The sequence below is a fragment of the Zootoca vivipara genome, chromosome 14 (genome assembly GCF_963506605.1).
Source record: "Zootoca vivipara chromosome 14, rZooViv1.1, whole genome shotgun sequence".
NCBI classification, from domain to species: Eukaryota; Metazoa; Chordata; class Lepidosauria; order Squamata; family Lacertidae; genus Zootoca; species Zootoca vivipara.
The window spans coordinates 43024902-43313259 of record NC_083289.1 but is presented as its reverse complement, the minus strand read 5'-3'; the positions used below and the strand labels follow the sequence as shown (position 1 = coordinate 43313259).

General features: G+C 44.9%; 2 protein-coding genes across 5 annotated transcripts; one reads left to right on the top strand and one right to left on the bottom strand.

The window, feature by feature from the left end:
• Nucleotides 1-65760: 65760 nt before the first annotated feature.
• TMEM130 (transmembrane protein 130) lies at nucleotides 65761-76822 on the bottom strand. The gene is made up of 7 exons (XM_060282794.1): nucleotides 76533-76822; nucleotides 75087-75258; nucleotides 72985-73157; nucleotides 70917-71001; nucleotides 68802-69004; nucleotides 67023-67135; nucleotides 65761-66071 (listed from the first exon to the last, which is right to left on the bottom strand). Exons 1-7 carry the CDS (start codon nucleotides 76816-76818, stop codon nucleotides 65889-65891), a joined length of 1215 nt encoding a protein of 404 aa, XP_060138777.1. The 5' UTR covers nucleotides 76819-76822; the 3' UTR covers nucleotides 65761-65888.
• Nucleotides 76823-82654: 5832 nt separating this feature from the next.
• Nucleotides 82655-244934, top strand: TRRAP (transformation/transcription domain associated protein). 4 transcript variants are annotated; one of them, XM_035131726.2, is made up of 73 exons: nucleotides 82655-82798; nucleotides 86905-87071; nucleotides 87837-87886; nucleotides 88719-88829; nucleotides 89057-89161; nucleotides 90606-90689; nucleotides 91136-91192; nucleotides 91984-92109; nucleotides 92970-93047; nucleotides 93279-93367; nucleotides 93501-93597; nucleotides 94234-94372; nucleotides 96020-96098; nucleotides 97136-97370; nucleotides 98215-98542; nucleotides 99209-99306; nucleotides 99486-99680; nucleotides 100244-100435; nucleotides 102978-103143; nucleotides 103254-103510; nucleotides 104968-105168; nucleotides 110203-110354; nucleotides 111901-112100; nucleotides 113157-113374; nucleotides 113479-113676; nucleotides 115378-115638; nucleotides 116881-117042; nucleotides 118083-118179; nucleotides 119643-119764; nucleotides 121945-122115; nucleotides 123930-123998; nucleotides 129425-129478; nucleotides 129616-129636; nucleotides 131259-131378; nucleotides 131972-132091; nucleotides 133780-133944; nucleotides 134844-135025; nucleotides 136112-136310; nucleotides 137646-137774; nucleotides 138165-138431; nucleotides 139446-139652; nucleotides 142110-142268; nucleotides 142381-142515; nucleotides 142707-142817; nucleotides 144308-144454; nucleotides 153382-153595; nucleotides 154400-154525; nucleotides 158863-159009; nucleotides 159225-159427; nucleotides 162512-162633; nucleotides 164008-164221; nucleotides 168689-168868; nucleotides 169898-170044; nucleotides 170305-170424; nucleotides 171081-171368; nucleotides 172347-172484; nucleotides 173982-174094; nucleotides 176082-176217; nucleotides 183563-183754; nucleotides 187092-187287; nucleotides 188960-189225; nucleotides 190051-190151; nucleotides 193338-193539; nucleotides 196562-196726; nucleotides 201818-201908; nucleotides 203944-204143; nucleotides 205572-205833; nucleotides 225685-225910; nucleotides 231539-231756; nucleotides 236547-236731; nucleotides 240302-240505; nucleotides 241198-241392; nucleotides 243648-244934. In XM_035131726.2, exons 2-73 carry the CDS (start codon nucleotides 86972-86974, stop codon nucleotides 243930-243932), a joined length of 11589 nt encoding a protein of 3862 aa, XP_034987617.2. In that variant the 5' UTR covers nucleotides 82655-82798; nucleotides 86905-86971; the 3' UTR covers nucleotides 243933-244934. The 4 variants fall into 4 exon arrangements, with proteins under 4 accessions (XP_034987617.2, XP_034987619.2, XP_060138990.1 ...); XM_035131728.2 differs by lacking the exons at nucleotides 129425-129478; nucleotides 129616-129636; XM_060283007.1 differs by lacking the exons at nucleotides 129425-129478; nucleotides 129616-129636 and having other exon boundaries at nucleotides 154385-154525.
• Nucleotides 244935-288358: the final 43424 nt, after the last annotated feature.

Below are 288358 nucleotides of genomic sequence, written 5' to 3'. Positions count from 1 at the left end.
ACCCTACCTACCATTGGCTTGTAGCCCTCAGAAGGTTTTCCAGAAGGGAATGTGGCCCCTGGGCTGAGAAAGGCCCATTCCCACCCTCCTGGCCACCATGAAGAGAAATGAGCTGGTGGGGATATGCTGTGTCTGCCTCTGATGGAAATAGTTGCCAGTGCTGTTGACTGGACGTGAATCTTAATGAGTAATCGGGGTTGCTCTTGCTTATTGCTTTGATGTGTATTCCATCCCTGTGTCTCATCCTTCCCCCTCCCTCCTGTTCTTTTATTGGAATTTAGCCCAGGAGTGGATTATGATGCTTTATCTATGTCTGGTCTTAAAAATTTTTTTTTGATTTAAAGCTTTCAGAATACAGATTAATCTAGCTGTACTCATAAATGGAGAAGCTGTGCCGACATCTATTTTTATGACACAAGAGAGAGTAGAGATGAAACGGTGATAATAGAAACCAAATATTTGCCTCCGTGAAAGGAAATTGCAACAGTAGAAAAAGGGCATCTGTTTGCAGATGAGAGAGAGAGAGAGAGAGAGAGAGAGAGAGAGAGAGAGAGAGAGAGAGAGAGAGAGAGAGAGAGAGAGAGAGAGAGATGGATGGGTGGATTAATTTGGCCACCTCCATTTTCTCTCATTCTTCTGGAGCGCAAAGAAGGCATAGATAGGGTTGCCAGACTCAATAGTGGACAGGACTTCTGTGCCTTTAATTGCCCTGCTCTCTTTTGAGTCTGGAAACCTTAAAGAGAAACCAGCAGACCCTTTGTTCAATTTCCAAGCAAAGGGTCTGCTGGTTTCTCTTTAAGGTTTCCAGACTCAAAAGAGAGCAGGGCAATTAAAGGCACAGAGGTCCTGTCCACTATTGAGTCTGGCAACCCTAGGCACAGAGATAGAGTAGAATTACGGTAATGATTTGGCCATAGTTGTCTTCTTGTTGGGGCTTCCTTGCTTTCATTTGGATGACACTTCATTGGAAGAGAAGAGGGACCCTCCCTTCTCCAGCTACAGTACTTGGGTTTGGGGACAGCAGCTGTCTGTTCCAACTACCTGTCGGATATCATTGATCCCACGCTTCAGAGAGCTTTTTCTATGGCCAGGTTTCAAACAATACCAACAGCATATTTGACTGGCAGATTTGCTAGAACCCCATTAGAACATCGCTTGTGCCCCTGCTGTAGGAGAAATAAAGAGAACTTTATACATTTTTTTATTGTCCTCTGAATTTGAGCTTTAGAGGTGGGATTCTGCAAACTATACCCAACTCGATAAGTAACCCAGAGGACCGTGTAAAATTTCTACTAGCTGATGCCAACCCTCAGATTTCTCATGTGACAGCGGTTTATGTGATGAAGGCCATGAAAACTAGGGAAAGATTTTTGGTCGACAAGGATAAGGTCCCTTCTTCGCTCTCATAACCTGTTTATATTACTGTATATGTAATAAAATTTTAATATTATTGTATATATGTGTGTGTAAAGGCATGGGCCTCACAATAAACTTCAAATTCGAATAATCCCACTTCAGGAAACACAGTAACACAAACATCCTGTCTTCGTCACTTCCTACTGTGTGGAGTCAAAACATACACAGTCATGTGATAGACAACAATCCCATGAATGCAAACACGGGGAATGAATCTCTAACACTTCCATGGGTCCGCCTTCCTTCAGTGAACCTACCTCTTCACCAGCATTACCACCAGCTCTTCCTCTACCACTACACAGATACCCCTGTCTGCCAATGAGGAAGCAAGGAGAAGCATCTGTTCCTCCTTCCTCTTGATTAATTTTGGCCCGTCCTCCTGCTGAGGTGTAGAAGAGGCAACACTGAGGCTGAGGAGGGAGAAGCTGACAGGCTGTGCCAGCCTCTTGCACTGGTTGTTAAGTAAGAAGGCAAGTTGTTGGGGGCAGAATGAGGACTGAATGAGGTTGGTGGGGCAGCTCCCTATTCACTCTAATGGACCAGCCTCCACGAACTGAGCCAGAGGAAGAGGCAGGTGATGAAGCAGTTGCAATGGTGCAGAGAAGCAGCAGGTCCATGGGGGCTGTTGTCAGCAGGTCCCTGCTGTGGGGCAGGCCCTTGGCAGATGCCCAATTACTCTGTTCCCTGACACAGACACAGGTCAGCAACTGAATGTACTCAAAGCAAAGTGTGTGCTCTGCCAGTGAGTTATGGCATCCTGGTAACAGAGACAATATTTTATTTATTTAAAAGAATATTGATAAATCTCTCTCTCTCTCTTACACACACACACACACACACACACAGAGAGAGAGAGAGAGAGAGAGAGAGAGAGAGAGAGAGAGAGAGAGAGAGAGAGAGAGAGAGAACGGCTGTATACCATGCAATTGGTATATGGTGAACTACGGTTCCTTGAAAAGTTCCTTGAGAAGAAGGATTGATTGTTAAACCATACTGTATAGGAATTGCATTTTTCAGCCCTCAAATGCTAGGCTGAACAGGAACGTGTCAGAAGAGAAGTGCCGAAAATTGTGTACAAAGCCCCATACAGCTCGGGAGCAGGTTAGCTGATTGTCTCACCCATTATATACCCAAATAGTCACTGCATTCTTCAGGATAGGGCCTCCTGCAGGTATCTTCTTATCACAAGGTCCATTACACACCATATAGAAACCGGGCCTTTGGTGTGGTGGCCCCTATGCTCTGGAATTTCCTTAAAAAAATTAATATTACACAGCTGCTGTGTCTGTTGACCTTCCTCTTCAGACAAGCCTCTTAAGTAGTATGTATTGAAATTTTTAGCTGATGTTTTACGCATTTCATTTGATTGTTAATATTCACACGTTTTTACACTTGTTTTAATTGTTTTATAGTTGTATACTTTATTCTTGAAAGTTTTCCCAGTGCTTTATCGTAAAGGGAGATCAAGAAATCTAATAATATAAATAAAAATATAAATAAAAACTATGGAGGGAGACAGATGAATGCTCACCAAGTAGGGCATTCCCCAAGTGGGGGACCACCACCAGGAAGGCCCTGTTATCGGTCAGTGCCAAGAGAGGCACCAACAGGGCCACCAGTTCAGGGGAACATGGGGTTTCCAGGGAATTTTGGACTGGGTCAAAATGTGTCTTGGGCCAAGATTCTTCTCTCTGCTTCCCTGTTCTCCTTTGCTACGGTTATCCTAAAAAGTTAGCAGCCAGTTAATTATGTATGATGAACTCTCCTTTTTCCACTTGGTGGCCTAAATTGGATTCTCCCCCCCACTCCCACCCCCAACACACATGGGCTTGTTTGTTTTGCCAGATGTCAACCTCGCTCAATTTTTCTGTGCTGGAATGTTGCATTTGAGAGCAAACACATTGCTCTGTGTGTGTGTGTGTGTGTGTGTGTGTGTGTGTGTGTGTGTGTATCTCCACACAGTGTTCTCTCTCCATGGATTCTTTTTGCAGAACTTTTCACAGGATAGCCTCGGGAGAATGGGGTTAGCTTGGGCAGCTTTCGATCTCTGCGTGGTGGAGAGACTGGAAGAGAACTGAATTGCAAGAGGAGAATTGGAAAAATGAGAGAACGTCAGGACAGAAGTCAGGACAGAACGTAAACAAAGGAGCCAGAAAACACCAAACATGAACACAAATCTATAGAATTAATGGAGTCTTTCAAATCAAGGGTCCCAGTAAGCATTATCAAGTTAACGACATCTTGAGGTAGTTTGACAAGGTCAAAGGAACTAGAAGATCACTCTCAGTGGTGAACGTGGGGGTTAATACACCGCTGACAGAAATGAAGTCAGTGGAGACTGGTCCATGAGGATAAGTCTGCACTTGCCTTCCTTCCTACTTGCAGCTAGTCCAGAGCATCGCCCTGCCTGCCAGATTAACTCTCCTTAGTCTTAGCCGTTCCCTTGTAGACCTCAGAACAGGGGAGGATGGGTGCAAAACTATAATGCATTGGTTCTGCCTGTCATTGGCTTTGGCTTTGCCTACTGTTTGGGCTCCCTGCCTTCTGCCCCACCAGTCCAAACAAGCTCTCCATCACTAAATGAAGTCACAGCAAGAGGACCACTGAAATCACAAGAGGAAGGCACCTGCATGCTCATGGGCACCCTGGAGTTTTGCAGGAATGCAAACCACTTTTTAAAAAAATCCTCGCAGCAGTCAGTGTGGACTGAGCATGCTCAGTAGCCATAGACTGAATTTCCTGGTTTGCACATCATGCTAAACCAAACCACGGCTTAGCACAAGCGAATGGGCTCCCAGAGAAGAGCTTGCAGGCACTTGCCTCCTTGGTATTTTTGCTGCTGGGTTACTCTGAGCTAAGGGCTTGTCTGCACTTTAGTTTGTCCTGGCAAGCATAGGCCCAAGTGGCTATGCACTTGTCTCACCACTTTCCCAGGGAAAACTTACTCTTTAGCACTAAATCAGAGCAAAGGTCAATCCATGGGGAAACTGAGGGATATTTGCTGGGGTTCAGCACTAGAGAACAAGTTTTCCTGGGGGAAATGAGGAGGATAAGCAGAGCTTTGAATAATGGTTAGTGTCTGTTGTCCAAACTGAGATTCACTGTTTAGCTCTCCTGGCTAACCCACGAGGCACGAACCATACGAAAACCTTGTTAGCAACTCGTTGTTACAGTAAGTAAACCCATCTCTGTGAGAATGTTCAGGGTGGCAGGAGAGGATATATTGTTTATTAATATCCTTCCTAACTTGCGCTAGCAAGTTCCTTAGCAGAGTTACACCCTCCTTTTTACATGCACAGCAGATAGTTGGTTGCAGGCTCGTGAGAGCCTCTCACTATTATACAATTCAGTCTGCCTAAGATTGAACCGTACATTCCTGGTAAGTTCCCTTGAATCCCTCTCAAAAAAAATAAAGATGCCACAATCTTATTCAAAGTCAATAAAGAAGTTTACTCACATCAGTTCACAGTTGGATTCCTGAAGGCAGACTTAGTTACAAATATGTACATGTGGATCTACCCCATATGGGGGAATAATCCCAGAGAGCTAGCAGAGCAGTTCTAGCTAAAAGCTGGTCAAACGAAGAAGGAAGTCAAAAAGAAGGAAGGGTGCTGCATGACTCGTCCTTTTGTTACCTGGACAGGTTAGGTCACGCCCATCTTCTGGGAAGATGCTCCAGCCAGGAGGAACAGGAAGTTCCCTCACCAAACATTCCCTCACATGTCTTCTCTAGCATTACAAGGAATGTTGTACTTGACTGCCTCTCATGGATCACATCCCACAATCTCTACAGCTTCCACCCTGCCCTATGCAAGCTAGCAGGTTGTTGGAGGCAGTGGTTGACCCACCCAACCCACTTAGGATGGCACTGTAAAAGAAATAAAGAAACTCATTGCAAGGTTCATTGGAGTTTGTAAGCAGACATTGCTTTAGCTGAAGTTCCTGCATTGCAGGGGTTGGACTAGAATGGCCCCCAGGGTCCCTTCCAACTCTACAATTCTATGATTCCATGAGCCTTTAGAAAAGGGGCAGCCAATGTAGTGTTTTGGACTGCAGCTCCCATCAGCCCTAGCTAGAGCTTCATCATTCAGTGGAAGTTCCTAGCCAGCATTGCGTGTGGAGGTCCCCAAAACCACCCCTCAAATAACTCACACCATAGACAGAATTTTGTTTAATGGTTTTTGGCATGAATTTGGCCACAACTTTTATTGAAATACGAATATAAAATAAGTGAGTGGTTGCGTAGGCATTGGTTCCCCAACTGTCACCTAAGGACAGAAATAAACTCGCCTTGTCAACAAGGGGAAACCCTACAGGGAGAGACAGGGAGTCGGGTGCAATAGGCTCTCCCCTCTCCCCTCAGGCTCCCAGGGTCTCATGCGTGTTGCTGGCCCCCGACCGGGGTTATGGACACTGCATAGAGCCCCTGTATCCCTGACCGGAATTTCCCCAACACTCAGGCATTAACTCAAGGGGCCAACACAGTCAACAGACCCCATATACAACCAATAACCAATGCCTAACCTCCAACCTTACAAGTTGTGACTATTTGCTATGCAGTAGGCAAAACCCAGATGGCACCAGCCAATCCGCCAAATGGAAAAGTTCCTACCAGGCCCCTGAATACAGGCGACCCCATGAGAGGCACAGCAATGTCAACACAGAGGCCTATAAACAGCGGAGGGAGGGAGGGTGGGGATCCGAAAACGCAGCCAAAGAGAAAGAGAAACCTTTCTCTTTGGCTTTTATACCAAGGGGGGGTTGACCCATCAACTTGCAACATACAAATTTGCCCAGCAACAGCCAGGGACCTATCCAACAGTGACCACTCGTGCCCCCACCTTTGGAACTCAGGAGTGGTTTGTTAAGCCCCCACCGCAAATCGTGCTCACCATGATGGTGAACCCGCATTGCCAAAGGCCGTGGTTGATGGAAGACACTGCATTCCATCACAACGGATGTGCTTCTGGCACGACTAAAGTAAAACCGCTACAGGAGAAGCCATTGTACACCACATGTAATTTATAGAGAGAGAAGACGTAGTCAGAGGAAAATATATATAGGCATCTGTACTCGATTGGCATTTGTTCAGAAGCTCAAAAGCAGACATCCCCAAACTTCGGCCCTCCAGATGTTTTGGACTACAATTCCCATCTTCCCTGACCACTGGTCCTGTTAGCTAGGGATCATGGGAGTTGTAGGCCAAAACATCTGGAGGGCCGCAGTTTGGGGATGCCTGCTCAAAAGGCTTCCACACAGGAATCCAACAAAAACCATGGTGATGATCTTTTTAAAAAACAGTTTGCTGCACTTGGTGAGTAAGTTTCCACATTGTCACAGTCTCCTACATTTTATTAATCCCCTTCTGTTCAGATGTAGTCTGCTTTTGGAGGCTTCCGAATTCTGTGCTATGCGTGACTTTGGCAGGGCATACAATGACTAAAGAAGATCTTTATATAGGAACCCGGAGTCATTCGTTTCAGAGTGCGGAAGAAGCATTTGGACAGGAGGAGGGGGACCTTTTTCATACACTTCTTAGCAATGCTTCTGGGGGCAGGGGGCATGCATGCCAGTGGTGTGTGAGGGCAGCAGCAGAAGTGTTCAGGACAATGGAAGCAATTTTTATCCTCGTCTAGTAGGCTACAAAGGAGTCAGAGGCAGGGATGGGGGAGAAATTTGCTTCAGTCAACCTTTAAAGGCGAACCTATCAAATCCTCAGGTTCCAAAACCGGAACTCAGCCATCGTTTGAAATTCACACTTTTTTTGTGACACAATTCTCCACCCAACTAATATTTTAAAAAATGCATAGACTGGTGGAACAGGTGCATAAAATGAATACATATGTTAGGGAAAGCAACACTCTAAAATGCACAAATTTGGGGTAAATTGCTTGCAAATATGCGTGCGTTTGACAAAACTGCATGCAAAAGTGTTTTAGTTAGGAGGAATTTGCACTAAAATCCCGAATAAGTTTATTTCAGGTTGGTCTGATTTTTTACTTACGTCAATATCCATGAACACCGTCACTCTCTGCCATTGGCTTTTAAACAGATCTGCTTAACTTGAAGTTCATTGATTAGTTGCTCTTCTTTCTTTATGTGACTTCTCCCTTTCTCATACCCTCATTCCCCCCCCCCAAAAAAAGAATTATTTTTCTTGTTTTTCCAAATCAATACAAATCAAACCTAATTAATTTAATTTAACACATTTTTTAAAATCAGGTTTCTCGCTCCTGTTGCCAACATATGTCCATCTCTTCCGCTGTTGCTGCATCTTTTTTTAAATTGAAATCCACTTAAAATCTTCGCGAAATGTAATCCATTCTCACCGCTGCCAATATATCCTATTTACAAACAGCATTCTTTTTAATTTCCATAGGTATAAATTCCATTTCTTTTCACATGTGTAGTCATTCAAATCAATATTCTCAGACCTGTTGTGAAGGGATATTGGGTTACTGTTCTACATTTTTATAGTTGCCCACTGTTGGCTCTTTGTATTTCTTCTCTCTTAGTATGATATTATTTTTACTTGATTGCATCCAATGTTGTTATTAGACATGTCATGCCATGTGGCCAGGATTATTCAAGTAGCATTTCCTGACTTCATCCATGGTCTTCCATTTATTTATTTATTGCACTTTTATCCCACCTTTTCCTCCAAAAGTGGTTCTCCCACTTCTTATTTAATCCTCACAACAACCCTGTGAGGTAGTCAAAACAAAAATAAAAAATAAAAAATTCATTCCAGTAGCACCTTAGAGCAGGGGTCACCAAACTAAGACCCAGGGGCTGGATGCGGCTCAATCGCCTTCTAAATCCGGCCCGCGGACGGTCCGGGAATCAGCATGTTTTTACATGAGTAGAATGTGTCCTTTTATCTAAAATGCATCTCTGGGTTATTTGTGGGGCCTGCCTGATGTTTTTACTTGAGTAAAATGTGTACTTTTATTTAAAATGCATCTCTGGGTTATTTGTGGGGCATAGGAATTCGTCCATTTCTTCTTCTTCAAAATATACTCCGGCCCCCCACAAGGCCTGAGGGACAGTGGACCGGCCCCCTGCTGAAAAAGTTTGCTGACCCCTGCCTTAGAGCATGCACACGAAAGCTCATACCAATGACAAACTTAGTTGGTCTCTTTGGTGCTACTGGAAGGATTTTTTTTGTTTGTTTCGACTACAGCAGACCACCCCTTCATGGATCAATGCCTTGTCGTGGTGAAGGGGCTTGAATAACTCAGAGAAGCTATGAGCTATGCCATGCAGGGCCACCCAAGATGGACAGGTCATAGTGGAGAGTTTTGACTAAACGTGATCCACCTGGAGAAGGAACTGGCAAGCCACTCCAGTATCCCTGCCAAGAAAACTCCATGGACAAAGACAACAGGCATATAAAAGTTATGACGCTGGAAGATGAGCCCCTCAGGTCGGAAGGCGTCCAACATGCTACTGAGGAAGAGCGGAGGACAAGTACAAGTAGATTCAGAGCTGATGAAGCGGCTGGGCCAAAGCCGAAAGGACGCTCAGTTGCGGATATGCCTGGAAGCGAAAGGAAAGTCTGATGCTGTAAAGAAAAATATTGCATAGGAACCTGGAATGTAAGAACCATGAGTGGATGTGGTCAAAAATGAGATGACAAGAATAAATATCGACATCCTGGGCATCAGTGAACTAAAATGGAAGGGAATGGGCGAATTCAGTTCGGTTGACTATCATATCTACTACTGTGGGCAAGAATCCTGTAGAAGAAATGGAGTGGCCCTCATAGTCAACAAAAGAGTGGCAAAAGCTGTAATGGGATGCAATCTCAAAAATGACAGAATGATCTCGATACGAATCCAAGGCAGACCTTTTAACAACACAGTAATCCAAGTTTATGCACCAACTACCGGTGCTGAAGAAAGTGAAATTGACCAATTCTATGAAGACCTACAACAACTTCTAGAAATGACACCAAAGAAGGATGTTCTTCTCATTACAGGGGATTGGAATGCTAAAGTAGGGAATCAAGAGATAAAAGGAACAACTGGCAAGTTTGGCCTTGGAGTTCAAAATGAAGCAGGGCAAAGGCTAATAGAGTTCTGTCAAGAGAACAAGCTGGTCATCACAAACACTCTCTTCCAACAACACAAGAGACGACTCTACACATGGATATCACCAAATGGGCAGCATCGAAATCAGATTGATTATATTCTCTGCAGCCAAAGATGGAGAAGCTCTATACAGTCAGCAAAAATAAGACCTGGAGCTGACTGTAACTCAGATCATCAGCTTCTTATAGCAAAATTCCAGCTTAAACTGAAGAAAGTAGGAAAAACCACTGGGCCAGTAAGATACAATCTGAATCAAATCCCTTATGAATACACAGTGGAAGTGAGGAACAGGTTTAAGGATTTAGATTTGGTGGACAGAGTGCCTGAAGAACTATGGATGGAGGCTCGTAACATTATACAGGAGGCAGCAACGAAAACCATCCCAAGGAAAAGGAAATACAAGAAAGCAAAATGGCTATCCAATGAGGCCTTACAAATAGCGGAGGAGAGGAGGCAAGCAAAATGCAAGGGATACAGGAAACTGAATGCAGATTTCCAAAAAACAGTAAGGAGAGACAAGAGGGTCTTCTTAAATGAGCAATGCAAAGAAATAGAGGAAAACAATAGAATGGGGAAAACCAGAGATCTGTTCAAGAAAATTGGAGATATGAAAGGAACATTTCGTACAAAGATTACCATAATCAAGGACAAAAGTGGTAAGGACCTAACAGAAGCAGAAGACATCAAGAAGAGGTGGCAAGAATACACAGAGGAATTATACCAGAAAGATATGGAGGTCTCATACACCCCAGGTAGTGTGGTTGCTGACCTTGAGCCAGACATCTTGGAGAGTGAAGTCAAATGGGCCTTAGAAAGCACTGCTAATAACAAGGCCAGTGGAAGTGATGATATTTAAAATTTTAAAAGATGATGCTGTTAAGGTGCTACACACAATATGCCAGCAAGTTTGGAAAACTCAGCAATGGCCAGAGGATTGGAGAAGATCAGTCTACATCCCAATTCCAAAGAAGGGCAGTGCCAAAGAATGCTCCAACTACCGCACAATTGCGCTCATTTCACACGCTATCAAGGTTATGCTTAAAATTCTACAAGGCAGGCTTAGGCAGTATGTGGATCAAGAACTCCCAGAAGTGCAAGCTGGATTTCGAAAGGGCAGAGGAACCAGAGACCAAATAGTAAACATGCGCTGGATTATGGAGAAAGCTAGAGAGTTCCAGAAAAACGTCTACTTCTGCTTCATTGACTATGCAAAAGCCTTTGACTGTGTCGACCACAGCAAACTATGGCAAGTTCTTAAAGAAATGGGAGTGCCTGATCACCTCATCTGTCTCCTGAGAAATCTCTATGTGGGACAAGAAGCTACAGTTAGAACTGGATATGGAACAACTGATTGGTTCAAAATTGGGAAAGGAGTACGACAAGGTTGTATGTCTCCCTGCTTATTTAACTTATATGCAGAATTCATCATGCGAAAGGCTGGACTAGATGAATCCCTAGCCGGAATTAAGATTGCCGGAAGAAATATCAACAACCTCAGATATGCAGATGACACAACCTTGATGGCAGAAAGCGAGGAGGAATTAAAGAACCTTTTAATGAGGGTGAAAGAGGAGAGCGCAAAATATGGTCTGAAGCTCAACATCAAAAAAACCAAGATCATGGCCACTGGTCCCATCACCTCCTGGCAAATAGAAGGGGAAGAAATGGAGGCAGTGAGAGATTTTACTTTCTTGGGCTCCTTGATCACTGCAGATGGTGACAGCAGTCACGAAATTAAAAGACGCCTGCTTCTTGGGAGAAAAGCAGTGACAAACCTAGACAGCATCTTAAAAAGCAGGGACATCACCTTGCCGACAAAGGTCCGTATAGTTAAAGCTATGGTTTTCCCAGTAGTGATGTATGGAAGTGAGAGCTGGACCATAAAGAAGGCTGATCGCCGAAGAATTGATGCTTTTGAATTATGGTGCTGGAGGAGACTCTTGAGAGTCCCATGGACTGCTAGAAGATCAAACCTATCCATTCTTAAGGAAATCAGCCCTGAGTGCTCCCTGGAAGGACAAATCGTGAAGCTCAGGCTCCAATACTTTGGCCACCTCATGAGAAGAGAAGAATCCTTGGAAAAGACCCTGATGTTGGGAAAGATTGAGGGCACTAGGAGAAGGGGACGACAGAGGACAAGATGGTTGGACAGTGTTCTCGAAGCTACGAACATGAGTTTGACCAAACTGCGGGAGGCAGTGCAAGACAGGAGTGCCTGGCGTGCTATGGTCCATGGGGTCACGAAGAGTCGGACACGACTAAACAACTAAACAACAACAACAACAACAACAACAGCAGACCAACATGGCTACCTACCTGTGAGGTAGGTCAGGCCGAGAGGCTGCGACTGCCCAGGGCCACCCCAGTTAGTGGGGATTTGAACCCTGGTCTCCCAGGTCCTAGTCTGACACTCTAACCACTGCAACACATTGGCTCACTAGGCAGCAGGGCCTAGGGATGACCTCTGAGGGAAGCGGTTGGGGTTGAGCGGCTGGAGTGAAGTCTTTCATTTCTGGTAGCTGGAACCGCAGGCAAGAAACAGTCTCCATGTGCCCAAATAAAGTTGTGTTTCACTCAACCATCAGTCTGTTCACATGGTCTGTGTGCACAGTTATTATTGCCTGCAGTTTCTGGCTGTCAGCTCACACTTAGATTTCAGCCAAATTGACAGTTCAAAGGAGGCAATGTTAAGACAGGAGGGTTTTGCTTTGAAATCCTCAGCCTTTTTTCCGTACATTTATGGAAAGCAGTGATTCCAGGTGTGGTGGCTTCCATGACTTCATTTCTCTGCACCCCCGTTCTTGACAGCCGATAGGGAAATGTAGCTGACAACACCTGTGATTTCAGTCATTGTGACCCTGGAAGATCTACAGCTGGCCTGAACTGTCTGCCTCCTGCACTATTTGCTTAGGATACAAACAAACAATTGGTTTAGATATTCTTTGCATTTTGATTTTCATATAGTTTATATGAAATGTGCATAGAAACACATAGTGAGGAAAACACACAGAAAGGCATTATATTAGGAGAAATTGACCTAACGTGGGTATAGAATAATACCGGTCTTGAAGGACCTGCATTGGCTCCCAGTACGTTTCCGAGCACAATTCAAAGTGTTGGTGCTGACCTTTAAAGCCCTAAATGGCCTCGGTCCAGTATACATGAAGGAGCGTCTCCACCTCCATCGCTCTGCCCGGACACTGAGGTCCAGTGCCGAGGGTCTTCTGGCAGTTCCCTTGCTGCGAGAAGCCAAGTTGCAGGGAACCAGGCAGAGGGCCTTCTCGGTAGTGGCACCCGCCCTGTGGAACGCCCTCCGACCAGATGTCAAAAAGAAAAATAACTACCAGACTTTTAGAGGACACCTGAAGGCAGCCCTGTTTAGGGAAGCTTTTAATGTTTAATCGATTATTTTATTTTTCTGTTGGAAGCCGCCCAGAGTGACTGGGGAAACCCAGCCAGATGGGCGGGGGTATAAATAATGATATAATAAAATATTATTATTATTATTATTATTATTATTATTATTATTATTATTATTATTATTATTTATCAGAGATTTGGGACTCAGCTACACAGCTGCAATTATAACGTTATAAGTGCATTATAAAAATGTGACAGCAGATGGTGCTGTAGAGCTCGGTGGCAAATTACACACACACACACACACACACACACACACACACACACACATTTTCCCCATGGATTAGTTGGCACAACACATCTGCAGAGGTCTGGAGTCCTATTTTTCACTCGCTGCAGGACTCTTGGGAAATTCAGAATAATTACCCAGCAAAAGAAACAAATGGAAATAGAAAATATGGTCACGGTTAGGCTGCCTTGTGCCAAATTTATTACAAGCTCAGCGTAGCTTGCTACTTCAAAAGGGTCATTGATAGCTTTTCCTTTCTTTTCTTTTCCTTTCTTTCTTTCTTTCTTTCTTTCTTTCTTTCTTTCTTTCTTTCTTTCTTTCTTTCTTTCTTGCCAATCAACAATATTCTAAGCTTTTGTAATGCAACCCACACCTTCCTGCCAGAGTGGGATGTCAATATACGTGTGTGCTGGGAGAGTAAACAGAACAATATGAATTTGGCTGGAGAAAGGAAAGCCAGAGCTCAGGTTTGGGAACCAGTTTGGGAGAACCAAGGCAAAAAAAAAAAGTCTTATACTGACTGTTGGAAGGAATTTGGGGGTTGGGGGTTGCTTTTGGTCTCTTTTACTGCTTTTTGCTAGTTTTAATAATTAAATTTATATATTTTTAATTGTTTTGTTTCCATGCCACCCAGGAAATATTTAATGGTGAGTGGATATAGAAACGTAACCAACTGAGAAAGGTGGCTGCTGTTGCTGTGAACTGATGTTGTCTTAACACTAACACTGCCTTCCTTTGGGGCTGCTTGCTTGCTACCTGTTCAACCTATATATTGGCGATAAACAGATATTACAAACTTTTTTTATTTTTGTAGAAATGCATATCCCAGTTGTATGCATATTTGCTCAGATGCAAAATCCTCTTTCTTTCATAGGGCTTAACATCCCCAAGTAAACTTGCCTGGGTTTGCATCCCTAAGACTGCAATAGCTGCCAGGTTACAAGGGAAAAGAACCGGATGAAATATGTCCACGTTAGGCATGGTCAAATACTCAGGGCAATTCATTGCAATGAAACTATAATTAAATGAGGCTTTGTATCCATGAATGGAACAATGGTTTTGCAAATATTTAGAGCTCTTTGGCATCGTGAGCAATAACAGCATAGCAACCAGCTTCGCACCAAATACTTTTGTCTTGTAAATTGACCTGTTCTTTTTAGCTAAAGCACTTTTGCATTATGACCATTTTTCAGGCTTAGTAACATGCATTAAACTAGCGAAGATAATTGCTGATGGGTATTGCTTGAGTTGTATGTGCATAAGCCAAGCTCTGGGTGCTTTTAACCGAGGCAGAGTGGATTTGCTGTCACCATGAGAGCGAGTGCACAGCGTGGCATGTGAGTCAGCAAAATCCAATTGTTTGGGCCGAGTCACATAGTCAAGGGCATCCCTTGATATCTCATCACACACTGACTCATTGGTGGATGTGTCAATTGCCTCCAAGAAGCAGAAGCGTGGAAAGGAGCCGCTGGTTTTAGAACTCATAACTTTTGGCTCTCTATGCCTTGTGTAGTGAGGAGTCAGGATTCTGGTTTGGAGCATCTTCCTGAGAGTGAAGAATTCTCTGCCTCTGGGAGGACCACCCCACCCCTTTCCCAGGCTGGGCCCTGGTCCCTGATCAACAGGAAGGGCTATAATAGAGCCTGTGTGGTGTAGTTTTTAAGAGCGGTAGACTTGTAATCTGGGGAACCGGGTTCCTGTCTCCGCTCCTCCACATGGGTGACCTTGGGCTAGTCACTCTTCTCTGAAGTCTCTCGGCCCCACTCACCTCACAGAGTGTTTGTTGTGGGGGGAGGAAGGGAAAGGAGAATGTTAGCTGCTTTGAGACTCCTTAGGGTAGTGATAAAACGGGATATCAAATCCAAACTCCTCCCCTTCTTCTTCTTCTTCTTCTTCTTCTTCTTCTTCTTCTTCTTCTTCTTCTTCTTCTTCTTCTTCTTCCTGTCTGGGGCGGGACTAGCCAATGATGGACAATTCAATTCAGTCCATATTTAACAAAGAACCTACCCAATTTGCACTTTCTGAAATAATATGAAGACTGAAACACAGTCATCCTTCAAAAATCATACTTCTCTGAATTTTTTAAGGCCAAGTAATGTGCACAGCAATGCACATACTACGGCAAAGTGTAAATATATTAGTGAAAACAACACAAAAATGTATTGTATCGTAGAATCAGAAGCGTAGAGTTGGAAGGGAACCCATTCAGATCTAAATTCCAATCTTGTTGCTATGTGTTTTTATTTTTTTGGGGGGGGGGAACGACTACTGGTAATGTTAAATGACAGCTCTTGCTATGTCTGCTGCTGTGAAATCCACCTCCCAGGGCGCAATTAAATGATGTGCATGCATGTGGATCCATCAATACACATACAAGAAAGAAGCGAATGTGCAGAAGCATAGCTGCCAACTTTTGGATTTGAAAATAAGGGATCAGCAGCCTCACCTGTCCCAGGGACAGTCTAAGGCAGGGGTTCCCAAACTAAGGCCCAGGGGCCAGATACGGCCCAATCGCCTTCTAAATCCAGCCCGCGGATTGTCTGGGAATCAGCATGTTTTTACATGACTAGAATGTGTTACAGTGGAACCTCGGTTTACGAACACAATTGGTTCCAGAAGTCTGTTCATAAACCGAAGTGTTCATAAACCGAAGCGAACTTTCCCATTGAAAGTAATGGAAAGTTGATTAATCCATTCTAGACGAGGAAAAACACCCCCTAAAGCAGCAGGGCCTTCGCTCCGAAGCCTTCGTGGAGGCCGGGGAGCGCTTCTGCGGCTGCAGCCCAGTCACGGAAGCGCTCCCCGGCCTCTGGGAGGCATTGGAATGAAGGCCCAGCCTCCCCGAAGGTATTGGACTCTCCGATGCCTTTGGGGAGGTTTGGCCTTCGCTCTGATGCCTTCAGGGAGGCCGGGGCTTCGCTCCAGGCCTCCAGGAGGCATCGGAGCGAAGGCCCGGCCTCCCCGAAGGCATCAGATGCTCAGTAGGCCTCGGGCACCTCGGTTTACTAACTTCCGGGTTAGGATAGTTCGTAAACCAAAAATTCGTAAACCGAGGTGTTCGTAAACTGAGGTTCCACTGTATTTTATTTAAAATGCATCTCTGGGTTATTTGTAGGGCATACGAATTCATTAGTATTTTTTTCCAAATTTAGTCCGGCCCCCCACAAGGTCTGAGGGACAGTGGACCAGCCCATTGCTGGAAAAGTTTGCTGATCCCTCATCCCTGGTCTACGGTATATGTAACAATTGAGGATAGCAGCGGGAAACGGCGCTGGAATAAGGGAATTTCCAGCAAAAAAAGGGAAGCTTGACAGCTTTGTCTTGGAATAAGGGAGTTTCCTGCAAAAAAGGGAGGGTTGACAGATATGTGCAGAAGCAGACAAGTCCCCCCCCCCCCGGTTTTCTTTTGCCAAGGATATGTCAAGAGAATTGCTGGATCTGTGTGCAGCTTCCCCCATGTGGCAGATCACTGAATTGCAGAGGAAACTCAGCGAAGAACCTTCTGCACCAACTCCCCATAAAGGATGGCTATGGGATACCTCTTCAATTATACTTTGGGGTTTGTGGAAAATTCAGTTTTAGATATCAAAATGGTAGCACGCCTTCTGGCAGCTGTTCGGATGTTGGTTTTTCACAAATTGGAAGAAAACAAGAAGTCCGGCTACGGAAGAATGGATGTAGTATATATGGTTAACTTAAGCAAAGTATTAAGGATCGGAGAGGGTAGGGGACAGAATAACTTGTTTATGCAAAAGTGGAGTATGCTTGCTGTATGCTGGAGCAACGAAGTACAAGGAGATATACAGCCTTTTATGTTATTGGGCCTATTGTAATATATATTACTTCAAAGCAGGGCTTTTTTTCCAGGGGGAGCTCATCGGAACTCAGTTCCGGCACCTCTCAGGTGGGTGCCATTGTAGAACAAGGGTGGAGGTGTTCATGGTGAGTTCCGGCAGCTCTTTCTCTAGAAAAAAACAGCCCTGCTTCAGATTCAGGTATTTTATTGCTTCAGAACTTGTATGCTGTATATGTAAATGATGCGTAATCAATTTCCCCCAAAAAATCCATTCTGAACACACAGACACCTAAAAAGAAAAATAAATTGGCTCAACTATTTATTTTATTTATAAACTGCCAATTCAATTTGGGGGGAAAATTGACAGTATAAGATGAAGCCACGGAAACATAAAATTATAAGATCATAAAGTATAGAACAGGTGATGAACACTGTGTGTTTAGTAGCAGAGAGACAACGACTCTTCTGTCTAAATGTGAGTGGTGGATTTATGGAGGAAAAGTTTGTGTTACACCTCTGCGGTTGGAGGCAGCCATACTTCTGAATACCAGATGCTGGGAATTGCAAGGAGCTAGAATGTGCTTGTGTTCTGCTTGCAGGCTTCCCGTGGGCGGGGTTGTTGTTGTTTAGTTGTTTAGTCATGTCTGACTCTTCGTGGCCCCATGGACCAGAGCACGCCAGGCACTCCTGTCTTCCACTGCCTCCCGCAGTTTGGTCAAACTCATGTTCGTAGCTTCAAGAACACTGTCCAACCATCTCGACCTCTGTCATCCCCTTCTCCTTGTGCCCTCCATCTTTCCCAACATCTGGGTCTTTTCCAGGGAGTCTTCTCTTCTCATGAGGTGGCCAAAGTATTGGAGCCTCAGCTTCAGGATCTGTCCTTCCAGTGAGCACTCAGGGCTGATTTCCTTCAGAATGGATAGGTTTGATCTTCTTGCAGTCCATGGGACTCTCAAGAGTCTCCTCCAGCACCATATTACATATTATTAAAAAGCCAACATTAAATTGCATACACATTTTGTGGTTTACTTCTTCAAATATACACAGTTCTGGATGCAATATTACCTCATGCATACACATTTTAAAAGTGATTGTGGATGACTCTGGGGTTGCGCGCTCATCTCACTCTATAGGCCGAGGGAGCTGGCGTTTGTCTGCGGACAGCTTCCAGGTCATGTGGCCAGCATGTCTAAGCCGCTTCTGGTGAACGATAGCAGTGCACGGAAATGCCATTTACCTTCCCGCCAGAGAGGTACCTATTTATCTACTTGCACTTTGACGTGCTTTCAAACTGCTAGGTGGGCGGGAGCTGGGACCTAGCAACGGGGGGCTCACCCCATCGCGGGGATTCGAACCGCTCACCTTCTGATTGGTAGGCCCTAGGCTCAGCATCCCTAGTTTTGCATTAAAATGCAAACTGGGTGATTCTCACTTCCCATAAGAAAAGCTGGGGTGTTAATGTAATAAATAAATGCACATCTGTTTCATTCTCTCCTCTCTTCTTCACTTGGTCAGTGCCTTGTTTCCATACAAAATCAGGCCAAGCTCTTCGGGTCGTCCCCAAAGGATGCTAACAGCTCTCTCTGCATCTCAAAGCTATCCTTGCATATCAGTGTCAAGGTTTGCTTTATGCTGTGCTGTGCCATCTTAGCTGAGTACCATGTGCCATTTTCTTGACAAATTCTCTCAGGCCGCCGCAACCATGATCACTCCCCAGCCTCAAAAGCCACCCCGGTCTTTCACTCTTGCTCCCCAGCTGCAAAATCTCAGATCCTGAGGTTTTGTGGCATTGTTTCTGATCTCTCCCTAGGGAATTTGCGGCTGCTCTGTCTCTAGGCTCTTTCCCCCCTCTACTTTGTTCCATATTCATGATGGGAACATGAGAAGGTTAAAAGAAAATCTGCTAGAGATTCTTCCTTTCTCTTTTCTTCTCTCCCTTCATCTTCATTTCTCCAATAAACTCATTATTATTTTGCCAGAGCAGTTTCTTTCCCCCCTAAAGCTTCCTACTTTTCTATTGGCCTGGGAATAATAATAATAATGATAATAATAACCCCACACTTTTATCGATAACAAAAGAAAGAGCATGTGTGTCGTTCTGACAGTCCTTTCTTGAAATGTGTAAGAAGTTATCTGTGGGGGGTGGGGAATGATCAACAAATTGTTTGAGGCAATATGGAGAAGAAAGGAGGCCAACATTGCAGGTTGGGGAAATCTCATGCCATTACATAAGTGCTGGGGCTTATGCTTTTTCCAATACAGAATATAGTAGTACTGTACCTTGGGTTACAGATGTTTCAGGTTACAGATGCTTCAGGTTACAGACTCTGCTAACCCAGAAATAGTACCTCGGGTTAAGAACTTTGCTTCAGGATGAGAACAGAAATCGTGTGGTGGCAGCGCAGTGGCAACAGGAGGCCCCATTAGCTAAAGTGGTACCTCAGGTTAAGAACAGACCTCCAGAACGAATTAAGTTCTTAACCCGAGGTACCACTGTACCATGTCTTCCAATCTGAAAGCTCTTTCTTCCTAGTCATTGATGGGAGGAGAGGATTGTGGCTATTGCATGCTAAGCAGCACCATGCGCATGACCCAGAGACACGTCCCCAGAGGCATTCCTGTTTGCTCTGCCTATCTATGCTAAAAGGCACTCTGCACACGCTCCAAAGGAGATCCTCAGTAGCATTGCTGATGGCTTTCAATTTATTTAACGAAATTTGTACGCTGCTTAACCGCACATTAAATATCTAAGGAGTCTTACAAAAAAAGAAGATGTGCATTGAAATTGTCAGTGAAAATCAACATTAAAAGCTAGTTTATATCAAAAAGTAAAATCCATAAAATCAACAAATGAAGTATGCATTAAAGAAGAGAAGAAGAAGAGTTTGGATTTGATATTCCGCTTTATCACTACCCAAAGGAGTCTCAAAGTGGCTAACATTCTCCTTTCCCTTCCTCCCCCACAACAAACACTCTGTGAGGTGAGTGGGGCTGAGAGACTTCAGAGAAGTGTGACTAGCCCAAGGTCACCCAGCAGCTGCATGTGGAGGAGGGGAGAAGCGAACCCGGTTCCGCAGATTATGAGTCCACCGCTCTTAACCACTACACCACACTGGCTAAAATTGCAGATTTAAATGCACTGCAACTTCACCTGTCTTGGTAGGTTTGCCTAAACCAAAAAGCTTTCGGCAGATGCCAAAAAGAAAACAATGACTATCATATCTACATCTTGCTTTTCCTCTGGGGAGGAAATAAACCATTTCATTCAACAAACCTGTGATGGGGCAGACCAATGGCATGTTCCTCAACAGCACCCAGTAAATTTGAGCTGGTTTCCCCCATAAGGCACCATGATGTCATGGTTACGACTGGGGAGGCTTGGATTCAAATCCCCACTCAGCACAATCATTGCAGGTCTCCTTTCCCATTTGTGAGTAGAGATTGTATATGGTTCCAGTTGTTCAGTGTCCCCATGTGAACTCTACTTTGGAGCAGCGATGGTGGGTCCGTTAGGATGAATGGGGCGCTGCCCCACCAACCTGCCCTCAGCCAGTCCCCATCTGCCTGCCTTCCTACCTACAACCCGTCCAGGGGTTGTCATTGCCAGTCAGCTTCTTCCTCCTTAATCCTAGTAATGCCCTCATAAAACCAAGTGAAGAGGAACCAGAATTGGCCCTACCTAACATTGAGCTTGCTGCCTTCCGTCCTACCTGTCTCAATGAGCACCAGCTCCCACTGCTCGCGAGGAAGAACGGTGACCATATAGGTTTGGTCTGCATCAGGGGCCTGTTAGTATTCTACACACCTAGGCCGAGAGTTTCTTAGTTGGGGCCAGCGTGGTGTAGTGGATAAGAGAGTTGGACTCGTAATCTGGTGAACCGGGTTCGCTTCCCCGCTCTTCCACATGCAGCTGCTGGGTGACCTTGGGCTAGTCAACACTTCTCTGAAGTCTCTCAGCCTCACTCACCTCACAGAGTGTTTGTTGTGGGGGAGGAAGGGAAAGGAGAATCTTAGCTGCTTTGAGGGTAGTGATAAAGCGGGATATCAAATCCAAACTCCCCCCTCCTCCTTCGGTGCCCAGAAACTGCTGGCGCAACAGCTTGCTCTCAGTCGAGGTGCCTTCTGCCTCTTGTCAACAGCTCCTCAGCACTGGTTCCTGTGACTGCTGGCCTGCTGGACAGCTCTGCTGTTGGGCTTGGGAGACAGGGATGCCTGCTGCTTCATTAGCTCATCCTCTGGAGGTTTACTGTTAAAATATTGCTCGCATGCCAATGCTGGAGAGACCACCCGCTGACTCAGTGTGCTGGAGAGACCTACCTGCCTACAACGTCTGCTGCAAAATGTTTCCGGGGCCCACGAGGCATTATAATTAATTAGCTAGTGGGATGTGCTACTTGCAAAGCCACCACGAGCCACAATCTGTTCCGTTTGGGATTGTCGGCAGCGGTTACATTTGCACAGACTTCCTCAGATCCGGCCATGTGGAGAAAGCATGGGTGCCGCTGAACTTTCGAGGCGCATTTAGAAATGGAAGCTGAGGGAAGCATATTTCGCTCCATGGCATCTTTAGATCCAGTAGGTAAGATAGCTGTGGGCTGAAGCGCACTGCCTCCCTCAAGCATATGGCTGAGTGTGGGGTTTGCGCTCTCCAAAGGCAACATTGGGCATGAATACCCTTCCCATCTCCACTCCAGAGCATGATGTGCATGGTTGTTCCAATTTAAAAATAACAATGACTCATGCTCACTCAAGGGATGACTAATTTGATGTAAAGTTTTCAATGTAACGAACAAACCAAATTACAACTGGGGGTGTGTGCAATCAGACAGGATGAGTACTGGTTGGGGGAGTATGGTGGCCAGGGCTGGATTCAGGTTTGATGAGGCCCTAAGCTACTGAAGGTAATGGGCCCTTTATTTGTCCGGCTGTCCTTTGTCAACAACAAATTGTCGCTGTTTTTGTGTTGAATATATGCTATATGGTGATAATTTATGGACATAACAGGTATCTAAAGCCATTTGCACATAACAAGATATGTACCGTATTTTACCAAAGTAATTGTTTTTTTATCTTATATTTTGGAAATGTACACCCAATTTTTCCCCCTTTAAATTTCTTTGGGGGCTATAGCTTGTTTAGCTTATACATAAATCTGGCCTTTCTGAGATATCTGGTTCAGGCTTCCACAATCAACGATTGATTAATCAGTCAATGGCTGATTGATTACTTAATTGCAATCCATTTGTTTTTGCCTGCCACCTCTGCACAAGATTTATGCCCCAGGTAACTTTCAACCAATCAGAAGAGAAAGATTCAAGACAAGGCAAAGGAGACATAGCCAAGAAACTGAACCGCAACGTCTTATTTATTTAGACATTTCGAAAGTAGAAAGCAAATGTTTCATTAGCAATAATTCATCTCAACGATATCGCAGAACAGAGTGCTCAGCAAGATGTCCCAAGTAGAGGCAGTTACTTGAATACCAGATGTAAAGCAGTAGGGACAGGGAAGGACGGACCTGTAGATAAATTGTAGATGTATCAAACCATGCTATCACAGCAGCCATGAAAAAACCACTTCCGCGCCTGCGACAGAGGTGATGTTGTGGGCAGGCCCGACCAAACTCTCGCGATGGGGGCTGGGAGCTCAGCCCCCTAGCGATTGGCCGTTCCTGCCTCCGTCAGCCCCAAGCCGCCCAATGGGGTTGGCTGGGGGGCGGGGCTTGTCCCCCTTTAAACAACCCGGAGGCGGGAACTCGGCCTCTTTGCCCCTGCTCGCCAGCACATTCGGTTCACCCACCCACCCACCCTTTAGGTTAGACTGACACTGCTATGGACTTCGGTCAGTCGCCTGGTTGGCCAGGGGCCGGGTAGGACTTTTCCCACTTGGGCTAGCCATGATGGTTTTTTCGCATACCTCGTAGCAATCCGTCACAACTTTTTGGTTTGGCGGTAGGCATTGGAAATTTGCATAAAAGAAGAAGGGGGGCAGGTTACGTCATCACCTGCCCAGCAAATGGAGAAATATTCCATTAAAGGTTTCCGGGGGCGGAGCTTGGTCCGGAGCCTGGAGAGGTCAGGGCCGTAAGGCACGCCCTAACGGTGGCCACAGGAGGAGTTGCGGTAGATGTACATCACTGGGCTCCTTACTGGTGGTTAATTTCTCCCAGACTCCAACACACGGGTTGGTGTCAGATATAGTCGGTTAGGTTCCAATGCCTAAGCCAATACTGCTCAACATCCGTAACCAATAAAGTTGTGGCCTTATTCGCCCACTTAAAATTTAGTGCTCACTGGAAGGGCAGATCATGAAGCTGAGGCTCCAATACTTTGGCCACCTCATGAGAAGAGAAGTCTCCCTGGAAAAGACCCTGATGTTGGGAAAGATGGAGGGCACAAGGAGAAGGGGACAACAGAGGATTAGATGGTTGGACAGTGTTCTCGAAGCTACGAACATGAGTTTGACCAAACTGCGGGAGGCAGTGGAAGACAGGAGTGCCTGGCGGAATCTGGTCCATGGGGTCACGAAGTGTCGGACACGACTAAACGACTAAACAACAACAACAACAACAAAAATCTATCATTTGTGTCTTGTGTCTTATTCTCACGGGGAGGGACATTGCCACACAAAAGGCATCGCCAAAATCCTCCCCTGCCCCCTTAGGTGGAATCTCAGGGTATTTACTCCGTCAGGGCTGGGCTGAGGGCAGCAGTCTGTAGTGAGTCAGGACTGAAGAGCAATTAGGATCAGAGCCAGGCAGAAGCAAGGGCAGTGAACAAGTCAGGACCAAAGAACACAGTCAGAGGCACAACACGGATCAGGATTCAGGTAGACTTGAAAGACCCTTTGAGACAGGAAGCCCTCTTATAGTCCTTCCTGCCCAGGGGTAGCCAATGGCCAGCCCTGGTAGGCAGAGTCAGGTGTTGTTGGGCTACAACTCCCATCATCCCTGACCACTGGTCCTGCTAGTTAGGGATGATGGGAGTTGTAGTCCAACAACAGCTGGAAACCCAAGTTTGAGAAACACTGGAGAATGCTGATCTAGACGGGCCGATAACATCTGATTCTGTGTAACGAAGCTTCCTAGGTTTAGGTTTACCTCCAGGGATTTTAGCTGCTAGTCCGTTCCACATGCAGGGACAGGTGACTCAGTTCTGAGCTGGAAGACAACAACCCTTTTAGCGAAAGCACAAGGCTGTAGCTCTTAGACTCTCTCGCCGTTGGGTCAACAATGAAGTTAAAAGGTGGCAGCGTTGTTTCTGAAAGATGCCTCTAGCAGGTCGCCGGTGGGAGAGATGACAAAGGAAGTGCCTGCTCGCGCTTAAAAAGAAGGCCAGGATTGACGTGCGTCATCCTGAACAACAGCAGCGGCTTCTTTCATGCTTCCAGCATCCCACTCTCCACTTTGCCGGGGTTTGGATAGCTAGGAATCAATGTCCGCACCACTCATCCAACAGCTTGTGCGGGCTTTTAATAAGAGAGTTGAAACAGAAGGCAGCGCAGTATGGGCTGCCGCTTGAGTCACAGTTATTGAATTTGTCCAGGGTACAAAGGTTCTGTTTGCGGCGAGATGCAGCAAAGTGATGAAAGAGATGCCTGCAAAGAACAAAGAGGTGGGGGAGTGGCGTTCACCTTGTCCTGCTCCCAGCCAGCTTTTACTGCTCCGTATAGTTTTACAGCTGCCCATCGCTGCTTGGCAGATGCAGGCTATGTGGAGGGCTAGTGGCGAGCACCCCAAAACTGCTCCGAGCACGGTGGCTACCCTTTGGCCCTCCTCTTGTCGGGCTGCAGTTCCCACCATTCCTGACCACTGGCTATGCTGGCTGGGGCTGATGGGAGTTGGAGTCCAGCAACATCTGGCCACAAGTTTCCCACCCCTATTCTAACCTGCTGCTTGCCATGTGATACAGGAGAACAGTAGTCAGTGGACTCGGTGAGAAATGGCAGAACAAACCAACCCATGGAAGCCTGCCATTTGGCATGGCCATTGGCTATTCAGGGCCGGCCCTACGTGCAGGCTGGGTGGCGCAGGGCACTACGGCGCCGGCCCGCCAGGAGGGCGCCGCGAGCTTCGCCCACCCGCTGGCCGGCCGGTCCGCCAGGAGGGCGCCGCGAGCTGCGCCCACCCGCTGGCCGGCCGGTCCGCCGCGCAGCTGCGCCCACGGCAGCCGTGCTGCACCTGCCCGCCTGCCGCGCAGCAGCGCCTATGGCAGCCACGCACGCCCAACCGCCCACTGCGCTGGGAAATGGGGCGGGAGGGCGCCGGAAGGATCCGGCGCACCACAGCACCAGGGGCACTTAAGGCGGCACTGTGGCTATTCACTAGTGGGGGGAAACACTGCATCCAAACCTCACTTGGTGGTAATAATAATAATAATAATAATAATAATAATAATAATAATAATAATATTTATACCCCGCCCATCTGTCTGGGTTTCTCCAGCCACTCTGGGCGGCTTCCAACAGAACATTAAAATACAATAAGAACATAAAAAGAGCTTTCTGGGTTAGGGCAACGGCCAATCTAGCCCAACATCCTGCTCTCACCACAAAACAGTGGCATACCTCCCAAGTGTCCTGATTTTCCTGGGACAGTCCTGGAATTCTGAATGCCAGCCTGGCTTTAATTTGATCCTGGAATGTCCCTGTTTCCCCTGCCAGTGCTGCCACCCCCAAGCTTAGGGAGGAGGATGAGCCAGCCTGTGTTCTGAGCATCCCGTTGCTTCTTCATGGCCGCTGCTGTGTCAGGGTGCTGTTAGCGGCTCCCGGCTGGTTGCCCAGGAAAGTATAAAGACAAGGAAAAGTTTCTTACCGTCCTTTTTTATTTCAATATTTACAGAGAGGGGCTATAGAACCCAGCCTCTTGGGTAATGGTGTTGTCCCACTCCCCGTCTATCCCACTTCCTCATTTATCACTTTTATGGGTGCTGCTACATGCCCTCTGTCTTTGAGCTCTTTGCTCTCCTACTTTTAAAGCTTGCCGGGTTCTGGGATATGGTGGGTCTGGAATGCTCTGCCTGCTCCCCATCTCCCATTATTTCCCAACTTTTCCCCTCATCTGCCTCTGAGCTGTGACCTCCTGCAAACCACTGTTGAAAACCTATACTGTCTTCCCCTTCCCCTTCCCTGGAAGGGTCAGGATGGGGAGGCGGTCTCCACCATTCCTCTTCTTCCCAGTCCCTGGCATGCTGCCAGCTTCTCCCCTTGGACAGCTCATAGCGGCTGCTGGAGAGTGGGTGAGGAAGAGAGGCCACCACCACCGAGGTATTCCACAGATATCTGATTGGCCACTGTGACAGCAGGATGCTGGACTAGCTGTGCCAGTGGCCTGACCCAGCTCTCCTTCCATTCTCACCAGGTGTGTTGTCAATTCATTAGCTTCTCTGTGTGAGGAAGAGCTGGAGTCTATACTCAGCTGCAGGGTGGTGCCCTTCTTAGGGAAGAACCTTCCAAACTGACTCCGCCTACCCAGGCTTGCTATTGGACCTTTCTTGGCAGGAAGGCATATAAAGAACGTCTTGCTCCAGCTGAGCCCTTGCTTGAGCTACAAAGTGTTCCTGAACTCTCCTGTCTTCCCGTGTTCTGATTTGGTCTTTAGCCCTTTTTAAGTCCGGGTTGCATCCAAAGTTTGCCCCTATTCAAATAAGCATATTGAAATCAATGGGCATGACTAACAGGTCTATTAATTTCAACAGGTCTGTGGTCTAAACCACTGAGCCTAGGGCTTGCCGAAGGTCGGTGGTTCGAATCCCCGCGACGGGGTGAGCTCCCGTTGCTCGGTCCCAGCTCCTGCCAACCTAGCAGTTCAAAAGGACGTCAAAGTGCAAGTAGATAAATAGGTACCACTCCGGCGGGAAGGTAAATGGCATTTCCATGCACTGCTCTGGTTTCGCCAGAAGCGGCTCAGTCATGCTGGCCACATGACCCGGGAAAACTCTCTGTGGACAAACACTGGCTCCCTCGGCCAGTAAAGCGAGATGAGTGCCGCAACCCCGGAGTCGTTTGCGACTGGACTTAACTGTCAGGGGTCCTTTACCTTTTTACTCTTGAGTAAAAATTAGTTGGAGGCAACCCCACTGTCCCAGCTAAAAGGAAAGGCCAGGCAATGATTAAACTTCCCTAGGTCTCTCAACAGATCAATAAACCATCAGAAAGGAACGGTACCAATGAAGAGTAGAGATTAAGGACAATTACCTTTTTGTCTCTTGTAGAATCCCCTTTTGTGGCGAGAGTTGTCATCTCGCATTAAGGCACAGGTGGCTGCCTTGCTGCGCTTCCAGCCCTCTGTTGCCAAGGCTACATAATGGGACCCATGCCTTTGAATGAAGGAAGGATAATATTTTTGTGGCCTGCTACTTAAGAGTCACTTTGGCTTATCGCTTCTCCCACAGCTGCCAAATCCTATTTCCGCCTTTGATGTATTGTCTCTGATCCAAAAAGTCCTCTCAAAAGTCCCAATCAGCTGGCCATCAAATGGCGCTCAAGATTCATTCCATGAACAGAGAGTGGTGGCAAGGATGGGGGGGTTTCTGGGGATTAGCAGCAGGATCCTTGTAGGGATGTGGGCCCTGGCAGGTGCCTGATGATACCAACCTGTAGCACCATCCCTGGCAAGAACAGAACATGCACTGAATGTTTCAATTGATAGATGGCTAAAAGAGAGAGAGAGAAACCCTCCAAATGGAGAGTTCTTATTAGCAGAACTGCCCACTGTCTCTGGTGGGGTGCCTCAGCAGTTGCATATGGTATGGTGAAAAGGTGTATTAACAAACACAACTAATCCTTGTACTGTGCTGGCATCACCAGAGCTTCTTCCTTCTTCATAGGAAGCTGTCACCAAAGAGCCAGTGTGGTATAGTGGTTAAGAGCGGTAGACTCGTAATCTAGGGAACCGGGTTCGCGTCTCCGCTCCTCCACATGCAGCTGCTGGGTGACCTTGGGCTAGTCACACTTCTTTGAAGTCTCTCAGCCCCATCCACCTCACAGGGTGTCTGTTGTGGGGGAGGAGGGGAAAGGAGATTGTTAGCCGCTTTGAGACTCCTTCGGAGAGTGATAAAGCGGGATATCAAATCCAAACTCTTCTCTCTTCTTCTTCTTCTGGGTCCAATTCAAGGTTGCTCATGCCAACATTTAAAGCCCTAAATGACTAAGACCCCAAATACCCGAGAGACTTCCTCCTTCCCTATAAACATTCCTGGGTGTTAATATAAGGAGAGGGGGCCCTCTGATTAGTTGCTCCGACATCAGAAGTTCAGAGTGCTGGTAACCCAGGAGAGGACATTGTCTGTGGCAACCCCCAAGTCATGAAATTCAATCCCCACCAGAGGTGCATCTGGTACCTTCGTTGTACAGCTTTCTTTCTTTCTTTCTTTCCTTCTTTCTTTCTTTCTTTCTTTCTTTCTTTCTTTCTTTCTTTCTTTCTTTCTTTCCTTCCTTCCTTCCTTCCTTCCTTCCTTCCTTCCTTTCATTTTCATATGCTTTATTGTGCATAATTGCATCCATAAACATAAACTTAAATTCATTGTTATCCCCAAGTCAAATTCATCACAAATCACAAAAGAAATGTACAAGCTTTTCAACAATCAATTTTCTTCATCAACATCTGACTTCCCGTTCGCTGTACAGCTTTCATTGTATGCTGAAGACATGTCTCTTTACCCTTCAAGAGATCCTCGATTCCCATGAATTTAATTTGTTTTAACTGGTTTTAATTTATGGGTTTTATACTGTTGCAATCCATCCTGGTACCTGCTGGTAAAAGGGAGGGTAGGAAATGATAACTACGATAGCAAGTCAGACCAGTATCATCTACCTTGGCTGGCAGTGGCAAGCCTCACCTGGAGATATCAAGGACTGAAACTGTCTACATATACAGAGCCCTTCTAATGAGTTATGTCTCTGCATTGCCACACTAGCGCAAGAAGTCCCTGGGCGCATGTGAGGAGCTCTTCCCTACAGAGAAGGGTGACTAAGATAGGATGGGGGATCTGGAAACCAAGTCCTAGGAGGAATGCCTGAAGGAGATGCATATGTTTAAGCCTGGAGTAGATTAGGGGGGAGTATGCTAAATCTCATCAAATATCTGAAGGGCTGTCCTGCAGGCGACAGAGCAGACTAGTTCTCTGTTGCTCCAGAGGGCCTGACTGGAACCAGTGGGTGGATGCTGGAAGGAAGCAGATTTTGACTCAGCACGAGGAGGGACGTCTTAATGGAAAGAGCTGTTTAGCAATCAAAGGCGGTGGTCTCCATGAGCCCTGTATCCAGCAATGAGCTGGACACAAAGTCAGAAGTTGCTGGGGTACCAGATGGAGAGCTGGGTCTGGGTTAGGCCTCAGATCTAACAACAGAAGATAGGCAGTCAATTGCACCTCAGGCAGTTGGATAAGAAGTCCTGGAGGAACCACCAGAGCCTATAGGGTCAGATCCTGGACCCTTATGGGCACTTGAGCCTGAAGAACCAGATGCCTCTCACCAAACATCACCAGCCCAGCAGCGCTGGGTATGCACCAAGAGGTTGGCTATGGAACGACGGAGAAGCACTCATCCTCAGGCCAGAGGGTTGGCCTTTTCAGGTTCTGAAGTTCTGTCAAAGGGGAGTTCTGCATGGAGGAGGCAATCTGGAGGCATAAATGGCCTCAATCTGCTTCCAGCCTTTGTTGAAGCATGTACTGTATCTCACTCGGAGCTGTCCATGGTCCAGGATCCATTTACTAGCCTTGCTGAGTTCTGGCATCAGACCAGAACACAGCAGTGGTGGGCACACACAGCAGTAATGGGCACTGGAGGTGCTTAAGCAGAGATTAGGCAGCCATTTGCCAGCCATTTGCTGTAGATGCAAGGTGCATACACTGAGTCGCGGTTGGTTAGGATGACATCCAAGGTTCTCTTCCAATGCTAAAATTCTGAGTCTAAATCAGTACAGTGGACGCAGGTGGCGCTGTGAGTTAAACCACAGAGCCTAGGGCTTGCTGATCAGAAGGTCAGCGGTTCGAATCCCTGTGACGGGGTGAGCTCCCATTGCTCGGTCCCTGCTCCTGTCAACCTAGCAGTTCAAAAGCATGTCAAAGTGCAAGTAGATAAATAGGTACCGCTCTGGCGGGAAGGTAAACGGCGTTTCCGTGCGCTCCTCTGGTTCACCAGAAGCGGCTTAGTCATGCTGGCCATATGACCTAGAAAAACTGTCTGCGGACAAACGCTGGCTCCCTCGGCCAGTAAAGCGAGATGAGCGCCGCAACCCCAGAGTCGTCCGCGACTGGACCTAACAGTCAGGGGTCCTTTTACCTTTTCCTAAATCAGTACAGTAAGCCTGCAACTTACATAGAGATTACAATCCAAGGACAGTGGCTAAAGTCAACATCATTCTCCGCTCAGACACCCACCCACTTTCTGCTCCCCTTTTTATTTATTTTATTTTTTGCCAAGCACTTAAAGCTGAATGTGCACAAGTTAAATGCACGTAAATTTATGAGTGTACTCTTTCATCCTTCTGGAAAGCAGGGTAATAATATTCCTGTGTAGGGGAAATGTAACATGAGACCCTTCACTGTGATCTAGGGCTTCTTTGTGCTACCCTGGTGACATGGAGAAATGTTGCATTGCAATAGTCGATTGAACAAAGCCATTCGTGGATGTTGTTCATGTCGGATAGATATCAGAAAAGGGCCAGTTTTACACAGCTCAGTGCCTGCGGGTTTGAACTGCATATGGAGGAAACAGAACTTTTGGAAATGGAGAAAGCCCATCTGGTCTATTCACTGCTATGTTGTCAAAGATTAAATGGAATCCTTTTGGTTGCAGAAGGGTCCTGGAAGCAAGTGAGGTCTTTTTTATTTAGTTCAGGTTCCTTGCCCTCATTATTGAAAGCTAGTTGTTGGAATTGTAGTCACATTTTAATTCTTGTAAACCTGAGACGTTGAGCTGCTGTAAGAGCTCATAGAGCAGAAGTGTGGCATTTTTTTTTTTTTGGTGTAAATAATATATATTTTTAAAAATGATGCTAGTATCCTGTGTGAAAGCAGGCTAAGATCTGGCATACTTCTGGGAAGTGCTCATAGCACAGCAGAAGATCCATGCATGGAGCATGGAGAAGGCATGCCTCAATGGCTACCAGCCGTGACGACTATGTTCTGCCTCCACTTTCAGATGCAGTATATCTGTGAATGCAAGCTTCTGAGAATCACAAATGGGGAGATCACTGTTGGCCTTTGTGAGAACAGGATGCTGAACTAGATGGGCCATTGGCCTGATCCATCCAGCAGCCTTTTCTTATGTTCTTAATGCTCCCAGCCTGCTCAGTGGAAGAACACATGCTCTCTGTTTTAGCAGTCCTACTGAATGTCGAGCGAAGATCTAAAAATTAATTGAATTCCTCCCACTTAAGACTGATGGCCGATCATTTCTTTGGGGTTTCGAATGCCCTTGCTGTGAAATAGTTGGAGAGTGGGATTTTATTTTATTTTTACAGCTGCATTAGGGAGTTAATAAGTCTATTACTCACGGATGATTTAATTTGCCTCAATAATCCCATCTGTAACCATATTTCTGTGCAGTTTCTGCATAATTGCTTCTCCCAGTGACTGATGTTGTCCTGAGCAACTTGTCTGGGCAGTGAACACTTGGTTAGCACAATCAGAGGTGCCAGAGTTGGATTTAAGGCTTACTCTTCTAAGTAATGATGGGTGAGCTTGCTCTTGTGGGATTTGGAAGAGACTCACTCGAAACAAGCTGAAACAGGATAGGATTGGCTGGCTTTAAAGACTGCATTTTAGAACAAGGGGAAGGACTGCAACGCTTGAATGTAGGAGGTCCCATATTCAAAAGCCAGCACCTTCAAGTAGGATTGGGAATGTCCTCAGTCTGAATTCCTGGAGTGTCACTGCCGGGCAGTGATAACACTGAGCCAGTTGGTCCTGATTTGGGGGAAAACTGCAGACAATGAAGCAGATGAGATGACTTCAAAAGCATGAATAGTGAAAATGAACACATGTTAGAGTATGTAATCATGCCTGTGGTTTGGCAATGAGGAGTTTGAATCCCCAAGTGCCCGTCTGGCAGAGCTGTGCCAAGTGGGTACAGGAGTTGTTAACAAACGTATCCACTAATGGATGATTTGAGTTCTGTAGTGTCAGGAGTGAGCTAGCAATACATCACATGCAGTAAGTGAAGTAAACTCTTTATTAGAAGTAATAGAATCTGCTCAGGAGTGTCAGGCCGAATGAGCACAGTATTCTCTGGTAGGCCTTGCCCCTAGGTGAAAGTTGTGGAGACCCCACCTTCCCACAGCTGCCTGTCTCCTCCTCTCCGAGGGTTTTCCTAAGCAATCTGAGATTATGCCGCTGTGCCTGCCTTTGCTCCTCCCACTTCATGCCTCTCCTGGTCGTGGGAGACCAGGGGGGAGGGGAAGCTTGTCATTGCAGGAGGATGAGATACCCATGCTTCTTCATTAACCTGACTCATCTCTGCTTCTTGGCCTCCCTCCTCTCCAGGCTTCTCTCTGCCACAGGCTCTCCCTGCTCACTTCAGTTTCCAACATCTCCTCTTCCCAGTCTTCTCCCGCTGACCACTCATTGCCATTCCACCACCACTCCCCAGGCTCTGAGCCTTCTTCCCTGGTGGTTCCACAGCTGGTTCCTTCCACCATTCCTCTGTTTCCAACCAGTCCATGATATATAACTGAAGTGGTGCCACCTGAACATAGGAGGGAACTTAGCAGAAACCCCAAGATTTGAAAATGCAGCCCTGCTTGTGCATTCGGAAGTGGTATAGTCCTGTCTGGAGGACTGTGCCACACACTTCCCCCAAAAACTTTGAACATGTTCCTGGGGTGAGAAGCTGGAGTTCCTGCTCTGGGAAGAAACCCTTGTTTGAGGTCACGTGGCTTGGATAGAAACTTTATCAAGAGCAGTACAGCCGCATCGCTGTGTGTGTGGTTTTCTCTCATTATTATTCACAGGAGAATCTCGCATTCCTCCTTCCATTGCCTCACGGCAGGTGTCTCCCTTCCATTTTTATCCAGGAGGATTTTCCATTCAAGATGAAAGCGTCTTTATCACTCGGCGCAATGTGTGGAGCCTGCCAACATTTTAATTAGAGCATTCATTGTAGTGTTAACCAGCTTTCCAAGGAGGCATTTAACAATTTTAAAAAAGAGAAGAAGAAAAAAGAAAAGCTGCTCACTTTCACCGTAATTGTATTAGCTGGGCTGGCTGATTAAAGTTAAATTAGCTTATATCTCCAGAGGCAAGAAACCCTTTTTGAAAGAATGATCTTGGAAAGTGCTTTATTCCCTACTCACCCGCCCATGAGCTCAGTCGCCTTGGCAAGGCACAGGCAATCTCACGCTGCCATCTCAGATAGTTAATATTGCATAGAGGTGGGAAAGCAGGCTGGCTTCTGAGGTTCTGAGCCAGTTTGGTGTAGGGGTTAGAGTGTTGGACTAGGACCTGGGAGACCAGGGTTCAAATCCCCGCTCAGCCATGAAGCTCATTGGGTGATATTGGGTGGGACACTGCCTCTTAGCCTAATCTACCTCACAGGGTTATTGTGGGGATTAATTGAGGAAGGGGAGAACTATGTATACTACCTTGAGCTCCTAAAAAGGTGGGATAGAAATGTGGTAACTAAATAAATAGTACTGCTAAGCACACAAAGGGTAGGATGCAGGAAAGAGTGTGCAGTAGGTCTGCCCCCTTGATGATGTTTTTGTCAGCTGACTTCAATAGGAGTTGCATCAATAGGAGTATAGCGTCTAGATCAAGGGAAGTAATAGTACCACTGTATTCTGCTCTGGTCAGACCTCACCTGGAGTACTGTGTCCAGTTCTGGGCACCACAGTTCAAGAAGGATACTGACAAGCTGGAACGTGTCCCGAGGAGGGCAACCAAAATGGTAAAAGGCCTGGAAACGATGCCTTATGAGGAACAGCTTAGGGAGCTAGGTATGTTTAGCCTGGAGAAGAGAAGGTTAAGGGGTGATATGATAGCCATGTTCAAATATATAAAAGGATGTCATATAGAGGAAGGTGAAAGGTTGTTTTCTGCTGCTCCAGAGAAGCAGACACGGAACAATGGATTCAAACTACAAGAAAGAAGATTCCACCTAAACATTAGGAAGAACTTCCTGACAGTAAGAGCTGTTCGACAGTGGAATTTGCTGCCAAGAAGTGTGGTGGAGTCTCCTTCTTTGGAGGTCTTTAAGCAGAGGCTTGACAGCCATATGTCAAGAATGCTCTGGTGGTGTTTCCTGCTTGGCAGGGGGTTGGACTGGATGGCCCTTGTGGTCTCTTCCAACTCTATGATTCTATGATTCTATGACTTGGAAGGTGACTGTGCCTCCTTCTGGGGAGCCTCCTATTTTAGAACCCTGGAAAATCAAGGTTCTAGAATGTGGGTGGTACCTTGAGGACGCTCCCCACACATTCTTGGGGTGCGGGTGGCACTGTGGTCTAAACCATCGAGCCTCTTGGGCTTGCCAGTCACAAGGTCGTCAGATTGAATCCCCGCAACGGGGTGAGCTGCCGTTCCTTTGTCCCAGCTCCTGCCAACATAGCATCCGAAAAGCATACCAGTGCGAGTAGATAAATAGGTACCACTGTGGCAGGAAGGTAAATGGCGTTTCCATGCGCTCTGGCAGTCGTCATGGTCCTCTGTGCGCCAGTAGTGGTTTAGTCATGCTGGCCACATGACCCGGGAAGCTGTCTGCGGACAAATGCCGATTCCCTTGGCCTGAAAGTAGAGACAAACACCTCACCCCATAGTCAAATTTGACTGGACTTAACTTTCTAGGGGTCCTTTACCTTTACCCACACATTCTAGAACTCTGGTTTCTCCAAGGTTCTAGAATGTGGGCACAGTCTTGGCAACCAACAGGAGGCTCCCACACCTTCTAGAACTCTGGTCCTTGAGAGTTCTGGAATGTGGATGGAGCAATGCATATAAATGTTACCTTTATACAGTAGGCTAGCTTTACAAATGCGCGCGCTCTCTCTCTCTCCTCCATCTAGGCAAGTCCCATGGGCCACTACAGAGAGTATTTGGCTTTGGTTGGCTTCTGGAATTTGCTGAAGGATATTTTCCTATGTGCATATTTTCAGGGCATTGAACCACTTGAAAAGAATTTATTGCATTGCATCAACATTGATGTGGTTTTTATTATAATGGGTGGTATCCAACACACACATTATTGCATTATCACAAGGACTTTTGGCTATGCAATGGGACTTCCCCTGCATGCTCCCATAATCTCTGTGTGGGTTCCCCTAGCAGATTTGGGGGGGGGGGCATGTGGTGTGCATGAGGAAAGGAAAGGGGAGAGTTTTGATGTGCAAACTGAAATTCTTGCAGCAATGGACCGAGTGCATCAGACATGCCCCCATGTATTTCATAAGTATTATGATCATTTATTAAATTTGTATGCTGCTCTTCACCCGCAGATCTCAGGGCTGCTCACAACACATTTTACTCATGCTTATGTTCTTAAACATGTTGTAAGTCAGCTAGAGTAACCAGTGGCTAACAAAATCATGATGATAGAAGATTGTGTTTCAGAATTGTTGGATGCTGGTATAGAGAAGACCACTTCTCCTTTTTCCTTTTCTCCTTCTATGAGGTGCCACCTGACACACTCGCTCGTTTTTAGAGAGAAACTAAATTAGAAGCAGAGGTGTTACAAAACTCCAGCAACTGGTTTACTTGACTCTGAATCTCTCTCTCTCTCTCTCTCTCTCTCTCTCTCTCTCTCTCTCTCTCTCTCTCTCTCTCTCTCTCTCTCTCCCTGTGTGTGTGTTTTGAAAAACATTGTTTCTGTTTGAACTCAAGAAGCTAGGCTTTGTATAGATTGGAGCATGTTCATGTTACCCTCCTTTTCTTTCAAGGAGAAGTAAGAGCATTGCCAGGGGAGAGAAAACCCAAATTTGTTGATCTCTGCTGCAGGGAGATGAATGTGAATTGGTTCCTTTGCCACTTTTTCCCGTGACCTGGAATTAAATGGACTGCTCTCACTGCTAGCTGAGGAAGACCCCCTGATTCAAAATTTCTGCAAACAGCAATGTGTTATTCTGTGTACCGATGTGGAGAACAGCTTGTTGGATCTCTGCTGCAGAAGTGGCGCACTTGTTCAGAGAGGTGGGTGGATAAATTCTATTTATTTATTTCATTTAGACCCCACCTTTTTCTCCAAGAACTTCAAGGCGGCATATATGAGTCATAACCTCCTCATTTAATCCCCGTAACAATCCTCTGAGGTAGGCTAGGGTGCCAAATTTTGGGCTTGCACAGGGTACTGCTGAAATTTCAAAGACCAAAGTCCGCTCCTAGTCCTGTCTCATGGGTTGGTGGGATGGGGGCAGATTGAGTTAGGTTACATTTTGCAGGTAAGATTGCAGCCCTAAACACATTTACTAGGTTGGTAGCCACATTGAAGACAGTAGGAGTTACTGCTGAGTAAACTTGCCCAAGATTACCACTGTAAATGCATTTACAGTGGGACCTCGACTTACGAATTTAATCTATTCTGAATGCACACCCGTAAGTCGAAAACCGCATCTAGCCGCAAACAGGTTTTCCATTCGGATGTTGAAAAAATCGTAAGCGTGCAGCCACTTTTTCCGCTCGTAAGTCAAAAACGTCGGATGTCGAGTACTTTGTAAGTCGAGGTCCCACTGTATATGTTTTAGATTATTTTCTTTCCCCTTATTGTGTGGTGCAAACTTGTTCCTTTCCCCTGAGCCTGGCAGGCTAGAACAGGTTATAAATAATAAGAATAAAAAAGGAGCTATAAATAGATATTCTGCTCTGAATATTTGGCCCAGTATGCAAACACCTGTCTATAGTCAGATGCAAAAACTGCCACAATGGCTGTTCCAGCCAGAAGCAATAAAACTTTGCGAGGATCAAAATACATCTTTATTTCAGCAATGAAATGTGCTGCATTGCCCCTGGTCTCTTTCATCTGAAAAAGTCCAAACTACTTGCTGTAAAAACACTAATTAAATGCTGCAACACCCTTGCAGTAATTCATAAATATGGTCAACAGATGGCCACACTGATATACTGCAGGCCAAAAATTATTCGGCTGGGTTTCACCAAAATCACATCAGGGCCATTCAACTGTTACATTCACTGAATGTACAACCTGTGTATGCAAATATACCTGGGCTGTACACTCATTCAGTTCTTCACATGCGGTGTTCAATGAGCGCACAATTCCTGAGCTGTACAAATCAATGATTGTGACCTCTTTTACACAAAAACACAGCTTGTACTGTACCTTTATTCGGTGTAATGTGTGAAGAAGCACGTGCCATGTTGCAAGGGGGCTGCTGCCTGTAACGCAAATTTGCACATGGTAATTGATATGAATATGTTGATTCATTCATTCATTCATAAAATGGATATAGCGCTTGACTGTTAAAAAAACCCCCAAAACTGCTTAAAGCAGTTTTTTAAAAAAATTATGATGCAAATCATGCTGACTTTTTTTTGTTTTCAGGGCTTACTCTGTGCTATGTGCACTAGCAGGATTTTACACTTTGGGTTGTATCCAATGTTAGTTACATTCAGGAGTAGACCCATTGAAATTAATGGGCATGACTTATTTTGGTTCATTGATTTCATTTGGAGTAAAACACAGTTGGCGACAACCCTGTGAGTGGATTGGGCCCTCTGCCCCACCTGCCAGCTACTGGCAAGACCTGCAGCTTATGCACATTTTAAAATTAGGGCAAGTCTTGCCCAACATCTGGAATGACCTCTCCCCCCCTCTCTTTCTCCTACACACAAACACATCCTTCCTCACACCGTGACTTTTACCTCTGCGCATATGAAAGATAGTGGTGGCTTTCACTGCAGTGTGTGTGTGTGTGTGTTTAAGTTTATATATATTAAATATATAAAATTATATAAAATTAAATATAATTTTTATTTATTTTCCATTTAATATTATACGTTCACATCATCATTATTTTAGACCCTATCGACTCCCCCCCAGCCTTATGCCTTTCAAAATTAACCTTTATATCATTGCAGTTTGTACGTTTTCCAATTCTACTTACACTCATTACAAAATAGCTCAAAATTTAAATAAAAATAGAAAGATAGAAAATTTCTCATTACAAGTCTTCAGACAACCCTGCCAGTGATGTTAATTGCTTGCAATAATCTTTCAGATATTGTATAAATTTACTCCAGTCCTTTTGGAATACAGTACTTGATCATGGTGGTTTGGGGTTTTTCCTGTCAGCTCCGCCAGTTCTGCAAAGTCCATCATCTTCATCTGCCACTCTTCTTTTGTTGGTAGTTCTTGTTGTTTCCGTTTTTGGGCTAAAAACATTCTTGCTGCAGCTGTTGGATACATAAGCAGGCTTTTGTCTTCCTTTGGTATCTCTTTACCCACTATACCCAGTAAAAAAAGTGTTGGGGAACTAGAAGCTGTGATGTCCTCATTTGAAAGAGTTCGGTCACTGACCTCTGTGTGACCTTGCATATCTCTTTGGTTCTCCTCCTTTTGGTCCTCTACATTAGATCCCATGTCAAAAGCAGTCTTTCTGTCGTGCCAGCCGGGGGCAAGAATGATCCCCAGGCATAATGCAGGAACAAATCCCTTTCCCGACGATTTATTATGACTCAAGTCTTGGAGACACTGAGTACATATTCAGAGTCCAGCAGAGATAAAACACAGATGGAGCCAGGCTGAGGTCGTGTACTAAAAGCTACTTTATTAATCGTAAGGCAGAACAAAAGAAAACATGTCTCCTCTCGCTGCAGGGGCATACCCAGGATCAAAACTGGAGGGGGCAAGAGAGGGGGAGAGAGAGGGAAGGATGGAGGGAGGGAGGGAAGAAGGAAGGAAGGAAGGAAGGAAGGAAGGAAGGAAGGAAGGAAGGAAGGAAGGAAGGAAGGAAGGGGAAAGGAAGGAAGGGGAAAGGAAGGAAGGAAGGAAGGGGTGAGAGAGAGAGAAAGGAGGGAGGGAGAGAGAGAAAGGAAGAAAGAAAGAGGGGGAAAGGAAGGATGGAAGGAAGGATGGAGCTCCCACCCACCCCCCAAGCTCAGGCTGTTCCTCCCCCCTCCCACGTTCCTGTTGCTGGCTGCAGCCACGGAGGGGGCAAAACAGCCCGATTTCAGGCTGCTTCTTGCCCTCCCCACGTTCCTGTCGCTGGCTGCAGCCGCGGAGGGGGCGAAAACAGCCGATTTCAATAACCCGCAGCAACTTTTCCCCTTCAGTTTTTGGAGGGGAAAAGTGTGGGTTATTGTCTGTAAAATACGGTAATTTTTTTGTTTGCTTCTGGGGGGACAGCTGCCCCCCCTGCCCCTCGCTGGGTACGCCCATGTCTCGCTGAGAGAAGTCTGAAGAGAAAAAAAACAAACGGAAACAGAATACAGCAAACATCCGCTCCCGTGATTCCAACAATCTTTGCAGGAATGCATAACACAGGCATGTGACCCGCACAGTGAGAAGAATAGAAACCTAACATCTTCTGGGTCAGACAAAAGGCCAGTTTTAATGCTACATTGCTGTTTGGAGCTCCCGGTGTAATTAGGGAACAGGGGAGATGGGTAAAGGTTAGCAGCAGAGACCCCAACGTGGATGAGAGCTACAATATTGGGGTGGGCGGTCTTTCCTCCATGCTGCAGCAGGGTAAGAGCTATAATTGGCTGCTCACTCTCCACCTTAGAACAAATCTACACCACCAGGGTCCATAGAAAAGCACTAGACATATCAAGAGATCCAACGCACCCTGTGTTGTGTATTGAGTCAAAGGATTTCTTTGAGCTCCTGCCATCGGGACGGAGATAAAGAACAATGCAGGCAAGAACGAGCCGTCTCAGGAACAGTTTCTTCTCTAGAGCGATTTTGGCCTTAAATGGAAAGTCTGGACTTTGAAGTCATCTTATTTTACTTGTAATTTTGTATCATATTCATGGTTTTTAATTAGCTTATGTAGTAATTTTGGATTATGCAGAATGCTTTATCTGAGTGGATGTAGCAACCGAGTAATTTCGTTGTTCCCGCAAGGGGACAATGACAATAAAGATATCTTATATCTTATCTTATCTTATCTATCTTATCATCTTATCTTATTGTATTGTATCGTATCGTATCGTATCATCTTATCTTATCTTATCTTATCTTATCTTATCTTATCATCTTATCTTATCTTATTCCGTGGCACAGAATCTGCTTTGCATGCAGGAGGCCACAGCTTCAATCAACAGCATATCCAGGAAGGGCTGGGAGAGAAGCTACTTTCCTGAAAGCCTAGATAACTTTTGCCAGTGTAAATACGGAGCGAAATGGCCCAATGATCTGGCTAAGGTAGCTTCCTATGTCCTGTGTCTTTATGCATTTGGCCTCCAGGCTTTGAGATTCCCCATCCCTGCCTTAAATGCGGCTTCCAACCCCCTTCTTCACCCCCCCCAAAATCCAGGGCTTTAAATAGCTGCTACACTACAGTTCGGCCCGCTATCGCTGGCATCTTGACAGTTGCTGCTGTAAAAACAACAACAGGAAATTAAAAGGAGGAGGAGAAGGAGATGACATTGAGCAAAACTGGCAAGAGGGGCAGAATCCAGCATAAAAAGCTCTCCAAAATGTCTGGTTTTCTGTTTTTTTTTTGAGCAGCGTCGAAAGTTGCCAACAGCTCTCTCTCTGCTCCCCGTTTCAGCCAAGGCTGAAATGGCAACTGCAGGCACAGGGAGGTCTCCCTGGGACTCATTAACGTGGTGCGGCTGTTGCTGTAGCTAACGGTGGTGTCAGCCTCTGGGGTGGGGAAGTGTCACCCGCGTGCAGCAAACGACAATATCCATGCAGCAACAGACCCTTGAAACAAACAAACAAACAAAAACCTGTAGCTTTGTATATGTGTGTGGGGGTGGTGGTGGGTCTAATCGAGAGCAAATGAGCCTTCGTGAAGCCAAAGAACCCAATTTGGGTGCCGAGAGGTGGTTTCTTATAAAACGCTGTTCAAACGCCCCTCGGGGAGTGTTATGATATTGAAGAGCAGTTGAAGAGGTGGAGGTTGGTCACATTTTCTAATAACCCTTAATGTCATTACAAGGCAGAGCGTTTCAAGGCAATTACATCTCTAATCCCTGGAATAAAAGGATTAGGCAGAAGCTGTCTGCATGCAGGATTTGTCTGTTGCCGGAAATGCAAGTAATGTGCTTGGTTGTTGGTTTTTTTTTTGTGTGTGTGTGTGTGTGTGTGTGTGCGCGCACACACACACACACACGTGTGTTCCCTGCTTAAGCATTATTGACTTTGCTTACAGCAGCCTTCCCCAACCTGGAGGTTGGGGGTTTCCTTTGCTTTCTATTTTATTACAGTTTAATTGTCGTTTGTTAATATTTCAGTGCATTTGTATTCTTAGTTTCTTTTGTGCACCGTTTAGTGAAGAGGGGTGATTTCATTTATTTGGAGAATTTTATCCTTCCTTTTGCGCCGCCCCCCATCTCCCAGAGTGGCTTACTTACATTCGAATCAGCCTCAGACAGAAGGTGAACAACCAAAAAGACATGACAAAATGACTCCTGCACATAGCTGCCAAGTCTCCCGTTTTCCCCGGGAAATCCCCATTTTTCCAGCTGCTCCTAGCTGAAAAAAACGGATTTTTTTGTTTTCCCCCGGTTTATTCTGGTGCGACGGCCATTTTGGAACTGGGCAGAGCTTGCTCAGAAGCGACTTTTGATGCTGCTCTGCCCAGTTCCAAAATGGCTGCAGTGCGACCTCTGGTGCGACGGCCATTTTGGAACTGGGCAGAGCAGCATCAAAAGTCGCTTCTGAGCATGCTCCGCCCAGTTCCAAAATGGCGGCAGCGCTACTTCCGGTCTGCTATTTCCGGCCCGGTCCCTTATTCCTCTGACAGCAACTTGGCAGGTATGCTCCTGCATTGCAGGGGGTTGGACTAGATGACCCTCGTGCATCTACAATTCTATGATTCTATGGCACAAAAGGAAAAAGGGCCGAGGAGGGGAGAGGAGGGAAGCGGCCCCAGGTGTCCATCCTCAAAGTTAAAGGATAGTTCTTACAATGACCAGCATGAATGACGAGAGGAGAAGCCTGGTGGTGCTGGCCTTTCGCTACTGGTGGGGGCTGATTTGAACCTCCTTCCCCTCCACAGCAGTTGGAGGAAGAGAAGGAACCGGCCACTGGAGCCACGATGTGCTCAGCTCCTTGCTTTGCCTTTATGGACATTGGGGGGGGCCACACCTACCCCAAAATATTCAGGGCCCCCAAATGGGCTTTGCCCCCAGGAGCTGGTGCCCTCGTGAGATCCTTCACCACTCCTTGAGTTCCTGCAATGCTGGGCAACATGTCTGCTGCCCAGAGAGAGCTCAGAGCCGGACTTGAGCTAGATAAAGTTATTGTGACTTTTTAATATTGGATCAGATTGTTGCTATTAATGTTAAATGTTTTATTATGTTTTTATGTGTGTTAAACCACAGAGCCTAGGGCTTGCCGATCAGAAGGTCAGCGGTTCGAATCCCCACGACGGGGTGAGCTCCCGTTGCTCGGTCCCAGCTCCTGTCAACCTAGCAGTTCGAAAGCACGTCAAAGTGCAAGTAGATAAATAGGTAGTGCTACAGTGGGAAGGTAAACACCGTTTCCGTGTGCTGCTCTGGTTCGCCAGAAGCGGCTTTGCCATGCTGGCCACATGACCCGGAAGCTGTATGCCGGCTCCCTTGGCCAATAACACGAGATGAGCACCGCAACCTCAGAGTCGGTCATGACTGGACCTAATGGTTTACGTGTGTTGGAAGTTGCCCAGAGTGGCTGGGGCAACCCAGCCAGATGGGCAGAGTATAAATAAAAAGTATTATTATTATCCTGAACGCCTTTTTACTCTGACATTTTGTCTCCCGAACACCGCAAACCTGGAAGTGAGTGTTCCGGTTTGCGAACGTTCTTTGGAATCTGAATGTCAGACGTGGTTCCGTTCGACTTCCAAGGTAAAACTGTATTATTATTAGCCCTGCACCCTATCCTAACAACTATTTATGCATGCTGGTGTGTCTCAGGGTATCCAGACGTATTCTAGCGAGGATTGGGCTTACAGAAAAAATGGAACTGCCGGCTCTTCAGACGTCAAATTCACTTGGCAGTCAAGTCTTGGTGCTGGCAGCGATTGAGTTTTCTTTTGATCACATACACACATCTTCTTTGTGCTTGAGTGTCATCGAGGGTCAGACTCAGAGACTCTTGTAACTAATGTGAGTTTTTCTAGCTAATAAGCAAAATGTTGGATTTCTTCTCTGGGTTTTTTCTTGGTGCTCTTTGAAGTATTTCCCCCCCTCCCAGGAGTCTGACTTGCTTTCTAATGGCTTGGAAACACCCTACCAATAAATTGGTCTGCAAATCCATCCCTAGGGGGCAGTGGACCCCCCCCCATTGATTTGCAACAGCTGGCCTTGACACCAGACTTCTGAGTTGGGTGGGGAGGTTAAATGGGAAAAATTGTTGGTTCAACGTGACTTGGAATTGTTGGTCTAGGGGGAGGTTGAGCTTCTGTTTATTTTGCTCAATTAGTGGTTCAGAGCATTGCTTCATTTATTACTTGAGTATTGTTCATGATGTTACATTCTATGAAATATTAATGTATTATATGAGTATATTTGAGTACAGCCGTACCTTGGAAGTCGGACGGAATCCGTTCCGGGTGTCTGTTTTGATCCACAATGAATTGGGGGGGGGTGTTTAAAAGTACTTTCCCCCCAAACCCAGAGTCCTTTCCGCTGAGGATAATTCAGACTGAAATTCCCAGGTGTAAAAAAAAAAGAAAAAGGTTATTTATGTATGCTACTACTGCGGCCAGTGTCTTGTGAGCCCAAAAATGGAAAACGAGTGAGATCCGAACCAAAGAAGAATGGCAACTTAAGTTGACAGAATATGCACAGCTTGCAGACTTAACATATAGAATGAGAGAACAAGAAGAACATACGTTTAGAGAAGATTGGAAAACATTTATTGAATATATGGGAAATAATCGTGTACAGCTGAAAACGCTGGCACCATTAAGATAAATTCAACAGTGTAAATGAGTTTTGATGGATGCAATAATGGAATAGTGAATGGTATAGTTTTTTAAAAAAAATATATGCAGGGATTTATGATATGTAAAATGAACCATGGAAAGAGAAGAAGGGAAGTAATTGATATCTTAAGGATGTAAAAATGAGTACTTTAAATTGTAAAACAGAATATATATATATATATATATATATATATATATATATATATATATATACACATATATATACATATATATATATGACAAGACACTTCTGCCCCAGGACTTTGCGCCTATGGTATTAGATCTTTAAAAGGCAGAGGGCCTTCTCAGTAGTGGCACCTGCCCTGTGGAACGCCCTCCCACCAGATGTCAAAGAGAAAAACATCTACCAGACTTTTAGAAGACATCTGAAGGCAGCCCTGTTTAGGGAAGCTTTTAATGTTTAATAGATTATTGTATTTTGATATTCTGTTGGAAGCCGCCCAGAGTGGCTGGGGAAACCCAGCCAGATGGGTGGGGTATAAATAATAAATATATTATTATTATTATTATTAGTGGATTTAATGTTCTTTACTGGAAAACCAAATACCCTGAGTTACCCTTCCCCCAAATGTCTGCTGACGATACAGGATTCTCCCAATTTGGGGGCTCCTCTCATATGTGAAGGAGACACACACACACATACACGAGTGATCTATTATTTATTGCAATCCTGATCTGTTCTCTTCCCACACCCTGCAATGCGATTACCATCCCCCCTGCCCCCCGCCTCACTGTTCGCTCCCTCCTCTTTTAATAGAGTAGCATCTTCAAGTGTGCAAACACCACATTAAACATGCATTAGATTTAATCAAATCGAAAACGCTTCCCTTCGAGCTGGGGCCTGCCTGTTAAGCATCAAAACAACAGTGCTCACCAGGCTTTGGCACATTAACACGGCACATCATGAAAGATGCATTTTCTTCCCCCCAAATAAGGCTAAGCACTACTGTAATTAATGGACGTTTTTGAAACTTTCTTCTCTCCTCGCCTCTTCCTGCCGCTGTTGCTGTCCTCAAAGCTGCTGCTGTCTGGAGTGACATGCAAGGGGGATCCTCCTTCCGCAGCAGCAGGCTGCCATAGACTGCCTCAGAGTCTGCAAACAGAGCCTTTCCCTGTCTAGGGTGACATTTGCCAGCGAACGAGAGTCTCTGCTTGGCTGTGGCTGGCTGCATTCGAAGAGGACCTGCCAAAAGTGTATTTTAGCCAAATTTCTCAGAGCTGACTTGGGGAAGCGCGCAATATGCACACACAGGATCCCAGGTGGAAATCTCCAGCTAAAAAGGATCACATCTGGCCCCTTGGGAGAGGGGAGAAAGGGTTAAAGTGCCTTACCTCCCACAGGTAGGGGGGGTGCCAAATTGTAGTGTTGCATAGGGCACCCCTGAAATATGGGAGCCCAATGTCTGCCACTGCAATACTGCTGGGTGGAATCATAGAATCATAGAGTTGGAAGAGACCACAAGGGCCATCCAGGCCAAGCAGGAAACACCATCAAAGCATTCCTGACAGATGGCTGTCAAGCCTCCGCTTAAAGACCTCCAAAGAAGGAGACTCCCCCACACTCCTTGGCAGCAAGTTCCACTGTCGAACAGCTCTTACTGTCAGGAAGTTCTTCCTAATGTTTAGGTGGGATATTCTTTCTTGTAGCTTGAATCCATTGCTCTGTGTCCGCTTCTCTGGAGCAGCAGAAAACAACCTTTCTCCCTCCTCTTGTTAACAACAACAACAACAACAACATGTTTGTTTGTTTGTTTGTTTGTACATAACCTGCCCATCTGGCTGGGCTTCTCCAGCCACTCTAGACGGCTCCCAACAGTATATTAAAAACACGATAAAACATCAAACACTAAATGCTTCCCTATACAGTGGTGCCTCGCAAGACAAAATTAATTCGTGCCGTGAGTCGCTTTGTCTAGCGATAATTTCGTCTTGTGAAGCGCAGGTTGCCACGGCAAACAAAACAAAACAAAAACCTCCGAAAAACTTCGTCTTGCAAAGCGCGGCCATTGAAATCTTCGTCTTGCGAGTCACCCAAAACATTGCAAGATGCTTTCGTCTAGCGAGGTTTTCGTTGCGCAAGGCATTCGTGTTGCGAGGTACCACTGTACAGGGCTGCCTTCAGATGTCTTCTGAATGTCATATAGTTGTTTATCTCTTTGACATCTGGTGGGAGGACGTTCCACAGGGCGGGCGCCACTACTGAGAAGGCCCTCTGCCTGGTTCTCTGTAACCTCACTTCTCACTGTGAGGAAACCGCCAGAAGGCCCTCGGTGCTGGACCTCAGTGTCTGGGCTGAACGATGGGGGTGGAGATGCCCCTTCAGGTATACTGGGCTGAGGCCGTTTAGGGCTTTAAAGGTCAGCACCAACACTTCGAATTATGCTCGGAAATGTACTGGGAGCCAATGTAGGTCTTTCAGGACTGGTGTTATATGGTCTTGGTGGCCACTCCCAGTCACCAGTCTAGCTGCCACATTCTGGATTAATTGTAGTTTCAGGTTACCTTCAAAGGTAGCCCCACGTAGAGCGCATCTTAATAAATAATTGTTGTGACATGGGGTTCGTGATTTCAGCTCTCTTGACGTAATATGCTGGAGACAGTTCTCTAGTAACACATCTTTATTAAAGCAAACAAGACTGAGCTCTGAGGAGAGGAAAGCTACATTTATAGGGACGGGGGGACTAGCTAGAAAGCAATACATTTTGGAGGGAACAATATCAGGCAATCACAGTGCTGCCTTTTGGAGGAAACCAATAAGACAGAGGATCCAAATGTTGTTGTTGTTTAGTCGTTTAGTCGTGTCCGACTCTTCGTGACCCCACGGACCATAGCACGCCAGGCACTCCTGTCTTGCACTGCCTCCCGCAGTTTGGTCAAACTCATGTTCGTAGCTTCGAGAACACTGTCCAACCATCTTGTCCTCTGTCGTCCCCTTCTCCTAGTGCCCTCCATCTTTCCCAACATCAAGGTCTTTTCCAAGGATTCTTCTCTTCTCATGAGGTGGCCAAAGTATTGAAGCCTCAGCTTCACGATCTGTCCTTCCAGGGAGCACTCAGGGCTGATTTCCTTAAGAATGGATAGGTTTGATCTCCATCCAGCACCATAATTCAAAAGCATCAATTCTTCGGCGATCAGCCTTCTTTATGGTCCAGTTAAGAGGATCCAAATACAGCAGCTTAAATGAACCAATAGTAGCTGTACCTTCTGGAACCAAAAGGCAGTTACTTTACCCTAATGCAGGCATCCCCAAACAGCGGCCCTCCAGATGTTTTGGCCCACAACCTCCCATGATCCCTAGCTAACAGGACCAATGGTCAGGGATGATGGGAATTGTAGTCCAAAACATCTGGAGGGCCGAAGTTTGGGGATGCCTGCCCTAATGCAAATACATACAATAGTAATACAGATATAAAATCCTTTGTCTCAATACACAACAACAACAACAACAACAACAACAACAACAACAACAACAACAACAACAACAACAATTAAAGGGACTCTCACTCACATTCAAGCCAACCTGGAACCTTAAGGTCAGCCCTGGAGGTCTGGCTGCCCTAGGCCAAAGGATGAGGATCACAGCGGGGCACCAACCCTTTTGAGCCAGTCGGCACATTCATAATTTTGAGAGTACTGTGGGCACCGGCCACAAAATGGCCACCATGGGTGTGCGGCCTAACCCAAAATGGCTGCTACCTATGTAAAAAAGACAGAACCACAGATATGCCCCAAATTCACCTCACATTAATGTGAGGGGAGACACGTACTGTGCCCACTCACAGAGGAAGATTATTGCACCCCTCCTCAGAATAAAAGTGATAGGGGTGTCCAGTCCTGGCATCCCATGAAATGTGTGTAAACAGGAACTGAGCAGGAAGAATCTTAGAATTGTAGAGCTGGAAGGGACCATGAGGATCATCTATTCCAACCCCCTGCAATACAGGAATATTTTACCCAATGCGGGGCTCAAACCTACGGCCCTGAGATTAAAAGTCTCAGGCTCCACCGACTGAAGAGCAGTCTCTTGTGCATTATGGATTTTTGAAGGAGTATTTACTTCTTTCGTGGGTGCCAAAAGATTGACTGGTCAGCACCATGTTGGCGTTTCCTGATAGTAGAAGTTGATCAAGAAAACTCTCTGCTTGAGCCCCTGGATTGCTGCTGCCACTCAGAATAGGCACCACAGGCTAAATAGACAAGCAATCTGTTTAGGTTTAAGGCAGGTCTTTCTATTTCATATCCACATGTCCCCTTTTGCTTTAAAGCATGGGATCTCTTTCTACATAATTGGGTAAGATGCAGGCTTCAACAAATCAGGCTGAATAGCTGTTACATCTGCTTTCAGCCTTGCAGAAGTTGTTGTTGGTTGCTATTTTCTAGACAGCATTTGTAAAATTCCTTGAAAAGTCGTTCATTCGCTCGGTGCGCGGAATCATTACTATGGTAACAGATGCAGAAATCTACTCAGAAGTGGCTGCCGTATATGTAAGCCCGTGGTGTGTTTGTGTCTATCACTTTACATCACGTGATGTTATCGCAGGGAAAAAAGTGGGTCATACATGACAACCGCATATCAGGTGGGCTTGCAAAAGAATAAACAATGCAATAAAACCTTGGCACGCTGTCTGCCGCTGACTTAGCACAGAAGGAAAATAGAAGGCAGCAATTAATGGAGGGCAAACGCTTGCAAACAAAATGCAAAAGCTTTTCATTTCATAGTGGAATTCCCCCTGCCCCCCGTTACTGGCAATGGATGCCAGTCTAAGATCTGCAGAAAAATAATTTATCTGTCATCTATCTATCTAATGATCCTGTGTATGTTTACTCAGACATAGGTCATAGTGTGTTTGGTGGAGCTTTCTCCAAAGTGGGTATAGGATTGCAACCTGAAGACTGCAATCCTATGCCCCCTTACTTAGGAGTAGAGATGGGGGACAGATTCAGCTTGGATTGCATTTGAAGATGAACCTCCTGAATTTAAACTTTCACGCTGTGAAAATGCTTTATATTAAAACATTTTTTGGGGGGGGGGACTTTGAATTTTGCATAGCTCACTGTCACCATCCAGTGTCAAATTTGTTTATTGCACTTTACAACACATTGAAATGTTTTGTTTGCAGCTGTGTAGCTGAGTCCCAAAACAAATGAGTCCTTTAAAATTCACACTTCTCCAAATTTTGCAATGCAGTTCTTCAGCTAAGTGATAGGTGCAAAAATGCAAATATTGGGATATAGTGTGCATATGAATGCATATACAGTATTCGTGAAAATAATAAAGTTGTTTCTTTGCTCCGCTCTTGAACACCTCTTAATCTAATGTAACCAAATTTCACATGAAGGTTTTAATACATAACACAAATCACTATCACAAAAAAATGAAATAAAGCAGTAATACATAAGCACACACAGAGAGAGCAAGTTCTTAGCTGTGGCACCCACAGGAGGGTGACACTTTCATGCTTGCATCTAGGACATTTTACTTCCACAAGTGAAAAGGATTACAATTTTACTTTGTTTTAAATTTTTAATAATCACATAATTCAGGGACAGGTTTGGAGGATCCGTTATGTAGCCAAGCCCTCTTTGTGTGTTTGGCTGAGGAAATACACAAACCTTCGAATGTCTAAGAAATGGTGCGGTTCAGTGCCTTCTCAGACGTAAGCCGAGCTGAGGTCAGTGGGGCTTACTCTCAGGCAGGTAAAAGTCGGACTGCAGCCTGTAGTTATAATTTTCTGTAGCAATCACTCTTCCATGTGTGCAAAGCCTGGTCGAAATTCTGCAGCCACGGATCCAATCCAAATCCTAAAATATGAAAAACTTCCCCAATCTTGTTTCTTGGGTATTTTTGCAGGATTGTTGTTGTAGTTCCTGGTTCACTTTTTCCAACGACTGCTTTAATCTTCTGAATTTCCTTTGCTTTCAAGGGGTGATGGTGGTGGAGGAGGAAAAGCAATGATACTGCCTGTGGCCTGACACGTGGCAGAGAGGCTTTATAATTCATCAACAAGGCCACAAATTTAATGACTGGAGCCTTTTCTTTACTCTCCCCCAACTCGTAGTTCTATATTCTTCCCAATGGCCCTTCAGAATTCAGAGTAATGAGAAGGAGGGCAGCTATACATCTTCAATACAGGGGCAGGGGCAGCAACAAGTCAGGAATACTCAAGAAAGAGGGTGGGGGGGTCACAGGCCCAGGAGCTAGATGTGGCCCTTCAGACCTCACCACCTGGCCCTCAGATCTTCTTCATGCTTCACCCCTTACTGGCCCAGATTCTAGCCTGAGTATTTTGGCCTGGCTGGAATGTGACCTTGAACGCTGATCATTCATCTTTGCTCAGATGGATGGAGGATAGAGAAGTGTGTTGTTTGCATGCGGAAACTACCTTACTGGAGAAGGCTAAATTTTGCACTTGTTCCTTTGTCCACTTCTGCCACTGGCTCCGCCCAGCTCTGGCATGTGGACCCTGAGAGACTGCTCAGAAGGGAATGCGGCCCTCAGACCAGGAAATGTTCCCCACTCCTGAACCTTATGCTAGCTAGCACTTTTGCTTATCAGGAGGGAGATGGAAGAAGAAGCGGGGATGCTGGCTCAGTCCAGGGAACTGTGGGGGCACTGCAAGAATAATTTGTTCACGTTTGGACCAATCAGATTCAGATTTTGTTGGGCTTCAGGAAATGAACAGTTAATGCAAGTTAGTTTATTACAGGGTTGTTGCTTTTAATGACTGCAGAGGTGAATATTCAATTCAGTGGTACCTCGGTTCTTAAACATCTCCATTAACGAATGTTTCGGACCCTGAACGCTGAAAACCCGGAAGTAAATGCTTCTGTTTTTGAACATGTCTCAGAAGTCAAACAGCTTCTGCTGTGTGTTTTTCAATTTTCTCAATTGATTTTGCAGACAACCCTTATGTTCAAGAACCAAGGTACCACTGTAACTGTTTTGTTTATGGGCAGCTGGTCATCTCTGTGAAGATTCAAATATATTCTATACTAGGGGCTCACCATCCCTGCCTATCCACTTACAGCTTCCCCCAAGCGCCTCCCCCTTTTAAAGGAGCATGGGAGGAGCTTCAGAAGGCAGTTTGGTAAAGCACTTTCTGAAGCACCTCTCCCCTCTATAAAAAGCTCAGCAGGGTTGCCTGCCACTCACTGTGCTTGCTTGCTTGCCTGCCTACCTGCTTCTCCATTGTCACACTTTGGTTGGCAAAGCCACCTATTGGCAGCCACACAAACTGCAGCGTGCTGACAACCTTACATTTTTATGTATATAGGAAGATACACCAAAAATGTTGGCTCTGTAAGAATTTTACAAGAATAAGGATTTTACAAGAATAAGGGTATTATGGTATTATCCATGGAGGCTTGTTGACAGACATGTAATATGTTTCTTATTGAGATAAAATATCCTTTTTAATGACATATTTCTGGAATATATAATTTTAAGTGTTATTTCACATGGGATTTTTTTTAAGCACGAATAGCTATTTTGTGCTGGAAGCAGTATCATTGCTTTAATTGTGTTTTGTCAATAGCTCTTGAAGGAGATTTCTCCAAAATGCTTTGAGCCTAATAAGCTGTGGATTACTGGAAGCCCTGAAGCTTGCCTACGTTTTGGTTCTGTTTTCTCTGCCTACTGTAGGACAGATGGTGATTTATATGTATTAGTCACTGTACTCATGAAAATGACTCAAATTGACATAGCAACAGATGTAATGGCAGGAGCACCAGATTGGCTCTGCTGCTGCATTTACACCGCACCAACCTTCATGTTGCCCCTCTCTTCTCCCTCCCAATAAGCAGCCACAATGCATCTGCTGGGAAGCTGGTGGAAGGTATCTGGCCTACCCAGTAAGCTGCTTCTGCCTAAAATACATTTTCCTCCCTGAAGTTCTGAAAAAGTATTGCAAACCTATTCTTTTCTGGGTCCCCATAGGAGACAGGAAGTGCTGAAGTGACTCTTACAATTCTCAGTCGGTTTTGCAGGCTCATGACAATGTTCTGATAGATCCCATAAGCACCGAGGCAGCATCTGAACTTTGAGCCTTGCTTTTTGCGCAGAAATTCTAAATCCTTTGAGTATTACCCAGCAGGGTTTGATCTTTCCTAACTAGCCCCTGAAGGGGGAGGAGAGGAAGTTATAGATTTTATTCAGCAGGGGAATTCAGACCAAGTGGCAAACTTTCCTCTGCTGTAGTATTTTAGGATGCTGTTTTGTCTCTTTGACGTGCCCAAATGGCCTAATGCGAAGACTGAATCCTTTTTGTCAATGCTGCGCAGTGGGCAGCAGTCGGAGGTGAATTGGGAACAAAGCTAGCAGTCAGGGCCAAAGACTAACCAAGGGCTGTATCTAGGTAAGTTTGACTCAGAGTAGACCTATTGAGATAAACAGACCAGATTTAGTCGTGTCCGTTCATTTCAATACTGGTACTCTGAATAAAACTAGTAAAACATTTCTGAGCACAATTCAAAGTGTTGGTGCTGACCTTTAAAGCCCTAAACGGCCTCGGTCCAGTATACCTGAAGGAGCATCTCCACCCCCATCGTTCAGCCCAGACACTGTGAGAAATGAGGTTACAGGGAACCAGGCAGAATGCCTTCTCAGTAGTGGCGCCTGCCTGTGGAATGCCCTCCTGTCAGATGTCAGGGAAATAAACAACTATCTGACTTTTAGAAGACATCTGAAGGCAGCCCTGTATAGGGAAGTTTTTAATGTTTGATGTTTTATCATGTTTTTATTGTTCTGTTGGGAGTCGCCAAGAGTGGCTGGGGAAACCCAGCCAGGTGGGCGGGGTATAAATAAATAAATAAATACATAAATAATTATTAGATACAATTCTAGTGTACAAATCCATAAATAGCTTGGGACTCAAATGTCTAAAGGAGTGACTCCTCCAGTATCCACCAGTCCAGGCCATACAATCAGAATGGAAGTCTCTGTTCATGGTGCCACGCCTGGCGGTTGCCCAGCTGGTGTTGACCTATGACAGGGCCTTCTCAGTGGTAGTCCCCTGTTTGTGGCATGCCCTCTCTGGTGTGGCACCTCTATCTTCCTCACTGTTGACTTGAAGGAAAAAATGTACAGTGGTGCCTCTACTTACGAATAACTCTACTTACGAATGTTTCTACTTACGAACGGAGCTCCGTCTGCCATCTTGGATGTGGTTTAGATAGGATTTTTTCTACTTACGAATTTTTAGATAGGGTTGCTTCGACTTACGAATTTTTTCTCCCAATGCATTCCTATGGGATTCGGCTTACACATTTTTTTGACTCACGAATGTGCGTTCGGAACGCATTAAATTCGTAAGTAGAGGTACCACTGTAATGGCAAGTCTGGGTGGTTGGAGTCAGTCCAGGTCCTGAGGGTTCTTTGCTGAGGGGCTGCTATCTGCAGTTCAGCAGATCACCACACGGGGCAGCTGCCCACATAACTGAGCAACAGCATGGCACCTTTCTAGGAACACCACTAATTGGCCACAGATCAGCTCCTGTTGGGTTAAACTAGATCATAGAATTGTGGAGTTGGAATGGACCATGAGGGTCATCTTGTCCAACCCTCTGCAATGCAGGAATCTTTTACCCAATGTGGGTTTCAAACCCATGACTCTGAGATTAAGAGCCTCCTGCTCTAACCAACGGAGCTGTGAGACAATGACACTTCACAACTGACGCTTCTATCATTGCAGGAAAATACAACAGGATATGGATTAGGGCTGTGGTTCCAGGGAGGTGGAGTTGACTTCATCTGTGCCAACAGACTGGGTTTTAAATATCTAATCAGCTTTTAGGTGTGCATTTGGCAGCAAACTGCACACAATGCAAAACTACCGACAGAGTTGCACCCTGGGATGAGGTGGTGTCAGGCTTCAGGGACTCGGCTACCTCTCCCGCCCCACACCGCTTTGGCCGTAGATAAGCAGAACAAAGCAAAAGGAGTCTCTTACCAGTTAGAAACTTTAATGACCACAACGAGAGAACAAGGAATCCATTCCTCGGAATGAAGGTGCTCCCAATTAAGGGTTCCACCCACTTTCTCCCTAGTCACCCAATACTGCATCTTTTAACCTGATCTCACAACCACTGCGCTTTCTGTGCTGGCACCTTATCTGCCCTCCTTGACCTTGGGCTGATCCAGCAACATTGAGTCTGTTAGCTCTCCCCCAGTTGTTCTTCTAATGTCCACCCCCCCCCCCAGTTTGTCCCAACTTCTGTCTTCTGAACTATGTCCCTCTGCAACCATTGTTCCAAAACTATGCTGTCCCACTGCTCCTGGGAAGATTCAGGATCCTGATCAGGAGCAGGGGGAGGGGGAGGCTCCCACCATTCCTCCTCAGTGCTGCTCTCCTCCGCACGGTCCCTGACAGGTGGACACAAACACACACCCTTCAGTTCTGTGCAATAGTTTGCTTGTCCCTGCCAATTGGAGGCGTGACCTTCTTCCCCACTGACAGTGCTGTATGATGCTGCTTCGGTGCTGGGATTCCCATTGTGCCCTTCCCTGCCTGTTAACTGGAAGGCTTCTAAAGGAAGTGGCAGATGTTGTTTGGAGAGGGTTCCAAAGCCTCGTAATCCTTCAAGGCTCTCTGCTCCATTTCCCCAAAGAGATCCATCACGATTCTGCTTTTGGCAGCCTCTGCTTCTCATTATAGCCATCCTCTTTGATTATTTAAAGCTTTGTTTCTGAGAGCAGCTTCTCTTTCCGATGGCTCTTCCTGGAAAGATTTTGGCTGGGGCGGTGGTGGAGAGATGTGAAACATCTCAAAGCAATTTCACAATACAATAAGAACCGTGTGCACAACAACGGCACCTCTGTGTTGTTGTTTTTAAAATAAAAATAAATAAATACAGAGACACACTGGGGTGGAAATCTGCATTTAGAAGGCATGTTGAAAGAGGGACAGTAGGTGCTGAAAGGACAGTAAAGGTGATGCATGTGTAGTGGTTAGCGTGTTAGACCAGGACCCAGGAGACCAGAGTTCAAATTCCCACTTGGCCATGAAGCTCACTGGGTGACATTCAGTCAATCTAATCTAACCTACGTCACAGGGCTGTAAAGGTAAAGGGACCCCTGACTGTTAGGTCCAGTCAAGGGCGACTGTGGGGTTGCAGAGCTCATCTCGCTTTCAGGCCAAGGGAGCCGGCGTTTGTCCGCAGACAGCTTCTGGGTCATGTGGCCAGCATGACAAAGCCGCTTCTGGCGAACCAGAGCAGCTCATGGAAACACCGTTTACCTTTCTGCCGGAGCGGTACCTATTTATCTTCTTGCACTTTGACGTGCTTTCGAACTGCTAGGTTGGCAGGAGCTGGGACCGAGCAACGGGAGCTCACCCCGTCGCAGGGATTCAAACCGCCAACCTTCTGATCGGCAAGCCCTAGGCTCAGTGGTTTAGACCACAGCACCACCCGCTGTAGTGGGGATTAAATGTGAAGCGGGGAGAACCATGTAATGCCACCTTGAGTTCTTTGGGGGGGGGAAGGTAGGATATAAATGCAATAAATTAAAAACAGGAGTGAGCCATCAGTCAGTCACAGAAAGCAAGTAGAATCAACTCTTTATTAGGGGAAAAAACCCCAGGATCCGCACAGGTGTCAGGCCCAATGAGCGCAGCAACTAATCTTCAGTAGCTTTTGGTCCCTATGAACCAGTTGCGGAGACTGGAAATCCCTGCCTTCGCACAGTTGCCTATGTCCCCTCCTCTCCAGGGTTTTCTCCAAGCAATCTGAAACTGCACCTGTGTGGTTTTTCCTCTGCCCACTTCATGCCTCTCCTGGTTCTGGGTGGGTGACCAGGAGGGAGGGAAATTTGTTATAGCATGATAGGGAGACACCTGTACCTCTTCACTAGCTAAACTTGTTTTTGTCTCTTGGCTCCCCTCCTCTCCTGCCTTAGCTCCAGCTCCAGCTTCTGAACTTCCCTCTAGCACAGACTCTCCCTGCTCACGAAGCCCTGTTACCTCCTCAGCTTTCGCCACCTCCTCCTCCCCCCAGTCTTCTCCCTCTGACCACTCATTGTCATCCCCCCCCCAACCAATCCCTGGGCCTACCAAAAAGGCTCCCTTTGCTGCTCTTAATACCATGGGCGGTTTATAGGGAAGGAGATGGTCTTCCAGGTATTTGGGGTCTATTTAAGACTTTAAACACTAACATGAGCACTTCGAATTGGGCCCAGAAACTAACCGGTAGCCAATGCAGCCATTTTAGAACAGGGCGTTACATGATTTCTGAAGGCAAGCCCCGCCAGCAATCTGGCTGCTGCATTTTGCACCAGCAAAAGTTTTCAAGTTGTTTTCAAGGGCATTGCAATAATCCAATCTGGAAGTACAGTGGGCAAGTCATCTCCCTCCAGTGACTGTTGAATCTAGGAGCATCCCCCAAGGACCCTGCAAATCGGGTCCTCCCTAACAAGGAGACCTTGTGTTGTGGGTAGGAACGTTTGGATGGCCACAGCACCCTATTGGAGGTCCCTCGATGCTGGGTGCAATTAGACCAATGGGACGCCAGCAAAATTGTATCGAGGGACCTCTATTTGAGCCCATGCACATGTCCCTGAGCTTCCTCTTTTGGGCTCAGTGCATCGGAACACCCGCCCACCTCTCCCTATATTTAGGGCTTGCGCTTGACCTTGCTATGCCATCTTGTGTCGCCTGTCGTTGAGACAGGGGCACGGCGGGAATTTTCCCCACTTGGCTGATTGGCTAGTGCCACATGGGTTTCGCCTGCCGCGTAGCAAATCGCCACAACTTGTAAGGTTGCGGATAGGCTCTGGTTCATGTGGATAGGGGTGGCAGGATGCCTAGCCATCCCTATGCATTGGGTATTCCTTTAAGAAGGAATCCAAGGACTCATGGTTGGTCTTCCCTGTGCGGGGTTGTGCCCTGAGCCTGAGTCCAGGGCTCATCTGGGTGGAGGCTGAGCAGAACCCCCTGCTTGCCACTGTCCCAGGTGTTCGCCCAAGGCTGACCTATGGTTGGTGCCAGAGACAGCACTGCCTACAGGGCTGCAGGGAGCTAGTGGAACCAGAGCCTATGCAGCTACTCGCTTGATTGTAATCAATAAAGTTGTGGCCTCAATTCTGCCAAAAACCAAACCAAAAAATTGAGTCTTGTCTGAGTTTATTTCTGGGGGTGGTTAAAAGGTCTCTACACACAACTGAGCTGGACCATAAAGAAGGCTGATCGCCGAAGAATTGATGCTTTTGAATTATGGTGCTGGAGGAGACTCTTGAGAGTCCCATGGACTGCAAGAAGATCAAACCTATCCATTCTGAAGGAAATCAGCCCTGAGTGCTCCCTGGAAGGACAGATCGTGAAGCTGAGGCTCCAATACTTTGGCCACCTCATGAGAAGAGAAGACTCCCTGGTAAAGACCCTGATGTTGGGAAAGATGGAGGGCACAAGGAGATTGGAACGACAGAGGACGAGATGGTTGGACCGTGTTCTCGAAGCTACGAACATGAGTTTGACCAAACTGTGGGAGGCAGTGGAAGACAGGAGTGCCTCGCATGCTCTGGTCCATGGGGTCACGAAGAGTCGGACACGACTAAACGACAACAACACACAACTGACAGACATAACAGGACACTGCAGCAGCAGTGCATCAAAGCACATCTGAATTCAACATGTTGCAACACGCATAGCAGCTGAAAAAACCCTACATAATAAGCTGGAAACCATGAAGTGAATGGGACCTACATATATAATGTCTTGGCCAGGGGTCAGCAAACTTTTTCAGCAGGGGGCCAGTCTACTGTCCCTCCGACCTTGTGGGGGGCCAGACAATATTTTGAAGGAAAAAATATGAACGAATTCCTATGCCCCACAAATAACCCAGAGATGCATTTTAAATAAAAGGACACAATCTACTCATGTTAAAACATGCTGATTCCTGGGCCATCTGCGGGCCGGAATTAGAAGGCGATTGGGCCGCATCCGGCCCCTGGGTCTTAGTTTGGGGACCCCTGGTCTTGGTTAATTTCATTGGATATGATCTGATAGGATTGAGTCTGGATATGGTCCATTGTGCATTTGTGTGTTTCGCTATTTCTTAAATAAATCGTACATGTGAATGTTGATTTTATGTATCTGGATATGCTCCTGTTAAAAGCTGCTTTGAGGTCTGTTGGTTGGCTAGCAAATAGCCTTATAAATGGACTGACTGACTGAATAATGTTCCCTCCGGAAGGCGGTCCAAAACACTGACTGCTAGAAGCGTCCGTGGAGATGGAACCCCATCAAAAGGAAGGAAAAATGAAACACATACGTAGTGTTCTTTAGCACAAGTGCCAAGCCAAAGCAATGCAATGAATGGAGATAAATGGAGCTCCCATTCACTGAAAGGTGGGCTGTGTCTATCGCTGACTCATTCTGTGGAGCATTCTTAAGCAAGGGAGACATCTAGTGCTCAAAGGGTGGAGCGCACACACAAACGCTGGAAGAATGGAGCCCAAAGATGCATGGCGTGGCAGGGAAAACTTGAGAGCAATTTCTCCTGTCATTCATGTTCTTTTGTGAATGTGTAACAATCCGCCATTCTGTTCTCTTAGTCTGCCTTGCGCTTGCTCGTCTTGCAGCTTTCCCATAGGCCAGAGCTGGGAAACTGGCCGGCCTGGCAGGTCACGTTGTTATCTGGCTCCACCCCACAGGCCAACTTTGACAGATGGCTGGGGAGAGCCACTGCCTGTCAAATACCTGGTGTCAGGTGTGTAGGTAGTCCCACCCAGTTGTCAAATCCCATTGCACAGCAATGCCCAAGTGCCTGACAGACAGCTGCTGAGATTAATGCATGCCCAGAGGTGTGTGCTTAGCTTGCATTGGAAACTGGGCTTTTAGTGTTGCGGCTCTGGCCCTCTGGAATAAGTTGCCAGCTGAAATGACCAGCCTACTGAAGTTTTTGTTAAGAAGGCTTTCCCAGAAATGTGACCCAGTCATTTATGGAATGTTAATTGCACAAACTGTGCCTGCTAGCATATTGGCAGCCAATCCAGCTCCCTCAACAAAGGTGCCACATGGTGTTGATGTGAAGTCCTACTCAACAACTGTTGCATTCTGCCACAAGCTGCAGCTTCCCAGTTAAGCCCAAGGGAAGCACTACGTATAGCACGTTGCAGTAGTCCAGCCTTGAGGTTTCCAGTTGGCCCACAAAGAGAAACCAGCAGACCCTTTGCTTGGAAATTAAACAAAGGGTCTGCTGGTTTCTCCTTAAGGTTTCCAGACTCAAAAGAGAGCAGGGCAATTAAAGGAACAGAAGTCCTGTCCACTATTGAGTCTGGCAACCCTAGAAGTTATATATTTGCTCTGCATGCAAGATGTTTTGTGGAAGGAGCAGGCCCGTGACAGTCTTTTGTCTATCTGGTTCCCTTTGTGTAGGCCTGAAAAGAAGGCTATCCACATTGAGAGACTTCTTAGCCAAGGATTGAGAAGATATGGCTTTACTCTATTTCATTAAACATTCCTCCTGGCAAGAGTGTTTGTTTGTTTGTGGGTTTGTTTCAGGGAAATTAAATGGGTAGGTGTCATCTGACATTTTGTCAACTGTACAAACAAGATCCAAATTGCTCCTTGTTGATTTGTGAGACTGGTAACAAAGATGTTGTGGCCAGCTTCCAGCTTCGGGAGGCCTGATGTTGTTGACCTTGAAAGAACAGGGGCTGTTTTGACAGTTTCTTTTTCTGCATTGTAAAGAGATCTTCACAGAGGCTAGATCTGCAGGGCTAAGTTTGCAAACTCCTGCAAACACCCTATCGTTCCTATGATGGTGGACCTGGGTTGCAATGTGCCAGTTAATTTAGAGATCAAACGGGGCGACCCCTAAAATATGTTTCTGACACATTTGTGGGACTCTGTAGCTATGCAGTTAGCTGTGTGAATGGAAAGAGGGAGACAGAGACAGAGAAATGAAATCCTCAAAACATATCCTTACAAAGACCTGTGATCTTCCAGGATTTACAGAATGTTGAGGGGGGGATTAAAAAGAAACCAGAGTTGTGTGGAGGGGATTAAATTGCCCAAGCCCCTAATGGCCTTCAGAAAGCATCCTAGAAGATGTTGCGGGCAGGGGAGATTCCTGACCCTTTAATATGCAGGGATATTCCATGCAAGGGATTCACTGCAAAGTTTTGTAAAAATTTCAGCTCAGTGATTTAATCTTAATGGTAAATACCTGCTAATTGTGAGGCAGTGATATTTCAGCTATTCTTCTTAACAACCATTGTGCACTGCTCTGCTGTTTTTATGCCATGTCCTCGGAATATATGCTTCCGTCCTAAGACTCGTTTCCTCATAATTTTGCTCAGAGAGCTGCATAATAAAGCACTTATCTTTATACTTGGTGCTTATTATTTTGACTGAATTGCTCTCTTGCCTGCACTCCTGCAACCCTTGGTTCCAAATCAGCAAGTTTAAACTTTTCTTTTTTCTTTTTCTTTTTAGCAGTGAATGTTCCTTTTTTCCAGGTCATTGATCCGTAAGGTTAAAAAAAAAATCATTTCTCTAGATGACTTTCTTCCTCCTTTATCTTTTCTGGGCACAACCACTGCTCGCTTTGCCTTGCCCCCTCTGTTGCTAGATTGTCCTTTTCTTTCAAAAGGTAGAATGTCAAGAGTCTTCAACTGCAAATTAATGAATCCACAGATTAATTTGTGGAGGTTTTTTTTTAAAAAAATGTGAGAGCAGGAAATAGCTTCTTGAGCCACATTCAGAATGACACTCTTACATTTTCTTTGACATCTGTAAGGTAGATTTTCGAGGCGATCGTTCCCTCTATAATAGCTAACTAGGGCAGTTGAGTGCCTATCAAACTGGCAGCGAAATGAGGTTCTCAGGCTTTGTGAAATGCACAGATATATACAGATCTAAAATAGAAAATTGCCCTATGCAGTGTTGAACGCAGAGAGAGAATCAAACTCATGGGCATTCAATGAAGCTGAATGCTGGAAGAGTCAAGATAGATAAAATACAATACTTCTGCATTTAGTGTAAATCACATGGTTTACCATGGAGTGATGATGGTCCATCTCTAGATAGTTATCCCAAAATATGTCCCTCTTTCCCTGATTGCATGGGCTTGTCTGGGAAATGAACCCTGCATTCAAAGCCAGAATCACCAACCTTTTAAGGCCATGGGCATGTCTGGATTTTGAAGCAATCACCACTTCTGACTGGCTTCTCCAAATCAGCCCGCCTACCCCAAAAGAGAGAAAGCATGCACAAATATACACACTTTGCTTATCTAAGGAATCCGGATACAAGTCGGATTCAGTAAGCTGGACCTGGGCTTTGAAAAGAAGCAAAGAAGCAAAAAAGGAAGGGGGGGGGGGAGAACGTCATCCTTCTAACTTCCTCTTTAAGCTTTATGGTTTCAGCTCAAGGGAGGAAAGGTAACAGATGGAGGAGGTTCAAAGGCTTCAGAGGCATCAGGGATGTCAAGCCCTAAACCAAGAAGTTAAGAGTGGCATCCCCCTTCTGGTAACCTTGTTCTGCAAAAAAGTAACTTGCACACAATTTTTTAAGGGCATCAGAACTTGCTTTATTGAGGTGGTAAGTCAGTGATGGGCAACCTTTTGAGCCTGGTGTGTCAAAATTCGCCAAAAAACTGAGCATAACTCCGGTGGTGTGTCACTTCAAGAAAAAAACCATAATTTTGTGATATTTATAGTTTAAATAACAAAAATGTATAATTGTAATATATAACTGTATTTAATAAACCAAAAACTAATTATTAAACCAAACCAAACCAGAAACCCCTTATTTATCACAAAGTGCCCAGAGTTGTTGAGCTTTAGCTGCTGACCAAAGTTTTGGAGGTTTTTGAGGGGAGTGCAAAAGTTGCTTTGCTTTTTTTGGGGGGGGGATGCCCCAAAGCTGCTGCGCTTTTTTGGGGGGGGGAGAGAACGGACATAAATGACAAATAATACCTTCGCTAGAACTAACATGCAGCAGCGACATAGTCTGCCAAAGCACCAAAAACCCCAGCACAGAACAGGTTAAAAAATGAATGCTGTTACACGCAATCATCGTCTGCCAAAGTGCCAGAAAAAACAGCACAGAAAGGGTTAAAAAGCCAATCTCTGGCTACCAACAACAACAACAACAACAACAACAGATCCGGGTTTTAACAGCGGAGTTTTAACAGAGGAGACAAGCTGTAGTGTGAGGAGGAGCGGGAGAACAAATGGGGGGAGGGACAACAACAACAGTGCGAATGGGCCGATGGGGCACGTGCCAGCAGTGAGGGCTCTGCGTGTCACATCTGACACGTGTGTCATAGGTTCACCATCACTGTGGTAAGTGGTAAAACAGAGGTGGCAGAGCCTATTCTGTTTTCGTTTGTGACGGGCGTCAGAGGGAATCTCTGGTGGGTGCCTTCCTTGCTGGAAATGCACAGCCCAGAATGCACTTCAAGGTCTTCTTTTGAAATGTGCCATCTTTACGTTAAGTACAAACAACATTTCGACAGCTTGCAGGCTTGACAGCCATATAACATCCTCAACGCAGCCATTGCTTCCTGCTACAAAGAAGTAAGTTTCCAGATGGCTGCTTTCCCCTCGGCTCTGGTACCATTTCCTTTTTTTTCTTTTTTTGCAATGGACCTCTTATCCCTATTCTAATTGCTGCAGTACATACGGGCGCCTGCCAATATGCCCGAGGAGAGGCACATCAGACAGACAGAAGTGGGGTGGTAGAAGTTACCTCTTCATTGAAGTGCCTTCCAATTTTGTGCCATTATCAAAGAGGTGTCTGGAAGTGCCCTTCTTTTAAAGTGAGATCTACCAGTGAAAATGTAGTTGCTAGATGCCTTTTATGAACATCTATATCTATATAAATGTAAACTGGGCATGTGTGTTCGTCTCTAATGTTCAACGAAACCGCTTGACCGATTGCGTTCAAATTTTGACACAAAGTCAAATATGACTACGAGAGCAAGCCCATGTCATTTTCAAAGACAGATGTCACACCTGGGCCAGGTAAAACCCCAAAAACCACGTGTTCCAGAACTCAGAAATCATACAAAAGTGCATGCTGGAAGCACAGGAGAGGTTGCACAACAGCGCCCTCTAGCGACGGCTAGAGAGCTTCCCTCTCCACAGAATCGTGGCTTGGCTTTGCAGACTAGGCCGCTTTCCGGACTAGGCCGAGTGGAGGCGGGGGCTTGCCTGGGTGGGGGGCGGGAGAGGTAATGGGTCAGGACAGGGTGGGCCCAATCACAGGGATGAGCCCGGGGTGGGGGTAGGAGGGGGTGGGATAGGTAATGGGTCGGAACAGGTTGGGGGGGGGAGTCACAGGGGTGCGCCTGTGTAAACATGTTGTTGTTGTTTAGTTGTTTAGTCGTGACCGACTCTTCGTGACCCCATGGACCATAGCATAACACGCGTAAAACAGGGGGACTCTGAAGGTGAGGGGAGTCTGAAGGGGGACTCTGAGGCTACATTTTACAGACCGAGCCACAGCAACGCGTGGCAGGGCCAGCTAGTAATTAATATAACTGAGGCAAAAGGCAAGGTAAGAAGCAGGATTTCTGGTTTGTTGGGAAGAGGAAAACGAGGCCACCATCTTGCTAAAGCTAAGCAGGTCTAGGTCTGGTCAGTCCCTGGATGGCTGACCATCCGGGAACCATGCCACCTCGGGTTCCAGGACAGAAGGAAAGAAAGAAATAGAAGTTTCCTTCAGATACGTAGCATATTGATTGGCAATCCAAAGGCACACATGTAGAAAGGCAGAGGGGGTGGGCATGGCCCTCCTTTAGGATTTTGGCTTAAAATGAAAAAACCAAAACAAAACATGATGGTCAAGTATATCTCATGGGTTGCAGAAGAAGACATGCAATAGGGATGGGTGGGTCTGTCAGTTTTTGTTTCCTTCAGTTTCTCAGAATTCCAGTCATACATTCAGTTCATATCTGCAGCCATTTGCTTAAAAAAAATTACCGTGAAAATTCAGCAGCATTTTACATGTGAATTTACCCTAATGAACAGATCCTTGTACACAGCTTTGATTAAGCTGCACTTCTTTTTTGCAAACAACTCCCTAACACAAGCAACTGTGACCCTCCAGATGTTTTGGCCTACAACTCCCATGATCCCTAGCTAACAGGACCAGTGGTTGGGGAAGATGGGAATTGTAGTCCAAAACATCTGGAGGGCCAAAGTTTGGGGATGCCTGCCCTAACAGAATGCATTTCTGTATGCCGTTTTCACTACTGTATGCATTTTTTTTGTTGCAGAACAGCACTGCAAGATCTGGAGACACGCAAATTCCAAAGGGTAGCTCTGTGTTTTAGCTGGCTTCTCCTTTCAAAAAGTTCAAATTAAAACGCAAGCAAAATCACATTTCTCCCCCCTCCCAGTCCTAAAAATAAAATCATTCAAAGTTCTGACACTTACACAATATGAGTGCCATATATATGTGTGAGATAGACAGAGCATACATTTATTTTCTTTAAAAACAAACAAAAACAAAACCCGACATTTTAGACTACAATCCTGAATGCACCTCCCGTGGAGTATGTCTTACTGAGCTCAGTTGAACTAGCTTCTCAGTAAGCCTGCATATTAGCAGTGGGTAGGACTGGGCGATATCTGGTTTTCAACATTGGGATATATTCCCAGCCAAACATCACGATATATACGGATATATCGTGATGTCTGAAATAAAGATGGAGCTACGTAGAGGCATTGGTTGGCTTCGCGGTTTCCCCCACATTGTGATTGTTGCATAACATACATACAGTATGCATCATGATTCATGATAGATTGCCAGCCCCAAAATTATGAAACCGGTTTTGGACACTACAGTGGTACCTTGGTTCTCAAACGCCTTGGTACTCAAACAACTTGGAACACAAACACTGTAAACCCGGATGTAAGTGTTCCCAGTTATGAACTTTTTTCGGAAGCCGAACGTGATCTGTTTTGAGTGTTACGCTTCCGTTTTGAGTGTTACACTGAGGTCTGTCTGTTTTTGCTATTTCTTTTGCGTTTTTGTTTTTGCAGCTCTTTTTTGTTTTGTTTTTGTGACGGCGGAACCCAGTTCACCTACTGACTGATTGATTGATTGTGTGACTGCAGTACATTGTTTATTGCTTTCATTTTATGGATCAGTGGTCTCATTAGATAGCAAAATCCATGTTAAATTGCTGTTTTAGGGGTTGCTTTTAAAAGTCTGGAACGGATGAATCCATTCTGCATTACTTTCTATGGTAAAGAGTGCCTTGGTTTTGGAACTCTTTGATTTTGGAACGCTTGGTTTTGGAACGCTTTGGTTTTGGAATGGACTTCTGGAATGGATTGAGTTTGAGAACCAAGGTACCACTGTACCTGCCCAGCCCTAGCAGTGGGGAACCCTTTTCAGCTGCAGCGACACAGTCCTGCACAGACAGCCCTCCCAGAGGCTGCATGTCTGGGGTAGCCGTGGCCAGCGGCAAAAGTGGGGATGACCAGAGGTGAAGCAGCACAATGGCTCTTACCATTGTGCAACAGGATACATTTCAGGCATGTTTTACACACGCAAGCACATCTCTTCATCCAGGCAGGCAAGAGGCATTATGGCAGTTCTAGGGCAAAATCCAGCAAGGCAAAAGCACTTAAGGAAGGTGTGGAGCAGTCTCAAGGGCCAGACAGAGGAGATGCCCTGCAGGGCCATATTTGCCCCGCAGGGTTGAGGCTCCCAACCCCTGCTGCAAAGGAATGGATTCTCAATGCGGATTCAGGTCTGCTCTTTTCAGGTGACCTGGCGAAATAATCTACAAGCCAGAGCCTTAGCACAGATGTCAACCTTTCATGCAGCAATAAAAGATACGGATTGTCCATGCAGCACCCCTGCATGGAGACGAGGGAGGCGGGCAGGAGGAGGCCAAGCCAGCAGCAGTATAAGACAAGCAAAGCTACGTTCTTCACATGGTGTACATTTTCACTGGCTCACGCAAAGGTTGCAGGAGGTGGTGATGCTCTCGGATTGTCTCGCAAGACTCCTGAGATGGCCAGAGGCAGCAGTTTTCGCAACACATTTGACGGCAGCTCCACTCGGCGCCGGAAGGTGAGGTGTCGGACATTGGGGAGAAGTCAAAATCGGCAACCTGCGTTTCGACAGAGGGGAAGACAAAGCCGGTTCCAAGAATGGCTCGGGTGACAAACCAACCCTCCCCACGAAGGCATTTATCTTCAAAGGCTTAGAGAAGTTTAAGTATACTTGTAAGTTTGCGTTTTTGGAAAATAGCCACATACGTTTCAGCAATGCATCTAATTCTATGAAGAATTGTGTAGGGTGGTGGCTATTGTGCTGGATTCGAAACCCAGAAGACCAGGGTTCTAATCCCCACTCGGCCATGAAGCTCACTGGTGACCTTGGTCCAGTCACTGCCTCTCAGCCTAGCCTGATTCACTGTTGGGGAGGGAACATCCAGGAACATGGGGTGTCACAACCACAGGATCTAGCAGCAATCAAGGGTCAGAGTTTGGGGCTGCAGAGTCTCCAGCTATGGAGTCATAGCCAAGAGTCCACTGAGCCTGGGACTGATAAACAGGAGCCCATGGGAGCAACCTCTCATGCCTGAGGCAGGACCTTTGAGGGTGCCTTCCCCCAAGCTTGAGAAGCCAAATGCCTCCTGGCGCGCATCACCAATTGGGTGGCGCAGTCGAGAGCGCACTAGAAGGCTATGGAGTGGAGGAGGCTTCCGGCCAGAGAGCTGGCCCTTTAAGACTCTAATGTTATGCACAAGAGGGTGGAGCCTAGAGGAGGTGGTCTGGGGGGGGGGCAGATGCTTTAAAAGGCTCAGTCTCCTCTCAGCCTTTGTTGGAACAACTTGGAGCTAGCCTGGGGTTCTGCAGAGTGTGACCTGGCTGCCTGCTTTGTGGGATCTGGCCTCAGACCTGAACATGATTTGAGGAATGGCACAGAGTGGCAGGAATCCTGAACAGCTGTGCTCCATGGGGGAACATTTTGTTGCAGGGCCCGCTTGTGATGCAAATAAGATTAAATTCAGCTTCCTCAGCCCCCAATGTGAGCATAGCAGCCATTACGGAAGTACCTCCACAAGATCCTTTTGCTGTGTGCTACTCCGGAACGTCACGTAGGCAGCTAATCCCAGCATGGCTGATAAAAGGGTGATACAGGGCAGGGCTAAGAAAGCGGGGTGGATGCCTGGAGAAGAGGAGAAGGAGGATGCTTAGGTTGGAAATCTAACAGGAAACGTCTCAACGCCTTTGTACAAATCTAAGGTGTGTGACCACACTTGGACTTCTATGTCCAACTCCTGTTGCCACAACTCAAAAAGGAGCAGTGTGAAATGGTTTTTTTTTTCAGCCCGAGGGCCGCATTGCCTTCTGGGAACCTTCTGAGGGCCACGTGCCAGTGGGGGGGGCAGATGCCAGAGTGGGTGGAGCAACCTATGCACATTTTACTTTGGTGCAGCAGGGCGAGATTCTACACACATTCGCAGGCCGTTCTGTAGCTGCCATCCAGCGAAGCGTAATAAGAGTTTGGTAACGAATTCCAGGTAGACAAAAATGCTCAGGATATGAAGCAGGGCTTGTGGGAAGAGTTCTGAGGGCTCAGGTAGAGAGGCCTGGAGGCCACATTGGCCCCTGGGCCCGAGGGTTCCTTGCACTCCTGTTGTAGATTTGGAAATGGTGCAGGAAAGGGGAACCAAAATGGTTGGGCGGTTAGAGCAACTTCCTCTCTAGGAAAGCTTATGGAATTAGTGGCTTTGCACTTGAGAAAAAAAGGGGAAAGAGTGTGTGTGTGTGAGAGAGAGAGGGGGGGTACAGGTACACACACAGGTGTGTAGGATTATGCAAGGGGTGGAAGAAGTGGATAAACATAAGCTACTTTTCTCATAATATTGGAACCCAATGGGGTCACCCAATTAAGCTGATCAATCCTGTGCAGGAAGAGAAAAGGTAAAGGGCCCAGTCAAAATGGAGCAAGGAGCACTGCTGAGCACACCAAAACCTATCCAGCAGAAAAGACTATTTATAATCTATTGGGAAAGGTAAAGGGTAAAGGGACCCCTGACCATTAGGTTCAGTCGTGACTGACTCTGGGGTTGCGGCGCTCATCTCACTTTATTGGCCGAGGGAGCTGGCATACAGCTTCCAGGTCATGTGGCCAGCAGGACAAAGCCACTTCTGGCGAACCAGAGCAGCACACGGAAACACCGTTTACCTTCCCGCTGTAGCGGTTCCTATTTATCTGCACTTTGACGTGCTTTCGAACTGCTACCGTGTTTCTCCGAAAATAAGCCATACCCCGAAAATAAGCCATAGTGATAGGCAGTTTGACCTTGTAGGTTAAACTGTACCATACATAATAAAAAATAAGACATCCCCTGAAAATAAGCCACCGTGTGTGTTTTTGAGGAAAAATAAATATAAGACGGTGTCTTATTTTTGGAGAAACACGGTAGGTGGGCAGGAGCAGGGACCAAGCAACGGGAGCTCACCCCATCATGGGGATTCGAACCGCCGACTTTCTGATTGGCAAGCCCTAGCTATCTAATGTAGCTCTTTGCTGGAGAGGTAATACTGTATGAACAATGCTTCCTTGAAACATATGCTTTTACTGTGTCCCACACTTATTAAGTTTGAGGAGAAAGAGCTGGTCAACAAAAACAAGACACTACAGGAAAATTTAAGAAGTAAATAGGCTCTTGAACCATATATATTATTGCTGACAGCAGGACAGCAAAAATGGGTTCTGTGCACCCTAATGGTGGCCAAGAGACTTTTTATAAATGAAATTCTCCTAATGTGTATACATTTAAAAACGTGCTTTCCAACGGCGGAGTAGCTTTTCTCCTAACTCTCACCTGATGGCCTCACTTGAATCTCTTGGTACGACTGCAACATGTTGACCCCGTTCTCCACTCGCACGCTAAGGCAGTATTGCCCAGCGTCCCTGAAGACGTGGCTCAGGTGGTAGTGTGTAGCATTCATCGCCACCAGGTGGCAGTGGTCCCTGTCGAGCGGAACGCATTCGGTCTTGATTAACCAGCACAAGTGGAGAGGCAGGCTGGGAAGGAAGAATGACAAAAGCTCTATTCTGCTTTAGGTGGCTGGCGGTACAATTTTCTGTGTGCCAACTCAGAATCAAGCTGAAATGGGATTTACGTACTCCCAGGTTAGGGATAAAGGATAAATCTGATTCCTCTCCCATTTCAAGACGAGCCTACCAAAAGGGGGAGTTTCCAAAACAATGCGTGAACCGAAAACACCGGCATCTTTTGACATTCGCCAACTTCTCTCAATTTTCCAATACAGCTCTCCAGCCAAGTAAAATGTGTACGAAAATGCACACACTAGGGTGTACATTAGTGGGAAATGTGATTATTATTGTTATTATTGAATTTATATACCGCCCTATACCCAGAGATCTCAGGGCAGTTCACGGAAAAGATCGCAATATATACAAATAAATAAAAACATTCACCTAAATAACACTCCCGCCCCCCAAAAGAGCCACATTTTAAAAGGGTATAGGATGTTGATCAGGTCAACAAAAGGCCTGGTTAAAAGGGAACATTTTTCCTGGTGCCTAAAGGTGTACAATGAAGGCGCCAGGCGAACTTCCCTGGGGAGAGCATTCCACAGACAGGGAGCCACTGCAGAGAAGGCCCCGTACTTGTGTTGCCACCCTCTGGACCTCTTGAGGAGAGGGCACATGAAGGAGGGCCTCAGAAGATGATCTCACCTGGTTAGCCACTGTGAGAACAGGATCCTGGACTAGATGGGCCATTGGCTTGATCCAGCAGAGCTCTTGCTATGTTCCCCTATGCATACATCCTGCTACGTATTTTCCTGCCTCAGCCAAAGAAGAAGAAGAGAGCCAAAAACAGCCACTGCTCCAGATTCATTAACTCAGCAACTGTTTTTAGAGATGGTGTGGCAGGTTTTGGCCGGCAACGTGACTGTTGTGTCTTGAAGAAAAGTCAACAACAGACCTTTGTCCTGCTGCGTTTCAGGACAGATTCCTGCTCTTTGGACCTCCATACAGACAGCAAACACCAGCTATCTCATCCTTCGGAGGTTAGCTGCTTGCTTCTCCCTGCTGCCCAGGGCGTAGTCTACCCAGTGAAAGCAATGCACTTGGCTGTGTTTACTTCTGATCTAATAATCCCTCGATTTCATAGAGCTGAAAGGGGCCCCCAAGGGCCACCCAGTCCAACCCCCCTGCAATGCAAGAATCTCAGCTAAAGCCTCCATGACAGATGGACATGCTACCTCTGCTTAAAAACCTCCAAGGAAGGAGAGTCCACCACCTCTTGAGGGAGACTGTTCCACTGTTGGACAGCTCTAACTCTCAGAAAGTTCCTCCTGGTGTTTAGTCGGAAACTCCTTGAATCCTCGGGCCCAGGTGCCAAATCCAGCCTCCCAAGATTTTCTATCTGACGCTTGGGATGCTCCTCAAACCACACGCTCACCAGAGAATTCCTTAAGAGGCAATTGAGACACATTTCAGTTCCTGTTTCCTGTGCCTCCAGGAGGTGCCTGTTGTCCTAGGACCCCTGACCATTAGGTCCAGTCATGACCGACTCTGGGGTTGCGCGCTCATCTCGCATTATTGGCCAAGGGAGCCGGCGTATAGCTTCCAGGTCATGTGGCCAGCATGACAAAGCCGCTTCTGGCAAACCAGAGCAGCACATGGAAACGCCGTTTACCTTCCCGCTGTAGCAGTTCCTATTTATCTACTTGCATTTTGACGTGCTTTCGAACTGCTAGGTTGGCAGGAGCTGGGACCGAGCAACGGGAGCTCACCCCGTCACAGGGATTCGAACCGCCGACCTTCTGATCAGCAAGCCCTAGGCTCAGTGGTTTAACCACAGCGCCACCTGGGTCCTAGGAAACTCCAGAGGAGAATGCAAATAGCAGATCAGAAGGGAAAGCAGAATGATTGATATAGGTTTTGTTTTTTGCTGGCTGCTTACCTGCCTTGGATGTGCAGTGATAAATTTAAGTTTTCCATCACATGAGCCTCCGTGGATCCGACAATGTTAATACCTCTGACAGCATCTGGAGTAGAGAGGTTAAGAACTGAAAGTTTGTGCTTTCAAGAAAGAGCATTTGGTACTACTGGTGTTAATGTAATTAGTATTCTGGGCAAATCTGAGAGGGATAACATTGGAAGCACAACAGCGAGGATCCGGCTGGAAACTTAAGGGTTAATTTGGTTGCCAACAGAATTTGGTTCAAGCTGTGCACAACTACCTATGCACAACCTGTGTATCTGTAAACAAATGCAAATACTCCAAAATGTGCCTCAGACCTCTTTAAAAAGGGAACCCAAACTGGGGAAGTCCTTGGAATGTCTCACCGCTCAGCAAAGTGAGCACAGTTAAGCATGTGCAAAGTGCTTTTCTCACATCTCAACCAGATCCTCACAGCTGAGATTAGGAGAAGGATGCCCAGGCTAGAGAACTTTTTCCCCTTCCCAGTGGGCCTGAGCTTAAAGGTAAAGGTAAAGGGACCCCTGATCATTAGGTCCAGTCGTGACCGACTCTGGGGTTGCAGCACTCATCTCGTGTTATTGGCTGAGGGAGCCGGCGTACAGCTTCCAGGTCACGTGGTCAGCATGACTAAGCCGCTTCTGGCAAACCAGAGCAACACACAGAAACGCCGTTTACCTTCCCGCTGGAGTGGTACCTATTTATCTACTTGCACTTTGACGTGCTTTCGAACTGCTAGGTTGGCAGGAGTTGGGACCAAACAATGGGAGCTCACCCGTTGTGGGGATTCAAACCGCTGACCTTCTGATCAGCAAGCCCTAGGCTCTCTGGTTTAACCCACAGCACCACCCGTGTCCCTAAAATAAAATAAAGACACCCTGTATTTTAGCGATGGGCAGAGTTAACTGGAATCCAGCAAGTACCGTAAGAACTTCTGAGGGCAGTTTGGGAAGGACACACACAACCTCGATCTCTGTCGAGCTAGACTGGTGACTGGGAGTAGCCGCTGAGACCATATAACCGGTACTGAAAGACCTACATTGGCTCTCAGTACGTTTCCGAGCACAATTCAAAGTGTTGGTGCTGACCTTTAAAGCCCTAAACGGTCTCGGTCTAGTATACCTGAAGGAGCGTCTCCACCTCCATCGTTCTGCCCAGACACTGAGGTCCAGCTCCGAGGGTCTTCTGGCAGTTCCCTCCCTGAGAGAAGTGAGGTTACAGGGAACCAGGCAAAGGGCGCCTGCCCTGTGGAATGCCCTCCCATCAGATGTCAAGGAAATAAACAACTATCTGACTTTCAGAAGACATCTGAAGGCAGCCCTGTTCAGGGAAGTTTTTAATGTTTGATCTTTTATTGTGTTTTTATTGTTCTGTAAGGAGCCACCCAGAGTGGTTGGGGAAACCCAGCCAGATGGGCAGGGTATGAAAAATAAATTATGATGATGATGTTTATGATGTCTGAACCAACCTGCCATTACACTGAATGCTGAAGACTGTTGCTGTTCCATAGCCTACTCAAGAGTCTGTAGCTGCCCTGCAGGGCAGTCTCAAGCTGGTCGGGCGCCCTGGCGCCGAGATCGCTCCAGCGCCCCCGCCCTCGCAGCACGCAGCACGGCTTCTGCGTGGCTTCGTCGTGCAGCGCCCCCCCCTGGCACCCCGTGCCACCGGGACTACACCTAGAGCCGGGCCTGCTGCCCTGCCAACTTCAGGCTGACCTCAGCCAGCTCCTCCTTTCTGACCTCTTACAACAGTGGTCCTACCTGCCGGCTTCCTCCTCCTCCTCTGCCTCAGTGTCACCCTTGTAGAACCCCGCAGGGAGGAGGGGGACGGGGACAAAAATAGAATTTGTTGGCTCTGCCTGCCATTGGCTCTGCCCACTTTTGCCTTCCCAGTCCCAATAGGTGTCAGTGATCACTGATCTGAAGGAAAGGAAACCGAGCTGACTCAGGTGGTGTTTGTGTGTGGGTCCGATCTCCTGAACCTGTGTTCCTCACAGACCAAAAGGGATGCTGAGACTGTGCCTAGCTTTTCCCTGTCTACTTGACATTACCCAACAATTCCAACGCAGCAGAAAAATGCCCTGTTTTCTGGACCATCTTTCTTCGATGCTCCTTCCCGGTCCCATCTTCTCTCCATTCTGCTGCCACCTCCAGGTGCACGGTGCAAACCCCAACAGCAGGGTAATTGTGGTAGACAATGGGGTGCTCTGTTGTCATCTCGGTTCTGCAGGTGATGGGAAACAGTGGAAATCAATTGTCTTTTTTTAGTCACACAGCGTTTGTGTGGGCATATTATTTGATGGTTTCATTCATTAAATGCTTCCTATGCATCTCTAATACAGTGGTACCTCTACTTACGAATAATTCTACTTACGAATGTTTCTACTTACGAATGGAGCTCTGTCCGCCATCTTGGATGTGGTTTAGATAGGATTTTTTCTACTTACGAATTTTTAGATAGGGTTGCTTCTACTTACGATTTTTTTCTCCCAATGCATTCCTATGGGATTCAACTTGCATTTTTTTTAGACTTACAAATGTGCGTTCGGAACGCATTAAATTCGTAAGTAGAGGTACCACTGTATCTGAATAAGAAGAGATGGTGTGCCATCTGGACTGTTGCCTGGATTCAGTGGTGGTGGACTGGAATCAGGGCCAATAAACCGTGTTTGAAGCCTAAGGACACGAGATGAGCCTCCTGGATCAAGCCAATGGCTCATCTAGTCCAGCATCCTTTTCTCCCAGTGGCCAACCAGATGCCTGTGAGAAACCCTTAGGCAGGATCTGAGCATACAAGGACCCTCCCATCCTCTGGCCTTCAGCAGCTGGTATTCAAAAGCATTAGGGTCTCTTGTTGTGGAGGCAGAGCATAGCCAGCATGGCTAGTGGTCAGAGGCACTGTGGTTGAGTGGCTCTTATGTCAAAGAAATTGGCCAGCCATCTATTCTAGACATGTTCCAATCCCTCTGAAATGAAGATCTAGAGCAGGCATCCCCAAACTTCGGCCATCCAGATGTTTTGGACTACAATTCCCATCATCCCTGGCCACTGGTCCTGTTAGCTAGGGATCATGGGAGTTGTAAGCCAAAACATATGGAGGGCCGCAGTTTGGGGATGCCTGATCTAGAGCTAAGGCTGGGAGATATATCAATATATCACCCAAAACCGTTTTGAAGTCCATATCGTGTTATCAGTTTCCTAATCTTTGACCTGGCAATATATTGTTAATCATGATGTGGTGTTAGGGCTGGACGATATATCGTCCAAAACTGGTTTGAAGTCCATTTTGTGATAGTGGTTTCATAATTTTTTGACCTGGCAATATATCACGTGTCGGAGGTTCTTGCGGCTACTCTTGAGTAACGACGCTCCACACCTGCTTGTCTTTAAGGTGTTTTTATTGTGCATCTTATTTACAGTGCAAAGAGTCTGGAAAACATGTCTGCTTAGTCCGAGTCAGAACCTCGCAATGGCTTCTTTCTGTTTCGCGCCCAACATAACAGCTTGGGAACCCCAAAGCGCCTCCCTCTCGCCCTACGGCACGCTGGGTGCCTCAATTCAGGTGTCGGGGGAAGGGCCATCCTTCTGACTGCTCTCCCATGGCCACTCCCCTCATTTCCTCCCCAGCTGCTTCCTTCTCTACTCTGTGTTGAGCCTCTCTCATGCTGCCAGAGCCTCTCCCCTCCCTCTCTACTTCCTGATTCCTGTAATCTGATCCGCTACTGGACTTGCTGCTCTGCGAGGAACTCGACCTGATTGGGGGGGGGGGCTGTTCCGTATAAGCCCTCCCCCTTACATCACGAATCACGATGTTTGTGTGTGTGTGTGCTATTCAAAAATCACGATATGGGAAAAACCGTGAAGCCAGCCAATGCCTCTACACAGCTATATCCTTATTTCAGATATCGTGATATATCAGTATAGTGCAATGTTTAGCTGGTGATATATCACAATGTTGCAAACCAGATATCACTCAGCCCTATGTGTGGTTATAATTCAGCGTGAACTGGGAGGTCCACCTGGTGAGAAATGCTGTTCGTGGTGGCGGTGGGGTCTGTTGGTAAGGATATATTAGTACAGGCATATACGTAAATAAGGGTCTCTGCTCAAATCTGTGTAAATTAAGGGAGGGAAAGAAAAAATAGGGACATACCCATCTCCAAAATCCCATTTGTAAGTGAATGAAGCTGACTTGAAATAATTACTTGGGTCATGAAGCAAGAATGATATCCGGGTCAAAGTGCCTGCTGGAGATCGGGAATCAAGTTTGTCAAGTACCTCATGGTCCTCTGTTTGGGTAATGGACAAATTCCCTACTATAAACTCTGTCAGGGGGGGAAATACAAAGAATATATTTAGTCATGTACATCTGAAGCTGTCTCAAAGACCTTCCCATCTAATGAGAAAATCTCTCGTTGATTCTTTTTGAGGATAGGCAAATACTGTACTGGGATTTCCCCCAGCTTTGATAAAGTTTAATTGGTACATGGTATCAACTAAAACTTTAAGTTGCTCATCGGGGGGGGGGAGGTACATTTTAATGGAGCAAGAAATCTGAGTATTGGCTGAGACTAAAAAGTGGGCAGAATGGAAGCCAACCACAATAAGTAGCCGCACAGACCAATTGTATCTCTCTGTCCACCCATCCTCTTAGACAGGAAGGAGTATAATAGGACTACCTGTTCCAGTTGAGCATTGCTTATGCAACAGTGTCAACCTTAGCTCGGCTGTGTCTCCCAAACTTGGCTTATGGCTTGCTGCTTCTTCGTTCACCCTGTGGCTCAGTTTTCTAGTGTGGTCCTTACCAGTGGTTGGTCCCATGATCCCAGGCTCACCACAAATGACAGCCAAGCTCTGGCAATGGCAGAGGGCCCTCTTCAATTATGGAGGTGAGCAACAGAGATGAGCTTTGGAGTTGTATGGAGAAAGTATTATTATTATTTTTTAAGGCAATGGTCACAGGGGAAGGCTGCCACAGAGACAGGAAGGATTGGGAGGCGATTGAGAAGTGATGAACCTGGGAGAACCAGCACTGCAAAGTTCTTGGACGTAGTCGGAGTTCAACATGGCCAGTGGCTTCCCAGATCCAGCCAATCCCATCAAGGAAACCCTAGTCAGGTGAGTCATGGACAGGTAGACAAGGCACGGGTCACAGGCAAGGGTGGAGAGTCCATCACAGATATTGCCTCCCTTCAACCTAGAGTTGACATCATCAGAAGCACTATACAGTCATACCTCGGTTTAAGTACGCTTCGGTTTGAGTACTTTCACTTTAAGTACTCCACGGACCCATCTGGAACAGATTAATCCACTTTCCAACACTTTCAATGGGAAAGTTCGCTTCAGGTTAAGTACGGACTTCCAGAACCAATTACACTCATACTTTGGGTTAAGTACGCTTCTGGTTGAGTACTCCGCGGACCCGTCTGGAACGGATTAATCCACTTTCCATTACTTTCAATGGGAAAGTTCGCTTCAGGTTAAGTATGCTTCACGTTAAGTACAGACTTCCAGAACCAATTGTGTACTTAAACCGAGGTACCACTGTACGAGACCCCCTTCTCTTACAGGAAATCATAATAAAATATGCACATTTTACCTGACACCTCCAACACCGTTAGGTTTCTTGCAATGGTCTGGCAGAGCCAGCAGTCTGTGTGCATCACCTGGACAGAAACAGGAAAGACTCCTGGAAATGGGCTAGTCACTATAATTGTGGAGCCCATGCCATGCTCAGAGCTCTCTACCAAAGTCAAAGGGGCATAAACCCAGCTGAAATAGTACTTCCGGTCACTAATGGGTGAGTCGCCTCCATTCTTCTTCATATGCAACGTGGAATGAATCGTAGCCTGTGCTTCTGTCGTGATGGGGCCGTCATTGGTCATTTCCAAGTCATATAGGACTGAAGAAATAAAATCAATGCAGACTATTTTAGAAATTCACAGTGCACTCCTAACCATACTAATTTAGAAGTAAATTTAAGCCCTGTTGAATTCAGAAGGGATCCCAGGTAAGTGGGGGTATGACTGCAGCCTTAGCTATGGCAATAACAAAGCGAGGTCCACTATCTGTTTTCATTTTGTAGGCACAACATACAGGAGCTCATAGTCGCTGTTTGTGGTCCCTTGTGGCTCAGATGCACAGCTCATATCTACTAGGAGCTGTCTACTCAGCATTGTGGGCCCAATTTTGCAAAACTCCCACCCTGCAGCAAACAAATGGGAACCCTCCCTGTTGAACTTCCAGTGCTTGGGGAAGGCATTATTATTATTATTATTATTATTATTATTATTATTATTATTATTATATTTAATTTCAGCAGCAGGCATTTCAAGTTTTTCTTTCTCCTAGTTTTACTCTTACTTTTAAGCGAATTTTATGATGCACGCTTTATCCCTACTGAATGCTGCTTACGCAATATGGCATTAAGCTGTGTATGTACTACAGTCGTACCTTGGTTCTCAAACACCTTGGTACTCGTATGTTTTGGCTCCTGAACGCCGAAAACCAGGAAGTAAGTGTTCTGGTTTTCGAATGTTTTTCGGAAGCCGAGTGTCCAACACTGCTTCCCCTCGAGTGCAGGAAGCTCCTGCAGCCAACCGGAAGCCGCGCCTTGGTTTTCGAACAGTTTGGGGAGTCAGACGGTCTCCTGGAACGGATTAAGTTCAAGAACCAAGGCTCCACTGTGTTTAAATAAATGAATGGTAGATTTTTCTTCTGAACCTAGAATATTTTCTGGGAGACACCCCTGCCTTAACCCCAGGGCAGGCGACAACTTGAGAATGAGCAACACTGATTAGACATTAGTTGGATGGATTCATCTTGCTTTAAAACTGCAAATCATAAATGCGACTTATACATTGAGCCTGGTGTTAATTTTGTGTTGATACTGAACTGGGCATCTGGAGGGCTTTTATTAACTTAGATGTTAACCTTAAGACATACAGTATGTGTATTGTATCTGTAATGTGAATGAATGGTGGGTTTTGTTTTTATTTTGTTACTATTGGTATTATTTATATATATGCATATATATTTATTGGCTTCAATTCTCCCTCCCTCCCCCCTTTCTGCCTTCCTTTTCTTTGTTAAACGTTAATAATAAAAAATGATAAATGTGATCCTTGAGCTTAAATGTGATCCTTGAGCTTACAAGACCTTCCACAAAATGTTCTTCTGGAGACCAGCAGGCCAGTTCTTTGACTCAGCAGATTTTTCCCTCTCAGCTAAGGATAAATACACATTGCCTGGATTCCTAATGTTCCTTTGCCCCACCATAACTGGTGACAAATGTTAACACACCAGTGTGATGAACAAACCCAGAAGTGTGATAAATCACAAGCTATTTAAAGCCAGCTCTTCGAGAAACTGCCACTTGGTTCCAAACCTTGGGCAGTGAAAAATGGGCAGGGAACGTAACATATTGGTATATGGTATATGGATGCTTTTTGCTGATTTTATTATTACCATACTTTTCTGTGTATAACACACCTGTTATGATGCACGCTTTTTGGGGACGACAACGACTCCAAATTAAGAAAATGGGGGGGGGATGCACTATCTGTGTATAAGGTGCTCCCTAATTTTTAACATAACTTTTTTAAAAAAAATAAAGTACAGTATATTTTTCATACTGCCTTCACATAGTTTGAAGATTGGGATTAGAAATACATGAATAAATAAAATGAATATTGGACCACTATTTCCCTTGTCCTCTGTACATCTGGGAGGGGGGGCACACATTTTTCAGCCTGAGGGCCACATCCCCCCCTATATAAACATGTGGGGGCCACATGTCAATGGTAGATGGGGCCAGATGCCAACATACGGTAGGCAGAGCAAATTGATGTGATAGTCACCTTTGTACAATAGATTGCATACCTGCCATGCAAAAGCCAGAGGTGTGTCCCCCCCCCCTCTCTCACACACACCACACACCACACACATCCTCTCTTTGGCTTCCTTCCAGGCAAGTGAGAGCCATCACAGTTCACAGACACATTCCAGCCAGGTGAAAACATTCAAGTGGTGTGGGGTCTGTCAGAGTGGGTGTAGCCCACCCAGAATTCCAAGGGCCACAGAGAGAGGCTTCAAGGGCCATATTTGACCCCAGAGCTTTATCAGAGCAATATCCTGCTGACCTTAATGGTGATGACTTTGGAAAAGAAATGCAACATTTGCCCTCTGTACATAAAGCAACTTTTGTAATTGTAGAGTTAAAGCCATTAGATCTGATCGGCATGTTAACAGAGTACGGACTCGGTGACCGGGCTGTTTCCAAATGTTTGCATTAGCTTAAGAATACTATTAACAATCCCAGCAGTAGCAGCAGCTTCTGGAAAGAGGTCATTTAACAAAAAGCAAGCTAATAAAGAGTTATTTAGGGTCTACAATCAGGAACATCTTGTGGATTTGGCCAAGCTACTGAACTAAACAAACATTGTCAGGACAATTAATTTTCGTGCGGTGATTGGAAATTTTTCCACAAAAAGGCCAGAAAAGCATTTTTTTAAATTTAAAAAAAAGCCCTTAAGTTTATCTACCTTTCTAAAACTAATGCTAATGTCTTCTGAGGGCCTGATCTGCATTGCAATATAAAATAAAGTTTCAATGTGAATTCTTTCTCCTCTGTTGTATTGCAGCGTCAACAAAGATGTTCAAATCAAACGTTCAAAATTCCTCTCAGAGGCCCTGTCCTTAGGATTAAAGTTTCTGATGTAGAACTGCTGTTTTCCTCTCTGGCTCTTGTTCTTTTTCCCCCAATGGGAAAAAAAAACGTCCTGGGTGAGAGAAGCTCCTGCCACGCCTTCTTCCATCTTGCACAGCAGCAGAACATAGAGCCATCAACCCCAGAGCTGCGAAAAGCCAGCTCTTCCTCCAGACAGCCACTGTCTACCAACTTGGATGCCATTTATTATCTTTTAACCCCACCAGACCCTGAGATGTGAGGCAATTCTTGCCTGCCCTTCTTCTAGAGGTCTGGAATATAATTGAAATGAACGGTGCGATATGGAATGCTAGATTTTAATGCAGCCCCTTGAATGGCAGCCAACACACCTTGATATTTATAGCCTTGTGCTGGGATGCTGGCAGAATAAAATCTCGACTCAGGTGCATGTTTGCATCTCAGGGTTTACAAATCCCATTGCTTCCCTTAGATATAAAGAGCTGGTCAGTCTTACCTGATGCTGATCTGACATGGCAAAGGAGCAGCACACTGAAAACTACCTTGGGGAGGCTCAGAGAGGCAAGTGTCTGAGCCATTTAGAAAACAGCTTCCAAAGGAAATGTCATCAGCTCGGCTCGGGCAATTGCTTAGCTCCGGCAACCAGGCTTTATCTTCAATTGTGCTAGCTTGCCTTAGCTTTTACCTTAAGGAGGAGACAGCCAAGTATCAATGGCAGGTTCTGCCCTCTAAGGGCAAGCTGGTTGTACTGCACCTTATACATTGCTCCTGCGCTGCAGATGTGGGCCACATCCCATCCCTGCAGAAATGTTACTCCTAGGTTTTTTGGTTAGATTAAAAACAAAACAAATATATTACACAGAAACGACAACCCCCACAATATTGTGGCTGGGGAAAACTGCTGTTCTTTCTTTCTTTCTTTCTTTCTTTCTTTTAAATAAGTTATGTTTATTGAGTTTTAGAGAACATACAAGAAGCACAGAATACAGGCAAAATCTGAAATCAACATATTCACTTGTCCCTAAAATTAGGGGTAGGATGGAAGGAGGAGGAATGAAAAACTGGATGGCTGGAGGTGATGGAATGGAAGAGGGCAGGGCTGACTGAGTAGAACATTGAACTGCTCCCCTACACTGCAACATTTTGTTGCAGGTCACATCTATATTTCCCGTATGATGCAGAATGCAGGTTGCTAGCACTGCATCCTTAGGAAATGATCTCATTTTCCAAACATTCAAAAATAAAAAAAATCACATTCCTATATATATTCCTTTTCTTATTGATTATGATTTTTAAGTTGTAGCATACTTCTGTATTTTTAAAATTTTATTCTGCCACATAAGCACCTTATTTGATACAATTATGAATGATGACTAAATATGAATGTTAAATAATAATCTAATGCTTTAGGACAGATGTTTTGGACTACCCATCCGCCCCAGCCAGTCAGATTTGCAGTCCTGCTCTGGATTGCTGAAAGCATCACATACAGTAGCTTTACAATAATCCACACAACAAGCCTGTAAGGCTTCTCAATATTAATGTCTCCACATCACAGGTGTTTTATTGAGGGTGACTGAGCATGGCGTGCCTAAGGCAATCTAATTCAAGGAAAGCGGCGAAACACCAAACCATGTGCTTCCATGGTTTTAAAATTTATAGTAGAATTATAATCTCTTCCATTCCTTTCCCCATGTATCACTTGCGTCATATACACATCTACTTAGAAGTAAGGCATACAGTGGAACCTCGGTTTATGAACACCTCGGTTTATGAATTTTCGGTTTATGAACACCGCGGACCCATCTGGAACGGATTAATTCACTTTCCATTACTTTCAATGGGAAAGTTCGCTTCAGTTTATGAACGCTTCAGTTTATGAACAGACTTCCGGAACCAACTACACCCATGCTTTGGGTTAAGTACGCTTCAGGTTGATACTCTGCGGACCCGTCTGGAACGGATTAATCCACTTTCCATTACTTTCAATGGGAAAGTTCGCTTCAGTTTATGAACGCTTCAGTTTAAGTACTCTGTGGACTGTCTGGAACGGATTAATTCACTTTCCATTACTTTCAATGGGAAAGTTCGCTTCAGTTTATGAACAGACTTCCGGAACCAATTGTGTTCATAAACCGAGGTACCACTGTATTGAATTCAATGGGGCTTACTGCTCAGTAAGAGATGTTAGGATCACAGCCTTACTTTTCTTTAAAATTAAGTAACTAATAACATTATTGCTTGTGGCAGCCGGACAACTGATGATTGCACAAAACTGGAAAAATTGAGGGTACTTGCAACTTTCCATACGGAGACAAAATGTATGGACAGCGGTGGCAATGGAGAAATTTAGAAAATATATGTAAGCTCCAAATGGAACTCAAGACTCCCAACAATTGTATGGAATTATGGTTTCCTTTCATTACTTTCCTGTCTGGCAATCTATAAAACTGGCATCTTTCATCTACGCATGGACAATGGTTGTTTAATCGTGAGAGGTCGGGGCAACTTTTGTTGTTAAGTTTATTGATGTATCGGCATGATTTTGATGCTTAACATTCAGGGGGAAAATGAAGCTAAGGTCTACACAACCACTTTGCACACCCTTATTTATTACAGAGCGCGCCCTACTGAACACTTCCCAGTAAAGATATATACAGTACAGTACTGTATAGGATTGCCCTGCGTGCCGAAGGAAGCGGGAAGGAGGGAAACAGCAGCGCGTTGATTGGTGGACGGAAGTGGAACTGACATAAATATAGGGAAAGTTGTAGAGTGACCATGCAACCTAAACTACCGGTGAACAATTGAAAGCTCCGGATCTCTATGCCTGGCGTGACCGGCGCCGCTCTGGCTCTCAGCCGCTCATTGATGAACCCCGTCCCTTTTTCTGAGGCACATTCCTTTTGCACCGAGAGAGCGGGAAGCCTGTTTTTCGACGGGAGGCCGGAAGTGATAGGAGCGCTTCGCTCTGAAACTTTCGTATCTCTATAGGGAGGAGAGCTAACCGGAAGTGGCGCTTGGTGTGCTTCCGCTTTGGGGTGGGCAAGCAGCAGGGGGAGGCAGGCAGGCAAGGAGAGGCGCCCATGCGCCGCTGGTGCCGCCGTCGCCGCTCCGGCCACAACTGCTGCGCGGAGGCAACAAAGGAAGGCATGAAGGAGCCGGCGCGGCCTCGACTGGTGAGGGGAAAGTGGGGGAAAAACCGGAGAGGAAACGGGGCGAGGGGAAAGGGGAGGGGGGACAAGAAAGGAGGGCGAGGCGAGTCCCCCTCCCGCTCTGAGCGGAAAGTGGGCGTGGCTGCAGGAGCTTCTGAGGGAGGCCGGAGGAGGCGGGGTTTCTGCTGTGGAGGGAAGAAAGGGGCGGGCCGAGCGCACGGGCGCCGGGGATTGGTCCGCGGCTGCGCGCGTGGTCTGCGAGGGGGAGGAGTCAACCGAAGGCGCTGAGGTCGCCCTGACGCTTCGTAGTGGTTAGAGCGGCTTTTCTCTCACCTGCGCTCCAGCCTTCTGGATGGCTGCTGGACTCCAGCTCCCATCATGCCTCGCCGCTGGCCACGCTGGCTGAGGCTGATGGGAGATGGAGTCCCCACGGCATCTGGGGGGGGGGCAGGAAGTTGAGGGGCTGAGCGCCGAGGAGCTCCGAGTTCGAATCGCCACTTGCCCGTGACCCGCTGCCGCCCGGCCTAACCTACCCTGCAGGGGTGTTGTGCAGACAACGTAGTACGTGCGTCTTGTGTGAAAGGAGAACGGGGTGGGGGTAAGGATGGAAGTGTCCGGCGTAGCAGACTTGGGGGCCATCACTGCCTCCTGTGGGAGCCAGTTCCATAGCTTCAACTAAAATTGTGAAGATCCGGGTTCAAGTCTGCACTGGTTGACTTTTAGGCAAGCAGTTCCTGCTCTGCCTAACTTCCTTACAGGGTTGTTGTGTGGATAAATTGTGGGCTTGTAAGTGTGTGCGTGCACGTGGGGGGTGGTAGAACCATGTATGCTAACTTGGGAGTCCAAGGAAGTCCAACCAGCTTCCTTTTAAGACCTGCCGCATTGTGGTTGTAAGATTCCGAAGGTATGATCTAGTTGAGATTCCTGCATTGCAGGGGGTTGGACTGGATGACCTTTGGGGGGGAGTTCCCTTCCAACTCTGTGATTCTAAGAAACTTTTTAGCCTCAGGCAGAATGGGAGGGGAGATGGGTTGCTTCTTTAGAGAGAAGTTAAATGAGAGCATTTGTATAGTGGCCAACCAGGGGCAGGTGGGAAGCCTGCAAGCAGAACCTGAGCTTGACAGCACTTTTATACTACCCTTCAACATAAGATCTCATGTTGAATTGGAATGGAGCAGGAGAGAGAGCATTTATATCCTTTCTTGTCAATTTGTATCCTGGCAAACCGGGGGGGGGATGTTTCTTTCTCTACTTATCCTCCTTAGAGCTCTAAGGTTTGCCTTATACCAGACATGCCATTTAAGCAAATAAAAAAGAAGCAAAATGAAAGATTAATAAATCGAATAAGAGTAGATGGGAAAATTATAGATAGACCAAACCAAAATAAATTAAAAATTTTTTTGAAGAGTTTTATAAATTATTACATGAAAAAAGAGGAGGTAAGTGATCAGGAGATAGAATAATTTTTAAAAAGTTATAAATTATCCCAAATACCCCCAGAAAAAAAATCAAATTATTAAATCAGGGAATTGCCGCAATTTAAATAAAAGAAGTAATACAAGAATGAAAAAAGGGAAAGCCCCTGGACCTGATGGAATCCCACTGAATATTATAAGAGATTAGAAGAGATAATAATTACACCATTGAAAGAGCTGTTGAATAAGATTCTATTGAATGGAAGTATGCCAGAGACATGGGGTGAAGCAATGGTAGCACTTCTGCCAAAACAAAACACAGATCTGGAATTACCCTCCAGTTATAGACCGATATCACTGTTAAATTCCGATTATATTTTTTTTGCAAAAATATTAGCTAGAAGATTAAATTGAATACTAGGGGATATAATACATAAAGATCGGGCGGGTTTTGTAAAAGGAAGATAGGCAAAAGATAACATAAGGAATTACATAAGAAACAAATAAATATTTGTTTAAATGGCAGGATTTCTCTTGCATTAACAACAGCGATTGCAGTCATGCTCCCATGCTACTGTGTTTATTGTATAAAACCCAGCTATTCTAATGCATGTGAACTGTTACCAATTGAAAACATCACATGTTTGCCCAGGTTGTGTTATGACCAATGACTGAAATTGGGGGATTGAACCATTACAAATGTTCCAGTAGTCTTTGAGGTTTTTTAAGGTTTTTAAGGTTTTTAACAACAACAACAACAACTGCTCCAATAATATTTTGCATGATGGGTTTAGCTCCAATAATATTTTGCATGATGGGTTGTATCCAACGAAGTTCTACTCCATGTAGACACAACTGAAATTAATGGACTCAAGTTAGTCATGTCCATCAATTTCAGTGGATTGATTCTGAATAGGACTAACATCGGATACAGCCTTAATATATTTTATATAGAACGATTACCCTGTCACCTAATTAAATAAACATTGATTGAGCAATTGCATGGAAATGTTCCTAAGTGATTAGTTTTCAAGTAAAGAATCCCACTGGCTTTAATTCTAGAGGTGATAAACAAATGCATCATAGCAAGCACTTTAGAACAGAAGGGGGCATCCTTCGTGGCATGTGTGTGTTCCTGGGTCTAAGCCCGTGTGTTTTTAAAGCAGCCTTTCCCAACCTAGTGCCCTCCAGACATTACAACTGCCACAATCCTTGACCACTAGCCATTACTTGGCTAAGGATGATGGGAGTTGTAGTTCACAGCACCTGGAGGGCGTCATGTTGGCTGCCCCATCTTGTCTGGCCAAACGCTGTAGGCCTAAGAATGATTAATGAAGGACTTCCAGCTACTGCAGTGGAATGCCTACAAAATAAATATATGGCAAACTGAAGTCATTTCCTTGCAAACAAGCCTTTGCTTTTGTTGTTGCTTAATTTGACATGTTTATTATTAGTTTTGGCTTTTTGTGTCTTTATTCCTTTGCTTCTGCTTTTAGGCCTGTGACGGTGTTTTTAAATAATTGATCATTGCTATTTTTGTGCTTCTTTTTATCTCTCCAAAACTGCTTCAAGCAACTTCTTTTTGGAAGAGAGAGCTGGGATAGAAGTTTTTTGATATAAATAATAATTTATATAACAAATATTTTGAGAGGGGAATCAAAACATCTTATTCGGATGCACATATGTGTCCCCACCCTCAAAACTTTTGTCAGTTGTATTTGACAACAGAGTGGGCAGAATTCATTTCAGTCCCCAAATAATTATTTCAATGCCACACATGCAAGGAAGGAAAACATTAGCTCATTCTAAGGTAATTCTGTTTCCCCCTCCATAAGTCAAATCACAGGAAGTATAGTGCCATTATGTCAGTCTGTTCCACAGTCACATTTTGGCTGCTGCTTACTCTCAGAAAAGTACAGAAAAAGGCAGTTTTACATCTGGATCCAAAGCATGTTAGCTTAGAAGAAGTCAGTCCACTTTCTACAGTGGTTCTTACACCTGAGTCAGTGTGCATAGGCTTGGAGTACCTTCTTAGTAACATAGTTTGCATCCTTCTTTAGAGAACGCAGATCTGACTACGGTTCAACATGCCATAGTCATATCCAGGTTAAATTACTGCAATGTGGGGGGTTGGTTGCCTTTGAAAAGTGTTTGGACATTTCAGCTGGTTGCAGAATGTGGCAGTGGGAGCTTTGGGTCCTTATACGGCAAAAATTGAGTTATATAGATAGTGTGCCAGAGGCCTGCTCATGTTTGGACCTATGTGAGCAGTTCCTTATGCTAAGGTGAAATCCAATGCATGAAGGGCAATTGAAGCATCCTATGTGGGTGGTTGGGGCGATCCTGGTATCCCACTATGTGTGTGTTGGCATCGGGCTTCAGTATAGCTGAAGGAGCTTCTGTATACCTGATGGAGTGTCTCCACCCCCATCTTTCAGCCTGGACAGTGAGGTCCACCTCTGAGGACCTTCTTGGTGGTAGCGCCCTCCCTGTGGAACACCTCCCATCATATGTCAAGGAGATAAAGAATTATACAACTTTTAGAAGACATCTGAAGGTGGCCCTGTATCAGGAGGTTTTTAGTGTTTGTGACATTTTATTTTTTTATATTTTGCTGGAAGCCACCCAGAGTGGTTGGGGATACCCAGCCAGATGGGTGGGGTATAAATTATTATTATTGTTTGATAAAGTAGCCTTGCATTTTGTTTTTACCAGGCTGACTGATCCCTGAGGTCTTTAACTCTTCTTTGTAAGTGATAACTTACATTCAAAAGGGGGCAAAATGGCATTTGTTTCAACGCAAGGACCCACTGTGGTTGACCAAACCACTTTAATGAAAAAATACCTCCAGTTTGTGGCAGCTCTCACGGATGTCAATACACGTAAGTTTATTTTCAGTTTTTTTCTTCTATTTTTTCTTCCTCTGCTAGATGAGTTATTCACACTGGCCTAGTGCAGGCCTATCACTGGCTCTTGCAAATTGCAGCCTGCAAATCAGAACCTAAATTTGGGGATGTGCTCAACCTTCATTCTTTCTGTCGTATGTGAATTCTTATTGGCCTTAAGCATGATTTAGAATTTTATCTGTACCAATCCTGAGCATGCTTGATGCTAGCAGGAGTCCCCATCTTTACCGCAGTGTGAAATCTTAAGTTCGAAGTGGGTTTGCAAACCTTGGGTGAAGAGCGAACCTGGTTAGCATTCACTTTAGGTAGCATTGCTGTAGAGTGAATGCTAGAATGTGATTAAGGTCCTCGGGGAGAAAAGGAAATTGTTTTGGAGAGTGGAGGTTGGTTCCTGACTAAGAAATCAGGATTTGGAGTGAGCCAGAGTTGTGTCTGCACCGGGCCATGGTTCAGTAAACTCCGCCGTCACCTTAAACTTTGCTTTAATGAAGAAGCAAAATGATGAAAAATATTTTCTCGAACCCTGAAAAAGTAACCTTGTGTGTGACTGCGTGGAGATGGATGAGTGCATGTGTGTTTGAGTGAGAGTTGTGATTTGTGGAATTCACAATTTGGGTCATGAGAGCCAAACTGATAAGATCTGACTGCTTCTTGGAGTGCGATCAAAAGAGCATTTCTTCAGTATCTGTCAAACATTTTGTTTAATTTCCCCCCTTTTATTATTCCATTTTTGATGTGTAGCTGATGAAACAAAGCTGAAGATGATGCAAGAAGTCAGTGAAAACTTTGAGGTAATGAAAATCAGATCGCTTGTCTTACTGATCTAAACATTGTAGACCTTTGTGGAGAGATTTGCAACAAAAATTATGTAAGGTGGCTTCTATACAAGAGACCCACCCAACTGAAATCTGATCAGGAAAGTTAAAATTGTCCCACTCCCCCAATTCTACTTAGGCTTGGTTTAGAGATACAAAAGCCATAGCCCACCAGGTATACCATACAGGTGAGTTTTGGTCTGGTGGAGGAGGGACAGGTTGTTCCATCTCTCCTTCAGCAGTCCGCTTGGTTTCTGTGCTGGCCACAGAGGAAGGAAAATTTCTTCCTCCTAAACCAACCCAGAACCACAGTGAACAGGGGTGGATCCCTCCATCACTCCACTGCTATCCTGCTTGGTAGGTTTTGTTTTTGTTTTAAAAAAACTATTCTGCTAAGATGCCAGTAATCTGCATTTCCCAGCTGGCCACAGGGGAGGGGGCTGCTTCTTTTTTTTTGCAGCCAGCATTGCAATGCGAATCACGAGTATGCTAGCAAATTTTCTTTTGTAAGGGGAGCAGGCTACTAACTTTTGTGGGCTTACTAAAGTTCAAGTATTGGGAAGGAGGCGATGGGATTGCAAGATTGTTGGCCATTTGCACCGCCCTCTATCTAGCTTGGCAATATGTATGCATTGTCCTCGAAATGAGCGAAATAGCAGCTTGAATAATTTTTGGCTTGTTTTGGTTTAGTAGCTGCAGCAACTTGGCTATGAAACCTTTGACTGCCATGCTTTCACTAAAATACTTAATTCCACATTGCGTACATGTTTGAAATAAGGATCCTTAAGACGTTGTTTTCTCCTACTAGAATGTGACGTCATCCCAGCAGTATTCCACATTCCTGGAACACATCATTCCTCGCTTCCTTACTTTTCTCCAGGACGGGGAGGTTCAATTTCTGCAGGAAAAGCCAGCACAGGTAGATTTTGAAGCGAACTCTTCTCTTTCTCTCAGGCTTTGTCTTTCAGTGAGTCCTTTTGACAAACCAGAAGGAAGCTTTGTTATTTATGCATACTGCGATTTTATCTGTGTTTTTGTGTTTTTCTTTAACGTGTTCCTCAAGCTGTTAGGGCTTTACCATATGGCTTTTCACCGAGTTATACATTTTGATGTGATGACCCTCCTTCTTCTTTTATCCCTCCCCAGCAACTGAGAAAATTAGTTCTGGAAATAATCCATAGAATACCAACAAATGAACATCTTCGACCGCACACCAAAAATATCTTATCTGTGATGTTCAGATTTCTAGAGGTACTGTACTTTAAAAATATAATCTTAGCAACATTTTTTTTTAAGAATCACTCCTGTTGTGGATTTACCTACCTTTGAAACTTCATAACTGGAAAGATAACTAGAAGTGATGGAGTACTGTTTAAACGTCACGTGTTGTTCTGTTATTCCAATGTGATTGTATATGAGACACTTAATGCAGCGAATGAGAGCCCTTAGGGGCAAGTAGAAAATAGACCTTTTTTCATTTGATGTGGCATAAAAAAAATCCTTTGCCAAAATGCACCAAACCTCCAATGCACCAAACCTCCAATTTTCCAGGTTACTTGTGTGGAGAGGCTTTGTAGAAGATTAACCTACTTTCCTATTCCTCTCTATGATCGCTGTGTAAAGCTGCATTGCATGTTTTTGCCACATCCTGGTTATTGTTGTCCCCATTGTTGTGAAAAGTTTCTATGGTTTTTATAATTTTATTTATAGTTTTTTGTTTATATACATTTCAATAGTTTAACAATAGTTCCTAACATTTCAAACCTCGACTTCCTTCCTCCTCTTTCTGCGGTTCCTTAAATTTATTTTATCATTTCCTGCATATTCTAAATTAGCAACTTAATCTTTTATTCATCTATTTTGATTATATATTCTTTTGAAACTGCAGGTTATTACAGTAATCCTGCCAATGTCTTTATCTGTTTACAATTTGTTTGTAAATATTCAATTAACCATTTTATACATAAATAAACCATTTTATACATAAATAAACCATTTTATACATAAATAAATTTCTATACTGTTTGGGTAGTTCTACACCTATAATTCCCAAAAGAAAAGCTTCTGTTTTTTTAAAAACCAAGTGTTATCTTAGTTACAGGTAGGTAGCCGTGTTGATCTGACATAGTCGAAACAAAATAAAAAAATTCCTTCCAGCCGCACCTTAGAGACCAACTAAGTTGGTCATTGGTATGAGCTTTCGTGTGCATGCACACTTCTTCTGAAGAAGTGTGCATGCATGCACAGAAAGCTCATACCAACGACCAACTTAGTTGGTCTCTAAGGTGCTGCTGGAAGAAATGTTATCTTAAACATCTTTTTCAGTTCATTATATATCATTTCCCAGTAAGCTTTAACTTTACTACAAGACCACCACATATGATAAAAAGTACCTTCTTTTTCTCTGCATTTCCAACACATTCAATTTTGATTTATACATTTTTGGCAATCTACCAGGTATTAGATACCATCTATATAACATTTTCATGTAATTTGTGAAAAGTCTCTGTGTACCTTGGGCTTCTTCTCTCATAACAAAATGACAATAAAGATTTTTTAAAAGGAATTACTGTTTCACAGAAGCAAATACACTTTTCTGAATAATTCAGAAACTATGACAACTGTAACAATATTTAAAATGTTCAGGAATTCAGTCATGAAATAATAAATCTGTTCTCTTTCCCCCTACGCTTAGACTGAAAATGAAGAAAATGTACTTATTTGTTTGAGGATAATCATTGAATTGCACAAACAGTTCCGGCCACCAATCACACAAGAGGTAAATTTCTTTCTCCTGTACTGTTAAAGTTTTATTTTTGTATTACTACTTGGATATATTTGATTTGTGACTCCTGCATTGCAGAGGGTTGGACTAGATGAACCTAGTTGGGATTCTAAGTTCCCAAATTAAACTTAGGCATGGTCAATGCATAAAATAATTGAGCAATGGCTTCTGCATCCCCAAGGGACTTGGGTGTGAGTTTCTTAAACAGCACCATCCTCCATATTCATGAATACTGATGCATCCGTGGAAGTTGGCAAGAGAGCAGTAATCCTACTGGGCATGCTAAATCACTGGATGCCCTAAAACTAGTTACTTAGAACCTGCCCAGTTCACTTCCTTTGCTTTTAAAGTTGTTCAGTGTGAATACCTAGAAATAGAACGCCTTTAAAAAAGTTTTTTAGAACACAGACTCATCCTTTTTTCCCTCTCCCTTTCCACAGATACACCATTTTTTGGATTTTGTGAAACAGATTTACAAGGAGCTTCCAAAAGTAGTGGTAGGTCTTAAATTATTTTTTTTCGATTTCTGAAATCCACATTCTTGACCCATCATGGATAAAATACTCCAACTTGGTGGCTTTTCCTTTATGCCTTCTGGAAGACTTTTGATTATTATTTTTTTGCCTTGCAAAATTGGCAGGAGCTTGTGGGTCTAGTAATCGCCCACCCACCAGCTCCATAAGATCTAATCTTGTCAGGATTCACTTGGAGATTCAAAGGCCGGGATAATAATAATAATAATAACAACCACCACCACCTTTACACCACCACTTTGTATAGTGCTTTCAAGTGTTCAAAGTACCTTTTGGTCCATGCAAGGGGCTGTAGTAGAAAGATGTGATTGCAATAGCCTTGAATGTATATTGAGAGGGATGCTGAAACGCTTGGTGTGGGCTTTGTAAATGCCATATTAAAAGAAAAGATGTTGGGAGCAAACATTTAATCATAGACGATCAGCAGTGCCTACTATTGCAGCAGTATAATGCGCTAATGGTATCCAGAGATAGCTAATAGCTTATTGAACTATTCTTAGTACAATATTCACAGTTCTGTATTAATTATCAACAGTGAGTTTTGCCAAAGTTGCCTGTTGTCAGAGCTCATTGCCAAAGCAGTCACTCTTCTTCCTTTCCTCCAACCCCATCCCTCAGCAACCACGGAGTCTGGTAGAATTGGCTTTCCCCTGCTTTATTCGCGCTCCACCTCCGTAAGCTTATCGGCGCTTGTGAAGTCGGCGAGATCTGCAGCTATGGTTAATGCTTCAAAATCTCTTTGCTTCTTGCCATAGAATCGATACTTTGAGAATCCTCAGGTTATCCCCGACAACACTGTTCCTACTCCAGAAATGGTTGGTATGATCACGACGATCGTAGTGAAAGTGAATCCAGAACGGGACGACAGCGAAACGAGAACGGTATGTATAATACATGACTCCAGCTTGTAATAGAACCCTGTGGTTTACGGTGCATTTTTATGAAGTGAATATGAACCTTGGCAGTGCCAAGATGGGAGACTCCGGAGAGCCCCACCTGAGCAATACATCTATAAGCAATACAGTGGAACCTCGGGTTACAGATGTAATCCGTGACGGAGGCACGTCCGCAACCCGCAGCGTTCGTAACCCGCAGTCCTGCATCTGGGCACGCGTGTGATGCGATTTGGCGCTTCTGTGCATGCGCAAGCGGTGAAACCCGGAAGTAACCCTTTCCGGTACTTCCGGGTTTCCTGTGGTACGCAACCTGAAAACGCGTAACACGAAGCGTCTGTAACCCGAGGTACCACTGTAAATATATGTCACCTGTCTGCCACCTGGTGGAAGCTTCATTCCAAGAGTTCGGTTACCTCTTTTTATCACTGGACACCACTCTTTTTGTTTTTATTTATTTAGCATTTCTGACCAATTCAGTCTCTCACTCCCCTATACGGCATCGGTTTCTGTCCTTTCTGCCTCCACTTTCTCTTTCACTGACTTCCCACAGGGGTTGTGAGTCCTCCTAGAATCATAGAGTTGGAACGGACCCTGAGGATCATCTGGTCCAGCCCCCTGCAATGCAGGAATATGCAGATCTCCCTTATGGGGATTGAACCTCCGACCGTGGCATTATCAGCACCGTGCTCTAACCAACTGAGCTATCTCTGGTGCCTGAAACGAACAGATCCAAGAAAGCAATTGTCAGACTGGTTTCATGTTAACAGCTTTTAATTTTTTTAAAATCCCATTTAAAAAGAGACATTTTGTGGAAATGTTTGCCCTTTGCTTCTGTTTTCCCCCAGCATTCAATAATTCCTCGAGGCTCTCTCTCCTTGAAGGTGTTAGCCGAGCTGCCCATTATTGTTGTCCTTATGTATCAGGTTAGTACCGGAATGCTTCATATAAGTAACTTGCTTATGTCTAAATTCCTGCCCTGTCTTCTAGCCAAACTTTAGCGCTTCCCCCTCCCCTTATCTGGCATATGAATGAAGGGCGGCTGTAACTTTTGGGGCATCACGCTGCGAGCTTATTTGGGTTGCAGGTTTGTTCAAAAAACGCCTTGTAAGCAACAATCACATATCTTTCATCACACATTTCTTTTCTTTCTTCAGCTGTACAAACTGAACATCCATAACGTGGTGGCTGAATTTGTACCCTTGATCATGAATACAATTATTATTCAGGTGTCCACACAAGCAAGGTAAGGTTACATAACAAAATCTCCTGGCGAAGCCTTTTTACATTAGAAGAAGGACCATTCGGGAGGTAACTTTTTTAAAAAAAGAAAGAAAGAAAGGCAAGACTAAATCACTGTTTTGACGTTCAATTTTCAGGCAGCATAAACTTTACAACAAGGAACTGTATGCTGACTTCATTGCTGCACAGATAAAAACGTTGTCGTTCTTGGCCTACATAATAAGAATTTATCAGGTAAGTTACATTCGAGAGCTTTGAGCATTCTTGGGCAGGTGGAGGCAGAGAGTCAGGGCTAGCAAAAAGCCCCGCAGCTGCGTTCCACTAGTTAACAGAACTTTTTTTGATTGGTGCATAGGCTGTAGAACAAAATAAGAAACGTTTAAATTCCATGTAAAAGTGGAATGCTTTTAAAAACCCCACCCAAAAAGTATATGTAAAACAACGTTTTGTATAACACAGGGGGTGAGGGAAACCTTCCTGAACTACAACTCCCATCAGCCCTGGTAAGCATGGCCAACGACCAGGGATTATGGGAGTTTTTGTTCAGCAGCACCTGGAGGACAAATGGTTCGCCACAAAGCCATATGTCTGGGGATTTCTGAGGATTCATAGGAGGTAGAAGAAAGCAGGAAATTCCCTCTCCCTGCTTTCCTTCTCACCCACCAATTTTGGTTTTTGTTTGGATTCCTATCCCCTTGTTAGCTTAATACAGCCACTCCACCACCTCTGTAAATGGGGGTCTCTGTATACACAGTGGGAAGTAAGCCTTATTGATGCCCCTACCAGGGTGTGATTCAGTTGAGATTTTAACCTATATATGCCATAAATATAGCTGGAATATATGCATCTATATTTTTTTACTTTTATCAGGAATTGGTGGCCAAGTATTCTCAGCAAATGGTAAAAGGCATGTTGCAGTTGCTGTCAAACTGTCCTGCAGAAACAGCTCACCTGAGAAAGGAGCTTCTCATCGCAGCTAAGCATATTCTGACCACGGACCTGAGGAGCCGTATGTCCCTTTTGCATATTTTAAATAGTTGGAATATGTTGGTGGGGAAATGGTTAGAGGTGGGTCACAAGGTATGGTTCTGTGTTCTCAGTGTAACAAGAGTCCTCTCTTGTTAAGGTTGCTTTATGATTGCTGCCAGAGTCAACTGGGTGCAATTAGCATAGCAGTTTTAGAGCTAGTTTGAGTTCGCTTCACTTGGCGTGAAGTGGATAGAAAATCAGCCATGCCTATGAACTGGAACCGGTCAAACAGGTCAAATCGGACTGCTGGTACCTAGGTATTTAATATCTTACATTGGTAAATGTAAAATCAACTGGAATCTGCAAAGTTAAATGCAAATTCCCCCCACCACCCTCAAGGTGCTAGTGAGCCTATAGAGTGGGAAAACAAATTTTTGGAGTTTAAACTACTCTTCCACAGTTACTTTGTACAGCAGAAATATGGGATTGTATGCAATGAAGTCTGTTCTCCATCTGTTTACTCTGTTAACTCTGTTCTCCATCTGTTTTCTTATGGTGTGTGCCAGATAAAAACTTGTTTTTGGATTGTCTAAATAAGATCTATAAAATCGTGATTTGACAAAGGTATAGCTTAGCTTAATTCTGCACATGGGACCCAACTCTACAGACCCCCTAACCTTGCACTTTCCTTAAAGGATTGCAGTCTTGATTGTAACTTAATTGCAAATTAAGTGTGTTTATCTCATTAACAAAAGCATAATGATGTGGAAAGTAATGTCTGTGTTTGACTCTTGAAAGGGGCTTATGACATAAGGATGTTAATCTCCTTATGTTTCTTGCTTTCATGTTCTCAGTCAAACCTAGCCGACCTCACAAGGCTGTTGTGAAGTGAAATGACATAAAGTAAAATGGCATGTACATCACCCTGAGCTCTTTAAAACCAATGAGAGAAATTAATGATGTTGAAATACATGGTTTCAGAAGCACATCTTGGTCAGATCTTTCTATACTAGTGTTCCTTAATACAGGGGTACCTCGACTTACAAACGACTCGACAACCGAATTTTTCGACTTACAAATGGGGGTAATGGCCGCGCGCTTACGAATGTCTCGAAATCCAGAAAAAAACCGCGGCGGTTTTAGATAGGGATTTTTTGACTTGCAAATTTTTAGATAGGGTTTAGAACGAATTTTTCCGTTTCCAATGCATTCCTATGGGAAATCACATTTCCAATGGCGTTTTTCAACTTATTAATTTTTCGACTTACGAAGGTGCCTCCGGAATGGATTAAATTCGTAAGTCGAGGCACCACTGTACATTTAACATAATTTCTTAGGGGAGTATTTCTGCTGATCTGGAGAGGGATGAGAATGCTCTAAATGTTTGTACCACTCCAGTAAATTTGGGAAGGGTGCTCAGAATCAGTTTAAGGAAACAAATATTTGCAAGCTAAGTAAATAACTGTGGCATTTTTTCTTCATTGAAGAGCAGCATGTTAAATTCACTTTTGGCACACCTGCCACTTCCCAAGGATTAAAAGTCATGCTTGGTAGACTAAAGTTTGCAGGAAATGTTTGATTCATGGCCCAGTAGTTGGACCGCCTTCTGCATTAATTAAAGCTGCTTAATAATTCTTGTTTTGTTGCCTCCATCATGACAGCGTTCTCTTGTCACTTTTCACTACAGAATTTATTCCGTGCATGGACAAATTGTTCGATGAATCCATACTAATAGGCTCTGGGTACACGGCCCGTGAAACCCTGAGGTGCGTAATGAAGATTGTTCTCTATCTGTTAACGCTGCCAGTGCATGGGATGTTTTAGCGGGTGCACAAGATCATAATCAGGTCTTTGTCCTACCTGCGCTCCCATTTATTGGCTGAAGAAGGCAAAAGGGCTGCTCACTCATTATCCCTTTGTGTGTACATTATACTCAAGGAGGCTGTAGGAGGACCACACCTATAGACCCTACCCACGACAGGCTCCTGGCATCCCTGTCCCCTGGTATCCATACATTAAGGGGACTTTCAGAAAGCAGAGTCTACAACTCTACTTCTCAATGGTCCCTGAATGTGCAGATAGTTTGGCATTGCTGGCAGGTGCAGTCCCTCTCTTCCCTCCATTGTGTCTTCTCTACAAGTGGTCAGCTAATAAGTTAATGGTTGTGCAAGGCTTCTTTTCTTGCATGTGCCGTGATGGCTGTTTTCTATTCTACTAAGTTTAGTCCCCAAGATGGTTAAATGGCACATTTTATGCCTTCTTCGGCAACTCCTGCAGCCAAGATGGTGCCAAACATATTGCTCTGCTTTCCTTTGGATTACATCAGTGAGGCCAGGAGTGAGGCCTTGTCATCTGGGGAGCCCAGGGCCTCCATGCACACTGCCCAGGCTTGCTCCCTAGAGAGGTCACTTTGGTGCAGCTAAGAGCAGTTTGACTGTGTACTCCATTGTCTCTCGAGACAGACAGATGCCAACAACCTCCACCATCGGAGGCAGGATGCCTCTAAATACTAGCTGCTGAGAATCACATGAGTGGAGAGAGTTGCTCTTGCACTCGGGTCCTGTGTGCATGCCTCTCCTAGGCTTGCCACCTTGAGAACAGGATCCTGGACTGGGTGGCCCATTGGCCTGTTTATTAATTGCAATGGGTCTTCTGTGAGTAGGACTAGCATTGGTTACCACCCTTTCACTCCTCATCACTGTGTGTTGGACGTCTATGTTGGCTTCACACATATCGGCTCAACACATAAACTGGAGATATTACGCTAAAGTAAACAGTATATTTGTTCTTTGTGTGTTCCCAGGCCCCTTGCATACAGCACTTTAGCAGATCTGGTTCATCATGTCCGACAGCACTTGCCGCTCAATGACCTCTCCCTTGCTGTCCAGTTATTTGCTAAGAATATTGATGACGAATCATTGCCCAGCAGTATCCAGACCATGTCATGCAAACTTCTGCTAAATCTCGTGGACTGCATTCGTTCCAAGAGTGAACAGGAAAATGGAAATGGCAGAGACATCCTCATGAGGATGTTGGAGGTACTGTGGCATTTAAAGTAGGGGTGCTGGAATGAAAATATTCATTAAAATCACATAGCTGCTCAGAAACGAGGCCTCTGTGCTGAGGAGGTAGGGTTAAATATATAACTAAATGAAAAAGGTAGATTGACCTACTTGGGACCAGAGGTGCTATTCAACAGTGTTTTACTTGGAGCAGACCCGTTGAAATGAATGAATGTTTAAGTTAGCTTTTAATGGATCTACTCTGAGTTAAAATCTGAGTTGAAAACCACCCTTGGGCTCATGCATTCACTGCCTCTATTTTGTGCTGCAGTTTCCTCCTCCTGTTTAGGAGGCAAACCACCGGTTGTCGTTACATCTGAATGGACAAAACTATGGCTTTCACTTGCCCTTCATGCAGGGAATGGCAAACCATAGTTTGAAGCTGCTTTGTAATCCCAGTTTGGAAGGCAAGTTCAAAACCATACAGTGGCTCCTTGGGTTACAGACACTTTGGGTTACGCATACCGCGGGAAACCCGGAAGTACCAGAAAGGGTTACTCCCAGGTTTCGTTGCTTGCGCAGAAGCGCCAAATCGCATCATGCGTGTGCGCAAACATAGTGCTGCGGGTTATGAACGCTGCGGGTTGCAGACGTGCCTCCGTCACAGATTATGTCCGCAACCCGAGGTTCCACTGTAGGTAGTTTGTTCGGCTTTAATAGCAAGCAATGGTTTGCCTTCTAGCGGAGGGAGGGGTGGGTGTGTGAACACCAGTATCATTCTGGCCTCTTTCACTGGTTGTCGGGTTTGGCATTACACCTAGATTCAGATGACGGGTATGTTGAATCTTACTTTGTTGTGACAGTGCTCCTTGTCCTCCAGGTTTTCGTCCTTAAATTCCACACCATTGCCCGCTATCAGCTCTCCGTGATCTTTAAAAAGTGCAAGCCGCAGTCTGAACTTGGGGCAGGGGAAGCCGCTTTGCCCAGCGTGCCGGCTGGAGGAACTGCCGCTCCGGTTCCTGTTCCCTCCCCTGCTCCCACCACTCCCGTGGCCCCTGCCCCGGGGCCTGTCTTTGAGAAGCAAGGGGAGAAGGAGAAGGAAGATAAGCAAACATTCCAAGTCACGGATTGCCGAAGCTTGGTCAAAACCTTGGTCTGCGGTGTCAAGACCATTACGTGGGGTATCACTTCTTGCAAAGCGCCTGGTGGTAAGGTGGCATGATTCGAATTTTACCTGGGCTTTTTTCCTAGGGTGGTGCAACTTTTTTTTTTTAAGTTACCCATTTATTTAAAATACAGTATGCATATAAGTATATCAGTTACTGGAAACCTCAAGAGAGGAGAGTGTTTCTGTGCTCGGGTCCTGGTTGCGGGTTTTCCTGTAGGCATGACGTTGGCCACTGTGAGAACAGGATGCTGGACTAGATGGGACATTGACCTAATCTAGCAGGACTCTTCTTATGTTCAGGATTACTATTTCTGAAACAAGAAACACACTTTGCGCTTAGGTGATCCATGCATGTGCTGCAGGTGAAATTCCTCTATGGTGATGTGGGAGAAGGGAGAATTGGCTAAGGATTCTGCTTGCTGTCTGCAGTTTTTATTACATTAGGTTTTGTGAAAGGCCCCCAAAGCTGTGACCAGCGTATTAATACAGAAATTGAAGCACCTGTATTAAAAATAGCCATATGCATATTTAAATGTGCTGCCTGGTTATTTAGGAGCAACTTATAGAGTTAAAGTTTTGAAGCAGTTTAAATTGTGGGATCGATTAATTGTGAGCAGCTCTAGTTTCCCCCATTTTGTTACACAAGTGCACACTTTTTAGCAGTAAAAAGTAATTTCTCTTTCAATTCGCTTTCTTCTTTTTTCAGAAGCTCAGTTCATTCCCAATAAGCAGCTGCAACCTAAAGAGACACAGATATACATCAAGCTGGTCAAATATGCAATGCAAGCTTTGGATATTTATCAGGCACGTATCCTAGCTGTTGTTTACTTGCTCTGTAATTTTAATCTCCGTTGCTTATTCTACATTGTTTTTAAATTTGCAGCTTTCCAATTGCTTTGGATATTTTGAGACGGAAAGCCAGTACAAATGGTGGTGGGGATGTGTGTTGACTTGAACCCTGTCTTGTGTCTCCATTGCAAAAGGTTCAAATAGCTGGAAATGGGCAGACGTACATCCGAGTTGCAAATTGCCAGACTGTCAGGATGAAAGAGGAGAAGGAGGTCCTGGAGCATTTTGCCGGCGTCTTCACAATGATGAACGCTCTGACTTTTAAAGAAATCTTCCAGACGACAGTTCCGTACATGGTTGAAAGAATCTCTAAAAACTATGCCCTTCAGGTAGTATGTTTCGTGTACTTGATAGTAGTTTGATCCCTGACAAAAACTTTCTGTTGGGCTTGGAAGATTTCTTTGTTAACGTGCCACTGTGTTGTCATTCTGTCGCCTTTACGGCTGATCCAGCCTTTGCCAACCTCGTGCTCTCCAAATGTTTTGGACTACAGTTCCCATCAGCCCCAGTCAGCATGGCTGGGCTTGTTGGGGCTGATGGGAATTGTAGTCCAAATCATCTGGAGGGCAGCAGCTTGGCAAAGGCTGGGTTAAGCAAAAAACTACACTAAATTGAACTGACAATAGCTCTTGTCCTCATTGGAAACGGACAGTGGTTTGGAGGGGCTGTTATTTGATGCACAGCTGGCTACTCTTGTTTCCTTTTTGTGGAATCAAATGGGTAGGTATGGGATGTCAGTAAAATGAAATCTGTAAAAAGACAAGCTACTTGAAAACAATTTGAAATCAACTCAGCGACCAATAATGTTAAGCAATTATTATTATTATTTTTAATAAAAAATAAATCTTTGCTGGTGGTTATTCCTAATTGTTTCATGCTCTGCTTTTGACAGATTGTTGCCAATTCTTTCTTGGCCAACCCAACTACCTCAGCTCTGTTTGCCACAATCCTGGTGGAGTATCTTTTGGACCGGTTGCCTGAGATGGGCTCGAACGTGGAGCTCTCCAACCTGTATCTCAAACTTTTCAAGTTAGTCTTTGGCTCCGTTTCACTTTTTGCGGCGGAAAACGAGCAGATGCTTAAGGTAAATGTTGCAAACAGGTAAAAATGGTGAGTTCTCTTAATGCGCCCAGGGTTGGCTTCTGAAATGTACATATATGTATATAGTGGTAGTTCCCATGAGATTTTGAGCTTTAGGCCGCATGCCCATATACACTTACCTTGTAATCCTGCTGAATTTGGTGGGACGTATTTCTGAGTGGATTTGTGTAGGATTGCATTGGAAAGGAGGTGCACTCTCTGTAAAACATGACATCTTAAGATTGTCATAGTGGCTTCTTTGTGCATTCGAGGCTGCTTTCATTCAGGCATCAGGCTATACAGCAGGGGTCAGCAAACCTTTTCAGCAGGGGGCCGGTCCACTGTCCCTCAGACCTTGTGGGGGGCCAGACTATATTTTTTAAAAAAAATATGAATGAATTCCTAGGCCCCACAAATAACCCAGAGATGCATTTTAAATAAAAGAACACATTCTACTCATGTAAAAACATGCTGATTCCCGGATCGTCCGCAGGCCGGATTTAGAAGGGAATTGGGCCGCATCTGGCCCCCGGGCCTTAGTTTGGGGACCCTGCTATACAGCAAACCTCCTTTGAAACAGAGGGGCGTTCTGAAAGCAGCTTTGAGTTCAACTTCATTGTTTTAGCCATTGTCTAACATATAGTGTAGCACAAAGCGATGGCCACGTGCCAGCCAGTGGCTGCTTTAAAAAGATTTTTAAAAAAATACAACTCTGCAACCCAGTTTATGTCATGATAATGAGAAAACACTGCCCGAGTGTTCTCTAAAGCTAGAATAAGTAAAGCCATTGTCTAAGCTCTCGATGTTACTGGTCACGCATGTGCAGGAGTGGCAATCGCTGCCTGCGCACAACAGTGCCTCTCCCAGCCACCTGTTTCGACCTCCGGACGGACCTCCGGAATGGATTATGGTCACAGATAGAGAGGTTCCTTTGTATACGTATGTTTGTGTATTAAGGGGTAGAACAATCAAAAGCAGTTTGTGACATACAATAGGAAAGTTTGCTATTCAAAGTGGGGGGAATAGAATTCATCCAGACTTGCATTTGGGTGAATGTAAGTTGTTATTCGGTTCCTGGGCAATGTTTACAAAGCTGCTTTGCTTCCGATGAGAGTTTATTGGCACTGTTCATTCCTTATTGGACTTTGACGGCTTGGTGTTTTAAATGCACAGGGCACTATTTTGTTCCTCTGCCAGGAAGTCCTGATTATTTGGGGATTAATAATTGAACTCAAGCACTTCCTGTCTTGTAAAGGAGCCCCAAATGTGTAAGGCATCCTGCGCCTGATGCATTGTGTTCCCTTATTCTGCTGTCAGAATCAAGGTCACTTTCATTTTATAAACAGCAAATCCAATTTAAATGGTGTGATATACTGCCGTCGCCACTCCATGCCTCTTAAATTATTTGATTCTCAAGAATTGATGGTGTGGCCTTGAGTAGACAATTTAATTTGAGTGATGAAAGCTATTCGCAGCAATTGTGAAGCAAGGTCTAGGGCCTTTAGATGTTAATAAAACCCATAATTATTTCGGAGTTTGTACCTGGGCCGAGTCTTGTCGATTTGTTTTCTTTCTCTTTTTGTAATAGCTTGCACAAGGCTTTTAATTTCTTCTGTATTTCTAAGGATGCATTAATCCAAATTGTACTGTGCTAATCATGTTGACCCCTTTGCGCATTGTGCGTTCGCTTGGTGCAGTTCTGTGTGAGAGAATAAGGAAATATGATGACAAATGGTACGGCATGCTCCAGAAACTGGGGCAGAGCTCATTGGCTCAATCCAATGATCCCTAGGACTTGGATTTTTGGCTTCCCCTTCCTTTTATAATAAGCAGATCTCCACTTTATTCATTTAACAATCATACACCTTCTGGAAGCCCACAAGTAGTAACAGCTCTCCTCCACTGTTTGTCCCCTAGTGAGTGGCATTCAGTGGCACTGTTGCCTCTGGTTCCATGTAGTCATTGATAGCCTTATCTGCCTCCATGGATGCATCATTTGGTACCTTTATATAGCTGGCTATCCTTACATGATAGAATTTTAAGCCATGTCCCTACAGTTCGTAGGCTGTCATCCACCCAGACACAGACCAAACACAAACTCACTTGCTTTCAGCCAGGTTGCTTTGCAAGCTTTCAACAGAACTCTTCTTCACATTGGATCTTAAGTAAAAAACAAAAATGGAGGGAGAAAATACCCAAAATCTGCTCACTTGATTTCCCAATGTGCCATGGTGCAGTGCGGGTATGCTTCCCGTTGCTTGCAGGAGAATGAAATGTCCTGCATTAAGCTTGGTAATTCATCCACCGTAGAATAATAGAGTTGGGAGGGATCCTGAGGGTCATTTTATCCAACCCTCTACTGTGCAACCTCTGTCATCCAACTTCTGGCTAAAAACCTCAAATGAAGGATGTTTCCAGTGACCCAGGAAAGAGCCTTCGTCCCTGGGATTTTTTTTTACTGATTTCTTGTTAAAGAAACTGGCAGTGTGAGTGCACCTTAAGAAAAACCGCCATTCTTCTGGGTTTGTTTTTTGTTTTTTTTGCAGCCACACCTCCACAAGATTGTGAACAGCTCCATGGAACTTGCACAGACAGCCAAGGAGCCCTACAACTATTTCTTGCTGCTCAGAGCTCTCTTCCGATCGATTGGAGGAGGGAGCCACGATCTCCTGTATCAGGAATTCTTGCCCTTGTTACCAAACCTACTGCAAGGTCAGAGCAGATGCCGGGGGGGGGGGGTTGTCGGTATACATCTCCTTTTTATGTCCATGATTGTTGGTAGCAAATCTGGGATGTTATTGACGCCACCTGTCACATTTCAGGACTTAACATGCTGCAAAGCGGCTTGCATAAGCAGCACATGAAGGATTTGTTTGTAGAGCTCTGCCTCACTGTGCCAGTACGACTGAGCTCCCTCCTTCCTTATTTGCCAATGTTGATGGACCCCTTGGTGTCTGCCTTGAATGGATCCCAGACGCTGGTCAGCCAGGGCCTGCGGACTCTGGAACTGTGTGTGGATAACCTACAGCCAGACTTCCTGTATGATCACATTCAACCTGTGCGGGCAGAGCTTATGCAGGTAAAGATGCAGTTATCAGAAGGGACCTTTAGAGGTCAGTGTTTGCTCAATTATCTGGGCTGCTTTGCTTTAGCCTTGGCCATCTCTTTGACGGTGATAGAACGCGGGAAGAAACTTGCCTATTAAATGGGGGTTGAGTCCTCTTTTCGACTTTCGTTTTATGTAATAGCAAAATGGCTGGCTAATGCAGGTATGTGTAAAATAATGCAGGTATGTGAGGTCCTGAAACTAAAGTGATACAGTCAAGCCTCGGCTCCCGGACACCTCCGTTTTGGAACATTTCGGCTCCCGAAAACCCGGAAGTAAATGTTCTGGTTTTCAAACATTTTTCGGAAGGCAAACGTCTGAGACGCCTTCCACGAGAGTGCAGGAGGCTTTTGCAGCCAATCAGAAGCACCATCTCAGTTGTCGATCATTTCAGAAGCCGAATGGGCTTCCGGAATGGATTACGTTCGACAATCGAGGTTTGACTGTATTGAACTATGTATTTGAGGTAGTTTGTGGGGAGTTTCACTTGTATTTTGAACCTTTCAAAGACTTTCTGTACATTTTTTCCAATTACTGTTTGTTGCTAAGTTTTACCCCCCCCCCTCAAAGAATGAAAATGTAGGTTGATGTACCTTAGGAAAATGTTAACGTGAAATACTAATATTTGTCTTTTGCCCAAGGGTGGGAGACTAGAGAAAATCCTGAATTGTTTAGTCATGTTGATGTATAACAGGGATTATCTTTCTCCGTTTTTGTGTGTCTTCCCTCACTTTGCTGTGAAACGGATTTGAAAGTGTTCATGTTCATTTTTATTTGTTTTAATTGGGACCATAAGAAGCTGCCTTGGGAAGCTTTAATTGGGACCATAAGAAGTCAGATTGTTGGTCCATTGAGCTCAGTATTCTCCACTCTGACTAGCCATGGATCTCCAGGGTTAAAGACATGTGGTATTTCCAGCCCAGCCTGCAGATATTGAAAATTGAACCCTTTTTGCATGCAAAGCAGCTGCTCTGCCACGGCTCTTTCCCAAATTAATTAACAGTTAATTTAAAATATTTCTGTACTTTTGAGCAAATCTGAGTCCAGGGTGGCTTACAAAACATGTATACACCACAATTTTCCATAGTTCAAGGTGGCTTACAACATGAAAAGGATTCATAATTACAATGTAATGAAAGTAATCAGAAGCAATAAATAAAACATGAAAAACTACACAACCAAATTGGACAATTTCCACACAAAGTATAAACTAAAGATACAAAGAATTAATAACAGCAATATCCCAACTCTAGATGTTCAGCACTCCGCTTTTGCAGCCGAGTCAGCCAGGGCCCCACCCTCCCAGGGCTGGTGGGGAGCAGGTCTTCCAGGATTCACTGCCAAAATTAAAAAAGTACACCACATGGCCTTGTTTTGAACCAACATTGTTCTGAACTGCACGTGGATGTTTTAAAACTTTCCCCCCCAAGGCTTTGTGGCGGACACTGCGCAATCCAGCAGAGAACATTTCCCACGTTGCTTATCGTGTGCTTGGCAAATTTGGTGGAAGCAACAGAAAAATGCTGAAGGAGTCTCAGAAGTTGCAGTATGTCATGACGGAGATTCAAGGCCCCAGTATTACGGCGGAGTTCTCTGACTGCAAAGCATCGATCCAGCTCCCAATGGAGAAGGTAAGATTTAATATTTATGCCAATAGCAAAATAATTTCCTTTCCACAAATATTCTAGAAGGGCTTCTGCTGCAGCCTTTTCCAAATCGGTACTTTCCCAATGTTTTCCAATTGCAATTCCTATCATCCCTGACCTTTGACACTGCTGGGAGCAGTATTCCAAAGCATCAGGAAGGCTCCATGTTGCGGAAGTCTGTTCCATCGGCTGCCAACAACAGACCACTTACGCTAGAGAAATTCCTTAAGATCCTGTTGATGTCTATTGCAACCTTTGTGAAATGTGAAGTTGTTAAATGGAGCTTGCTTCTTAGAAATATGTTTAGGATTGTTGTATTAAGTCTGTGTAGGCTGCATGATGATGCCATTATACTTGAGACCTATCTAAAATCCATTGTTGCACAGGTGTGGAGTTTATGTCTGTAGCTCGTCTCTTTCTGCCATCATAGTGAAAACTTGGTTCACAAATGAAGGGCATTGTCAGATCTTGTAATGGTGGCGAGAGGAGAATCTTGCTGTGGTCTATAAAATTTCTGAATCTGTATTTAGGACATAGTAGACTAAGGCAATATGGGACGCGGGTTGCGCTGTGGTCTAAACCACTGAGCCTCTTGGGCTTGCCAATCAGAAGGTCTGTGGTTCGAATCCCTGCGACGGGGTGAGCTCCTGTTGCTCGGACCCAGCTCCTGCCAACCTAGCAGTTCGAAAGCATGTCAAAAACTGCAAGTAGATAAATAGGTACCGCTTTGGTGGGAAGGTAAACGGCATTTCCGTGCGCTGCTCTGGTTTCGGTGTTCTGTTGTGCCAGAAGCGGCTTAGTCATGCTGGCCACATGACCCGGAAAAAACTGTCTGCGGACAAACGCTGGCTTCCTCGGCCTGTAAAGCGAGATGAGCGCTGCAACCCCAGAGTCGTCTGCGACTGAACTTACCTGTCAGGGGTCCTTTACCTTTACCTTTTTTAGACTAAGGCAAACAATTTCGTATTTGTGTGTGTAGTGTTAGTTATTAAATACTTACTTGGTTTGAGCATTCTTGCAAATTAATCCAACAGAACCTGCCACTTAAATGATGGGTATATTTTAGTTTGCATATTTTTGTTATTGGGCTCGCATCCCGGCTGTGAACTCTTGAATCACTTACCAGCGTTTGGCAGGTCACGATGTCTAAGCTTTGATCCAATTTGGCTTCTTCTCTTCCTCGCCATCAATGCTTTTTATAAATAGGACTAATTATCCTGTTGTGCCAAGACAGGATATTTTCACCTCATTGTTGCCAGACAGTAAGTGAAACCTTTCTGGCTAAATTTCTCTCCCCCTTAGCGTTACATCTCTGCCGTTCTGAATCAGGGTGGATTTGATTTAAATCAATCTGATTTAAATCATGATTTAAATCACGATTTAAATCACTAGTCAGTAAGGCTTGATTTAAATCATAGTTTTCTACATAAAGACTAATTCTTGCTGGTATAACTTTAATATGCAAGTAGATGATGATTTTTAGAATAACAACTTTTCATATTAGTTTTTTATCCCCAGTTTAATGGGTTATTCATATTTGGACAACTTTACTGTTGTACTTAGGAAGGAGAAAAATAATCATTACCTTAATAATAACAATTTAAATAGATTTATTCAACTGAAATAATAACATTACAGCATATGTTATTTGCTTAAACAAACATCCATGTTTGTTAACTAATTTGGCTAAACAAAAATAAAATATATATATTTTAAGAAACTTAGACTGTCAGCCCAGCCTACACATGAAAAACTTAAATACTGTCCACTTCAAACAATCAGAAAAATATTGTTTCTATTCTATTCACTGAACTTCTTGAAACTTAGCACTGAAGGGGTTGTTTCTGTATTCATAGGTTTGTAGAACAATAGGATTAAGGTCTTTTTCTCAACTCTGTTCATGTTATAACATTTTTGCTGTGAAGAAGAGGCATGTGATCTCTGTTGAGTCAAATTCAGTTTTGAGAACTGCAAAAGTAAACCAAGCATCTGTGATAATATCTTGTAGGCAGAGAAACTGCCCAATAATCTTACAAAAACCTCTGGAAGAGCATGACATTGTGAATGGATTAATGGAATTTATTTACCCAAAAAATTAAACATATACAACCTTATTCTACATAATTAAAAATCTAATCTTTATTTCATGATGGAATAACCTTTGGATGGTAATATATTTTCCTCAAAAAGCATTTTATTTTAAAAAAATCCAATTTAAATCAAAAAAATCGATTTAAATCAAAAAAATCCGATTTAAATAAAAAAAATCCGATTTTTTTGATTTTTTTAAAAAAAACATTGATTTTTATCCACCCTGTTCTGAATTCAACTGCGCCATTATAGACTAGAAATCTGTCTTTGCATAGACAGCCATAAAATGAAAAGTGCTATTGATATGCCCATACTAAATAAAATTCCTGCCAGCTTTTTCGAGTTGAGTAGGAAGCAATCTCTGTTTACGCTATGCATTCACAGAGCTGGGAGTAAAAACAGTTGATCTCTCAAGAATTGGAATGAAGTGCCAGCAGAAGAAATCCATCTTTCGTGTTAACCTTGTATAGTGAGAGAAGTTCCACCTCAGTGGTCTGTGGAAAACTCATTGTTTTTTTTTTATTGAAAGGTTGTGTAGAAGAGGCAAGCGGCCAGTTTCATTCATGACTGGAAATACTATCCCCCCCCCCCGCAAACAAGAATGGCTCGGTTGTTGTTGGGTGGGTGGGTGAGTGAGTGGGGAAGTCCTTAGCATTCAAAGGTCACTTTTATCTACATAATTTTATCTCCAGCATTTAAGCATGGATGATTGGATTTCCTTTCACAATCAGTTAGGCAATGAAATTTCTTATTTCATGGCTCTCAGATGAATTTTTCAGCTGGATTGCATTTGATCAATGTCCTATTCTGGGCACCTGCTTTCTTCATCTCTGAGCAAAAACATAACTTGTGTGTGCATGTGTATTAAACCAGAGAGTAAGTCAGGATGATAACTTTTATTGGGTTGCCTTGGGTCGGGCAAAACCAGGAGCCCTGGAGCTTCACAGAGCGGTTGCCGTGAAAGGACTCCTATAAATCGTCATTAAGTTGGTCCCAGGTTCCAAGATGCCGTTCCTGAGTCTCATTTATAGAGTGCTTTTTTTTGCTGTCGCGTATGAAAGTTTGAATTTCTTTATGAGATTGCTTAAAGCAGCATTTTGCCATTTACAGTGTGCAAAGTGCTTGGCTCACTTTAACTCTTCAGAGAAGGCTTGTAAGGGAACCATTTTAGAAAGCAAACCTTTGCCACACCTCAAGGAAGAGAGTGAAGCAAGTGCCACTGAAGTCAATGCAGAGTAGGAGGAAGGAGCAAATGTTCCTAACCTTCTAGATTCCTTTGTGGACCTTTCTTTACCTAAATAGAGAAAACAGCATTGTACCTTGTGTGTGTGTGTGTGTGTGTCTCAGTGACTTCAGATCTCAGATTTATGTTTAGTCTTGCTGGCTCAGATCAAAGGTCCTTCCAGGCATTTATGGGACAGACAAAAGAAAGCAGAGCGTGTAGTTAAACTATGAACCTTTCTCCCACAAAGTTGTGCCGCAACCCTGGATGCCTTTTAAAAGAGGATTAGACAAATCCATAGATGATAAGGCTATCAGTAGCTACCAGCCACTATGTTGATGCTCTTATCTCCACAGTCGGAGGCAGTAATGGTTCTGAATACCAGTTGCTGGAAACCGCAGGATTGGGGAGAGTGATCTTGCCGCGGGTCTTGCTTGAGGGTTTCCCATCTTGCATCTGGTTGCTCACCGTGAGAGCAGGATGCTGGATGCGCCATTGGCCTGCATCAGCAGGGCTTTTGTTACACTCTTAGGCAGGCATCCCCAAGCTTCGGCCCTCCAGATGTTTTGGACTACAATTCCCATCATCCCTGACCACTGGTCCTCTTAGCTAGGGATCATGGGAGTTGTAGGCCAAAACATCTGGAGGGCCGCAGTTTGAGGATGCCTGCTCTTAGGCAATCCACACTCACAGCATGAAGGTGATGCCCCTTGTGCACTGTTGCTCTCCAGCAGCTGATAATTCAAGCCATATACCGTACATCTTCTAAACTTGGGAATTCCATTTGCTTGTCAAATCTGCTGATAGCCTTCTAATTTGTCTAATCCTGTTTTAAACAAACAAAAAATGCTGAAGGGCATATGACTGTGATCAACAAGACATTGATAATGAGAAGAGTTTACAATAAAGTAGACAAAATATCATTACACTAGAAAAATGTACGTCCCAGCAAGGCTTACAGCGAGCCCTACAGTACAAAACATACTTTATTATTATATTATAATTATCGGTGCTATTTTTATTATTGCTTTGCCGAAGAAAGCTCTAAGCAGCTGAAACGTCAGCTGCTTAGAGCATTCTTCAGTGCAAGAATAATTCTTGTGCAGTATGGTTTGTCGCTGTGAAATGTATACTTTGCAAGTGTAATTATATTTATCAGTTGCTTAGAGCATCCTTCAGTAATTTTTGTGCTTTGTGGTTCACTGTAAGCCTTGCAAATGTATTCATTATTTTGTCTATTTTATTGTGTACTCTTCTCATTATCAACACATTGTAGTTCATAGTGCTGTGTTCCTCACCATTTTTTGTGGTTGCTACCTAGAACGGTGCCCTTGCATGTGATTTTGTAGTGTAACCCCCTCTTAAAGCTACTGAAGTCAGGGATTCCCAGACTGTGGTCTGCAGACCCTTCAGAATTCAAATTGTAATCCAATAAAATTCAATGTGCAAAACAAAGATGCAATAAAAATACAATTAAAAATAATAAACACTGGCACAGCACATTATAGTTTCTAGAACTGGCAGGGAGGGAAGAAAAGACTGTCAGCAATTTTCAAGTGGTCTGGGGGAGAAAATGTTTGGTGGCCACTAATTTAAGCCAGTGGGCATCACAAAAGCTCGTGCAATTTTTTGGCTAGGCAGCTTCAAAAATGCATCACTTTTTTGTTCTTACGGTTTGCTGAAGCAAATTATTTCCATTGTTTTAGGCCATCGAGACTGCCTTGGACTGCTTGAAGAGTGCGAACACAGAGCCATACTACCGGAGGCAGGCCTGGGAGGTGATCAAATGTTTCTTGGTGGCCATGATGAGCCTGGATGATAACAAGCATGCTTTGTATCAGCTTCTTGCCCATCCCAAGTAAGATTATTTTATGATGGCTTGCAAAATGAAGGTTGGCAGGCTGCGCCCAGTTCTTGGGGGTTGCATTCTGTCCATAAAGCACATAGGGTTGTCCCTTAAGTGAGTGTTACTTGGAGTAGACCATTTGAAATTAATGGGCCAACATTAGTCATGGTCATTAATTTCACTGGGTCTGTTCTGAGTTGGAATGACATTGTACACAACCAAACATGTTTGGTGACTTGGATGATTTGTAGTGTAACTGTACAGTGTTAAGAAAGAAGGAAATAAATGGGTGGGGAAAGAGATGACAAACCTGGATGCAGAAAGCACACGGGTTGCTGATGAGACACACTGATCAGGGGGCAATACCCTGGTCCTTCTCAGGTTCATGGCTGGGTGTCTTGCCATGCTTGCCAGAGGGTGGTAAATGGATCCCTGGTATATATCTTGAATCACTGTTAAAAGGAAAGAATAGACCCCCCCCCCCCAATTCCCTGGAAGTGATAACACTTGCCCATGGAGGACTTAAATGGCAGCCAGGGACAGTGAACATCTTGCAGTGCATAGGAACCTATGCCTTGTACTGTCTTCACTGACTGGCAGCAGCACTCCAGGGTTTCAGGAAGTTTTCTCTCCTAGCCCTACCTGGAGATGCCAGGGAATGAACTTGGGGCCATCTGCATGCGAAACAGATGATCTCTAACTGAACTATGTTACTGAACACTTCTGCTTCATATGCAGTATTCCTTAAAACAGCCTTATGGAAAGCTCCACAACACTGTCCCATTATTATTATAAATAAGGGACTGAGGCTGAGATATATTCCATTTGTTGAGTTTGTGGTGGAGGCAAGATTTGGATGGGGGATTTCCTGGTTCGAAGCTCATTCTGTTAGGCGCTGAGCTTGCACTATTAGTAAACAGATTGATGTTTTCAATTGCAAAACTTGAGTTACTCAGGGAATTACTGTTCCTATTTAAAACCAGTTTCAGGCATTTAGATGATGCAGTAGACCAGGCACCCCCAAGCTGCGGCCCTCCAGATGTTTTGGCCTACAACTCCCATGATCCCTAGCTAACAGGACCATTGGTTGGGGAGGATGGGAATTGTAGTCCAAAACATCTGGAGGGCCGAAGTTTGGGGATGCCTGCAGTAGACATTTTGATAGTAAAATTTACTATCATGCAAGACTTCAGCTTGGTGCTCCCGTTAACCCTTTTGAGCTCTGGGTAAATGAACACAAACCCCCTGGCTGTATCCATACCATTTGGTTGCAAGCCTTGACACGTTTGCCATGGTTGTTTAAGAATCAGATTCAGGTGGCTAGCACCAGCTGTGGCCGGATCCTGATCCTAAGCTACAGTTCTACAGTTCTCCTGATGCTGAGCTACAGTTCTACGATTCCACGATTCTATGAGCTGCATTTCCTGAGTGCGACCTTGTGGCACAGGACACATTGGATGTGGTTTCAGATGAACTGCTCATCCCTCGATTAGAACAAAGTGTTCTCTCTCAGTTAAAGTAAAACTATAAAACTGTTGATTCGTTTTGCTTTTTGCAGCTTTACTGAGAAGTCGATTCCCAGCGTAATCATTTCCCATCGGTACAAAGCCCAGGACACACCTGCCCGTAAGACGTTTGAGCAGGCGTTGACAGGGGCGTTCATGTCGGCAGTGATCAAAGACTTGCGTCCCAGCGCTCTTCCATTTGTAGCCAGCTTAATTCGGCATTACACCATGGTGGCAGTTGCCCAGCAGTGCGGTAAGTAAATGTTGGGCCAGCCATCCCCAACCTGGTGCCCTCCAGATGTTGTTGGACTACAGCTCCCATCAGCCCTAGCCAGAACAACCTCTGGAGGGCAGCAGGTTGGTGACTCTTTAACAAGAAACCAGGAGTAAAAGCACTACAGGTTTTTTTTCAGGCGAAGATATCATTCTTTTTCAGGTCATTAAGTGCACGTTGTTGATACCTGGTTTTAAATAGTTTTTGTGAATGGTGCCATTCACCATTCACTCTTTTGTATGCTGTCTGAAATTGTCGTGATAAATGGCAGTTAAGAGGAATAGAGTGGTACCTCCGGTTACGAACGGGATCCGTTCCAGAGGCCCGGCTGTATCCCGAAAACTTTGTAATGGAGGCGCCCTTCTGCGCATGCACACAGCGTGCAGAGCGCTTCTGCGCATGCGCGCAGGGCGAAATCCGGAAGTATACACTTCTGGGTTTGCTGCAGCCGTAACCCAAAGATTCCGTAACCTGGAGGTTACGCAACACGGGGTACCACTGTACATATTTTTTTGGGTGGGTGGGGAGGTCTATGACAGTAACAGTTTATGATATTTAGGTATGGTGTGGAGGAAGTAGACGGAACGGAATCCTCCACTTCTTTGCCATCAAAGAACTTGGGCTCACCCAATGAAATTGACTGCAGATTTGGGATGGGCAAGATAAAGGGCTTCTTTGCACCATGTGGGATTGATTTGTGGAATTCACTGCCACAAGATATGGCAGAGGCCAATGGCATCAATGGCTTTAAAAGGTATTTTCCCAGCCTGGCAACAAATCTTGGCCACAATGGCTAAGTTGGTCCTCCTTGGTCATATGTAGTATATCCCTGGGCAGCAGTCGCCAATGCCGTCACTCATTCCTTGTGGGCTTCCTGGAAGCATTTGGTTATACCCGTGGTCCGGGGAGATCAGGACACTGAACCAGGTGGACCTCCTTTGTTCTGACCCAGCAGGGCTGCTCTTTCCTTCTCATCTAATTGAAGCCTCTTTGTTTTCTGCTTCCTCCTCTTCCCTGCCTTACTGTAAATCCCAGGTCCATTCTTGCTTCAGTGTTACCAGGTTGGAAGCCAGCCCAGCACGGCCATGTTCCACAGTGAAGAAAATGGATCCAAAGGCATGGATCCCTTGGTGCTTATTGATGCCATCGCCATCTGCATGGCGTACGAGGAGAAAGAGCTCTGCAAAATTGGAGAAGTGGCGCTAGCTGTGATATTTGATGTTGCCAGTATCATCCTGGGATCGAAGGAAAGGGTAACGAAGCTCACTTCCAACTTTGCAGATGCGATCTTGCTTTGAACAACCCAGCCCCTTGCTGACTGATGCACATTTGCTTGGTTCTTTCCTTAACCTTCTAGGCTTGCCAGCTTCCCTTGTTCTCGTACATCGTGGAGCGGCTGTGCGCTTGTTGCTATGAACAAGCCTGGTACGCGAAGCTCGGGGGAGTGGTGTCCATCAAATTTCTCATGGAGCGGCTGCCTCTCATTTGGGTTCTCCAGAATCAACAGACTTTCCTGAAGGCACTGCTGTTTGTCATGATGGACCTAACAGGAGAGGTATTTAACACTCATATCAATTATAGGAAGCTGCTTGGACCAATGGTTGGTCCATCTAGTCCACTATTGCCTGCATTGACTGGTAGTAGCTCTCCATAGTAACTTTTCCTGGTGTACTTAAGAGTTGCTGGAGATTGAGCCCCGGACCTTCAGCATGTAGAGCTCTATGACTGAGTTTTGTTTCCTGTCCAGATGGCTTATCGCCTGCCTTTTTTCACAATTGCATTGAGCTTCTCTAATGATACTTCTCACTGAAAACTGGTGGAGAACTTGGAGGTTCTTACACAGATGCTTAGGAGTTGTATGATTTTTATCATGAAGGACACGGTAGATTCATCTGGCTCGTTCTCAGTAGGCATTCCCCGTGAGTGAAGTCAGCATCATTCCTGTTTCACAGGTGTGTTGGGCCTGAGATTGCTTGACCAGCACTATGCAGGGATGTGATACTGGCCCCCGTTTAACCACAGTTAAGATATCAGACACGGGCACTTTCTTCTGTCTTGGGAATCACATTTCTGTCTCTTACCTTCGCCACTGTTAAGGGATATATTGCATTATTGTTAACCATGATTAAAAGCTAAAAAGGAGTTGAAGTCAGCCTTAACCCGTGCCTTCAAAATCTGGTTAAATGGAAAGGTTGGTCAGCCTTTGTGTCCCTCATCAGGGTTCAAAGAAGGCGAGAGGGAATGGTACTCCAGTGAGGAAAGAGATTTTACGAATCCAGTTTAAAACTGGAGCACCGAATCTGCTGCATGTGGACCTGCCTTTTTCTCTTTCAACTTTGTATGTGTAATTACTGTTTTTGGTTGCATGGAAAACTAGGGAAGCGTTCAGTTGCCAAATAGCAGAGTTTCAGTGTGACTAAATGTGGGGAAGAAAAACAGCATGGAATTGGATAAGCAAGACTTAAAGATAACTGAATTTCACTGAGTGAGGCTTTGTCATGTGCTCTGCATCCAGACACTTTCACTTTACTGATGAGGTGTGCTTTGAAATCTCACCTTGGAAACATTAAACCACCAATTCATTCTGGCTTTGGAAATGTATCTGTGTAGCCAGCACAAGCTGCTATCATTGGCTCTCTGTCCAGTGCCAGTCTGACCCCCCCCCCCCTGCCTGGTGCTACTGTTGTCTGCCTGGCATGGTTGCTTCCTGTTTCTCTTGTCACTGCCTCCTCCTTCCTGTCTGTTTATCTGGCAGCAGTGGGCAGTGGTGCTTATTAGTGGAGCCAGATTGGCGCTTGGCTCCGTTCTGCAGGAGTGGCTGCCATGTTAAGATGTTGGGTATTGCATCTTGGTGAATTTAACATGGTAGCTGTGGAGTAGAGCTAAGTACCAGCTCGCCTCCCGTAATAATAGCATCATGGGCACAATCTCCCATCATTATACAATGCCCGCGACAAATAGCAGATGCTGGGTAAACATAACTGCAGGCAGGAGGGGAACTGGGATTTATTGACTGGTGGTGGCAGCAAACAGCTGTGCTGCACCGTGGCTCTGACAGTGTCAAGGGTGGTGGTCCTGATGGCGATGGGCCCTTTGAGAAAGTGGGTGGCCACACTGGCCCTCTGTGTAAAGTTTCCAATCCATGTTCAAGCAGGAATGTTCTTGCAAGCTGGTCACTTCACTGTTGAATTTGGTACTCCGGTGTTGCTCATTAGTTTGCGTTGGCAACACACTGACACTTCTGCAACCTGCATAGGTTTCGAACGGAGCAGTTGCTATGGCCAAAACCACTCTGGAACAGCTCCTGATCAGGTGTGCAACGCCTCTGAAAGATGAAGAGAAAACAGAAGACATCCTCTCGGCCCAGGAAAAGTCTTTCCATCACGTGACCCACGACCTGGTGCGAGAGGTGACTTCTCCAAACTCCACTGTAAGGAAGCAAGCGATGCACTCCTTGCAGGTGCTTGCCCAAGTCACGGGGAAGAGCGTCACTGTGATCATGGAGCCGCATAAAGAGGTGAGGCAGCCTGTTAACGTTTAATTGTCTGTGACCTGATTGACACATGCAGCAGGCTGAGATAGCAGTGTGAACTGTACCACTGCAATCTGCTGGTGAGCAATCACATTTCACAACGCTGCTTTATTGGAAAAAAAAAGCTCTCTGGAAATAGAAAACTAGCACATTTATTATTTGTAAATAGTAAGTCATCACCACCAGAATGGGGGGACTGGCTTGGCTAGAATCTGTTTCTTGGATGTTCTCAGTGTTTTGCTTCAGGGACTTTTCACAAGAGAGAGCATAGCTCCTGAGTTTCCCAGCAAGCCCTTGGCTGAGTCATGTTTTGCATTCAGGTCTCCCAAGTCCCATCTGCTTGTCCATGAACTAAATATTCTCCATCGGGTGCTTATCCCAGTCTTCCTGGAATGAGCATTTGGCAGCACACATCATTTTTCCTTCCATATTTTATCCTTGCAACAACCTTGTGTGATAAGTAGGTTGAGAGATACTGATTGGCTCGATGTTTCCAATTGCTCCCGATGTTTTACGTGGTTTTTAGATGTTTGTATTAGGTTTTATTTTTACTTGTGTTCTTTATATTCACTGATGTGTTTGCTGCTCTAGGTGCCCTTGGAAGGAAGGGGGTTATAAATGTCCTAAATCTCTGTAGGGCTTGAATGAGCACCTCTGGATGTTGTTGGTCTCAGACTCCCATCCGCCTCTGCCAGCATTGTTGGGGATGATGGAAGTTGTTAGTCTAGCAGTATCTGGAGGTGTACAGGTTCCTTAGCCCTGCTCTAACCAGTCTGGCTCATTTTATCATTTTCTTGAGTTTTACGTGGAATTTCTCTTTGCACCGCACGTTCTGGGAATCCTCCCATGCGAATACTTTTCAGGCCTTGTTTTTCTTTGGACCAGTATTCCATTCTGCTTTGCTCTATATTTTGCTATATCTACTTTTGTGCTGTGCCTGATGATCTTGTGATAACAGGAATTTTGAAAGGTTAAAATACTATGATTAGTGCACAAAGCATTAGCCATGATTTTGACCATGTATGTCATGGAAGCATCTAATGGTAGCAACCAGTGAGAGACTTTGCTGGTTTAATTGTGGGAGTGGTGTTTACTGTGTGTGTGCTGAATTTGGGTTTGATAATCCTGCATATAAGAAGAGTCTGCGGTGATTGAGGGAAAGAGAAAGATGGCACTTAGACCACGCAAACCAAAACCCCTCTTCTGATGCTCTCTGCTATTTTCTAGGTCCTCCAAGACATGGTTCCTCCGAAAAAGCACTTACTTAGGCATCAACCTGCAAATGCCCAGATTGGTTTGATGGAGGGGAACACATTCTGCACCACACTTCAACCCAGACTTTTCACCATGGATCTAAATGTTGTAGAGCACAAAGTGTTCTATACAGAGGTACTTCCCTTTGGTCTTTATCTTCACAAATTTTAAAACTTGTCTCCATGGGTTTATCCACGATGCAGCTTTGGGCTACCAACCTATGTACACATACTTGAGAGTAGCAGGATTATTGGGGGACCATAGTTCTTAAACAATGCAAAACTGATACAAGTGAGAAGTGTAAGTATGCTTAGTAAATCTGTCATTCACCAGCTGTAATTAATTAATGTTACTATATTTAGACATTCATAACGTGCCCTTGCCAAGAATGCATTGGCTTTTCTTCCTGACGCCACTATACTTGTTTATTTTGCAAAGTTTAAGTTGGGTTTTTAAAAAATTATTTTGCAATAACCTCTTGTAAGGTGAAATGCATTTTTAGATGGGCAGACATTGTATATGCCACATAGTTTTAAAAGAATTACGATGTGCAGCTCTGATCTGCTTTTTACATGGGTCAGATGCAGATAATTGATTAATTCTTTTTGACACCTGCTGAAGACATTCTTATTTAGACACGGCTACCCAGGTGTTTAGAAAGTTCTTTTTTGGGGAGTTTTGATTTGTTTTAGTCTACTTTATTGCGCTTTGAACCTCCTGTGTGTTTTAAATTATAGTTGTAGATGTTTAATTGATAATTTTGTTTTATCTTTTCTCTAAACTGCTTTGACAATTTGCTGCAATCAAGCAGTATATAAATTTTATAAAATAATAAATAAAAGAAATTGGGACTATCAGACTGATCCATTGTTCGTAATAATGGTTCAAAATGGACAAAAAGGTAATGGGATACAATATTTAAGTAAACAATTTGAAGCTGTTATGTAGTTACAAGGCAGGGTGCATCAGTCTAGTCAAATTAAAACAGTGAACAATGATGGGGAAAACCTTCCAAAATGCAACACCTGACATTTTTTTTGTTAATGAAATGTGAATGGTTGTGTTCGGCTTCAAAGTGCCTTGTTAAAATGACAGGCAAACAATTTAAAGTGTGTTTAGAGCTCCGCTCCCTGGCTCAAAACAAGGAGTCAACTCTTTTCCATCTCAACTTCCAGCTGTTGAATTTATGTGAGGCTGAAGACTGTGCTTTGATGAAATTGCCCTGCTACAAGAGTCTTCCTTCATTGGTACCTCTTCGGATTGCAGCACTGAGTAAGTTTGATCAGACTTGTGAATAGGGGGGCTATATGCTGCATTGTATAGAAAGCACTGGAGTTGATGCTGTAGTGGGAAAAGGATGGGACCCTGTAGATATAAGGATGTTTGCAGCCTGCAGTAGCATCTGTAGCATAGTAATAGGCTGTGCACCAACTTAACGATATAAACATATGCGGCTCACTTAAACAGAGTCACAATGTTGGTTCACCTAGCTCAGTACAGTGGTACCTTGGTTTAAGAACAGTCCTGTTTACGAACGATTCGATTTACGAACTTTGCAAAACCGGAAGGAGCGTCCCGGTTTGCAAACTTTTACTTCGGTCTAAGAACGGAATCCGAACGGTGGAAGGGCACTGGTCTCATAAGGGAAAGCACACCTCGGTTTAAGAATGGTTTTGGTTTAAGAATGGACTTCCGGAATGGATTAAGTTCGTAAACCGAAGTACCACTGTATTGTCTCCTCTGACCTTGCTTCTCACTGATACACTTTAAAAAACTGGCGCCGTGGAGCAAATCCAGCAACTTGTGCAGGAGTGGGGAACCTTTGGCTTTCCAGTTGTTGCTGAACCACAATTCCCATCACCCCGGGTCATTGGCTATGCTTGCTGGTGGGACTTGTAACTCGCTTTTGGAGAGTACTGGGAAACCTCAGTTGGTCCAGAATGCGGCAGCAAGGATGTTGGCGGCTGCTCATTCAAAAAGGCTATATTATACTTTTCCTGAAACAACCGCACTGGTTGGCAGTTTGTTTTTGGGCACCTTTAAAAGTGCTGGTGATGGGCTTTTATGTCCTGGATAACTTGGGTCTAGGGTGTCTTGGGGATTGCCTCATCTTGCATCAAGCTGCTCACTGCTCAAAGTCTAGTAGAGAGACCCTTCTGTGCCATGACTATAGTGGAAGCGCAATCGGGTGGGGCTTTCTCAGTGGTTGCACCCAGACTGTGGAATACCTTTCCTGGTGATGTTCATTTCATCTCCCTTGCTGTCTGCTGCTATTTGCTGAAGACCTCCCTGTGCTAGCAAGCTTTTGTGTTGCAGTACAGGTAATTTTTTTGTGGTATCGAAGTTTGGCTAAGTAAATTAGCATGCAATACAAATTCCAATTTATTGGCGGAGCCAGGGGGCATGTTCACCTGTCAGGAACAGGTCACAGCCTGTTTCTCTTCACCGCTTGTCATTCACCGTTCTCTCCTCTTCTGGAACATTTTCCTTCTCTTCACACATGGTGAATGGTCCAGAATTTTAAATGTGCTTTGGAAATCGGCTACTTGTAAAACTACAAATGATTGCCACCACCCCCTCTTCTGAAGCTTGTTGCTGTTGGCAAAGCATGTGAAGCCGTCTGTAATTTGGAAAGAAATCAAAGAAGTGTTATAGAAATAAAAACAAGAGAGTTGTTTCTTAACCTTTTGAATTTCCAGTTAATAAGGAAGCTCAATTTCCTTTGATTTTTGCAGATGCCTTAGCTGCCTGCAATTATTTGCCGCAGTCGAGAGAGAAAATCATTGCTGCGCTTTTCAAGGCACTTAACTCAACAAACAATGAACTCCAGGAGGCAGGAGAGGCTTGCATGAGAAAGGTTTGTGGCACTGAAACAAAGCTGCTTTGTATTGACTTTTTTTTCCTGCTCAAGAGCTGAGTAACAAGGAAGCTGTTTTGCCATTGGGATTAATGGCTGCTCTGTTTATATCTCTGTTTGCATGATGCAAGTGTAATTGGGGCGCCATGAAGTGGGTTATTTTTTAAATGGCTTGATCTTGGGCATAGAAGTTCTCTTCTGCCTCTCAAATGTGTACAACCACTTTCCGAAGAAAGAACAACATTATTCTGGGGCACTTTATTGATGTCTTGCTGTTTCGGGCCCCATAATCTTGGGAGTGGGCTGTTGATGTCATAGCTATAATGCAACTGAGTGTTTTTAATTATGGTACCTAAATAGCTAATGTAACTCTTGATTGCTGCTTAAAACCTGCACCCTACTCGTATTGAACGGCAGGGCTGAAAATGCATTAAAACAGTAAGCAGGTGCTGGGTCCCCGCAGAATTTTATAGACAAAATATTGAAGCGGAAGTCTTTTCAAAAGATTTGTAAAATTGAGTTAACTGTCCTACATCTTGATGGCAGGGTTTACGTGGCCCAAGAGGCCACTGTAACTAGTCTTGCCATTACCCAGATCCATTGTGACGTCCACCACCAAGGGATGATAATGACCCATGCAGGATGGAGTCCAGTATGTCTAGGGTTCTGGAATAAACTGTAAACGCAGGCCAGGCAAGGGCCTTGGGCAAAGACTAAGGTGCTGGGTCAGGACCATAATGAGCAGTCCTGTAGTTGTGGCACATTGTTTCAGCAGAACTCTATAGTCTGGGCGTCTAACCTGGTGCCTGTTTCTGCAGCTGTTTGCTTCTTCTGGGCCCAGGGATCAGCAAACTTTTTCAGCATGGTGAAAAAGCATGATGTAAGAGCACCTCAAGCTCCGATGGCTGCTTACCTGTGTCTTGCGAGTGGCAGAGGCTGGTGGCGGCGGGGGGACGATGAGCGGCACTTGAAAGGGCTCCGGAGAGGGGCTGGTTAAAATGGCAGCCGCTCGAGTGCTGCTGCTGCTGCTGCTGCTGCTGGCACAAACGAAGCCCAGCCCCCTTCCTCCTCTAGGCAGGGCAGAGAGAAGCCAGGAGGAGGGAGGGAGGAGGCAGCGCCGCCAAGGGAGGGAGAGGGAGGGAAAGTGAAAGAATGCATGCACTGGCGATCCACATGGCGATTCCTGAACTGTCCGCAGGCTAGATCCAGAAGGCAATTGGGCCTGATCCGGCCTGCGGGCCTTAGTTTTCCGGCCCAGGTTCTAGGCAGTGAGGCTTCAGGATTTGGGGACTCTTTTGGAGAAAGCTTTTCTCATTATCAGGTCTTTCCTGATCCTCTAAAAAGTTTGGTCCAGTCACCAGAGTCCAGACGGCAGTTACCTTCCTGGGAAGGACTAGGGATTCCTGGGCTGGGAACACAGCAGACACGTTGTTAGTAAATGCTGTAAATGGAGCAGGCTGGTTTGTTTTTGTGTATGTCCTATGTGGTTTTGTTTGCATTCTGCCTTCCTACTGCACTCAGGGTGGCACACACAAGATTTCCAGGGGGCCTTCCATCCAAGGACTGTCCACACCCAGACCTGCTTACCTCCAACAAGCTCTGGCACAAGTGCATAGCCCTGTGATATCAGATGTTTGTCCTGTTGGAAATATGGGTCTCTAAAGTTTCTTATTGCTTTATTGGAGGAATCTTCCTTCCACGTGGAGAACGTAATTGCCATTGTAAAACTTTTTCATCTGTGACCCAATCCAAATGTATCACTTAAGCCATGGTTTGCTTTTCTTAACCACAGTTAAGGTTGGTTTTTTTTATAACCCAAAACCATGCTTAAAGACTTGAGGCTAATGGTTTGATTCCCCAGCCATTGCAGTCTTCCTGCTTGCAAGTGGTTTCTCTGGTTATCTACTGCTACCTGCATTCTGGAAGCAGCCTTTGTTTAACAATTTCATTCATGGGGTTTCACTCTGTTTGGGATCTTTACTAGCATTAAGGCAAGAAACCACGGTTATGTCAGCACTGGACCTGTGTACTTTATTTCTCAAAAGTCACAATTATTTCAGAAGGTTTTTTTTTCCCTTTCCACTCTAAGGATGCTTTAAACTTGCAGTCAGAAATACCAGCTTAGGTAAATGCTTGAATAGAAATACTTTTATGATGTTGCTTATGTTACTTCCTGTCAGTTTTTGGAAGGTGCTACGATTGAAGTTGACCAGATTCACACACACATGAGGCCTCTGCTTATGATGTTGGGCGATTACCGAAGTTTGACGCTAAATGTGGTGAACCGCCTAACTTCAGTGACCCGGCTGTTCCCGAACTCCTTTAATGACAAATTCTGCGATCAAATGATGGTAAGAACATGGAACTGCTTGAATGATTTTTAAGCAAATGTCACCCAGAAATTGAAAGTTTCAAAGAGGAGGCTTAAAAGCTAATTAATAGATTTGTTCTTCTCTCTTTAACTGTGGATTAATTGGGTGTCAGATGTGGGGTGGGAGGAGGAAGCTGGAGTACGTGAATCTTCAGTTGGAAGATGAATATGAACTAGTTGGCTTTTAAAAAAGTGCTGCTAAATTGAAATGAAAGCATGCCCCTCTTTTAAAAACAATAAACCACAAAATGTCAGGCGACTTTGGCAAACATTCATAGACTTGGCAACGTTATTTCTAATGGTATGACAAACATCCTGTATGCATGAACAAGAACATGTCTTTAACCATTAGAATCTGCTCCATATTCTTTATGTGTGATGCTGTTATCCGCTTGTGCCAAATAAAATAACACCCAAGGGTTTAACAGCCACTAGCAACCCCAAAACTGGAACTGGGAACTTGCAGCTAGGCTCCTAAAGAGAATTGGCAAGCCAGTCTCTCTGACCTCACCCCCACCTCCAAAATTGGTCTGTTATGTGTAGGATGTTACTGCTGCCACCTCTTGCTCAATTTTTGCAGCTCAAATGAGCTCCTCCAGCACAGCTTGAATACTGGAACGTCAAGGGTAGCTGGAGGTGGATTAGTAGCAGGGGTAAAATCCTGGCCAGGGACTCTTCCAGTGGAGGTTCTAGTTATAGGGGCTAGAGGCACAAACAGAATACACCAACTGGAACAGAATCCTTGTTCCTTGTTGTTTTGCTTAGGCGTCCGTCTTTCCCTTCAGCCTTGGAAAAACTTTGCTGGCTTTGGATGTCTGTGTGTAAAATTACTTGTGTGAACCTTTTGCAGTATTATAAGAACTTGATGCTAAGCTGAAGATGATTGGTCTGAGATTTGTGGCCCCTAAGTAGCGGCATGGCTGGGTGGCAGGCACTGAACTGAATGTTTCTGCTCGCCATAGCTGCCAAGTCTCCCGTATTCCCCGGGAAACCCCCGTTTTCCCAGTTGTCCCCAGCCGAAAAAACGGATTTTTTTGTATTTCCCCGGTTTATTCTGGCGCGGCAGCCATTTTGGAACTAGGCGGAGCATGCTCAGAAGCGACTTTGATGCTGCTTTGCCCAGTTCCAAAATGGCTGCAGCGCGACTTCTGGTGTGGCGGCCATTTTGGAACAGGGCAGAGCAGCATCAAAAGTCACTTCTGAGCATGCTCCGCCCAGTTCCAAAATGGCGGCAGCGCTACTTCCGGTCTGCTACTTCCGGTCCAGTCCCTTATTTCTCAGGCTGGAACTTGGCAGCTATGCTGCTCGCCTCCACCGCTGCTGCCCTTGCCACCCACCCTCAGCCCTTCTTGCACCAGGCACAATGGGGAACGTAGATGTGACCTTGTTCACATGGCATGGCACAGCTGGAGACAACACATGTTTGTCATCAAGCTGGAGGTTTCTTCATGGCTTTAGGATGTAGGTCTTGAGGTGAGCTGAGGCCGCTTATTAGAATGAGTTCTGCATCAGGGAGCATGCAGCAATATTCTCATAGATTCCGGGGGGACAAAAGACCTCATTGACTGCTTCTACCTGGGCAAAAATGAAAAATGCCTTGGCTGCAAAACCCTCAGCGTCTGCAGATAGCAGTCTTGCCTCCTCACTTAACTTCCCCCGAAATGAATAGAATTTCAGCATGCTCCAAAGTATTATACAAAGTTTCTTTATTGTAAATAATTGCATGGGCCATGCCTAGCTAACAGAGGCTGTAAGAAAGCGGGAAATAACTCTCAGTATTGGATTCCCCCACAGCAACACCTGCGTAAATGGATGGAAGTGGTAGTTATTACACACAAAGGAGGACAGAGGAGTGATGGAAATGTAAGTTGATTCCGTTCTTTTTCTGGGGCATGAAAAGCCAAAGCAAGTGGGTTGAAATGTTGGGGAGACTGTAAACGCTAGCTGCTTCCTTTCAGCGAACTACGTACCTGCTTAATGATTGTCTTTGTGTGTGTGCGTGTGTGTGTGTGTGTGTGTAGGATAGAGAAATTCTTAACGCTTTTACAGAATTGTTATGGATGGTGCTTGATGTTCACCTACTCTATGGTAGCCACGCTCAATCTTGTGGGAAGCTAGCTGCCGAATTTTAAGTGTGGAGGAAGACCCTTGTTATAGGGTGAATTGAGCTTGTGCTTTATATGAAAACTGTTGGTTGCACCCCTAGTGATTTCACTGGCAATCTATCCTAGTTCACTGGATTCAACAAGAAGCACAAACACTGTCATTAGCAGAAATCCATCCTTAAGAAAAACACCTTGACCTGGTAGAGATTTCCTCCCACTCCAAATCAATGTTACTGGATGTTCCACGTCTCTTGCAAATGAGCAGCATGTACCATTCTCCCGTCCTTTTCTTCAGGCTAAATCTCTCTCTCTCTCTCTCTCTCTCTCTCTCTCTCTCTCTCTCTCTCTCTCTCTCTCTCTCTCTCTCTCTCTCTCTCTCTGCAATACATGAAATAATTGTTGAAAATGAAAGCAAGTCTGCTATTGGAATGAGATTGTGAAGAAAACTGGGGAAATAATGCTTAAAAGGCCAAGGCTTGTTCCCTGTTGTGCCATCAGTTTTCTTAGGTATTATCAGCCTATTTGTGTTGGATGTTAGGTTCCTTAGGTTACAATCCCTTGTAAGTACTAGCTTACTGGTACTTGAAAGTTTTCAGGCTTTGTTAATTTCTTCATTTTTCGTGTGTGTGTGTGTGTGTGTGTGTGTGTGTGTGTGTGTGTGTGTGTGTTTCTTTAATTCACCCAGGAGCTTCATTGACACAAGACTCAGTGAATGAGGAGTTGGGCCAACCCCCCCACCCCTCTAATGGTGGGCTTTTGTAGCCTCTTTTGTCTAGTAGTAGTTGTGCAGTAGCAGCAACTCGCTCTGAACTACGTGTGCTCTTTCATGTAAACTAAAAAGTCCTGTTGAAGACTCTTAATGTTTGAATATACACATTTATCTGTAATTCATTCTTTAAAAGGGGGGAAAGAGGGAAGAAGCTTGACAGGGCAGTGTCCGAATATGGTTTCAGTGTGAGTGTGAACATTTGGCCGTTGTTAAAAGCATTGTATGTGGTGATGTGGGAATACAGGCGTGGCCATTAGTTAATAAACTCTTAGAAAGGATGCACCTCCTTTTGAATCCTTGGAATCTGCCCGGTCCTTTCGAGACCCCTGTGCTTCAAATGCCAAATATGGCACAGTCTATTAAGCACTGTTCCACTTTAGCAACCCCCCCCCCCCAATATACCTGCAAGGCTTTAGGGAAATGGGAGCTTGGTAGTTTGCCCCAACAGAGTCCAAAGGGTGCTGCTGGATGAGGCTAAAGGCCCATATTTTCTAGCATCCTGTTTCTCACAGTGGCCAGCCTGTTGCTTCCAGAAAGCCCACAAAGGATACGAAGGCAGTAGCCCTACTACATTATTCCTCTCTAGCAATTGATACTTCCAAATCTATTTCCTCTGAACCTGGTGTCCTGTATAGCTAGCATGGTTGATACCTGCTTTTTTGGTGGTGGCACTTGCCTGCAAAGCTGGTATGTTTTGATTTGACTGTTCACATTGTGCCAGGGGTGGCCCACATGGTCCCCTGCAGATGTTGCCAACTCACCATATGTGACCATTGCTAACTCTTGCTGGGGCTGATGGGAGTTGTAGTCCAAAACATCTAGAGGGCGCCATGTTGGCTACACTTGGCGTACATGATCTAATCATGTTGTAAAAGGGCCACTACAGGTAAGTATTCTTTTCCCTGTAGTTGGCGGCATAAATGCTTGCCTGAGAATGACGTCCTGCTGCCTCAAGATGGCTGTAATCTGGGAAACGTTAGCAATGGTAATTCAACTCAATGTTGGCTACATAGACTGTCCTATTCCTTTATATCTGGCAGTGTGCAACCACTTCAAAAACAGACTCTTCCATACATCGCAGTAGGTGCAACTTCTGCTAACAGCCAGGCTTTAGCAGATCCACTTGCCATGATGAGGGTGGCACAACCCTCTGGGGAGTGTGACACGCAGCCAGCCGCCCAGGGTGGAACAGGAAGCACTCTTAACCAACCTTCTGACTCTCCAGCAGGAAAGGCAGAGGGGGAAAACTGGATGCTCCTGCTTGATCCTTTGTCCAGTTGCGTCCAGGCATCCCTTCTCCTGCCAGATGTCCTGTTGGGAAAGGCCAATGGTGGGAAAGAAGGGTTGGGCAGTGCTGCTCAGGGCACCTCTTACCAGTGTTGCCCAGTCGGCTACCCTTCCAAACAGGAACGCCCAGCAGTGTGTGTAGTGTGTGTGTGTTTATGTTGGGTGACATTACCTGGGGTGACTTTGAGAAGCTTTGCCCAACCCGGCGTCCTCTCCCCACATTTCTGTTTGGTAGGGGAGAAGGGGATGCTGGTGCCTGCAGCCTTGACCAGCGAGGCCACTCAAAAATCGCAGATCCCTGTTAACAGCTGGGGCTTTAATCCTGTAAGCACTCGCCACTGGAGTTAGTCTGGCCCAACAGCCAGTCTCAACTACTGTTAAAAGGTGGGGGTGTGGGGCAGAGCTGTTCTAGGCATTATCATTTGCCTTGCTCATGGTGAATTCCTCTTCCTGCCCTAACAGCTATTAGGAATCATCTGTGGCTATCATAGTAAGTTTCCCTTCCTTCTGCTGCCACTAGTGTTGACTCTGTGGAAGGAGTCACCATTCTGAGAGGGGGAGAGGGGGACTGGGCACTGGACATGGGGGTGCTCCTCTTGCTCCTACCCCCGTGAGGTGAAACACAAGCCTATTTTAAGTGCTGCTCTGCTGTGTCCCTCATGTTTTTGTGTGCAGAATACGGCTCCATGCTGTGGACAGCGAAGAAGTGACTCAGGGTTGCTTCGTTATCATGAGAAGTCTAGCAAGCGCTTTCCCTAGCCTTTCGCTTTCAGCCTTTCCACTAGCTCTTCCAAGTGGAGCATCCCCCTGGGAGTTCCCCCAAAGTCTCAGCATCTGAAGGAAAGCCATCCTGTTTGCAAAGCAACAGAAATACTGCACTTTCAGGAAAACATAACTTGAAATTTTAAGAATGCTGTTCTCTCCCCACCCCCTGTGTGTGTGCTTTTGTGTGTTGGGGCAGACTTTACCCAAATTCTTAATCTCCTTTCATACCAATTAAAAACAACAACAACAAGGTTCTTTATTGCTTTAATATGTATCTGCCTGCAAGAGGTTTGCATTCCCCATGCTAATTAAGCCGTGCTTCATGGCTTCATGGATTATAAAGCTGGCACTGCTGTATTGGATACTGTCGGCAGCATGATCATATGTATGCATCCATTGTGTTTAGCTGCAGGCATGCATTAAGAGTGTTGCCTTCAAATCAGCTAAAAATGGATTGTTTGTTTTATTTGTCACTTTCTCCAAGGAGCTCAAGGCAGATCCCCATTCTCCCTATATTGTTCTCACAGCGATCCTCTGATGTAGGTTAGGCTCTAATCCTCTAATCCAGAATGCGGCAGATAGACTGGTGACTGGGAGCGGCCGCCGAGACCACATAACACCGGTCTTGAAAGATCTACATTGGCTTCCAGTACGTTTCCAAGCACAGTTCAAAGTGTTGGTGCTGACCTTTAAAGCCCTAAACGGCCTTGGTCCCTTATACTTGAAGGAGCGTCTCCACCCCCATCGTTCTGCCCGGACACTGAGGTCCAGCTCCGAGGGCCTTCTGGCGGTTCCCTCATTGCGAGAAGCCAAGTTGCAGGGAACCAGGCAGAGGGCCTTCTTGGTGGTGGCGCCTGCCCTGTGGAACGCCCTCCCATCAGATGTCAAAAAGGAAAACAGCTACCAGATTTTTAGAAGACATCTGAAGGCAGCCCTGTTTAGGGAGGCTTTCAATGTTTAACAAATTAGTGTATTTTAATGTTTCTGTTGGAAGCCGCCCAGAGTGGCTGGGGAAACCCGGCCAGATGGGTGGGGTATAAATAAATAATAATAATAATAATAATAATTATTATTATTATGGCTGTGCTTGAGCAATCACACCTGGCCTTCATAAGATGCGATATGAACAAGCTTTATTCCACACTATGGCTTTCCTCCTTCCTTCGTGCAAGCCAGGGATTCACCACCTTACTAGAGCCTTCTGCTACACCGAAACCAAGAAACTATGGTTAATGGTTTCCAAACAGGAGAAGGTATTCAGTGAATTGTACCATGGCTTCATATCTTGGCTTAGTGGGAAGCCTTTAACTATGATTTCCTGGTTTGGATGTAACGAGAAACTAAAGTTAACTAAAGACTTCCTGGCTTATGCAAAGAGAAGAATGAAGCAACTGTATGTAGTAGTCATATCTTGTCTAATTCAGCCAATATAGCACCATCCAAACTTAGTCAGTGACTAGTGTGCATTTTGGGAGAGTCCCCTCCTCTTCAGGCTGCTTTATAAGCTGCCCCTTCAAATCTCAGAAGATCCTTCTTCCATCCTCTAACCATTCACAGGCGTTTTATGACCTTGCCATGACTTTTGTTGAGAAGGTGGTAAAAACGTGTGCCTGTTCTCTCCCCGGTGGAAATGCTACTAAGCGCTGTTGTTAATTATTATGACGCACATCGGTTCTACTAGGTTATCCCCAAAACACCTCTTAAAGTTTCGTTTTAATTTTCATTAAAATGGTTTGCGAGAGTAATCAAACAGCAAAATACAATAATACAGTATGATGTAAAACATCAAGATCCATAAAATGAGGTTGCTCACACATTTTCCACCTGCTCAAACACACCCATAGCCCAGTCAGTCTGCATCAACGCCCATTTGCTCACACTTCCACTTAAAACACACTTTCCCTCACTCTCAGCAATTACCTTTGCTCAGCACTCCTCTGGGTACACATATTATATAGAAATGCCATACTACAACCTTTTTTTTCCCAAGGGTAATTGTTCGTGATTCCGGTTTGTTCTGTTCTACTTTATTGAGCGTTGAAAGGTGGTCTGTTTTCCTGTTGTCTCCGTGGACATCGCCTGCCTCCCAAGATAATCAGAATGCCGCCTTCACTGTCTTGTTCATCCCTTAATATCCTTCCTCTTCCTCCTTGTGTGCAAGCTTTAAATATATATATATAAAAAAATTCCTTCAGTAGCACCTTAAAGACCAACTAAGTTTTTATTTTGGTATGAGCTTTCGTGTGCATGCACACTTCTTCAGATACGATATATAGATATATATATGGGAAGTTGTATGTATTCAGTGTGTGTACAAATATCCAAAAAAAAGAAAAAAAGATGCTTTTCCTCCCCATCCTCAGGAGAGTATTTCCGAGTGCGGGAGATGTTCCTTGTCTCCATTCTGTCAGTTTGAGGTGAGAATCTAACCCTACTAAAGTCAGTTTCTGACTCTGCTCTGAAGCACAGCATATACACGTTTCTTTTGCATTTACGTTTTTGTGGTTGTCGTTGTTCACGCTGTGAATTTTTGTTTTGTTTTGTTTTGGTTCAGCCTGCCGTGGAAGGGGTAGAGGTGAGAACTTTCAGTGGAGGTGCCAGGAGGTTCTTTGTTTGGGTTCCGTTCCGTTCCTTTGTCTCTTTCTTTCTCTCCTTCTCCCTCCCTCTCTCTGTTTATGGTTTGTTTTGCTATGGTTTGTTAGCTGTATTTGTTAATGTACCGGGCGAAGTGCATTGTGCCTTGAGTGCAGTGCTGTGACTTGTCCTCTGTTGTTTGTCTGTGGCGGAGTTGTATCAGTAGCATTTGCTGTGACCTGTGGAAGGACTTATAAAGCATGTTTTCTTTTTTTAAAAAAATGAATAATTTAGGAAGTTTTGGGTGCAGTTTCCCTCCCTCCCTGTACATACATTGAGCGGAAGCCTTCTTGAGTTGCTAACATCTAAAAGGAACAGATTTCAAAGCAAAAGCCGAGGCCCCACTCCTAAGTCTAACCTCTGGCAGCTGTGCAGGCCTCTCTGTTCAAGTGGGGGAGACTGGCGCTTCATTCAGTTCAGGAAATGCAACCACCTTGCTAGACCTAACGTACTGTGTGTATGCATGCACAATTTCTTGCCCCTTTTCCTTCTGTGGTGTTTGTCATAACCCAACATAAGAAACTATCCAAATGGTCAACAGGAAGTTTGCTGCGTTGGGTCTGTGAAGGAGGGCGGTGGCTGATGACCTTTGGGACTGGTGAGGCAGAATGCAGGGAGTCCGAACCATAGGTGGAGCAGAGCCAATGGTAGGCAGAGCCAGCTAATTCTAGTTTTGCCCCCCATCCTCCTCCCTGCTGACTTCAGCAAGGGCAACATGGAGGCTAAGGAAGAGGAAGCTGGCAGGAATGCCGTGATCTCCTGGATTGTTTGTAACTTAGAAGGCAGATACAGTGGTACCTCTACTTACGAATAACTCTACTTACGAATGAAGCTCCGTCCGCCATCTTGGATGCGGTTTAGATAGGATTTTTTTTTCTACTTACGAATTTTTAGATAGGGTTGCTTCTACTTACAATTTTTTTCTCCCAATGCATTCCTATGGGATTCGACTTACAAATTTTTTCGACTTGCGAATGTGCGTTCGGAACGCATTAAATTCGTAAGTAGAGGTACCACTGTAGGTCGAGGCTGGATGAAGGCAGACTGAGGTTTGTGTGGCAGTGCCCTGCTTGCCCCAATGGATCGGCTTCTGCTGTAGGAGGATAGAGTTGAATTTTGAAGTTGCTAGCCCATATGAATTGAACTCTGATGCAGGCCAAACTCTTCCTTTATAGTTTTGTACAAGCCAGCTTTTAGCAGCAGCTTTTGCCTTTTGGAGAGAGTCAGGCAGTTAGTGTGCCCAACATTGGACATTCACAAACCTCCATACCACTGTTGTCATACCATTTAAAACAAACAAACAGAAAACCCCAAAGTTTAAAAGTTGTGCTATTGAAGCAAACGGAACGATCTAGCCACCCATTGCCCCCCTCCCCCAGAACAAAACAGCTATCTTACATGCCCTGGGTAAGTAGTTGTTGTTATAACTCCTTGCTTTGGTTTGCCAGCCATGCTAACACCTAGAAAGGGGAATAGAGTTCCCATTAGGATCCGTTGTGTGTTGCATTCGAACGCTGCCTTAAAGTAAATGGATGCTTGCTAATGTTTCCATTTTGTCTGTAGGAAATGAAGATTTGCTCAGCAATTATAAACCTGTTTCATCTGATCCCAGCTGCTCCTCAGACACTCGTTAAACCCTTACTGGAAGTTGTGATGAAAACAGAACGGGCTATGTTGATAGAGGTAAAATGGCACTTAATTTCCTTAATTGCTTCTGCTCTTCCATTTGTAATACTTGCTTTAATTGTGTTTTGAATTGTTTCAACTCCCCTGTGGAATCCATTTGATTTAAAACATTGATTTGTGGACACCCCTCTTGTACTCTACTCCATTTTTAAAAGAGTTTGGAACTAGTTCTAATGGATTTTCAAGGTTCAAATGAGAATTTAACTTGGTGTGTTTGTGTGTGTGCGCGCGCACACACACACACACACGTGTACATAAATACATACATATATAAAGTGGAGGGAGATCAAACCTGTGGTCAGATTAGAATTACATGTAGAAATATAATGTGCCGCTGTAGCTATATAGAAACGTTTTGCTTAGTCTGCCCTTGAGAGAACGGACCAGATATTATGACTTTTCAAACATTTCCCCACTGAAAACACTGAAAGTTGAGACGTGCTGGAGAGGAAACCGTAATTCTAGGCTTGGGGGTTGCTGGCATGTTTGCCGTCCTTAGAAAAGCATAACCCAAGAGTGCAACCCTAGCTGCCTTGAACTTGTCCGCATGCTAAATGAAGCTTCTTTTCGTCTGGGATTTGTTTTCGCAGGCTGGCAGTCCGTTCAGGGAACCATTAATAAAGTTTCTGACGCGTCATCCATCACAGACGGTTGAGTTGTTCATGATGGAAGCAACCTTAAATGATCCACAGTGGAGCAGGATGTTCATGGTACCTCATGGTGTTTTGCTTTGTTTGATTGACTTTCAATGCTGGTGGATGATCAAGGTGGTTGCAAGTGTAAGATCTTTCTCTGCTGTCACCTAGCAGCAGCCATTGGGCTGCAGCAGAGGAAAAGAAGGGAAGTAGGGCTATTTTGTTGTTTTTTTGTTGGCATCAATCTGTCTTGAGAAACAATGGATTGCACCTCTGGGGGTGAAGTCAGACTGCTGTATTAGCAGCACCAAAGTGACCTTCTTAAGGAGCAAGCTTGGGCTGTGTGTATGGAGGTCCTGGGCTGCCCAGACTCACTGATGTGGTCCAAACGAAAACAGAGCAATGCACCAGCTTGGTTGCAGGAGTTGCCAGAAGGAGGTGTACAAGGCACCATCCCAACCATCTTAGGGCCTTCACTCTGTATATGTGCAGGGTTTACTACTTAACCTTTTATTCTCCTGAAGATATCCTGCAAGGCACTAGAGGTTTAGGATCAGAGTTTTCCTTCTCCTAGACACTCTACCTTCCCAGGTTCTTGAGCCCCATGCAACAGCAACCAAACTCCAGGAAAGTGCTTTGATTGGTCAGCTAGTCCATTGACTCTGCTGATATTCTACAGTGGTACCTTGGTTTATGAACTTAATCCGTTCAGGAAGTCCGTTCTTAAACCAAGGCGTGCTTTCCCATAGCAGCGGGGGACTCAATTTACAAATGGAACACACTCAACAGGAAGCGGAACATGTTCTGCTTCCAAGGCAAAGTTCACAAACCAAAACACCTTCTTCTGGGTTTGCAGCGTTAATCCAAGTTGTTCATAAACTAAGCTTTTCTTAAACTAAGGTACCACTGTATTTTGTTTGTCGCTCACTTGGTCAAACTGTGCTCCTCACTTTACAGCCTTGCCAAAGCACGGCCTATGCAAGCCACAGATGCCTAGGGCAGCTCTCCAGTAACCATTCTACCCTACTTTGCCTTGTCTCCTCCTTGGCCTCCTACACTGCTGAGGCAAAAACTTCATCATTGGTTGTCACTGTGCACCTCATATAGGAGCAGGGCAGTTGCTGGGGAGCTATCCTGTCCTGGCTCTTCCTCTGCAGCTAATCTGGGCTGTTTGCCTACTCTTTCGCCTGCTGGGCAACTCATCACGCTGCAGTTCTCACGGCTGCCTATTGGAGGCTATGCAAACTGCAGTGTGAAAACATCATTACAATTTTATTATATAATAAGAAATATAATTACCAGCATGAAGAAAGGAGGGAGCTGCATAAAGGAGGAGATGTAGGGAAGGGCGTGTACAGGTGAAGGATTAGAACAGTTCTTTCATCTTTATTTGCTCCATTAGTGTTTTGTTGTATCAGGACTTGGACCTAATCAGGACCTGAAGTCTGCCCACTGCTCTAGCTCAGTCTTCCTCATCTGGTGCCCTCTAGATATTGTTGGACTCTGGCTTCCATCAGCCACAGCTAGCATGGCCAGTGTTTTAATGATGGCAGTTGTAGCCCATTGTCTTCTGAAGGGCACCAAGTTTGAGAAGACCGATCTAAATAATGTGTGATATTTAAGTAAGCAATTTTAAGCGTAAGATTGCTCAGATATAGCTGACACTGCACCCATGTATAAAACTGCACAATGTATGTTGCTGGCAGACTTCTGAAACAATTCCTTGCCTTCATCAGAGTTTTCTTTTATCGTTTCAAAACCAGAGCTTTTTAAAACATAAAGATGCGAAGCCACTGCGTGATGTTCTGGCAGCTAATCCAAATCGCTTCATCACATTATTGATACCCGTCGGTACTCAAGCGGCCGTTCGCCCTGGCTCTCCCAGCACCAGCACAATGCGCCTTGATCTCCAGTTTCAGGCTATCAAGGTATGGCATTCCACCTCTACCGAATTGCACTAAATAGTTCACACCTGCACCTTCTGTTTTGGTTTGAGATTTGTGGAATCTGTCCAAGAACAATTCCTCCTTGGTGTATTTCAATGGTAGTTCTCCCCCCATTCCTCTGTTTGTCCCACCAGTCTTTTCCTAATCCTTTGTTGTTGTATTTACTAGCAAGGAGTGCCCGCTGCTGCCCAGGAACTTTTAGAAACCAGAAAATAATGTGATTTTAAAAATAGATAATGTAATTTGCGCGTTTGGACCTGTCATAAGAAAAGCCCAGGTAAAGTCACAGGAGTGCCATTTTTTTGTTCCACCATCTTGGTTCAAAATGGCACCTGGCCTCCAAATGACAATGAAGACACCCTCCTCCAGAACTCTCATGCTGAGTTTGGTGATGATATATTGAGAGGGAGCTGAACATGTGCCAAAAAACGTCAAAGTCACATTTTGGTCCACCATCTTGAATTAAAATTGTACCTGGCATCCAGATGTTGACAAAGTCCGCTGCCGCCTCCTCAGGAACCCTCATGCCGGGTTTGGCAATGATATCTCAAGAGGCGTCTGAATGCATAGAAAACAAATAGACAAACCACTTTCCAATATATATAGTAGATTGGCAGCACGTGTGTGTGTGTGTGTGTGTGTGTGTGTGTATCTGACCTCCTTTTGAAATTCTTCTAAACTGGATAAGCTCCTGTATTGCTCCCTCCCTCTCCCCCACCTTCCTGCTTTGATCCCATTTCCCTTATGGTTTGAAGAGATGAGAGCAGTTCTTAATGTCTTTCTCCAGAACTACCAGAAAGGAAACATTAAATGGACATAACTAATAACCCGCTTAGGGCTATTTAAGTACCGCGTACATGTCCTTGCTTTTGTTTTGACAGATCATAAGTATTATAGTGAAGAACGATGAGTGCTGGCTGGCGAACCAGCATTCCTTAGTGAGCCAGCTCAGGCGAGTGTGGGTCAGCGAAGCTTTTCAGGAAAGGCACCGCAAGGAGAACATGGCAGCCACAAACTGGAAGGAGCCAAAGCTTCTGGCGTACTGCTTATTGAATTACTGCAAGTATGTCGATCTGCAAATGCTGCTGTGTAGGCCAGGGATGGAGAACCTTTCATGCACAAGAGCATCACATTCCCTTCTGGACAGCCTTCCAAAGGCCACATGGCAGTGGTGGCCGGGGTAGAGGCAAAAGTGGGTGGAGCAATCAATGCAAATGTTACAAGCGGCTCGTTTCTACAGATGCTCATCCTTCCCCTCTCTGTCCTCAACCTAGACAAGCAAGAAGCATCGCCAGAGTTCAAGGACACATTCCAACCAGGCAGAAACACTCAGGGCACAAAGCAGGCCTAGCAAAAGCTTTGTCCCAGAGACAGTTCCGAGAGAGAGAGAGGGCTGGAAGGCTGTGCTTGGCCCCCAGGCCTACAGTTACTGACCTAGGCTACAGTGGTACCTCTACTTACAAACGTGATCCATTTTGGGGTGCCATTTGCACCCGAAAAGTCCGTAAGTAGAGTGCTGCTACTGTGCGCGCCGAAGCGTGATAGAGCGCTTCTGCTTGTGTGCAGCGAACCCAGGAGTAAACACTTCTGGGGGTGCTGCGTTCGTAACCTGGAAAGCCACAACATGAAGCAAACGTAACACGAGGTATGACTGTAATAGCAATTCTCCAATAAGTGCCAGTCCTTCTGCAGCCAAAATGGTGGCATCGTTGTTCCCTGGGGCTGATGAGGCCACAGGTTCCTCATCCTTGCCCTAATGTATGCTCTGGTTAAACAGAGGGGAAGCTAAGCTGACTTCACTTTAGCTCAGGTGTGGGGGAACCTTTTGCCCTCGAGTTGTTGTTGAGCTACATCTCCTATCAACTCTGACCATTGGCCATGCTTGCTGGGTCTGATGGGAGTTGTAGTTCAGCAACAGCTTGAGGGCCAAGGTTCCCCACACCTGAGTGCACAAGTGATGGGAACATACTTCTTGCTGGTGAGAGAAAGGAGAATGCTGGGTTAGCTGGGCAGCTGGTAAGAGCTCGCTTTCTTTGTAAGGTGTCCACTGGAAATGTGGGTGCTTCAGCGTTATACAGAGCATGTCTTTTTCAGAACTCCTTTCTTAGTTTGATGTTGCTTAGCCTTTTATAATTTACTTTTCCCTTAGGCGAAATTATGGTGACATAGAGCTGCTCTTCCAGCTTCTCCGGGCCTTTACCGGCCGTTTCCTCTGCAACATGACTTTCTTAAAAGAATACATGGAAGAAGAGATTCCCAAAAATTACACCATTGCCCAAAAACGGGCACTCTTCTTCCGCTTTGTTGACTTCAGTGATCCCAACTTTGGAGATGAGCTTAAGGCCAAGGTAAAGCAAATCATTTAAATGAAAACGGGTTAGTATTTCTAGGTTCCATTTCCGTGGGCAATGCAAGTTGCTTGCTTAAATGTCAACAAGAGTTTGATAATTGGCAGAACTACTTCTGTGAAAATGCCAAGCCTAAAGAAGAGCAATAACGGGTGAAGTCAACAATTATTCAACTTCCGTTTGATTGCCCCAATTCTTGAATATTGACATACCTGTTTGCCTGCAGCCTTTCTTTTTTTGGCAGAAGAAGCTTTGTTTCCAGAGGGATCCACAGTGACTCTTGGTACTAATCAGTCATAGTCCTGCCTGCTAAGTTTGCAATTATCTGGCACTTTAGAAGAGGACATGGAAGCTTCCTACTTGCATTGTTATGCATTAAAAAAAAAATCTTATCACTGAAATGTTACGATAATTTAAAATTAATTGCCCTGGTTTTTTAGTGTAGTACAGGGGTCCCCAGACTACGGCCCGGGGGCCGGATGCGGCCCAGTTAGCCTGCCAATCCGGCCCGCGACGACCCCCGCCGCCCGCCACCGCCCGCTGTTACGGCGCGGCAGCGCTCTTCCGGGTTGGGAAAAAAGCGCCGAAATTCCTTTCTGCGCATGCGTATGGGCCTCTCCCGACCCGGAAGAAGTCCTTTCTGGTGCACTTCCGGGTCGGGGGAGGCCCACGCGCATGCGCACAACGGATTTTCGGCGCTTTTCCCACCCTGGAAGCGCGCCGCCGCGCCAGTAAGCGGCCGTGCGCATGCGCACGGGCGCGCACTCCCCCGCCCGCCGGCCCGCCGCGCAATCGTCGCCGTGGGAACCGGCCCAAACGCCGGTAAGTCTGGGGACCCCTGGTGTAGTATATCTTGCTGTAAGCATAGTTGCTGTGTTTCTGTATATTTACTTTGAAGCGGAGGCAACAGCTTGTTCAGTGCCAAAGACCACAATAAAAGCATAGAAAGCATAAGAGATCTGCAGCTGGTTTGCTAATTTGGTGGCACATAATTACAGTAACCTCTCTTGCACATAATTTGAACAAAGAAAGTGGATTTCAAGGAGTTAAGCCTTAGTTGGCAGAAGCCTGATACACTTGGAGAGTTTTCTCCATAATAGTTGAGGATTTTAGTTATGGATTAGCATCAGTCATCAATTGCTTTTAAAAGCACTATTGTAACTTAGAATTACCGGAGGGGGGGGAGGGGAGAAGAGACCTTGATTACTGTATTACATTTTATTGATTTTTTATTCCTTTTATTGTGAACCACTTTAATCTTTTTAGGGAGGAAGACCGGGACAGAAATCATTCAAAATAAACAAATAAATGATTTATTTTTTTTCTGATCTGCAGGTTCTGCAACACATTCTGAATCCAGCTTTCTTGCACAGCTTTGAAAAGGGAGAAGGTGAACAGCTTCTGGGGCCCCCTAACCCAGAAGGAGATAACCCCGAAAGCATCACCAGTGTATTTATAACAAAGGTAGTTCAGCCTAAGGAGGGGAAAAAAGCAACCAATCCCAACCTGGGCGTTGGGGTGGTGGTCAAGTTGAGATCAGTAAGGACTGTCATTTGTTTCCAAGGCAAGGTCCCAGCTTGAACAGGAAGCCTTTGTGGCATTTCCTGGTGTAGAGATTCCCTATGGCCAGCCTTGAGTGGCTGGAGACATTCCATTACCTGGGAAACCTTTGCTGCCTTGAGAAATTCTCCAGCCCTTTGGGGTCTTAAGACATGGAACAGCTATGCACAAAGCTGCAGGTTCCCAGTTCTAGCCTTGGTAGCTCCTAGCAGTAGCTCCTGGTGAATCGAGCCCCTTGCGCTTTGTTTGACGATGCATCCTGAAATTCCTTTCCTTTTCCTGTTTTGGGGTCAGGTACTTGATCCAGAAAAGCAAGCTGACATGCTCGACTCGCTCAGGATTTACCTCTTGCAGTTTGCCACTCTTCTCGTGGAGCATGCCCCGCACCACATTCACGACAACAACAAGAACCGCAACAGCAAGCTGCGGCGCCTCATGACCTTTGCCTGGCCCTGCCTGCTCTCGAAGGCATGCGTGGATCCAGCCTGCAAATACAGCGGACACTTGCTCCTAGCGCACATCATCGCCAAGTTCGCCATCCACAAGAAGATAGTTTTACAGGTAATGTGTGTGTGTAGATTCATATTTAAAAGGCGTCCACTATCTTTATGCATGTCCCCTCCCCCCTCATTTTTTGAAACTGGACGTTGGTGAAGTAGACATGTTTAGTGTGTGTGGATATAAGAAGAGCCTGTGGCGTCAGGCCAAAGGTCCAGCTAGCCCAGCATCCTATTCTTACAATGGCCACTCAGATGCCCATGGGAAACCCTCAGGCAGGAGCTGAGCCCAAGAGCATCTCGCCTGCGGTTTCTAAAACTAGCATTCAGAAGCACTGCCACCTGCAACCATGGATTGTGGCCATGGATAACCTTGTCCTCCATGAATTTGTCCCACCCTGTTTTGAATTCATCCAAGTTGGTGGCCGTATATATGGCTACATATGTACCAAATACATTATAACAATCAATGTTATTATTGATGTGCCAACCATCTGGGGTGACCCATCCACCGTGGGCGATTTACAGCATACAGTCGTACCTCTTGTGAACGCTTCATGTTGCGTTTTTTCAGGTTAAGAACATGGGAAACCCGGAAGTGTTTGCTTCTGGGTTTCGCCGCGTGCGCATGTGCAGAAACGTTCTGTGCGGTTCGCACGTGCACAGAAGCGCTACTCTGGCTGCGGACTTTTCGGGGTGTGAATGGCACCCCGGGACGGATTGTGTCCGCAACCAGAGGTACCAATGTATATAAAAACCATAGAAAAAACATTTAAAACTTCCCTAAACGGGGTTGCCTTCAATGTCTGCTAAAAGTTACGTAATTCTTTATCTCCTTGACATCTGAAGGGAGGGCGTTCCACAGGGAGGGGGCCACTACCGAGAAGGCCTTCTTTGGTCTAGATAGGCTTAGTTGGAATCCAACATGGCAGCAGGAACATTAGCGCACTTCACCTGGTGTAGCCGCTCGACTCAACCAGGTTCAGACCCCCTGGTTGAAAACCTATGGATTATAGTACCTTTATTTCCTTTTCTGGATTTTATTTTATACAGTTGTTTGTGTTCTCCTCCTCTTCAGGTGTTTCACAGCCTCCTGAAGGCTCATGCAATGGAGGCGCGAGCCATTGTCCGGCAAGCCATGGCTATTCTGACGCCAGCAGTGCCTGCTCGGATGGAAGATGGCCACCAGATGCTGACCCACTGGACAAGGAAAATCATAGTGGAAGAAGGTCACACCGTTCCCCAGCTAGTCCATATTTTGCATTTAATAGTCCAGCACTTCAAGGTATTTATCATTATTATTTATTAAAATTCTCTACAGCCCTCCATCTGAAGATCGCAGGGCGGTTTACAGCATAGAAACACAAAAATACCTACGGAAACAATACCCCCACCAGCACAGTTTAAAAGGCCATGGATCGTTTAATTACCAGCAATCAAAGGCCCAGGAGAAGAGGAGTGTTTTTGTCTGGTGCCTAAAGATATGAAATGAAGGCGCCAGGGCGAGCCTCCCTGTGGAGAGCATTACACCAAAGAAATCCTAATCACCAGGGGACAAGTTTGAAAATTGCACCTATCCTGCCCCACCAGTTCTCTTTCCCCTCCGTCTGCCATCACTGGGCTCCTCCCCTCTGAGGGTTATAAGCCGTTGATTAGGAGGGGATTGGGAGCTTGCAGCCTCTCATCCGGTCTGATTACTGGTTGAGCGCCTTCTGAGCAAGTGGCCAGTCTAAAAGCTTCTCCCACACACATTATTCCATGAAATGGATTAACAGTGTAATGAATGGATACGATGCCGGCCATAATGTTCTCTCTGTCTCTCACTAGGCATTAAAATGTGTGCCTCCCCCGCCCCAATATGCCATAAAGTGGCCATGCAAAGGGTTGGCCTTGACCCAAATAACTTCATCAGTGGCGTTTGCGTGGCATAAATTTTCAGTGCACACACAAACCCTCTGAGATGTTCTTAAATGCCAGAGAACACAAATCAATTTTGGAGTGGCTTGTTTCAGCACAGAACACTTCGTAAGGGTACTTTTGTGTTGATTTTCAGGCTGGATTGCCTCTGAGGGCCCAGGGGAGTAATTTTGGTGCAGGACGAGAACTGTTGTGCTCTTGGTCCAGTGAATACTCCCTCTCCCAGCGTTTCTGGTCATTTGGAGCTACTGCGAGAGCTCTTTTGTCACTTTCGAATAATACCCCAAAGATTTGCGCTCTGTGGGCTCAAGAGAGAATTGCAAACCTGAGATGAAAGTGGTCTGTAATCCATCGGCCAGAGGGGCTTAAAAGACAGTATACAAACTAGAAAGCTTGGCTTTTCTCTTTCTTGTAGTGCTCTGACCCTGCTAGGTTTCAAAGGCACTGGTGGAATCAGTGTGTCCCCAGGCCTGCTTTGCACAGCTTGAATTGAGGAGGAAGAGTTAGATGGCTCCCAGCTTCATAACCTGTAAAGCATATTCATCAGCTCAGTTAGAAAAACCTGAGGCTCCTTGACTGAAAAGCAACATTGCCCCACACCTGATGAATACCTAGTTGCCAACGCTGTTTAGCGCAGGAGTGGGGAACTTTGTACACTCCAAGCACAACTTTGCCTCCTGTGCAACCTACCTTCCAGGAGATACCAGGGCCAGAGGCAGTGGGCAGAAGGATGGATGCCTTTCTTACCTTTACACAATGTGCTACATTACAGCCATGCAAAAGCCATGAACTCCTCCCCCTGCCCGCAAGCAAGAAGCATTATCAGATTACAAGGGCACATTCCGGCCATTCAGAAGGTGTGGTGCAGGGTTATTCAGAGATTTGCTCTGATGGGCGTCCCAAAGCTTGGAAGTGGCTGAAATGTGGTGGTTTTTTTTTGTAACTTGGAAAGTATCTCTGGCATTATTTCTGAGCGTATATCGGATTCCTGTATCTCCTGATATCATTGGAAGCACGACGATTGGGGTCCATTCCTAATTCCTCCACCCTCCCGGGAACATATAGATTACATATTTTTCTCAGCTCCTGTACTTACCATTAATTTTGCTCTAGTGGCAGGAGAATGGAGGAAGGGAGAGAGAACTCTCTTCCTTCTTAATTCTGAAGGATAAATCATGTTTGTAGAAGGTATGAACATTATATAGGGAGATAAACATTGTGACATGCTCTATGTGGGGCTGCCTTTGAAAAGTGTTTAGAAACTTGAATGGGCTCAAAGAGCCGCAGACAGATTGTGGACTAGGGCTGGATCTAGGGAACATACGACTCCCTTGTTACAGCATCTCTACTACTGGTCTGTTTCCGGGCACAATTCAAAGTGCGGGTTATGTCCTAGAAAGCCCTTTGCACACTGCTTAGGTCCAAGCTGTCCGACTGGGTTCTGAGATCTTTGGAGGAGGCCTTTCTCTTGGTCCTGCCACCCTCACAGGAATGCTTGGTAGGGATGCAGGAGAGGGCCTTCTTGGTGGCTGCTCCCAGACTTTGGTACTCCCTACCTAGTGAAATTAGATTGGCTCCCTCCTTGCTGTCCTTCCGCTGGCAGGTGAAGTCCTTATTCTAGGAGGCTTTTTGGAACTGACTGCTTTTAATGAAATGACTGGTGCCATGCTGTTTTCATTGTAATTATGTATGTTTAATGATGTTTTTTTTCTAGGTTTTTACCTGTTCTTATTTTATCTGCAAGCAGCCTTGAGTCCCTGTCAGGTAAAAGGCAGGGTATAAATATATATGTTTATATCAATAATTATGGGGGAAATTTCCACAGGTTTACTATCCGGTGAGGCACCATTTAGTGCAGCACATGGTGAGTGCCATGCAGAGACTGGGCTTCACTCCCAGTGTTACTATCGAGCAAAGGAAGCTGGCTGTGGACCTGGCAGAAGTGGTCATCAAATGGGAATTGCAAAGAATCAAAGATCAGCAGGTAAGAGGACTTCAGCTGTTTCGCTGCCTGGTACGGAATCCTTGGCCTTTCTATAGAAATCCCATATTGAGTTCAATTTCTTTGGCTCTTCTTTCCCCTCTCTCCCCAAAAGCCGGATTCCGATATGGATCAGGGTGCCAGTAGCGAAGGAGCCAGTTCCGCCTCATCTGCTGTGAAGAGGGGGCTTTCGGTCGATTCGGGCCAAGAAGTGAAGCGGTTCAGGACTGCGACGGGGGCAATAAGTGCAGTAAGGGTCACATCTCTCCTCCCCCCCCCCCATTTCCTTGTAGACAAAATTCAACTCTGCCTGTACTTCTTTGCATGTCTTCTTCTTGGTGAGCTGTGCATGTTTCAACAAGGACACAGCAAATTGCCGTCCCTTTTCCATGTCAAATGTGCTTTCAGATGTGCTGCTTTATTATTATTATTATCATCCAGGTATTCGGACGCAGCCAATCGCTGCCTGGGGCTGATGCGCTCCTTTCAAAGCCCATTGACAAGCAACACACGGATACGGTCATCAACTTCCTCATTAGAATTGCTTGCCAGGTACTGTGCACTTCTGTTCAGTATGATTTGCTTGGTTGGTGGGGAAAAGCCAGCATCACTGCTCCATTGAAGGGAGATCTGCAGTGTTCCACTTGCTCTTCTCCTCCCTTGGACTTTTCATGGGCAGTGTGGAGTGGGACTTCTTTGCGGGCTGCAGAATGCTTTGCTTCTCATCCCCACTGGGATGCCTAGCATAGGAAGGAGGCAATGAGGAAGACTAGGCTGGGGAACTGTGTGTTAGCATTTCACACCTCCGTTGCTGATGTGTGACTGTTACATCGCATGCAAGTGTTTACTATCTAGGCTTGGAAAGCCTGAGAACGGAAGCTAGCCTTAGCTCTTCCGCTCTGTTGTGTTTTTGTACTTTTTACTTTGTGCTCTCTCTCCCGGAGCTGAAGTGAGAGGACGCTATGATCACTTTTGTCCTGTATACACTGCTTAATTAAAGCTTAGAATGAGCACACCAGTCTCCACTTTGTTTCTGCTAATCTCGTATTCCGACACTGTGCTCTGTAATTAAACTGTAACCAGAGCAGCTGTAATTAAAAGAGTGCTTTCTCCAGTACAGTGAGGCCTTCTTGTTGGTGCTGCCACCGGGGGCTGTCCTGTAGGAGATGATTTATCCAAAAGGAGGTCCAGGGGGCTATTTCCTTCTGCATCTATGCATCATAGGGGTTCCTCCCTGGCCAGGAGAAAACACAAAATGCATAAGAAGCATCCCAGGGCCCAGAAATGGAGGAGATCTCCCAAATCTTGGAGTAGGTTTGAGAGATCTTCCACCTCCACCTCCAGGAGGTCTTCTACTTAGCCCCTTCTGTCCAAACAGGCACATCCTTCCACCTCCCGTGTCCTTTGGGCCACCACTGAAGCAGGTGTTGTGGGGTGAATCTGCTCTTCTTCTGGGCCCTGAAGTGCTTTTTATACATTTTGTGCCTTCTTCTAGTTGGGGAGCAACCCCTATGGCACACAGAAGCAGGAGTAATAGCCCGCTGGGCCTCCTTTCAGAGAAGCATCCTCTGTTCAGATCCACAAACGATAATTCATAGTAGCAATTCCCTTTTTGTTTGCATTTGTTAAACGGTGGGGCTTTTCTGTAGGGGGAATCTGCTTCAGCATGCAAGTCTAGCTTGTCATCTTCTGTCCCTCTCTATACAGCAGGGATGGGCAGCCTAGGGCCCTGCAGTGGTTGGGTTCCAATGCCCATCAGTGCTAACCAATATGGCCAGTGGGATGATGGGAGTTATAGTCCAGCAACTTCTGCAGAGCCCTTTAAACTCTCTGTGTTGTGTGTGTGTGTGTGTTGGGGGGGGTATTGTTTTGTTTGTTACCATGGTATATATTTTTGTGTTTATGTGTTTTTATATTGTAAATTGCCCTGTGATCCTTAGAGGAAGCGTGGTATAGAAATTATTGTTGTTGTTGTTGTTATTATATTGACAACAACAGTCATAATATTTGCTCTTTAGTCAATTTTCTTGTTACATTTCTAGGTAAATGACAACTCAAACACGGCTGGGTCTCCAGGAGAATTGCTCTCTCGACGTTGTGTCAACCTTCTGAAGACAGCTTTACGACCAGACATGTGGCCGAAATCAGAGCTCAAACTGCAGTGGTTTGATAAGCTTCTAATGACTGTGGTAGGTTCATGTCCCAGCCTTAAACAACTTTGTGAGGCATCAGTAAGAAACAATATAATTAAATGCTTAATAAAGTACCCTGTGTGTGTTACGAGTTGTCATGTTGCACCCAATGTATTGATTCATTCATATATATATATGCACCCAATGTATTGCTTCATATATATATATATATATATATATATATATATATATATATATATATATATATATATATATATGAGAGAAGATCCTGAGAATGTGTTGAGGTAAACAGTGTGGTGCTCGCTGTAGAGAACTTGAAATGTCATGTTAGCCTATTTAATTGCCAATTTAATTTGATGTCATGACTTGGTAAATGTTCAGCTTAATGGAATTGATTTATAGTCTCAAATAATTACTCTTGTCTTTGTTCTTGACACCAGGATTAGGATAAAAAGTCAACCGCTGAGAATTGGAAATGAATGCTAGTTTTAGCATTGTAACACTGATGAGATGTTGGTATTTTATGCAAGTATTTTTTTAAAATGTTGAGTTCCTGGAGAATTTTCCTCATCACTGCTGTGAGAATAAGAGGAAGAAGATTCTACTACACTTGTATTCCTTTTCCAACCATCTGTCCTTATTAGTTACCCAGTCTTGCATCTAACAACTTCCTAGGCAATAAGGAAATAAAATACAGTGGTACCTCGAGTTACAAACGCCCCAGGTTACAAACTCTGCTAACCTGGAAGAGTTACCTCGAGTTGAGAACTTTGTCCCAGGATGAGAACGGAAATCGTGTGCCGGCGGCGCAGTGGCAGCAAGAGGCCCCATTAGTGAAATCACGCCTCTAGTTAAGAAGAGTTTCAGGTTAAGAATGGAGCTTCGGAACGAATTAAGTTCTTAACTAGAGGTACCACTGTACAAGTGAGCGAGTGGGATGCAGCACTCTTTGTGTCCTCTAGCTTAGTGGAGGGAAAGTCAATCCTTCACCTCTGACCCTCCTCTGTTAGCACACTCTGTTAGCACACTTATTATAATTTACCTCTGCTTAGTGATTGGTATCCCAGGTTTCTATGCTGGACACAGAAAAGATGGTTCCCCTCTTCTGTGTCCAACGTGGCAATGCAGTAATCTAGCCCCTTAGCAGGCCAGTAACTTTGTGGCTTATTTAAAAGGCTGCATTAATCTCGCTGCCATGCAGTTGTTGTCTGTTGCTGAGGTGGGGTGAAGGCTTGCTGGTTGCAAGTTCTTCGTGGACTGGGGCAGAGTTAGCATATCTGTAGTAACTAAAAAAAGTAAATGGGGACATGCACAGTGTATACTTTTCAGCAAGTGTGGAGGCTCTCAGCTGATGGTATAGACTCTAGGTAGCCTTTGCCCAACCTCCCAAGGAACCTCTTTAGGCATTCACTTTGGAAATTCACTTTGTCCGGTACAGTTTGGAAATAGGCTACTTGAAGGACCACCTGCTCCCATGTGAATTTTCCTGCCCGTTAAGGACTATTGTTGTGGAGGGGAGGGACTTGCGCATGCCTCTGTCTTCTGAATTAAGGTTGGTGGAGATGCAGAAAACGGCTTTCTCTGTGGCACCACCTTCAAATTCTGGTTCAAAGTTCTTCCTTTCTGACATGTACAATGCCGTTGTTGCTTTTCCAACTGGCTTTTGGCTTTACTTCTGTTCAGATTATTTTGGCTTTTAAAAGTTGTTTTGGGGTTGTATCCAGGGCTAGCCCTCCTTGGAGTAGACCCGTTTAAATTAATCAACATGTCTATCTCAGGTCCCTTAATTTTGATAGGTCTGCTCTGAGGAGGACTTAATTGGATACACATTTATGTATTGCGTTTTATAGATTGGATCTTTGTTTTGTTTTGCGTGCCTTTGTTAGCTGCTTTTCAGCAGTATTGCCTAGAGAGGAGACAAGACGCTATAGATTTTATGAATGAACGAGTGAATGTGTCAAGAAAGGCGGCCTGGAGCCCTTGTGTTTCCTACAGGGATGTTGTTGCAGCCTTGTTCCCTTGGCTTTTTTTTCCTGTATCCTTGAGGTCAGCCTTGCCAAACATCTCTGTGGCAACAACAACAACAACAACAACAACAACAACAACAACAACAACATTGACACTGCTGCTTCATGTATGTGTGTAGAAAGGAGCTGGAAAATGGGAGAATTGGTTTGGAAACTAGGTTGTGTGACTGTGGTGGGATGTGTGTGTGTGTCTGAAGCATGCAAAAGTAATCTGAAAATGTGGACAGCTGCAGGAGAGGGAAGCTCGTATCTTTAAACATCTATCCACACCAGTAATGTGTTTCATTAAACATGTTCTGCATCCAAATTGACCCTTAACAGCTGCCTAATGAATACCAGTGGTATGAGCAATAGCCTTACCCGTTGCTGTGTTTGGATGCTAATTGCCACATTTTGCGTTATAAGCATCAGTCTGGAATATTTATTTTATTCATTAGCTGGTGTGTATAGCATAGAGCTTATACTATACATGTCTATTTAATGAATAAAATAAATATCTCTTGACTGCGGCTTGCATTGCAAAATGTGGCAATTAGGCTATGGATGAGTTCATAGTTTATTTTCAGACTGCACAGACATCCAAATCTTGAAAACGCTACGAATCGGTTGACACAATGGTCTCTTTCACAGCGTACCAGCTATGGGTCTTGATGTGCAAGGTAGGACTCCCTAGAGAGGTAAAAGGAGCAGCCAGAGAGAGAATAAGCTCTTCTACTTTGCTCTCATTAGCTACGTTTTAGGCAGGCCCATGCAGAACTTGTCCAAGGTCCGGGATGGGAGTCTTGTTAAAATAATGTTAACAACTCAACAAACAGGCAGTCACTGGCGCCCCCTTGCTGCCGCCCAACTTAGCCGCCCAAGGCCCAGAGCAAGTGTACAGTGGAACCTCGGTTTTCGAGCGTCTCGGCTGCTGAACGTTTCGGAAGCCGAATGCCCCAAACCCGGAAGTGAATGCTTCCATTTTCGAACACGCCTCGGACGTTGAATGGCTTCCAAGGCGCGTTTCTCAATTTTCTCCATTCACTTTGCCGACAGCCCTGCATGGGACTGATTTTAGGTAAATCCTAAGTGGTTCAAAAGTGGAGGCCTTGCTCTTCCTCAGAGTAACGTGCAATATTATTCTCACAACAACCTTGTGAGGTAGGTGAGCAGGAGAATGACTAACTCAGGGTTACCAAATGAGCTTCATGACTGAGTGGATTATGGGCTGAGGTCTCCTCAATTGTAATCCATCACTCTTAACAGGGTTGGGGAGCCTAAGGTCCTCCAGATGTTGCTGGGCTAAGCGCTCATCAACTTTGACCACTAGCGGTTCTGGTTGGGACACAGGCTAGAAAGACCCTGCACTCTTCTCATCAAGTGGAGGGTAGTTGCCATTTCCCTCGCTTCTATTTTTGGGATGGTGGTGGTTGCTCGACGCTTGGAAGACAACCTGCAAATGTTTGTTCAGCAGTGAAATTGGGTCACTCAAACAAACAACTATATCACAGTTCTTTTCTTGGATATGTTTGTTAGACCCCCCTTTTTTTTGGTAAAGAAAGCAATCTTCATAGCAGGAGATGCATTCACATTTCCAGGTTGCAATTGAGGTGTTTTTTTTGAGCTACGATTCATTGTCCTGTGATGGGTGCTTAACTTTTCAGCTTCTTCGTCTTAACAGCAGCTGAACTGCAAGTTAACCTTTTCTTGCAGGTCACTGTGGCTGTGGGGTTTTTGCTTTGATTTCTTTTTGGTACACTGGCTTTTGAGTTCAGCTGTTTCCCCTATGGTGACTTTAGAAGAAAACCTACAGCTTTTTTACATGCCATCCTCTGATTGCTCTATAAGTCAACTGGAGAGCATTCCCATTAAAATTCAGTGCTTAGTAACGAATGTTAGTTGCGCTGGGGAAGATCAAACTGAATTACTTAACAGCTACTCTGCACATTGTCTTCCTTCTTACAAATGAAACAGTATTACACAGCGCTGTAAGAATTATCTTTGGCCTACCTTCCCCGCTCTGAATAATTGAATGCATATCTATTATTCTAGCACTTGTCAGAAGCTCTTGCGTCGTGCAACAAAGGTAGCACACATTGGGAGCCAAATAAAAAAGGGAGTCTTGCTTTCCTCTGCTCGAAGGGAGATCGTTTTGACTGGAGGCCTGTTTGGTATCAGGCAAATGGAATTGATTTGAAGAATGATCAGCAAGCTTGCTGAATAGAAGACGTCTGGGTTCAGTCATTCTATTGTTGGACACAGAGGACATAAAGATGCAGCCTGAATGTGCAGCAGCTATACAAATTTTCTTCACTCTCAGACTCAATGATACATTGCCCAGTGTGGGTTATTTGTACAGCCTGCTCCACTGTGGTTGACAAATGTTGACACTGAATTTTGTGTATAAAGATGAGGAGATGAGCAAAAACATTGGAAGCTGTTTTATACCAGACCAGGCTCTTTGTCCAAATGCACGACTATAAGATGAGGGATACCTGGCTTACTAGCAGTACATTTGAAAAGGATCTAGGGGTCTTGGTGGACCACAAGCTTAACAAGAGCCAACAGTATGATGCAGCAGCAGAAAAAGCTAAAGCTATTCTAGGCTTCATCAACAGAAGTATAGTGTCCAGATCATAGGAAGTAGTAGTCATGCTCTATTCTGCCTTGGTCAGACCCCACCTGGAGTCCTGTGTCTGGTTCTGGGCACCACAATTTAGGAAGGCTATTGACAGACTGGAACATGTGCAGAGGAAGGCAACCAAGATGATCAAAGGTCTGGAAACCAAGCCTTATGAGGAACAGTTGTGGGAGTTGGGTATGTTTAGCCTAGAAAAGAAGAGACTGAGAGGAGATAGGGTAAAGGTAAAGGGACCCCTGACCATTAGGTCCAGTCGTGACCGACTGGGGTTGTGGCGCTCATCTCGCTCTATTGGCCGAGGGAGCCGGTGTACAGCTTCAAGGTCATGTGGCCAGCATGACAAAATCGCTTTTGGAGAACCAGAGCAGCACACGGAAAAGCCGTTTACCCCGTTTACCCACCAGCTGTAGCGGCGGTACCTATTTATCTACTTGCACTTTGATGTGCTTTCGAACTGCTAGTTTGGCAGGAGCTGGGACCGAGCAATGGGAGCTCACCCCGTCACGGGGATTCGAACCGTCGACCTTCTGATCGGCAAGCCCTAGGCTCTGTGGTTCAACCCACAGCGCCACCTGTGTCCCGTAGGAGATAGGATACCTGTCTTCAAATACCTTAAGGGCTGTCACATGGAGGATGGAGCAAGCTTGTTTTCTCCTGCTCCAGAGGGTCAGACTCGAACCAATGGCTTCAAGTTACAAGAAAGGCGATGCCGACTAAACATTCGGGGGGAAACTTTCTGATGGTGAGAGATGTTAGACAGTGGAACAGACTCCCTTGGTAAGTTGTGGGCTCTCCTTCCTTAGAGGTTTTAAAGCAGAGGTTGGATGGCAATCTGCCATGGATGCTTTAGTTGAGGTTCCTGCATTGCAGGGGGTTTGGACTAGAGGACTCTTGGGGGTCCCTTCCCATTCTATGATTCCATTTAGCCCAGTATGTTTTGCCCTGACTGGCAGCCGTTCTCCAGGATCTTGGGTCTTTTCCATCACCTGCTATCTGATTCTTTCGCCTAGAAAGACCAGAGAATGAACCTGGGTGCAAACTCTATCAATGGCCCCTTTGATAAAACCCCAGTTGAACGTGAACGGGACCAATGTGTCAGTCTCCTTAAGTGCACATCAGAGGTACTATTTCATATATTGTCAGGGAAGGGGTGAAGAGATTTCATTTCCAGGGCAGGGTATGTGGGGGGAGAGGACATAATTTCTCACCTGGGAGAAAGAAAAGCCGCAGAATATTTAGTATGGTTACTTCTTACATCTCACGTTATCATAGCAATGCCATCAACACGCGCTGAACAATTGCCACCCCCCAATGCTTTTTTAAGCGAAATGGATAGGTGCCTATTTAATAGTTGCTCCTTTCTGGAGTTAGCCAGGAAGGGGAACCTGAAGATACATTGCTCGTAACCTGTGAAATAGTGGTCCTCTGCAAATTGTGCCTTAGCACACCCTGGTGTAAAGGTAGGGATTAGAAATGATTACGAATCATTTCACTCTGTCAAACCAGGATCACTGAAACCATCAGGTTTTTTTGGGGGGGGGGGGAAATTGCTATAAATTGTTCCATCAATGGTACTTAGCGCCAGCCCAGCTTAACACGGCAGTCTTCCTTAATGCATTTAAATGTTGGAAAGGTGGAGCCCTTATGGCAGATCTTTTTACAGATGTGGTAAGAATGTCAGCTTCCATAGAATAATTGGAGGATTCATAGATCACAAGTAACTGAGTGTCCTCTGAATGTAGAGGCTTTATTTATTTTGTTATGGGCCACCCCAATCTCTGCTGAGGGGTAGAAAGGGACTCCAGGGGTCTTGGCACTTAACCAGGGGTTGTGTTGCGGCACCCGCCCTATGGAATGCCTTCCCATCAGATAAACAACTATACAACTTTTAGAAGACATCTGAAGGCAGCCCTGTATAGAAAAGTTTTTAATATTTGACATTTTATTGTGTTTTTTAAAAAAATTCTGGAACCTGCCGAGTGGCTGGGGCAACCCAGTAAGATGGGTAGCACAACAACAACAACAACAACAACAACAACAACAACAACAACAGCAACAATTTATTGCTTTGGAAAGGGGAATTTCAGATATTAGTGTCTTTAGAAATATGGTTTATTTTGCATATATTTATACCTGAAGTCTTCAGTGGAGGGGGCTCAGAACATTAAACCCCAAAAGTGTATCTTATTGCATCTCTCATAGCTTCAACAAGCTTTGGTCCAAAGTGGCAGCCAGTCATGGGCCTGTCTTTTGGTGCAGCCTCTCCTAACCAGTGCCCATTGAGTTCCATTTCCTCCATCTTCTTCCCAGAAGCATTTGCAGAAAAGCAACACTTCCCCTTCAGCTTCCAGTATCTCCCCCCACCCCCAATCACCCTGGCAACTTCCATTTCAAAAGCCTCCTGCTAAAGGCACTTTCTCCGGTGGTGACATCAAGCCCCCTGTAAACCTGGCACTCTCCCTTTCTTCTCTGATGCTGAAAGTCTCATGTTTTGCCAGGGTAATGACTGTGTAATCACCTGCCTTTGTCCTTTGATGGCAGCTCTCTAAGCCAAGCTCCTGAGGAAGCTGGCTTGACTTATTTTTTAAGGCAGTGTTTCTCAAACTTGGGCCTCCAGTTTTTATTAAGGACTTTTATTATTATTAAGAATTGCAACTCCCACCATCCCTAGCTAGCAAGAGTTGTGATCCAACAACAGCTGGAGTCTCAGGTTTGAGGAACACTGTCTTAACTAACGCCTTGCTACATTTGATGATCAAACCCCACATTTACAAATTTCAGAAATTATGGGGAGAACCTGACACCCAGGAATTTTAGGGGATCCTTGTCCCCTGCAAACCTGTAACAAAATTATTTAAGATAACTTGCCCAGCATAGTGAAATCATCTACCTGTGAGGGTCTCCCCTGCCTCTCAAATCAGCTTGCACAGTTCAGGCCATGAAAAGTCACAAGCAGAGAGGAGTTGCCATGTAAGGGAAAAAACTTACAGAGAAAATAGCTCCAGATGGCTCATATAGGAGATTCCAGCTGCACACTGCAGTTGAAGACAAAATATGGACAAGGTCACTCTTAAGCTACTGACCCAGATAAATTTTTATTTGATTCCTTTCTAAATTGTGGTAAATGGCCAGCTTCCATTCAAAGAGTATCATCAAGGGGAATTTGACTGGGAGCCTGGTACTGAATATCCTATTTCCTTTTGTAACAATCTCTTGAAGTCCAAACGGAGGGGGTGGAGATAAAAATTAGGGCATGCATACGTGCAGGAAAAACAAACTTTTCTTACCCAAGAAGTATACCTATTTACATGTTTGAATTAAGACTGTTAATGGAAAAATCTTAAAAGTCATGAATTTTAGCCAGGTATGTCAGAAAATTTGCAGAAGCAAGACGTATACTGACCATGTGTTGCAACTGCCTGTGTTGCAACTGGCATCTTAAACCAAGGGTTGCCTATGTGCTGCTGTCCAGATGTTGTTGTACTACAGCTCCCATCAGCCCAATCCAGCATGGCCAATGATCAAGGATGATGGGAGTTGTAGCACAACTTTTGGAAGGCATCACATTGGCTACTCCTGTAGAGGCATTCTGTCTTACGGGGAGGAGAAACCCAGGAAGGTCTCTTTAAATGGTGCTTTCCATCAGCAGTTACTAATATGTTTGTGAATTGAGAAAAGGGTAGTCTTTGCTTTTGCTTTAAATCTGCTTCCTAACACATTTAAAAAATCAAGTGAACAACTAGTTTTAATAGCGCATTACTCTTTAATGTTAAGGACAAAAAACGAATCGTAGAATAGTTTTGGTTTTCCTATTTGGTTCAGTGGGACGACAGCTTCTTTTCAGAGAGTTCGATCTACTATAGAGAAAAAGTGTTGGTTAGTCGGAAGGGATGTGTAGGAAGTGGGATCACAAAGTGAGCTCCCCATCTCTGACCTCCAGGTGTTCAGTAGCTTGGTCTCTCTCTACCTGGATGAAGACTGCAGTGTCTCAGACCATGTGACCACAATCAAAAAATGTAAAGAGGTTGGAAATGGAGATTGTGGCGCAACCCCTCTCTCCTCCCTTCCATGTGTGTATTCTAAATGTGATTCTGACCATCTTCAAAGAGCATATTCTGTTCAGGAATAGAGTGTATTTTGCCGCACAGCCCTGAAGTGTTTGGACATGATTGATGCAAGAATTAAAACCCTCACATTAAATCCTGAGGTCACTTTCTTGTGGATGTCTTGTATGTGGGGTTTGTGTGCATGTATGTGAGTATGGCAGAGTGGGAGAGACTGCTAATCTTTATCTGTCTTTTGATGTCTTATTCCAGGAACAGCCCAACCAGGCCAACTTTGCCAATATCTGTACTGGATTGGAGGTTCTCAGCTTTCTCCTTACCGTACTCCAGTCTCCAGCTATTCTGAGTAGCTTCAAACCTCTGCAGCGAGGGATTGCCTCTTGCATGACATGTGGAAACACCAAAGTTCTAAGAGCTGTTCACAGCCTCCTTTCTCGCTTAATGAGCAACTTTCCTACAGAACCAAGTATGTTGGGGAGGGGCAGCCCCCTGCTCCCCGCTTTATTTATTTAGAAAAAAACCTTGTGTGACCAGGGGAAAAGGGCGGAACTTCTCCAAATATGCGATCCTCTCATTTGTGCCGGTTTTTATGGCCTTTTTTTTTTTTTAGATATTTGCACTTTCAACCCCAATTAAAAGAAAAAGTTGAAATAAGTAATCATGAGAAATACATCATTATCCAGTGGCATAAAAACTTAATAACCTGTGGCAGTTATTACTTTGGCTCAAGAAATGCGTGTCATAAATTTAATGTCTTTTGCAATTACCATTTTTCTGCTTTGAAGGTGCAGTTTTTCAGTTGTTAAACATGGCTATTTTAATAAGACAAGAAAGGGAAATTGGGTGTAAAGCTAGACTTTAGCTAACGGGATGAGAGGGAAGAGGAAGTAAGAAGTCTTAACATTGCAACTGGGAGATATGTATAACAGTGGAGACCCCCACCCCCTTGCTTGAGAGGTTGCAAGCTCTTTACATTTCAAGTAGGAAATGTGAAGAGAAGTCCTCAGTCTGCTGCAGAAACTCACTAATGGAGAATTCCAAGTCCTACAGGAGGGCAATATCTTTATTAGGCCCACCAAAATGCCACAAAGCAGTGGCAGTTCTCCAGAAAGTCTTCAGCAAGCTTCATCAGGGATGGGAAACTTCAGGCTAGGGGTGAAATCCACGTGTGGACATTTGCGTCCATGTGCTCACCGCTTGAATGAAAGTCAGCAGAAATAAATACATATGAATCTATCTTGTGTTCGGTTTATTGTTAACTGTGGCGTAGGTACTTCAAGTGTTGCCTCAAAGTATGAAGAACTGGAGTGTCTCTACGCAGCCGTTGGGAAAGTTATTTATGAAGGACTTACTAATTATGAAAAAGCTACAAATGCCAATCCTTCTCAACTCTTTGGTAAGTTCCTGCCTGGTACGTTATGTTATTAGGGCTGGGCATTTGACTGGTCAAAACAGATTCGGCCAGTTGACTGATCATATATTGTCAAATATTTTTAAAGCTTGGGCATTATGAAAGCAGCAAAGAAGATATTCAGCTTAACAGTTCTAGTGTAAGTGCTTTTGGCTGTGTAACAGAACTTTGCTTCCTCCTCTTTTTTCTGCACATGCCCTAAATCTGCTCCAGAGAGTTAGGAAAAATTCAGATGTGTGAACACATCTTTAAGAGATTTGATTCTTGCATTAATTACAAGAACCAAATTTGATAGTACTTGTAAAAATTGACAGATTTTGTTTTAAGCATGGGTTTTGTTAACATTCATGTTCTTACATTTTTTTAATATGTTGTCTTTTCCTGCAAGGAGCTCAGGGTAGGTTACCTAGCACGCCTCCATTTTTATCATCACAAAAACAATCTGTGGTAGGTTAGATGGAATGTGTGGGTGGCACAAAATTGCCTGATGCGTTTCATGGCTGAGTGAGGATTTGAATGTGGATCTGGCCTTAGCCTGGCCCTCTGGCCCTCAGGGTTGGCAAATGCTGTCCTCCAGATGTTGTTGGACTCCATACCCCATCAACATCATCCAGTATGGCTAGTGATCAGGGATCAATGTTGTAGTCCAATAATATCTGGGGAGTACCATGTTGGCTACCCCTGCTCTGCCCAGTAGGCAGCGTTTTTTTGGCCACTGCTATTTTTCCTGTTTGGAGATGCCTGCAGTTTCAGCAGATAGCCAGTCTCCGAAGTTGGTTAGAGCGTGGTGTTGATAACACCGAGGTCTCGGGTTTGATCCCTATATGGGTTGTCTGCATATTCCTGCATTGCAGGGGGTTGGACTAGAGCAGGGGTCAGCAGCCTTTTTCAGCCGTGCGCTGGTCCACCATCTCTCAGACCATGTGGTGGGCCGGACTATATTTTTTTTGGGGGGGGGGGAATGAATGAATCCCTATGCCCCACAAATAACCCAGAGATGCATTTTAAATAAGAGGACACATTCTACTCATGTAAAACCATACTGATTCCCCAACTGTCCATGGGCCGGATTGAGAAGGCAATTGGGCCGCATGCGGCCCACGGGCCTTAGGTTGCCTACCCCTGGACTAGAGATTATACTTGAGATACCTTCCAACTCTATAATTCTATGATTCTTAGATTCATTTTGCTCTGGTTTCTATAAAGGTGGGGACAAGGTGTCCTCACGTCTGCCTTTACGAACAAACGGCACCATAATAAGATAAACTAAAAAGGAAGAGATAAGCTGCCACCCACACATTGAATATTGCAATCTGACACTTAATGGATCATAAGTGGCTATTGAAATGTGGCTAGAGCATTCATGATCCTCTAGCAGATGGCTCAAGAAAAATAACGAAAGCAGATGTTGTTTGTAGAATAGGCTTCTCCTTGGGAATATGTGGGGTTTTTTTTATGAATGAAGCCATCAAGTGTTAATGAATAAAATATTTACTTATTCTGTCCAGCTGCTTAATAGCCTCAAATATATTCATGTCAAAGACAATTTAAGCTTTTTGACCTGCTTTATGTTCCTTTTGAACTGTTCAAACCTAGCTGACAAGATCCATTTTATCTTGTAGGAGTGTCGTCTCCTTCTTCAACCCCCCCCAATACATTTGGTCAAGAATTGCATCACTTCTATAATGTATTTGCAAAACCCATGATTGATAAGCCAGGACAATGGTTTGGGTGTAATGTACAGGCCTCTTGTAGTGAGGTCTCTGGCAACGATTGGCTGAGCTTCTCTTGCTGCCATTGGTTGAGCAGCTCTGATGCCCTCTAGGTTCTAGGACCACCACTCCCTTACCATCTGCCATGCTGGCCATTGGAGTCTTATGACCTCTCTAGGGCACTAGGTTGCTTAATTCTGGCATCGTGGAAGAGCAGACTTTAGAAGGCAGCTGGCCAGTAGATGCAGGATAGCTAGGAGAATGGAGCTGGTTCCAGAGCGCAGGGGAATGATGACAAGAGGAGAAGACTAGGCTAGTTGGAGGAGTCACAAAGGAGGAGATCATATTGGAGAGTGAATGGGCAGAGAGAAGTGTTTCACATGACCAACAAAAGTAATAAAGGCTAAAATCCACACATTGGGTCAAAATAACCAACACATTCTTTAGCTTCATCCCTTTACAGTTTGTTTCAAAAGCACTATTTAAACTAATAAGCTTATATGTTGGCTGCAAGTTGCACATGATCACCAGACCTATTCTGTTTCTTTGTTTTCCAGTACAATAGACTCGTTTCAGAGACAATGCTCATCCTTTGCATCCGCAAATAAGCTTCTCCTCTTTCATTCACATATTAACTTTTTGATTAAACAAGCAGGGGGTGGGTTTCTCTTTTGTCTCTTGTCAAAGTGCCTGAGCGGGTAGCACGGATGTGTTGAAATGATTAAACAATTTGGCAAGTTGGGTCTATCCTCAGCTTGCCACAGAATTGCTTCTGTCAATAACGCGGGGCCTGGAATTGCAATGGCTTGGAGAGCTGGCTGCTTTAAATGGCAAATGTCCTTCACTATCCTAGCCTGTGATCTGGGTAGACAGATGTAATTTCACTTTGGGAATTGCCTATTTGTCAGGTGTCAGGTTGTGCTGTAGAACACACTAACCAAGAAAGATACTTCTTATCATTTGTCTAGAACACTCCAAGGTTATAGAGCCTAGTGTTGTTGTGTCCCCCCCCCCAAGATAGTACACACTGTTACTGAGGACATCCCCCCCAAATCCCAGCAACTCTATAAGCAAAGTGCAGACCCTTATAAGATGCAAAATGACAAGCATGCTTTATTGAAAAGGAGGCAGGAGGCTGAGGCGTAGGGGGAAATAAGCAGAATAAGTTACTTAATCTCTTGGCTACCAAAATTGGAGTGTCTAAATCATTTGGGGGATTTCTGCAGAATTACTGAGTTATGGCTTGATAGCAAGAGCCTTGGAGATTAAGTGGCTGAGTTTTGACAGCAGAAGCGTTTGGCCTGCCGCAGGTGTGAGGGCAGGAGGTGCCTCCGTAGATAGCAGTCTGGCTGTTTTGCATTCAGTAGAGCCTCGTCAGTTGTCAAATGCAAGACCTACCCTGGGAAATGTTCAGAAGTCATTTGAACATTCACAGAGAGAGCGCTTGGCTTGTTTCTACTGGTGATTTCTTAGTCAAACATTTTGTTGTATACTGTACCGAACAATCCGCCACCATTCATTGGGCTGGGGGATCTTGTTATATACCGGCCTGCAGGTTGGGTTGTATCCAACCAAATTCTACTCCGAGCAGACTCCGTGAAATTAATGGACCTGTGTTAGTCATGGACATTAATTTCAGCCAGTCCACTCTTGAGTAGGACCAGGATTGTTTACAGTCAGATGAAAATGACTCGACTAGGCATTCGGCTTAATAAACTCTGGTTAAAAGAGTAGGAATGGGCAAGTGAGATTTGAACTAGCCATGGGAATGGGATGTGAAGCCATGGGAAAGATGGCATCTCATGAAGGGATGGGATGCTCGGATGGGAGCAGTCATCCAGTGCAAGGGAGCTCCAATCCCTATATTAGACTGCCTACAGACGAGGCAGTAGTTGTTGGGTTGAGTAGGGAGAAATGAATTTAGCGAGGATAGAGAAATATGTGTTTTTATAGTGTAACACCAGTTGAGGTTGGCGTGTGGGTGAAGTCGGCTTTGATGCGAAGTAGACAGTGGAGGAGACTTTGGAAAGGAGCTGAATCCCGCATCGAGCCATTTGACTGTCCAGTCTGTAACTCTATTAGAGAGGAGTCATTCATTGGGTGGAAAGATGGTTGCCAGAACTCACCCAACCTGTTAAAAAATTATATCAGGCATAGGCAAACTTGACCCTCCAGATGTTTTGGGACTACAACTCCCATCATCCCTAGCTAACAGGACCAGTGGTCAGGGATGATGGGAATTGTAGTCCCAAAACATCTGGAGGGCCGAGTTTGCCAATAATAATAATAATAATAATAATAATAATAATAATAATAATAATATATTATTTATACCCCGCCCATCTGGCCGGTTTCCCCCAGCCACTCTGGGCGGCTTCCAACAAAATATTAAAATACAGAAATCCATCAAACATTAAAAGCTTCCCTAAACAGGGCTGCCTTGAGATGCCTTCTAAAGGTCTGGTAATTGTTGTTCTCTTTGCTGCTCCTCCACAGTAAAAAGTAATGCTTGATTGCCTTGTTCAAAGTAGGACAGCAACAAATGTTTTTTCCCCTCTAATTATTATTATCTTCATTAATGTATGGGTTTTGTGTGTGTACGTGTTTCAGGTACCTTAATGATTTTGAAGTCTGCATGCAGCAACAATCCCAGCTACATAGACAGATTGATTTCGGTCTTCATGCGATCTCTTCAGAAGATGGTGAGGGAACACTTAAACCAACAGACCCAGGCAGGGGCAGCGGAAGCAAACACAGGTAATAGCTTGCAACTCCCTGTTGGTAAGACTAAGCTGAGTGTTACAGTAATGTTATTCCTTAATATAGGGATTGGACTGCGTTTTGAAGGCTTTCCGTTTCAAAGTGTGCCCAAAACTAGGGAAGTTTCAGACATGGTTTTCAACCAAAAAACCCTAAATAATCATGTACATTATCAAATAATGTGTGTGGCTCAATTCTGATTCCGTCTGCAGCTGGTACAAGTGAATTGGTCATGCTGAGCTTGGACTTGGTGAAAACCCGCCTTGCTGTGATGAGCATGGAAATGAGGAAAAACTTCATCCAAGCTATTCTGACATCCCTCATTGAGAAGTCAAACGATGCCAAAATCCTCCGCGCTGTGGTCAAAATTGTGGAAGAATGGGTGAAGAACAACTCTCCAATGGCTGCCAACCAGGTAATCTAAAGAGAGCTTCCTGTAGAGCAGGCATCCCCAAACTGCGGCCCTCCAGATGTTTTGGCCTACAACTCCCATGATCCCTAGCTAACAGGACCAGTGGTCGGGGATGATGGGAAATGTAGTCCATAACATCTGGAGGGCCGAAGTTTGGGGATGCCTGCTGTAGAGAGAGCAAAAGAAACGTCCTACTGTAGCTTTGTCTTGTTAAATGGTGGCTCACCTAATTTGACAGTCAACATGTTGTAGTAGTTGAAGTTGAGGGTTCAAATACCACGCCAGACACAATACTCACTTGGTGGTTTCAGTCCAATTAACCTCACCAGCTTGTTGCGGGTGGGGAACCATTGTATGCTATTCCGATCTCTGTGGAGAAAGGGAAGCATAAAACTGTAACACATTTTTTTTATTTAAGGTATTTATATATTGCTTTTCAGGCAGACCTACCCAAAGAGTTTGCTGAAGAATATTACAACAATAGGCACCAATATTTTTTTTAAAATGTTGCAATAAAAGGAAAATACAACTTGTTGGTTTAGAAGAAGCTATTGTTTCTGCTTCTCCAGTCCCCTCAGGGCAAGATGGTCCTTTAGACACCCCTGTGGTGGCAGTTGGTGGAGGGAAGGGAACCAGGAACTAGGTGGTGGCAATTCCCCAATTTTCTTTATTCTCCCCTCCCCCTCAAGGCAAGATGGCCTGGCGGTGGGAGTTAAAAGAAAACATTGAAAGTTGAATGAACACAGTTCCTTACTGGGCTGGGGTAGGGAACCTTTGGCCCTCCAGATGTTGCTAGACTACAGCACCCACCATCCCTGACCACTGGCCTGACTGGCAGAGACTGATGGGAGTTGTGATCCAAGGCAACCGGAGAGCTGCAGGTTCCCTGCCCTTGTAATAGGGTTTGCTTTCAATTGTGTGTTCCTATTGAAAGGACGTGTTCCAAAAGTACACATTGACCCTGGGATAACATGTCATGCTTCTTTAATGCTGTGTTTTACAGTATTTATTTGGAAGAGGGATAGATAGCACAATGGACCCCAGTAGCCACTGCTTGTCCTCTTCCTGTATGGGTTTTCTCTGTTTAGGTCCAGGGAATGCTCCAAAGTGATAGCATCAAGGGATTACACACACACACACACACACACACACACACACACACACACACACACCCTTGTGCTGTAATGTTGCTCACATTCTCTCTCTTGTGTGTGTACAAGGGGAATTTTGTATCAAATATCACACCCGTTTTTGCGTGACTCCACAAGCAAAGCAGTTCTGAGATTTTGTGCCTGTCAAGGATGGCTCAGAGCCAATCCTGCTGTAGAATTCTCCCTGGAACGATTTGGCTGACGTTATACATTAATCCTGCAGTTGATAAGTAGGCAAGAACATAGTTATCCACACATTTTGCAGTATGTAAGCCCTGTAGTTTTTCACTCTTAAAAAAAAAATCAAAATCCCACAAAACCTCTAAATCTTGCTGTAGCTTTTGAACCATACTCTTCGCTGCTTTGTTCATATCCTTTGCTCTTTGCATTTTGGACTAGAATTGTAACTGGTTTTAATGCTTCACTCTTATTTATTGTATTACTTATTTTACTTTTTTTAAAAAACAAACAAAAACAAACTGTTTTGCTGTGTGTTTCCCTTTAAACTTTTTGCTGCAGGGCAAAATGTAAATAAGTGTGAAAGCAGTGTTTTATGTAGTCTTAAGGTTTATCGACATAGTGCATGGCTGTTTGGCCGAAGTCATAGGTAAATTAGTTGTATACTCAGTGACGTCTTGACAGGAGAAGGGAATAAAGAAACCAACTAGGGTGAAGCAGAACAAAGTTTTAGTCCACACAGTAGGAACCCCAGTGCACACTTGATCCTGCAGTACAGAGCCTCCAGTCTCCATCACACGGAGTCAATCTAAGAGGATACAATGGTCAGTGGCATCAAAAGAGATTGAAAAGATGGATAACTTATAATTGCATTGGAGTCAGGCGTAGGTCAGCGATAAAAACAATAAAGCACCCAATGCCCATGAAGTTAACTCTTTATTCAAAGAAACAGCTCCGTCATAGCAGTCACACAATCCTTTCCAGTACGTCTTGCCCCTATGAAGCAGTTGCGAGGCCTGGAGGTCCCCACCTTCCCACCGCTCTCTGAGGCTCCTCTCTCGGTTCCTTCCTCAGCAGCCTATGGCTCTGTCATTGAGTTTCTCCTTGCTCCACCCTCTTCAGTTCTTTCTGTGTTCTGGGAGACCAGAGGGGAGGGGAACTGGTCACAGCAGGATGTGGAGACTTCCTGATTTCTTCAGCATCCAGCCTCCACTCTGCCTCTTGCCTCCCCACCCCCTTCCGCCTCCTCTCCTTCTTCTGAGTCCGGAGTTCTCTCTGCCACAGCCTCTTCCTGCTCACTAGACCCTGTTGCCTCTTCAGCTTCTGACACCTCCTCCCATTCTGCTCCCTCTGACCATTCAGCACCATCCCACCACCAATCCCCTGGCCCTGAGCCTTCTTCCCCCTGGTGGTTCCCTTGGGGGTTGCCCAACTGGTGCCTCCCACCGCTCCCTCTGCATCCAGCTGGTTCATGACATTGGCTTGCTGGTGGGTATCCCATAAGTTCCCACCCCCCATAATTTTCTTTTGCACTTCTGCAAAACCTGGGGTACCCTTGTGCTTGCTGGTCCCTGCCAGTTGAGTGTAAATAGTGCCATTTTGGCTATGCAAGCAATGGTATGCACAGTCTGAATATCGGAAATAGGGGAAGGGCTGTAGCTCAGCGGTAGAGCATCTACTTTGCATCTGAAAGGTCCCAGATTCAACCCCCAGCATCTCTAGGTAAAGCTGGGAGAATCTGCCTGAAATCGTAGATAGCTGCTGCCAGTCAGGGTAGACAATACTGATCTGAATCAATGTAAGGGTAGCTTCCTATGTTTCTAAAGAGAGGGAAAGATATAATTACAACTATGCCTGCATGCTGGGACCAACACATGGAAATCACATATAGTACATAGTGTTTTGAGAATGCCAGCGCTCCACAATTTCAAAGGCAAAGTGAAAAACTAATTGCTTTCTTCTTTTTCTTTTCAAACAGACACCTACGCTCCGAGAGAAGTCCATTTTGCTAGTAAAAATGATGACCTACATTGAAAAACGTTTTCCAGAAGACCTTGAATTAAATGCCCAGTTTTTAGACCTTGTTAACTATGTCTATAGGTAATTATAGCAATTAATCAACTGGTTCAGCTTACTGGTTCATATTTTGGGCCATGTATGACCTTAATAACATACCATCAATCTCTTAAAGCTAATCTAGATGAGTTTTTAGGTGGCAGGGGCGGGTTATAGTAACTATTCTCCAAGGTTTCATAGAATTTCCTTGTTCATACCTTCAAATCCTAGATCAGTCTGCATTTTCTTTGCTAGGTGAAATCAATATATACCGTGGCACATGTTAAATGCACTAATCACATGCCAAATTACACGGCATTCCACAAATATTAAAGGATTGCAAGACTTCAGAATTTTTTATTTTATAATAAAATATAATTAAATTGAGGTTTTTTTTGTAATTAGTTAAATCCCAAACTCTTCCCTATAAAGCATGTGAACATACTTATTCCCTATAAAGCATGTGAACATACTTATTTATTATTGGATTTATATCCCACCTTTTCTCCAGGGAGCTCTAGGTCCATTTACATGCAAAGCATGTCCTCTATCAGCAAGCTATTACCCACCCATATTCCTATACTGTATTCTTGTTTGCCCATGTGTATATTACAGAAGCAAGACCTAGGAAGTTCTCCCTAGGGTGTGTCTTCGCCTCTGAGAGCATAGTCTCTGTAGGTCAGGGCTTTCCAGACTTTTCATGTTGGTGACACACTTCTTAGACACGGGTCATTTCGCCACAGAGTACTTCAGTTTTGCATCATTTCACGACACAGCAATTCAGTTCTACTAGCAAACCAGAGGTGAAGCTAACCCAGAAGGAGCGTTCGCGCGACACACCTACACACTGCAGCCGACACACCAACGTGTCGCGACACACAGTTTGGAAAGTTCCGCTCTAGGTATTTGCAAGTGATGCCGCGATTGACCCTGCAAGTGCCGAGTGCAAACTTCCGTATCTTTAAAAGGGCACCGGGTCGTTCAGAGGCTTCTGAGCAGGTTCCGCTGAAAGCACATAGAAACCCCTTTCAGATCTTTTTGCTCAGTGAGTTAAGGCCGGAGACAAGCCCTGACACTTCACCTGTGGGGACGTTGGGGTGGACAGGGCTTAGCCCCGTACCGCTTTAAACCTTGCATGCTCAGGAGAATGGTTGAAGAAGGGTTTTGTCTACCTGCAGTGTTGGAAATAGGGCTGAGAAGTATTCTGGGATGCCCCCAGCACCTCCCAATGTTCTTAAAATGTATGTCGGCAACACAGAAGCAAAGCGCACACTCCAGAAAAAGATGGATCCTCCTACCGTCTGATTTCCTTCATGCAAACTCACCCTGTGATTCATGCCCCTCTACCTTTTGTCACACACACACACCCATCTCTGCTTTGCAAGTTCTGTATTTTTAAATGCTGCTTTTCCCCCCTAGGGACGAAAACCTTTCGGGCAGCGAGCTTACCGCTAAACTTGAACCAGCCTTCCTTTCGGGACTCCGTTGTGCTCAGCCGCTCATCAGAGCCAAATTTTTCGAGGTTTTTGACAACTCCATGAAGCGCCGTGTCTACGAGCGCCTGCTTTATATCACCTGTTCTCAAAACTGGGAAGCCATGGGAAGCCACTTTTGGATCAAGCAGTGCATTGAGGTAGGAGTGCGTGTGATGTGAATGTTTGTAGCATTATAAATGCATGTGGTCTGCCTAACATCTTGAATATCATTCAGGTTCTATTTACCAGGGGAGAGTAGATCGCATCCGCTTAATATGATCTTTCAGTTGGCTTTTTGTTTGTGTTTTGCACAGTAATATGATCCACCTCTCTCTTGCAGTGTTGGGTCTTGAGCAGGCATCCCCAAACTTCGGCCCTCCAGATGTTTTGGCCTACAACTCCCATGATCCCTAGCTAACAAGACCCAGTGGTCAGGGAAGATGGGAATTGCAGTCCAAAACATCTGGAGGGCCGAAGTTTGGGGATGCCTGGTCTTGAGCATCAGTAATTACTGCCCACCTTAAAATCATTTTTGGAAAAGCCTTAAATAGCAATATTCTTAATTGAGTCTTTCCCTTCCCAGGTCTGTTCTTCAAAAAAAAAGAATTCATGGAGGGAGTATGTGTATATTTGTAGGTGCTGTGGAACGTGGAGTTTGGTTATGTGATGCATCAAAGGCAATGTTTCACTGGCAAGGAATTTAATTTCGGTTTCTTTTGACTTCCCCAAAACATTACTGCTATGGGAAATGCTCTTTTTATAAGCAGATTCCAAAAGTGTGACCTCTGTTAGTTTTTGGCTGCAAGATGTCAAAATCCATTGCCGCTTCTGTGGAGACCAAGTGCTACTTTGGCACTTATTTCCACAAGTGATGGCTGATTGCTCCCTGTAATATTGAACTTGGGCAAGATGGTGGGGGATGCCATCCAGACGGGAAGTATATGCATCCTTGGCGGAACCCTAAAATTTTTAAAGAAGAGTGGTTGAGAGCACTTTAAAATAAGAAAGAAGCTGCACCTTCATAGGTTAGGTTAATTGAATTTACACATTTTCAGTAGGGAATTATACATACCCTACTAAAGTCCCAAAGTGATTTACAATCAAAGTGGAGAATACAATAAAAACCACAAAATTATAACCAGAATTTAAAATTATAGTATTGTATCACTGGTGCTGCCCAAGGGCCTGGGAAAACAAAAACAAAAATGTATTTGCCTTGTGCTGAAACAGTGTTGTTGTGTTTTTGGTAATTCACTTTTCTTTTTTTCTTGTAATCAAACCGTATATAAATTTTATGAAAAGAAAAAACGAAAAAACAGATACATCCTATTTGTTTCTTATCCATGAACTGGTGAGATTCTGTATGAACTTCAGTAAATGTTGTTAAGTTGACGAATGTGCTTATGGCAGCACAAATGAAAGTGGGTAGTCACCTGCTAGTCATTTGTCATCGTTCATGAGTGTAACCTGAAAATCTTTGCGATTATGTAGATGCACGTAGGATCGTCCTTGTTCTCTTGCGATAGTTGACAACCTCCACCTTTCATATATTCACTGTAATATATGCATCTGTGTTGAACAATGAAGGATAAATCAAGTTAATAAGGCGAAAGCTCAAAAGCTAAGAGGAATACAAAGCACTTTCTGATTGAAGATGAAATAATGTGGATTCAATACATAACCTAAATGCTTGCTGTGTGAATACTAAACAATTACTTAAACACTAAACAAGAGAACTGAATGGGAAGCAATTACTTTAATGTAGCAAGCTACCCACTACCCCTCAAAATAATTAGTGCTCATAACCGTAGGGGGGGGGGGTAGGCGGGGAAGATCCAGGCACGTAAAAGAATTATGTGTTTTAGCTTTCCATTCCAGCTGCAGATCAGCTATTTTTTTTGGGGGGGGGGAAGAAGAAGTATGGTTGCATTTTAGGTGAGGGAGAAAGAGAGAGAGCTGATCTAGGCATCCTGACTATATCCTCCTTTTGTTGGTTCTGTCATTCTTCTGTTCTCCCCTTCCTCTCATAGGGAGCACAGGGTAGCTTACAATAAAAAGAATCAGAGGACAGTTTTAAAGAGGACTTAACATCCCTTAAGGCCAGAGTTTTCCTTCTCCTAGAACCTCCTTAAACCTCTGCTGCCTTGCGGCTATGCAGTACTCATTGGTGAGAGAGGCTTTGAGACTAACCCCTGAGAAATAATCTTTTATCTGCTGCCTTGTGGGACAACTTGGCCCAAGACAGGGTTCTGTCTTGGGCCTAGTCTTATTCAACATCTTTATCAATGACTTGGATGATGGGCTTGAGGGCATCCTGAGCAAGTTTGCAGATGACACCAAATTGGGAGGGGTGGCTAATACCCCAGAGAACAGGATCACACTTCAAAATGACCTTAACAGATTAGACAACTGGGCCTAAGCAAACTAGATGAATTTTAACAGGGAGAAATGTAAAGTACTACACTTGGGGGGGGGGTGAAAGGCACAAATACAGGATGGGTGACACCTGGCTTGAGAGCAGCAGCTAAAAAAGCCAATGCAATTCTGGGCTGCATCAATAGGAGTATAGCATCTAGATCAAGGGAAGTAATAGTACCACTGTATTCCGCTCTGGTCAGACCTCACCTGGAGTACTGTGTCCAGTTCTGGGAACCACAGTTCAAGAAGGATACTGACAAGCTGGAACATGTCCAGAGGAGGGCAACCAAAATGGTCAAAGGCCTGGAAACAATGCCTTATGAGGAACGGCTTAGGGAGCTGGGTATGTTTAGCCTGGAGAAGAGAAGGTTAAGGGGTGATATGATAGCCATGTTCAAATATATAAAAGGATGTCATACAGAGGAGGGTGAAAGGTTGTTTTCTGCTGCTCCAGAGAAGCGGACACGGAGCAATGGATTCAAACTACAAGAAAGAAGATTCCACCTAAACATTAGGAAGAACTTCCTGACAGTAAGAGCTGTTTGACAGTGGACCTTGCTGCCATGGAGTGTGGTGGAGTCTCCTTCTTTGGAGGTCTTTAAGCAGAGGCTTGACAGCCATCTGTCAGGAATGCTTTGATGGTGTTTCCTGCATGGCAGGGGGTTGGACTGGATGGCCCTTGTGGTCTCTTCCAACTCTATGATTCTATGATTCTAACTCTGGGAAAAGAAACGACCAAGGAATAAACCCTACGCAAATCCAGAGTGGAATCCCTAACACAGTTGGATGGCGCCCTGTATGCCTCCTCCTGGCAACTCCTGCAGCCAAGCTGGTGCCAAATTCTGCTTCCCTTTGGACCACATCAGCAAGGCCGAGAGAAGGGTCTTGTTGTCTGGGCAGCCCAGGGCTTCTACAAATACTAGCCTTCAGTCAGAAGAGCAGTCAAAACTTTGCTTTTTAATCGTGCCTTTGAGCTGCCCTAGATATTCTGAATGCCGTGTTACCGGCTATTGCTTTATACGGCCATCTTGTGCTGTTTTGTACTGATCTCCTTAAGGAGGAAGAAGAGGATATAAATGATTTCAAACAACTAAAAAAACAAAAACAAAAAAACTGCCTAAGCGAGTGAATTTAAAAATGGAAGCAGATGCTTCCAGATCCCTCCTTGCAGCTGCACCAGGGGAGGGGAGAGGAGGGTCACACACATCATTTTTAGCATTACATCTGAACTAGTCCAGTAAGTTTCACTGCTCCCCAATGGAATCTGCTTGCAGGAATAGGCAGGATTCATGTGACGAGTTCTGCTGATAGCAAGAACATAGGAGCCCTGCTCAGCCAGGCCAAAGGCCCATCTAGTCTAGCATTCTGTTCTCAAACTGGCAAACTAGATACCTGTGGAATGCTTGCAATGGTATTCATTGACATAATGCCTCCAGTAGCATGATAGCCTTTGATAGCTTTGCCCTCCATGAATTTATCTAATCGTCTTTTAAAGCCATTCTGGTCAGTGGCCGTTGCTCCCTCTAGTGAGAACAAGTTTCATACTTTAACTAATGCACTTTTTTTTTGGTCCTAAATGTTCCCTAAACTCAAGTGGTCTAGCCAAGGAATGTAAAACTCCCCTCCTGGTTATGGGTTGCCTAGACTGGCATGGAATGTCCTGGGAGAGGCAAACACCTGATTGGTTCTTAGCCAGGATTTGCAAACCCTGGGTAAGATGGGAAATGCGGTTTATCATTCCTGCAGACATGTCACTAAACCGTGATTAAAGGCCAGCAAAGGAAAGGGAGAGTTTGGCCCAGAGGGAAGGGGAGGTTGCCTGTAGCCTACTCCCAGTCATCTTGGCCATGAGTTCTGCACAAGGGCACTTACTTACAAGTGGTAAAAAAATGAACATGCAGGAATTCTTTGGTATGTTACCCTGTTTCTCCAAAAAATAAGACGTAGCCATAAAATAAGCCATAGCAAGATTTTTAATCATTCAAGGAATATAAGCCATACCCTGAAAATAAGACATAGTGATAGGTGCAACAGCAATGCCGGCCGTGGCAGGAGAAGGAGGAAAAAAATAAGACATCCCCTGAAAATAAGCCATAGTGTTTTGGTTTTTTTTGAGGAAAAATAAATATAAGACGGTGTCTTATTTCCAGAGAAACACAGTAGTCTCAAAAACCATAGTTTCATGACCGTTTTAAAAACATTTTTAGCTCTTGCTGGCTGTATGCGAAAGAAACACCACAATTGGGACCAGCTGCCAAGGTGCCATGCTGCCATCCATCACAAATGTCATCAACCTAGCTGACAGCCACGACCGGGCAGCATTTGCTATGGTGACCCACGTCAAGCAGGAGCCTCGTGAAAGAGAAAACAGTGAATCCAAGGAAGAGGTAACTTGGTTTTCATATTGCAATATGCCATTTTTGCCTTCGTTTTAAAATACTCCATTTAACACGTGAGCCCGTCTCATTCCGAGTTTATTTTGCTCGGTACTGTCTGTTCTGACTCACAGTCACTCTAATAGTCTTGGGCAGGAATCTTTCCGAGCCCTGGTCATTTTCATTAGGGATTGAACCTGGGACCTTCTGCATGCAAAACCCTCTGAGCTATTACCCCCTCCCCTGAAGGAACAGCCCTTTCCCACCTAGAGCAAAAGTCAGGACCCCATCAATCCTATACCAGTTCTACTCTGACTGGCCTCTGCTCTCCAAGGGCTCAGGCAATTACTTTCCCCCAGCCCTGGCACTCGAGATTCTTTTACCCAGAAATGACGACAATTGAACCAGGGGATCTACTGCTTGTAAAGCCTCTGCTTATCACTTAGCTAAGGGCCTTCCCAAAGTAAATGTCGAAATATTTCTTTCAAAGAAAGAAAGGGGGGCTCCTCCTCCTTTCTTTCTTTGAAACTAAGCAAGTTGGCTTCAAAGCCCATGCTTTGATTGACTTGTTCGTTGCAGGCCATGATTGCTGGTTCATATGACTAAGCAAGCCAATGTTCTTGGAAAGCAAAACATCTCTGCAGAAGCCCCCTTCCACCCCCACCAGCTGTGCAGGAGGAGGAAAGGGAAGTTTGCTGTGGGTCAACTGTGTAATTTTAGGTCTAAAGTCATTGGATTCAAACCCTTATCAGCCCCAGCCAACATTGCCATTGGGTAGGGATGGTAGGAGCTGTTGTCCTGTAGCATCAGTTGGACCACAGGTTAGCCAGCCTTGCTCTAAACCATGCTTTAAAGTTTACATCCCAGCCCAAATTGCTCTCTTTGAAATTCACTTCAAAAGAGGTTTTGTTCTGCAGCATCATTGCTCAGCCAACACAGGTCTGAAGTCATGCTTTCTTCCATGTGTTGAGATCTGTGTACTTTAGTGTCTCTTTACATCATCTCAGACCTCATGTCTTCTTTCTTTTTTCTTCTTTTTAGGATGTGGAGATAGACATTGAGTTGGCTCCAGGTGATCAGACTAGTACACCCAAAACCAAAGAGCTTTCTGAAAAGGACATCGGCAACCAGTTGCACATGCTAACCAACCGGCACGATAAATTTCTCGACTCTCTTCGGGAAGTGAAGGTTGGTCCTTTGCTAGATGCCTTGGGTTGTTCCTTAGGAAAGGCGATGTCTCCCCATTTAAAATTACTTAATAACCGTGCATAGGATTATGTGGTGTTTCTCATAGTATTGCTGCAGCTGTTCCATAGCTGTGCTGCGGAATAAGACTATGAGGTATGGATTGCTGGTCTTTATGTATAGAGTCATGGCCTGTTGGGGGGGAGGCAGGCGAAGGAAGCTCCATCATTCAATATGCCTAACTGTATTGATTTTATTTCAAGACCGGAGCCCTGCTAAGTGCCTTTGTGCAGCTGTGCCATATTTCCACGCCCTTAGCTGAAAGGACCTGGATCCAGCTGTTCTCCAGATTGTGGAAAATCCTATCGGATAGACAGCAACATGTGAGTGTGACTTTTTTTTTTATTATTACAACAAAGCGCATTTTGAGAAAAGGTGTGAAAAAAATCTGAAACATTTTTAATTTACAATTTTTTTTGTTGCCTCTCATGCTGTATATTGCAACTGCAGAAAGCATGTAAAACTTTGGAGGAATTAAGTGCAGTTGGTGAAAGAGAGAGATTCAAACTTTCTTGGGAATAATGTATTAGAGAAATCACTAGTTCAGCATTTCCCAAACTTGGTTCTCCAGCTGTATTTGGACTACAACTCCCATCATTCCTAGCTAGCAGGGCCAGTGGTCAGGGATGATGCTTGCTGTATATTCGGGGAACCATTTCAAGCCGGCCAGGACTTGTATTTTATAAACATAGGCAATTAAGAAAACTTCCTTCAGTAATAGCTGATGATCTCCAATTTTACTTGGTTTTGTTGTATATAGCAAACTGCTTGTCCCCCCCCCCCACAATACAGGCAATATGTAAGCACTTTTATAAATAGTATTTCTGAGGCTGGAAGTACACATTTCGGCATCTTTGCTATTTGAGATCATTGCCTGTGAACTGTCCCAATATATTGATGTTTCCGTGTTGAAATGACTTGATTGCTTTAACAAGAAGATTCAGCAGTTTTTCCTACCCACCTTTCTCTCCTCTCTCAGGCCCTTGCAGGAGAAATCAGCCCGTTCTTGTGTAGCGGGAGCCATCAAGTGCAGCGGGACTGCCAGCCTAGTGCACTGAACTGTTTCGTGGAGGCCATGTCTCAGTGTGTCCCTCCCATTCCAATCAGGCCCTGTGTGCTAAAGTACCTGGGTAAAACACACAACCTCTGGTTCCGTTCGACTCTGATGCTGGAGCACCAAGCCTTTGAGAAAGGACTCAGTCTCCAGATTAAGCCTAAGCACTGCACTGAGTTTTATGAACAGGAAAGCATAACTCCTCCTCAACAGGTAGGGAGCGTTTGCAGTTTGCAGAGTTCAAAAGCGATATAGTCAAATGCGCTATTTCTTTTAAAATTTCACCGGTTTCCCTTACCTCGGGATCTGCAACCCAGAGTGGCTTCAGATCTTGGTTAAGAGAAACCCTGGTTGCTTCAGCTGTGATTAAAACTAATGGATTGTTTTAACTGTATTTGTGTGCTGGGAGGGAATAATTTGCGTTTATAAAGAACTATGGTGAGGAAAACCCTGCTCCCTAGCTTGGCTCTATAACTTTGCAAACCAAGGTTATCAGTACATCCTTCCTGGCCCTTGGTGGCTGAATTTTTCCTGCACCCTCCGCTGTTCAAAGTTTAAACAGCAGATCTCACACACCCACACATCCCTCCCCCAGAAAAAAAAGTTAGAATATTTTTCAGTATGTGCTTGAGCTCGGCAGGATGTGGGGGAGAGAGAAAGAGAGGGGCGGACTAGGATGGCCACGCCCACCACTGTCATGTGACTTCTGGAAGTTTGGCCAAGGGTGTATGTATATGACCCATAGGGTTAAAAATGTCAACCGCCCTTTGGTGTAAGCGATGGTGTCTGTGGGAATGCCGGCAGTCTTCTGTGAAGGTGGATCCTGGCCTGCCAGCCTCCAGCATTTCCTCTACGTGGCTCTCCCAACGAAGCTAGTTGCTGACCGGGACAGTAGCGTATCTTCAGTTAGCTGATAAAATGTTTTTAGCCTTGATGGAATCAGGCACTTCATCATATTGTGAACTGCAAAAGTATAGGCCTATTCCAGAAGTTCCTTTAACTGAGTAAGCCCAAGACGCCAGAGTTGCCCGTGTTTATTCGGCCAGCTGCCTGATTATTCCAGTTCCCGGCTCATAGCTTTATTGCAGAAAATGTCTGCTTCATAATGGGTCGGTCATAAACTTTGTGCCATAGCAGCAACATTTATTATATTGTTATGGTTGTTCTTTTTGCTTTTCCTCTCCCTCTAAGGAAATACTCGATTCTCTCGCGGAGCTGTACTGTCTATTACAAGAGGAGGACATGTGGGCTGGATTGTGGCAGAAACGCTGTAAATTTCCGGAGACAGCAACTGCTATTGCTTACGAGCAACATGGCTTCTTTGAGCAGGTAGTATATTAGATTAAAAATTGACCATATAAATATGGCAAGCACACAGAGTGTGGGTGCGTGATTGTACTGGAAGCATTATATAATTTCCCTGTATTGAAGAACAGGGGCTGCCGACAACCTTGGTATAGCATGTCTTACAAGCGGAGCTACACTCAGGCAGCGCATGAGCGAATTTAATTGAAGGGCTTTTTTACGCCTCTTCAGACAAACATTCCCCTGAACTTTGCCTTTCTGATCTGATTGTTTTAGTTGTTCAACTTTTAATTGTTACACTTTTTAACAGGCTTACTTCAAACACATGTTTCAATTGCAAATGTTTTTAACCTTTTGATGGAGTTTCTTTTATTGTATATTTTAAAGACACGTGGATGTTTTATACTTGTTTTTATACTTGTAAACCACTTGGAAGCCAGTTTTGTGCATGTAAGTGGTATAATCACCATGCGCTGTAGGGGGAAGTGAGGGGCAGGTGGGGCTTGTCAACCTGGGAATATAACCCACCTAGGAGAAGGAAAACTCTTGACGGTAAACCTCCTCTCCCTTGTGGGACATCTTCGGGGAAGGGGAAAACCTTACACAAATCCCGAGTGGAGTCCCCAAGGCACAAAAATGCACAGCAAAGTGTAGTACGAGAGACATGATTGTCCTGGCTGTGACAAGCCAATAATAATAATAATAATAATAATAATAATAATAATAATAATAATAATAATAATTCATTACATTGATGCCCCACCCTTCTTCCCAAACACATTTGTTATACGGTAAAGCAATGCCGTTAAAAATAAAATGCAAATATATTTTAAGCATTGGGGGGGCGCAATTAAAACAAATTCAGAAAGAGATGTCACTAAATCACATGCCTGGATAGCCTGATGAAATAGAGGAATTTTCAACAGGCATCTAAAACAGTAGTACAGTGAAGGTACTTGCAATTGGAAATCAGCCCTGAGTGCTCACTGGAAGGACAGATCGTGAAGCTGAGGCTCCAATACTTTGGACACCTCATGAGAAGAGAAGAATCCTTGGAAAAGACCCTGATGTTGGGAAAGATGGAGGGCACAAGGAGAAGGGGACGACAGAGGACAAGATGGCTGGACAGTGTTCTCGAAGCTACAAACATGAGTCTGACCAAACTGTGGGAGGCAGTGGAAGACAGGAGTGCCTGGCGTGCTATGGTCCATGGGGTCATGATGAGTCAGAACACGACTCAATGACTAAACAACAACAACAACTTGCAATTAATGCAGATGGGTGATATGTACATTTCCCCCCGACCAGGAGCAAGGGCCGTACATACCCATCAGTAGCATCAGTCCTCTGCTTGAGGAAAGAAGCTTTATTGAATGCAGCTGTGGATCTTATTGACTACAGTGTTGCATAGCCTTAATTCCGGCTTTTCAGACCAGGAAATAGTGATGCAGCATCTGTTTGAGAGTCTGCCTCCTCCTGTAGAATCCCGTGAGAAAAATAAGCTTCTTCAATTTCTTCCAGGCGCAGGAAACCTATGAGAAAGCAATGGAGAAAGCGAAGAAAGAACATGAAAGAAGCAATGCTTCCCCAGCCATTTTTCCAGAGTATCAGCTCTGGGAGGACCACTGGATTCGGTATGTTAATTGAATTCGTTTCTACTGCTCGGTTTTGATGTATCTTAAAAGATTTTGATGTGAGGCTGAACATAAAATTCAGAAGATATTGAGGAATGGGCAAATTTAGTTAAGCCTCCTGTTGTTTAACTGATGCCTCAAGCCCATCAGTGGCTCCGTTTGCTATTGGTTGAACAAATCTCATCATACCCTGTTTCTCATATTTTAAGACATACCCATAAAATAAGCCATAGCAGGATTTTTAAGCATTCAAGGAATATAAGCCATACCCCGAAAATAAGACATAGTGATAGGCGCAGCAGCAATGCCGGCCGCGGCAGGAGGAGGAGGGAAAAAATAAGACATCCCTTGAAAATAAGCCATAGTGTGTTTTTTTGAGGAAAAAATAAATATAAGACGTGTCTTATAATATGAGAAACACGGTACTTATTCCAGATCAAAACTGCTATACGGGGGGGGGGGGGAACACCTTGCTTTTTTAAAAACACTTTAATTTGCCACAGTTAAAACCTATTTTTAACCATGCATTTTAGTAAATATTTTTGGCAATACAAACTAAAAAACCATTTGGAAGCTTAAAAATTTGGCCAAAAAACAGGAAAACCTGCCTGGGTTGTGTGTGCTCAGATGTGCAAGTATGGTTCAGCCAGGAACATCTGGGTACAACTACCGTGTTTTTACGTGTATTAGCCGAGGTTTTTTGACTCAAAAATCATGTCAAAAAACTGGGGCCGTCCTATACACGGATAGTGGTGGTGGGGAAGCAGCGCATGCCAGCCAGCTGGTTGGCGGGCGCGCATCTCCCCCCCCCATTGCTGCTGTGGGAGGTGCGCACTATAGGGAGCTTCCTGCCCTCAGTGACGTGGGGGGAGCGGCTGCCCACTTTTCCAGCCCCCAGCAACGGCCCTGCTGGGGTGATGGTGCATGTGCAATTTCCCCTAAAAATGTTCCAACAACTTTGGGCCATCTCCCCTCATTTTCTTTAAATTTAGTCCCCCAAAATAGGGGGGTGTCTTATACAGGGGGTGCCTTATACAAGGAAAAATATGGTTACAGTGGTACCTCGAGTTACAAACGCCTCAGGTTACAAATGCTTCAGGTTACAAACTCCGCTAACCTGGTAGAGTTGCCTCGAGTTGAGAACTTTGCCCCAGGATGAGAATGGAAATCGTGTGCCGGCGGCGCAGCGGCAGCAAGAGGCCCCGTTAGCGAGAGCACGCCTCTAGTTAAGAACAGTTTCAGGTTAAGAACGGACCTCCGAAACGAATCAAGTTCGTAACTACAGGTACCCCTGTACTAGCTTTTTAAAAAGCTTGAGTCCTTTGGACCAACAACACCATCACATCCCTGCGTTGAGACTAGCTGGCCTAGCACGTGGAACCAGTAGCGATGCAGAGAAAGCTCCCTTGGAAAGCGTGGCTTCCAGAAGCCTGAATTTTGCTTCTAGGACCTCATTACTACATTTCCCCATGTAACTGGTGGCAGGCAGTGTGCACCACAACCACTGTCTCCTCCCCAGCACTATCTACCAAGCTCCAGGCATTTCCAGTCAACTTGGGATTTAATTTGGGAGTTGCATTTGTCTTTTTGAAGAAACTAAGGCACCAGTGCTACTCAGGAGGTTGGAGACCCCCCTGATCCACTTAAACAAGTCTTGCTAATGGCACCGTCTGACTCAGGAATGTGAGAATCTGCTTCAAATCACCCTGATTTGCCTCATTGTTTAGGGTGCTCACAGAGATGATGCATACCCCTAGTATTTATAAATTTGTAGGGGCGTTCTTCCTTTGTAATGGTTGTATGCTTTACTTTGTATTTCGGTTGTGTTTTACATATTTATTGTTAGCCGCCCAGGGGAGTTTGTTTCGTTGGGCAGCACTTTAAGTGTCACAAATAAGTTCGTAAAATAAACTCCCTCTATTAACTATTTGAAATGGGTAAAGGTCCTCTTGACCAGTGAGATCAACCTTGCGTTTCCTTTTTCAAGGTGCTCCAAAGAGTTGAACCAGTGGGAAGCTCTGACGGAGTACGGCCAATCGAAGGGTCATATAAACCCCTACCTAGTCTTGGAATGTGCGTGGCGCATCTCAAACTGGACCGCCATGAAGGAGGCGCTGGTGCAGGTGGGTGTCCTTCCCCTTTGTCCCAGAGGATCCGGTTTCATCCATGATTGTACAAAGTGCAACTGTTGGAAGGCGGGCCTGCAGCTCCTATCAATGGAAGCTGCGCCCGATGGAGTGAGCAGCCAGCGAAGCTTGTGCTCCGCATGCAGGTTCCCCAGATGTTTGTCCTAATTATTCAAGGAAAGAAGATGCTGATTGAGCATCTGCAAATGTAACACGGACAACTGGCTTCTGCTTCCAATCATTCTTGCCCTGTTTCTGGAGAGCTTTTTTAGCCGACGAGAGGAAAAGGGAGGCAAGTGAAGTGCGCAGGTATGCACACTGCAGTCCCCTGGTTCTCAAGAAACATCTGTCAGTAGGACAAGATGAAGAGAGCCAGGCTACTTTCCCTGGCTGCAGTGAAGACAAATACCTGCCATTTGCAGAGCTAGATGCACTCCTGCCTTCGCAATCTTGCTAATAATACTATTAATAAATTTTTATTTATACCCCACCCTCCCCAGTCAAAACCGGACACACGTGGTGCTGTGGGTTAAACCACAGAGCCTAGGGCTTGCTGATCAGAAGGTCTGTGGTTTGAATCCCTGCGACGGGGTGAGCTCCCGTTGCTCGGTCCCAGCTCCTGCCAACCTAGCAGTTCGAAAGCACGTCAAAGTGCAAGTAGATAAATAGGGACCGCTACAGCGGGAAGGTAAACGGCGTTGCTGTGCGCTGCTCTGGTTCGCCAGAAGCGGCTTTGTCATGCTGGCCACATGACCTGGAAGCTGTACACCGGCTCCCTCAGCCAGTAAAGTAAGATGAGCGCGCAACCCCAGAGTCGGTCACGACTGGACCTAATGGTCAGGGGTCCCTTTACCTTTTTACTCCCCAGTCAAAACCGGGCTCAGGGCGGCTAACACCAATAAAATTACAATAAGACATAAAAGAAAAGAAAACAATTAATTAAAATACAGATTAAAATACAATATTAAAATTTAAAATGCAGCCTCATTTTAAGTAGTCCATAAATCCAAAGCATGAGGGAGGAAAACACAGGGGTCAGACTGAATCCAGGCGGAACAGCTCTGTCTTGCAGGCCCTGCGGAAAGATGACAAATCCCGCAGGGCCCTGGTCTCCTGTGAAAGAGCGTTTTATCAAGTTGGGGCCAATACTGAAAAGTATAGGAAGATGCTACCTCCCATCTCCATTCCAAGTACACTGGAGCGAAGTGAATACTGCTAAAAGTTATGGGCAGCCTATTTAGTTTGGGGTGGCTCTTTGCTTTACTTCGTGTTTGAGCCACCTCACACGAGGTGACCTCCAGCAAATCCATTCTCTTGCTGTTTATGCTCTTAGTCGCAGGAAACCAGTGAGGACTATTTCTTCCCTTCCTTGGATGATGATGATGATGATATTATTATTATTATTATTATTATTATTATTATTATTATTATTATTTTATTTATACCCTGCCCATCTGGCTGGGTTTCCCCAGCCACTCTGGGCAGCTTCCAACAGAAGTATTAAAATACAATAATTTATTAAACATTAAAAGCTTCCCCAAACAGGGCTGCCTTCAGATGTCCTCTAAAAGTCTGGTACTGTAGTTGTTTTTCTCTTTGACAACTGGTGGGAGGGCATTCCACAGGGTGGGTGCCACTACCGAGAAGGCCCTCTGCCTGGTTCCTTGTAACTTGGCTTCTCGCAATGAGGGAACCGCCAGAAGGCCTTCAGCACTGGACCTCAGTGTCCGGGCAGAATGATGGGGGGTCCTCCTCTTTGTTCTCTGTTAAAACAGCTATGGCAAACCTGTGGCCTTCAAGATGGTGTTGGACTGCAGCTCCCTTAGCCTCAGCCAACATCACTAAGGATAATGGGAGTTGGTCACAGGTTCCCTATCTCTGATGTCAAACCTAAATAGAAAACTACAGGTTACGAGCTTGTTCTGATGTAAAGGGTTTTTTTAATCATTTACCTGTGGTTGAGCAGTTTAGAGTGGGCTTTGAGATCACTTCCCCACCCCCTTCAGGAACACCAATTCCCCTACTAAGTAGCTACATTAAGTATTTATATTAACTGATTTAACCAGGGTTCCTGCTTAAGCAATAATCTGAAATAGTCTCACATTGTGATTTCAGAAACCAGGTTACAGGTCCGGTTGAGGCTTCTGTACATCAAATTGTGGGAGGCAATCTCGCCCTTGGCCTCAGGTAGCAAAATGTCTTGGGCTGGTGCTAGTTCAGTTGGTACCCTGGTTAGCTCTAAAGTCACTGCTGATGCGCCTGATAACTTAGGCACAATGGAGAAAAGCATGTTTCAGGAACGTGACAATGGTGGAAAGTAGCATGTGATTTGTCAGCCAGTGTCCTAGGAATAGCTGCCAAAATATCCATATGTAAGAAATACTGAGAAGAGAACACAGTCATTTTCTCTTTCATAACTGGACATGGTTTTTCAATAGTTCTGAGCTTTCATTTGTTTAGTTTTGGCTCCAGAATTTGCGCAATAGTCTCTCTGTTTACTTTCTTAAAGCCAGCGTTGGGAATGAAGGCATAAAACACTCCTGATGGCTAATTGAGATGTATTTCAGTTCGGGTGGCATAATTTTAAATAAAAAATGCGTTAGTGATAGATCATCCACTGCTTTATTCAAAGGCAAGATGCCCTGCGTTAGTCCTTAATGGCACTACCTTGCAGAACTTGCACGGCGTAGCTCAGCAACCGAAAGGACAAGAAATCAATAAAAGATGTTTTGAGGCTTTAGTTAGCAAATGGCAGAAGTGGAATGGCTCAGACTGCTCATCGTTCAAAGTTCTTAGTCAAAATAATTGCAGCCTGGGCCTCCAGCAATTAATATTGCAGCCAGCCATGTTACAATAGTACAGGTGATGCATCTGTTTTTCTTAGTTTAAAATCATGCCTTAACACTTTTTCTGTTAATGAGTTTATTTTTCATTTTAATTCAGAGGGGTAAAAATAAACATAAATATGGATGCAACAGAAGACATTTGAGAAAAACAGCAGTCAGGAGGAATGGTTCCAATACTGTGCTTGACTCTTAGTCGAGCATGTGTTTCACTGGCCCCAATTCAAATGTTATGGTTAAACCATGTCTTGTTCATTGGCACTGTGCCTTGAGCTTATATGCTACCTTCCTCGTTTTCTGTTTTGCAATAAATATAGTTTGTTGGGATGTCCAAATCAGGCTGGTTGGGATGATGAACAGGCTGGTACAGACATAATATGTAAGTCATGGTTCATGCTAATCATACTTCAAAGCATGGTTTATGTTCCTGATGCACAGGCAAAATATAGTTTGTATGATTTCCCTCTGCCTCTTCCTTCCCTAAAGGTCCCTAGATGCTAAGCCATGGTTCCTCAGATTGCCTTGGTTTAGGCATCAGAGCAGAGCATGACCTGATTTTACACCTGAATTATATCGCAGCCTTGGGATTTCTTCTTAATAAGTCGAGGTGCAGAATAGGTTAAATGCCTAAACTTATTTTGAGCTGCAATTTTGTCTCCTCTATTGGAGTAAAGAGAGTTGGAGGATGTAGTTGTTCTAATGTAGTAGCTGAAAAGCAGCAGTTTTCAAATAGGTGAGTTTTGCCCTTTATGACACACCATATAGTTACATCCCATCTCCTTTGCCATCTCTACTGAGCAATGTGGATTTGTATTCCTTTCATAGGAACCACTTGAGAATATATGAGGTAGAACCATGTGTGTGTGTGTGTATGTACCTGAGGAGTGAGTCCTTAATAAAACCGAGGCTGCTGTAGAGCATTCAAAATCTAGTAGATTGCTTCAGGGCGCTCTGTTTTTCATGTCTAAAATATCTTGAGTGTGTGTTTGGGTTGAGTGAAATTCATGCTGTATTAAACATTTATAAAGCTAAGTGGCTGCGAAGAAGGGAGGACTGGTTTCGATATATAGCTCCTTCTTGTCTCACTGGTACATCCATAATTCAGGCATGTGGGGGGGGGGGATATTTAAGAACTTTTCTACCTTGATGCGATTTATTTCTTTAAAGATATAAAAAAAGGCTCAGTAACACTTGCTCAAGTATCAGCATCATCCACATAGTAACTTGTCTCTGATTGAAGCTTTCCCAAGAATCCCAGCATGAATCCCAATGAAGTTCATATTTAAGTCAAATGACAGCTCCTTGCTCAGAATTCTGTGTTCTTTCTTAATCTGGTGTGCTAAACTCAGCTGTACTCTTCCCCCACCCTTTTGTGCTTGCATAAGCTTTCAGTTCTTTGCTGAGCTTTAATGCAAAGCTACGGGGTGTATGTAACTAGGAAGGTGGCAGCATGAGCAAAGAGACGAGATGTGTGTGAGCAGACCTAGACGGGAGCTTGCAAATGTAGTGAGAGACCAGTCAAAATCTAACTGCAAAATTTGTGAACTGCAGACCAGCTGTATTGTGCAGCATCATACTCTTTGAGCTTCCCAACCAAATATTATTATTTATTATCCCGCCCATCTGGCTGGGTTTCCCTAGCCACTCTGGGCGGCTCCCAACAGAACAATAAAAACACAATAAAAGATCAAACATTAAAAACTTTCCTAAACAGGGCTGCTTTCAGATGTCTTCTAAAAGTCAGATATTTGCTGATGGGAGGGCATTCCACAGGGTGGGCACCACTACCAAGTAAGCCCTCTGCCTGGTTCCCTGTAACCTCACTTCTCGCAGTGAGGGAACCGCCAGAAGGCCCTCAAGCGCTGGACCTCAGTGTCTGGGCTGGACAATGGGGGTGGAGATGCTCTTTCAGGTATACTGGGCCGAGGCCATTTACGGCTTTAATGGTCAGCATCAGCACTTTGAATTGTGCTAGGAAACGTACCGGGAACCAATGTAGGTCTTTCAGGACTGGTGTTATATGGTCTCGGTGGCCGCTCCTAGCCACCAGTCTAGCTGCCGCATTCTGGATTAGTTGCAGTTTCCAGGTCACCTTTGAAGGTAGCCCCACGTAGAGCGCATTGCAGTAGTCCCAAGCGGGACATAACCAGCGCATGCACCACTCTGGCATGACAGTCTGCGGGCAGGTAGGGTCTCAGCCTGCGTACCAGATGGAGCTGGTAGACAGCTTCCCTGGACACAGAATTGACCTGCGCCTCCATGGACGGCTGAGAGTCCAAAATGGTGTAGTTGCATTGCATCTTGGAACTGCGGGTACTGGAGTTGCCACATGATCTCAGCACTAGAGCTCATCATCCTCCCAGCCTGCAACACGCTGCCATTGCTGGTGGTTTATGCTTCTTGACATGTGTGGGAGCAGCCAAAGGCTAGAGTATACCCCGAGATGGAAATGCAGTAAATAAACAAATTCAAGGGCTGTGTAGGGTGAACCCGTTCCGCTCAAATCAGTGGCAACATTTTCATGGAATTTGAGATTTGGATTATCTGGAGACATCAGTAGTAGGATGGATGCTAGTGGAAAATACGACTATGTGGGGCATCCTCACGCCCAGGAAAGCCGTCTTGCTTCCTGTGAAATATTAGCAAGAAGCTTTGCTCTCCGTGTCCAAGTGCTGCTATATATTGTTTCATAACTGTGGATTATGTTTGAGGTAAAGGTCCAGAATACTCTGTACTTTTAGCATTGGTTAAGGCCCTGAAGGACAATCTGGGAAATACAGGCAGACACAGACACACATAATATTGAGGAATTTAGCATAGGAATGAAACGGGCTACGTATTATCTCCCTCCGCTGTGAAATAGGGAGCTGAAATAAACATGTCTTGATAAAGATTGCTTCCAGGATGAAGGAGTCCTTTTATCTTTAAAGGGGTGGCCAAAACTTGAGTGCAGCCATAGGAAACGTAAAGTTTTCTGCATTATTAAGAAAGGAGGTCTGGCGCTCTAGAGGACAGATCCCTGCTGCATTCCTCTCCCCTGAAAACTGTACTTTACTCAGCTGTTGGGCATTCACTTTCAAACCCCTGTTGGTTTAAAGTTTGAACAGAACCACAATCCCATTCATGGACGCCCAATCCCTTCAATAATTACGGAATCATTTCATAATAATGATCATCCTCATATTTTGGTGCTGTTTCCACGTGTCTTCCCCCCCCCCTGCAGCTGTGCAGTACTGAATAGATTGCAGGGTAAAATTGAAGCCTTGAATTGCAGCCAAGTGAATTGATCATGTCTGACAGCTTCGCGTTGTGAAGGCTTGCAGGCTGAATCGACGTGACAGCCACCAGCAACTGCGGACATGGCATAGCTGGAGCTTGGATTGAAAGAGAGATTTTCAGTAATGAGGCCTATACTAATGAACTAAAGAGAAAATAAGCTGTAAATTGAGCTGCTCTGATTTTTTTTTTTAGCCAGAAAACATGTTTTTCATAAGTACAAGGATGTTGAGGCCTAATTGCCTCCATGCTGCTTCTACATTTATGCCTACTGTCCACTTTCCACTGGAGGCAAATGGCGCTGGTGTTGCTTAATGCGACAATTTTGAGCCACCTATATAAACTCAGTACAAAGAACTGGAGATCTTGATCTCGACCAAGCAATGGAAAACTGTGTTAAGTTCTATACAAGTGTGTCTCTGGACCTCAAATTGAGACTCATACACGCAAAAATAATATTTAGAATGTACTGGACTCTATTATGCTGGTCATGGACAAATTTAACGATACTTGGAATTCATTTTTATAAATGCTGTATTAGGTTACGGTCTGGTTAACTGCAGTAACAACTTTTTTGTAATGTCTACAAGTTTTTTTGTTAGGTTTTGTTTTCTGTATGGGTGCTATTTCTTCTTCTTTGCATCTTATCTTACTCTGTGCACTTGTAATTATGTACTTTTTAATCTTTAAGTAAAGAATATAAAATAAGAAACTCCCACCTGCTCCCACCAACATGGTAAATCATTGGGCATGATGGGAGCAATGCAGACTGGAGGGCCACAGGTTTCCCTCCCTTATTTTAATGTCCGCCAATATTTTAAGCTAAGACACAGCTTGTTTTAATGCCTGTGTGTCTGCCAACAGACCTTGGTTTGTCTGGAGCTCACCAAGTCAGGGCATGAAACTATTAAGTTGATAACTAGTTTGCAATCACAGTTTTCTAAATGTGGTTAACTGTTATGAATCTTGCAAACTATTGTCAAGCAACAGTTTGGACCCCCTGCAGCACAAGGGCAGCTTCATGGAGACAGGTGTGAACTTAGGAACTTGAATCCTGGGCAGACGGAAAGCGAGCAATTCTGCAAACCATGGTGTGAGTTTTTAACCACGGTTAGCAGAAAGCACGATTTTGCATTGTGTCTGAAAACCCAGCCACTCTTTTTTTTTTTTTGCGCAGTGTTTTCGCCTACAAATAGCATTGTAATGTCTCATTTTGCCCCAAGGTGGAGTTGAGTTGCCCCAAAGAGATGGCATGGAAAGTCAACATGTACCGTGGATACCTGGCAATCTGCCATCCCGAGGAACAACAGCTCAACTACATAGAGCGTCTGGTTGAAATGGCCAGCGGCTTGGCTATCCGGGAATGGCGAAGACTTCCTCAGGTGGTTTCACACGTTCACACGCCCCTTCTTCAGGTGAGCCAGAGATTGCTGTGAGTTGTCAGACCCTTCTTTCCGGGGGTGGGTGGGTATTGTTTTGCTGATTTGTTTTTCATTATAAGCTTGTTTTTTTATCCTGTATTTTATTCTGCGAACTGCCCTGAGATCTTACGATGAAGTATATAAATCTCATAAATAAATTTAGGACCCTCCTAAGCATGGAGAACTTTTTTGCCGTTGCTGCAAAATGTGCTTCTGAGAAAGCTGATCTTTAAAATCAACATGCAGGCTCTGTACAGAAGTTTGTTCCTAGGTTTCCTGTAAGGAAGCATGCAAAGAGCAAGGTTATACACATGCATGCACACTCATCTTGATATGCCATGCCTCTCCTCCCCCCCCCCAATGGCACTCAGTGAACAAAAAAATATTGCAGGACATGTTATTCTCTTTTGTTTATTAGATCTGTTACCTGTCCTTTACTGTCAGGCCCCAGGGCGGGTTGCAGCAATATAATATACAATTATTAAACAATTGCAACCATAAAAGAAGCAAAGAAACAGTTCCATACATAAAACCATTTAAAATAACCTCACAAATGCAAACTAATATCTATATAAATTGTTCTAATAGAGATGCAGACTGGGATAATAACCTCCACTTAAAAGACTTGTTGGAAGAGGAAAGTATTAAATCAGTGCTGAAAAGGCAGTAGAGATGGAATATAATGGGAGGGGCTTCCAAAGGGTTGGTGCCCCCACACTAAAGACCCAGTTCCTATATCATATGGAAGACCCCCTCCTAATAAGATGGCATTTGGAAGAGTCCCCTCCTACAGAGAACAGTGATGGTTGATAGTTTACCACGATGAACACACCTAAGAGAGGCTCTTCTGCTCCTCCCACCATCCCTGGCATAGCAGTAGTTTCAAACCAGGGATCATTGTTTTGATTCCAACCAGGAATCAAACCTCGGCTACAAGTTTCTTGGTATGAAAACGAACTACGATAGCTGGTTCAGATGTAAAACTAAGCCGGGGATCATGGCTTGTTTCTTCTGCACATTGGCAGGGAGGAGATAAACAGAGCATGGTGTTTGGACAAGGCCATTGAAGACGGCGTACTTCAGCTGTAGCATTCTACTGAATATGACACCTGTACTTAAATACATGAAAAATGGTAACCTCTGGCACAGTTCCTTTGGCTGTTCTCTAGCCTGAGCACCATTTAAATGAATGGGAGGTGTTCTGTTTATTTCAATGGAATCTTGCCCAGCCAAACTTGCAAGAGAATTGTATTTATATTTCTTCCTTGCCTCCAATTAAGGATGTAATGTTCATTCACTCCTTCCTTATGTATGCTCTACAAATGTGTTTGAAGATGGCGAAATGTCAGACCCGGATTAGAAAACAAATTGGAGGTTGTCTATGCATCCTGGCACCCCTTTTGTGGCATTTTCTGCCTTTTTGTTTTAATGACTTGATGACAAACTTCAGCCTTTCCACATACTAAGATGAGAGCATGTCTGAAAGAGTTAAGATGAATAATAGGCAAAGTGCTGCATCGATCTCTTTCAGTAAGTAGGAGCTACCATTTCAGTTTGCCACATGCACACAGTTGTAAGAATTAATAGTGATAAATACATTCCCCACACTTCCATGTGCATTGCGTGGCGTGTCGAAAACCTTCATATACATTCTCATTGTCAAATTGCTAAAATAGGCAGTGAATGACAAAGTTGCCAGCATGGCAATGAAGCTACTCAGCAGTAATTACTTTTTCCTGTATCAGATAGTGAGTGATTAAATACCTGCAAGAAAATTAAATTTGCATGATGAATGGGAGTAGGATGAAGGTTAAGCTATTGTGAGCGCTGAAATTCTGGTGATTGTGTGTGTGTGTGTATGCCTATGTGTTTGCAGGTACTGGTGGTGTTTCTCTCCTTAATTTATTTTGTTCCCAGAGATTTGTGTGTACGTGTAGACAGATTTTTTGGGTGGGGTGGGTGGGAGGCAGTTATCTTAGTTGATTAATAGCTAAGACAAGTGTTCATCTCTCAAGAAGCTGCTTTCTAAATGGTTACATCTCTACAAAGGATTTGAATTCCAGTAAAGCTTATAGGCCTGCCCAGAGCTTAACTAACTCTGTGCCGCTTTTTGGTGGCTGTCAAAAGTGCTGCTGCATTGCATTTGTCCTGTGTAAGGTGAGTACGTATTAGATTTGCAGAATGTGTTTGAAGGAAGGGCTGTTTGAAGTAAGCCAGAGTGGGGTGACCAGGGGTCGCCAACCCTTTTGGATCCATAGGTATATTTGAAAACTTGAGAGTGTGCTATGGGCAGCATCATAAGGGGTTGGTTCTCTTTCTCCCTCCCCAAATCACACAGAAAAAGTTTATGCACTCCTCTCCATCCTCTTTTCCAAGGCGTCTGCATAAGTCACATCCAGTAAATATGCATGATTTGCATTATTTCACACACACACACACACACACACACACCTCAAATAACCTCTAAATAAAACAAATTAAAGTTTACAGTGGCAGACTGAAAAATTAAAAAATATGTATCAGGTGCCTGCTAGCACCACAGAAACATTGATCCAAGGCAGCTGGAGGGTACCTAAGATACCTACCTGTATCTTAGGCTGTGCTATTTTACACATGCTGTTGCATCTAGTGCATCTATAAGCTCTCACCCATTTGCACTCCTGGTTTCCAGCAGTGCTGTAAGCTGAGTAGAGAGGAACAGTGCTCAGTCTAGAAGCCAGGAACCAGATTCTGAGTCCCTGTGATGGTCAGTTTAGCAGTACTAGATGGCCTTTGCAGTACTATTTCCTGGAGAAAATCAAATCATTTTATCAGCTTTTTTCCCTTAGCTATGAACAAAGCTTTCATAGACCCACCATTTTACTCTTCTCCAAAGCAATTCAGAGACATGTCACCAGCTGTATAATGCCATATGGCCAGTGAGTGGCACTTCAAAAACTGCGTGTTACATGCCGTTGGAGACAACAGCTGTTTGGTGTTGGTGTTGGGTTAGCAAGACCCCTGCCATGATCTTAAAGCAGCTATTCTGTCCCAGGGAATGTGTGTTGTTTTGCATTAATGATTATTCATGGCCCTGTTTGTTTCCTTAGCAGAGGGTGGATAATGAACCTTGATAATCTGATCAGCAGCATTAAACGAAATCAACCAACTATATTGTGACGTTGACTTTTAACATTATTCATTGTAATGTGCGAATGGTCTTCAATGGGCAAAACAAATCACTCAGCTGTCGGTGCTGCATGTGGTTAAGACAGTTCCCCCCCCTTTCCCCCTTCCTACTGAGGAACCAATGACACATGTGCTATAACTTTTACAATCTTCATCCTCCTAGGCAGCACAGCAAATAATTGAACTTCAGGAAGCAGCCCAAATAAACGCAGGGTTACAGCCGGCCAATCTTGGGAGGAATAACAGCCTGCATGACATGAAGACGGTTGTGAAAACTTGGAGGAACAGGTTGCCAATTGTGTCGGACGACTTGTCCCACTGGAGCAGCATTTTCATGTGGAGGCAACATCATTACCAAGGTAAAAACGCCCCAGTCCCATTATATCCTATTTCGGGGAAGATACCCTCCCCTTCCCACCCCTCGCATAAAAGGTATGAATTTTTGGCTTTCAAAAATACATAAGGAATTGTGATCTAATTCTTGGTTGGCAAGGTGATTATTTTATTCCGGCCTTCTAGAAAACTATTTTCTAAAACTGTTGTATCTGAGACCTGTTCCCGGGACAGAAATAAAATGCAAAAAATTGAGGGTGATTTTAAATTTCCATTTTCATAAGCAGGTCTGGGGAGAAAAATCCCCAGGCACCAAAACAGTTGATGCTGGTTGATTTAAACTTCAGGCTCTTTATAAGGCTGGGGCTTAGGTGCATGAAATGTTTTCCCACTCTGTTGATGAGGCACAATCATGTATATTTGACAATGTGCATCAATCTGGGCATTGAAGCATTCAGAGCCAAGGCTGGGCGGGCAGGTATTTTTATCCAGCTTTTTAATCAAAATATTTTCTGAGCAGCTTACCAATAGATCAAGTCGCATAGTACAATACAGACAACAACAAAACTCAGTAAAAACAACAAGACAAAGAAAGCAAGTGGAACTAGCATAGCACAGGCCAGCAACATAAGGAAAGCCTGGGTACAAAAAACGATAGTCACATGGTCACTGAAAGCTGATGGATTTGGTGCCAGCCACATTTCCACTGATGCAGGACATCTGAAAAAGTCATTTCCCTGGTGTTCACCTATTTAATTGCTGGTGGCTAGGAGCACCCAAAGAAGGGTCTAGAATAATTAAGATAATCTGACAAGTTTGCATGAGAAAAGACAGGCCCTTCAGATGCCCAATTCCCAAGCAGCATGAGGTTTTAGATGGTTAAAACCAGCACCTGGGATTGTGTTCAAAAGTTGCCCAGGATCAGTAACATAGCTGCTGTCTTAGGACCGGCTTAACTTTCTGAGTAGTGTTTAGATGTCTGACACCGGCTGAAGGAACGGAACACATTAGCCGCTCTTGCTGTGATACGAGTCACTTCAAGACATGAAGGATTGAGTCACTGGTGCTGGGAGAAAGCAACTGCTTGTGGAACTCATGCTGTGATATAGGTTTAGTGAGATGCGAGCAAGCCAAATCTCCCCCCAGGCTAACAAGTCCCACCCCCTCCTGTGATGTGACTGGGAGGGGGTGTTTGAAAGCTTCTGCTTTAGTTTAAACGAGCCCATGTCAGAAATTTCCAGCTGTGTGGAAGGGGAAGCATGCGAGCCTTGGAGGAGCCTGGGTTCATTCACGTCCTTCCAGGGATGTCCAAACTTTTTTCAAAGAGGGTCAGATTTGATGACGTGGACATGCGTGAGGGCCGACCAAAGTTATTGACTTTTTTAAGAATTGAAGTTGTTGAGCTTTTTTCAAGATTCCCCCCCCCCCAGTAAATAAACCGACACAAGGGTCGAATTAAACCAACCAGCGGGCCGGATTAGGCCCCTGGGCCGGACTCTGGACATGCCTGTTCCTAGCCACAGTTTGCTTGATTTCTCAGTGAGCTGTAAGGTATTGAAGAGATGGCTTTGTGGACTGAAGCGATCCAGTGATTTGCACGCCGCCTTAAGGATACAAACGTAACGATGAATCAAAAATAAGCATGTGCAAATTCATTTAACGTAATTTAAAAAGATTTGCTCTCTCGTGTTTTCCTAGCCATCGTCGGTGCATATGAGAACAGCACTCAGCACGATCCTAGCTCCAATAATGCCATGCTGGGAGTCCACGCTTCAGCCTCCGCCATTATCCAGTATGGGAAGATCGCTCGGAAGCAAGGGCTGGTCAACGTGGCTCTGGACATCTTGAGTCGCATTCACACTATTCCAACGGTCCCAATTGTGGATTGCTTCCAGAAGATCCGACAGCAAGTCAAATGCTACCTCCAGCTGGCTGGAGTCATGGGCAAAAACGAGTGCATGCAGGTATAGCAACGGCACATGTTACTATGGGGCATCATAACGCAGTGGAATGTTGATGGTGTTAGGACTCTGGTTATGTAAGCAATGTTAAACGGGATCAAGGAGTTTAGTGTGTGTTCTGTTTTGGATGGGCTTCCCTTGAAATATTAGGTTGCCACTTGCAGGAGTGTGTGTGTGTGTGTGTGTGAGAGGGGGGTGGGGAGGAGGGAGGGAGAGAGAGAGTGAGATGCTATAGCAGGGGTAGTCAACCTTTTTATACCGCCCACTAATGCATCTTTCTTGATGGTAAAATTTCCTTACCGCCCACCAGTGCTCGATGGAAGGAGGATTCAGCTTGTGCCGTAGAACCCCCTACCGCCCACGTAGAATCCTGAAACGCCCACTAGTGGGCAGTAGGAACCAGGTTGACAACCCTTATGCTATAGGCCTAGTTAGCCATTGTGACACAGATTGCTTTCTACCAGTTTCGGCTGGATTGCCAGCTGTAAACACTTCTCATTGGATCATGATTTTTCTCCTTCCCCCCACCCAATGCCCACCCAATGCCTACATTTCCTTCCTGCTTGAGCCCCCTGCCCCTTGACAGTGCAAAATGGTAAAATATCAATGCACAAATTGCAACAGCGCTAGTATGGATATTATCGCCAGTTCTGGGTTCCTGGTTCAGAACAAGAAAAATGTGGACGGCATGACTCTTCGCCATTTGGAAGCTCATGAAATATCCTTTTAAAAGTTTCTATACTTCCTTTTCTTTCTTCTTCATGCGTTTCAATTTGCCCGTGATATATATTTTACAGTTCTTGCTGTGTAAAAAAATCTATTGAACAGGGCCTTGAGGTTATTGAATCAACAAATCTGAAGTATTTTACCAAGGAGATGACTGCAGAGTTCTACGCGCTGAAGGGAATGTTTTTGGCTCAGATTAACAAGTACGTATGACTGGGTTAGGTGTTGAGCACACATCTGGGAATGTATACGCCAGAACACTGTGATTCAGAGGCTAAGTAAAAAGCCGCAGTTGAAAAAGTCACAGCTTCAGTGTGGGTGGGAGTAATTACGCTCATTATCTGTACCCCACACTGCATGGAAGAAAGATTGACTGCAGCGGCCCACCTGTGTGCTGAGTTTCCCAATGGTGATATAATTATTTTTTAAGAGTAAGCAGGGGTGTTGATAGTGAGGGATCATTTTTCTTATTATTTGTTTTAGTTCATAAAATGTATACACCGTTTGATCATTAAAAAAAAAACCCTCAAAGCGGTGTACAAAAAGATAACAGTAAAGTCAAGAAAAATTAACAAACCTACTTTAAAACATAACAAAAGTTAAAATACCTAAAAGCAATAAAATCACCTCAACTTTCTAAGCATCTGGATAGCAGGTGTTTTTAAGCAAGGAGCTGAAAAGAGTACAGTGAAGGCTTCTGTTTGATCTCAATAGGCAGGGAGTTCCAAAGTGTACATTAAATGATTGAGCTCTTACCAATGCGGAACGTGTATTAAGTGGCCCGTGTAGCAGTGCCAGTTCCACCTATGGAAGCGGGCTCACGCGGGATGAGATGATCTAAAATAAATGGTAAATGCTAAAATAAATGGTAAATGGGGGTTCTCTGACCTCTCTCTTTGGCAGCCCCCACCAGGCCTGTAATCTGATAGAGATAGAAGAGATCGCAACTGGAAGTTAAAGTGAGGTAGTTACTTTTGAGAGAGGGGCTTAAGAGCATCCTTTTGCACTGGAAATCCCAGGACCTATCAACCTCTTTAAACCCATTCCAAACAATGTAATCCTAGATATAAGTTCAGTTCAAAGCAAGTCTCATTGAATTCAGTGCATCTTATTCCCATACTCCCCAAACCCCACATTTCTCTTAAGGTTTAGCACCAAATGGCCCACCCCGGACAGCGAAGGCAAAGAAAAGGGATAAAAACTCACTCAGAGACATGACCCTTCACGGGCCTTTTCACACTGCCTCTCTCTATTGGCAGTTGTTTCCCCAATGTCATTAACCAATGGCACTTGGCGTCACCACGGCAACCAGAGGAGAAGGACCCAGCTAGCGTCCATTATGTTCATTTCAACCTGAAGGGGGGAGGGCAAAGAGAGGGAAGGAGGGAGGGGGAAAGTGAAAGAGTCTCTGAAATTCCAGTATAAAACTGAAAGCCTGTAGAACATTGGTAAAGCTTGTGACAACGATTTAGTGGCCCATATACCGTGGTACCTCTACTTACGAATTTAATGCGTTCTGAACGCACATTCGTAAGCTAGAAAAATTTGTAAGTCAAATCCCATAGGAATGCATTGGGGGGGGGGGAATGCGCAAGTCGAAGCAACCCTATCTAAAAATTCGTAAGTAGAAAAAATCCTATCTAAACCGCATTCAAGATGGCGGACGGAGCTCCGTTCGTAAGTAGAGTCATTCGTAAGTAGAGGTACCACTGTAGTAGAGAGAGCTATAGAATACCAGTCTTCAGCTGGGGGATCGGGGCCCACAAGTGGCTCACAGTCTGCCCCAAGATGGGCCACACCAGTTGTACAACTCTTGCTTTTCAAAACTATTCCAAAGGGGGGAGAAGGAGAGGAGAGGTTTAGGGTACCTCTATCTACATCTGTTCGGCAGTAGTTTGAGTGCCAGCCGTTCCGCGCAAACAGATTTTCAGACTCCCTCCAGATTGAACTTGATGCACTGCGCCACTTCGCATGCTGAGAATGCAGGAGAAGCTGTTCGTTGGCACTCTGCTGTAGCCACTTCAGAGGCGGAAAATCAATGTGCTTTTGAAATGTATACCGCCTAGCTTCACAATCGCTTACGGCAGAAGGAATCACTGTCCTCTCTCCGGAGGAAATCTAGAGAGAATTTTAAATAGGGGAAAGGTAATTAATTTAGCAAGGAAGTGCAATGTGCTCCTTTTGAACAGCCGCAAGTGCGCCTTTAGAAGGTTTCTCCATCAAGACGGGCGGGCTGAATAATTTACACTGCTTATCTTGCCATCAAGGACTTTCAAGTGGCAACTTTACCTATCCTCTTGTCAAAAAATGTGGTTCCTGTACAGTGTCGGAACTTATGCTCCCAATTTCGTGTTTTTAAGCTATGTGCCAAAAATCGTTCTTTATTACCCTTTCCCAGCTATCGACTGAATTGGGACCCAAAGGTCACTTGTGCAGTCCCTCTCCTTCCCACTTGGCCTGCTAGGCAAAAGGAATAAAAGAGAGTCATCAGGGGTGTCAGTGATAGATAACCTGAGAGGCGAGGGAGAAAGGAAGTCTAAAGACAAATCCTGTTGTTAGCAGGAGAAAGCCGTAATAAGGCAAGCCATTTATCAGCCTTTTCCTTCAGTAATAAGTTGCCGCGCTGCACAGCCTAGGACACGAAAAGCTGTTAGCAAAAAAATAAAGTGGCTGAGTAATACCCTGGCTAATTAGCTGTTTAATAAGCTATTTGACAGATAAGGTTATTTTCCATTTGCCATGTTTTTCTCCTGGTTCCATCAATTTTTTTATTGCTGCAGGTTGTTACTCCAGGTTATGTGGTCCAAACTTAAGTAAAACTGAGAGCAGCTTCTGACACTTACGCTGATGCAAAGGAACAGGAAGTACTGATGCCTTGTGCTTCCTGTTTCTTTGCATTGTCATAATGTCTGAAATAGGTTTCTTGTGTCTTCCCCAGAAGGGAGCTGTGGATTTTTGCAGTTTCTCAGCGGGAGGGAGGAGTTGCAATAAATCAATGTTGGGCTTTAGGCTGAGGAATAGGAAGAATGAATTCATCCAGCAGACACATAATTTGGGTGGGGAATTTGCACTGGCTTCCTCTCGCCTCTAGGATATAGAGTACAGCTACTTCCTTTCCCCCCGATTATTATAAAGCAGCCTTTGCCAACCTGGTGCCCTACAGATGTTTGGACTATAACCGCCATACGCTGGCAGGGGCTGATGGCAGCTGTCATCCAAAACATCTGGTGGGGACCAGGTTGGTGAAACCTATTACAAAGCAACACAGGGATGTTTTTATTTTTAGTATGGGAAACTCCAGATTCTGCTGTTGCATTCCACCCTCCCTTTGTTGTTCATTGCGCTTGTTAAAGTTCAGCAAATATCCTGCCCTATCATGTTTTCCCCAGGTCTGAGGAAGCAAACAAAGCCTTCTCTGCAGCTGTGCAGATGCATGACGTTCTAGTGAAAGCTTGGGCAATGTGGGGAGACTACTTGGAAAATATATTTGTGAAGGAGCGTCAGCTGCATCTCGGGGTCTCGGCAATCACTTGCTACCTGCATGCCTGTCGCCATCAGAATGAGAGCAAGTCCAGGAAGTATTTGGCAAAGGTGAGGCCCTTTCCATCTGGCCTAGGGGGCGAGGCCCATGCATGCTATGTTAAATATGTATTCTGTAGTTGACCTCCTTTGTAATGTCTCATTTTGAAATCTTTAAGATAATATTTTAGTTTTCTGTTATGTTGCTTTGACTATATACTCTAGATTTGATTTGACTTCAGATTGTTCTATTTATGTTTTATTGATTTAATATGCTGTAAATGGGACACGGGTGGCGCTGTGGGCTAAACCACTGAGCCTAGGGCTTGCCGATCAGAAGGTGGGTGATTCGAATCCCCGTGACGGAGTGAGCTCCCATTGCTCGGTCCCAGCTCCTGCCAACCTAGCAGTTCAAAAGCACGTCAAAGTGCAAATAGATAAATAGGTACCACTACAGCGGGAAGGTAAATGGTGTTTCCGTGCACTGCTCTGGTTCGCCAGAAGCGGCTTTGTCATGCTGGCCACATGACCTGGAAGCTGTATGCCAGCTCCCTCGGCCAATAACGCGAGATGAGCGCCGAAACCCCAGAGTCGGTCACGACTGGACCTAATGGTCAGGGGTCCCTTTACCTTTACCTAAACTGCCTTGAGATTTTTCTTAAAAAGATAAAGCAGTATAGAAATTTAAAAAATAAAATAAATACCGTGAACGCGGGGGTGATTGTGTATGTGGGTTATAAGAGGAGCTCTGACGTTTCTGCCTGACATACAGATTATACCGTTGGGAATGGGCTGTTGTGACAAGGACGCTGATACGGCACATGATTCATGCGTTTTAAACACAGGCTCGGGGCTTCAGCAGATGTTGGTGAGCATAAGCATTAAACGGCAGACAGGTTGTCAGAGGAAGTCAACAAGCACACTAGCTGTGCGGACAGCGGCCTTTTGCATTCTAGCACAGTTCACCAGAGTTCAGGGAAACGAAAGATTGGGTGTTCTCTCGCCTTCTTCTTTTTTTCCCCATTTTGAGGACAGTCATCCTTGAAGATGGGTGTCCAACAGGCGTTGTCAGGTTTCCCTTTCCTTTCCCAATGCCATCTATCAGGGCAAAGAAATGGTCTCCACAACCAATTGGCAATTTGCCAGAGCTGACTCAGGTTAGGGGATGGAGAGGTGAAACTATCCGTAGCCATCAACTATCTGCTTTCAAGGAAAGCGGTGGAAATTCAATTGACTCAGATATTCTCCCCTGATACATAATGAACTACCCAGACGCTCCTGAGGCCACATTTTTGCCCTCCTCCATTACTTAAACGAGCAATGCAAAGAAATTGTTGTTGTTTACTCGTTTAGTCGTGTCCGACTCTTTGTGACCCCATGGACCAGAGCATGCCAGGCACTCCTGTCTTCCACTGCCTCCCGCAGTTTGGTCAAACTCATGTTTGTAGCTTCGAGAACACTGTCCAACCATCTCGTCCTCTGTCGTCCCCTTCTCCTAGTGCCCCCAATCTTTCCCAACATCAGGGTCTTTTCCAGGGAGTCTTCTCTTCTCATGAGGTGGCCAAAGATGTTTTGGAACTACAACTCCCATGATCCCTAGCTAACAGGGCCATTGGTCAGGGATCATGGGAGTTGTAGTTCCAAAATATCTGGAGAGCCAAGGTTGCCCATGCCTGGATTATAGCTTCTAGCACCTGAGCTTCAGTTGAACTTCTGTTTAATCCAAGAAGTTCTAAAATGGATTTCTCCCCTAATCTTTGACAAATGACTACTATTGTGCCCTGTATTTAAAAGAGAGAGAGAGAGAGAGAGATTTATTTGGGCAAGTTGCCAAGCTAATTCAAACGTGAGTTAGTAAATGGCTCTTGCAGTCTTTCAATACTGCTTTCGTTTTAAATGTAAAGTGTGCATAAACGTGACCTGCTGGTTATCTAATTTTTTTTTTAATGTACTGTTTTTACCAAACTAGATTTGCATTTGTGTATCAATGGACATTTTGGGGTAAACACATAACACTACACACTTTTAACTGTGAAGCAGAGCAGAGCTGATTTTAATCTTGCAGCTGTTGCACATTACATTTAATTCTGCCAGCTTACTTCTTACCAAATATTACTATTTAGGGGATTTGACTTCATATTTTGCTTCTTTTTTGCATTTGTTAGTCACCTGTTAACAATTCTCTATAGCTTACAAAAGTATCTTACAGATCTGACATTTATTGTCTCCAATATAGTTTGGAAGCTATCCCATTGTTTGTTTGTTTGTTATTTTTATAGCCAAAGGTGAATTTCCCTGCCAGCATTTGGCATAATAATCATGACCTCTTTAATCATAATAATCCTTTTTAGACCCGTTTTACATCTTTCTCACAATAGCATTCAAGTCATTCCAGTGAAGATAGTCATATCACACTTTGTATGATACCTGTTCAACAGTGGTTTCCTGTTGAATGGACGGGTCTTTCCCTTCATTTAGGACCTTGGAGACTGGCTTCTGAAATAAAGTTTTAAGTTATGGCAACTTAGAGGTATTGGATTGCTGAGATTTCTGCATTGCAGGGATGGGCTAGAGTAGACGACCCTTGGGGTGTTTTCCAACTCTACAATTCTATTATTGCATCTACTGTTAGTCCTACTCAGAGTAGACCCCTTGAAATTAATGGACATGACAAAGGTGGGGGGGGGGGTAAGGTAAAGGAACCCCTGACCATTAGGCCCAGTCATGATTGACTCTGGGGTTGTGGTGCTCATCTCGTGTTATTGGCCGAGGGAGCCAGTGTACAGCTTCCAGGTCATGTGGCCAGCATGACAAAGCCGCTTCTGGCGAACCAGAGCAGTGCACGGAAATGCTGTTTACCTTCCCGCTTGGAGCGGTACCTATTTATTTACTTGCACTTCGATGTGCTTTCGAACTGCTAGGTTGGCAGGAGCTGGGACCAAGCAACAGGAGCTCACCCCGTCGTGGGGATTCGAACCACCGAGCTTCTGATCGCCTTTGCCCAAACCCTCTTTCCACGCGGGGGATATTGAAATGTCGTCTACCCATTCTCCTATGAAAGGATTTCATTTTCATTTTCGCTCTTTTCTTTTAGGTCCTTTGGCTACTGAGCTTTGACGATGACAAGAACACGCTAGCAGATGCTGTTGACAAGTACTGCATTGGAGTCCCCCCTATCCAATGGCTGGCTTGGATTCCACAGCTGTTAACCTGTCTGGTTGGGTCAGAAGGGAAACTTCTGTTAAACCTTATTAGTCAGGTAGGGGAGTTTGCAATGATGCCCGATTCATTCATTGTTTCTCATACTTTAGAAGTATAAGCACATGTTTTTAAAGCCCCCCCCCCTTGAAACTGTTACACTGTGTGTTTGTGTATTTTCATAATGTGGTGTTAAATGGGCTTAGTAAGGATAAAATGGCATTGGCTACCATGATTCCAGAAGGGACACATATCTGTGAAAGGAATCACTACTTCAACTGCAGTCTTTAAATAGTCACTTGCAGATGATGAACCACACCAAATAGTGCTGAAACCTCAGATCAAACGGCAGATAACATGTAAGATTATTTATTTATTTTATTTATTTAAAATATTTGTATATCACAGTGTCCTTAAAACAAATACTGAAGTGGTTTACAGCAATCATAAATATATACATACAGCATGTGCATAAAAAAATCACGAAAAAAAATCACGAAAAAATCTAAAATGGCAGATCACGAGCTGATTACAGGATAAAGTTTTTCCTTTTTATTCATGATGTCCCATTCTTTGGCAAAAGACTGAAAACTGTTTGCCCAGAATTGGCTTTGTTAATTTTAATGAATTAATTTATTGCGGACAGAATGCAGATGCATGCTTTAAATCACTGTTAATTGCACCAAGACTTATTGTTTAACTAGGTATTGGAAATGCATGGAAGGAAACTCTTTGATGAATTGGTATAACGAAGCTCTGGGAATTTTAAGAAACTCTCCAATAAATTTAGAACGGCACAAGATATAAAACAAAAGGACTGCTTTACGATTGAGCAGCCTTCCTTCATTATGTACGCAGGGAAGAATGACCGTAAAAGACTTCATATATGCATTTTTGGTTGCTTTGATTATTTTTTTATGCTATCCTTACTTTGCCAAACCTTTATTAGGCATTGCAGATATAGGCTACCATAAAACATCCATATATAAAAATTTAAAATATATGCAAATAAACAGCCATGTAAAAATACGTAATAATGGGGATTTTATTGGCATTTCTTCCCACTAAATAGTTCCACTCACCACTCTGAGAGATACCTTTGATTAAAAACTTAGCCACTCAGCTTCCAAACTATATTGCAGTTACTTCCGGGTTAATGCCACACAGACAGAATCTGATATTTTCATTGTGTTGTGATGTTAGACTACCCAAAAAAGGGGATAGCATGTGTTTGCGTAGCTGTTTGTACAATGGACAGTAAGAAGGAAGTATGTTTTACAGTGTTCGGCACGTTCCACATGTCAATCGTTTCTATGGATGTTTAAATATCTGCCCTTGGCAAAAGCTGAGGGGGAAACCTCTGGAATCTGTATATATTATGTGGACTGAATAGTTTTCAGATTTCAGATCCCGTTACATTTCCGAGCACAATTCAAAGTGTTGGTGCTGACCTTTAAAGCCCTAAACGGCATCGGCCCAGTATACCTGAAGGAGCGTCTCCACCCCCATCGTTCTGCCCGGACACTGAGGTCCAGCGCTGAGGGCCTTCTGGCGGTTCCCTCACTGCGAGAAGTGAGGTTACAGGGAACCAGGCAGAGGGCCTTCTCAGTGGTGGCACCTACCCTATGGAACGCCCTCCCATCAGATGTCAAGGCAATAGGCAGCTATCTTACTTTTAAAAGACATCTGAAGGCAGCCCTGTTTAGGGAAGTTTTTAATGTTTGATCTTTTATTGTGTTTTTATTTTTCTGTTGGGAGCCGCCCAGAGTGGCTGGGGAAACCCAGCCAGATGGGCGGGGTATAAATGTATGAATGTATGTATGTATGAATGAATATTAGGATGCAGACAATATTAGGATGCAGGGTGGGGAGTAAAATGTTCGTTTTCAATTTCTGTATTTATATTGCTTTGCAATATACTAATTCAAAAAGAAAGAAAGAAACCTGTTTGCCTTTGTGAGTCTGTGCTTTGAACCAATCCATGGTCATGATCTGGGCCACAAGCGGCTTGAGATTAGAAACTGGTCAACTTTGTTTACCTCCCACACTCAGAATATGCACCTTCCTGACTTAACTACGTTTCCTTACTTTAATGCTTCTCTGCTGCCCCCTTATTGCAGTAAATGTCAGCCTATCTCCGGACGTGGGCAATAACTCAAAATATCTTAAATACTTTAAACGGAAAACAAATGCATGCATACTTTAAAACCAGCTTTTTAAAGTATGTTCTGGGATAGCTCAGTTGGTAGAGCACAAGGCTCTTAATCTCAGGCTCTTGGTCTTGAGCCCCACATTGGGGAAAAGATTCCTGTATTGAAGGGGGTTGGACAAGATAACCTTCGTGGTCCCTTCCAAGTCTATGAGTCCATGATTCCTCAAACACCCACATAAATTAGTGGCATTGTCTGCCAATCAGCTGCGCTTACCGCACTGCCAGCAGGTTTGCTTCCAAGATTTTCTTAGAGAGCCTCAGCTTCCTTCCATGAAGGCACCTTTAAAATTGGCTCCTCTTTCTCTGCAGCTTCTGGCTGAAATCAGGGCTGGTGGTTGCCACTGACCCTCTAGAGCAGGCATAGGCAAACTCCAGATGTTTTGGGACTACAACTCCCATCATCCCTAGCTAACAGGACCGGTGGTCAGGGATGATGGGAATTGTAGTCCCAAAACATATGTAGGGCCGAGTTTGCCTATGCCTGCTCTGGAGCACTGTTGTAAATCCCCCCCCCCCCCCGCTGCTCCTATGCAATGCGCTCTGTGGTCTTGGTGCTCTGGAGATTTCCTCCTGGCGTTCCATCTCCCAATGGAGTTCCACCCACCTCCCCCTTCAGAGGAGACAAAACACGGGACTCTTAACCTCGGGGTTGTGGGTTCGAGCCCCGCATTGAGCAGTGCAGGAGGTAGAGCTAGATGACCCTTGTGGTCCCTTCCAACTCTACAATTCTAATTTGTTCTTGCCTGCGACTCATGGTTAACAAGGAAAGAGCTTAACCAGGAGCCTGGTTTTGGACAATCACTAAGCCAAAGCTTCACTCATCACAGTGTAGGACAGGGGTCAGCAAAGGTTTTCAGCAGGGGGCCGGTCCACTGTCCCTCAGACGTTGTGGGGGGCCGGACTATATTTTTTTTGGAGGGATGAACAAATTCCTATGCCCCACAAATAACCCAGAGATGCATTTTAAATAAAAGGGCACATTCTACTCGTGTAAAGACACGCTGATTCCCGGACCGTCCGCGGGCCGGATTGAGAAGGCGATTGGGCCGCATCCGGCCCCCAGGCCTTAGGTTGCCTACCCTTGGTGTAGGAGTAACACATACACACACTGCAAAAAAGGAGGCGCAAAGTGTTTGGGAGCTCCTCTCACGAGTGCGGTCCTGCTCATTAGTGCAACCCCGGCAAGCTATAGTATGGCTTTCCATGCTGTGCAAATGGAGTCAAAGAGTGATTTGCTTTTGCAGACCGTAATCTCTGGTGCTGCTATAACAGCAATGGTGTTGGTATAGCACAAGCTAGGCTTTTATTTATCAGGAGTCTTTAAGTATGTGAAATACAGAAACGAAATGCTTGCCATGATCAGACTGTTCCAGCTGTCATTACTGTACATTTTACGCTGATCTCAAATGGGCCATTACAGGCGGGAGTTAATTCATTGCAAACGCTTTAAAGTGACATTTCAGTTCCTTTGGAAGCAGGTGTGGTATATTTTTTTGATAAAAAGGATGGAAAGAGGAACCTCCTGCCATAGCTTATCGTCTGCCTTGCCTCATAGAATCTGGTCAGATATATTGTTCCTATCATTTAATAGATACCAAGACGTATAGATTTAAAGGCAAAAATGGCACATTAATGTGTGTTCAGCGTTCCCCCCCCCCCAGGAGGAGTCATGAAACCTCTGCCTTGGTGAAAGTGGTATCCCTTTACATTAAGTGGCTATTTTTCACCCAGTAGAGCAGCAATTTTGTGAGATAAGGTTACGCTCTAATGGGCCCAGCTAACACATCGTGCTGGGTTCATTGGGAATTGTGGTCTTATTTAAACACTAAATGCTGTCTTTCTGTGCCTCTCTCTCTCTTTATCTGCATCAGTAAGATCTTTTTAGTGCTCTGTATGCTATCTCATTATGCAGATGTCTGGCTTACAGAGTAATATGAGAGAATCCTTGTCAGCTTCCCTTTATAACCCTTTCGGAGCGGCTTTTATATCAGATTGGGTGATGCCTTTATCAGGATCTGATCCCTACATTTAGTTAGTTAGTTAGTTAGTTAGCTTTCTTACATGTCCTTTTCACCTTAAAGGTCCCAGGATGCGTTACAGCAATAAGACAATTTATAATTTATAACAATTTATAAAACAATTTATAAAACAGTTGAGGTCTGTAGACCAAGAAAAGATAAAAAGCAGCTGTGTATATAAAGCAACTAAGATGGTTCCATATATGAAAATGCAAACATTTTGAAACAAGTCCACATATAGAAACCATTTCAAATAGTTCCAGTAAAGATGCAGCCTGGGATAAAGATCTCCCCTCAAGAGGATGGTTTGCATATAGACGAATAACTTCAACATATAATTAAGAACAAAAACAGAGAGAGAGAGAGAGAGAGAGAGAGAGAGAGAGAGAGAGAGAGAGAGAGAGAGAGAGAACAAAATGTCTAATTGTGCAGAGTGGACCAGCACACCAGGTGGGCAAGGCGGTAAGATATGCTATTGCTGGTTTTAAATAACTCTTGCAATGATATATAGGCCTTGGACACAATGGAGGATTATAAATTAGATGAACTTACAATATGCAGTTTAAAAGGTTACCCAAAGAACCCATGGAGGGGAGGAGGGGAGCCTTGAGATTCAGAAGAATCTTGTGTAGTCTTTATTATTTGTGAATATGAGTGTGAATGAATTTGTAAAAGCAAATAAAAGCTGTTAAAGAAGATATGCTATTGCTCCCCACCACGTTCAAGACTGGGGTTGAAATATTGCCCAGGCAGGGCCTTTATTTTTACTTTCACCTGCTATATATATCATTATTAAAAGAAATAATAATTTTGAGTAGTTATGGGTAGGCATCAATCAGTTGGCAGATCTGTTTGGATCACAGTATTTCTCATGAGGCCGTTGAGAATTCACATGTATTTATTTTTTTTAATGGCAAAACAGGTTGGGAGAGTATATCCCCAGGCAGTCTACTTTCCTATTCGGACCCTCTACTTGACACTGAAGATAGAACAGCGGGAGCGCTACAAAAGTGGTAAGCAGCAGGCATGTCATGATTTCCTTGGCCCTTTCTCAATTTGGGCAATTTGCCTCAACTTTGCTTCTAGAGTTGGCTGATAGGCAGTTTCTTTGTTCAACCTCCTTATTCTTACAAAACGTCTGTCAATAACCTGATAATAAAATGGACCCCAGTTAAGTCATAGGGTTTTTTTGGGGGGGGGGGTGTTAAACAAATACATACATACATACATACATATGTACTGATGATCAAGGGGTGCAGGTGGCGCTGTGGTCTAAACCACTGAGCCTCTTGGGCTTGCCGATCAGAAGGTCAGCGGTTCGAATCACTGTGACGAGGTGAGCTTCCGCTGCTCTGTCCCAGCTCCTGCCAACCTAGCAGTTCGAAAGCACGCCAGTGCAAGTAGATAAATAGGTGGGAAGGTAAATGGCGTTTACGTGCACTCTGGCTTCCGTCATGGTGTTCTGTTGAGCCATAAGTGGCTTAGTCATGCTGGTCACATGACCCAGAAAGTTGTTTGTGGACAAACGCCGGCTCCTTTGGCTTGAAAGCAAGATGAGCGCTGCAACCCCATAGTTGCCTTTGACTGGACTTAACCATCCAGGGGTCCTTTACCTTTACTGATGATCACTTGAATTCAATATTTTAATGTGTAATTGTATTGTGGATTGTTATTACTATACAAGGCTAGTATCTGAGGTCTGTAATCCCTCCTACCTCATTGTTAATTCATATCAGATCTCACAGATCCCAAATTCATTTTCCTTCCATTCAAAATGTCCTGGAGGTATAATAATAAAAGGCGCTCCAGATGCCTGTTTTTTTTTAATATATAAAAAATGTTGCACAAACATGACAGCAGTGGCTGTGTTAAATTCAAGTTTCAGTATACATTTTGGGGCCATCTACACCCCGGTATCTAAGGTGCAGTGTGTCAGGAGGCTACAATACTATAGAATAGTGGCTCCCAAATGGTGGTCCACATACCCAAGGAGTCTGTGTCACCCTTCACATAACAAAAACTACCATACAGATATCAACATTTTCAAAAGTAAGGGATACATGGCTTGGCTTTTGAAAAACGGGGGTCCGCAATACTTAGCTAATTGGGAACCACTGCTATAGAATAAGGTTACCAGACGTCCCCAGCTTTACAAATCAGTCCCCATATAAAATCAATTGAAGTTGAAAAGTGTCCCCGGATTCATTGAAAAAAAAATCTGGTAACCTTACTATAGAATGATTGACAAACGCACATCCCTACTGTAGGAGAGCATGTGGATTGTGCAGTGGCGTGAATTAGACTTAAAAACATTTCATAACTGACCCTTTAGGTCATTTCCATAACTCACCCTTTTGTATTGTAAACTGCCCTGTGGTCCTCAGATAAAATCCCTCAGATAAAATCCTGTATAGTAATAATAATAATAATATAGGAGCATGAAAATATCCTAGATGCATAACAGGGTTAAAACAAATTGCTTCTGAGTGTTAGAATCTGATAGAAGTGATCAGAAATGCGTAGCTTGTTTTTAAGTTTTAAGCTTTCTCCCCTTTTGCTAGACAGCATTTGGTTGCTGTTTAAAACAGATTATGATATTACAGTATTCTCTCTGGACAGTCTTTCTCGGAAATGACTGTTTCCTTGTGGCTAATGGTGACTTTGGAGCCCAGGCATGTTGTGGGATTTTATGAATGGAAAGGCTACTCTGAACGTCTATTCTAGAAATATGTTTTAGCAGTTCCTGGCACACCAAAACCAAGCAGTTGGAGGGGAAGAAAGTTGAGGACCATAAAGCTATTTCTGTTTGCCAGTGTGGGTCTTCTATGAAATATTTTCTTTTTGTCAGCTTTATTGAAGTGGAAACAGGAAGTATTTGTTTGCAGCAGAAATTCTTGTAAACGTTTTGTGTTAATAATGTGCCTGTCGACGTAGCGGGATTGCAATTTCTTTTCTAATTTACAGAGAAATTGCAACTTATTTTTAAGGTTCTGGGGTGCTTTGTAGTGCTAATGGTGTTTTCTGTGAATTTTTTCCATCCTCTGTAAGATTCTGGACAGCAGCAGCCAAGTTCAGTTGGAAACCAATCCCATTCGGCTTCGGACCCTGGGCCAATCAGAGCCACAGCTCCCATGTGGCGTTGCAGTCGAATTATGCACATGCAGAGGGAATTGCACCCCACACTCCTCTCCTCTCTGGAAGGGATTGTGGATCAGATGGTCTGGTTCAGAGAAAACTGGCACGAAGAGGTATGTTTTTTCCCATTTAGAACTGGAATTTAAAAACATGTACAGGGGTCTTCCCACTTATGTTCCCGGGAACTCCTTGAAAAACTGTTCAAAAAACAAGTAGCACTTACCAGACAGGTGGCTCTTAGTCTTCCTCATTGACGGAGGATGGTGCGCAAAGGCTCATGGGATTGCTAGCTGTTCTCCTGCTCTTTTGGGGCAATATTTGCTCTTTCTGCAGTTTAAAATCGATTTATGTAATAATTTCCCGGGTTCCATATCGGATTGGGTGCTAACGTGGTCACGTGCGAGCCAAACGCACGTAGGTGGGAAGAGGCCTGTATGTCACCATTCTGCTTCCCCCTGCTCCTGGTATTGAGATCGTTTCAAGCTTTTGCGCCTTGCACACTGATTCAAGGGAGCTTGCATTTCTTGGGACTGACTTGGTACTCCAGGCCTTTGGACACAGCCAAGGGGGCTTTTTGGGCAGAAGGCAGGGAGCCCAACAGTAAGTGTAGTTAGACCAAACAGGAAGCAGAGCCAGGCCAGCTAATTTTTGCTTTGTCTCCATCTCCTCCCTCTTGAGTTCTGCAATTGGCAACATTGGGACTCAGCAGGAGGAGGAGGAACCTAACAGATAGTGCTACCACCTAGACTGGTTGTGAGTAGGAAGGCAGACATGTGGACTACTTCTTCTTCTTCTTCTTCTTCTTCTTCTTCTTCTTCTTCTTCTTCTTCTTCTTCTTCTTCTTCTTCTTCTTCACCCTGTCCACCTGGCTGGTTTTCCCCAGCCACTCTTGGAAGAATAAAGGCTGAGGTCGGTGGGGCAGTGCCCCATTTGCCTTAATGGAGAAGCCATCACTGCCTCCCATCAACCTCTTCCTACCTTACTCCCCTTTTTTTATTTAAGCATGTATATAGCACTTTGCAAGTAAAGCAGACCTTTCAAAGTTGTTTACCAGATGCTGAAAAGCAACAGCAGTTTCCGTGAAGGATTCGTGCAACCAAAGGGTGGAATATAGAACATTTCCGAAATAAATGTGCGTCTAAAATTGCTGTTTGGACTTCCTGACAAACAAAAAGCAGTGCAGGAAAGTTGGCTATATGCAGACAGGTTTGCGTCCGAAAAGCTAGGAATTGCAACATGCTGGCAATGTGTCATGTGTGTATTTATTTATTTTAAAGGTTTTTTATCCCACTTTTCAGGCAAAAGGGCTCCTGGGGCATTTTTTACATATAAATCAACAAAATAAACCCAAGTCAGTCCCTGATCTCAGGGTTGCAATCTAGAATACATGACAGAAAAGCAAAACCGGCTGGGGAGAGGAAGAGCAAAGTTCTTAGCACTGCTTTCTATAACTCCATCTCAGAATGTTGCTGTACGGTGCCAAATGTTTACTTCATTATTTCCATTCAAAAGAAGTGCTTTTTTGTGTTTGATGGCGTTAGGTCCTTCGGCAGCTTCAGCAAGGCCTGGCAAAGTGCTACTCTGTCGCCTTTGAGAAGAGCGGAGCGGTTTCAGATGCCAAAATCACCCCACACACGCTGAATTTTGTCAAGAAGTTGGTCAGCACCTTTGGTGTCGGTCTGGAGAACGTTTCCAATGTCTCCACCATGTTTTCCAGTGCTGCTTCGGAGTCGCTAGCGAGGAGAGCCCAGGCGACGGCTCAAGACCCTGTCTTCCAGAAACTGAAAGGGCAGTTCACAACAGGTGTGTGATTTTTATACAGTTTGTGGTTAACTTTCACCCTACAGGTTGTGACCCAGACACTGAATGCTTTCTGCTCTGGCTCTTCTGGGAATAGTACTTTGGAGGTTTTTAAGCAGAGATTGGACGTCCATCAGTAAGGGATTCTTCAGTAGCTCTGATTGCTGCGGCTTGGGCTAGATGACCCTTGAGATCCCTTCAGCTCTACAATGGTGTTTAGTCATTTAGTCGTGTCCGACTCTTCGTGACCCCATGGACCACAGCATGCGAGGCACTCCTGTCTTCCACTGCCTCCCATAGTTTGGTCAGACTCATGTTGCTATCTTCGAGAACACTGTCCAACCATCTCGTCCTCTGTCGTCCCCTTCTCCTTGTGCCCTCTGTAGCGGTCACTCTGACCTGCACATCACCACTGGACGTTTTACGGTCGATTGGTGATGTGCCAACTACAAAATAAACACCTCCACCAAAACACCACAGACCAGGATACAGATAAAATAAAACGAAGTTGCTTTATTGTGTGTTCATATGCTTAATGGTTGCAGTACAAATCTTAGGTTGTTCTAAATTTCAGATGGTTCCTATACCGGCCTATTACCGCTAATTATAAATTACCGGCCTATTACCGCTAAAGTTAACTAAGTAAATATTTATTAATAATCTCCCAACTTTGTATCCCGTCTGACTAAATTACCACCTATTCTCCTTCCTCAATATATTAAATTAGCTCTCTCTGCATATAACCAACCACTCCTAGCTCAACACCAACTGACTCCAACCTCAACTGACTCCCACTCAACTGACCCTTAACTGCCACTCGGGAGGGGTTTTTATCCCTGGGCTGAGCCCGCCCCCGAGGGTTCTATCTGCTCCACGCTTAACCCCTCACATGCTGGGTCTTGTCTAGGTGGCGAATCGCCACATACCTCCCCCCATATTAAATTTGTAACAGGGCGTTGCTAGTTTTAAGTAACCCCCTGTTACAAATGGCATATTAAAAGGTCACTCAGCTAACTAATTTCCTAACATAAACATTTAAATCATGTTACGCTTACCTTTAAGGATCAAACATATAACACAACAGTGTCAGCATCAGTAAAAGTACATACACTTTTTTAAAATTTATAAACATGCACAAGTACATAATACAACTGACATGCAATGTCCTTTTGGATGTAAATAGTTTGCTGCTCAGTTCTGGATCTTTGTGTTCAAAATACTAACTGTCCACAATGTTCAAAAGTCTTTGGATGTTGTCAGTGTAAATTCAACGTCTCTTGTTTCCTTTGGACTTGTGGAATGCCCTCTCTTGGTGCAACGACTGACCTGGATACCTCTCACTGTCAGGTGTCCTCGATTTCGCTGTAGACTTTCGCGGGATTCAGTCGATGTAAACACGCTGGCTTGAACTTCTTTAAAGATGTTTTTCTATTGATGTCATCTCGTCTCCTGTCTCTGTACTTGGATGCACGATGCAACTTTCTCTCTCTGTTGATCATAATTCTCTTTTGACCGACATCACCCTCAGCTGTACAGACGAGTGGTAAACTTTTCCGTTTGCCTCTAGGTTTTAGAAATTTTATCACGCAAACAACTGGCGTTTCTGGTGTTTTACTGTGCAAGCTCATACTACTGGCGATTTTGACTGCTTTTGCCATCTCGGAACTTATGGCTAGACTGTTGGCTTCATGCTTTCTTTTGAAAACTTTGGTTCTGGTTTTATTTCTTCCCTTCTTAACTAAACCACAGTTTTTCTTCTCAATTGACATCTGAGATATGCTGCCAATAGTTTGGATTGTGTTCTTGTTGCTCATGCAATGTTGCCAGTGTATGTCATTTATATTCATATATGGTTCTGGGTAAGTGCTATTGCCTGACACTGATATTAAACAATCTCCACGTACTGATTTTGCTTTACTAAGTGGTTCTCGACAGTAATTAATCTGTGCCCATCTGGTGTTTTCAAAATTATTTAATCTGCTCTCATTCATTGGCTTGGCTTTAACTATTCCCAGAACAGGATATAAAAAGTGACCCTACCCATACTACGTTCTGGTAAAGGTACACTCTTAGGAAAGTTTAAATTTGCATCTGAAAGAGTATTGCTTGACTCTAACTTGATATCATTAAGTACCCGCAAGTTATTTTGTTTATCCCCTGTCTCTGGCACTGGTTTCAAAAGATGCTTAGTTATTTCATTTGAGTCCTGAGGTATAGTGTCAATAGCGTTCTCAGTGGTCTGATGATCACTACTTTGCACATCACCTTTGTTACATTCAGGTGGTATGTTAGGGGTATCAGCATTCTTTGAGCTTTCATAGTTTATTTCAACAGTTTCTGAGTGATCTTCTGCACCCCAGTTCTTCATTTTTAAATTTTCCCCTTTATTTGATTCTTTCTCATTGTAATCATTTCCACCAAGAGTATGATTTGCCACATAGGCTCTATACGTGTTTAAAAGAGTATCATTTCTTTTCTCTTCCCTCTTTTCATTTTGGTGTACCCCAGTGTGTCCCCTTTTCCTGACTTTCGGAAGTGGTTCCCCTAAAGCTATCTTCTCACAGTGGAAAGGACTAGATACTTTAGGTAAAGGGCATAATGTGGCTTTTGTTTTATTTGGCTCATGCCCCTGTAACTGACAAATTTGACAGGTCTGACAGAACATTTTGATTTGTTTACCCATCCTGGGCCAAAAAAAGTTTTGTGATATTCTTTGCTTGGTGCGCGTTATCCCTAAATGACCTCCAAATATACTTCCGTGGGCATGTTGCATAATCTTGTGTCTATATTCTTGAGGTACTATCAGCTGTCTATGAATTTGTCCTCCCCCTCTGGTAGGTTTTAAAAGTAGTTCTCTGTATAGTAACCCATTTTCAACTACAAATCTTTCTGGGCATTCTGCGGTTAATACTTTACTAGGATCTGCAGCTTGAAAATAAACTTGCAACTCTGTATCGTTTTTCTGCTTGGTAGAAAATACTGCTTGTCTATCCAAAACTGACACAAGTCTTGCTTCTTCTCCAGGCTGTACGTTACTTGTAACTTTGTCTCCGTCTTTAGCTGTCTGACTCTGCTTTTGTGACCTAGTCAGGACTAAAGCACTCTGCACATGGTCCAGAATGTCCCACCCTATTAACATAGCGGTTGGAATTTCTGATGACACTGCTACTTCCCAATTTCCAGCCCAATGTTTATATCTTAAATGAATGTTTGCTAACGGTAAAACTACGGATTCTCTTGAAATTCCTTTCAGAGTGACAGATTTTCCCTTCAAAATACTAGTCTCAGGTATAATATCTGAATGAACAATACTAATTTGTGAACCGGTGTCCTTTAGAGCGATATACGATTTATCATTTACCCAAACTTCCTCTCCAGTTTTAGCTAATAATATATCATTTTGTCTGATTAAATAACATTGAACAACCCGTGCCACTGGTAATTGTTCCTGTTCCCCATGTTGCTCTTCTATTAAGGCAGGCTGTGGCCTACTTGGCCCTTCTGTTGTTACCATAGCAACTGTGGCAGTTGGTAGGTTCTCCACCTTCTGCGCACAGAATGTCTGCTTCTGTGGTGAATTAATTTTGTGGCTTGGGGTCCTTAAATTAAATGTACACTGCGCTTGCCGATGTCCCCTTAATCCACATTGCCAACAGGTTAACTCGGGTCTATTTTGCCCTCCAAATTTATTTATTTTCCCCTCAGGATTCCTAGGGGTAGTGATCTCTTTTTGGTGTGCTGGTGCCCCTGAGGTAAATTTCTTTTTCCCCACTTCTGTGGTAAACTTTGTGGGTGAATTACTTTGTTTTGATTTATTGTGTTCCCAATATTTATCCCTCTGCTTAGGTGCATCAAACACATGTTCTCTTATTTCATTTATTTCATCAGCTAAATTTGCCGCCTCCTGTAATGTACTTGGGTGTTTTTCTTTTATTAAATATTTGAGCTGGCTGTTTATGGTTTCATAAAACTGCTCTAAGGCAATAACTTCCTTAATTTTCTCCACAGAATCTGCACCCTCTTGTTCCAACCATTTGTTTAAATAGTTGCTAGTTTTAGCTCCCAACTGAGCAAATGTTTCCTCACGAACTTTACACACATTCCGAAACTTCTGCCTCAGTTGTTCACTTGTTATCCCAAATCTAACAAATACCATCTTTTTAAATGTTTGGAAATCTCGGGATTGATCTAAAGGCATTTGAGAGTAAATTTCTGTCAGGGTCCCACTAATACGTGCCCTTAATATCTGCATCTGTTCCTCAGGCAGTACCTTAAAATCCTGACAAGCCCTTTCAAATGATATTATAAAGGATTCAGCGTTATCATGTTCCTTGTACTCTGGGAATTGTTTTAAATCTACCTTGGTAATGTTCTGGTTGGCACTATTATTGCTATTATTCTGATTATTTAAAGCTGTTATTTCTAGCCTTTTCATTTCCAAATTATACTCTCTTTCTTCCCTTTCTCTTTCCCTCTCAATTTGTAATTTCATTTCTCTCTCTTTCATCTCCAATTGTAGTTTTTCTTTCTCTCTCTCAGCTTCTAACTGTAGTTTTTCTTTCTCTCTCTGCTGTTCTAATCGTGCTAATTCCAATTTTAAACTATATTCTTTTTCTAGTTTCCATTTCTCAAAATCTTCAGTCTCAGAGGATTTTGTAATCTCTTCAGGACAGGTTTCTTCTACCTGTGACACTCCATTTTCCTCCTCAGAGCTTTCAATGTGAGCCTCTCTCAGAGGGGTTTTAGCTTTCTTTGGTGGCATTTTATTTATTTAGTTATTGGTGGGTGTTTCAACTATTTTGTTAGGTTGGGTTTTCACACTCAGGTCCCCAAAGTCACGCTTAAAGTTACCTCCAAACTTTCTCCAGCGTACTTTCTACTGACCTCTAAACGTAAACCCTCTTGCCCAAAATAGTTTAAAATAAAACGTAAGTCCGGCTTCCCCTTACAATCTCTCACGACAGGATCAACACCTCACACCCTAGGGCTGGGTAACTCTCCACAGAATTCACCCTTTCCCCTTCCAGGTGTTTGTGTTCCTCTCCCTGACACGATTGTAACTTGCCTCACTTTCCGTTTATCTCTACTTTAATAATTCTTTATCCCGCCGCTGCCACCACTTTATGTAGCGGTCACTCTGACCTGCACATCACCACTGGACGTTTTACGGTCGATTGGTGATGTGCCAACTACAAAATAAACACCTCCACCAAAACACCACAGACCAGGATACAGATAAAATAAAACGAAGTTGCTTTATTGTGTGTTCATATGCTTAATGGTTGCAGTACAAATCTTAGGTTGTTCTAAATTTCAGATGGTTCCTATACCGGCCTATTACCGCTAATTATAAATTACCGGCCTATTACCGCTAAAGTTAACTAAGTAAATATTTATTAATAATCTCCCAACTTTGTATCCCGTCTGACTAAATTACCACCTATTCTCCTTCCTCAATATATTAAATTAGCTCTCTCTGCATATAACCAACCACTCCTAGCTCAACACCAACTGACTCCAACCTCAACTGACTCCCACTCAACTGACCCTTAACTGCCACTCGGGAGGGGTTTTTATCCCTGGGCTGAGCCCGCCCCCGAGGGTTCTATCTGCTCCACGCTTAACCCCTCACATGCTGGGTCTTGTCTAGGTGGCGAATCGCCACACCCTCCATCTTTCCCAACATCAGGGTCTTTTCCAGGGAGTCTTCTCTTCTCATGAGGTGGCCAAAGTATTGGAGCCTCAGCTTCATGATCTGTCCTTCCAGTGAGCACTTGGGGCTGATTTCCTTCAGAATGGATAGGTTTGATCTTCTTGCAGTCCATGGAACTCCCAAGAGTCTCCTCCAGCACCATAATTCAAAAGCATCAATTCTTCGGCGATCAGCCTTCTTTATGGTCCAGCTCTCATTTCCATACATCACTATTGGGAAAACCATAGCTTTAACTATACGGACCTTTGTCGGCAAGGTGATGTCTCTGCTTTTTAAGATGCTGTCTAGGTTTGTCATTGCTTTTCTCCCAAGAAGCAGGCTTCTTTTAATTTTGTGACTGCTGTCACCATCTGCAGTGATCAAGGAGCCTAAGAAAGTAAAATCTCTCTACAATGGTACGATTCCTTTTCTATCCAAAATTTGCATCATAAATAATGATGCTTGCTACTCCTTCAAGAAAAGGTTTTTCTCTCCCCCCCCCCTTCTAAATCAAAGCAAGTTTCAGATGTAATGGAAAACTGCTATGAGAATGAGCCACACTGAACTTCAGGAATGTATGTAACTTCCCTCACTGAGACCCAGCAGAGGCTGGAGCAAGTCCTGGAGGACAAATGGCTTGACAGGGAGAGGAAGCAAAAGCAAAATGATTGCTGATTTAGAGCAAGAAGGGGACAGAAGGCACAGGAGGAGATGCTTTCCCAGCTCATCCTGACCAGGATCAGATAGGCTCTTGCAGATCATTGGTTCTCTGCTCCTAGGCAAGGTACCACAGTGAAGGAATCACTGCATTTCCGGTGCTGCTGTCTCAGTATCTTGTATTAATTTTGCCTGCTATTTTAATTAAAGCACCTGCCATTGAACCAACCCCATGGTGGCACCCTCTCTCATCTCATTCCCTTTTATATCTACAAGGAGATTGAAATCTTTTTTTCTGTTTTCAAACTAGCCACAGTTCCCTGTGGCATCCAAACTTGGGGCACCATGGTTTGTTTAAAAAGGGTTAGTGAGAACAATTCATGATCAGAGCCTATGTTCAGCACTTGGCTTGTTCTCATTAATCATTGTTTAAGCAACAACAGCTTCCAGAATTCAGACATCACAGGGGACTGCGGTTAGCTTAACAGTGGAAGCAGAAGCTTTTGCAATCCTTGTGAATATGAAAAATGAGGGAGAAAGGAAGTGTTTGGCCCAAAGTTGGCCACTGTCCATTACTGTTGTGGTAAACCAAGGTTTTCTGTTATGTCTGAACTCAGCCTATTTTCTCTGTTGCCCTTTGGAATAGTATATGAGCATTTAGAAAGAATTAGGGAGCAGCCTAGTGAGTGAAAGAGAGTTGGGTAATTTCCTTTATCTGCTATAAATGTCACAGAATTATGTTAATAATCCTTTTGTGGCATTTAATTCAGTAAAACACCCAATTCATTAACTGAATAGGAAAACAATTATATCAAACCATTTAGATAAGAAAACAAATCTCAAAGTAGTCCAGGTTTACACCTAAAATGCACAATGTGCTTGTTGGAAGAGTTATATGTTTATTTTTCCTAAATTAGAAGCATCTGTGTAAGTGATGTGATTTAAACTTTGGGGTGTCTGGTACTCACGAAATTATTAATTTTTTGCCATTTGAGTTTGATAATTTAAATCAATTGCTATAATTGGCCTTTAAGGGGGCAATTTGGGAAGTAGTTTTGCTACTGTTACTCATTTTCTGTTAACCAGTTTTGCTTTCTATTATTCATAGATCAGCACTACATGAAAATTATTATTGGTAAGGAGCATCTGTTCTTTGCCGTTTTAGATTCTAGCCTTCCTCTGGCACAAGGTGTATTTTATGAAAGGGAAATTCTGCAAGCTGAATCTGGGCATTCCTTGCTCTGCCCCAGTCATGAAATGCTAAGCACGTGGGAGTTGGAATTAAGCCCCATTGAGCTTGATGCGATTTATTTCTTGAGTAAGCATGCTTAGGATTGCAGAATAAATCCAGCTGAGTCTCTGAACTGACTACTTTGACCCCCCTGCCAGTGAAAAGGGCAGCAGGCAGAATGTTTTGTTTTGTTTTTCAATTTCCACCACCCTCTTTTACTGTCAGCAAAGAGGCCAACCTTGGAAGGATGTGTGTGTGCTTGCCAAGTCATTGGCCCTAGCCTAGAGCCACCTTTCCACCTCATTTCAAATGTGTTTGCTCTACTGGAGAATTTGTGGTCCTGGGAGATGCTGTGCAGTGGAGGCTCGAGAATATGATAGGCTCTTTAGACTCTCATTCCCAAGGTCTGAAGCTCTGTAAGTTAGCCTTTCTTTTATGTGCCTGGAGCGATTACAGTACCCCTATAACTTTTTTAAAAAATGTTCATTTCCTCTTCTAGTAGAGCTATGGGATCTGTATATTTCAGGAACTATATACGATTTGTTCACACACACACAAAAGCAAACCTAAATGTGTAAAGCAAAGTGTGTGTTTTTGAAATCTCTAGGTGGCATTTAAGTTGTGGAATTGTGTGAGGATCAGCCCTAGTACTAAACATTTGCATTGATCATTATTTATTTTCTTTACTAAATATATTTATATCCCTCCTGTCTCCCAAGTTGGGATTCGAGGCAGCTTACATTTAAATGCAACCTGAAGGAATGAAAACAAACTAGTTAAAAACAATGTTTAAAACACATCAAAACGCATTTAAAGCCAGCAATTAAAGTAGCTTGCCCTGACAGCAGCCCTGTGATCAGCATCGTCTGCCTGCTCCTTAGTTTTCAAAGGCCTCTCCGAATAGGAAGGTCTTAGCTAGCTGGCAGAAGGGTAGCAGATAGGGAGCCAGTCTGACCTCTCTTGGGAGGGAATTCCACAACACGGGAGCAGCCACAGAAAAGGATCCCTCTTGCTTCACCAGCAGCCGTGCTTCTGATGTTGATGGGAGCAAGATAAGGTGCTCACTTGAGGGTCTTAGCACCTGGGCAGGTTCATATAGGGGACACACAATCCTTTCAGGCAGCCTGAGTCGGACCCATATGCCAAAGCACTTGGGGCAATTTACAGTTTGAAATAGTAGCTTGCATTCTTATGAAAAACGGTAGGGAAAGAGACAGGGAGGGGAAGGTGGGGATAAGCAAATTCACATCCCCTCTGTAGTTACATTGTTACACGATGGCCAGTTGGAATAGTCATTTAGGAGGTTGTTCCAGCAGGGAAAGGGCCAAGTAGCAGCTGCTACAGGAATTCAAGCCAAATGGGTCAGTCACAAATGAGCCAGTGGAGAGGACCTTGCTGTCTCACCCCTGCTTTGCATCTAGGTGGGATGACAGCTGACAGCAGCATTTGAGAAACAGTCGGGATATGTGAAGTAGTTTTATCCCACTTGTCCATCAAATATGCTCAAGATAACTTTAAAAAAATAAAGGTGGTGTTTTTTTAAAGTCATGATAGAAAGGATTGTTCTGATGAAAATATTAAGCATGATGAACAACACCACCAAAATCCGCAGCATTAACAGGAAGGGATCTTTATGTCTTTGATGAAAAACCTTATGGGAAGTGAAATAGTTTTCACATGAAACCCAAAAGGTGAAAGGGTAGTGTTCCGTAGATGGGGTGCCACCACAGAAAATGCCCTAGCCAAGTTACCACCTGCCACTCAGAAACAGGAGGATATTCAGAGAAGAGTCTCCGATGACAGCTTTGTGCAGAGGAAGGGTGACCCTTTGAGACATCTGGATGTCTTGAGCATTCAAGTTCAGCCAGGGTCATAGCATTGCAATGGTGCACAGCCACAATCTGAAAGAATGATGGAACTCGTCTGTATTTCTTGAGCAACAACCCACAGTCAACTGGTTTTGAAGCTGAGGGAAGTTCTAAGGTAATTTGGGATGTTGGCATTCACAACAGGGAAATTGAGATCGTTCCTCAGAACCTCACTTTAATGATCATGAGGAAAGTGGTCTCACAGGATTCTTGTGTGTCACATCTATGCCCTGCACATTAGAGAGCATGTTAAGCTCTGCATGAAGTAATCTTTGCAGCACAACAGTCACGTGACAGTAGATAATGGAAGCCTTGACCCATATGATCAAATTTAATGCGTGGCAGCTACTAGGGAAGAAAAGTGTTGCCAGCATATTGTGCTTCTCCTGGGTTTTCTGATAAGTCAGAGGGATGCAGCTGCAGTTAATACAGATGTGTTGTTTATCCATGCTTAGAAAGAATAGACAATTTTTCCTGTATGCGATGGTACTTCAAAAACTCCTATCTGTATTAAAATTGGTATATAGATAAAGAGTGTTTGTTTTGTGTTTGTTTGTTTGTTTCAGAGTAGGGGAAAATTGAAGAGGAAGAACATTCCATTTTAGCATATAAACTAAACAGAAGGAGTTGAAGTATTTTTCTCATTCTAAACCGAGGCACTGTGTGTGTGTGTGTGTGTGTCGTGTGTGTGTGTGTGTGTGTGTGTGTGTGTGTGTGTGTGTGTAACATTCAAACAAGTTTACTCCTCCTGCTGACTCCAGAAAGAGGCAGGGTCATGTGACTCCAACAGAGTAGGTATGTGGAGTCTATGGCCTCCAGTGCTGCTGGATTGCATCTCCCATCTTCCCTGACCGCTGGACATGCTGGCTGGGGCTGATGGGAGCTGGAGTTCAGCAACATCTGGGTGGTACCAAGTTCCCTGCTTTGGAGAACGCCCCCCCCCTCATTCTCTGCCTTTCTGCTCTGCAGAGTTAAAGCACTCTTGCAACTCCAGCTCCAGCTTTTTGTCAGTCGCCGCACAGACTGAGCAGCTCTGCTCTCCCTCCTCTTGGAGGGATGGTTCTACCATCTCCATGCTTGCAGCAAAAAAGTAGCCAAACCTGGGTCAGCCGTAAGGCGAACAGCTGAACAGAGGAGGCAGGAAGGCATGTGGAAAGGTGCACTGCCTCTGTTGAAGCATAATGGATGATACAACTTCACTCTTGCCATTTCTGCACCAAATTTGAAATTAAATTTTGCTCAACTCCTCTCTTTAATGCATTTGTTGATGTAGTTTTTTTCAGGTCTTCAAATGCCAAATGCAGAGTTTTGGCTTTTTTTTTTGACTAAGTTCCACTTTTTATTTTTATTTTTAAATTAGACATGTGTAACATTCAAACAAAGGACGAGATTTTCCCTCGGCGTCCAAGATAAAGTAATAGAAGCAATCAGGATACAAAAGGGATTTGCTGCTTTTCTAGAAGAATGAAAACTTTTCTGATATCTTCTACAGATTTGGAACATTTTATTTTTCAATTATGATTAAGCATGAGTAGTCACAGGATTAAAACAGCACTTTTAGTTAGCGCAAGATGAGATTACTTTAATCTGTTAAACTTGGAGTTTGAATTAAAGTTGAAGGGGGGAGGGGGAAATGGCTGCAATTAGATTGGTCAGTATGCTTGCCTTTTGGAGTTTGGGGGATTCAATTCATTTTGCAGAAAATAAGTTTTTGATTAATTTGCAGCAGTAATAGAATTTATGCTCCTGAATTAATGGCGAATTAATTACCGTACCAGTCGATAGCCGAGAATGAATCACCAATTTGTGCAGTCTTGGTCTTGACTGTAGTCTTGTTTTAACATGCTTTGAATCCTCCTCTTTTTCTTGAGTTCATGGCCTTTTGGCCCTTGCAAGGGTTTAAAGCTAACTATTCCCCAAGATTTCTTAAAGTCTCACAAGTTTTCTCTACTAGTATATACAATTGCTATTGTCCAAGCCTTTTAGGTTTCCAAGGCATGATGGATTCAAGATCTTCTAAATATTCTTGCAATTTCCAGCAGATGCCATTCAGGCATATTTGCAAAAACCCAATGTTTTTGTAACCTGGTTTCCTTTCCTTTAGCCCGGATTGAATATAACAGTAGAATAACAGCATCCAGTTAAATTTTGGGCTGTAGGCCCATTTAAGAACTGAGTTTGGCAACAGGTGTTAAATCTGAAAGAGTTGCTAATCCTGGCTCACTCAAGCCAGTTTTGCACACCCAGGTCAATGTAACTGTGATAGCAGCTCACCTTCCCTGAACAGAGAAATGTGCAGGTTCTCCTCTTCCCAGCTGATCAAGGAAGAGCAACCACCGGGGTGAATAAGAGAGAGAACCAATTCAGCAGTGTTCTCCTTCTCAAAACAATTACTGTATATTCCTTCGTATAAGACTACTTTTTAACCCAGGAAAATATTCTCAAAAGTCGGAGGGTCGTCTTATACGCTGGGTCGTATTTCTTATACGGCGAGTATATCCCAAACTCTATATTTTAACTACAAAAGTTGGGAGTCGTCTAATACGCCCAGTCATCTTATACGCTGGAATATACGGTACATATTATTACCAAGCATAGGAAAACAGTGGTGATTGTGGGCTCCTTTCTTGGTTAGACTTGAGAGGCAAAGGGAGACATGGGAGCTTCAAGAGGGATCTCCAGCCACCATCATTTCAGGGAAGTAGAGAGTAATACATGAAAATACTATGAGGAAAAGCATGAGATTAGGGTTTTTACCAGTCACTGTATTATCTTTTTCTCCCCTCATCTTTCTCTGGTCCATATGTCCTAATAGATACCTGGTCAATAAATGATCAAAGATGACTCCAGAGCTTTTAGACTGGTTACCAAGGTTGCCTGTATCGTTAGGGAAGGTGCTTCATGTAGCAGATGTTTGGATAGAGCAGCAAATTGTCAATTATTTAGGTAGTGACTTTTATTTTCATCACAAGGGTGCGCTATTTTTTTAAATTTCCTGCCCTGAGCAGTATTTGCTAACCTGTGTCAGTCAAAGTTCTGTAAAGAACTTCTTATGTTTGAGTTCACGGTCTATAACGCAGGGTTATTAGGCTTCCTATCCCACTTTAGCCTATGCTTCAGTATTCTTATTTCTTCTGTCCAATAAAAGAATCTCAGTCGATATTATTGCAATTTCCAAAGGAATTTCCGTGTGGAGTCCAGAATTCTAAAAATGGACCACCGTCCTCTCGTTCAGTCTCTCATAGCTGCCAAGTTTTCCCTTTTCTCGCGAGGAAGCCTATTCAGCATAAGGGAAAATCCCTTTAAAAAGGGGATAACTTGGCAGCTATGGTCTCTGGTGCTTAAACCAACGTAGGTAATAAGTGTTGGGTTTTAGTTCAGGATCGGTATCGCAAAAAGATTTCCTTTCCGCCTAATTAAGCTGTCTGCAAAGCAGGGGAGCCGGTGCAGAATGCCACATAGCTGGTAATTCTTTGGATGTACTTAGGCTCTGTATGGAAGCCCTGTGACATGAAGAAAGAGAGCTAATTAATCGAGTGCTCTCTGTCATTCCCATCTGCTGCCAAGAAGCAAAACAACGAAGGAGAAAGGGAAGTCTAAAATAGGTATTTTCAACAAACTGGAGTGATTCCTACGGTGAAGTGAATGGCTTGGTGTGTGTTATTTTAATTAACACTGCTGAATATTTTTGCTTCAGCTATTTGCATATCATTAGCAAGAATATTGTACTTGCCGTTTGGTGACATTTTCCTGCACGTTGGGGAGCCGATGAGCGGCAAACAATGCCGTATTTCATGTTTCTCTTTTTTTCACCCAGTGATTTGCTCAGATTGTGCACTAGAGGGTAGGCTTGGAATTATAATGAGATTTTTTTACAAGTATGTTCACAGTAGATGCAAGAGGTGCTGGACTGGCTACATAAACATTAAAAGACAGCTGCCAAGAAGGGCAGCAGTCCTTTCTTCGTCTTCTTGCTGACACCTTTTATGACCTGGAAAGCACTTTTTACAAATAAGTTCAGTTCAGTAAATACATGGCAAAATGAATATTAATTGTCCTACTGACAACTCGCCTCATGGCAAAAACATGCTTGTCTCCTCTGGTGATAACGATGCATCTGTCATTGGTCTTGGGGTGCTGGTCCAGTAAGAAAGGTTAAGTTGTCATCCTTTGAGCACAGGATAATGAAAGAGAACACCCTGCCTTTCACAAGGCTTCACTTGTTTGCAGTGTGTTTTAAAGACTTCTTCCAGATTCGGATGCCAGTGTGCCTCTGGTTTTGGTCCGATTTAGCACGGCTCTCCGTAACGTTCCTAGGTGTGACTGGCAACTGGTACAAAAATACAAAATAAGTTGGGAAGACGGGGTGTGAATGGAGAGGAGAGAGCCCTCCTTGAAAATGTAAAAAGAGAGAGAGCCCGACTCCTAAGACTCAAAGGAGCAATGTGTCCAGCTTTAAGCAATTTCGATAGGTTGACACCTTTTCAACCTGGACACCAGAGAGTTTAAAGCAGGCACCCCCAAACTTCGGCCCTCCAGATGTTTTGGACTACAATTCCCATCATCCCTGACCACTGGTCCTCTTAGCTAGGGATCATGGGAGTTGTAGGCCAAAACATTGGAGGGCTGCAGTTTGGGGGTGCCTGGTTTAAAGCATGTGGGCAAGGCAGCTGGGACTCCCCCTGCCCCCCAGTTGACACTTCTCTTGCCAAGCCCTCCCTCACCTGCCCTGGGCACGCAGAACACCCACGTGGACCCAATAGCATGTGAAGGAGGAGACAGGTGAAATGCCCAGGACTGGGCTGGAAAAGTCTTGCATGTGTCCCGTTTAAGTGAGAGTTAGAAAGAGTTTTGGTGTCTGTTTTGCACTACTGAGGAGAATTTCAAACCGGCACTTGATGCAGCTTGGGTCAAGGGTCCTTGCATTCAAAGCAAATTAGCCTTTAAATTGTGCCTCAGGTAGCTTTTCAGAGTCTGGTCCGCAGGAACGACTTTTTCCATATTTACCTTAAGCGGCTAAACTAAGCTACTTGCCTTTGTTATTCCTTGCTTGTACACTTGGAAACAGGTGGCTTTCGTCATTTTAAAAGAGTACATGTAAGCCGTTTTTGCTTTTTTACTTTAATGATACTTGATTTCTACGTCACACGGGTAGCCTTCTTCAGCTGAAGATTGGGGAAAATAAATAAGTAAATAAATAAGTCAGTAAGTAAGTAAGAGCAAGTGGAGCCTTGTAGTTCTTCCCCCCCCAAAAAAATAATAATAATAATTAGGCATGCTTATTTCACCATATAGGATCTACATTTAAAGGCCTCTATCTTATTGCTTTGCCTGCATTTAAATATTCTGTTTGCCTGTGTTAGCCTTCCCCAATCTGTTGCCCTCCATATTTTGCTGAAATACAAGTCCCATTGTCCTTTGCTGGCTGGGGTTCATGGGAATTGTAGTTCAATGACATCTGGAGGCTACTGGACTAGGTTAGGAGGCTCAATTGTAGCTGGCATCCAGTGATGTGGTAGTTTAAGAGAAAGACCCTTTTACTTGGGTACAGCCCTCAGTTCTTTGAGGCCAGTTTTTTATATTCCAATTCCTCCGCGCTATAAAACTCAGTGGACCGTGCTTGCTTTTGCTCGCTTCTGTCTGGTAGATATTTTAAAGGTTGTTTTGAAGATTTAAATTGAAACGTGTTCATTGACACCAGTCTATTCACATCCCCCCCCCCAGGTCATACGAAAAGATTCCTGTGCAGATTTATAGGGACTACGTAAATTGCTCTACTCTAATTTTAGGAATCCCTGTGACGGGGTGAGCTCCCGTTGCTTGGTCCCAGCTCCTGCCAACCTAGCAGTTCGAAAGCACGTCAAAATGCAAGTAGATAAATAGGAACCGCTATAGCGGGAAGGTAAACGGCGTTTCCATGTGCTGCTCTGGTTTGCCAGAAGCAGCTTTGTCATGCTGGCCACATGACCTGGAAGCTATACGCCGGCTCCCTCGGCCAATAATGCGAGATGAGCGCGCAACCCCAGAGTCGGTCACGACTGGACCTAATGGTCAGGGGTCCCTTTACCTTTTACCTTACCTAATTTTAGGAAAGTACTTGAAAATGGCAGGCATCATTGTTCCGTGTCAAGTGTGATAGAACAGTTTTTTATTGAAACTGCTAGGAAAATTTTGAGCAAGTTGAGCATTAAATAGGTCTTAATTTTTTGAGCCCTGTAGTGCTCTTCAATATTTGCTATCTATAGATAACCTCCTCTAAATTATTTTCATGTGCCACAGTTCAGCATATGAAAGTCAGTATGTCTTAGCACTACCTTTCTAATGAGCTAGCATGACTTGGGATGCACATTAAATTTGAGGGAAGAGGCTGGCTTTTTAAAATAGCGAATGCCAATGGGACCTGCAGCAAAATGTTGCAGTGCGTACAGAGCTCCCTGTTCAAGATTCCAGTCACTCCATTCCATTCCCCCTCCCCTTTTCTGTCCTCAGACCCCCCCCCCAGCTGACCAGCATTCCATTGTCACTGAGCATGCTCAGCCCTCATTGGGCTGTTTGTGATTTTTTTGCCCTCCCTCCGTGTGGGTTTTTTCCCTTCACAAATTTCTTGTAGCTCCGAGAACCTCAGCATTCGTCAAAACCAGTTGACTATTCCCTCTTCTTTGTGGAAGGTGCTATTTTGGCTACATAAGAATTCACACTCAGAAAATAAAGATTGCTGTTGTTAAATATCAGGAGCAGCCGACATATATTGTTGGACTCCAACTCCTATCAGCCAGCCTGGATAGTGCTCAGGAGTGATGGGAGTCATAGTCCAGTAACAACTTGAGAGCACCTGGTATATATTTTGATATGGACTTAGTGGTTTGCCACAGTTTCTGGATCCACCAGGAACACTCATAAGCTTGAACTCAGCCTGGCAGAAGCTTCTCCATAATATCTTCAAACAATTTGATTAATCATGGTACTTTTGAGGTATCTTGATTTAGGTTGATATATTTTCAGCATCTGGCTTCCGTCTTGGACGCATTCCTAGTGATACGTTGACAGAGCTTGATAAGGAACCCAAAGTGGCCCCATGTAGATGGAAGCTGGCTTGGTCCTTTATGGCAGAACGCCCTAAGACGTCCCCTCCCAGCCCCCAAAAGGGACCGTGCAGTTCCTAGAGCTAACATGTCCTGTAAGGCACAGCCAGGGTATAGGACAGGCATAGGCAAACTCAGCCCTCCAGATGTTTTGGGACTACAACTCCCATCATCCCTGACCACTGGTCCTATTAGCTAGGGATGGTGGGAGTTGTAGTCCCAAAACATCTGGAGGGCCGAGTTTCCCTGTGCCTGGTATATGACAATAAGAGGTTCAGGCTGGACACAAGGCAAGGTGGGGAGAGGTTCAGATTTGAGGGTTAGGAAACCCCCTATCGCCCACATAGAGCTATAGTTCAAAGTGCGGTTTAAGTCCCCAGGGCACTCTGGGGAGTGTAACTCTGGGGGAATTGGGGTCTCCTAACAACTCTCAGCGCCCTTAACAAACTGCACGTCTCATAATTCATGACAAAGTGGTATGATACTGCTTTAAATGCATGGTGAAGATAGGGCCTTACTCGGAAGGCTAATGTTTGTGTTGCTTAAATGGAATTATGCTGTCTGCAGCATCGTTCTTCGGTAGATATTTAATTTATTTAGCACATTTGTGTCAATTTGAAACATTTCTACCCTGCCTTTTCTTCAGACATAATCCAAGTAGAGCCCCCCCCCCAATCCATTTCAGGTTTATGCAACATTCTCAGTGAGTACCAGTAAAACCAATTTCTAAACAATAAATCATAATAAGTACAAGGATGAAAGGAGGGGAAATCAAAAAAATGCAGAGATGGCCTGGAAGCCAATACTACATAGAACAGCAGATTAAAACCATTCAGTGTGAATGTAAGTTAGTCACTGTTTGGTAAAAGCCGTTACAGTCATACCTCAGGTTACAGACGCTTCAGGTTGCACACCGCGCCAAACCCGAAAGTACTGGTACGGGTTACTTCCAGGTTTCGGCACTCACCCATGCACAGAAGTACTGAATCATGACCCACACGTGGACAGACGCGGCGCTGCGGGTTGCGAATGCTGCGGGTTGTGAATGTGCCTCCTGCACGGATCACGTTCGCAACCCGAGCGTCCACTGTATAAAAATGCCTGGGTGAATTGAGCAGTTTCTACTACATGATGCCTGACTCTTAGAAATGGGGATATCTGAGATTGCATTTAGACATACCGGTGAAACTCGTAAAATTAGAATATTGTCGAAAAGTGCATTTATTTCAGTAATGCAACTTCTTTTTCTTTTTCTTTTAAATTTTACAAATGCTTTCTTTTAGAAATTCCACAATAAAACAAATATTTACAACAATACAAAAATAAACATCGCTATTACATTTCATTAATTACATTCCATTTATAATTGACCCGCCTAACGACAAATAATTACAATTACAACAAATAAAGGCTTGACATATCTTGCTTTGCATGTCATGCATCTATTTCATATATTGGTCTCACCTTTAAAGTTGCATTACTGAAATAAATGCATTTCTCGATGATATTCTAATTTTCCGAGTTTCACCTGTATCATGCCTTAATATGCTGTGCAGAAAGCCCCTTAGCTCCTCTTTTTGCACAAGGCAAACCAAGAAGTCTTCCATGTAGTTCTCCATCTCATCCAAAAAGGAAACATTAATAGCTTAAAAAAAAACCAGGCTATTAAATCATGGTTTGAAGTTGGGTTGCTGTTATGGCTTTTTCTGAAGCTGTTAACCATTGTTTCTTGGCTTGGATGAAACAGAAACTATAGTTAATTGAAAACTTTCCAGTTTGCCTGCTTACGCGAAAAGAGAGGAGACAGTTGTTTTTGTGGACAAAAGGTTTGTTCATACCTGAGCTTATTAAGGAGATAAAAGGTAAAGGGACCCCTGACCATTAGGTCCAGTCATGACCGACTCTGGGGTTGCGGTGCTCATCTTGCGCTATTGGCCGAGGGAGCCGGCGTACAGCTTCCAGGTCATGTGGCCAGCATGACAAAGCCGCTTCTGGCGAACCAGAGCAGCACACGGAAACACCGTTTACTTTCCCGCTGTAGCGGTACCTATTTATCTACTTGCACTTTGACGTGCTTTAAAACTGCTAGGTTGGCAGGAGCTGGTACTGAGCAATGGGAGCTCACCCCGTTGCAGGGATTTGAACCGCCAACCTGATCGGCAAGCCCTAGGCTCTGTGGTTTAACCCACAGCGCCACCCGCGTCCCATTAACGAGATAGGTTCATCTAAACTCTCCCTATGGAGATCATTCGACAAAGGGTGTCACCCTCTCTATGGTTGTGGGCCCAGTCGTAGTAAGGCAGAGTTCATCAGGGTTCCTAATGCATAGGAAGCAATAAATGACATGGCAACCTTTTGGGGATTGAAATGGCCACGACTTTATTGATTGCAGATGCAAGAAGGCTTTGGCTTAGGCATTGGGTATGTATCCTGGTTGCTGGCTGATAACTTCATCAGGGTCAGTCTTGGGTTAAGCATCCCCACGTGACACATATCAAATACAGGTGACGCATGTTGTTATTGTTTAGTCGTGCCCGACTCTTCGTGACCCCGTGGACCAGAGCACGCCAGGCACTCCTGTCTTCCACTGCCTCCCGCAGTTTGGTGAAACTCACGTTAGTAGCTTCAAGAGCACTGTCCAACCATCTTGTCCTCTGTCGTCCCCTTCTCCATCTTTCCCAGCATCAGGGTCTTTTCCAGGGAGTCTTCTCTTCTCATGAGGTGGCCAAAGTATTGGAGCCTCAGCTTCAGGATCTGTCCTTCCAGTGAGCACTCAGGGCTGATTTCCTTCAGAATGGATAGGTTTGATCTTCTTGCAGTCCATGGGACTCTCAAGAGTCTCTTCCAGCACCATAATTCAAAAGCATAAATTCTTTGGCTCAGGGACATTTTTAAAAAGGCGGTTTTAGGCATAGCCCAACAAGAAATAGCATCCACATAATGGGAAAACAAATGACAGAAACAAGTGTGTTTAATGTGTAATTTCTGCCAGTGTAAATTGGAACAGATGAGCTTGAATCGCTTTTGCTAACAGCTCATCTATTTTATACATGGTTTTGCTTGGCAATAATGTGTATTAGGCTAAAAGTGACTACTATAATAATTTCTGTTGTATGCGATAATAATCTTTCCTGCTTTCCTTCATTTTACTATTGTGCAAATCTCCCTTAAAGAAAAAAGGTAGCAGTTCCCTAGGGTAAGGCTGCAAAGCCCAGATACCTTAACTATGCAAGGTGTTAACACCAAGCAGAGTTTTGATTAAATATCTGCATCACATTTCTAACAAGCAATTTTCTGTTGGATTTATTTTGTTTTATCTGCTAGATTTCGACTTCAGCGTGCCAGGCTCCATGAAGCTCCACAATCTTATTTCTAAGCTGAAGAAATGGATCAAAATTCTCGAGGCAAAAACAAAGCAGCTTCCCAAGTTCTTCCTCATAGAGGAAAAGTGCCGATTCCTGAGCAACTTCTCAGCCCAAACAGCCGAAGTGGAAATTCCTGGAGAGTTCCTTATGCCAAAGCCGACACATTATTACATCAAGATTGCAAGGTAAGGCAGGGGTTGGAAGCTAAGGCTGGGAAGTGTACTAGTTATACGTACCAGAACTTTTTGGGTTAGTTCCAGGCTAAGGTAGGTGAATGTAGGTCACTAGTAGGACTAGTTAGTCATAAATTAGCTTCAGTGATTTCCTGGGGACCTAAGTTCAACTAACTTTGTCTGGATCCAGCCCAAAATTAGGCAGGCAATCATCTGGGGCAGGCATGTCAAACCTGCGGCCCTCCAGATGTTTTGGCCTACAACTCCTATGATCCCTAGCTAGCAGGACCAGTGGTTGGGGAAGATGGGAATTGTAGTCCAAAACATCTGGAGGGCCGCAGGTTTGACATGCCTGATCTGGGGCCTGAAACAGTTTCTGCCACCATATTTGGTCGGGTTTACAGACGAATTCATGGAAGATGAGCAGGAGAGCCACGCCACAGTCGCCACACACATCTAAAGCACATGACTTCCCCCAGAGAATCCTGGGAATTGTAGTTTCCTTATCACAGATCTACAGTTCCCAACACCTTTAACGAACCACAGCAATGTGTGCTGCACAGGAATTTAAAGTGACACAGGCTGTACTCAAAGGCTTTTTATCTAAAGATAGATTACAAAAGAAAGTAAAAGGATAGCACCACACATCATCTCTCCTGTGTGCTAACATTGTCTTATCCTAGTTTTTAGCTGATATTTTTACCAAGAAGTTTTAACTGCAGCCTTAAGTGTCGGTTTTGTTTAGATCTGGTTTTTTTTGTTGCATTTATAAATATACACTCTTTACCCCTATCCTGCTCTGAGTCTGAGAGATTTTAGGTTGAAAGGTAGAATACAAATCCAGTAAATAAATAGAAAACGCAGTGTAAACAAATAGCTACAGTTAACAGATCTAGCAAACGAAAAGTACGATTTTGCCTTATTCTCCATGAGAAATGTAATTTCCCGGTTTTGGAGCATTTCTGTTTCCTGACAATTTCTTTTCCTTAGGAGGCAAAATTGCAGACTAACCTTCTTTCTTCCATGCATTGATTAAAATTTGGTGGATGTACCAAGGGTTGAACGAAATTGGCCTTCCCTGTCTTGAGCCATTAGTTTCCTACCTTTTTTTTTCATTTCAAGGCCTGATTATCTACTTTGGTGTCTTGCCAGGGATTAGTCAGATGTTCCCAAGGGCTCCCAACAGCAGTGTGCATCTGCACGCTTGATTCTTTCCAAGGCGAGAGAAACTAAGCCTGCCAACAGGAAGGCATTCTGTCCTTTATAGAGTCCTGGCTAACAAGCAACTACTTTCTGGTGTGTGGGAGTCGATGTGTTGTTTTTAAAATCCCTCCTACACAGTCATGAAAGCTGAACTCGGCCATTTCCTGCAGGGATGAGGACAGAGACCCATAGAGAGAGCACCTCTACGGAAGTCAGCATTTTATGGACCAAGGGTTCAGAGCCGTTGATTTTAAGTGGCTGGTACCCGGCTCTCAAACCCTGCGCTAGACATATCTCTTTGTAATTCTAGACATATCTCTTTGTAATTCTAGAATAGCATTTGTGAGATCCGGGCTCAAACCTGTGGTTTGCTGGGAAAGGGCCATAGCTCAGTGATAGAGCATCTGCCTCGCCAGCTGAAGGTGCTAGCTTTGATCCCTGGCATCTCCAGGTAGGGTTGAGGAAGGCTCCTGCTCATAATCCTGCCAGTCAGTGTAGGCGATACTGAGCTAGATTGACCAGTGGTCTGACTTCCTAGGTTGACCAATAGGCAGCTTCCTGTATTCCTATGTTGGGAGTCACAACGACGATCTAAAGTGCTCTTTGCACAAATTGAAGCCACTTTATTTCCCCACTTGGATGCTACCTTTCCATGATGCAGTCAGACTTAAAGGCGGCTTACAAATAAAGATAGAAATCACAGCAAAAGAATCCCAACAGTAAAATAAAAGAATCCCAACAGTAAAACAAAATAGCAGTGAAAGTAGCATTAGGAGCAACAATAACAATCATAATTTTGCGTTTTATCTTGGGTTTTCTTCCCTGCCAAATAAACTTAAGATAGATCTTTCTGCCATTCCTTAAAATTTCAAATATCATTAACTATAGGTATTGTCTGAAATACAAATAGCATCTTTGAAAGTATATTCTTATTTATAGCAGAAATTTTGCCCAACCTTGACAATTGCATTCTGCTCCAAATTTGCAGACCTTTTTTTTTATTTCTTTCCAAACCTTTGCATAGCTATCGTTAAAGATATTGTGATTATTTGCCGTTAACCATATCCCCAGGTATTTTACTTTCTTTTCACTCTTTATACCACTGAGTCTTTCTAGGTCTTTCATGAATTGACCATCCATATTTTTGACTAACGTTGTTTTTTGAATAACAAGGCAATCTCTAACCTTGGACCCAGTATTATCTCTCTTGGCTCTTGAAAGAGATTTAAATCCCACCCTTGTTCACAAGGAGCTGTTAGCTCTGCTGCTTGCTGAAGCAGCCAAACTCAGAATTGCCTTATGTTGGACATCTGCATCAAGGCTCTCTTAGGGTGGATTGTTTGGGAGAGTATGGGACGCAGCCTTGGCCCGAGCATTTAAACCATCACAGGAGGGTTTCTAAAACAAGACCATTTTGATGTGAGATGGTGACTGTTCGTATGCTTTATAAATAAAAATAGTGCACTGCATAGGCCCACAACAATACACATCTCTACGTGGCAAGGCTACCTTACGTATGTGGCTCTTACTTCCAAACTGCCCCGTTGCAGAATCTTATTTTATTATGATGTCTGCAAAAGTATGCTGAGATTTCTGTTTATTTTATTCCAGCTGCAGTAATGTGCTCCACACATTTTTTTTGTTTCCTTGCTGTTTTTGAAAACTTAAAAAAGCACTTTTTTAAAAGAAGAAGAAAAGCCGCAAAAACTATGTAAAAAGTAAATAAATACTCACCTGAATAAAGCAGTCTTGCTTAAAAGTGAGAGAAACGATATTCCAGCCATACAGGATGGAAAGGGAGGAGAGGTCTTCAGTTTTTGCCAGTTCCTCCCAGCTGCTGCCCATCACACGGCAGTGCACACCATTTGGGGGGGGTCCCCCCAGGCTGTTGAGAGCAGCTGGGGTGAGGGAGGGAGCAGGAAGGCTCTCTTTTTCTCAGCAGAACTTTGCCTGCGGTTTTTGAGGTCCAGAGCCTAAGAATTTTATTTTTGGCATGAGCAAGACCTAAAACAGGCCTCCCCAGGAAGCTGCCTTGAACCAGGTTAGATGACGCAGCTGCTTTCACGGGCCCTGACTCCTTGGGCGCTCAGGCAGCCACCTCCTGCTCCCTGGTCCCCTATCTGGAGATGCCAGGGATTGACCGGGTAACCCTTCTTCTTGCAAAACATGTGCCCTGCCACTGAGTGCCGGCCTCTGGGTTGGCTCCACCTCCACCGCTGCTCAGTGCTCATATGGAGCAATGGGTTGTATCAAGTGCTCAGAGTAGGTCCGTCGAAATTTATGGGCTTTAGCACATCTATTGTTGCGTAGAATGTTGTTAGATGCAGTCTTAAGTTCTCTGTGCTGCAGGTAGATAAATTGACAGGTTGGAAAAGGTTCAGAAAAAAAATGGTTCAGAGGGTATGGGAAGGTGCATTCTGTGAGGAATGGTTCAATGGATCATTTAGGCTTGAAGAAGACAAGGCCGAGTGGGACCATGCACGGGTACTACCAAACTGGGATAATTCAGAGCATGAGACCCTTAATCTCAGGGTTGTGGGTTTGGCTCTGTATACCTGAAGGAACATCTCCACCCTGATCGTTCAGTCTTGGCTCAGATACAGCACCAAGGGCCTTCTGGCTGTTACCTCACTGTGAGAAGTGAAGCTACAGGGAATCAGGCAGAGGGCCTTTTCAGTAGTAGAAGTAGTAGCAGGAAGAAGAAGAAAAAGAAGAAGAATTTATTATTTCTACCCCGCTCATCTGGCTGGGTTTCCCTAGCCACTCTGGGCAGCTTCCAACAAAAGATTAAAAATACATTAAAACATCAGTCATTAAAAACTTCCCTAAACCAAGCTGCCTTCAGATGTCTTCTCAATGTCATATAGTTGTTTATTTCTTTGACATCTGAAGGGAGGGCTTTCCACAGGGCAGGTACCACTACCGAGAAGGCCCTCTGCCTGGGTCCCTGTAACTTCGCTTCTCGCAGTGAGGGAACTACCAGAAGGCCCTCGGTGCTGGACCTCAGTGTCCAGGAGATAGAACCTTTAGAAGACATCTGAAGGCAGCCCTGTGTAGGAAATCTTTCGATTTGTAATGTTTTGCTATGTTTTTATATATGTTGGAGGCCACCCAGAGTAGCTGGAGCAACCCAGTCAGATGGGCAGGGTAAAAATAATAGAATTATTATTATTATTATTATTATTATTATTATTATTATTATTATTATTATTCCCCATGTTGGGCAAAGGAGTCCTGCATTGCGGGTGGTTGGACTAATTGATCCTCATGGCCACTTCCAACTCTACGGTTCTATGATTCTACAGTACCTGTAGGGCTGTCACTCAGAGGGCAAAGACTGGTGGTAGAGCAACTGCTTTTATTGTGGAAGGTCCCAGGATAGCATCTCCTGGTTGGACTGGGAGGGAGACATCTGTCTGTGACCCTGGAGAGACACTGCCAGTCAGTGTCGACAGTCCTGAGCTAGATGGACCAGTGGTTTAAGGCAGTTTCCTGTGCTCCCAGGGCAGGGCTAGATTTAATGGGTAAAACATTAGAGAAATGTCTTAACGGTAAGAGCAGTTCAACAGTGGAACCAATTGCCATAGATTCTCCTGCACTGGAGGTTTTGTAAGCAGATGTTGGGTAGCCATCTGTTAGGGTTTCTCTCTGTCTGGATTTTCCTGCATCAAGCATGTGGTTAAATTAGATGGCTTGCAATACACACACCCAGAGACACTCTGCAGCTGTGTGATTCTTCTGTTGGGCTTGTTGAATATATGTTGGGCTGCAGGTAATGGGCTGGATTCAGCTTGGTGGGTTGAGAAGTTGTGCAGAATTAGAATTAAGCCATTTTTAAAAGTGAATGGATTTATTTTCTGCCTTTCAAGACCATTTTGGATGCATTTCAATTTAGCTCTTCCATGTGTACTTGAGAGAGATTTTGGGGAAGTGTGTGTGTGTGTGTGTGTGTGTGTGAGCATCAGCATCAGTGGATGACCTTTAAACTTCTGTAACTGCTCTCAAATCTGAAGCATCCCATTGCATGCTCAGTCTTCTGCCCCGTCGTGGTTTCACTGACAGTAATACAGAAATCAGGACCCAATCACCAAGTGACTTGCTTTTGCTGTTGCTGTCTATTAAAAAATAATTTCTCAGTCAATTTGGAGAAGACAAAAGATGCTGGAAGCTTTTCATACAAAATACCAGTCATGGCTGAGCCACATAATAGAAAATGTAGCTGCATCATTATAAAAATTCATAATAAGAATGTTAGTTTTACAGAAACTCAGCTGCTAATATGCTTCATTTTGTTAGCTTTAAGTATGGCATTTCAGGGTCTCTCCCCCCCTTTTTAAAAAAAATCTTAGCTTTCATCTTGGAGGAAAGAAATGAAGCTTTAGACTTTGAAAGCTCAGGTGCTTTTATCTCTTTCTCTCTTCCCCACCCCCTTGATAGGTTTATGCCCAGAGTGGAAATAGTACAAAAGCATAACACTGCAGCCAGAAGACTCTATATCCGAGGCCATAATGGAAAGATTTACCCGTATCTCGTAATGAACGACGCTTGCCTGACAGAGTCCCGCAGAGAGGAACGAGTGTTACAGCTCCTTCGCCTCCTCAACCCCTGTTTGGAGAAGAGGAAGGAAACCACAAAGAGGCATCTCTTTTTCACAGGTAGGTATGGGTGCAGCGAGCTGTTTCTAGGATTTCAAACACGGAGCTCTAAAGGATCGTGCACCTTCAAGTGTCTTGAATAACTCTTTGTTATGCACAACCTCGAGATGTGTTGAGAAGACAAGTCCTGAGTTCCAAAGGGTCCCCCGGTACGCCAGCCGTCAGTCCTCTGGCTGGAAGGATGCAAGGAATCCTTTCCCAGACTCTCGTTCACGCTGAGGTTTGAATACAAAAAGAAGCAGCGGGAGTTTCTCCTGCTCTTTCTTAATGGCCCGGAGAAGAGAAGACTTCAACATCCCAAGCCCTTTGCACTCATCAGAGGGCTTGCTCAAAGGAGAAGTGGAGTCTGCTTCCGCTTGCGCTGCAGTTTGGAGCAGGAAAGGAACAGCAGGGGCCTTTTCTGCTATTTTTCTCCATCCCTCCGTGCAGCTAAGAAGTCTTGCGCGCTCTCCAAAGGCCTCTGCACCTGTCCACAGACCAGGGTGGGTGTTGCTTGTGAAAACGAGTAAGAACTGGCTTGTAAGCCAAGCCAACATTTGTGCACCTTTGCTCATTCACCTCGATCCCTCTACCACATAGCAGAGAGGCTCCCTCAGTGGCAGGAGTGGGGGAACCTCAGGCCCTCCGGATATTGCCGGACTACGGCTGCTATCATCTCTGACCATTGGCCCATGCAACCGCGCAAAGCCGCAGTCATGTAGCTCAGATGGCAGAGCATGAGACTCTTAATCTCAGAGTTGTAGGTTCAAGCCCCACGTTGGACAAAGGATTCCTGCATTGCAGGGGGTTGGACTAGATGATCCTAGGAGTCCCAACAGTTCTATGATTCTAAGTAAAAGGAGCGTAAGATGCAATTTACCTGTTCTACTGCTACCGTACTAATAATTGTAAAAAGGTGAAGGTCCCCTGGACGGTTAAGTCCAGTCAAAGGCAACTATGGGGTTGCGGCACTCATCTCGCTTCAGGCCGAGGGAGCCGGTGTTTGTCTGTAGACAGCTTTCCGGGTCATGTAGCCAGCGTGACTAAACTGCTTCTGGCGCAACAGAACACCGTGACGGAAACCAGAGCACAAGGAAATGCCATTTACCTTCCCACCACAGTGGTACCTATTTATCAATTTGCACTGTGTGCTTTTGAACTGCTAGGTTGGCAGGAGATGGGACAGAGCAATGGGAGCTCACCCTGTCATGGGGATTCAAACTGCCGACCTTTCAGTTGGCAAGCCCAAAAGACTCAGTGGTTTAGACCACAGCGCCACGTGCGTCCCAGTAATTATTGTATCCAATGTTAGTCATACTTGGGAGTCAACCCATTTGACTGAATGGACATGATGGTGAACATTGGTCCATTAATTTCAGTGGATTTTCCCTGAGTACGACTTGGTTGAATATAAGAACAGAATGTAGAGCCTTCGGCGGGTGACGCATCAGGTATAAAGCGGAGCTAAAGGCAGAGCCTTAGTGAAACGGGAATAACCTTGTCACTGAAGGTCACTTCCTCTCTGCTTGCCAGGCCTTTCCTCTCTAGTTGCTGCCGTTCTCCCGAACCGCCTATAGTTTTGAGCCAGGGTTGGGCTTTCTTCTTTTGGAACGAAAGATTGAGCTTCACGGCTTAATCGGATAAAGCGAGCGTGTCAGCAGTAGGTGGATTTTTATCTGAGCAGAAATTATCCTTGTCTCTGACATAAAAGTGAGCCGAGTAGCCCACGACTCTCCAGATTTGCAGCTGGCGTGGTGTAGCAATGGGAGGCTTGAAATCCTGTTCATGGTAATACAGCTCTTCATTCAGAAATGCCTTTGTGGGGCCCGGCGTCTAGTACAAGCAAATGGTTCTTTCTTGTGAGTTGTCTTTCATAGCAGAGCTCTTGAGTGTGCCGAGAGTGGACGGCGAGTGCCACTTGACACACTTCAGGCCGATCAACACGGCAGTGGGAGAACTGATATCTACATACTTTACCAGTCCTGATTCTGCTTCGGTGTAGAAGGCTTCTTCTTCTTCTTGCAAACCCTTTTCTCCTTGTGCTTGTTGCTCATGAGGCACCATAAGTGAACACGGTATTTCAGTCCTGTGGTGGAGCCCAAGCTCAAGTTGTTGTTTTATTATTATTATTATTATTATTATTATTATTATTATTATTATTATGTTTGATTGATTGATTGATTGATTGATTTATATACCCCTAGGGCAGAGTACAACATAAAAACACCTATTTTATGGAGCATAATAATAGAAGTATACTCATAAAATAATCATAATAACAGTCATCCCCCCACATTTAACAAGTAAAGAGGAATGTTTTTGCCTGGCACTTAAAGACATGTAATGATGGCACCAGGCAAGCCTCTCTGGGGAGAGCATTCCACAGTCGGGGAGCCACCACAGAAAAGGCTCGTTCTCCTGCCGCCACCCTCCAATCCTCTTGGGAAGGGAGGACATAGAGGAGGGTCTTGGATGATGAAACGCAGGGTCCGGGTCAGTTCGTATGGGGAGAGGCAGTCCTTAAGATATTGGGGTCCTGACCCGTCTAAGGTTGTAACGTTCCCCCTTTGTAGAATGGTTTTCAGCAAAGAGAAGTTTTAACAGGGATTCCTGTGCCTAGATAGCGCCTGGTGTTCATCTTAACGTATGGCTGGGAAAGACTCGTGTCTGCAACCCTTGAAAGAGGCTGCAAAAACAGTAGTTGGCTAGATGGATTGATGATTTGACTCTGCATAAGGCAGCTTCCAATAGTCCAACATTGGCTGGGGAACCTTTATGGCCAGATCCTGCAACTGGTAGGGAACCCAGCAGGCCACCTATTTATTGTTACCTACCGCCATTAGCCAATTTTGACAACCCACCTATCAATCCACTGCTGTTATCTTCTGGTGCAAGGCTGGCAAAGCTTCTTTCTCCAGGGATCAGTTCCACAACCAAGCTCCCCAGGGAAATCTCAGTCGACATGACCAATCCAGCAGGCTTGATTGGTCGTGCCTTTAAAACTGCTTTCTGCAGGATCGGCTTCACGATCAAGTTCCCCACAGGGAACCCGGTTGTGCAGTTGATCCAGCCACATCTCTACTTGCCCCACACCTGACACCATGTATGACATTGGGTGTGGGGCAGCTGCAAGTGGTTTGGGGAAAACAGCTTGTGGGGCAAATTGAGACCTTTGCTGGGCCAGATTTGGCCTGCGAGTGAGAGGTTCCTAACCCCTGTCCTATGGCAAGGTGGAGGAACACATGAGCCAACTCCTCCTAGCCCTAGCCAGGAATTTTACCATGGCCGCATCTGAGGGACCATTTGAACATCTGGATTTTTGACCTTGGCAAAGACAACAAGGGACTAATGTGAGCAAATGCAGTTATTATATGCAGTTAAACTTGGGTTTCAGCTAGCCAAAAGGGTTACACAAAGGTTTCACAGGGAAGGTTTAAGTTTTGGGTTAATCTCTTACTCAGTTAAATGGTTGGTTGGTTGATTATTAAACCTACAGACATTTGCATATGAGGGGGAAAGCCCAAAAGTTCTTTTTAAAAGGTGTCCCTCCCTCCAAACCTGTAACTCCAGATGTTGTTCAACTACAGCGCCCATCACCTGTGGCCATTGGGAACGTTGACTGGAGGGACAGAGGTTTCCCCACCCTTGTGCTAAGCAGCGCATGCATGTGTTGCAGCTTTTGTCCTTTTAGGAGAGGCATTCTCCCCCCCTTTCCTCACAAACAGAAGAGACTGTCTTTTTGTATTAAATCATTTTAAATGCTTTAAACTCTGCTGACTGATTTTAATGAGGGGAGCTTTTATAGGTCTGTTGAAATGTTTCCAGTCAATTTAATCGGACCGATTAATCAGCTTAATATCGCGGCCAAAGTTTTGAGGAGGGACGGTGTCAGTTTCCGCAGTTCAGGAAGGCTTGAAGCTCTGAGGGAGCTTTCGCTGCAGCTGTAAAGCATCTCATCAGCCTTTGGGAAACTTCTATAGAGGCTCCATCCCTTCCAGGGTCTCTGTCAAGTCCCAAACCCTGTAAGTGCCTGATGTACTTTACTCTCCTGCAAAGTAGCCTCACGTCTAGCTAGGCCAGGCGCTTCGACAGGAGGCCTTGCTGGCCATTTTCTCTGCTGCTGCAGCTTGGGGGGTGATGGGCATGTGTGTGAGAGAGAGACCTGGCCAGGATCCCAGCCAATTGGTGTGGAGACCCCTGGTCTTAGGGTGGGGGTGACTGGATTCAGTGCCACCTCTGCCAGTCCAGGTCTCTCTCAAGGGAGGGGTCCTGTTCCCCCCCCCACTCTTCCTCCAAAGAGACACAAGAATCGTAGAGTTTTAGAGCTGGAAGGGATCCTGAGGGTCAAAAACCCCCTGCAATGCAGGACTATGCAGCTGTCCCATATGGGGACCAAACATGCAACTTTGGCGTTAGCACCAAGCTGAATGGGCGATGTCTTCTAAGAACATAAGAAAAGCCTTGGCTGGTCCGGTCCATCATCCTCTTCTCACAGTGGCCATCCAGGTGCCTCTGGGAGGCTTACAACCAGCACCGGAGAGGAGCAGCAGGCTCCCAAGCAACAGGCAAGCCTTTGAGAAGCTGAGGATGGTAGGAAAAGCAGAGAGGTTATGGATTTGCATGTCTCGGGAGAGAAGAGCAGAAATGGAGGCTGGAGAGTCCTCGGGAGAGCTTTAAAAGCAAGGACAAGGCCTGATGGTTACGGATGTCCTGGGGAAGGAGGAAAAATAATGTGTTGGGCTTGTTCGCTGTGATCCTTCAGGACATTAAGTTTACATTTCCCTCCTCCTCTCCTGGCCCTTTCTCTCCAGTCCCCCGAGTCGTGGCGGTCTCTCCACAGATGCGCCTGGTCGAAGACAATCCTTCATCTCTCTCCCTCGTGGAGATCTACAAGCAGCGCTGCGCCAAGAAGGGGATTGAGCACGACAGCCCGATTTCTCGCTACTATGACAGACTGGCAACCGTCCAAGCGCGAGGGACCCAGGCCAGCCATCAGGTATCGTAATCTGTGACGAATGCGTTAAGATGCGCTCTGCGCCAGGCCTGTTCTTCGCATCCCTTTGCTTCCCTTGCCTCGTGTTTGATGCATCCATCTCGTCTCACCCCCCCCTCTCTTGCACTCTCTCCCACCCCCTTCTTTTTATCGGCAAAACAATATTTCAAAGTAGATCTGCCAGAGGACTGAGCGGGCACCTGCATTGCATTAATTTTGTGGCAACGCTCCGAAAACACAAACCCTCAAAAGAGCCTTGTTACCTCTCTACCTTGTATGATTAATAGAGCGTAATTATGACCAGAAAAGGACAAGATATGCAACAAAGAAGTTTTGTTAGGCAGCTGTGGGTTGTTTTGCTTGTCAGAGCCACAAGAGGCAGTGATGGCCATCAACTTGGATGGGCTTAAAAGAGGATCAAACATATTTCTGGAAGATAAAACTATCCATGACTACTAACCATGATGACCATGTTCCATCTCCACGGTCAATGATGGCATTATGCTTCCTTATACCAGCTGCTGAAAACCATAGGAGGGGGAGAGTGTGGTTATGCTCAGGTCCTGCTTGCAGGATTTCTATGGCCATCTGGCTGACCAATGTGAAAACAAGATGCTGGACTGGATGGGCCCGTGGTGCTGCAGATGCTGTTAGACTACAGCTCCCATCACTTCTCACCATTGGTCATCTTGGCTAGGGGTGATGGGAGCCGAAGTCTCAACAGCTTTCAGAGTACCACAGGTTCACCATCCCTAATCCAAACAGTACTTAAGGAGAAACTTGCTTCATTGAGAAGTTATTCCGTGAACTCACCATGTTACCTTGGGCCACTGTTCCTCTGCTTTGGTTCTGCAATGGAGAGGAATCATAGCTCACTTATAGAGCATATGTGTTGCCCACAGTAGGTCCCAGATCTAATCCTTTATATCTCCATTTTTTAAAAAAGGGTCAGGTAGCAGATGATAGGGAAGCCCCTTTATATGAGACCCTGGGTCACCCCTGCAGATCAACGTAGACAGCTTCCTGATAATGTGACTTAACAATACAAAGCTGTTAAGGATGTAATGTGTATTAGTTGCTCCAGACACACAGAAAGCCCTGCTCTCACTGTTTTGTGTTTCAGTCCATAGACTGGTCTCTCCACCATTCTCTCTTTTCAAAAATGAAAAAGGGAAGCTTTTTCCCATTTGGATTTAAAAAAAACCTATCCGATATCTGTCATTTTATTTTCCTAGGCCAACTAAGACACAGTTTAAATCCCCCTGAAGTGGTGTAATTAAGGCTTAGTATTCCGTTATCACCCTTGCCCATTTATAATAATAAATAGTTATTTTAAAAGTCTTAACACATATAATTAAGCATTGTGCTGTCCTCTTTCTTCCCATTGAAATTGATGCAGTTCCAGGTGTGTTGTGTCTTGAAAGTTGTGTCTGTAATAAACAACCTTTCATTCCTTGCACAGCATAAAATAAAATTAAGTGACATGGAACATCTGTCTTTCTCTCCTGTTTTCTTTTTTGAGGCTCTTCCCTTCTGGTTGTGGAAATTTAGTTTCTCTCTCTCTCTCTCTGAGTAATTTAATTTAAGCAAGTGTGATTATCGTTCTTTTCTAGTGCAGCGGAGCAGGTCCCCACTTTATTTTCTCCTTCTAATTAATTAGCCCAGTCCACGCTGTAAGTAATTAAATATGGAGGTAGTCCACAGATGTTTACATGGGAGGCACAACTTGGCTGCGGAAAGTGTGGTAACATTACTACTCAGATGCTTGAAGCGGATGTTGATTGCAGCCAGAGCATACCAGGCCCTGTGCAGACTGTGGAAAGATAGGCTTGCCTCTCGGTGGTTGAACGTGCATAACAACATCTGTGCCATGCAAACTTTTGGTCAGCAAACTTTTTCAGCAGGGGGCCGGTCCGCTGTCCCTCAGACCTTGTGGGGGGGCCAGACTATATTTTGGGGAAAAAATAGTGAATGAATTCCTATGCCCCACAAATAACCCAGAGATGCATTTCAAATAAAACAACACATTCTACTCATGTAAAAACATGCTGATTCCCGGACCGTCTGTGGGTTGGATTGAGAAGGCGATTGGGCCGCATCCGGCCCATGGGCCTTAGTTTGGGACCCCCTGGCCTAAGAGGTTCAGAGGCTGCCCATGGAAACCAAAGCCCACACTATAGTGGGTTTGGGGAGCCTCTGGCCCTTCAGCTGTTGCTCAGCTCCCATCAGCCCTACCCAACATGGCTACCGGTGAGGGATTGTGGAAGTTGTAGCCTGGCAACCTCTGGAAGACCACAGGTTCCTTGCCACTGCTTTAGTTGCAAAGCTGGATGTAGTCATGCTAGATGGATAAAAGTTTGGTTTGAAGTAATTATGGGTGCACCAGTCTCTTATCATCCTACCCACTTCTGCTTGCGGGTCTTAAATCTTGCCTACATTGCATGATACAATTCCATCACATGGGTTAGCTATACAGCCCAATTTGAATGAAATGAACAGTAATACAGTATCATTCAGTGCCTATTACACCTTCCTTCTGCTGGGATAAAGGCCTCGTGGGTGTGCAGCCCAGTCTGATATCATGGGTGGTATTTCCTTTCGTCTAGGAATAAGCTAGACCTCCTTGGTTCAGCAAGGTTTCTTCATATTGTGCCCCTGGACAGTGTCACAGACTCCACAGTTTTAACTGTTGGCTTATTGAGCTCCTACAGTACACACTCCCTCTCTCGAAACCCAGCGGCATCTATTGCCACTGATTCAATATTGCCCAAATGCAATATTCTGGGTTACCATTTTATCTTTTCATTTCTATAAAGAGAAGGTCTGCACTTTATTTTACCTCCCAAGTACTGTGCATCCTAAAACACATTTCATTCAGGCTTGGGTTTAAGAACTTGCCGCTTCACCACGGGCCGTAAGGAATTCCATGCAGGCAAAATGAGCAGGTTGGCATGGGAGGGACTCCTTTGATTTCCACGCCGGAAGAAAATCCAGAGGAAGGAAAGCACAGAGGACTGATAGAGAAAGGATCCTTCCTTCACTTGCTGGAAGACAGGTTTTTGGCATTTTTAAGCAGTTTTGTTTCCACGACAGACGAGGCAGCCAGCTTAGAAATTCAGGCTGCTGCTCTCAAACCAGGCTAGTTAAAAAGGAAAAAAAACCCTGCAGACTATAACTTTTGTGGGCTTACTTAAAAGCCCGATTTTTTAAAAAAAGAAAATAATGTGCTAAAATATTCATAAGACTTATCATTTTGCTTTCAGCTTTCATTAAATGAAGGTGTTGCTTTAAAAAAAAACCCAACACCCCACCCCAAAATGGTTAAAGGGAGCTGCTTCTTGAAGTAGCTTCGCGTGCAAGTGTAACATGATACACAACTCTAAGGATTTAAATTAACCTGGAATAAATAAATACATAATGTGTTTCTTCTGTTGTCAACCGATGTAAATCTGTCCGTCCCAATAGCTGCAGTCTTAAGTGCTTAATTATAGTTGCAAAGGCTCCTTTGAAGTTGTTTGAAACCTTACAGAAATACATGATCCTGATGGCTTTCCTCTCCCTCCCCCGTTCTAGGTTCTCCGTGATATTCTGAAAGAGGTGCAGGGCAACATGGTGCCGCGGAGCATGCTGAAAGAGTGGGCTTTGCACACCTTCCCAAACGCCACCGATTACTGGACCTTCCGGAAGATGTTCACCATCCAGTTGGCACTGATCGGGTTTGCAGAATTTGTCTTCCATTTGAACAGACTTAACCCTGAGATGCTGCAAATAGCTCAGGTATGCACTGGGACTACTTTGCAGGTTGCATAATCATCACGTGATTCCCTTCAGCATCTGGGGGCAACTTGCGTAATATATATGACAACACAAATAGACCTGTCTTTTCATCCGTATGGGTTACTAAGGCACCTCACAATTGTTGTTTTGATTGCTTTTTTCGCTTAGTAGATTTATATCCCACTTTATATTTATGGCCTCATCTGCACGGTACATTTAAAGCAGCATCATACCACTTTAAGCAGCCATGGCTTCCCCCAGAGAATCCTGGGAAGTGTAGTTTGTTAAAGCTGCTGAGAGTTGCTAGGAGACCCCTGTTCCCCTCTATGTAATACATTATAGGAACAATATTTTTCCCTGCCCCAGATCCTCTACTAGCCCTTTATTCAAGATTGATACTTTATTGAGGATGTTTTTGTCTGTCATATTTATACCCCTGCTAATAAGGAATAGTGTACATGTCTGCAATTCTTGTTAAGCGTTGTCTGTGCTCATATTGCCTGAGCAGGAGCCTGCTAACGTAAACATGCCTTTGGAAGAGCTTATGCTTATTCTTTCCCCCATTTACAACTTGAATGCAAGGGATGTCGTTCAGATTTGCATGGGTACAATCAGTTTTGGATAGCTTTTTGTTTTTCTTCTGATTTCCATACTTACGGTTTATATGTGTGTCTTTAAAAAAAAATCTCTAGGATACTGGCAAACTGAATGTGGCATACTTCCGTTTTGATATCAATGATGCTACGGGGGATCTTGACGCCAACCGCCCCGTCCCGTTTCGACTCACGCCAAACATTTCTGAGTTCCTCACTACTATTGGCGTTTCTGGTCCACTCACTGCATCTATGATTGCAGTCGCTCGCTGTTTCGCACAACCAAACTTTAAGGTACGTACAGGTGCGGGTGGGAGTTTTGTGTGTTTAAATACCAAAGAATTGAATTAGACTCCTTAGCTTTCATCCTCTGTGAAAGCCATCCGATCTTCCTACCTGGCTTTTCTTCTTTGCTTTCTCTATCCCCTGCCTCTTTGCAGGGGCGGAGAAAGGGGGGTGCAGGCTGCCCCGGGTGTCACCACTGAGGGGGGGGGGGTGACAAAATGCCAGGCGGCGCTCACCGCGGGGCCTGCAGCGCACCCGAGCCACAAGTCTCTCCTGGGGGAGACACGGTGGCTTGGGCGCTCTGCGCTGCTCAAATGGACCATCCACTGCCTCCCCTCCCCCAGCTGTAGGGTGGCTGAGTGGGAGGAGGCAGGCAGACTCCGGAGGCTCCACAGTGCGCCTCGCCTCACCCCACCGTCACCCCGCCCCTGTGTGCTCCACCCCAGGCACCAAGCGGCTTCCTCCGCCGCTGCCTCTTTGGCATAGAAACCATAAATAAACCTATCAAAGGAAGCGGAGATGTGTGAGGGTAGGGGAGAACCGACTGGTGGGGAAAGAGTTTATGACCCACTGCCACTGCTCTTCTGATAATGCTCTCGTTTCCTTTTCACTGAGAAACTAAAGTATTCTCTAGTTTAACATGTAGCTCCACGCTGGCCTCTCCTCCTCCGGGCAGAAATCTCATATAAGCATAATATGAGCTTTTTATAAATAAATAATAGGCCTGGCTTTGCATTCCTCCATTGAATTGGCCCCACTTCCACGGCAGTACATTATAGCGAAAATGCCTGCGCTCCTAGTAACTGTCCCCCCCCCCACTTTTTATAGAGTAGCTACTTATGATCGTTTTGAAAATGTAACGTGCAGATACATGAACTTGATCCTATGGATGTCCCTAGAACTCGGCTCACAGATGATAACCTGCATCCTACAGATTTGTGTCCCCCCCACCCACCCACCTGCCCTTTCTGAATCACCACAGTAGATTGTGCACTGAGCTGAAGCACGTCTGAAAAGAGCTTCTCTGGTTTGACCCTATTTGGGGGGCGGGGGGGGGATTTTCCAGACTATTAGAGAATGAATTAACTTTCCCACGTCTCACAGCAGATCCGTAAAAAGCCTAGCTGATTCCTGTGCGGTCCTCTTTCTTGGGCAGAGCGCTACAAAGCGGACAGTAATTCTGCTCTCAGCCTGGCCTGTTGGGTTGAAATTAACGTGCCTCAGCAGTTGCCACAGCGTTCCAGCGACAATGCTGGTGTCTGCAAGGCTGAGAACGGTGGCGCGGGTTGCAAATCAGCAACATTGTTTAGCTTTCCCCCCCGAATAATGTCGCAAATAGGAATCTGTCTTGGCAGCTTGTTAAGTGGGAAAGGAATCTCATGATATATAGTGGTTTTGATGGAGTTTGGCTCTTGGCAGGGTACAGTTTGCTCAAGGAATGGGCTTATTTCCTTTTAAAATTCTAACACTTCACCAAGTTGAAGCATCTCCTCGCAGCTGGGTGGCAAATTTGCAGTCGCCGCGTTACACCAAACCCGCCACGTGACACACGAAGAACTCAGGTGGTACGCCTGTGTGATTTCACTAATTAGGCATCTAAAGACTCAACCTGCAGTTGTGCTAAATCCTCTCTTAACTTCTTAAATGCAAGGGGGCATGGGGGGGGGCAAACAGCCCAAAACAAAAGTGGGGAGGATCAAAATTATAGAAGCATTGGGTTTTTCTGAAGTTAAAGGCTCGGGTTTTTCGGATCGATCGGAGCATTTATATTCTGCCTCTTCTGTTCAGGGCTCGCTTACAAAACACAGAAATTGCAGTTTTGTGGAAAGAGTACGGAACAACTACAAAAGAGACAAGGGTCAGAAGTGGGGGGTTTTTTTGAGTAAAAAAATTGTCTGCCTGATAAAATAAAAGCTGCCTGAGTTTGAAAAGGGCTTCAATAAACAGGAGGGAAATACAGTGGGGGGGGGGAGAGAGCCACGCATCCTGGGGCAAAGGAGTTCCATAAGGTGGGCACAGCCAAAAGTAAGCTGTCACAAATGGTTCTAGAAGGAAACATCAAATGCATAGCCTTTAATAACACAGCTCACTCTAGGCTGCAGTTGTCTGAACATGCCACTGTAAAGAGTTTTGTTGTTGTTGCTAAGGTTTATTGCGCAAAGCACTGCAACGGTACGTTTTCCTTGCAGTTTGGCCAAGTCCCTTGACAGTCCCTCCTAGTTAGACATAATTATTTTCGCTCCCTCCCTCCCCGATCCTCGTAGGTTGATGGCATCCTGAAGACTGTGTTGCGGGACGAAATAATTGCTTGGCACAAGAAGACCCAAGAGGATACTTCCTCCCCGCTCTCGGCAGCAGGGCAGCCGGAGAACATGGACAGCCAGCAGCTGGTTTCGCTGGTTCAGAAAGCCGTGACCGCCATCATGACTCGCCTGCATAACCTGGCTCAGTTCGAAGGGGGGGAGAGCAAAGTTAACACCCTGGTTGCTGCGGCAAACAGCCTGGACAACCTCTGCCGCATGGATCCCGCCTGGCACCCCTGGCTCTGACTCGGCAGCGTGAAGTTCTTGTGGCCTGCAGCTGCGGTGGGGAGAAGGGTGGGGAAATGTGGACACTTCTTTGTGAACCATGCCTTGCTTTGCCACTACATCTCCACCCGTCCTGACCCCGCCTTTTCATCAGTCTTTGGTGTGATCATGTTTACAGAAGTACCGCCGCCTCTTCGCCCCTCGAAGTCATTTTTGCATGCTTATTGTCCAAGGATCGCTCCTTTGAAGTGGCTCGGGGAGAGAAGACTCGGAACAGCGCAGTGAACCATCTCCTGCTTCGTGCTGCCGCGAGGATGTGCTTGTGGCTCAGAAGCTGCAGGCCTACTTGTTCAAACTTTTTGTTTTATTTCAAGAACACTTTAAAGGAATTCGTATCCACACGTTGTGGGTCTTCCTGCGTGACGTTCCTGTTTTTCATTTTATAAAAAGTGTTTTCTTTGTTGTTTACCTTCCGGTTGGTGCAAAGACTGCTGGAATGAATGCAGTCAGAAATATGTGTGCATCGCAGTGGTTTTGTACAGTGGTTTTGTAACAAAATGTATAGAGGGGGCGATTGCTCTTTTTGGGTCACTATGGGGTGAGAAATGATCAAATTGTGCTGGTTTTCTCCCTAACTGTTGCTGTGCATTGTACAGATGGACCCATTTCTGAAACCTAGTTTAGAGGCTTACTTCTGTGTAGAAGGAGCACTGTAAAAGTGAATTTGTCATCCATTAAGTTGCATATTTTGATGGAACCAGTGCAACACAAGTCAGAAAGTATAAGATAAGCTGGTTATTTCTTGAGCTTTGCCATCTTTAAATGTGTATCATTAAGTAGCTTCTCAAGGAAACATTTTTAGTTTTGACCTTTGTAATTTAAAAGAAAGGGGGTGAAGAAATGGCTTTTATTTGGGTCCATGTTAGCATTTTTTATATAAAAAAAAAACTTTCAGTGTTGAGAATGTTACAGTTCAAATTTGTACAGAGCGAACTTTTTCAAAATAAATATTTTCTAAAATGATTTAACGGTGCTCGTTTTCTTGAAGTGGTCTCAGTGGCAGTGAATTAAAATAAGCAGTGGCAACACGAGGCTTCCAAAGTAGAGAGGGTTGATGGCATTACAAAACTGTATGCAGTGTGCAGATAATAATGTCACTTCTTGGTAATGCAGATATTAAATCAACCCAAGAACAAGACCTGTACATAACAAGAGCCTGGTGCAGTAATGAATTTGCTAGCCATTTGTGCCGTTTTAAACAGGGCCTAGGACACCCAGCGCCTACTTAAATAATTAACATTTGAATAATTAGTCCAGAGAGGTTGGCAGCAATCCTTCCCGTGGCCACGTTTTTTAGTACGGCATTAGGTGAGTTCTTGTTTCTCGTTGAATGGAGAACAGCTCTCAGTTCATAATGCCGTGTTCCAAGAACCTGCATCCTGCTCTTAAAAAATTTAAAACTCCTGGCTTGGTACAAGCTTATGAGGAAGTATGTTTGTTTTGGGGCTAGCAGCAGTATCTCGGCTGAGAAGGCTCTTCTGTTTGGTGTGTTGCAGCAGTAGCAGCTCAAGAGAGCTTTTCCTTCCATAGATGTTGCTGATTGTATTACCAAAATGCAGAACAAAGTGCATTATATATACAGTGGTCCCTCAACTTACGAAGTACTTGACTTGCGAAATTTTGAGTTGCGAATGAAAAAAAAATGGCCGCACGCTTACGTTGATTTCGACACCCGAAAGGAAAACTGTTGCGGTTTAGATGGGGTTTTCTCGACTTACGAATTTTTGATGCGGTTTACTCGACTTACAAATTTTTCCGTTTCCAATGCATTCCTATGGGAAACCGCTTTTTTTGACTTACAAACTTTTCGACCTACGAATGTGCATTCGGAACGGATTAAATTCGTAAGTCGAGGGACCACTGTGTTTAAGCACGCATATTGTAAACATAAATGCTAAATATGGAGAGGGAGCTCTTATAAGCATTAAATTAGCACCTATTCTTAGTCTAACAATTATATATAAATAAACAAATTAAAAAATTGTCCAGTGGAACCTTAGAGACCAACTAAGTTTATTCTGGGTATAAGCTTTCATGTGCATACACACTTCTTCAGATACCAGACCAACACGGCTACCTACCTGAATAAATACACCTTCCGTTAAATTACTTCGACCACCGCAGCACATTAGATTTAGAAAGCTTGAACAGGTAGCAATAATTGAGTGACATGATAAAGATTCTGTCACGGGTCGCCAGCTTTTGCATCATTGTTTATAGTAGACTCTTTGAAAAATAGTCCCATCTGACAAGTGACCATAAATTGAAAACCTTAATAACCCTGGGTGATCTCCAAAAAAAAGTCATATGCAAGAGTAGAACTATTGAGTTGTAGCCAACTAAGTTCTACTCAAGAGTAGGCCAATTCAAATTAATGCACCTAAGTCAGTCACGTCCATCGATTTCAATTGGTCAGCTCTTGAGTAGGACCAACATGGATACCAGAGTGTGAGGAGTATGGGCAGGAGCCAGGCTCTGGGGCCTGTAGTGCTTTGCAGGACTGGGGCCTGCCTCAGCTTGTGCTGGAGAAGCAAGGAGTGGCCACACAGGTGAAGACCTCAGCTTGTGCTGGAGAGGCAAGGAGTGGCCACTCAGGTGAGGCTACTTGATACCTCACTGCACCTGGTGGCAGGAGCTGGGAGGGATAAAAGCTCAGCATTTCCCTTCAGCTCTTTGCCACGGCAACGCTACCCCTGCCTGGTTGCCTCTGGCCTCTCGCTCCTTGGACCCTTGCCTTGCCGACGCCTTGATCCTCGACCCTTGGACCTTTGCCTTGCCAACGCCTTGCTCCTTGACTCCCAGACCTTCGCCTCTTCCTTGCTCCTTGACCCTGCGACTGCCTGCTACTGGACCCTCAGCCCTGCACCTGTTCCTGCTTCTACATCACCATCTTGCCTCTAGTCCTGACGTCCTCAGTCAGGGCTTCAATCGCCCGCCGACCGGACCGTGACACAGAGTTGTCACTTTGGTGCTGCTACCACAGCGGTTTGACTTCACCCCCCAATGTACACTCCATTCTCTCTCTCTCTCTCTCTCTCTCTCTCTCTCTCTCTCTCTCTCTCTCTCTCTCTCGACACACAGTTGCCAACAACAGACTAATGTTCCATGTCACCGCAGGCTGCTTTTCGGAGAGACTGCTTCTGAATTGTCGCCAGTATAATTATAGTCCCCATGAGCAAATACCGTATTTTTCGCTCCATAAGACACACCTGACCATAAGACGCACCTAGTTTTTTAGAGTAGGAAAACAAGAAAAAAAATATTCTGAATCACACCCTCCTCAAATACAAGCACAAATTTCTTGCTGAATAACAGCAGCTTGTATATACTGTATCCCAAGGGATTACATTTTTTTTTGCATACCTTCGACTGTACGTAGATATGCATGTCATGTTCAATGCTATACATGTCATGTTCAATGCTATATACTTACATTACTTACATTTATAATCATATTGTTCTACTTTGGCTGTGTGTTTAATAAAATATTGAATTCTTGCATTGCGAAAAATGAAAAGTGATAAACATGAATTGCAAAAAACCCTAGAGCTTACAGAACAAAACCGACTTCAGATATGAAATCAGCATTGAAAGAACATATAAGAACAGTTGAAAAATCTCTTGCAACAGAAAAGAAAAACAAAAAATTGCTCCATAAGACACAGACATTTCCCCTTATTTTTTAGGAGGAAAAAAGTGCATCTCATGGAGCGAAAAATACGGTACATACCGTCCTTTCCCGTGTATAGGACTATGTTTTATTCTTTTAAAATCATGCTAAATAATGGGGGTCGTCTTATACGTGGGTAGTGAATAGGGCGGACGTTTGATTGGTTGCTGCCGCAGCTGTTAACAGCTATTGTGTGTGTTGCTGGTTGCTGCGTCAATGGTCAATGGTGTCGATTTGTTGACGCTGGGTAATCCCCCCCCCCCAAAAAAAGCTCAACAACTCTGTGTCATCTTCCCCCCATTTTCTTAAATTTGCGTCCCCACCAAAATAGGGGGAGTCTTATACATGGGGGCGTCTTATACACGGAAAAGTACGGTAATTGACACAGTGCATTGTTAAAATGTGGAACTTGCTGCCACAGGACACAGTGATGGCCACCAACCCAGATGGCTTTAAGAGAGAATTAAATTCCTGGAGGAGAAGGGCCATCAATGGCTCCTAGCTGTTATGGCTATGCTCTGCCTCCACAGTGGAGACAGAAATGATTCTGAATACCAGTTGCTGGAACTGCAGGAATAGGAGTATAGCATCTTGATCAGGCATCCCCAAACTGTGGCCCTCCAGATGTTTTGGCCTACAACTCCCATGATCCCTAGCTAACAGGACCAGTGGTCAGGGATGATGGGAATTGTAGTCCAATACATCTGGAGGGCCGAAGTTTGGGGATGCCTGATCTAGATCAAGGGAAGTAATAGTACCACTGTATTCCGCTCTGGTCAGACCTCACCTGGAATACTGTGTCCAGTTCTGGGCACCACAGTTCAAGGAGGATACTGACAAGCTGGAACGTGTCCAGAGGAGGGCAACCAAAATGGTCAAAGGCCTGGAAACAATGCTTTATGAGGAATGGCTTAGGGAGCTGGTTATGTTTAGCCTGGAGAAGAGAAGGTTAAGGGGTGATATGATAGCCATGTTCAAATATATAAAAGGATGTCATACAGAGGAGGGTGAAAGGTTGTTTTCTGCTGCTCCAGAGAAGCGGACACGGAGCAATGGATTCAAGCTACAAGAAAGAAGATTCCACCTAAACATTAGGAAGAACTTCCTGACAGTAAGAGCTGTTCGGCAGTGGAACTTGCTGCCAAGAAGTGTGGTGGAGTCTCCTTCTTTGGAGGTCTTTAAGTGGAGGCTTGACAGCCATCTGTCAGGAATGCTTTGATGGTGTTTCCTGCTTGGCAGGGGGTTGGACTGGATGGCCCTTGTGGCCTCTTCCAACTCTATGATTCTATGAAACCAAAGATGGCGGGAAGAGTACTCTTGTGCTGAAATCCTGCTTGCAAGTTTCCCAGAAGTGGCATCTGAATGGCCACTGTGAGAACACGTTACTGGACTAATGGACCTTTGGCTTGATCCTGCAGGCTGTCCTTATTGTGTTCTTACCCACCCCTGGTTTAAAAATAACGCTTGCCATACTTCCGTTTGAAGTGTGCGGAACATTCCCCAAAAGCTTAGTTTTTCTATCGCCCTACACAATTTAGCCAGTGTACGTGCATTTAAGAGAGAACATGCCTGATGAAAAGTACTTTAAATTTTATCAGCTTGCGTTTCTGGTCCACGCCCATCCTAAAATGGGTTAAGTAACGGCACATAAAAAACATAACGTATCATTTAAATCCCATCTTCGTGTTAACAAGCTGTTTCTCTCTCCCCCCCCCCACGCTATTCCTGCTAATGAGTCTTAATTCTTCGTAAGCCCCACTTCAAATACTTTCAAGTTCCTTTCTTGTTAAGACGTATCGTGGAGGATTTCTCCATTGCTGTTCATATATTTATTTACAATGAGCCATTTCTTGAAACGTCCCTTTCGTTGCCTGCCTCGGGAATGGTGTCTTACGGCTGAAGGCAGCCATCATCCTGTGCTATAATAGACCTCTGGCCAAGTTTCTCTCAAGAGTAGACTCACTAGAACTAATAGACCTAATTACATAGCTGCCAAGTCTCCCTTATTCCCTGGGAAACCCCCGTTTTCCCAGCCATTTCCCACTGGCAGCCCGGATTTTTTAAAAAACCGTAAATCCCCCAGATTCTTACCGGCCTGGGAAGGCTCCTTCTGCGCATGTCTGGAGTCTCTGGACATGCGCAGAAGCGATTTCTGGCACTGTGGCCATTTTGGAAATGGGCAGAGCATGCGTAGAAGCGACTTCCGGTGCTGCTCTGCCCAGTTCCAAAATGGCCGCAGCGCGACTTCCGCTACCGTGCCGCAGCCGATCCCGGATTTTTCAATCTGGGAGTTGGCACCTATGCCTAATTAATTTCCATCAGTTTCAATGGGTATACTCTTGAGTATGTCTAGCATTGGGTACAGCCCTTCTTGGTTATGCAAGCCCCCATGCATTCATTTTTAATAAGCCAATCCCAACATAGATACCAGAATCTGTAGGGGCACATATTTCAAACATACACCATCTGGGCCTGATTCCTGATTCTTTTGAGTCCTGCTCTTTGACCCATCATTATTTAAGGTAAGATTGGTTGCAATTCTGTAATTATCTGTCTTGAGCTGGATGTAGGGCTGCAGGAGAAAACGGATTTTGCTACCATTTTAATCAGAAAGCACCCAATTCACACGTCTCAAACCAATATGTGCACCAAAGCACGGCTAACCTTTGAAACGATCATTTCTCTGAATTTTGCAATGCAGTTTTCCAACCATCCAATATGTACAAAAAATGCATCTGTTGTGGGGGGAATTACATTAAAAATGCATATGAGAGTGGAAATGATACCCAAAACTGCATTGCATTAGGGGGAATGGCAAAAATGTCTGAGTCAAAAAAAGAATACTGTACAATAAGAATGTGTTTGTTAGAGGAAAGTCACACTCCCTGCTGGTGAGTTTTCGTAAAGATTATTATCATTATTTAATGCAAATTGTTATGTAAATGTGGAAAACTAAAGGAAAAATGAGAGATTTGTAGAACCCAAACGGGAAGACTTGTCTACAATGCAGGCATGGGTGAGGGATAGGGTTGCCAGACTCAATAGTGGACAGGACTTCTGTGCCTTTAATTGCCCTGCTCTCTTTTGAGTCTGGAAACCTTAAAGAGAAACCAGCAGACCCTTTGTTTAATTTCCAAGCAAAGGGTCTGCTGGTTTCTCTTTAAGGTTTCCAGACTCAAAAGAGAGCAGGGCAATTAAAGGCACAGAGGTCCTGTCCTCTATTGAGTCTGGCAACCCTAGTGAGGGAGACCAACCTTTGGAGGAAATGGAAAGGATCAGATCCTCACTTCTCAGACATCACAGCTGGCAAATGGAAGACTTTGCAAAACAACACATTTTCGGGTAGGGGTAAAGTGATATTGGGGTGGGATGGGGGGAGCTAAAATGTTGCGCTCATTCAGAGAACTACCTTTTGGATTAAATATCATTGTCCCCCAAGTGAAATCGTGTAGCACTATCAGAGTGTTTTCCGCCGTCTTCTAAGACTGCTGCCTTGCTCTTCGTTTGCCACCCCTCCCCCTCCCCCCGGTAATTGGGATCTTTGTGAATTGTCAGATATAAAGAGAGAGAGAGAGAAATTAGTTGGTAGGTACTGGGGAAAGATGACTCAGAATCTGTCTGCAGCAATGAAAGATTTGTTTTTTTCTGATGGCAGCAAAGCGGGAGGGTGTTGCTCTCAAAACTATAATTGTTTCAACCCGGTGGATGATGTGTGTATGTTTTAAAAAGGAACAGCAGCATAATTCTCTGATAGTCCTGTTAGAGACAGGGCTGTCTCAAGATATTTTACTGCTCTGGGAGAAAATAAATGTTGTGTCCTGCACAGGCCAAACTAAGAAAGGGCCAGCTCTCCCATTTAGATACCAGTTCCTGCCATCACCTTTTCCTGATGCAACCTTCTCTGCCTCCCAAATTTACCTTGGTGGGGTAGATGTGGGGAGGGAGACAGGACTGGGTAGTGGTGCTTGAGTAATTCACCCCTTGCAAATTCAGATGGGAACTGACTGATGAGGTCTGGCCCTACCATTTGGCAGAGTGATGCAGCTGCCTCAGGCAGCAAATACTGGGGACAGCAAGAAGCTGGAAGGAGCTCTGCTGCCCTCGTATACAGTGGAGGCTTTCAACCCATCATCCGTGTTGAAGGAAGAGTCAACGGCCAGCCTGGCCAGCTTTTATATGTGGAATTTGGGGAGAAGGGGAGATTCTTGTCCTTGGACTCGGGTGGAAAAATTGATTTGGGCAAGTTGTCATGCTTGGCTCTAACGCTGAGTCCTCAGAGGATGAACCAAACACCCTAAAGGACCCAGGCCCTTGAGGAACAGGCAAGGCCACCTGGATGCAATGCTGAGGATCTCCTTGGGAGGTCCTCAACCTGATGAAGAACCCCTGGAACTGTTAGAGGAGGGAGCCAGAACCATTCAGTCCTGAAGAGTGTTGGTGCCAAAAGCTTCAGGTCCAAGCTGAAAAACAATGGCACTATACTTCTCTACGAACCCATTCTCATTGGCCTACTGCTAAATAAGAGGTCTATGTGTGAGTAAGAAATTCCCGATACTCTTTCACTGCCCGCAGTTGTGGTTAGGGTGTGGTTTAAGAGGACTGTTTTTTTTATATCAGGCCTCCCTCTTGGGAGTAGTGCCTTTTGGCAGTAGGCACACAGGGGGCGCTGTGGTCTAAATCACTGAGCCTTGTGGGCTTGCTGATCAGAAGGTCGGCAGTTCGAATTCCCGCAACGGGGTGAGCTCCCATTGCTCTGTCCCAGCTTCTGCCAACCTAGCAGTTCGAAAGCACACCAGTGCAAGTAGATGAATCGGTACCACTGCGGCAGGAAGGTAAATGGCATTTCCATGCACTCTTGCACTCGTCACAGTCCTCCATGCACCAGTAGCGGTTTACACCTGCAGCTCACAAGACACAGGTGAGCAGCCATCGGGGCTCGTTGTGCTTTTGCATCATCATTATTTTTTTCAAAATATAGTCCGCCCCCCTACAAAGTCTGAGGGACAGTGGACCGCCCCCCTGCTGAAAAAGTTTGCTGACCTCTGGACTATGTGGTCTCCAAAGCCTCCTTGATCCCTGTGATCCTGACTCTATATACATAAATTAAAACCTGCTATTTGAGTTTCTTGTTAGAATCCCCACCAGAGCAGTCCATTTAACCCAGGGTTAGGTGAACTGCTATCATAAGCAGCTGGCAAGGAAACTAGGTCTGTACATTCCTTCCCCAGAGAGGGGTGGTGGTGGGGCAGAGCTGGGTCAAGGTGCCCGCATTTATTATTTTTAGAGGTGACATTAGCTTTATACAGCCAGCAAGGCAAGGGCTCGAACAATCAAGCCATGCTTCATGGCGGCTTTTCCTTTGAGAGAGAGAGAGAGAGAGGTGATATTTATCTGCAGCAGCAAAGGAGCTCTGTCAGGATCTGTCCGTCATCAATCAATCAAGGCCTGCCCTCGTTCCAGCCCCAATCTGCTTAGACTTTGTGGGTTATATTATTATTTTTATTTTTATTAAGGGAAAGCTTCAGTCTGTTATCTCGGAAGGGCAGGGGGGCTTGGCAAGCGTTCTGCTTCTCTAAGGCACATTAATTCCTGTCTCCCTGCGCTGCCCAGTGGTATTTATATGACTCTGGCATTAATGGATCAAATCGCCTCGTTCAGCAAGATCTTTTGATCAGTTGCAGTTGCTCAATCGGGAACTCGAGGGTAGGGTCAAGATCACGCGGAAAACCTTGGTGTCTCTCAACGTCCCGCTGCAGCCGGTTTTTAAATTGAGGTCTGCTTGTGTCACGGAAGTTGCAGGCCTCTTTTAATATCGAAGCAAGCCCCCCTCTCCCACCTGCTTTCCTTTCAACAAAGGAGAGCAATTATTCCATAAAACAGAGCCAGGAGATGATAGATGTGTTATTTAAAAGGCATAAGCTGTGTGGGTGGGTGTGCTTTTATTTTATTTTTTTAAGGTAACTTTAATGTGTATTACTATATAGTCTTTAAAGCAATCATCTCATTTTCTTCATTTCAGAAAAGCAGCTTGTGAAATAATGATACACACACACACACACACACACACACACACACACACACCAAATTCCAAAACAAAACAGTAAGTTAGCAGTCATGGTTTCCAGGCAGGGATCAAGCTGTGAAAATATTTATATGTGTATTGCATTTCTGTCCCATCATTTTACTCAAAAGGAGCTCATAGTGGTGGAAGTGATTACCCTCCACTCATTTATTCCCCACACCAATCCTACAAAATGGACTAGGCTGAGAGGCAGTGAATAGCCCAAGGTCAGCCAGTGAGTCTCATGCTCTGGTTATCTCCCGCTTGGACTACTGCAAGGCGCTCCATGTGGGGCTACCTTTGAAGGTGACCCAGAAACTACAATTAATCCAGAATGCAGCAGCTAGAGTGGTGACTGGGAGCAGCCGCTGAGACCACATAACACCGGTCTTGAAAGATCTACGTTGGCTCCCAGTACGTTTCCGAGCACAGTTCAAAGTGTTGGTGCTGACCTTTAAAGCATAGCTGCCAAGTATCCCGTATCCGCCGGAAAAACCCCTTTTTTCTTACCGTTTCCCGGCGGTCTCCCGTTTAGCGGAAAATCCTGGTATTGTCCCTTAAATCGGGACACTTGGCAGCTATGAATGGAGGAGAATTACCCGGCCATTTTTCTGGTGCCGCTTGCCCTTCTATGGGCACCAGAAAATGGCGGCGCCGGCGCCGGAAGTCACTTCCGCGCATGACTTATTTTAAAATGTTATAATGCACATGGGGACCTTTGAGTTGCCTACCTGCTCCATGATTCGGGGGTCACCAATGTAGTGCCTGTGTATATTATTATTTATATCTGAACGTTTGGGTTGAACCCCCCCCCCAAAAAAACCCCTACAGCATCCTTTTGGAAGTGAGGTGACCAGAACTGCACACAGTATTGAGGGACAGTGGACCGCCCCCCCCTGCTGAAAAAGGATGAAATGTGCATAAAAGAGCATAGAAGAGCACACAAAGGTTGTGTGCATTAGGTAAAATGTGCATCTTAGGGGGGAAATCATACTAAAATGCTGACGAGTGTTCACGTCAGCTTTCTAAAAGAAATAAATAATTCACACGTGGTTGTGGAACGCTGGAGAAAGTGAAACATTCATTCATTCATTCATTCATTTCCTGCCTTTCCCCGAGAACTGGGATTCAAACCTGTTCACACAAATTGAAACAAACACCGGTAAATTACACAAAATAGCCAACAAGCCAACCTAGCAGTTCGAAAGCACGTCAAAATGCAAGTAGATAAATAGGAACCGCTACAGCAGGAAGGTAAACAGCGTTTCCATGTGTTGCTCTGGTTTGCCAGAAGCCGCTTTGTCATGCTGGCCACATGACCTGGAAGCGATACGCCGGCTCCCTCAGCCAATAATGCGAGATGAGCGCGCAACCCCAGAGTCGGTCATGACTGGACCTAATGGTCAGGGGTCCCTTTACCTTTAATTAAACTATAATGGAAGTAAAATGATGCAAAAACAGATCTATTAAAATGCAGGTAGTAAAAACAGCACAGGGCTATTAAAAGCCCTTTCCTTAAAAGCAATCTGTTCCCAAAAGGCTGTTGGAATAAACCAGCCATCACCTGCTTGGCTGAAGGACAACAAGGAGGGAGACAGTCTAGGCTCTAGACTCTCTGTGGAAGGGAGTTCCTCCAAAGCCTGGGTGCAGACGCCAAGAAGGTCTTCTCCCGCATCCCCACCAAACTTGTGACTGAGAGAAGGGTCTCTCCCCAAGATCCCACAGCTCGGGCAGGTTCTTATAGGAGAATCTGGTCCTTCTGACAGCCTGAGCCAAAGCCATTGAACTTAATGGGACCCCTGAGTCGGAATGTATAGGAGTCTGCCTTAAGTCTAGATCTAATCCCTGGTTTTCCGGGAGTGGATTTTTGGACATCTATGCACCAAATAAATGTGTAATTCCAGAGCTGGATAAACGAAGGAATGATCCTGCAATACCTGGAGACAATGTAAGGGTTTTTATTTTATTTTTTTAGGAAGAAGAAACCCTCTCTTGAAAGATATGGAATTGCATTTCAGGAACATAGAAATTCTACTCATAGTGACAAAGATGAGCTGAGAGGGAACCAGGAAGGGAAGATCACCGGGGGTGGGGTGGGGTGGGGTGGGGGTGGGACCTGTGCTTGAGCTTTGGTTTGAAAGGATGTGGATTTGAAGAAGGCATGGGGGAGAGACATGGTAGCCTAGCTGCCTACCATGTCAGCAAGAGATGGATAAAGGGAGGCAAATATTGTGCAATGGGCACAGTTTATTGGACCAATCTCCCACAGGCGAGACTGAAATCAGTTAGTGCACAAACACACATGTTCTTTAAATAAAAGCTTGGGTGCAAAACAAGGTTATATGCCATTTGCTGCACTGGAGGGGGGGAACCGTCTTTCTGTTGGGAGGGAATGGGACAAAACCAGGGGCGGGGGGAGGAGATAAAAATAAGAGCATTGTGCAACCACCAAATATGAAGCTGCCTTACACTAAGTCTCATCATTCTTCGGTCAAACCCAGCAAACATCTCTTGCAACTGGTACTCTTAACATCTTTCCCACTGGTGCTTCCTAAAAACCTTTCAGCCAAAGACACTAGGAGTTGATTTTTTTACCTTTTTACTTATTGTTCATCTACTGCAGCGTTTCTCAACCACTGTTCCGCGGCACACTAGTGTGCCGCGAGACGCTGGCTGGTGTGCCGCGACGTGCGCCGACGAGAAGGGCGATTTGCATTGTCATGTGCCTGGCGGCCGCCAATAAACAACACTAACCCACCGGAAAGCAATATTTATCCTCCTCTTTCCCAAAGCTCAGTGCAAACGACTGGAGGGTGGTTTTAGACAAACTTAAAGAAGCTGGCTGGATGAGCTCAACCTGAAACTTGCTGAGCAAAGGATTGTGCTGGCAGAGAAATCAGCGGCTTGTGAAGCCTTATTACAGGAGATTGCAACCAACACAGCAATTGGCAAGTGTTTCTTACAGTCATAATTATATAGTCAATATAGGGCGGCACAGAGTTAAATTTTTTAACTTTTTTAATGGTGGTGTGCCTCGTGATTTTTTTTCATGGAACAAGTGTGCCGTGGCCCAAAAAAGGTTGAGAAACACTGATCTACTGCACTTGTATCCCACCTTTTCCTCCAAGGGGCTCAAGGTGGTGTACGTGTTTGCCCACCTCCTCACAACAACCCTGTTGAGGGGCTGAGAAGCAGTGACTAGCCCAATGCTGCCTGGTGAGCTTCATGGACGATTGAGGATTTGAACCCTGGTCTCCCAGGTCCTGGTCCGACATTCTAACCACGACGCCCCCCCGGCTTTATGGCCTTCACAGGTCACTTTCATAACTCCTTTTCCCACCACATCTCCCTTGTTGGCTACCATCAGATTGCCAAACAGTTTGACTCCATCCCCTCGCTCAGGCAGGTGTCTTGTGCAGTAGCCAGTAGCCACCGGCCACCAAGTGCCGTTAGTAAGCACATTCAGCTTGCAAGCTGTCCTAAAGGTCATTTTGCAATCTTTCAAACAGGAGGAGGTGCTTAAGGAGAGCTCCCTGGATTCTTGGGCTTAGCAAGCTGATTTTCTGTCAGAGCCAAACTTACTGAGAATTAACACTTGCTGACAGGCTCCGCTAACCCTGTCAATTTGTTTTGCTCAATGATGCATTTTATGTTTTGATCTGGATAAAAACAAAAACAAAAGAAGGAAAGAAAACCACATTAACACCACACACACACACACCCCAGCCAATTTCTTCCTTTTACAGTATATTATTGTAAATTTGAAGTATTCCCTACCCCCTCCAGCTTCTTTCACCCCACCCCACCCTTCACCTCCCAATTATAAGGAACCATTTATGTAGAAACGTCTAATACCTTCCTGAAACGGGGGGTGGGGGGGGGAGAGAACCGACGCGGTGAATATCTGAAGTAGCCCATTGATACGGGCATAATTAGATTTTTTATCAGTTTCAGCTAGGTGTAACTGTTTCATTACCATTGACCCGGATTACTTTCCAGTGTGTCTCCCTCATTAAAATCTGCAGCACCTATGCTAATAGGTTTTGTTTCCATCAAGATATAATGAGGGCTGGCAGATCTGCATATTCTCCAAGCGAACCCAGAAGAGAGACAAATACTCCATTTTATTACCACCTGACAGAGACATAATGATTTCTGAGAATCTCATTACCATCTTATTATGCAATGATTTAACTGGGAAAGTCTACCGCAGCCTGGCAGCAGTAGACTCATTTTGGAAAGCGACTGGCCTAAAAGAGAGGCGACCCGTGCCTCTGCGTGGCGGCTTTCTTCCCTCTTTCTAAATGACATTCATGTTTCTGCCTGTACATTTGCAGACAGCTCTTTGGGAAGGCCGGGGTGCGTGTCAGAGCACAGAGGCGTGATTTAGGGAACTGCCTCCCCGCAGCACGATTTAATCTGTGCACACCTTGTCAAGCGCTTGGGAAACGGGGAGTAGTGGGGGGGGGATTCTGAACCTGCTCTCAGGGACTCCAGTGATGGAACTGAGAATTTCAGGGTCAGAGAAGAGGCCTTAGCCTTGTTTAGTGACCATCTTTAGCCTTGGCTAAAGTTTTTCTTCCGACACAAAAGCCATAGCTGCCAAGTACCCCGTTTTCACCGGGAAACCCCCGTTTTTACTTACCTTTTGCTGGTGGTCCCCCGTATCACTTCGTCTCCCGTTTTTCTCCATTATTTTCTCCTGCCGGCGGCCATTTTTTCTTTCTGATTTGCCCTTCTATGGGCACCAAAAATGGCCGCCACCGGCTTCAAAAGTCGCATCTACGCATGTCCGGAAGTGCGTAGACGGGACTTCCGGCGGCGGCCATTTTTGGTGCCCATAGATGGGCAACTTCCGGTGTCACACGGCTGTCGGTCCCGGATTCTGCAGTCCGGGACTTGGAAGGTAAGCACAGAAGCAATGCCATGGTTAGATAATTTTAGACCCTGGACCAGAGGAGGCTGGTCCATTAGGACAAATGGGATACTGGCCAACCAACTTGTATCTGCTCTCAGCCCATCCTTACCTGCTCCGCTTTCTTAGAGCACTTTCCCCTTCTGCTGTTTTCCACCAACTGGTCTTCAGAAGCATGTTGCCTCCAGCAATGGGGATAGAACGTAAGCACCCGGGTTAGCAGTCACTGATAGCCTTTTTGTCCATGAAATAGGGAGTCTCCTGACAACTCTCAGCACCTTAGGAAACCGCAGCCTCCAGAACTTTTGTGGGGAAGCCATGGCTGTTTAAAGTGGTACCCTAAGGGCAGATGGGGGCACCTCAACCTGGGAAGGAAGGAAAACTCTGATCTGAAATCTCTGCTGCCTTAATGAATATCTTTGAGGGAAGAAAGGGCTAAGGGGTAAGCCCTACTACACAAATCCGGAGTGGAGTCCCTAAGACGGTTGGATGGCGCCTTCCGGCAACTGCTACAACCAAGCTGGTGCCAAATGTATTGTTCTTAGAATCATAGAGTTGGAAGAGACCACAAGGGCCATCCAGTCCAACCCCCTGCCAAGCAGGAAACACCACTAAAGCATTCTTGACATATGCCTGTCAAGCCTCTGCTTAAAACCTCCAAAGAAGGAGACTCCACCACACTCCTTGGTAGCAAATTCCACTGCCGAACAGCTCTTACTGTTAGGAAGTTCTTCCTAATGTTTAGGTGGAATCTTCTTTCTTGTAGTTTGAATCCATTGCTCCGTGTCCGCTTCTCTGGAGCAGCAGAAAAACAACCTTTCTCCCTCCTCTATATGACATCCTTTTATATATTTGAACATGGCTATCATATCACCCCTTAACCTTCTCTTCTCCAGGCTAAACATACCCAGCTCCCTAAGCCGTTCCTCATAAGGCATCGTTTCCAGGCCTTTGACCATTTTGGTTGCCCTCTTCTGGACACGTTCCAGCTTGTCAGTATCCTTCTTGAACTGTGCCCAGAACTGGACACAGTACTCCAGGTGAGTACTGCTTTCCTTTAGACCACACCAGTGAGGCCGAGAGGGAAGGGGGTCTTAATAGTTATAGGGGGGCAGTGAACCCTTAATATGCTTTAATATTTGTACTTCCAGTCTCATTTGGTAAAAAAAAAAACACCTGGAAAAACTATGTTGGTTTGGGAAACTATTGACGCTTATATCTGAATTCATTGGAATTGTGTGAAGATGGCGTCAGCCAGCAGTAGCGTCTGCTTGTTATGAGAAGACCTTTGGAATGATTTGGCAGAATACCAGCGTGTGATGAGATACTGCGAACTAATTGAAGGGAACCAAGGACATAAAATCCGCAGAGAAACATATTATTGTCTGTTCTAACTCGTTGTGGGAATAACTCAGCGGCTGTGAATGAAGGAAGGATGACAACAGAAAGAGAAATAAGAATTACCAGAAGATTTGAAATGCAGTAGGATTAGGATGTTGATTAGAGCCCTCCAAAGTTTCGAAGCATGGGGAGTCCCCCGAAAATTATAATTTAGCAGAATATTTGGATTATTTGATATGTATATGTATAATGTGGAACATTTGATGTGATTTGATTGGATTGTTAAAATGGAAAATTTAATAAAAATGATTTTTTTTAAAGAGAGAGAGAGAGAGAGAGGGAAGGGGGTCTTGTCATCTGGGCAGCCCAGGACCTCCAGACACACTGCCCAAGATCTCGGATATAATGTCCTAGTAGAACAATGGGAAAGATTGTGGAAGGAGGATATGAAATTTACCACCTGTTATAATCTAAGGGAGAATATTCTAAAGATGATGTATAGGTGGTACCAAATTGCCAAAATGTATAAAAACAAATCGTCTGTGTGCTGGGGGTGTAGTGGAGAAAAGGGATCCTTCATGCACATGTGGTGGAGCTGCCCCATCATTCGTAACTATTCAAATATGATTTATGAAGAACTTAAAAAGCTACTAAAACATACATTCATACATTCAGAAAAAACCCAGAAATATTCCTATTAAACATAATACCAGAGGATATTAAAACAACAAAAAGGACATTGCTAATGTACGGAATAGTAGCAGCAAGAGTCCTAGTGGCTCGAAATTGGAAATCTAAAAATTTACCCAGCATAACAGCTTGGCAAACTCTGATGTTAGAATATTTACAGTTGGCAAAAACAACAGCAAGGATAAGAGGACAAACGAGACAAAAAGCACAGGAGGAATGGAGGATGTTTAAAGAACATTTATTGAAAATGGAATATCTGAAACCATAATAGCAGACTTACACAAATTACAGAGAGAATAATTGGAAGAGTTGTTTTTTAAGGCTATTTCTTTTTTGATGTCTATATTTTTTCGTTTCTTTTTTTCTCTTTGCTCGGCAATTTCTGTGTGAGCTCTTATACTTTGTGTATTTTCTTATATTTTGTGTATATTTTGTAACCTTTGTATGCATTTTTCTTTTTCACTATCAAGTTTGTATTTTAAAACATTAAAATAATAAAGAATTTATATTAAAAGAGAGAGGGGGGAAGGGGGTCTTGTCATCTGGGCAGCCCAGGACCTCCAGATACACTGCCCAGGCTTGTGCCCTGTGGAGGTTGGGACTGCTATCATAGCGGTTTGGCTTCGCCCCCAGAGATGCACTCCATTCTCTTTAGAGACAGACAGATGCCAACACCAAGTGCTTTAAATGCATGGTGGGGGTGCCACCTCTTTGTATGATGGAGGTATGAATGCCATGGAATTATTCTTAGCATTTGGTGGGGTCAAAATTGATTGAAGGAGCATGATATACCCGTAAGAGAACGCCCAACCGCCACCCTCAATCCTTGCACTCCAAATCATTTACTGTTTGTTTGTTAGTTGGCCACTGGCATGTAATTTCCTCTGATTATGTCACCAAATTGTAAGCACAGTATTTCACCTGGGAGTGCTATTGTTCGTTTTATGGAGCATGCTTCCCAGTTGGAAAATGAACCATATGGTCTGTATGTCAAGAGACAAGGGGAAGGGAGTAAACCTCTCTCCACATGGAGAGTTAACAGATTGGCTCCTAATTAAGATCAGATGGCCTTAACAATGAATCAGGCACTCTGTAAACCTTGTTTGTTTAGCTTTACATCTGAAATGAAGGTATCTTTGGAGACCACACACACGGGGAGCTGTGCTGTTGGGAGTAGGGAAGTGTGAATTGGACAATGCCAGTTTCTTGAGAAGATCAGGCGGAGTGGTGAGATGAGACAGTAAAAGGTAAAGGTAAAGGGACCCCTGACCATTAGGTCCAGTCGTGACCGACTCTGGGGTTGCGCGCTCATCTCGCATTATTGGCCGAGGGAGCCGGCGTATAGCTTCCAGGTCATATGGCCAGCATGACAAAGCCGTTTCTGGTGAACCAGAGTAGCACATGGAAACGCCGTTTACCTTCCCGCTGTAGCGGTTCCTATTTATCTACTTGCATTTTGATGTGCTGTCGAACATAGCTGCCAAGTTATCCTTTTTTTTAAGGGATTTTCCCTTATGCTGAATAGGCTTCCTCGCGAGAAAAGGGAAAACTTGGCAGCTATGGCTTTCGAACTGCTAGGTTGGCAGGAGCTGGGACCAAGCAACGGGAGCTCACCCTGTCACAGGGATTCGAACCGCCGACCTTCTGATCAGCAAGCCCTAGGCTCAGTGGTTTAACCACAGCGCCACCTGGGTCCCTTGATATGAGACAGTAGCCATCTTCAAATATCTGAAGGGCTGCCATGTGGAAGATGGAGCAAAGCTTGTTTTCTGCTGCTCCAGATGGCAGGACCTGAAACAGTGGGTTCAAATGGCAAGAACAGAGATTTTGACTAACTGTTAGGAAGAAGCTTCTGACAGTAAGAGCTGTTTCACAGGAGAAAGGACTACTTCGGAAGATGGTAGAGGTTTTAAACTCCACGCCCTTGAAACTTTGACTGGTCCAAAATGAAGCGGTCAGATTACTGGCTGGGATGGCCTTTAGAACTCATAGAATCCACTTTCTAAAACAGCGGCATTGGCTGCCAGTTCATTTCAGGGCCTAATTCAAGGTGTTTCTCTCGCCCCTGTTGGTTTTTTTAATCAGATTTTAATATTTTGAATGGTTGTTTTTAATTTGTTTTTTCAAAAAAAACACCTGATAGTTGTATTGTTCTTTAAATTTTTTATAAAAATGTATTATTTATTTAACATGGTTATTACAAAATATAAACAAGATATTGCAAATGCACACATACATATATATTTCAAATAAGCGCATATATATATATAAAAGGAAAGAAAAAGAAAGAAGAAGAAAAAGAAAAAAAGGAAAGGAGAAAAGAAGAAAAATTGGAAGAATTTCTTCCAAATTTATTCTACAAGTATCTCAATATGAAAATAATAATAAAATTTCATTAATTGACTTCCACCGCTTACACTGCACATCCTATATACATTTTAAGCAAGCTTATATCTGTTATTCTGTATTTTCCCCCCATACAATCTCACACAAATATTTCAGTCAATAAATTTTCTAAATCTCCAATCATTTAAACATTTCCATTGTTTCTGAATTATATTTTTTGGGTTTTGTCTTATCAAATCAGTCGACTTTGCTAATTCCAAATATTCGCATGATTTATTCAACCATTTCTCTTTGGTTGGAATATAATTTACTTTCTAATTGTTGGCTATCAACATTCTCGCTGCTCTTGTCGCGTATAGGAAAATATTAATTTTATCTTTCGGGATGTCTCCATTCAAAATTCCTGATAAATATGATTCTCCTCTTTTATTGTGTGATATATTGTTCTATTCAGCTTGTAAACTGCTTTTAGGCTTTATTACAATCAAGCAATATACAAACCTTGTGAAATAATAATAATAATAATAAAAGCAGGTTCCCTCGGGTTATGCCCCACTCCAGGCCAATTCCCTCACTTGTACCATTCTCAAGCGCTTTTGCCTGGTATAGGCACCAACTCCTAGAGGCCTCCTTAAGCCCCCCAATAAAACATTTGAGGGGGCTGGGGACCCCCCCTCCAAAGTTGATGGTCATTGCTACCTTTCTTTCTTTTCCACATCTGGACTTTGTTTCCCAACTAGACCTGTAAAGGAGCTTGTAAAAGGGTTGCTGGATGACAAGGGAGATGGGATTGGGCAAGAACCTCTGACGTCGTTTCTTATGGCCCTTGTGATTGGAGTCAGAAGCATAGCTGCCAAGTACCCCGTTTTCCCCGTTTTTACTTACCCTTTCCCGGTGGTCCCCCGTATCACTTCGTCTCCCGTTTTTCTCCGTTATTTTCTCCTGCCAGCGGCCATTTATTTATTACCGATTTGCCCTTCTATGGGCATCAAAAACGGCCGCCGCTGGCTTCAAAAGTCGCATCTACGCATGTCCGGAAGTGCATAGACGCGACTTCCAGTGACGGCGGCGGCCATTTTTGGTGCCGATAGATGGGTGGAGCGACACCGGAAGTTGCGTTGACGCACTTCCTGACATGCTTACAAGCGACTTTTGAAGCCGGCAGCTTTGTGCCCATAGAAGGGCAAAGCGACACCGGAAGTTACGTCGACGCAACTTCCGGTGTCACACGGCTGCCGGTCCCGGATTCTGCAGTCCGGGACTTGGAAGGTAAGCACAGAAGGGGTATGTACACAGGAGGACAGGACGGGGGCGGAGCGAGCTGAGGAAAACCCGGCACCTCAGCTTCAAAACGAGAAGAGGAAACTGAGATCCTCCATCCCATATTACCATTCTTGTCTGGGCCACCCCAATATTTTTCTTCAGGCTGGCAATTCTGCCTGGTAGGAGTGTGAGCTTGATGTATCAGAATGACTCTTGCATGCCTGGATGAAGGAGGAGGAGGAGGAGGAGGAGGAGGAGGAGGAGGAGGAGGAGGAGGAGGAGGAGGAGGAGGAGGAGAGGGCAAATTTATGTGTGGGAAATTAGTTTTTGTGTGGCTGGATTGCAACTTACTGAAGAAAGGTTAAGAGCAACAAAGGCTGCTCCATCCATCTCTCACCTGTGGCCTCACCCACCCACTGGCTTGAGGCCCCCGGAAGACTACTTAAGAGGGAATGTGGCCCTCAGGCTTTAATTCCCCTCCCCCCAGTGCCTATTTCCTGGTAAAACAACCACCTTTCTCCTTCCTTTCTGCATATATTTAAGATGATGGCATATGGGAGGACGGGACGGTCTGTGGAGGCAGGGAGAAGCTTACACACTAATAGTTTATCTGAGTAATGAGGCAGCAAATGCTATGGAACTCAAATGCCATCCCATAAACTATGAGGTTGCTATTGCAATGCTCATCTCTGGGATGCAAATATCATCCGCTAGAGGTTGGGTTTCTTTTTTTCTTTCTCTTTTTCTCCCTTCCTCTTTCATAATTCTTGCATATAAAAGGAACATTATGTTGATTGTATTGACTAGGGAGAAATAAGGTCAATGCACAACGATGCTTTGAAGTGGAACTCGATTACGGATGCTGCAGAGGATCGTGTTTTAAATAAACTCGGGGAAACCTTATGGCGAGAAATATTCAATCCCATTTGTTTCTAAGCAGACTGTCAGTTGTATAACTTAGTTAAAAACACACACAAAGGATCTCTCTCTGTGTGTCTCTCTCTCAAATTGGAGGTATTGTCAGGCTTCAGCAATGACCAGGTTCTAAGTAGGGAACTTGTGGCCCACCTCATGTCTTTGGACTCCGAATCCTATCAGTTCCAACTGCCATGACCAGTGTTCAGGCATGATGGGAGCTGGAGTCCAACAACAACCACTGCAGGCAGTCAAGTTTGGGCATCAAGGGGAACGGACTTGCATTGCACATGGAGCCAAACCAAAGGTCCAAAACAGACAAGGGTTGAGGTCCAGAGCAGCATCTTTTTAAATCTGGTATTATTATTATTATTATTATTATTATTATTATTATTATTATTAGCCACTTTTAATTCCCAGATATGAAGGTGTCAAGTAGCATACTGTAGCTTATTTCAGAGATGTTTTTGATAGTCTTGATATTTTATTTTATATATGTATTCTAACCCACTTTGATGCACTTTGTATGTTACGTTATTTTTCTTGTGTGCTTGTTGGTTTTATTTTGCTCAGGTCTATGACCACATAATAACAAGACCAGTGCCGAATTTACATATAAGCTAAACAAGCTGCCTCACTCTCTTGCCCCCCCCCTATACTTTTTCTTAATTGTATTTCAGTTCAACAATTACTTTGAAAAAATACATCTTTTGTTATGTGCTAATGGCAAGTTCTTAAAGAAATGGGAGTGCCTGATCACCTCATCTGTGGGACAAGAAGCTACAGTTAGAACTGGATATGGAACAATTGACTGGTTCAGAATTGGGAAAGGAGTACGACAAGGCTGTATATTGTCTCCCTGCTTATTTAACTTATATGCAGAATTCATCATGCAAAAGGCTGGATTGGATGAATCCCAAACCGGAATTAAGATTGCCGGAAGAAATATCAACAACCTCAGATATGCAGATGAGACAACCTTGATGGCAGAAAGTGAGGAGGAATTAAAGAACCTTTTAATGAGGGTGAAAGAGGAGAACGCAAAATATGGTCTGAAGCTCAACATCAAAAAACCAAGATCATGGCCACTGGTCCCATCACCTCCTGGCAAGTAGAAAGGGAGGAAATGGAGGCAGTGAGAGATTTTACTTTCTTGGGCTCCATGATCACTGCAGATGGTGACAGCAGTCACGAAATTAAAAGAAGCCGGCTTCTTGGGAGAAAAGCAATGACAAACCTAGACAGCTTCTTAAAAAGTAGAAACATCACTTTGCTGACAAAGGTCTGTATAGTTAAAGCTATGGTTTTCCCAGTACTGTAGTGATGTATGGAAGTGAGAGCTGGACCATAAAGAAGGCTGATCACCGAAGAATTGATGCTTTTGAATTATGGTGCTGGAGGAGACTCTTGAGAGTCTCATGGACTGCAAGAAGCTCAAACCTATTCATACTGAAGGAAATCAGCCCTGAGTGCTCACTGGAAGGACAGATCCTGAAGCTGAGGCTCCAATACTTTGGCCACCTCATGAGAAGAGAAGACTCCCTGGAAAAGACCCTGATCCTGGGAATGATTGAGGGTACAAGGAGAAGGGGACGACAGAGGACAAGATGGTTGGACAGTGTTCTCGAAGCTACGAACATGAGTTTGACCAAACTGCGGGAGGCAGTGGAAGACAGGAGTGCCTGGCGTGCTCTGGTCCATGGGGTCACAAAGAGTTGGACACGACTAAACAACAACAATGGCTTTAGATACCTTAGGTCCATAAATTACCATATAGCATATATTCAACACAGAAAACAGCGACAATTTGTTGTTGACAAAGGACAGCTGGACACATAAATGGCCCCATTACCTTCAGTAGAGCTTAGGGCCTCATCAAACCTAAATCCGGCCCTGAACAAGACTGCTTGCTTGATCACTTTAAGCATGCCTTAACTGTGGCTGCCCTAGCTTTACTCACGGGCCACCCAGCTTCACCAGTAAGTCTTGACTTTAAAACACAGTGGGTCTCGTTTCGTATCGCAAAACTGATCTGCTCACCACCCCGTTTGCACCGCAACCAAGCTAAAAAGGACACGGCAAAATCTGTGCGCCCAGGCAGCAACGGCTTGTGTACCTTTAGCCATCTGTAATGCATGGACTACTCATGGCGGCGATAGATGTTGGAGCATCTGTTAATTGCTATTTAACTCTTCAGCAACTGTTTCCTAGATGCAAAATTGGCTAGATTCTCAGTAGTTTCTGCAGTGTAGTGAAGGGCATAAGAGGACGCTGTGATCATGGGAAAACCAGGAAGGAACAGTGGTGCAAGGAGGGAATTTTAGACTTTTGGATGTGATGGTCTTAACGTGATCGCCCCCACGTGCATTATTACTTCAAAAGGTGGTAAGAATTTTGTGTTTGCTCCCATTTCTCATTCTGCTGAATGTGGCCTTGCACTTCTGCTCGCCCCTCAAAGGCCGGGCTCGATGGCAGCGCTGGGGAGGAAAGGAGAATGGGTATGTTATGTATTGAAGTTCTCACCCTGGCCACCAGGGGTATTGTGTATATAGTTTTCACTCAGGTCCACGTCAGTTAATTTAGGTGGGAAACCCTGGGCTGTTGTTGTTAAAGTGTCGACAGCTGCCTATTAAAGCAGGCCAGCTGAGCTGTTCAGTTCAGTTCCATCTCACTTATAAAGGACTACTTGGTGAAACCTTTGTGTTGTCTGATATGTCCACTCACTACTTAATATATATATACTTCAGTATACCTAAAGGAGCGTCTCCACCTCCATCACTCTGCCAGGACACTTGAGGTCCAGTGCCGAGGGCGGTTCCCTCACTGCGAGAAGCCAAGTTACAGGGAACGAGCCAACCAGCCAGAGGGCCTTCTCAGTAGTGGCACCCAGCCTGTGGAATGCCCTCCCACCAGATGTCAAAAAGAAAAAAATAACTACCAGACTTTTAGAGGACATCTGAAGGCAGCCCTGTTTAGGGAAGCTTTTAATCTTTAAGAAATTAGTGTATTTTAATACTTCTGTTGGAAGCCGCCCAGAGTGGCTGGGGAAACCCAGCCAGATGGGCAGTGTATAAATAATATATTATTATTATTATTATTATTATTATTATTATTATTATTATTAGGGTGGACTGCAGCAATTGGGCTTCATGCGCACACCTGAACTAGACAAACTAGTCAGGGGTGTAGGAAGGCGGGTGCAGGGGGTGCGGTCTGCCCTGGGTGACATCCCCGAGGGGGTGACAAAATGGCACACAGCACCCGGGGGGGGGGGCGACGACAGCAGAGCGCCCGAGCCACGCCTCTCTCCTGGGAGTGACGCGGTGGCTCGGGCCCTGTGTTGCCCAAAACGGCAGTGTGGAGCTTGCATCCTCCAGGCGGACTCCGTGGGCACCTCGCTGCAGCGCCCCCCTGGGTGGATTGCTACGGCGCCCCCTGTGCACAGATCGCCACCCCGTCCCTGTTGGTGGATCGCCCTGCCCCTACCTTTCCAGGTGCCAGAGCAGCTAGCTACGCCCTTGCCTGTAGTCTGGCCTTAGTATAAAGCAGATTGTGATGGTGCCTTTGTGACAAAAACAGAATATTCTTCTTCACAGCTCTGTGCCCCCTCCCCACCTTGAGCCATACTTTTGGCTGTTAAATTGAAACTGCGGTCCACCGCCTATAAGAAACAGGGTGCAAACACTCTTGGAAAATAGCTCTATTCTTTTGTTTTCTTTTAAAAAAGGCAACAGGCTGCAGAATGGCTTCTTCTTTTATCTATTTTTCAGCCCCACCGCCACCACCGGTCAGTGTTTGTGAGGAACTGCCACCCCCCCCTACATAAAACAGTCGCTTGTTCTCGCCTTGGCTTGGTGGCAGCAATTAACAATCAAACAGCCGTCTTCAAAGCTCTCCCAGCACCTCTGATAATGGTGTGCAAACAAGGCAGCGCATACAAAGGCCCAAGTTCATTTCCAGCTCCGTGAGGCGCATGAGGGAAAAGGGTTGCCAGCTGGGCGAATAAGGAGAAAAAAGCATAAAAGGGAAAAGGTTTGCTTCCATTATTATTATTATTTAGAAAAGGCTATTCCAAAGGAAATAAAAAAGAGGAAACAATGAATTATAATAAACTAAGGAGAAACTTTAAAGCCACACACACACCACCATAGCTGCCAAGTCTCCCGTTTCCCCCGGGAAATCCCAGTTTTTCCAGCTGTTCCTAGCTGAAAAAACAGATTTTTTGTTTTTTCCCGGTTTATTCTGGCGCAGCGGCCATTTTGGAACTGGGCAGAGCATGCTCAGAAGCGACTTTTGATGCTGCTCTGCCCAGTTCCAAAATGGCTGCAGTGCGATGTCTGGCGTGACGGCCATTTTGGAACTGGGCAAAGCAGCATCAAAAGTCACTTCTGAGCATGCTCCGCCCAGTTCCAAAATGGCGGCAGCGCTACTTCCGGTCTGCTATTTCTGGCCCGGTCCCTTATTTCTCTGACAGCAACTTGGCAGGTATGCACACCACCGAACTGTGGAGAACGAACATATATTCTTGTTACAGCAACATTCCCTCACTTGCTTTCCCTCCTGAACATGGAAGCTGTGGTCCACCAACATGGTGTTGATTTGCATTTATATCCCACCCGTTTTCTCCAAGGAGCCCAAAGTGGCGTACATAGTTCTCCTCCTCCTCCTTTAATCCCTGTGAGCTAGGGTGGGCTGAGCAGCAGTGATTGGCCGAAGGTCGCTTCATGGCCGAGCAGGGATTCGAACCCTGCTCTCTCAAGTTCCCATCAACATTCCATGCCTGGCCCTTCCCCCTCAACATGGCCTTGTGGCAGTTGGATCAATGGCAACCCATTACCCCACTGCACGTTTTTGCAATTTCCGGCAGCGGATGCCGTTATCTGCTAGGTAAAGAACGCAGGGTTTTTATTTTATTTTTTAATTGTGCAGTAACACTCACAAGCCTTTTAAAACAGCTCTTTTGCCACAGGAAACTGTAATAAGCGGAATAAAAACACGCAAATATTTTAATTAACTTCATGTCAGAGTGAACTGGAAGATACAGGCGGCGTTAAATTAACTCAGCCACATGGCCCAGCCGATTTGAGAGGGAACCTATTATATAGTTCAGGCTTCTAAGACGACTACTTTGGGAACAAAAAGTATTCTTTCCTTAATCCATCAAAACAGTAGAGAAAATATTGTGCCACAAAGGATGGGAAAGGGGGAGGGTCATTAGAGAGGAAGAATTCCTGCTTTTTCTACTAAACTGTCCCTCTACTTGCCCGCCCCAACAAGGAAGGCATTCTGCTCTAAGAAGAATGCATTCATTGTTTTTATTTTTATCCCGGCCTTCATTCAAGGAATTCATGATGGCATGCATAACTCCCCTCCCCACATTTTATCCTCACAACAGTCCCGTGAGGCAGATTAGGCCAAGTGAAAAGTGATCTTTTCTGGATGAATTACGACTTGAGCCCAGTCTTCCGAAACCTAGTCCAACGAAATAACTATGTGTCAGGAGTAGGCAGATGTAGAAACATAGACTTGTCGAGCTGGAAAGACCTCAAAGATAATATAGCCCACCCAACAGGTTAATAATAATAATAATAATAATAATAATAATAATAATAATTTATTTATACCCCGCCCATCTGGCTGGGTTTCCCCAGCCACTCTAGGTGGCTCCCAAGAGAATATTAAAAACACCATAAAACAGGGGTCCCCAAACCTACCCGGCTTTGGGCTGGTTCCTCCGGCGCTGATCGCGTGGCGGGCTGGAGGGCGGGGGAATGCGCTCCCATACGCGCGCACACTCGCTTTTTCTGGCGCGGGGTGGTGTGGCGCCGGAAATGGCTTCTGCGCATGCACAGATGTCATTTCCGGTGCACTTTCAGATCGGAGCGGCACCGGAAACAGCTTCTGCGTGTGCGCACAAGCTATTTCTGGCGCCGCGCCGACCCGGAGATGGGCAACCGCACCGTGGCATGCCGCTAAGAGCAGGTGGCGGCGGGGGCCGGCAGGGGCCGCACAATTGGCTCACGCAGGCTGCATCTCGCCCATGGGCCTTAGTTTGGGGACCCCTGCAATAAAACATCAAAAGTTAAAAACTTCCCTAAACAGGGCTGCCTTCAGATGTCTTCTAAAAGCCAGATAGTTGTTTATTTTCTTGACATCTGATGGGAGGGTGATCCACAGGGCGGGTGCCACTACCGAGAAGGCCCTCTGCCTGGTTCCCTGTAACCTCACTTCTCACAGTGAGGGAACCACCAGAATCATAGAATCATAGAGTTGGAAGAGACCACAAGGGCCATGCAGTCCAACCCCCTGCCAAGCAGGAAACACCATCAAAGCATTCCTGACAGATGGCTGTCAAACCTCTGCTTAAAGACCTCCAAAGAAGGAGACTCCACCACACTCCTTGGCAGCAAATTCCACTGCTGAACAGCTCTTACTGTCAGGAAGTTCTTCCTAATGTTTAGGTGGAACCTTCTTTCTTGTAGTTTGAATCCATTGCTTCTTTCTTGAAGTTTGAATCCATTGCTCTGTGTCCGCTTCTCTGGAGCAGCAGCAAACAACCTTTCTCCCTCCTCTATATGGCATCCTTTAATATATTTGAACATGGCTATCATAACACCCCTTAACCTTCCCTTCTCCAGGCTAAACATACCCAGCTCCTTAAGCCGTTCCTCATAAAGCATCGTTTCCAGGCCTTTGACCATTTTGGTTGCCCTCTTCTGGACATGTTCCAGCTTGTCAATATCCTTCTTGAACTGTGGTGCCCAGAACTGGACACAGTATTCCAGGTGAGGTCTGACCAGAGCAGAATACAGTGGTACTATTACTTCCCTTGATCTAGATGCTTCACTCCTATTGATGCAGCCCAGATTTGCATTGGCTTTTTTTGCTGCTGCATCACACTGTTGACTCAGGTCAAGTTTGTGGCTCTCGGAGCTGGACCTCAGTGTCCAGGCTGAACGATGTGGGTGGAGACGCTCCTTCAGGTATACAGGGCTGAGGCCGATGCAGGAAATCCATTGATGTGGCCATTCAGCCACTGTTCCAGAACCTCTGATAGGAACCTACTACCTTCTGAGATGTCTATTCGACCATCAGATAGCTTCTACCACCAAAGAGTTCTTCCTAACAACGTCCTAAGTTGAAATCCACCCCCTTTGTTGTCCTTTAACTCGACTGGTCTAGGTCTAGTCCTGTAGAGCTGTCATGGGACCCATGGTTCCATCAGCATCCGGTATGGTTCGGCAGCCCAAGGTGGAAGAGAAGTGGTAGGAAGCAGCAGCAGCACTGGGAGGCTGTTTTACCCAGGGATGGAAGATGGAGGGCCTCCCCTTTTCATAGCTGCCAAGTTATCCCTTTTTTACAGGGATTTTCCCTTATGCTGAATAGGCTTCCTCGCGAGAAAAGCGAAAACTTGGCAGCTATGCCCCTTTTGACTCCAGATGTCAGAGAGGAGGTAGATGATCTGTTGGGTCTCTCAAACACCCTTTCCTGCAAAACGCAGAACCTCATAAAATTGTCCAAGGGAGGAAAACTAAATACATCTAAAGTGCACTAAACCTTACTTATGAAACTTGTTGTCGTTGTTTAGTCATGTCTGACTCTTCGTGACCCCATGGACCATAGCACGCCAGGCACTCCTGTCTTGCACTGCCTCCCGCAGTTTGGTCAGACTCATGTTGGTAGCTTTGAGAACACGGTCCAGCCATCTCGTCCTCTGTTGTCCCCTTCTCCTTGTACCCTCCATCTTTCCCAACATCAGGGTCCTTTCCAGGGAGTCTTCTCTTCTCATGAGGTGGCCAAAGTATTAGAGCCTCAGCTTCGGGATCTGTCCTTCCAGTGACCACTCAGGGCTGATTTCCTTCAGAATGGATAGGTTTGATCTTCTTGCAGTTCGTGTTCTTCAGATACACTTCTTTGTGTATCTGAAGAAGTGTGCATGCACACGAAAGCTCATACCAATGACAAACTTAGTTGGTCTCTAAGGTGCTGCTGGAAGGAATTTTTTTTTATTTTGTTTCGACTACGTCAAACCAACACCTGTAACTAAGATTTGAATGGTTCACTTTCTGGTGGGAGGACCAGGCTGCAGGCCTAACTGTGTCTCCAGAGAAGTAAGTCCCATGGGATTCAGTAGGGCTTATGAAATATACTCGGAGTCGAGAGTGAATTTCATGCTCTTTATTCAGCTCATATTCATCAAGGAGAAGAAGAGAAGACGAATGGCTCTTTTCCCAAAACCATCTGCTTATATACATTATTTACACAATGGGCCTTGCGTGATTGGCTACTTCAGGGCTACACCTGTGGGCCAATTATATTGTGGATTGACTTCTGCCTGCAGCCTGATTGGCTGCTCCTACAGGCCAATCAGGTAGCAGATTCACTTCTGCCAGCCGCCTGATTGGCTGCTCCAGCAGGCCAATCAGGTTGCGGATTCACTTCCACCTGGAGTTGGATTGGGTAGCTCCCGCTGATTCTGAATCCTATTGTTCTAGGATTCAGCTCAGTACAGCTTACTTCCCAGTAAGTAGCATTAGACTTGCGGCCTCAGTCTCTCTCTTAATAACTCAGAGAGAGGGCAAGTAGCGTTCCTCCTATTCAGTGCAGTGAGAAGCAAAATGAAGAGGGGGAGACCGCCCTGGAGTCTTCCACTCTCTGTTCCTCTTGCCTTCCTGTGAGCGAATTACTATAAAAGCGTCTCCATGGAGACAGGGATTATGATAATGAGCACTGTCGAGGGCTTCCCGTTGAGGGAATAATTACCATCCCCTGCGAAGAATATGAAGCTCTAAGGGAGAAGGCAACCCTTTCACAACGGTGAGCTGAAAACAATAGTGGCAAAAGGGGAGGTCTTTATGCAGAGAGGCAAGAAAACAACAGGTTCAGGGATGCTGGGAACATGCCAAGACCCGCACCCTTGAAGGGACTGCAGTGTCAACCTCCTGGACCCTCCTAGTACCTCCTCTTTCTCCTTCCTGCCACTATCTGCTGTTGTTGCTGCTGTATTCCTATTTCACCTTTCCTTCAAGGGGCTCAACAACCCTACGAGGCAGCGTAGTCACTGTTGGATGGCAACTGGCCCATGGTCACCCAGAAAGCTTCATGGCTGTGTGGATAGTTGAAGCCTGGTCTCCCAGGTCCTGGTCTGACCTTCTAACTCAGACCTGCCAACTGTCCCACGCTGAGTGAGACATCCTGGATCTACAGAAGCAGCCCTGGCTCCTGATTTAAATCCCAGATGTCCCGCTTGCTCTGCTGCCACTGGGCGAGGCCAAGGCTTCCTCCACAGCCACTGCAGCAAGGACTCCGCCACCGCGATTGCTTCAGCCAAGGCCCGGTGAGCAGGGCCGCTGCTAGGGTTTTTTGCGCCCTAGGCGAGATCACCTTCTGGCATCCCCCCCCAATATTTCCCAGAGTTGTTGACCTTTTTGAGAAGAAATAAAAGTGGGGGGGGGGAATAGAAAATAGAAAATAGAAAAAAATAAAAAATAAAAAATAGAAATAGAAATAGAAATAGAAAAAATAAAAAAGGAGAAAAAATTAAAAAAATAAAAAATAAAAAGAGAGTTCCTTGGTTGTTGGTGAGGGGAAGGGGTAAAAAGCAGTCTCTTTACCTTGTCAGCTAGCGGCCTTCCCTGTTTCTGGCGCGGCCTTCCCCTGCTTCCCTAGGCCCGGGTGCCTGGCCATCAGGGGCGCGGAAGGGGCGCCAAACTCAGCGGCTTCAGGCAGCTCTCCAGAGACACACAGGGAGCGCGGGCCTGGGGCCACCTCCACTGAACAGCTGAGAGGCACGGCACAGCAGCCCCAGGCTTGTGCTCCCCGCACGCCTCTGGAGAGCGGCCTGAAGTCGCTGAGAGGCGCGGAGGAGGCAGCCCCAGGCTCGCGCTCCCCGCGTGGCACCAGAGGCAAACAGGGAGCACGAGCCTGGGGCCGCCTCGCTCGCAGCACCGAGGGCTGGCGGGTGGCGGCGGGCAGGCTGGCCAGCGCCCCCTCCATTTTGGTGCCCTAGGCAGCTGCTTAGTTCACCTTTATGGATGTGCCGGCCCTGCCGGTGAGGCTGCTGATGCACTTCAGGAAGCCAAGCCAAACTTCAGGAAGCGAGTCACTGGCTTCTGGAAGTACGTCAGCAGCCATGACAGGCTTCAGCTGAGGCCTTGTGATGGAGACGTCCTTGCAGCAGTGGCAGCAGTGGTGGAGGTGGAGGTGGGGAGAGAGCCCAGCCAGCGAGAGTAAGGTGAGGGTGGGCCGAAGTGGCCTGGGTGAGCGGCGAGGTCCCGTGTGGCAGTGGCGTGAACTTTTGGCCCTCCAGGTGTTGCTGGACTACAACTTCCATCAGCACAAGCAAGCATGGATAACGGACCAGGGATGATGGGAGTTGTAGTTCCGCAACATTGAATGGCTTTCCAGGCTAAACCTTGAATAAGTGCCGATTGGCAGTCCAGCAAAACCATGTAGGCCTCCTAATATCTGAAATATCTGAAATGTCTTTTTAATTAAAAAAATATTATGTGATTAAAAATGTAAAGCAGGCATTATTGCCAACTCCGTAATGAATGGGGGGAAAGTGGTTGATAAGGGGGAATATGCACTCTCTATTACTTTAGATTTTTCCTTCTGAAAAAGATACTCTGGTTTCACTGATTAAAATTCCTCTTTATTTCACCCCCCCTCCCCCCTGGTCAATTAAACTTTGCTAACATGAAGCGAACATGGGGAGAGGAGCGAAGCAACAATGCAAAAAATTAATTACCTAGCCGAGGAACAAGATAATGATTAGCCATGAAATTTTTTTAGCTGGTACAAAATAATTTGGAATGAAGGTGCATTTAGCCGCTTCATGTTAGGCTACATTCATTTAGGCTTGGTTCCCCATGCAGGTGAATGATGTTATAATCCTATTTCTCATGGAATGTCTCGACTGTCTTCTGTCACCAGCCATTTCATCTGGCTGGGGCAGAGGGAGAGAAAAGAGGGACAGACTCAGATGATGATGATGATGATGATTCACCTTCTACAAAACGCAACACAAACACTTGAAAACAAAACAGAAAACATCAACAGATGAATTTACAAACAGTACCAAGTATAAACCTATGGCAGAGATCAATTCATCCAGCTGGGAAGGATTGTTGGCACAGAGATGTTTTCTGTTGTTTCCTGGACAATGCAGATAGTGGCTGCCAAATATAACTCAAAAGGAACATTATTCCTCAGCTACGCTAAAAGCCCTGCTCCATATTACTGCAGAGCAGGCTTCTGAGATAGTTGGGACTTGAAAGAGAAGCTCTCGCACAAACTGTAGTGACATACCCTCCAACGGCAAAAACCAGGACGCCATCTTCCCATTTTTTTCTCACTGGAAAGGGACGGCAGGCATTTTGGACCCCATGATCTCACATGGTTTTGTGCCACAATTTTCCATCGAAAAAAAGCTCCTTCTGGGGGCACAGCATTGCTGCACGAGATCATGCCTCCCCCCCCCAAAGTGCTTTTTTTTCACGGGGGGAATTGTGGCACCAAATTGCACAAGATCACCAAAATGGCCGCCATCCTCTCATGAGAAAAAAACACGGGATGTCCCTGTTTTTCCAGGACACTTGCAGGGTGGTATGCAGTGACCTACTGGGTATATAAGGAATATACCCATTCCTCCCCCCAATTTTTTAAAAATTTAGTTCTGCACCAATTTGCAATTCCACCCTTAAAAAAAATAATCACAAAAATTCTTCCGCATTTTATTGTGAATTTCCCTTGATGTCCACAGGGTTGTTGTTGTTGGTGTTGGTCAGCAGTTTATCCCAATATAGTGCTCTTTGGTGTGCTATTTGGTATGCTATTTTCACTTTTATACACTGCTTCTTGGGAGAAAAGCAATGGCAAACCTAGACAGCATCTTAAAAAGCAGAGACATCACCTTGCCGACAAAGGTCCGTATAGTTAAAGCTATGGTTTTCCCAGTAGTGATGTATGGATGTGAGAGCTGGACCATAAAGAAGGCTGATCGCCGAAGAATTGATGCTTTTGAATTATGGTGCTGGAGGAGACTCTTGAGAGTCCCATGGACTGCAAGAAGACCAAACCTATCCATTCTTAAGGAAATCAGCTCTGAGTGCTCACTGGAAGGACAGATCGTGAAGCTGAGGCTCCAATACTTTGGCCACCTCATGAGAAGAGAAGACTCCCTGGAAAAGACCCTGGTGTTGGGAAAGATTGAGGGCACTAGGAGAAGGGGACGGCAGAGGACGAGATGGTTGGACAGTGTTCTTGAAGCTACGAACATGAGTTTGACCAAACTGCGGGAGGCAGTGGAAGACAGGAGTGCCTGGCGTGCTCTGGTCCATGGGGTTACGAAGAGTCAGACACGACTAAATGACTAAACAACAACACACTTTTACGTAACATATACTCTTTTTTTTTTTGGTTGGAGAACTGCACTGTAAAATTCAGAGGAGTGTGCATTTTGAAGGATGGGTGTGTTTGAGTTTTCATATTCCCCCCCCCCCCCCAGAATTGAGGAATTCCTTATTTGACAACCAGCTTTAAATGCGAACTGAATGGAAGTCCCCCTCAACTCAGTTTCTCAAGTAACGTGGTTTAGCATTTGGAGACTGGCAACTTTCAAACTTGAACCAGAATGAACTCCTTTTTCAAATGAACTCTCCAAGCTCAGCCTTCTGTATATAGGATATACAGGGCCGACACTGCTGTCCTGCTGCTCTCAAAACACAATAGGTAATGGCTTGGGAACTCTTCTTGCCAGATGGTTTCTGTAAGCTTTGCCCCTGATTCTGAGATGACGAATATGTCCTTGTGTCTTTTTTTGCTCACCCAGCAGGCAAAGGAGAACGCAGGAGGCAACCGCACACACACACACACAGAGAGAGCTATACAGAGAAGACATATTTACAGTTCCACATAATTATATTTTATGATAACCCAATGCTAATGCGTAGACCAAATTGAACATAAGGAACTAATTGTATATTTCCTGTTGAATAATGCATGGCGATAACAGTCATTAGCCTTGTACTGTCTGGGAGTTTTAGAATCGCTTCATCATTTAAAGCCCATAAATGCTTAGCGGATAAAAGCAGGGCGTGGAGGTGGGGGGGGGGGCGGGGGGGGCGGAAATCAACACACAAAGATTGTCGTTGTCTTGCTCCCAAATCCAAACGGAGGACAAAAGGACTTGCAGTGCTGAAAGAGAGCAAACTCTCTCATGTTTGATAGCGCATGGATGGAGGGTTCTGTTTGTGTGATCAGCAAGCCCAGCATGCTGGGGCCACAGCCAGGCCTCATTGTCCACTAACGCTGACACCAGCCCTGGGCCCTCCACATCATGCAGGTGACGCTGTGGTCTAAATGACTGAGCACCTTGGGCTTGCTGAGCAGAAGGTCGGCAGTTCAAATCCCCGCGACGGGGTGAGTTCCTGTTGCTCTGTCCCAGCTCCTGCCAACCAAGCAGTTCGAAAGCACTCCAGTGCTAGTAGGTAAATTACTACTCCGGCGGGAAGGTAAACAGTGTTTCCGTGTGCTCTGGTTTCTATCACAGTGTTCCATTGCGCCAGAAGTGGTTTAGACATGCTGGCCACGTGACCTGGAAAGCTGTCTGTGGACAAACGCCGACTCCCTCGGCCTTAAAGTGAGATGAGCGCAACACAAAGTTTGGATAAGTCCATATTTCATTTCTCTTTATTGTTTAGGAAAGTGTGAATTTGTTTCCTTTAAATGTGAAGTGAAACCGAATTATCCCCCGCTTTAACTGGAGATGCCGGGGATTGAACCTGGGACTTTCAGCATGCAAAGCAGATGCTCTGCCACTGAGCTATGAGCTGAGAGCCAGTGTGGTGTAGTGGTTAAGAGCAGTAGACTCGTAATCTGGTGCACCGGGTTTGCTTCCCCGCTCCTCCACATGCAGCTGCTGGGTGACCTTGGGCTAGTCACACTTCTTTGAAGTCTCTCAGCCTCACTCACCTCACAGAGTGTTTGTTGTGGGGGAGGAAGGGAAAGGAGAATGTTAGCCGCTTTGAGACTCCTTAAGGGTGTGAAAGGCGGGATATCAAGTCCAAACTCCTCCTCCTCCTCCTCCTCCTTTCTTCTTCTTCTTCTTCTTCTTCTTCTTCTTCTTCTTCTTCTTCTTCTTCTTCTTCTTCTTCTTCTTCTTCTTCTTCTTCTTCTTCTTCTTCTTCTTCTTCTTCTTCTTCTTCTTCTTCTTCTTCTTCTTCCCAGTCTGGTGCTGGTCCTGGCTGTGTGCCTGGTAGGTGATGGCAAAGCTGAGTTTCTGCCTGGGCTGAGATTCCAGGTTGAGCGTATTTGTCCTGATGGGGCAGTCTGGCAGCGGCTGGGATCCTCTGAAGATATTTGGTTTGCACCATGAATACACTTTGCCACTCCAAATGTTCTTGGCATTTTGTGGTTTTGCAGCTGCTGAGGAGGCGTCAACAGCCTCAGGACTAAGAGTGAAACTGATGAAAGCCTCAAGCAGGTAAAGGATCCGTTGGCACTCGCCCAGCTGCAAAAGGTCCAGGCTGCGTCATGATTCCTCTCTCTCCCTCTCTATGGGCAGCAGTAGAATCTGGCCGCCGACATATCAGACCAAGAAGGCTATGAGTCACTGGTGTTTTCCCACACCTGCCAAATACAATATTTGCAGTCAGTCCAGGGAGGCTAATTATGATGAGGAACTGCTCCTTCGTTGCATGCTGGCAATGTGTGGGGGCTGCTGTTGTGGAACATGGCAAACCTTTTGCCCTCCTTGTCTTTGTGGTTGGTGGGCTGTCACCCTTGGAATGGATGGGAGAGAAACAAATCTCTGTCACACACATGAACACAGACACGTAATAACAACAACAACAACAATAACAACAATAATTTATTATTTATACCTCGCCCATCTGGCTGGGTTTCCCCAGCCACTCTGGGCGGCTTCCAACAGAAATATTAGAATACACTAATTTATTAAAGATTAAAAGCTTCCCTAAACAGGGCTGCCTTCAGATGTCCTCTTAAGGTCTGTTAGTTATTTTTCTTTTCGATATCTGGTGGGAGGGTGTTCCACAGGGCAGGTGCCACTACCAAGAAGGCCCTCTGCCTGGTTCCCTGTAACTTGGCTTCTCGCAGCGAGGGAACCGCCAGAAGGCCCTCGGCACTGGACCTCAGTGTCCGGGCAGGGCGATGGAGGTGGAGACGTTCCTTCAGGTATACTGGACCGGGGCCGTTTAGGGCTTTAAAGGTCAGCACCAACATGAACACACATTCTCTTTTCTGTTGCACACATGTACACACACAGACTCTTTCAGTCCCTCATACATTTGCGCTCTCGCTCTCTCACACACACACCAACACACACACAAACACTTCCTTGGTGTTGTCTGGCTACCTCCTGTCAAAGGAAGAAGCCAAGCAAGATGCAGGCCTCACACTCTAGCTGAAGGGAAAGCAAGAAGCAGGTAGGACAAGAAGAAGCTGTGCCTCCTCCTCCTCCTCCTCCAGAAACATCTGCGACAGCAGCTGTGCTTAAACCCCACCCCAATCCAACCATGCTACCTCACTCTCACTTGACCCTGGAGGTAGAGCACAGCCTTTGTGGCTGGTAGCCCTTGATAGCTTTGTCCTCCACAAATTTGTCTAATCCTCTTTTAAAGGTAAAGGGCCCCCTGACCATCAGGTCCAGTTGTGTCTGACTCTGGGGTTGCGGCGCTCATCTCGCTCTATAGGCCGAGGGAGCCGGCGTTTGTCCACAGACAGATTCCAGGTCATGTGGCCAGCATGACAAAGCTGCTTCTGGCGAACCAACCAGAGCAGCGCACGGAAACGCCGTTTACCTTCCCGCCAGAGCGGTACCTATTTATCTACTTGCACTTTGATGTGCTTTCGAACTGCTAGGTGGGCAGGAGCTGGGAACCGAGCAACGGGAGCTCACCCCATTGCAGGGATTCGAACCGCCGACCTTCTGATCAGCAAGCCCTAGACTCTGTGGTTTAACCCACAGTGCCACCTGGGTCAAGCCATCTAAATTGAATGGGTCCCAACATTGATCCTTGCGGGTGTGTGTGTGTGTGTCCATTGCATCCCTCCATTGGGAGAACTGCTCATTTATTTTTACTCTCTGCTTCCTGTTATCTAACCAGTTCCCGAGCCTCTCCTCTTATTCCACAATTTCTAAGCTTAGTCTTAGGAGAGGTACTTTGTAAAAAAGCTTTTTGATCAGCTGGATCACCTGTATCATTATGATTTTTGACACTTTGATAGGTAACTTGCCACATTCCTAATAACTGCAGTGGTTCTTCCTTGGCAATCAAAGAGTGTGTTTAATAATCTACAACAACCCCCAAAGCGGTGTCCTTCAGGGTTTTTTTTTCAGACTACAGCTCCCATCAGCCTCAGTCAGTACGGCCAATGGTCAAGGATTATGGGAGCTGTAGTTCAACAACATTTGGAGGGCGCCATTTTGGGAATGACTGATTTATAACCAGTCTGCATTGCAGGGGGCTGGGCTAGATTGGGGTCCCTTCCAACTCTTCAATTCTATGATTCTATTATTCATCTAGGATATACCCCGCCCCCCAAATTTGATGGTTTTAACTGGTTCACTTTCTTGTGTGCTGGTTTCATCCTCCCTGATCCTCAGACCTCCCAGGTACCAAGGGATTGGTTCTGAATGAGAGGCTCTTCGCCAAGAGAAACTGTACGTTGAAACAAGACTCCACTGTCTACGACCTTTTGCAGCCTTCAGTGTGAATTAACAGACTGTTCTTTTTACGAGGACCAGGTTGAAGGAATGCATGAAGCAGCCTTTGATCTAAGTACATGTCACATATAATCTTAGTCTTGCTGGGGTTTCAAGGGAACTGAAGATGACCTCCTCTGTCGCCTTGAGCTGAAGGACATTCAAGTCCAGACAAGTTCTTCTAGGGTTAACATCAATGGAGAAAGAGAATAGAACTCCCTCCTCCCTCCCTCCCTCCCTCCCTCCCTCTCTCTCTCTCTCTCTCTCTCTCTCTCTCTCTCTCTCTCTCTCTCTCTCTCTCTCTCTCTCATATAGACATCTAATGAAGCTAAATGTTGGAAGATTCAGGAGAGATTTTTTTAAAAAAATTTAACAGTGGCTCTGTTCCAAATTTAGAGTATTGCTGTTGGGACTGAGGCTTGTTAAATATAAGCAGAGAAACACCACCGTATATCGTAGAAGCCCATGTCCCCATTGAGACCCTTCGTATGTTTTAGCTGATATGTCTGCCACCAGAATATTTCACATTCTGGAATACCATCTGTCCAGCGCTACACATTCCCACATTGCTTTTGCTTACAGATATGCCTTTTTTGTGGTTTTGTGTTTGTGTGTGTGTGGCTTTTGAAAATACAGTCATACCTCAGGATACGCCCGCTTCATGTTGCGTCTTTTCAGTTTACGGACACGCTGAACCCGAAAGTCCCAGAATGGGTTACTTCCGGGTTCAGTGCGTCCGTAACCTGTGCACATGCGCAGAAGAGCTAAATTGTGCTTTGTGCATGCACAGAAGTGCCATATTGCGTCACGCGCGTGTGCAGATGTGGCGCTTCATGTTGCAGCCTTTTCATGTTGTGAACCGGCTGCCGGAATGGAGCCCGTTCACAACAAGAGGTACCACTGTATGATTGCATTGATTGCAGTATCGTTTTTAATCTGTTAATGCTTAGTTATGAATGTGAGAAAGTATGGATACGGCAGTTTGGCACTCGGGTGCAGTTCCCAAAACAGGGTTCTCCTCCCCTCCCCCCTCCCAAAAATACACATGGAATAAGGTACCACAAAATAACTTTTGTGGGATCTCAAAAGGGGGAAACAGAGCTCTTTAGGACTTCAGGGACTCTTATAGTTTGGTGCTGGGAAAAAACCCCTCACTCATCATTTGCAGCTCTGATGTCACTAATAAACTAAAAACACTGAAAGGCAGGAGTAGCCGGGCTGACTCATGTCACAGAAATCACTTAGAAGAGTGCCTGAACTCATAAGGCATCGTTTCCAGGCCTTTGACCATTTTGGTTGCCCTTTTCTGGACACGTTCTAGCTTGTCAGTATCCTCCTTGAACTGTGGTGCCCAGAAGTGGACACAGTACTCCAGGTGAGGTCTGACCAGAGCAGAATACAGTGGTACTATTACTTCCCTTGAACTAGATGCTATACTCCTATTGATGCAGCCCAGAATTGCATTGGCTTTTTTAGCTGCTGCATCATACTGTTGACTCATGTCAAGTTTGTGGTCTACCAAGACTCCTAGATCCTTTTCACGTGTACTGCTCTCAAGCCAGGTGTCTCCCATCCTGTAATTGTGCCTTTCATCCCCCCCCCCCCATGTAGTACTTTACATTTCTCCCTGTTAAAATTCATCTTTGTTTGCTTTGGCCCAGTTGTCTAATCTGTTAAGGTCATTTTGAAGTGTGATCCTGTCCTCTGGGGGATTAGCCACCGCTCCCAATTTGGTGTCGTCTGCAAACTTGCTCAGGATGCCCTCAAGCCCATCTTCCAAGTCATTGATAAAGATGTTGAATAAGACTGGGCCCAAGACAGAACCCTGTGGCACCCCACTAGTCACTTCTCTCCAGGATGAGGAGGAGCCATTGATGAGCACCCTTTGGGTTCGGTCAGTAAGCCAGTTACTAATCCACTGAATGGTAGCATTGTCTAGCCCACATTCTACCAGCTTCTTTACAAGAATATCATGGGGCACCTTGTCAAAGGCCTTGCTGAAATCAAGATAGGCTACATCCACAGCGTTCCCTTCATCAACCAGGCTTGTAATTCTGTCAAAAAATGAGATCAGATTAGTCTGACATGACTTATTTTTCAGAAACCCATGCTGACTTTTAGTGATCACAGCGTTCCTTTCTAGGTGCTCACAGACCGTTTGCTTAATGATTTGCTCTAGGAGACCAGAGATGAAAAATATTTTCCAGCCTGAGAGCCCCGTTTCTTCAAGGACAACCTTCCAGAGGCCACATGTCAATGATGGGAGTGCAGAGAGGGAAAAGTGGGCATGGAAGAACAGGTGTGACTTACCTTTGGAAGAGAGGATGTGTCCTGGGAAGGAACAAGGCCTGGGAACAGTCCCCAGGGCCAGAGAAAGAGACTTTGAGGGCCAGATTCTGCCCTCAGCTCTCAACTCCTGCTGTAGGCCAAAAAAATCTAGAGCGTCACAGGTCGTTCCCCCCACCTCTTGTGGTAGTCTCTCTCTCTCTCTCTCTCTCTCTCTCTCTCTCTCTCTCTCTCTCTCTCTCTCTCTCTCTCTCTCACACACACACACACACACACACACACACGTAAGACATATGAGGATATGGGAGTACCTGAAAGAGATTATTATGAAACAAGAGGGAGGGAGGAAAGGGCTTAAATTTTCAATAAGAGAAAATGATGTGAAAGAATGGATTCAGCAGAGCACGACTCAATGTGCCCGAGAAAAATAGGGTTGGCGCGATGTAGCCTCATTGCGATGCTCTCTAATCCCCTTAATCCCCTGCAAAGCAACATGAGGAACCGGCGCCCTCCGACTGCCCCCCTCCCCACCCCTCTTACGGTTTGGTGACTTCGACCACAATAAATGCAAATTCAGGTCTCGAGAAAATCTTTTCGGAAAGGGACTCTGTCAGAACGGAAATCCTTGTCGAAAGCCACGGAGCGTGGCCTTGGGAGCAACGGGTTCAGCCGGGGCCCCGTTTCTGAAAAGTCACTGCTAAAAGGGCTGAAGCTCAGGGGTGGAGCATCTGCCCGGCAGGCAGATTAAAATCTCTGGCATCCCCAGGTAGGACAGGGAAAGACCCCCGGCTGATACCCTGAAGAGCCACTTCTGCCAATCAGTGTGGAGAACATTGAGCTACAAGAACCAATGGTCCGACTCAGCAGAAGACAGCTCTCTGTGTTTATCGTTTATTTGTATATTGCATCTATATCCCACCTTTTTCTCCAAGGAGCTCCAGGTAGTGTACGTGGTGCTCCCCCTCCTCATTTAATCCCCCCCCAAACCCCTGTGAGGTAGGGTGGGCTGAGCAGCAGTGATTGGCCAAAGGCTGCTTCATGGCCGAGCAGGGATTCGAACCCTGCTCTCTCAAGTTCCCATCCACAATGACCCTGTGAGGTAGGTTGGGCTGAGAGGCTCTGACTGGCCCGTGTTCAAATTGCTAGGTTGGCAGGAGCTGGGACAGAGCAACAGGAGCTCCACCCCGTTGCGGGGATTTGAACCTCTGACCTTCTGATCGGCAAGCCCAAGAGGCTCAGTGGTTTAGACCACAGTGCCACCCACGTCCCTTATATGTATCCCCCTCACAGAGCTTCATATCCCAGAGTTCCCGGAAACAGGGCTTGATACGGTGATAATCGTAGCTCTGCGAGGGGAGTCAGAGAGTCTCCAACCCATAGCTGCCAAGTCTCCCGTTCTTCGCGGGTATTTTAAGCTGTTTCCCGCTGGCAGCCCGGATTGGAAAAAATCCCGTAAATCGCCCGGATTTCCTACTTGCCAGGGAGGCTCCATTTTGGGTCCTGGCGCTGCCCGATTTCTGGTGCCCATACATGGGTAGCGCGGCACCGGAAGTTGCTTCTACGCATGACATGCGTAGAAGGAACTTCCGGTGCCGCTCTGCCCATGCCTGGGCACCAAAAAACGGGCAGAGCGGCACCGGAAGTTGCTTCTGCACATGTCCGGACATGCGTAGAAGCGACTTCTGGTGCCGCGCCGCTGCTGATCCCTCATTTTTCAGTGGGAGACTTGGCAGCTATGCTCCAACCCTACAGCTCCCAGAATCCTTTGCAGCATGCCACAGTTGCAGAAGTGGCATCATAGCACTTGAAATGTATGTTGCGGCTGGGTGGGGCCTTAATCAGACAAATGTTTCCAACATAACTTTTGATCGCCTACTTGAAGAGGTACCCCCGTAATAGCGAGCAATTTTCATCTCCGTTTCCACCTGGTATAGAAACTAAACAGACAGGAGAACATCCCCTTTCATTAGCTGTTATATAAAATGACACTCAGGAGTGTCGACAGATACGGGGAATGTCTCTCGGAGGAATTGACTATTGTGATTTCTGCCAAGGGATTACCCACCTTCTTCTCACCGCATCTGCCTCAACTGTTAATGTGCCATTTTGAGGGTGGGTTTTATTTTACTTTAAAAGAAAAGAAAAGAAAATCAGTGCTTTTATTTTCCCCGTGTTGCTTGTTTCTCCACATCAGTAGCTCCCTGGTATATTATCCCTGTAATAGAAATTTTGTTCATCCCACCCCACCCCTCGAATCAAATAGCCGTGTAGGAGGTAGAATTACCTGTTGCATTTCCTATGAGACAAGCTTGCTCTCCCGTAAAACTCAACAGGGAAAATATACAGAGGCTTCCGTTGCTTTTCTGGAGTAGCAATGAGTTTGCACCTCTCTTTAGAGTTGTCTTGTTTTTGGTAATATATTGCACACACTATATATTTCCAAGCACCCCAAGTTCTGTGTTGCTCTGAGTTAGGAAGCGCCTATAATCACAGGCAATGTTTCTTGTAGCATTAAGAACGTGGTGGTGCCTCCGTTTGCTTGTTTTCCTCTTTCCTCCCCATCCCTCTTTCCTTTCGTGTTGAGCCTTTTAAAGACTGAAAACCAAAGAGTGGGATGTGGTGTTTGTTTATTTGCTTGTTATTTTCCAAGCTGCTCCAGGAGCTTTCTGGCCAATAAGAAGGGTATAAATACTTTGAGAAAATATACTGTATACAGCGATACCTTGGTTTAAGAACAGTCCGGCTTAAGAATGATTCAGTTTACAAACTCCGCAAAACTGGAAATAGTGTCTCGGTTTGAGAACTTTACCTCGGTCTAAGAACGGAATCCGAATGGTGGAAGGGCACCGGCGGTGGGAGGCCCCATTAGGGAAAGCGTGCCTTGGTTTAAGAATGGTTTTGGTTTAAAAATGGACTTTCGGAACGGATTAGGTTCATAAATCGAGGTACCACTGTACTTTTAGAGTATAAAGCAGTGGCATGCTACAATTCTTAGACTTGAGGGCTAAGCTAGACAAGTGATTGAATTCCCACATCTTTAGTTCAAATTATCTCTCCATGTGAGGGCAGGGAGAGTGGTGCTATATTATTATAAATTATTGCTACTAGAGAAGAAGAAGAGGAGGAGAAGGAGGAGGAGTTTGGATTTGATATCCCGCTTTATCACTACCCAAAGGAGTCTCAAAGCAGCTAACATTCTCCTTTCCCTTCCTCCCCCACAACAAACACTCTGGGAGGTGAGTGGGGCTGAGAGACTTCAAAGAAGTGTGACTAGTCCAAGGTCACCTAGCAGCTGCATGTGGAGGAGTGGAGACTCGAACCCAGTTCCCCAGATTACGAGTCTACCGCTCTTAACCACTACACCACACTGGTGTTCAACCTTTCAGCTCAAGGCATTTACACCATCTAAATCAACTTCTCCTCCCAAACAATTGCTTACCAGCCTTATTGCTGAAAATATACAGATCCTTTCTCCAGCTTGATTTTCTCAATGTTGTCCCCTACCCTCAACCCATGGCTATTTTAAACCTTTTTAAAAACAAAAATCACAAAATGGCCAGATCTCCCATTACGTATCCCACTTATTCTGGAATACTGATTGGAGGGCCCCATGCAACCTGAGTCAGATATACCGGTAATTCTCAGAGTGAGTGTTTCAGGCAGGTGCAGGTATGGAAAAGCAGCTTAGGTGGACACCTATTGGTTAGTTAATATAATATTAAAGATTTCTTGAATTACAAAGGTGTGTGCAGTGTCTCTCATATTTTAACATGTATCATTATTGCAAATCAGTTTCATTTGTTAAGACACTAAGAAGAAAGAGGGAAAACGAGGTAGATAGGGGATGGGAGGGTGGATGGGGGTGAGAGTATGTGACAATGTTTCTGTTTTGCTTAATATATGTAGGGCTTGATGTCAGCTTTGTTTGTGTTGGTACTCCTTTATTCGCTTGTGTTCTTTTGATGGTGAGAGAGATTTGGGTTGGCCAAGGGTGTAGATGTTCATTTGTGATTGGCTATGATGGTCTTTGTATTCATGTGTGAGTGGGGTGGGTGGGTGTTTTTGGGCCAGGTTAGCCATACTGATTTGTACACTGGTGGTAAATTTTTGTCATTATCTTGCTGGGCTGCGTGTGTGATAAAGGGGAACCATATTAGGGTGAAGGCATCCT

Bases quoted from the DNA above. Each gene is read 5' to 3' on its own strand.
- TRRAP (XM_035131726.2), top strand. From the start codon at position 86,972: ATGGCATTTGTTTCAACGCAAGGACCCACTGTGGTTGACCAAACCACT. The intron at 142,516-142,706 runs GTAAGGGTCACA...ATTATCATCCAG, and splicing joins CGACGGGGGCAATAAGTGCA to GTATTCGGACGCAGCCAATC. The intron at 153,596-154,399 runs GTATGTTGGGGA...ACTGTGGCGTAG, and splicing joins CAACTTTCCTACAGAACCAA to GTACTTCAAGTGTTGCCTCA.
- TMEM130 (XM_060282794.1), bottom strand. From the start codon at position 76,818: ATGACCAATGACGGCCCCATCACGACAGAAGCACAGGCTACGATTCAT. The intron at 73,158-75,086 runs GTATGTCCCTAT...CATCACCTGCAG, and splicing joins AAATGGGATTTTGGAGATGG to AACCGAGATGACAACAGAGC. The intron at 69,005-70,916 runs GTAAGCAGCCAG...CTTCCTTCCCAG, and splicing joins TCACTGCACATCCAAGGCAG to CCTGCCTCTCCACTTGTGCT.